Genomic DNA, 288,358 nt, shown 5'->3' on the forward strand with positions numbered 1-288,358 from the left:
AGTCGCATAGATTGGAACAGGTGCTATTGAAATCAATGGGCTGCGACTTGTAATGCGACTTTGTGTCCAAAGTCGCATGACAAATTGCATCAGTGGAAACGGAGACTAAATCACACTGAATGATCTTGAGTATGAATCTTTCTTCTTTGCAATTACTAACTGGGGATTGTAAGCTTTGTACGCAGACCTGGGAGCATTGGCTATAATGTAACAGATACAAATCATATTGCAAATAAGTGTGCCTCAGTTGACTGCCTTCAATACTCCAAGCATGCATATACTTTCGTGATTATCCAAGTTTGCTCTAATCATTCTTGAGATAACAAAAGTAATAGCCCTACTTTAAGCCATTTTTAGAATATTTTGGAAAAGTCCACAGGGAAGACTGAACTAAAGAGTTCGGGAAAATCTCCTGGCTGACTTGAAGGACTATCGTCACGAACAGGGAAAATATTGTTCTGACAAGTAGTGAAAAGCAGCAACGGTGACAGGGGCGGTACCTGTCAAATCCAAACACGGTCCAGAGAGTAGCTACCTCTGGAGGAGAAACCTATAAAAGGTTGGGAGATCAGGTCAGGGTCCAAGCGTCCGCGCGTCCGCAAGGATGGGTAATAGAATCGCTTCAAAGAGGGGGTCTGAATGGGTTAAACCCTATGAAAAGGGAAGAGATGATAGATAAATATGGGCCCTGGGTGGTAAAATATATGAGTGAGGGGGATAGGTGGACGAAAGGTACATTTAAACTTAAAGTATGGGAAGATCTGTACCGTGCTCACCACAAAAAGATGACGCGGCCATATGAAAAAGATACTTTATTTATATGGATGTTGGAGTCAGCGAATAAAACAGAGGAAATGAATGTTATTACTATAGGATTTAAGGAGATATCATTCCAAACAATGCTTGAACGTAGGGACAGGCGGAAACCATCACAACCCCCAACAAGTGGTGACAGTGATTTTCAGGGAGACAAGGAGCAGTTGTCAGGACTTGGGCCTTATGCAGTTGCCCAGCCCTTGTCAGCAGAGTGCTCATGGGCTGACATGAATTGTCACCTTTCAGTGGTGGACAAAAAGGTAGAGCCACAACACAAGTCTGATACCCCAGTAAAATGTGGATTACAGGGGGTTGTGAGGTACAGAAAGAGGAAGGCAGAGTAGCAGGACATGGAGACGAAATGGCCATGCTGGCATTAAGGGAGGAAGGTCTCCAGGCAGATAGGACACTTTCTGTCCCGCTGACGGGAGAGGATTTGAAATTAAATTTCACTGAAAGAAGCTGTAGTAAGCGCACGGGAAAAACGCCGCTTCTATGTTAAATTCTGAGGCTATTCACCAGCAATTAATACTAGAAAACCAAAGATTACAGGAAGACGTTCATCTGTTGGAAGAAAGACTGCAGGATGCAGAAAGAGAAGTGAAACCATTATCTGTCAACTGCCAGGAGCCGTTGGCTCAGTTTTCAGATGGAGAAGATAACAGGGTAACTGATTTGGGTAGGTCTGAATTCAGGGGGACGTCCTCCACACCTAAGGTATGTACCAACAGGAATAAATCCCAGGAAGGTAAGAGCTCTTTAAAAATTGCCCCTATATTTTGTAAGCCGCAGGTAAAAACTACTAATCCAGAAAAGGCCATCCCGCATTCTCAGTCGTCTAAAACAAAGCCTTTTGTTAAGAGATGTTTAGATAAGATAAAATGTCACTTATGTGGTTTATTTGGCCACATCACGAGATTCTGTCCGTCCTGTTCCAGTCAAAAAGTTGGTAAACATAATCCATATAGGACCACAAGACGTGATTATGAAGTGTACTCAGTGCGCTTTGCAAAGGGGCCTAGGTGTAAGAAGTATGGACCACCTAGGTCATGGGTCCCATTCCAAAATCCTGAGAATGCATCCATACAGGCTGAGAAGGGGCTAATGAAATGGGATGGATCTCTGAAAGAATTCCAACCATCCAAACAGATGTTATGGGTTTAATAAGAAGCGAGCGTCATCCACCTGCGCCGAACGGCTGGGAACACTGCTCGGCCAATCAGAGATCACCAGAGTTTATAATATCACCCCCTCAGCGGCGATTTCGCGCTCGCTGCTTAGAAGAAGCAGAGAAAACAGACAAGCAGGAATAAGCAAATATATAAATACAAAAAGGCTCAGAAAAGAGCCCTACCTGTCCCCACTGTGAAAAAAACAGCTTTGCCTAAACTGCAGGACTGTTGCTCCAAGTTTGGAAGCTGCTGCTGCCCCAAAAGACCCTCAGAAGGGGCTCCCCTCTTATCAGTGCTGTTAGCAACCCAAGATAGGGGACTGCATCTGGGAGAGGCTTGAACCCAGACGGAAGCTGCACATGGCAGAGGCAAGACACACACTGACACTATCCATCAGGTATGAGGAAAAAAGGAGAATGCTGGGGGGGGGTTCTCTTTTTTTATAATTAATTCACTATCCTGAGGGGAGGAGTCTGGGGCGGAGCTTATCACAGGTATGCTGCCATGGAGGAACCAGGAAAAATGCTTTTAAAAGAATTACACTATGGAAGCCTTTATGTCCTTACATGGGGAATGAGCGAACATTAGTTACACTGAGGATACCCTGAGCAGAGCGTCTGGGAACATCTAGCTATCCAAGCACAGAGACCCGGGGCTGGGGATAAAAGCCACAGGCACTTGTGATCTCCTTCAGCCCATTGGAGTGGATTGGAATTTTTGGAGAACTCTTGCAATTTTCATTGTTTCTTACTGATATTTTTTGTATACTTCACTTGTGTTAACGTTCAATATTTATGCAATATTGGGTTACATGGAGTTTTCATATCTCCATTTATCAGAATAATCACCTATAAGTCACTTTACTCTTTGATCACAATAAGTACCGTATTTATCGGCGTATAACACGCACTTTTTTCCCCTTAAAATCAGGGGAAAGTCGCAGGTGCGTGTTATACGCCGATCCCCGCCGATCCCGAGCTGTCACATTTTCAAAATCGCGGACCGCGATTTGAAAATGGCGCCGCCGGAGCCGATGTACACAGAGCCGGTCCTCGGCGATAGCTCCGCTCGGGACTACGAGTGGAGCCGAAAGTAAACGAGAGCCGCCGGAAAGAGCCGAGGACCGGCTCTGTGTACCTCGGCGCCGGTGGCGCCATTTTCAAATCGCGGACCGCGATTTTGAAGCCCTGGAAGGCAGGGACAGGGGATCCTAGGCTGCACTGGGGCAAGGCTGCACTGGGGAAGGCTGCACTGACAAGGCTGCACTGGGGAAGGCTGCACTGACAAGGCTGCACTGGGGAAGGCTGCACTGACAAGGCTGCACTGGGGAAGGCTGCACTGACAAGGCTGCACTGGGAAAGGCTGCACTGACAAGGCTGCACTGGGAAAGGCTGCACTGACAAGGCTGCACTGGGGAAGGCTGCACTGACAAGGCTGCACTGGGGAAGGCTGCACTGGGGAAGGCTGCACTGGGGAAGGCTGCACTGACAAGGCTGCACTGACAAGGCTGCACTGGGGAAGGCTGCACTGACAAGGCTGCACTGACAAGGCTGCACTGACATGGCTGCACTGGGGAAGGCTGCACTGACAAGGCTGCACTGACAAGGCTGCACTGGGGAAGGCTGCACTGACAAGGCTGCACTGACAAGGCTGCACTGACAAGGCTGCACTGGGGAAGGCTGCACTGACAAGGCTGCACTGGGGAAGGCTGCACTGACAAGGCTGCACTGGGGAAGGCTGCACTGACAAGGCTGCACTGACAAGGCTGCAATGAAGGGCATTTAAATGTAAGTTTTTTTCCCTTCAACTTCCCTCCTAAAAGTTTTTTTTCCTTAAAATTCCCTCCTAAATTGGGGTGCGTGTTATACGCCGATAAATACGGTATATAGCACAGCTTTTTTCCTTTTTGTTACATTTAGTGTGTGTGTCTCACATTATAGTTGCAGTTGTTTTTCTCAATTGATTTATTAGGATAGCGCAGTAAAATTACATTCTTCCAGTTTTTGATCCATTGAAAAAATAAAAAATGTTTTATTCAAAAAAAAAAAAAAAACCCAAAACGCTAACGCGGAAAAACGCAAAAAAAACCCCACTAAAAACGCTAATGCAAAAACGTTAAAAATCATTGAAAAAAACTTGCAAAGCTACTGGTGTTTTTATAACGTTATTTTAACGTCCAGTGTGCATGAGGTCTAACTGTCACTTTTGCTGGAGAGCTTGTTTTGGTAAACAGGTGAAGCTGATAAACAACAGACTTCCTGGCAGGTCATCAACTGTTATGGGGGATGAAGGACTCAAACAAAGACTGCTACATTACTGATAGTGACAGACTGGACCATAGATGACATTTTGGCCATAGTGTCAGTGTAATGGTCCCTATAGGTGTATAGTGTGAGAAATGATGGGGAAATACAGTACATCAGATTGCAATGACCAGCCGTCTCCTGTGTTGATGATTTTTTGGTGCAAGATGTGTGGGGGAGAAAACTGTCAGGGAAAGGGTTAAAAGATTACCCAGCAGCCCACAAGTACGCTGAGCTGTGCCTGCCCAGCCTGGTCCTCAGTAGACCCCCCTATAGCAGGAGAAGACCCTCATAGAATGAACAATAAACCAAATCCCACGGGCGGCACAGTGGTGTAGTGGTAGCACTCTTGCCTAGCAGTAAGAAGGGTCACTGGTTCGTATCCCAACCACGACACTACCTGCTTGGAATTTGCATGTTCTCCGGGTACTCCGGTTTCCTCCCACACTCCAAAGACATGCTGGTAGGTTAATTGGATCCTGTCTAAATTGTCCCTAGTATGTATGAATGTGAGTTAGGGACCTTAGATTGTAAGCTCCTTGAGGGGTAGGGACTGATGTGAATGTACAATGTATATGTAAAGCGCTGCGTAAATTGACGGTGCTATATAAGTACCTGAAATAAAAAATAAAATAAATAAATCCTGTAACACTTACCAGTCACGTGAACGATGACCTTCTTGAATGGCTGATGCCTAACGTTGTTCATGGTGAGATGGACCTCGTAGGTTCCGCTGTCACTTTGCAGAACCGGCCTGATGGCCAAGGTGCAATCCACTTTATCCGAGCGGTGAAACCTTTTAATTTGGTGCTTCTGTAGGTTGGTGATATCGCGTTGCATGATAGGAGTGTAAGGACCGCCTCCTTTCGGAGTCATTCCCCACTCAAACCCAACACGGATTGCACCAGAGAGATGATTGGTGGTGACCTCACATGGGATCACCAGTTTAGAGCCGGCTGTAGCCTCTATGAGGGTGTACAATGGCCGGCCATGAGCAATTTCCACACCAAATGCCAGGTGCAGAAAACAGAAAATGGCGATCGCTTTTAGAAGGCTCATTTTCCAAATTTGTCACAAAGAATGCAGAAAAGTGACAAAGAAATTAAGATAAGAGTATTCTCTCAGTTAATCAGAAAGAAATATGAATATTCGCTTAGAAAATCCAATGAGTATTACCAGAGCAGTTCACACAAGTGTGTTCACTACAAGGAGTCAAGCTCAACTGACACACATCCTCTGCTGAGGTCAGTTTATATCAGTTCAAACACTGCCTCTATGTTGTCATGGCAACAGGCTGCAGCTGTTCAAGCACTGCTACTATGATGTCATAGCGGCAGTTAGGCTGCACCTGGCTTGACTGCACTGCTGTGATTTGTTTTGTCAGTTAAATTCTTGCACTCTGCTTTACAGCACTGCTGCGATTTGTTTGTTCAGTAGCATTCCTGCCTGTTAAAGGGTTAAACCTCCCCATGTTGTTTATCCCAATGTATGATTGCTGTGGAATAATTCCCTACATTTCACTACATAGAGGTGTATGGGGGGGGGGGGGGGGGTTAGGACTGGATCTTATCTGCTTGTCTTCTTCAATTTTTAATTTTCACTGACGTAAGCTAAAAATAAATCCAGCGTTCATTGTTCACAGAGGCGGCTCTCTAATTAGGCATATTAGGCGGCCGCCTAAGGGCCTCGCACGTATAGGGGCCTCGCGCTCGCTGCCGTCTAATCTACCTAGTTAAAGAGCCGCCTCTGAGGCTGGCAGCAAGGATCTCCCCGCCATCAGAAAAGTGTCCCGAATCCCGGCTGGTCTACAATGCACTCATCGGAGAGATCAAAGGACTGCATTTAAAGTGGAGTTCCACCCCAAAAAAAAAAAACTACATGAAAAATCCTAAAAAAAAATACAAAAAAACATTTGGATATTTTTTTTTTTTTTTACTTACCTCTAAATGCCTGTTGCTAGGGGGTCCCTCGTAGTCTGCCTCTTCTTTTGCCTGGGCTGGTGACATCACTTCCCCCTCGGCACAGGAAGGGCTCAGCTCTGCTCCCTCCCTCCTGTCAATCATCTGGGACCCATTACAGGTCCCAGGTGACTGAGCAGCCAATCACAGCGTGCGGCGCCGCTCGCGCATGCGCAGTGGGTGCCAGGCTGTGAAGCCACAGCCCGGCGCCCACAGTTGCAATGCCGGCGCCGCTGAACGGAGGGGGAGACAAGCGGGGCTTCGATCCCCCGCATCGCTGGACCCTGGGACAGGTAAGTGTCCAATTAAAAGTCAGCAGCTGCAGTATTTGTAGCTGCTGACTTTTAATTTTTTTTTGACTGGAACTCCTCTTTAAGACCAGCTCAGGGGGCGGGAGACAGGAGCTGACCGCTCCGGTGTAGTGTCATATTCCGCTCCCCATCATAGAATGCTCTGGAAGTGACTTTCCGTTGCCGCCATCTTGCTACACCCCACACTCGTCCACAGTAAGAAGGGGAGGAAAGCGGACATGTTGTTACACCCACCGGAGTTTTGCATTTTACAGGTATTTATAACAGTAAAGTCAGTTTATATAGTGAAATACAGGACTTTGAACAGACTGCTTAGATGTTCAATTTTAAAAGCAGCGAACTTCTGTCAGATTAGCAAACCTGTGAGATGAGCAGGGCTGCCGCTGCTTTTAAAATTCAAAATCTAAGTAGTCAGAGGGAGTTGTAAGTCATGTATTTCACTTATATAAACTGACTTTACTGTTATAAATGTGTGTAAAATGCAAAACTCCGGTGGGTGTAACAACATGTCCGCTTTCCCCCCCCTCTTAGTGTATCCTTACCGTGGACGAGTGTGGGGGTGTAGCAAGATGGCGGCGACGGAACGTCACTTCCGTAGCATTCTATGATGGGGAGCGCAATATGACAGTACACCGGATCACATAAGGCAGCGACTTTAGGGGGCGGTACTGAAGCCGACAGGTCCCTCAAGTGCTTATGCTGGCACCGCCCTGCTCAGCACAGCAAACATCAGACAGGTAACGTGCAGCGCCGGGCACTGTGAGCTTCAGCTGCTGCCTCCATACTAACACCAGCTTCTCCCTCCTCCTCCTCCTCCTCCCACATGAAAGGCAGACCAGAGACGATGGCCTTTCATTTCAGCACATCGATCAGTTGCTGCTTCTCTCCAATAGAATCTCCTCCCACGTGGGCGGTGCCAGAACCTCCTCCATTCCAGCATACTCGTAGGTGAAGTGGGAGGTACGTGAGAGGAGGAGGGGAGGGACCGAGTGAGACCAGGGGGAGGGGCCGAGTGAGACCAGGGGGAGGGGCCAGCAAGCACAGTAGCAGGAATGGCATGGATCCTCAGAGGAAGGGAAGGAGCTGTATCATGTGTGACTGTATCCATTACACAGCCTGCTGCATGTACATAATAGGGACCATCTAGAGATAGAGGAGGGATAGATGGGGCAGAGAAGGGGAAATAAGAGAGATGGGGCAGTTAGAGAATACATGGGGGGCAGACAGAGCAAAGGTGATGGGACAAAACATCACTGAGGCCCCTTTCACATGGGACAGACTCAGCAGGGCTACTGCCCACCCAGACAGAGGGTAATGGATCCCCTTCAGTTTGTTTTTGTTGGGTCGGATTGAAGGTAGACGGGTGTAATCAGACACAAGTCCATTTACATCCACCGCTCCATAGAGGAGAATGGAGGTCCGATCAGGTCTGCCTGAAAAACTGACAGGTGGACCCGATTGGACCCTTCATGTGAAAGTGAAATGTGATAGATGTCAAGAATTATTATATTATATATATACACACACACACACACCAATTGTGTTGTGATAATCTTGTGCAGATCCACTGCAAGCTGTTTGCACAGACTTCGGTGTACCAAGACAAAGAACAGACTTCGGTGTACCAAGACAAAGAACAGACTTCGGTGTACCAAGACAAAGAACAGACTTCGGTGTACCAAGACAAAGCACATGCCATTTGCTTACCAAAAAATTTGATTCCTTACATTTATGAAGTTACATGCACCTGTCATCCGCAGGCTATTTACAGCCACTTCACTCAAAAAAGTGACAATGCATTTTATAGTAGCATTGTCCCAGGAGCAGCCTTTCACCACTCTGCCTGGTCAGGTACAAACCCCAGCAACCCCGTGTATGCAAAGAATAAAATATACTGTATGCATTACCAGGACATACGGCACTGCTTTATTAATCTACTTACAGCAAACTTTACTAGGATGAAGCAACAAATTGTTTACTTGTCCTGGTCTTGCTTTATTCTTTGTATGTACAGGATTCCCTGTGGTTGGTAACGGACCAAGCTACTCTACCTGCAGTGTTGTTGTTTGAGTGAAGTGGTTGTAAATATCCAGCAGATGACAAGTGCACGTGACCTCATAAGTTTAACCACTTGCTTACCAGGCGCTTAAACCCCCCCCCCCTCCGATCCAGACCAATTTTCAGCTTTCAGCGCTGACGCACTTTGAATGACAATTGCGCGGTCATACAACACTGTACTCAAATGAAATTTTTATCATTTTTTTCCCACAAATAGAACTTTCTTTTGGTGGTATTTGATCACCTTTTGCGGTTTTTATTTTTTGGTAAAAAAATGTAAAAAGACCGAATTAAAAAAAATAAATAAAACATTTTTATATTTTGTTATAAAATTTAAAAAAAGGTCATTTTTCTCCTTCATTGATATACGCTGATGGCAGTGATGGGCACCGATAGGTGGCAGTGATGGGCACTGATGGGTGGCAGTGATGGGCACTGATGGGTGGCAATAATGGGCGCTGATCTGGTACACTGATAGACAGCACTGCTAGGTGGCACTGATTGGCACCACTGGTGGGCATTGATAGGTGGCACTTGTGGGCATTGATAGGTGGCACTTGTAGGCATTAATAGGTGGCACTCATGGGCATTGATAGGTGGCACTGGCAGGGGGTACTAGTGGCACAATTGAGGCAGAATTGCCTCTTCCTCTTCGGGACCGATGCCCCTTGCTGATGAGCCGGTGATCGTTTTTTTTTTCTCCTCGTGCTGTCAGCGTGAGGAGAAAAAAAAAACGATCACAGAGCTTTTGTTTTGAAGAAGTGATCAGCTGTCATTGGCTGACAGCTGATCACATGGTAAGGGGCCGGGACCGGCCCCTTTCTCGGATCGGTGATCACCCGAGTCTCAGTCACTCGGTGATCACAGCGCGCTCCACGCGCGTGCACAGGGGAGGCCATCATATGACGGCCTCCCGGGAATTCGGGTCCACGCTGTAGCCGTCATTCGGCTATAGCGCAGATGTCAACTGGTTAAGGAGTCAATTTTTTTTGGTAAGCAAATGGTATGTGCTTTGTTTTGGTGATGGTACACTGACGTACGAGCAAATAGTTTTCAGTGGATCTGCACAAGTTTATCACAGCACAGTTTTGTTGGATTTTTTTTTGTGTGACATGTATGTTTTATGCTTATTATTTATTGTACCAGCACTTTGGAATGTACATATATTAACCATTCTTGATATCTATCACACTACAGCATGTTATTGTGGTACACACTTATATGATGGATGTTCTTTTCCTTTTCTTTCTTTCTTACCCCAGTGACAGCCTGCCAGAATAGCTAGGATCTGTGAAAGCAGCTCTATATTATACATTACTGCCCCTATACTTTACCTCCCTGCCCCCTGTACTGTCCACTTACCCTCCCCCTGTATGGTGCCCTCCTTTCCCCTGTACTGTGCCCACTTACCCTCCCCCTGTACGGTGCCCTCCTTTCCCCTGTACTGTGCCCACTTACCCTCCCCCTGTACTGTGCCCTCCTTTCCCCTGTACTGTGCCTTCCTTTCCCCTGTACTGTACTCTCCTGCCCCCTGTACTGTGTCCACTTACCCTCCCCCCTGTACTGTGCCCTCCTTTCCCCTGTACTGTACTCTCCTGCCCCCTGTACTGTACTCTCCTGCCCCCTGTACTGTGTCCACTTACCCTCCCCCTGTACGGTGCCCTCCTTTCCCCTGTACTGTGCCCACTTACCCTCCCCCTGTACCCTCCTTATACAGTTCATTTTTATCGCTTGAATTATTTTTCCTATTATGGCCTCTGATTGTTCATTAACCCCTTATTGACTGATGGTAGAACACATGGTAACGCCTGAACACAATTTTGGAACTCTGACATGTGTTCGTAAAACTGTACATATCATTGCAACTACTTTGTGTATCCAGGTGGATTATACCGTGTTTTTTTTCAGGACAGATTGGGCTTTCATTTGGTGGTAAATGGCAACGGATTTCTCCTGGTTTCTTTTTCATTATCATTGGAGAACTAGCCCAAAATAATCAAAAATAAAATAAAAATTGTTTTTTAACCCTTTCATGCCTAAGCCTTTTTCTGACATTTGTTGCTATCCGTAATTTTTGCTAGAAAATTACTTAGAACCCCCAAACATTATTTATATATATATATATATATATATATATATATATTTTAGCAGGGACCCTAGAGAATAAATGGTGATCATTGCAATATTTTATGTCACAGGGTATTTTTGCGCATCGGTCTTTCAAACGCATTTTTTTGGGAAAAAATACACTTTCATTAATTAAAAAAAAAAAAAAAACAGTAAAGTTAGCCCAATTTTTTTGTATAATGTGAAAGATGATGTTACGCCCAATAAATAGATAACTAACAGGTCATGCTTTGAAATGGCACACACTCGTGGAATGGGGACAAACTACGGTACTTAAAAATCACCATAGGCGACACTTTAAAAATTTCTACAGGTTACTAGTTTAGAGTTACAGAGGAGGTTCTGTGCTAGAACTATTGCTCTCACTCTAGCGGTCGTGTCGACCCCAAATCCCTCCTTTGCACTTAAAAGTATTCAAATGCCAAAATCGACATTTTGGAATACTAGGGTTTTTTTTAAATCAGCGCCATTGGCAGCCGAGTAAAACGTAAGTGATGTCATGATATCGCTTCTGGGTTACTAGATCGGAGATCCGATCGAAGCCGATACCGTTTCAGGTCCAATTTCAGTCCTAATATTTGGCTGAATTCGGACCTGAAACGGAGCAGAAGACACACAGGACTCCTGTGCAATTCGCACCGGAGCAGCTCCGGAGATATGTGAACCAGCTCCATAGAGTGTCGGTCACAATCTCCTGACATGTGAATTGGATGCGGAGAAATCTGCATCCAATTTGCAATAGTGATACCAGACATAGCTGCAGCAGTAGGCATACTATGCAGGAAAGTCTCAGATCCTTGTCAGCGTGACTGGAATGCAATAAAAAGAGTGATGCAGTACCTCAAAGGAACAAATCAGATGAAGTTACTGTTACCAGCAACATCAGATCCAAAAGTGGTCGGATATGTGGATGCTGATTGGGCTGGTGACTGCACAGACTGCAAATCCACAAGTGGATTCATAGTCCAGTATAGGGAAGTAACCATAATTTTGGTCTAGTCGAAAGCAAACAACTGTCACTCTGTCTGCAACTGAAGCAAAGTACATTAAGGCAGCACACGCATGTCAAGAAGCAATATGGATTTGTCAACTTTTTGTGGACATTGAGATAGAAATGTCAAAACCGGTTCCCATTTTTTGAAGACAACCAGGGATGTAGGACCAAACACATCAATGTCAACTATCACCTACTGAGGGACAATCAAGAGCGAGGTGTTATTGACATTCAATATTGCCCGTCAGAGGAGATGACTGCTGATGTACTCACCAAGCCTTTGTTGAAGGAACGTCATAATTATTTCCAGAAGAAGCTGAATATAATTAGACAAACATGCTGTTGAGAAGGGGTGTTGGAAAGAACAACAGCATGGTTGCTTATAAACTGACAATACTGTATGCACTATACCTATCTATGGAGCAGGTGGCGCTGTAGTGTTATAGTGTGTTATCTATGGTAATGTAATGAGAGGAAGTGTTTGCTTTCCCCAGTGTGTTTTTCTATGTTCCTGTTTCCTGTTCCATGATAAAGACATGCTTTAAGATATGTTCTGCTAATCCTCCATAAAAGCAAAGCTATTGCTGCAAACAAGAAGCTTGCAGCGCATGATTTCAATACTCTGCACAACACTTAGAACCCCCAAACATTATATATTCTTTTAGCAGGGGCCCTAGAATATAAAAGGGCGGTCCTTGCAATTTTTTATGTCACACAGTATTTGTGCAGTGGTTTTTCAAACGCATTTTTTTTGGGACAAAATACACTTTATTGAATTAAAATTAAAAAATGCAATATATAACCCATTTTTTTATAAATATTAAAAACTATGATATGCAGAGTAAATAGATACCTAACATGTCATGCTTTAAAATTGCATACGCTTGTGGAATGGTGCCAAACTATAGTACTTAAAAATCTCCATAGGCGACACTTTAAAAATGATTACAGGCTACTAGTTTAGAGTTACAGAGGAGGTCTAGTACTCAAAATATTGCTCTTGCTATAACTTTGCGGTGATGTGTGGTGCGGACACCGTTTACATATGTGGGCATGACTTGCCTATTTGTTCGCCACTGCACGCAAGCATGGGGGAAAAGGGCTGCTTTACATAATTTTTTTTATTGCATTTTTTTTATTTTTTACACCTTTAATTTTTTTTTTTGACCACTTTAATTGCTCTCACAAGAAATGTAAACATCTCTTGTGACAACAATAAAGCGTGACAGCTCCTCTTTATGAAGAGATCTGGGGCGAATAAGACCCCACATCTCTCCTCTACAATGAAAAGCATCAGATCAAAAAATATCCTATTGGTCTAATGCTTTCCAAAAAAAAAAAAAAAGGCTTTGTTTACCTCGGCTGTGAACCAGAAGTGACATCATGACTTCACTCCCAACCTCCTAGGCCTCCTTGCTATGCCTCATGGGACTTGTAGTTCTGCAACAGCTGGAGGTCCGCTAATTGCATATCCCTGTCCTAGGCCATAGAGATGAGTGGAGGCCATCTTTGCTCAGCTAATCTCTATGGCATGGCCAGCCGCTGCCACCGCCAGATTGGTTCCCGAGCTTCCCGATGAGCCATTTAAGCCAGAGAATTACCGGAAAGTGGAAGAGGGGGGTGCCCACTACTGCCGCTTCTAAATCCAGTGGCTAATTAGTAGGGGTGCAACGGATCGTCATTGATCCGCGATCCGTACGGATAAACCTCCGCGGATCGGGACACCCGCGAGCCGCGGATCGCTCTGTGGCCTCGGCCATAGGAAAGGCCGCGGCTTCGGCCTAGCTCCGGAGACACACCCGGCGCCCGTTTACCACGTGATCGCTCCGTCAAATGACAGAGCGATCACTTGTAACAAATCGGCGTCATGTCATGACGCAGGTTCCTCTCTCCCCTCTGTGTACTGATCTGTACAGTGGAGGGGAGAGTTCAGATGGCAGCAGTGCCAATACTCTGCAATGCCCTGCCAATACTCTGCAATTCCCTGAGAATATTCTGAAATGCCCTGACAATACTCTGCAATGCCCTGCCAATACTCTGCAATTCCCTGAGAATATTCTGAAATGCCCTGACAATACTCTGCAATGCCCTGACAATACTCTTCCATACCCTGCCAATACTCTGCAATACTCTGCCATACCCTGCCAATACTCTGCCATACCCTGCCAATACACTTCCATACCCTGCCAATACTCTGCTATACCCTGCCAATACTCTGCTATACCCTGCCAATACCCTGCCAATATATCTGCCAATACCCTGCCAATACTCTGCCATACCCTGATAATATATTATTACAGTGGGGGAGATTGTGGATATTACAGTGGGGGAGATTTTTTTTGTCTATCCTAAAATGACCTGAACCGTGACTCCTGATCCGTGGAACGATCCGAACCGTGAGTTTTTTGATCCGTTGCACCCCTACTAATTAGCTTTTAGCAGAAAGAGCAGCGACTGAGGAACATTTTATTGCTGGGGGGGGGTTTGCATCTAGCTGCACCCATAACCCCGGTATTGAACTGTAAATTAATTATGTATTTTCCCAGTTAGGTGGTCGGCAAGTGGATATGCTCCGGGGAACAGAGTGGCATGGCAGGGAAGAAAAGATGAGTATGTACTATTGGTGGAACCACCATTATAGTGAACCTGATGCTTTCCTTGTATGGGCTAAGCACAGGTTCACTTTAAGTATAATATTCATTTTAATTTTAATTCCATACCTGGAATTTCATAAACGTGGAGACAGACAGTAGACAGCAATTTTGGTAGTTCTATTGTGACATATTTATTCTTCATTCTTTGTCCTTACATATGAACTAAAAACATCATAACTAGTAAAACGCTTGGAAAGGAAAATGTGGTCATATTTGATACATAGGTTTGACCTTGTACTACAATTTTGTACTTATAAAATTCAATAAAAACTATTGAAAGCAAAATGCATATTTACAGAAAACCCTTATATAAACATTCTGTTCCAGTGCATGAAATTTTATCAAAGACTAACAAACTAATGGCATATTTATTTTGTTCTTAGAATGTTAATACAAAGTAGCAATTTATTATTACAGCATATCTCAGGATTTAAAGATTAAAAAAAAGGTCAATTCAAGTACAGTACATACATCAATATTTTGCAATATAACAGAAAGGCTGATGTCAGATGGGCGACCTCTGGCTGCTAGTGACCCTGCGTTTTTTTGATTGGTTGCAATCAGGAGTGGCAGGATCCACTAGGACAGGGATATGCAATTAGCGGACCTCCAGCTGTTGCAAGACTACAAGTCCCATGAGGCATAGCAAGACTCTGACAGCCATAAGCATGACACCCAAAGGCAAAGGCATGATGGGACTTGTAGTTTTTCAACAGCTGGAGGTCCGCTAATTGCATATCCCTGGACTAGGGAATCACTCCCTTGCTAGAGATCGAGATTCAGCAGCATTTGCAATGGGAGGGGGATTCGGTTGCTTCAGCTGACAAGGGCGAGATTCCAATTGGGAATAAACAAGGAAACCTCCTAACAAATCTGATGCTGTTGATTTTGTCGCCCATCTGACATTGGGCAATGGCAGTGACATTTTTAACAGACAGAAAAACAAACCACATAAGGTAATGTAGTCAAATCTGAACTGTTTTATAGTCCTTTTCATACAGTGAATCACGTTCCTCATCTTTAATCTGAAAGTCAGGTTTTATCTGCTCTTGTCCTCCATTTGCACGCCTTGTCATTATTGTACGGCTCTTGCCTATTATATGGAGTAGCAACCTATAAGAAGATTTAGACTTTCTTCTCCTAAGGCAAATGTCTTGTGTATCTCCCTTACTACCCCAGTTGACTGGCTATCCTCGGTATAACACTAATATGATTGGACAGCACAACCACAAAAGACACCCCAGAGCTGGCGGTGCAATACTTTCAGTACAACTGAAACTGACAGCTAAAAGAGTTCTAGCTTATAGGTTGTGAAAGTATGGCATCAATTAAAGCGTATCTAAACCCAAAGACAAAAATGTGATAAGTTGCATCTACCAGTGCTTAAATGTGGTAGCTGCATTTGTTTTCTTTGTTTAGGCTTTTTTTCCTTTATTTTCATGTAATGGCCTAGCCAGTAAAACATCTCCTGTCTTAAAGCGGAAATAAACCTATCCATTTACCAGTTTTAAAAAACTGTTTAATTTCCGGCACCTACCAGAAATGTAACACTCTCATTGGTTGTGCTCTCAACCAAACTGTCAAACCATCCAATGGCTGGTGTCATAACTGATCACATGTGCAGCATCATGGCAGATGAAGATTAACCACTTCCGGACTGCCACACGCCGATATACGTCCTCCCTATGAAGAGGAGTATCGTTGTTGTGGCAGCAGCTAGTTGCCATAACCCCAGTATCCTCTTCTTCAGCGGGCGGTCCAGTTTCCGATAATAGTGGTCTCTGCGGCGGATTCGCCGCAAGATCACTTTTATCGGCGGCAGGAGAGGGCCCCCCCTCCCGCCGCTCTCCGGTGCCCTTCGCTGCTTACCAGAGCCATCGGTATCGGCGGAGGCAATCAGATGCTTCTCTTTCCTGGGTATTTTCTTCTTTTTTTTTTTAATTGTATATTAGTGTAAATATGAGATCTTTTTGACCCCAGATCTCAAATTTAAGAGGTCCTGTCATGCTTTTTTTCTATTACAAGGGATGTTTACATTGCTTTTAATAGGAATAAAAGTGACACAATTTTTATTAAAAAAATAAAATAAAAAAGGTAAAATAAATAAGAAAACAAATAAAATAATTTTTAAACACGCCCCGTCCTGCTGAGCTCGCGTGCAGAAGCGAACACATACGTGAGTAGCGCCCGCATATGAAAACTGTGTTTAAACCACACATGTGAGGTATCACCGCGATCGTTAGAGCGAGAGCAATAATTCTACCCCTAGACCTCCTCTGTAACTCAAAACTTGCAACCTGTAGAATTTTTTGAACGTCGCCTATGGAGATTTTTAAGGGGAACAGTTTGTCGCCATTCCACGAGCGGGCGCAATTTTGAAGCGTGACATGTTGGATATCAATTTACTCGGCGTAACATTATCTTTCACAATATAAAAAAAAAAAATTGGGCTAACTTTACTGTTGTCTTATTTTTTAATTCAAAAAATGTACTTTTTCCAAAAAAAGTGCGTTTGTAAGACCGCTGTGCAATTACGGTGTGACAGAAAGTATTGCAACGACCGCCATTTTATTCTCTAGGGTGTTAGAAAAAAAAAAGTATAATGTTTGGGGGTTCTAAGTAATTTTCTAGCAAAAAAAACTATTTTTAACTTGTAAACAACAAATCTCAAAAAGAGGTCAGTCCTTAAGTGGTTAAACAGAGGCAAAGATGGCAGCTTCCTTGGCTGAAAACGATAGGGCGTTTTACTTACACTTTAAGGCCTGATCACAATGGAATGCGCATGTTCCCATGCATTTCTGGTCCACTCTAGTTTTGAAGCCTATTCGTTTAAATGGGCTGCAAAACTCACTGGAACACAAAAATGTAGTGCGAGCACAACTTTTTTTAGAACGCACTGCCACAAACCACATGGCACTGTGGTACTATGCAATTTGGTGTTGGCAATAGGGCTGCATTTGTGAGATGCATTTGGGGTGCCAGTAACCACTTAACTTCTGGGAGATTTACCCCCCTTCATGACCAGGTCATTTTTAGAGATACGGCACTGCGTTACTTTAACTGACAATTGTGTGGTTGTGCAACGCTGTACACAAATGAAAGTTGTGTCATTTCCCCACATATAGAGCTTTCTTTTGGTGGTATTTGATCACCACTGGGTTTTTTATTTTTTGCGCTATAAACAAAAATTTTGAAAATTAAAAAAAATTAAAAAAAACAATATTTTTTACTTACTGCTATGAAACATCCAATCCAATAAGAAAAAAAAAATCACATTTCTTCATAAATTGAGGCCAATATGTATTCTGCTACATGTTTTTGGTAAAAAAAAATCCCAATAAGTGTATAGAGATTGGTTTGAGCAAAAGTTATACCGTCTACAAACTATTATATATAAACTAAAATTTTGTTTTCATTTTTTTTATACTATTAATGGCGGTGATCAGCGACTTATAGTGGGACTGCGATATTGCAGCGGACAATAACTGACACTTTGTTGGAACCAGTGACACTAATACAGTGATCAGTGCTAAAAGTATGCACTTTCACTGTACTAATGACACCAGCTGGGAAGGGGTGAAACATCTAGGGTGATCAAAGGGTTAAATGTTTGTCTAACCAGTGTTCTTGTGTACTATGTGTGCTGCTTTCACTAAGGGATGTGATGGGTTTCTTTCCCTGCTTTGCACGGAAAAAAAAACATCACATCCTCGCTAACAGGACAGAGATCTGCATTGTTTACATTGGCAGGGAAGGGGTTAACCACAGGGGCGATCAAAGGGTTAAGTGTGTCCCTAGGTCAGTGATGGCGAACCTTGGCACTCCAGATGTTTTGGAACTACATTTCCCATGATGATCATGCACTCTGCAGTGTAGTTGAGCATTATGGAAAATGTAGTTCCAAAACATCTGGGGTGCCAGGATTCGCCATCACTGCCCTAGGGGGTGCTTTCTAACTGTGTGGGGGATGGACTCCCTGGATGAAAAGAGCGATTTGTGTTCCTGCTTAGCAGGAACACAAGATCACTCTATTCATCCCTGTCAGAACAGCGATCTGCCTTGTTTACAATGGCAGATCACTGTTCTGTGTCTCTGGGGAGGGATCGTGGGTGGCTGGTGTACATTGCGTCCGCTGGACCCGCTAATTAGCTCCCCCTGTGGCCAATCAGCGCGCGCCCCCCACTGGCTATTGCACGGAATTACATACAGGTACGCTGTTTCGCACAATAGAGCCGACCTGCCACAGTATATGAATTGCGGCCGGTCGGCAAATGTGGGTAAGTACACTACCAACTGCCCTTCACCCCGTGTAATGGAGATGAATAGATACAGACATATTTGTACTGCATAATAGGAGAACAACCTAGGGTGACATCCATGATTCCCTCCATAGATACAGTAGAGGAATGACGTGGACATCTAGAAACAGGAAGTGTGTTATTTGCAGGGTTACCAAGCAAAAATAAAGCAAAAGAAGCTTGAAAAGAGAAAATGAATGCAATCGCCGCACTAAGCACTAGTGATCTGCAAAATCTTACATTTTTGTTTTTGAATGTAGATACACCAAGGGAATTTGTGCTGGCTCTGCTGGCTGCCAAGGAGATTTTCTGCTAGAAGCTTGGCTGCCGCGCTGAATGAACGCTGCGTGGGAAACGTGCACAGAACGCAGGTTTTCAGCACCGCGCTCAGGTGTGAACAGGGTCTCATTCCTGATCTGCATGCTTATCCCAAGTCAGAAAGTATTGAAGCCAAAAGATCAACATGACAGTCAGGCAATTCGATTTTTAAAAGGGGTTCAGCGGTGGCAGCCTTGTCTTTGTATTTCTCTAAATACAAATCATCTTTACAAAAATCCGCTGTGACAGTCCCAATAAAGTGAGAGAAAATCCCTCGTCAACTTCAGCTTTTCATTTTAGAAGATATATGAAACAAGCATAGCCCTTGATGTTCACCTCTACTGTGTAGAATCGATGTGATGCTGTAGCCCCACATCAGATCTAAGCTCGAGAAACTGAGCAATCTCAGTCTGCTCAGGGGCAGGCGCAGCCGGCTGCAGCTCTCAGCCAGGAGCCGAGAGGCGGAGCCAGCTGTCATTCAGGTAGCCGGGTGGATCCTGACGATATCGTCGGGATCCTTCTCGAGCCTGGAGAAGTTCTGCCCCATCAGCTGATGGTGGACAATAGCCCACTATAAACTGTGGGTGACAGGAGAGCAAAAGTAAGTGCACTTCTATGACCCACAAGAGAAGTACGGCCCAAAAAATGGTTTGGCCATATTTCTCTTTTAAGTGCCATTTTTAATTAAAATGATCACACAGCATATACCTATTATCATTTACAATTAATTAGAGATCCATACCCTTTTGTATTGAATGGTATTGTAACTGCACTGTCTCCTTTTTTATTATAAAGTGCTGTTGGCCTTATATAAATCCTGTATAATGAAAATTATAAAAAGGCTTTATTTGTATGCACTCATACCTTTTATCACATAAAAATTTTAACATTTAAATGTTCTTCTCTTTGTGAGGTTATTTCACTTCTATGGCATATCATTGCTGAATAGATCTGAATCAGGAACAAAAACTTCTTTTGATCCATTGGAATCTCTCCCAGCTGTGCAACTCTTGATGTAGATGTGTTGATTTTCAAATGCAGTAGCATATAGCAAGTAATCATTGATTGTGTAATAATATTCTAATTACTGAAATGTGATGAACTGTGGATTCTGATTGGTTACTAAGAAATATATGAAGACATTTTATATAGACACAGAAGTATAGTAGCCAACAAGCTGCAATGTAGAAAAGACTGACAGAAAATGGCTCTATAGCACCACATGGTGGTCAAACCGGTTATTAATAGTCTATTTTACACATTTATTTAAACTATAACTACTCTGACATTCACAGATATGACTAGGCGTTATTATTATTATTATTATTATTATTTCAGGTACTTATATAGCGCCATTAATTTTATGCAGTGCTTTACATATACATTAGGCATGATGGGAAATGTAGTTCCTGAGCAACCGGATGGGCCATAGTTTGGAGACCTCTGGCTTAAAAGATAAGTTCACCTTTTTAAAAAAATAAAATAAATAAATGCACATCTTTTTGGCGGTAAAAAAAATTTGCATTTACTTTGAGCCTGTAAAACATCGCACCCACGATCAGCAGATCGCGGGTGCCACACAGGACTCCTGCAGACTGTCAGTGTAGCTGTCTGCTCGTACCTCATACGGACAGGCAGATACACAGAGGGGAGATCCCCCGCTTGCTGTCACTAGAGGCAGCGGATTGGGCGCCAGCTGCAGGAGTGGAAACATGTAACATGTTCCCAAAGGTGAACTTATCCTTTAGCCCTCATGCACACAGGCTGTTAAAAAAACGTTATGAAAATGCCAGTATCTTTGCAGTGATTTTTTTTAACTTTTTTCAGCGTTTTTCAGCGTTTTTGCAATAGCGTTTTTGAGCGTTTTTCCGCGTTAGCGTTTTTGAGTGTTTTTTTTTTTTTCAAATTTTTTTTTTTTTTTTTCAATGGATCAAAAACGCTAAAAAACGTTGGTGAATGACGTTTTTGAGCGTTTTTCAGCGTTAGAGCGTTTTTACAGCTGAAAAACGTCTCTCAGAACCCACTGGTCCTGGGTTTTTTTTACAGCTTAAAAACGCCTATGCCACTTGCAGCTCAAAAACGCCTAGGTGGACATGAAGCCATAGACTAACATAGACAGGCCTTTTTAAGCTGCAAAAAAAGCTCAAAAAAGCAGCTGTAAAAACGTCCGTGTGCATGAGGACTTAAAGTGGCAATAAAATCACATTTTTTTTTTATAAAATAAAATAAATGCAGTCTGTTTAAATATAAGTAAAATGTGCCATCTATTCATCTCTCAAATGCAATCTTTTTTTTCTGCTATGCTTAGATTTCCCGTTTTAGGGCGGCTACATTTGTTCTCTATGCCCCCTATGTAGCCACCCTCTACCGCTCACCCGCGAGATGGACTACACATCTATGTACATATATATTCAGTGCTATGGGAATTGTAGTACGCATAGAGAGGAGCATGTGACCAGAAAAAACAGGTCCTGTAGGGGGGAGACGCATCATCGGAGGATCGAAAAGAAAAAAACAGAAGCCTGAACATAATAAATGGTAGAAGGCTTTTTTGAAAAAATGGTAAACTTGATATTTTAGAACAATTGATGTAATAAAAATAAAGATCAGTGTCACTTTAAGTTGTCCATACACTGAGAGAATTCTTTCATTATGGCTGCTATACAGTACAGATGGACACATATGCAGTGCCAGCTATTGTATTCTGACAGCCAGTGGCTGTCAGAATACTTGAACAGGGGCTGCATCTGTTTGAATGCAGCTGCTGTTCGCCCATCGATTTTCCACACGGCTCCTTCGATTTTTTAAAGAATATTGTGTGGAGGATTCCATCAGGGACCTATCACAATTTACTTGGGGTATGGCCAGCTCTAGTAATGTATCCCTAATTTGAATATCAATACATATATACAATACATATATTGTTAATCCTCTAATGCCGTGTACACACGGGCGGGCTTTTCAACCGGACTGGTCCGACGGGACGAATCCGTCGGACAATCCAACTGCGTGTGGGCTTCATCGGACCTGCAGCTGACTTTTTCTGTCAAAAATCAGACGGACTTTAGATTTGGAACATGTTTCAAATCTTTCTGACGGACTCGAGTTCGGTCGAAATAACCGCTCGTCTGTATGCTAGTCTGACAGACGAAAACCCACGCTAGGACAGCTATTGGCTATGAACTTCCTTATTTTAGTCCGGTCATACGTCATCACGTACAAATCCGTCGGACTTTGGTGTGATCGTGTGTAGGCAAGTCCGTCCGTTCGAAAGTCCGTCGGAAGTCCATCAAAAGTCTGTCGGAAAGGCCATCGGACCTTTGATGCTGAAAAGTCCGCCCGTGTGTACACGGGATAAAATGTTGGAAGCAGCACAATGTGTATTGTCTGCAGATTGCCTAGACCACAGGAATTCAATAAATGCTATCATGGGAGTGTCATTAAAGTGGCCTGAAATGAAACCGAAAACAAAGCATATCCTTCTACAGAGTGTACTTGCCCTGATCCAAAGCACTTTGTGTGATTTCTGTCTCCTTCCTCTGCTATCTGCATGGATAACTACTGACAGTCTATGCCTACACCAAGCAATCCCAGGAAATGCCTCCCCCAGCAGAGCACATAACATGTGATTGACAGCCTCAAGTGTGCATGTTTCCCTATGAGACTTTGTGGAGGGGGTATGTCCTTTCCCCCACTCAGGTCTCAGATTACACTCAGCTCCCTGCTATATGCTGTGCAATGTGTGATATCAGATCTCTACCCCCAGGCTGCTGAATCTCAGAAATGTTCTGCTAAATGTGTGCTTTAGGAAGCTGTAGAGGAGAGGGGTCTGCAGATAAACAGATACAACTTATGTAGAAGAATTTGTTTAGGCTGGTCCCTTCAGTGGGTATATAATGAAGGGTTTACAACCACTTCAAGATAAATGTTCAAGGGCCCAGCTCAGGTTATAGACAGCTTTGAAAACATTAACCTCTCCAAGGTAGCCTATCCTACAAGTAACGTTCTTATAACTGGGCTTTTGCAAGACTGCGTCAACATACAGATAAGTGCACCCCCTAATGCTACAAGCCTGAATGTGAAATATTACCAGAAAAATATGGCACAACGAGAACAATAAAACATTAAAACATGTTGAAAGATGTTTGGCCATGCATAAACAGAAGAATGCTTGCTGAACATATACAATAGTCACTCTGTATGTTTAGTGACTAATATGTCACATTGATAGGAAATTGATAGAAATGTGATTTTTTTTTTTTTTTTTTTTTTTGTCACAAGTAATTTTCCTTTATAGAAAGTACGGTACTTGCAGCATATAACATTTTTTTTTTCCCAAGAAAACACAAGTGCATACTGAAGTGATCATATTTACAACAATATTTTGTATGACGTGACAATCCCGTTCTTGCTGAGCAAAATTCTATAGGAAGGGTGATGTATGAATTTGCAGGGAAATGTCAAAGTTGGCTCAGTCATTGTCATAGATGCAATCTGTGAATAAAGAGTACAAAAACATCACAAATGCGTATTTGTCGGTTCCATCAACTAACCATACTGTCCGAAGATGTTTCTGTTATAACCCCTAGTATCAGTGATAGTAAAAAGCAAAAATAATAATATCAAACACCCTGGAGTACAAAATAAAACTTTGTCTCAAAACAGTTTTCGGCAATTTCAGTGCAATGATCTTGCGCTTAAAGGGCTGAGTGATATTCTAAGCTGGCCAATCAGCAATTTTACCTAAATACTGATACCGCCTTTGACAGAGACAATGTGACTGACATAGCTGACGGCAGTCACATTCAAGACATTAGAGTTGTTTTGTAATGTTGAAGATGTCACTCATCCTAGGTACTACTTTACTTCTAAGGATTGACCAGCCAGCCCTATGGTAAATGTAGTCACCCTAAAACTCAACTCTGGGCATTTTTCTTTTATAAAATGGACCTCCAGCAGCAGCTTTAAGTTAAAAAAAAAAAAAAAGCAACACGCTGCAATACTCACCTTTAATCGGGAGCTGTCCCCTGCAGTACTTCCTTTTTACCACAAGATGTCCACAGTCCAGAGTTGAATGGCATCTAGTGGCATTCAACCTACAAGACTAGGACATCCAGTAAATGCAAGTCATCATGAAATCCTATAAACACACCAACACTTTCTCTTGCATCAGCAACGTGACACTGTGTGGTTGATTTAACACAACTGGAGAGTTCAGAATCTGGTGTAGCTGTGCATGGTAGCCAATCAGCTTCTAACTTCACCTTGTTCAATGAAGCTTTGACAAGAAAACCTGGAAGCTGATTGGTTTCTATGCAGAGCTGCACCAGATTTTGCACTCTCCAGTTTAAAGCTGGATACACACTATACAATTTTCTGTAGATTTTTTTCCTCCGGATTTACCAAAACCATATATTATGAGGTCAAACCTTAAGAGTTTCAATTTGCATGCAATCAGGCAGGCCCTTGCACTACATGGTTTTTGGTAAATCTAAAGCCTCGTACACACGGTACAATTGTTGGCCAACCGAGCGTCTGATTTTTGTCAAAAGGGCGTGTGCCAGGAACTTGTCTTGAATACCAATGGTACACAATTGTCCTGCCACAAACACGAAGGTAGTGATGTACTACGAGGAATTTAAGCTCTTGAGCGCCACCCTTTGGGCCCCTTCTACTAATTTCGTGTTTGGTGAGCATTGATTCCGAGCATGCGTGTTTGTACTTTCGACTTTTGTGTGACGGATTTGTGTACTGACCATACAAAAATCTGACGTCAAACCATTGTCCGCCGAAAATGTACTAGCCTGTCATCTAGGGCTGGGAGATTTTCTTAAAAAAAAAATGTACGATTTTCCTAAAAAATAAAAACTCGATTCCCAATCTGAATCAAGTTTTTTTTTTTTTTGTGGACACCGCGCCGGTCCCGAGGAGCTGCGGGCAGGAGTTTTTAGGCGAGGCCGCGGCTTCGGCCTTTTCCACGGCATCCGGTCTTGCGGACTAGGCCGAAGCCGTGGCCTCGCCTAAAAACTGTTGCCCGCAGCTCCTCGGGACCAGCGCGGTGAAAAAAAAAAATCGATTTGCTTAAATTTTGAATAGATTTGACCTCTCAACTCGATTCAAGATTTAAATCGATTTTTTTCCCCAGCCCTACTGTCATCCAACATTTGTTGGCCGAAAGTTGGACAACAATTTTTAAAAGGAGCGTACTAACGGTAAGATTTTAGGACAACAGTAGTCTGTCAACAGACAATCCCCTGCCAACAATCGTACCGTGTGTACAAGGCTTTAAAGAGGGAGTCCCGTGAAAAAAAAAATGTAAAAGTCAGCAGCTACAAATACTGCAGCTGCTGACTTTTAAAATAATGACACTCACCTGTCCCGGGGTCCAGCGATGTCGGCACCCGAGACCGAATCGTCCCTCGGTCCTCAGGTGCTGCCGCCGCCATTCTCTGTAAGGGAATCGGGAAGTGAAGTGCTGCGGCTTCACTTCCCGGTTCCCTACTGCGCATGCGCGAGTCGCACTGCGCTTCCTAACTGGTCCCCGCTGTCTCTGGGACCCGTGTGTGTCCCAGCAGACAGCACGGTGGGGACGGGAGGGGGCCTAGACTCCCGTGGGAGTCTACGTCGGAAGTGGGTGCAAATACCTGTCTTAGACAGGTATCTGCACACCCCTCCCTTCTGAAAGGTGCAAAATATGACACCGGAGGGGGGGGGTTCTGAATAGCGGAGGTTCAATTTTTGTGTGAACCTCCGCTTTAAGGAAATCAGACAACAAAAGTTGTATAATGTGTATGGGGGTCTTAATAAATCAACTCCAGTGTCTCTTTAGGCTGGGTTCATACTATTGCGAATTGGATGCGTTTTTACGCATCCAATTCGCAATAGCAATCGTTTTGTTTTTTTTAAACAATAAGCTTTTATTAATGCTTAGATTACATTAGTACAGTCATATTAACATTTGTACAATATATAGATTTTGACCGGCTCTCTATAGAGCCGGTTCACATATCTCCGCCCCGGCTCCGATGCGAATTTGCGTCTTTTGGTCCATTTCAGGTCCGATATCAGGCAAACATTTGGGCTGAAATCGGACCTGAAACGGTAAACGGGGACGCACCGGACCCCGGCTAGGAGCCGCATGCGGCGATGGTGTGAACCCAGTCTAAATATATTCACTGCTCTTCTATGACAGCCACAGCTTTCTCAGAGTGGCTACTCACTGACTACTGCTGAATTCTGCATAGAAAATGTTCAGTGAGTTCTGGATCCATTCATCTACCATATTTTTATATACCTGTATATGTACGGTATATACAGGTGCATCTCAGAAAATTAGAATCATCGCTGTGAATCATCGCAGTCACTGGTTTGGGGAGCCATGTCATCTGCTGGTGTTGGTCCACTGTGTTTTATTAAGTCCAAAGTCAGCACAGCCCTCTACCAGGAAATTTGATGATATTCTAATTTTATGAGATGCCCCTGTATAGGTATGTACTTGTTTGTTATGCATATGGCCGTAAGCAGTCTTTGTTTTATGTTCATTGTGAATCCAAAAATTTCTGCACTGATTCTAAGGACTGTAAACATTAATGAATTTACCTTCTCCAATATCGTCATAAATTTCCCCATCATCACTGCAATAAAGAAAATACATGATGTAATATTATTAGTAATAATAATAAGTCAACATTAAACATTAAAGTATAACTAAAGGCAAAACTTCTTTTAGTTTTAAACAGAGTGGAGAAGGAGTAGAACCTCTGTCAAGTATTTATTGCTGTCAGTTCCCCCATTAGGGAGATTCACCCTCTCTATTTATCCTATTTACCATTGAAAGTAAAAGAAAATCCCACATTTTTGGGTGTCCCCAGAAAAGTAATTGAGGGGAAATCTTCCAATGGGGACACTAGTTCTGGTGACCTGGGAGGCCCCAATGGATTCATTTAATTTGCAGGGATTTCCTCTCACTTCCTGTTTGGCTATGGGGCAGGAAATTAAGGTAAATCTCTGCAATGGGAAACAGCCTGTTGTGCGCCCACCTGCAGCCTGTTGTGCGCCCATCTGCCCCCTCAGTGCAGCTCACCAAATAACTGACAGGGGTCATAACCCTCCCTTAATCTATGCAAAACGGAAAAAAAATGTTTTGCTTATAGTTCTACTTTAACTAGAGTTTGTACATTTCCTTATTAGCCAATATGTTTAATTACCAACTAGATTTATGAGTCATATAAAGGTTAAAACAAATGTAAGCCCTAACTCGATGACATTTAGTTTGCAGCAGCATTGTTCTGTGTATCATAAATAGCTGTTTTCTTTTTTTTTTTTTTTTTTTTTTTTTTTTAGAGCATGGTGACAAAGGCGGAATGCCATGCGTACAAAATGAGCATGCGCACTCCCACTTCTAGTCTTCACTAGAAGCAAAAATGGCAGGGTGACAACACAGGAGAACAGGGACAGGGGGTTGTCACTTTATAACAGGAAGTGCCTGCACAAAGACCTTCATAGAAGGATGACCAGATATTACCGTATTTATCGGCTTATAATATGCGCCGGCATATAACACGCACCCCAATTTAAGAGGGAAGTTTCATGAAAAAAAACTTTTTTGTGTGCCCATCTGCAGCCTGTTGTGCGCCCACCTGCAGCCTATTGTGTGCCCACCTGCAGCTTGTTGTGTGCCCATCTGCAGCTTGTTGTGCACCCACCTGCAGCCTGTTGTTCGCCCACCTGCAGCCTGTTGTTCGCCCACCTGCAGCCTGTTGTGCGCCCACCTGCAGCCTGTTGTGCGCCCACCTGCAGCCTGTTGTGTGCCCATCTGCAGCCTGTTGTGCGCCCACCTGCAGCCTATTGTGCGCCCACCTGCAGCTTGTTTTGTGCCCACCTGCAGCCTGTTTTGTGCCCCCCTGCAGCCAGTTGTGCACCCACCTGCAGCCTGTTGTGCGCCCACCTGCAGCCTATTGTGCGCCCATCTGCAGCTTGTTTTGTGCCCACCTGCAGCCTGTTTTTTGCCCATCTGCAGCCTGTTGTGCGCCCACCTGCAGCCTGTTGTGCGCCCACCTGCAGCCTGTTGTGCGCCCACCTGCAGGCTGTTGTGCGCCCACCTGCAGGCTGTTGTGCGCCCACCTGCAGGCTGTTGTGCGCCCACCTGCAGGCTGTTGTGCGCCCACCTGCAGCCTGTTGTGCGCCCACCCGCAGCCTGTTCTGCGCCCATCTGCCCCCTCAGTGCAGCTCACCATATCTCGGATGAGTCACATACACAGTCCCACCTCCGCCATCGGCACTGGACCAGCTCCTGTGATAGACAGAACACTGCTCCAATGCCGGTGGCAGAGGCGGGACTGTGTGTCAGAGAGCCGAGTGGAGAGGAGATGACGGCTCTGTGATTTCCAGTGGCACTCGTCACCCCCCTTCCCCACCGAGGTACGCTGTCGGCGTATAACACGCACCCACGATTTTCTCCCTCTTTGCTGGGGAAAAAAGTGCGTGTTATACGCCGATAAATACGGTAGTTGAAAAAGATTAAAGTTGACTTGAAATTGCGTTGTCATGTTAAAGATGAGATTTAATATCTGGATTTACATTTGCTTTAATGATCATAAAAAGTAGAACAGGCACAGCTTTTCAAGACACTACACAGAGTATATAATTTTTTCAGAGGATGAAGTTTAAAGGGCTTTCCACTTACATCAGCAAGTGGCCCCTTTGTTCAGTCTTATCTATGGATTACTTATTATTTTACCACCTATACTGTTGATAATTGGTAGAAAAAACAATGAAAGCATACTTACTGATCAATTATATTGCTCCTTAATACGTAACCATCTGCAAAGCAACAGATTTTGATTATGACACTGAAAAACAAATAATGATTCCTCCTGTATTGAACTGTATTGTAATTGTACTGTAATGTCTGCTGTGCAAACTACTGGCGCTATATAAATCCTCTATGATAATAATAATTAAAGTAGAACTATGGCCCCCACTAAAAAAATGTGCAGCAGCACTAAGACTGTGTCAGGAGCGTGTAGCACTCCTGATCCTTCACAGCTGCTGGCCTCATTCCAGTATCCTGGTTTTGTTTGTGATACTTTCTCTCTGCCTGTCCACCGGCAAGGTGATTAATGTGGACAGTCTCTGGGTGGAGACCAAACCTGATTTAAGCCAGCAAAGCCCGCAGTCTCATGCTTGTGATATTGTGTTAGTAACACATGCTACAAGCTCTCGGTTTGTCTGTCTTTCTCTGCTGTTTGGATTCCCTTGTTGAAGATCTTGGATCAGATATTGACTACTCTCTGAACTACGGACTGACTGAACTGCCTAAAGACTATGGATTTGACCTTGACTAGTCTGAACCTTGCCTGTCTTGTACCTGGTCTGTCATTGAACCACTCTGCCTCTCTGCCAATCGCAAGCACCTGTTTACTTTGCTTAGTTCGCACCTGCCCCTGTGTGGTGGTCAGGCACTATAGCATTGTATATAAGTCCTGGGGGCAACCGAGTACCAGTAGGCCTGCTTGCCTTATGGGAAAGGGGGCTGTTATAAGTGAAGAACACAGAAGCCAGCTGTAGTGTCTGACCACCTGCATTAGGGGTAAGCATGACATTCTCGGTGCAGAAATAGCAGTGGGACAGTCTCATGTAATGTGTCTCCAGGCTATGGCTGTCTTCTGAAGCATGTCCCCAGTCTCCAGCAATAACTATAGCATAGTTGCAATATCTGATTATCTCCTGTTGCGTATGTTCAGTCTGTAACGGTTTTCTGTAGTATTACATTCACTGATTATTTGCGGCCCTTTGGTGATGTCAGGGGCCACACTTGAGGCCAACTATATGAAGTAAGTTGACCACCACCTGCTTAGATGCTCCCTTCGGGGAGCAAAGGAACATTACCCTTTACTGCCAGTCATAAAGTCACTAACGACTGGTATTGAACATACACAGAAATCACCCGTCGCACCAGGCTTTGGGGAGACATAACAAAATCATACAGAGCACTCTTTTTCATTTGTGGGAAGCAGTCAGCAATGCTTATCTACAATAAGCAATGTGACAAAATCTTGACAATAACCCATTTTAAAGTATATGTGACCCCTTCATTCTTTTTATAAGTGATCACATAACCTCAGCTGCCTAGAGGGCTCAGAGAGCTAGGGATGGAGAAATAGCAGTACACTGACCTTCACAGTGAATGGCTTTGGGATCGTGTCAGCACAAGTCGGATCACTGGAGGACAGGCAGGCTGTTCTCCTAGCACAGCCAGAAACCTAACCACACTGGGTTTGATGTATTTTCATGCCTAGCCTAGTGTTGTCAGTTAGAAATAGTAAAGCATGGGGGACTTCACACATAGAAAGCAATACAAAGAACAGGATACTTTTTAACACAAGTACATGGTACAACAGGAATATGAAATGTGTAACATATTCTTTAAGGGGTATATATCATGTGACCTTTATGTACTTACATTTGCCCTCATTATTTCTACACAGAAGCGTTGAACCACTCGAAAGTTGTAGCACATCCAAGGTTTCTCCAGCCTTCAGAGGTAAGTCTTTGGATCCCCATTTCTTCGTTGACAGATTTAACACTACCTGGACTGTGGAGAGCACCCGGATATCTCCTGTGAACTGCATAAAAAGACCTTAGTGGGTTACATTGTTGACCACAAATAAAATACAATATAATAAAGAAGCTAGCTGAATTATTGCATGGTGTTTATAAGAGAATTAATGGTTGCTTTTTTTTTTATTTTAGGTTTTGACACACATTATTAATTTGCATGTCTATCAAGTTATATAAAACCTAATCTTTATTGTTCCATAAATAAAATCTTTTTTCAAATCATCTAATTTGTGTTTTTTTATTTTACTTTTTTTTTCATACTTTATTTTACACATTTATATTTACATCCCATTTTGTCATGTATCAGCTCTCTAGATCCCATTGTACTTTTTCCTATTTCTCTCCAGCATAGTTTATTTTTCTACTTTCCAAAACGTGCTCTGAATTTTCGATCTCGCTTTTTTGTAGCTGATCCTTCTATCTAAGGTTCTAGTCAATGGATGTTTTCTATAAATTTTGAATTCTCAAGTTTCAATAAGAACAATGAAATAATAAAAAAAAGAGATAGAAAATTTAGAGTAAGTTTTGAAAAATAAAGTATGCTGGAGAGAAATAGTAAAAAGTACAGCATGTTCTAGAAAGATTATAAATATTAGAAGGGGATTAAAAAGTCACATAAAATGCACACTTGGTCTCTTTGTAGAGTTTGTAAAGTCTTTTAATAAATGGTTTTAAACAGATTACACTATGTGCTGCTTTGAGCTCTATTTCTTTGGGATACAATCCATTGATATACTGTATAAAAGAGTGAAGTGCAGCCGTACCTCCGAGGATGAAGATTAACCCTTACATGGGTAGGTAGTGCTTTTGATGGCACTAACATAATCAAGTTAAAGACCACCCAAGAAGGTGAGTCCAGGTCTATTGGGTGTGTGTACCCGGAGTACACATACATGTACAAGTATTACACGGAGAGTGTTCACAAGTCAGTTCATGGATAATGGCTTATTTGGAAACAATTTACATACGTGGAAGATTACATTTGTATTTGAGAGTCTGAAGAAAGTGTGTATACAAATTGGCTGAAACGCACAAGTGGACTCTTATGGTTGATCATAGATTAAATACTTATATGTGTTTGTTAAGCATCTGATTGAATACAGGCATACCCTACTTTCAAGTCCACAATGGGGTTTATTTACTAAAGCTAGAAAGTGCAAAATCAGGCTCACTTCTGCATAGAAACCAATGAGCTTCCAGCTCATTACCAAAGCTTAATTGAACAAGCTGGGGTTAGAAGCTCATTGGTTTCTATGCAGAAGTGAGCCCAATTTTGCACTTTCTAGCGTTAAAATAAGATCAATAGTGTACAGGCATACCCCACTTTCAAGTCCACAATGGGGTTTATTTACTAAAGCTAGAAAGTGCAAAATTGGGCTCACTTCTGCATAGAAACCAATGAGCTTCTAACCCCAGCTTGTTCAATTAAGCTTTGGTAATGAGCTGGAAGCTCATTGGTTTCTATGCAGAAGTGAGCCTGATTTTGCACTTTCTAGCTTTAGTAAATAAACCCCATTGTGGACTTGAAAGTGGGGTATGCCTGTACACTATTGATCTTATTTTGTGTGTGGTGGGTTAGGAATGAGGGATCAGCACTAACTTAAAAAAGGCACAAGTGCTGCCTTTTTGTGTTGGGTAACCCATTAGACCATCTGTTAAGCCAACCATAGAAGGAGCAATTTCCCTTGGGTTGCAGGAAATAAAATTGTTCAATTCCACCATCAACACAGTAATGCTGGCCATACATGTTCAATCCTCTTGTACAGTTTTCCTTTAGATTTACCAAAAACCATATAATATGAGGTCAAAACTAAACAACTTTCAATTGTATCCAGTTAGGCAGATCCATGCACTACATAGTTTAAGGTAAATCTAAAGGAAAATTGTACAAGAAAATTGAACATGTATGGCCTGCCATACTGTGTTAATGGGGGAATACCTCCTGCCGTCCCCGCTGGGAGAACACAGTGATTATTGCTAGTGGCTATAACATCATAGAATTATGATTCCATAATGTATGTCCATGGATGTCATGCTCATGAGGTTGCAACAGAATCCAGTGGAGGCTTCTATTCCTGAGCAGGAGACCAGTTTTACACATAAAGGTATTTGACTCGTTTTACTCATTTTAAAGAGTCCATTTGCTTTGGTAAGAGTTTCACTGTACCACAGGTGGCGGAGCACATTGGGGGGTTGGTGTCTTCAACTATAATCAATACTGTGGCATCCATCAATTTGAATTATTGATATTTGCACTATTTGGGACTGTTGATGTCACTTGCACATTTATTTGGGCTTTCCTTTTTTCACTTTATTTATTCATAGGAGTAATCATGGTCATTTCATGAAGGTTTGTTTTCATAAATACTTTTAGCATGGCACTTTTTGAGAATGTTACTGTTTTACAACAGTTGTATCAATGATTCTACCAGCAGCTCTATAAGCTCCCACAGCGCGATTCCATTGTTTTCACACATTTTATATATATATATATATATATATATATATATATATATATATATATATATTATATATCTCAAACTTTGAATAACAACTCAGTAAGTTAAAAGAATACTTGTAATAAACTCCTCTAATTAATTGATTAAAGGCCTATTTACACCATATGCATTGGGCTGTACCGAGCAGCCTTGACCGATCCAGTCCCAGCCCATAGACAGTCAAATTGGCCTTCTTTCCTATTAATTCATTTCACTGAAAAAATGACGCACTACACCACATATATAGAAAACATCTGTTTCACCAAAATGTTACCTTAAATTTTTTCCTGAAATCCTTCTCCTCTTTTTCCAGCTTCTTAAGAGTCTTGTAATCTGGTGACCTTCCCAGAGTGTCAGTCCTTTTGCTCATAAATAAACTAAAACACATGAAACTATAAATGTAATATTCTGCCTTAGCAAAAGGTACATTAAATAGTATGAATGCTCGGCCCTAGACACATTTCTTTCATTGTGATTAGGGAAGACTAGGTTAAGCTTTGAAGATCAGATGTTCAGGAATCTACTGAGATCATCCAAGTCTCTTGAAAAAAATCATACCTGAAGTTCCTTGTAAGAGAAGAGACATGATAGTTACTTCCCTGGTAGGCCTTGTCTCTTACCTTCCCTCCGCTCCAGTGCTGAAGCCGCTGTAAGACTCTTTGGTATTCTACTCTTCTGGGAGGGCCCGTGTCCCTAGTTGTGTACCGTGGTTCCTGGTACTGACCTCTTAGTCATTACAGGACTCATTGGTGATTAGTGGATCAGACAATGGAGGCCACCGCATGCGTCAGTTAAACACAGGCAATCCAAGTAGTGTCAAATACCAAAGCACTGCAATGAAGAAGTGTAATGGGGTTGATTTACTAAAGGCAAATAGACTGTACACTTTGCAAAATACAGTTGCTGCAGAGCTTAGTAAATGAGCAGAAGCTCTGCTGATTTCCATCATCCAACCACATGCAAGAAAAAATGCTTTTTTTCTTTTAAATTTCCTTGCAAGTGATTGGATATTCTTTGCCAAATGAAGCTTTAACTAATTTACTAAGCTCAGGAGCAACTGCACTTTGTAGAGTGCACAGTCTATTTGCCTTTAGTAAATCAACCCCAATGGCTCTTATTTTACAAAGAACTTCAGATATCATTTTTAAGAGACGGACACTTCTCTTTGGAGCAAACATGGAAGAAAATATACAGTTTTTTCTAAAATACTAGTTGCCTGGATGTTAGGCTGACCATCTGGCTTTTATCCTTCTTGAGTCACTAGAATGGAATAAGTACAGTTTGTATGTCAGAAGTCTTAGGATGCAATTTTGTTTTAGGTTAGTGATTCTCAAGCAAGTTGGTGATTATTCAAGTAAGAGGGTCAACATGACAGCCAGGCAATCAGCATTTTTAGATGAAGAGGTCAGCAAGGGCAACCTCCATGTTTCTCTTCATTTCCAGTCTGGGAGCATTAAATACAGATCTTAAAGGAAGCCTTTCATAACAAAAACATGGAAGCTGCCACTCTGGGACGTTTCTAGAATTGTGAAAGACCTGAGGCACACAAAGGTGGTGAAGTTTGTGGCAAGCAGAAGCAGTGGGTGTGGCAAAAGTTGCACCTTACAGTGGGAGAAGCAATAGGGGTATAGTTAAACTGAATAGGAAGCCACACTTGTTGCAGTACTTGTGCCCACAAAATATTCTTTAAAGTACATGTAAAGACCATACATATTGTGGTATTGGGGGTTATTTAGCTTCAGTGTAGAGCTTACCAGTGAGCTGAGTCTACGCCAGATATGCAGTTTAAGGGCTTTTTTGGCCCATGTTTATTGAAGTAAAAGAAAAACAGTCTATCCAGGATTCCCATGCAGGGGTTTCTTCCGCAAAGCAATAATGAAATAAATGGAAAATACAGAGCCACCTGGCTCTCTGGTCAGCACTGCTGTTCAGGTGTTGACCTCGGTCCTCTTGACCTTGTAACTGTGTCCCTGTTTGGTACCCACACTGTACCTCTGGTGACACTCTCTCTTACAGCTTCCTGGCTTACGTTATTGCCACACAGCTGCTTCAGGCATGTAGCCTAGGCCTTAGGTCTGCTCCTTAGAACAAAAGGGTTTCTTTGAGTTAAGCTCTCTCCTAGCTTACTCCTGATCAGCGCCTTGCTGCTCTGTCACAAAGTGCATCTGCCTCCTGCAGACATGCATGCTCTGGCTGCACCCATGCAGTCTCTGACTCCTGCAGAGTAATGAGAGTCCATCTGACTCCCATGCACAGACGTCCTGTCTGTCGGGTGGGGCCCTGAGCCACTATGAATGGGACACCTCTGTGCCAGCCATTAGCTGCATAGGCCCATTTCTTTTTCCGGGTATGTTTCCACCAGCACTTCACCTTGGCACCTCTGTGCCAACTATCAGCAGCAGGAGTTCTAATCTGCCCAACCTTTTCTCTAAAGGGGCACTCCACCCACATCTTCTTCCAGGTGTGCTTCCACCAGTACTTCTTCCTGAACCGTGGGCTCCCACTAAACTCTCTATCCCTTCTACCTTCTGGCCATGGGATCCTCCCTTTCTTTTTTTCTCCCATAGACCTACTCTCCCAGGACTGTTGGGGACCCACTTCCATGAAACCTGTCAGGGACTGACCCCCTCACTACCTGGCGCAACACTGAACAACAACATCCGTTTCCCAGGTTCACTAACCCCTGTGTGGTTACCCTTGGCAACCAAACCATCTGAGATCAACACCACATCCTTCTGTTTAACCTCAATTGCAATGTTCCACAAGGGGTTATTCAACTCAATATTATCATTGTCATCAGGACTTCTTGTCACCTTGTTTGCTAGGACAGTGTCTATGGAGGGATCATCTACAGGCAGGCAGTTATTCCCTATGGGACATATCCGCAGTTTCACGTTGCCCCCTGTTGTCCAACACTCCAATAGCGACTGTCCTACCAACGTACATTTTTCGCCACATTTTTCCACATCTCTTTAACCATTTCTGTGTCCATTGGTACCTCAACCTGCACCTTCCTGCGAGTGATGGATTGAATTCCCACTACTGCTGCGTCTGTTCCGGGCCCTTTCTTTACATGAGGTCCAGCGGGTGAGACAGCACACACGCCATGTACCAACCACTGCTCAGCTGCACCTCAGCAGGAATGCACCACACCAGCAGGAATGCACCTCATCACACCAGCATACGGAGAGACTTCCACTATGTCTATCATTTCTGATTCCTCAGTTCCCCTGAGCGCCTTCCACACACATTTGCCGCTGGAATCACTCTCGCAGAGAACTGTGACACCACTTTCCACAAAATTAACCAACATTGCAGTAACCAATTTTTATCAACATTGCTTAACATCGCCTGTACCACCTGTCTCCACTGATTGGTACTACGCAGTACCAGGTCACCCATCTGCGGTGGATACATGCAGGTGTACAGCGGAAAGATTTTCACCAATTCCAACAACATCTCAGTTATTTCTAGACATGCTACATCTAAACACAGAACTCTAGGGACTTTTCCCTTACAAACGACGTGGAGGGGCTCATTTGCTAAGGCTTGAGAGGCAGAGACACTCAAAGAGACCTCCACCCAGGCAACTGACAAAGCTTGCGGCTCCCCATGAGCACCGCAAAACACATGTGTCACACTCATCCTCTCATTTTCTGCAACACTGAGCCCTTCCAAGTCCCTATCCATTATCCCACCATCCTGACACTCAACATTACTCATCTCTTTTGCTGTGGACAAAACCTCTGCTATGTATGCGCCCTTTTGAGATTTTTCCAACTGGAGAGACTTCTGTAAAAGCCAACGCACCTGTGTCTACTGGCACTACAGCCTCTCCATTTGTCACAGCAGCAATAGTGTCTACCTTAGTATTACCTTCAGAAATTTCTTTCCACCATGCTAACACCTTTATGGCGAGACTATCCCAGTCTATCCTGTCTGTGCTCCAGTCACCAGTACTCCGCAGTACTGCTCCCTCTGCCCATGGAGACACAGGTGGACAGAGTGGTTTAGCAGCAGGCATCCTGCACCAGTCACTGTCAACCACATCAGATTGTGATAACTCATGCTCCATCATTTGAGCTATTTTCCCATTGTGTTCCACCTGAGCAGTATCAGAGCTGTCCTGGAGCCCCGCCGGCTCCAACACTGGGAGTCCTTGTGAGATTTCCAGGGACAACTCTGTGGCACTGCCTGTGGTTGCCATGGGAAAACCTTCATCATCAACATTTTCAGAAATACATTCCTCATTATCATTCCTGACTCTCATAGGCTGTCCCAGCTCATTACCAGCTTGAGCCTGTGGGATATTTATTATATCACTTTTTGCTTTATAAGACCACTCTCTCACCCGCCGGGGTGGCTACACAGTCATCCTGGGAGACCTCAAGCTCAGACACCATGAGCTCCTGGGAGGTCTCCAGGGACAACCCTGTTGCACCTGTCATGGTTGCTAGGGGCAATGGCACATATCTCTCAGTGGTTACCCCTGACATATATACTTCAGCAGTGCACTCTGCTGAATCAGTCCTGTCCTCTGCACAGAACCATTTTCCCTTTTAAATACCAACATAGAGGGAAATGTATCACCATTTTCAGAATTGTTAGTACACACCACATCATTATGTTTAGCTTTAACCCTTGTCTCTCTGCTACAAAGGGCATTGCACGGAGACAATTCCTTAACAGTCCTCAAGCTTGCTGCAGGTTCAGCTTCAAACTGTGCTTTGCTACTAGACAGGGTATTAATTTGCATCAAGTCTCTAGAGGCAGATCTTCTCACTGGACTTAGTCTCCCTCTTCACAGGGAATAGTCCCACGACCAGTCTCTCTCACATTTGTAACAGTCTTACCACACCAGTTGACAAGTGTGGAAAGCTACAATTGAGGGCGGTGTCCCTTCTTTGCTGTGCTCTTACAAGCTAATGCCCAGACATGGACACGGGGCAACATTGCATCCTTCTTGGATTTTCCAACATCCCCTGTAGGCCAAACAGGTTTCCTGTTCCCAGGGGTAACAGCAGACCCACACACATGGTCATACCCCTTGCAGGATGCTGGATACTGTGCCCTCTTCTCTGGGCTGACCACTTCACACAAGCAGCCTTTCTTGTGCTCTCTATCACCCCCTGCAGGCTGAAAAAAATTTCCTTCATGGTTGCCAGGGGTGACAACAGATACTTTTGCACAAACCTCTTCACTCAGAATTTGAGCCACATCTCGGCTGTAGCTCCTCCTTTCTGCAAACAGACTTTCTCCAAGTGCTACGGGAGACCACATCCTCCCTGCTGAATTTTTCCAGCGCTCTCTAGATTGGATTGCTCCCAGGAAATTGTCGTAGTCATCTCGGTTATAACACATCCCGCGGTACACCTCTCGGTACTCTTGCATCAGAAAAGGTTGCACCAATTCAGCCCAGCGGATTCTGGGCCACCCTTGGGAGGAAGCAATCATCGCAAATTCAGCCAAAAAGTCTTCAACATGTTCAGAAGGCAACATAGGCTGTATGAAGTCAGCTGTACGGATTTCTGCTTTGTTGTCATGGGCAACCGCACCCATCTGCTCACTCTTTGCACTAAGTGATGGCTTGCTTTTCTTTTTCCTTTGCTCCAGTGCGGCCAAGTGCATCTTGCACCAGTCTGGGGCTTGTTCTATTGGTAACAACCCCTCCAGCCACAGGGTTCTGTCTCTCATCTCAGCAAACATTGGTTCCTTTTTGCGTTTTGACCGCCGTGGGAATCTATTCCCGGAAGTGGGTGCAAATACCTGTATTATACAGGTATCTGCACCCCCCTCCCCCGTGAAAGGTGCCAAATGTGACACCGGAGGGGGGGTTCCGAAAAGTGGAGGTTCCATTTTTGTGTGGAACTCCGCTTTAAGACTTGCAAGCAGCACACTTTCACATGAAGACTCCACTGGTTCACATTAGCTGATCCTCACAGCATTGCTGCAAAACACACAGTTTCTTGCTACTCACTGTTTTTGGTATGCGAGGATCTGGAACTCTTTCGTCATGCCCGCATTCGAACACCACTTGCCGTATTGGGGGTTATTTAGCTTCAGTGTAGAGCTTACCAGTGAGCTGAGTCTACGCCAGTTATGCAGTTTAAGGGCTTTTTTGGCCCATGCTTATTGAAGTAAAATAAAAACAGTCCATCCAGGATTCCCACGCAGGGGTTTCTTCCACAAAGCAATAATGAAATAAATGGAAAATACAGAGCCACCTGGCTCTCTGGTCAGCACTGCTGTTCAGGTGTTGACCTCGGTCCTCTTGACCCTGTAACTGTGTCCCTGTTTGGTACCCACACTGTACCTCTGGTGACACTCTCTCTTACAACTTCCTGGCTTACGTTATTGCCACACGGCTGCTTCAGGCCTGTAGTCTGGCCTTAGGTCTGCTCCTTAGAACAAAAGGGTTTCCTTAAGTTAAAGCGGGGGTCCACCCACACCGCCAAAAAAAAAAAAATATTAAAAGCCAGCAGCTACAAATACTGCAGCTGCTGACCTTTAATACATGGCCACTTACCTGTCCCAGGGTCCAGCGATGTCGGCAGCCGACGCCGATAAATCGCTCGACTCTCGGCAGCTGCCGCCGCCATTCTTGGTGAAGGATTCAGGAAGTGAAGCGTTGTGGCTTCACTTCCCGATTCCCTACTGCGCATGCGCGAGTCGCGCTGCGCATCGTAACTGGTCCCTGCTATCTCCTGGGACCTGTGTGTTTCCCAGGAGACAGCGCGGAGGGACAGGAAGAGGCATAGACTCCCGTGGGAGTCTATGCCGGAAGTGGCTGCAAATACCTGTCTTAGACAGGTATCTGCACCCCCCTCCCCCCTGAAAGGTGCCAAATGTGACACCGGAGGGGGGGAGGGTTCTGAAAAGCGGAAGTTCCATTTTTGTGTGGAACTCCGCTTTAATATCACTTTTTCTGTATTTAGGCACATTTCACCTATTACCCCAAGAAGCGCGAGGGACACTTTTACACATTCACTAGTTTTATGTTGCCCTTTACTTTTATAATAAAAAATATTACACCCCCCCCAAAAAAAAATTAAGTCTTATTACTCAGATAGGTACATTATCTATATCAGTGATCGTAAACTTGTGATCTGCCCGACTTTTTTTGCTCATCAGTTATCCTTAGTTTGTGTATTTTATGTGCGACCCAAGACAATTCCTCTTTTTCCAATGTGGCCCAGGAAGGTCAAAAGTTTGGACACCCCTGCTTTATGATGATATGTTAGTTTCTCTAAACAGCATTCCATTTCTGGTGACAGGCTTTAAACAATTAAACTGAAACTATGAAAATATTCTTAGAGCTTTTCATACCTACCTAGATTCTATAGGAGGAGGTGGGAAATCAGTTTCCACATCGTCGTAAACATCGCTATCTGTATAAAGGAAGAATAAAGAAAAAATGCAAATTGCAAATAGGACTAATGAGCTTTGTTTTATTCATAGTCACAATTAATTTTTTTCTAAGTATAAATTTTAACGTAAATTAAATCGATAACTAACGTGGATCTGGTTCATTAAAGCAGTGCTTCTCAACCTAAGTCCTCAAGTACCCCTAACGGGCCATGTTTTCAGGTTTTCCCTTACTTTGCACAACTGCTTTAAATAAATATCAATGACATGGTATTGATAAGAGCTATTTTATCTAAGGGAAGTTCCCAAAACATGGCCCATTGGGGGGTACTTGAGGACTGAGGTTGAGAATCACTACATTAAAGCCTAACTCCTGCTAAAACGTTGTTTTTATTTTGGATAGCGCGGGGAAAGGGTTAGAACATCCTTTTTTATTGCTGTGCATACATAAAAAGTAAAGGGAAATTCAGAAGCTAGTATCCAGTATCCAGTAAGGGTGCTACACCATTGTGGATAAGAATACAAAATAGTTTATTATTAGAAGATCAAAAAAATCAGAAGGCCAATGCATTTTGTGACTTCCTGAAGGACATACAAGCCTTGATGAAGAGGGATTTTGTGAACCTCCCAAAACATGTTGGCTTTCTTATCTTGTTTATCTTCTAATAATAAACTATTCCAGACTTTATCTCCATTGGATTGGTGCCCTTACAGTTGTCTACAGAATATTGTAGCCTGCGTTCCTATTATGGAGACTTTGTCTCACTTCCTGTCACGACAGACAGAGATGGAAATCTCTTGAATGGGAAAGAAAATCATGCAGTTCAGTAAACTTCATACAGTGTACAGACCCAGATCTTGGTGGGTATTTAAGTGACATCGACAGAAGGCACCAATATGAACATCAACCATACAGTATCAAAGATACCAGCACACTCTATGTAGCTCAAGAAGAGAATATTTTATTTTTGCAGAAAGAAATGTGATGATTCAGGGGGGGAAGCGTTACAGCTTCTGTCAATATTTTGTTGTTGCCAGTGCCTTCATATCTCTGTGACAATCACGTCCTACGATTTCTTGTAGAAGCAATACAAAGACAGGAGGCGAGGGTCACAGACAGACATAAAAACCCGACATATACTCAGAAGTGACATCATCAGTGCCCCAGAGTGTCTCCGAGTTTACCAGGAAGCGCTGGGAGCCACCAACACCCCCGGACCTCTGGCCACCCGAGAGTAGAGTGGATGAACACCACATTCATCATTTATGCTGGAATTGTTTTTAACCTTCAGGACAGGAGGGTGACAGCTGGCAGAAGGGGAGGAGGAGGCGGTGAGGGGAATCCCACGGACAGCTGAAATGTCGTTGGTTGTTAACGACGCGGCGGCCCTGCTTCTTAACAACCGCAGCCCCCCCATCCATGCATCTGGCCCCCTAATCTACATGCGGGCGCCGGACGCATGGATTTCCATGGAGTTTATTTTATTTTTTTGAAGCACGGGATTAGAGCCAGAGGCTTTAATAGGCTTCAAAAAAGGTTTGGCAGCCACTTGTGTGACAATAGCGAATGAATATTCGCTATTGTCACATTGATTCTCCTCCCGGCCAATCAGGAAGCGGGTCCTGAGACTGGCTGAAAGGACAGGCGATCCTATTGGACGCCTAAGAGGAGGCGCATGGTGGAAGTGGCCATGATGCAGAGGAGGAGGAGACACGATGGAAGCTGCCACCCGCAGGAGCACTGCCCGCCAGTGATCTAGATGGGGTAAGTGCGGGGCTGGATGACCAATCACGAGGCGGTGGGTTCCCGGCCGACCAGGGGGGGTGGTTATTTGCAGCCCCCCCCAAAAAAAAACACTAGCCGCCACTGACTAAGAAATGTGCTATAACTAGAGCATCCTATAAGAAATCATCTTAGTCTACTTTTGGATTAAAAACAAACTGTTTATAACTGTTTATAAAGGTGCATGCAATAATGTAACTAATTAAGTGTTGGGGGCGATGATATGCAGATGCTTATGTTAGTGGCTAACTAGGTAGTGAAGGAAGCATAAGGATAACAGGCCAAGAGTATTCACCAAAAAACATGTGAGCAATGGTAACTTCTGTTTTCCCATCCTATCAGATTCAACTTATAAAAAGCTGCTCCTTCTGTTTCCCTATTGGCCAATAAGGTAATCTTCCACACTCTGCAGCCAGTAGGGTGCCAAGAAAGATAGGGTTGAATGATGCAAAGGGGTTGATTTACTAAAGGCAAATAGACTATGCACTTTGGTAGTGCAGTTGATCCAAAGCTTGGTAAATGAGGTGAAGCTTCACTTTGCGACAAATACCCAATCACATGCAGGGAAAATAAAAGATAAAAAAACAGCATTTTTACTTGCACATGATTGGATGATGGAAATCAGCAGAGCTTCCCCTCATTTACCAAGCTCTGGAACAACGATACTTGCTAAAGACACAGTCTGTTTGCCTTTATTGAATCAACCACAAAATGTGACCATGATAATTGTGGCCCATATCTCCTTTGACAAAGCACAGCCAATTGTCAGGGCTCATAGAGTAATATAAGAATGCATAGTTCAGTGACAAGATAAATATAATAATTTAAGGTCACTTACCAGGAATGGATGAATGTGACCTGTAAAATATAAAGAAAAACACTTGAATTACTAGCTGCACACATTATTTGAATATAACTACCTCTTCCTTTCAATTCTGTAACAATTAATGGCATAGGTTTACTTATTACTCCCTGCAAAGAGCAGTGATGTGTGGTACAACTTAACTCTTGCATGGGTACAAGCACCCCAATTCTAGGTGACATTCAACTAAACAAATACAGAAAAACATATACTTTATATATATTGTGGCAGTGGACCCTGTGCTACCCAGAAGGTTCACGCCAGATTTTGGAGAGACCGGCACGTTGATTGCACAGCTGTGTGCTGGGCTATTTAGTTGTGACCTGACTGTGGCTCAGGGCCCCACCAACAGACAGGAGGTCTGTGCATGGGAGTCAGGTGGACCTCCTTTCCTTTGCAGGAGTCAGAGGCTGCATGGGAGCAGCCAGAGCATGCATGTCTGCAGGAGGCAGATGTAGTCTGTAACAAAGCAGCAAGGAGCTGATCGGGAGTAAGCTAGGAGAGAGCTTGGTCTAAGGAGCAGACCTAAGGCCTAGGCTGGAGGCCTGAAGCTGCCGTGTGGCAAGAGAGTAAGCCAGAAGGCTTACATTTTCTGATTGTGCAAGATACAGTAATGCTGGAACCCCCTGTGTGGGCTACTGATGTCTTTGTGAACTTTTTTATTCTTTTAAATAAAAGTGGGCTACTGTGCCCTTAAAAGATACAGTTTTGGACTGGCGCACTCATTGAAAACGCACCTACTGCTTGAGTCTGATCACCCCAATTTTACTATATATATATATATATATATATATATATATATATATATAAAAAATATATAATATATATTTTCACACAGTTGTGTGAAAAAGTATTTGCCCCCTTTCTGATTTTTAATTTTTTTGCACATTTGTTACACTTAAATGACTCAGATCATCAAACAAATTTTATTATTACACAAAGATAACCCGAGTAAATACAAAATGCAGTTTTTAATTGATGGTTTCATTTATTAAGGCAAAAAAGCTGTCCAAACCTGCCTGGCTTTATGTGAAAAAGTAATTGCCCCCTAAACCTAATAACTGGTTGTGCCACCCTTGGCGGCAACAACTGCAATCAAGCGTTTGCGATAACTGGCAATGAGTCTTTCACATTGCTGTGGAGCAATTTTGGTGCACTTTTCTTTGCAGAATTGTTTTAATTCAGCCACATTGGAGGGTTTTCCAGCATGAACGGCCTGTGTAAGGTCATACAGCATCTCAATTGGATTTAAGTCCGGGCTTTGACTAGGCCACTCCAAAACCTACATTTTGCTCTGTTTGATCCATTTGGAGGTGGACTTGCTGTTGTGTTTCGGATCATTGTCCTGCTGCATAACCCAAGTGCACTTGAGCTTGAGGTTACAAACTGATGGCTGGACACTCTCCTTTAGGATTTTCTGGTAGAGCTCTAAATTCATGTTTCCATCAATTATGGTAAGTCGTCCAGGTCCTGAAGCTGCAAAGCAGCCCCAGACCATCATGCTACCACCACCATGTCTGACTGTTGGTATGATGTTCTTGTTATGAAATGCTGTATTAATTATATGTCAGAAGAAACGGGACGCACACCTTCCAAAAAGTTCAATTTTTCTCTCATCAGTCCACGGAATATTTGCCTAAACGTCTTGGGGATATTTAAGATGTTTTTTGGTAAATGTGAGATGAGCCTTTGTGTTCTTTTTGGTCAGCAGTGGCTTTGGCCTTGGAACTCTCCCATGGATGCCATTTTTGCCCAGTCTCTTTCTTATTGTTAAATCATGAACACCGATCTTACCTGAGGCGAGTGAGGCCTGCAGTTCTTTAGATGTTGTTCTGGGTTCTTTTATGACCTCCTGGATGAGTCGTCATTGTGCTCTTGGAGCTGTGCATTTTGGTTGGCCAGCCACTCCCGGTAAGGTTTACCACTGTTCCAAGTTTTCTCCATTTGTGGATAATGCCTCTCACCTTGGTTCACTGGCGTCCCAAAGCTTTAGAAATGGCTTTGTAACCCTTTCCAGACTGATACACGTCAATGACTTCGTTTCTCATCTGTTCTTGAATTTCTTTAGATTGTGGCATGATGTGTGGCTTTTTGTGACCTGTTAGCGTGCTTCACTTTGTCAGACAGCTTCTATTTAAGTGATTTTTTTTAATCAACAGGTCTGGCAGTAATCAGGCCTGGGTCTGGCAAGTGAAATTTAACTCAGATTTCCAAAAATTGTGGTTAATCACAGTTCATGCATGATTCAGCATGGGAGGGGGCAATTACTTTTTCACATAGGGCCAGGCAGGTTTGAACAGCTTTTTTCCTTAATAGATGAAATAATAATTTAAAAACTGCATCTTGGATTTACTCAGGTTATCTTTGTGTAGTTTTAAAAAATTTTGGATGATCAGGAAGGGGGCAAATACTTTTTCACAGCACTGTGTATATATATATATATATATATATATATATATATATATATATATATATATATGTAACCAGGGGTGTAACTACAGTTCATGCTACAGCAACACTTTGGTAGGGCCTTCCCAGCAACCTTTCTACTGTCATTGATCTTAACATAAGGTAGGTCTAAATCAAAAGGTAGGTCAGCACAGCTCTTAAGGTGGTACACCCCTGAAACGCGTCAGCATGCTCCATGTAAGGTTTTAGAAGCACTTGCACTTTCTACCTGTTATCTTTCCATTTACATGCTGTACACGCTGGTACTTTTGTGAGTATGCATTTTATTGACTTCCTTCCATTTCAATAAATATATTTTTACTCGGGTAATGCACTAGGGGCTTGCGCCTACCCCTTTTTGGGTTTTTTTAGGAAAGATTCCAGCCTTAACATTGAATGAGCTAAGTCACCCGAGTGCAAGGACCCTTATATGTTTTAACTATTTTACTGTTTTTACTTAATTTTGTTTATTAGAGCTGATCTACTGTAGACTATAGTTACATATATTTATTTTTCTGTATTTGTTAAGTCCTCTAGGCTCTGAGGAAGAAGGTATCCCTTCGAAACATGTCAGCCAGCAGTGGTCCTTAAGTTCTCTCCTTCACCATCTGGAGACTGTCGTACCTAGATTGACTGCCACCATTTGAAGGCTTTTACAAAACGAATATCTTACAAATAAATTTACTGAAGGATAATGCACAAGGCTGGTGTGACCTCTTTTCTTTATTCCCACACTTTAAACATAGGTATTAGTAATGCTGGAACCAGCACCCTCCAGCCTGAAAAAGGCCAAATATAATGCTGTGACATCATTTGGAATAAGCAGCTTCTAAAATCCACATAAATCATATTTATACTTACCACTCTGATTCTATATATAAGTTATTTAGATTATTTATATTAGAACAGTAATAAAAATAAAATCACATAAATATCGTAGAATGGTAAAATCAAATATTTCAGGAGAAGAGGCATGATTTACAATAATATATATATAGACACACCACAGTTAGTGCAATCACAGAAATGTGTGACAGTAAGTGAATATTAGAACAGATAAGAAATAAGTGCTGTTACTGATTATGGGCCTAATAATAAGATATCAATAGAAAATTGCTGGAGGTCACATGTAAAAACTAAAAGTTGAGATTTGTTTAAAACCTGAAGCAACCCCCTGTATAAATTCAATAAACATTGCAAGGTTTTTAGCGAACTTCATGGTAGGATCCTACTCGCTTCACTGCTGAAGAGACCTGGAGTCCAATAACAATCCTCTAAAGTACCTATTTTTTAAAAGATAAGAGAACTGGGACATCCAAACAAACCCAGCAGAGTGCTAACACGTTTCAGCCAAAGCTTTTGGCAGGCCACAGGTTGCAGCAAACAATTTCGCTCAGTTCCCTCATCAACACAGACAGGGTTGATACGGGAATCCCTCCTGCCGGGCCATTTAATGAGGGGGGGGTGGGGGGAAGCCACCCCCCCCCCCCGGATGAAGACAGTGATTATAGGAACCCGAGCTGTTGAGGCTGACATCCCTGGTGTTTATATTGGCATAGAGGTGAAGATACTGTGATATTTTTATGTCGAAGGTATTCAAACGACAACCAATTGGCAGTTTTTTCAAAGATGAAAAGATTTTCAATCTGGAAATTCTCTAACTAAAAAGGAGAACTACATCTTTTAGCACGCTCAGGGGTATGCCCGATGCCGCTTAAATAATAATGATTCATGATAATATTTCAGAACTATGTCAATATACATGGCCAAATGTGAACACCAGACCATCTTCCCTATACTGTGTATTGTTGGACATCCCATTCCAATACCATGGCCCTCCCTTTGCAGTTATAACAGCCTTTACTCTTCTGAGAAACCTTTCCACAAGATTTTGGAGCGTGTTGGTGGGAAATTTTGTCCATTCAGCCAAAGGATCATTTGTGAAGTCGGGAACTGATGTTACTTGAAAAGACCTAGTTCACATTTTGGGGTTGATTTACTAAAACTGGAAAGTGCAAACTCTGGTACAGCTGTGCATGGTAGCCAATATGCTTCCAACTTCAGCTTGTTCAATTAAGCTTTGACAAAAAAAAAAGCTGATTGGTTTCTATGCAGAGCTGCACAAGATTTTGCAGTCTCTAGTTTTAATAATTCAACCTAATTGGGTACCAACTAATCCCAAAGGTGTTTAGTGGTAATGAGGTCATTATTTGGTGGAGGCGACTTGGGTTCCTCCACACCAAACTCATCAGACCATGTCTTTATGGAGCTTTGTACACGTGGGCACAGTCATGCTGGAACAGAAAATGACCTTCCCCACAATATAGATATCTATTATCTATCTATCTATTTATCTATCTATCTATCTATCTATCTATCTATCTATCTATCTATCTATCTATCTATCTATCTATCTATCTATCTATCCTTTAATGTTAAAAATAACTTTCACTGAAAATACCAGGAAGCTGTAAATGAGAAGTAAAATACACAGCTTAATCTTACATGTCTCCTTTCACACTATTGACTCAACAGGTAGAGAGATTGGATGCCAGTATTCAGTGTAGCTACATGCTTTTCAGTAGGACTAAGTATAAGTATATTTAAAGAGAACACATCCCTAGACCTTTAATTAGAAAAATATTCCAAAAATATTCCAATAAAATTATGTGCGCATTTAACATATTTTATGCATGTTGTTTACCAGTAAAATCCTCCGTTTTGTAGACATTCAAAAGTTATGAGGTGCTGCTGGGTGCCGCCATCTGGAGTGTGATGTCAGCTGCTGCCCAGGTGATTCAGAGCAGTAATTCATATGACACTCTAGAGCAGCCTTTCTCAACCTTCTACTCCAGAGGAATCCTTGAAATAATTTTGAAGTCTTAGGGCAGGGGTCTACAACCCCCGTGCCGTGGCCCACTGCCGGGCTGTAGCCTGTTTGCAGCCGGGCCGTGAAGGCTGCACTTTCAGAGGTTCGGCAGGAGCTCTGCGAGAAGAGAGATGACATCACCTCTTGCGGCCCGCCCCACATCACAGCTGTTCCGCCCACACAGCTAGCCGCGAACACAACACTGTCTGAGTAGTACAGAAACTGAGACCCACATAAACTTATTTGGTTCAGATGGTGTTGAGCGTGTGTGGCGGCAACCAGGTGAGGAGTACAAAGACAAGTGTGTCTTGCCTACAGTCAAGCATGGTGGTGGGAGTGTCATGGTATGGGGCTGCATGAGTGCTGCTGGCACTGAGGAGCTACAGTTCATTGAGGGAACCATGAATGCTAACATCTACTGTGACATATTGAAGCAAAGCATGATCCCCTCCCTTCGGGGACTGGACTGCAGGGCAGTATTCCAACATGATAACGACCCCAAACACACCTCCAAGATGACCACTGCCTTGATAAATAACCTGAGGGTAAGGGTGATGGACTGGCCAATGTTACTACCGTTCCGATTGGAAACGTATGTTCCAATCGGAACGAATCAATATAGACAAGAGCGCATGGGTCTCTAGTGCGGATACCATCTAAGAGAGGATATCGTGGCCATACGGGACATTGGAGGATTATGAGTCTATCAGCACAAGACGTCTAACGGTAAACTGCCTGTGTACTCCAACACTCAGGAGTCACACAAATTAGAGTTAGTGACATTTGGTTTCCCTGTGGGACTCTGACCCATTAAGTTATAGGCCACTGATCCCCACAACTACACGTACCGCTCTACATACAGCTGGCTTTGAGCTAATACATTATTAATGATCCCATTAATGGAACTCTCGTCAAGCTATAAGCACAAGGATTATGCAGACAAGTGTCTTGAAAGCAAGCCCATGGATCTTTAGGCTATTATAGCTACATTTGAGCATTTTGGATGATCTCTTCCATATATGACCCGGTCTAAGACATATGTCGGCATGTGTGTGTGTGACGAGTGATTGAGTTGTGTGTATCAGGTATGGTGGCCACCCATGTCCCATCTAAGACGTCAGTCTTATTTTAATTATTTGTTGGAGGTGGGAGTAATCTTTTGTATCCATATTGTATATATATATATTCTATTTTCTATTTTGGGTTAATCAATAAAGATAATTAATTAGTAACATCATTCTGTCCTTGTTGAAGAACTGCTTTTGGATTTCTCTTCCGTTTTTTGATGTTTAGTTTTAGTTCAGAGGACAACCACCCCACGATTGTTGATACTATCATTGTTCACAATCAGGGCTGACGATGTCTACAGGTGTTTTATTTGAGTAGGCAACAGATAAGTCTATCAGACACTCATCTTCACCTGTGCTAATTTGGTAATGTTATCGGCCCTCTTTCTCTGTTTTTGCAAAGGTGATGGACTGGCCAAGCATGTCTCCAGACCTAAACCCTATTGAGCATCTGTGGGACATCCTAAACGGAAGGTGGAGGAGCACAAGTTCTCTTACACCCACCAGCTCCGTGATGTCGTCATGGAGGAGTGGAAGAGGACTCCAGTGGCAACCTGTGAAACTCTGGTGATCTCCATGCCCAAGAGGGTTAAGGCAGTGCTGGAAAATAATGGTGGCCACACAAAATATTGACACTTTGGGCCCAATTTGGACATTTTCACTTAGGGGTGTACTCACTTTTGTTGCCAGTGGTTTAGACATTAATGGCTGTGTGTTGAGTTATTTTGAGCGGACAGCAAATTTACACTGTTATACAAGCTGTACACTCATTACTTTACATTGTAGCAAAGTGTCATTTCTTCAGTGTTGTCAGATGAAAAGATATCATTACAATATTTACAAAAATGTGAGGGGCGTCCTCACCTTTGTGAGATACTGTATATATATATATATATATATATATATATATATATATATATATATATATTTTTTTTTTCTTACACCCTTGCCCGCCTTTCAAACATGTTTTTCCTTATCTTCTTACTGTAAATTCCCTTCATTGTAACAGCATTTGGTTTCTCTGATAGCTTACAGTTTAACAGTGAATCGAACACAGATCAGGTGAATTTGGTTAATCTTTGACAGAGAAGCAAATGATTAATGGCAGCTATTTGATTGGGAACAATAGCACAGTTATATCAGTGAATTAGTACAGCCCGATTGCTGTAAGCAGAGGTGCCACCAATTTTAAGGCTTTATCTTACAAAGAAAACTCGTCTTCGCCCTCTTCAGACTCTGTTTTTTCGGAGACATGTTTCTGTTTTTGTTGGGTCCCCTTCCGCTTCTTAAACCAGGACCACGTGCCGCTCTTCTCTTCCTCCTGCGGTACAGAGCTTTGCAGTGTGTAGAGTGCACCGTTCAGTTCAGACATTCACATTTCAAGGGACAAATCAACAACAGAACACCAACTGACAGAGTCATTTTTTAAAGTGATAGAATCACTTTCTACTTCTAAAATCTCATGGGGATGTGGATGGAAAGGCCTATTTTTCTGGGTTCTGCTTACCTGCCCTAATATAGAGAGTTTCACTTTTCCGGCTGCATTTATTATAATATTCAAAGCTGAAGTCCAAAAAAGATAAAAAAATAAACAGAAACAAACAAGCAAAAAAAAACAGTACAGTAATGTATTCACTACAAATAATACATGAATACATTTACATGCAGTTTTGAATTTGACTAGTGTAAGTACCTGAATTTAATTTCATATCAGCCTACTGTGATGTTCCCTACAGTAGAATTTAGGCCATGAGAGGGAGGGGTAGCATTAGAGGCTGATCAGGTGTGTTGCATTATATACTCTACTGATAAGGAACATGCTGAGTGAAGGGGAGAGCAGAGTGAGCAGAGTGTTAAGCCCATCATTGTACGGCTGCTCTATAACTGTTCAAGTACAAACCAGACAGAGGGGGTGACCTAACTGTACTTCCCAACTGTAGGAAATGCAGACAACCAACCTGGCTTTGCTGTCTTTCTGGTAGCACAGGATGGACCGCATAATTACTGGAGGACTAAGGACCATCAGGTTTGTTGCAGTGGACATATTCTAACAAGAAACATCCAACAAAAAGGGAAAGCATAGAGATGGCTGCTCCTTCACTATTCAAACACAGGCTGGGGACATGGAGGTGACCGAATGGCATTTTTAAAATTGCAATAGATAAAATCAGGTCACCAGTCTGACTGTGCTGTTTTATCGGACTGTGTAAAAGTCAGGGCTGGATGGACTGAAGTGCAAACTATTTAGAATGAATGAATGGTGTATTTAATATTTTCCCAGAGTTCGCCTTTAGGCTCCGTTCACATTTGCGCATTCCCGTAATGCTCACAGAAACTCGCATTTCCGTGTATGCTCCCAGGAACCTGTGAAAAATGTGATTGTTAATGGAACCCCAAATGTGGGACGCAAACACAAGTTTTGCTACATGCCAAAATGTGCAACAAACACGGCTAAACACACGGTAATAACTGTGCAGATCGGAATGTGGAAAAATGCGCCATGAGCTACTTTGCCATGTTTGTCCTGCATAGGGCAGTCCATTGAAATCATAGAGCGCGTTGTGCAAAAAAAAAAAAAACTGGCCAAAAAAAACGTTCAATGCGAATCGCGAGGTGTGAATGAGGTCTTAATATTACAGAGAATGCAGCAGGAGAAGTGACCACCCTTGGCAAGTTTGAGCAGGGAATAGAGTTTCAAGACATATTTTGGTTGGAATGCCAAGCAATACGAGAAGTCAGCATTTAGTAGATGCAAAGATGAACATGGGCCATATTAGAAATGGTGAATTTTGGTATTTCATAATACAACTTGCTGGTTGCAATAGCAGCAAATAACAAGAAAAAAAATATCTTGTGCTGAATTACCGGCATTTACACAGTGATAGTAGTGTATTCATTATTTTGTTTACTAATCTATGCAGAATACATACCTGTCATGAGGATCGTCATCAACTCCATCATAGATGTCATCATTACTCGGTGGAGGTGGGAAGACTAGGCAAACAAAATATCCAGCATTAACTGCTAATTTCATTTAAAGCAAACTTGTCGGCTAGTATAAATGTATAGTAAAAGCCCCAGACACAACAAGATGCTATTACTTTTATTATCCAGATAACCTCTTGTAAATCTCTGAAATGAGTTGTTAGCTCCATTCGCAAGTTCTACCTGTCCATCTAGAGTATCTCTTTTTTGCTTTGGCTAACCACTGCAAACCTTCCCAGTCTATCTACCAAAGTTTCCACTCTCATAGGCTTTAAGGAAGCCACTACAAGTCACTACATCAGCATTTTTTTTAATATTAGATTGCAAATACTAAGCTAAAGGCAATTATTTCATAAGATTCAGCAAGTATTTACTAAGCATTAGCAAATACCTACAGAACTTAGTCCAGTGGTCTCCCAAAGCTCATATCTAGTCCCAAGTACAAAAATTGATTATACAGCAGCTTATCAGCTTTTAGATGAAGTGATTGCATTAGGCATCATTCCCACGAGGCGGATCCGCTGCCTCGGAGTCTGCCTCTGTCCGCCAGCTCAGCGGGAGATCTGTCAGTTGATCTCCGCTGAGCCGGCGGATGACAGGTCCCCTCTCTGCTTACTGAGCGGGGAGGGGCCTGTTGAGCGCCGCTGCTTCCTATGGAGAGATCGGACGAAAATGGACAGCATGTCCGTTTTCATCAGATCTCACCCGATCCGCCAGGGACGGATGCAAACGTAGGGGCATCCGTCTGCTTTTAGCAGATCGGACCGTGTCAGATGTCAGCAGACATGTCACCACTGACATCCGTCTCTCCATAAACTAGCATGGAGCGCCCGTTCTGGTCCGCCGTCAAAACTGATAGGCGGATCTGAACGGTCCGACAGTGTGAAAGGGGCCTTAGTTTTTCTTTTTTTTTTTTATCAGGCTGCAGCATTGTCAGTCTAGGAAGAGGGTAGTGTTACCTACAAAAGACAACAGACTTAGTGGCCGGATCACCAGGTGAAGATTACATGGTCACCACATTTGAGGAACGGTAAGCTGTAATATTGTTGGGCAGCACAAAGGCTAGGTAGTCAGCACTACTGGCTAGCAGCACTAGGCTTGTTGGTTCAAATCCCTACCATGGCACTACCTGCATGGAGTTTGCATGTTCTCACTGTGTTCGTTTCACCCCGCACTCCAAAGGCATGCTGATAGGTTAATTGGCTCCTGTGCGTGTTGGCCCTAGTATGTGTATGTGTATGAATGTGACTTAGGGACCTTACATTGTAAGCTCCTTGAGGGAAGGGACTGATGTGAATGTATAGTATAGATGAAAAGCACTGTGTAAATTGATTGTGCTATATAAGTACAAATAATAATGTATAAATACATATGATATATTTTTGGGTTTAATAGAGTTTTAAAATTAGAATTTAACATTCTCAGACTGCAGCTGGCTAGCACTTATGGTGCTTCATGAATGCAATTTGACCCATACAGAGAACATTTGAAGGAGGAGATTATCAATGATGGCCCTTATATGTCTGTCATGACAGGTTTCCATTAAAATGATTAGGATAAAGGTGACCATAACACAAGCAATCCCAAATTGAAGAGATGTTAAATGTATTTTGATTTAGTGCTTGTATAGGTATAGAAAAGTATCCAGCACTCACTGCAAACACCATGGAAGGAGAAGCATGTACTCTTATGGCTTGGCATGACTCAACTTGGTGTAAGGCAAAGCCAGTCCCACCGATTAGGATACTGAGCTCTGTTTTTGAAGGCTATTTAGTAGATGTCAAAACCTCCCATGGAGTGTCCATATAGATGAACCCTTATGGTGGAACTGTAAGCTGTGTATGGTATCATAGCATATCAGTTCAGTTTGCATTGTACCATTATGAACGACCACAACATACAGGGATATAAAATGTAATACTGACATATAATCACACACATAGGTTGGACTTGATGGACTTGTGACTTTTTTCAACCTCATCTACTATGTAACTACATAGCTTCCAACTGTCCCTGATTTCGAGGGACTGTCCCTGATTTGGAACAATGTCCCTCTGTCCCTCATTCCTCCTCATTTGTCCCTCATTTTGGTCTGATCTATATAGATGTATATAAAATACACTTTTTATCTTTTTGTACAATTCTCTTTTAAGGGGGCGTGGCAAGGGGTGTGTCCTATGCTGCATACTTTTGCCAATAGGTGTCCCTCATTCCCATCTCAAAAAGTTGGGAGGTATGTAACTATGGTCGTATAGCTGAAGATGTGTTATAAGTGGTATAATTGACTGGCCTTTTCATACAAGCATATGATACTTACAGGAGTTCCCGGCAGACCTGTGAATTAAGAGAGACAATAAGGTAAGTAAGCTGTACTGTTATTCTTAGACATACACCTTATTCAGTAATTAGCAGCATTCAGTGCTGTGTGTGCTGGAATGCATATGTAGACTTAAACATGAAAAAATGCAAACACTTATGGCTTTATTTTCTACAGTAGGCCCCAGGGCCGAGCTTATACTTTCGGCCCCTTAGGCCAATTTTTGTTTGCCACTTCCCTCCTACCGAAATTGTCTAGCTAGCCAAAAGCTTGATTACTGCTGAATCAGCTGAACATCAAACCGTAAGTAGCCCTGTTGGCACCACTCAGCTCCACATAACTCAATTTAAAAATCAAGGAGCCAGGTGGAATTCAAATTATCAGCCAAACAGTGACTGCATCCTATCAGATGCAACCACTGTTTAGGTATTCAGACAGCTGTGGGTGCTGTGGTTGTCTGAATACCATAGCCGGCAGTGTAGATTCTTCTATCCACACATGTTTAGTTTGGATGGAGGAATTTACAGATTTTTCTAGTTCAGTCCTGTAAAATTCAAAAATATATGGCTAGCTTTAGTATCACACTAACAAGATCAGAAGTCAAAGCCCCACAAGTCACCCTATTCTTAGCAGTTCTGTTATAAGTGATGGACCAAGTTTCAGGGAACTATAATATATGAGAGAAAATGAGCCATGGTCCTCAACAAAAAGATGAAGTACATGTAATGACGTTTCAATGAGGCACAAGCTTGTCTTCCTCAGGGCCTAGGCCAGGTCCTCATAACCCTGAGGAAGACAAGCTTGTGCCTCATTCCAACAAGTACAATGCAGTTCAGACTTAGCTCACTGTTCAGCATTCAGCAACAGTTTTGAGTGTGCCACACTCTTCAACTCACCCAAACAGGAAATCAGCTCAAAAATATAAATGTAAAAAGAAACGAAATTCACACCAAACCTTATGAGTTTCCTTTAAGGCTACATTTCTCTACCCATCAGGTGTGTTAGTATCATTACCAAGGTTTTGATTTTTTTTTTTTTTTTGGATGGAGGATGTTTGCATGTACGTGAGACCTACAACTTATACCCTGGGATTTGTGCCTGGAGTTCTACTTACATATCAATAATTAATTATTATTATTTATAATCATACACCTGAGACTCCGTCAGCACAAAATATCCAATGAAATAACAAAGAGCAGAGTTTTGGGTTTGGTTATTGGATCCAATTGTGGTTCTTACTTGTTGCTGGCCTCATCCTCTCCAACATCGTCATAAATTTCCTGGTCTGAATCGTGTTTCACGGGAGTGGTCATAATTACTGTTTTTCTTCTCCTTAGAGAGTCATAGTCAACATTCACCATCGTCGTTTTGATGTAACCATCTAAGAACATAAATAACATCGTAAAAGCAAAATCACTATATGTGCCATTACTGAATTAGACTACCGTATACCAATTGTTCAGCAGTATGTGGCAATGATGATGTTCAAATCTTTGCTCTGGTACAGTTTGCATATGCATTATTACACAGAGGAGTTTGAAGCTTAGGTACAATTCTAGGTCATCAAAGAATCCCCCCCCCACACACTCTCCTTTAGACTTTAGACCAAATATCTTGTACTTGTAAATATCTTGTTTCAACAACACACTAGTAAAAATATGATGTCTGATTGGTTGCTTGGAATTGGGTACTTGGAGATTATATGTTACTTTAGGGAAGTTATAATAACAGTAAGAGAAGGAAAGAGCCAAATGAAAAGAAAACAATTTACATAAACTAGTCAATACAATAGTGAATTAGGTAAAGACTTCAGTGAATAGGCATATTATATATAAGAAATACAAGAAAATGATCTAGGAAATAAGAAAAACATTTTTGTAAACTTTTGAGATTTGTAGATTAGCCACTAGAGGGAGCTCTTAGTGGCTCAGTGCAATCACTTTTCTTGTTAATGAGCTGGCCAAGTCACAGACTCACCTTGTGATAAGGAGTAGTGAAGCACAACCCTTGTCTAGCACTGATTAATGTATGTAATCAACAACTGTGGCTACTCCAATGTACTTATGTAATTACAACCCAAAAACAGAAACAAGGTTGCAAAAGTTTTAGCACATATGGATAATTTATTTATATCACGCTGATTTTTTTTTTATGTTTATCTAAACCATTGAAATTACTATACATACATTCTAACGCTAGGGCGGATTTACAGTGGGGAAAATTATTATTTGATCCCCTGCAGATTTTGTAGGTTTGCCCACTTACAAAGAAATGAAAGGTCTATAATTTTTATCATAGGTATGTTTTAAATAATAGAGACAGAACATCAACCACAAATCCAGAAAAAACACATGGTACAAATGTTATAAACTGAGTTGCAGTTCAGTGAGTAAAATAAGTATCCCCAAGCAAAACGTGACTTAGTACTTGGTGGAGAAACCCTTGTTGGCAAGCACAGAGGTCAGACGTTTCTTGTAGTTGGTGACCAGGTTTGCAAACATCTCAGGAGGAATTTTGGTCCACTCTTCTTTACAGATCTTCTCTAAATCCTTAAGGTTTCTTGGCTGTCACTTGGCAACTCGAAGTTTCAGCTCCTTCCATACATTTTCTATAGGATTATAGCGGAGTTCCTCCCCCCCCCCAAAAAAAAATTAAAAGTCAGCAGCTACACATACTGTACCCTGTAACTTTTAATATTAAGACATTTACCTTTCCTGGAGTCCAGCGATGTCGGCACCGCAGCCTATTTTCTATCAGCTGTCAAGTGCTGCCGCTGCCATTGCCGGTAAGGGAACTCGGCTGTGTATGTGCGAAGCGCGCTGCGCTCTCCTACTGGCCTGAGAGCAGGGGAAGGAGGAGGGGGCCGACTTCCGACGTACCTTGCCGCAGCGAGGTCCGACGGAAGTGGGGACAGGGTACCTGTCAAAAACTGGTACCCCCTCCCCCTGAAAGGTGCCAAATGTGGCACCAAAGGGGGGGAGGAGACAGATAAGCGGAAGTTCCACTTTTGTGTGGAACTCCACTTTAAGCTTTTGAGACTGGCTAGGACACTCCATGACATTAATGTGCTTCTTCTTGAGTCACTCCTTTGTTGCCTTGGCAGTATGTTTTGGGTCATTGTCATGATGGCACACCCATCCACAACCCATCTTCAGTGTGCTGGCTGAGGGAAGAAGGTTATCATCCAAGATTTTACAATACATGGCCCCATCCATTGGCCCCTCAATGTGGCAAAGTCGGTCTGTACATTTAGAAGAGAAACAGCCCCAAAGCATAATGTTTCCACCTCCATGCTTGACTGTATGGATGGTGTTTTTAGGGTCACAGTCAGCATTTTTTTTCCTCCAAATACGGCGAGTCGAGTTAATGCCAAAGAGCTTAATTTTGGTCTCATCTGACCAAGGGCGGCCCGTCCACAAGGGGTGGAAGGGACGCCACCTCCCCCCCCCCATCCATCCATCTGGCCCCTTTCAGGATGTCAGATGCATCGATTCCAACGGGGGGGGGGGGTTTGAAGCACCTTATTAGAGCCAGAGGCTCTAATAGGCTTCAAAATAGGGTGGGCTCAGGGCTCAGAGAATGCGAACTGAGCCCACCCAGGTGTGTTACAAAAGCGAATGAATATTCATATAACACTGATCCTCCTCCCGGCCAATCAGGAAGCAGGTCGTGTGACCCGTCACCTGATTGGCTGAAAGGACAGGAGATCCTATTGGATGCCTAGGAGGAGGGGAGGAGACGCACGGCTGTCATGATGGACAAGAGGACACAGGAGCCCGATGCCGCTGCCCACTGCCGATGACTGCCACCTAGATGGGGTAAGACAGCGAGCGGGGGGGCTGGGGGGTTTGATGTGCTGGGGTGTTGTTTGCTGCCCCCCCAAAAAGAAACACCAGCCGTCACTACATCTGACCACAGCACTTTCTCCCAATCCTTTAATGAATCATTTAGATTTTCATTGGCAAGCTTCAGACAGGTCTGTACATGTGCCTTCTTGAGGAGGGGGGCCTTGCGGGCGCTTCAGGATTTGAATCCATGGCGCCGTATTGTGTTACCAATGGTTTGTTTGGTGACTGTGGTCCCAACTACCTTGTAATTATTCACAAGCTCCTCCCGTGTAGTTCTGGGCTGATACCTCACTTTTCTCATGATCATCATTGCCCCATGAGGCGAAATCTTGCATGGAGCTCCAGACCGTGGGCAATTGATGGTTATTTTGTATTTCTTCCATTTGCAAATAATCACTCCAACAGTTGTCTCCTTCTCACCAAGCTTCTTGCTGATGGTCGTGTAGCCCATTCCAGCCTTATGCAGGTCTACAATCTTGTCCCTGACTTCAAGCACTAGGGACACTAGGGAAATGGGGAATGGTGAGGAGCACCGGGTTTTGTGATACCCAATAGGTAACAGGTAAGTATAAACACAAAATTGGCATAAAAACCTAAATTTTTTGTTAGAAAAGCTAAAACATCCTCTCTACATTGGAATCTGGGAATTTGACTCAACTTTCAAGTATAAATGACATGTACAAAGTATGCTAAATAACATAAAAACAATATCATCCACTTTACCTGAATATGATGAAGGTATGTTTTCCAAAGCGACCCCGAAGTGTTTCGACCAGAATGGTCTTACTCAGTGGATTGCCCTTGGGTAGCACATCAAAGAATATTCTAGAACAAATGTGTATAATATCTAGAATATTCTTTGATGTGCAACCCAAGGGCAGCCACTGAGAAAGACCATTCTAGTCGAAATGCGTGGATGATATTGTGTATATTGTTTTTATGTTATTTTGCATACTTTGTATATGTCATTTATACTTGAAAGTTGAGTCAAATTCCCTGATTTCAATGTAGAGGGGTTGTTTTAGCTTTTCTAATAAAAACGTGTGGTTTTTATGCCAATTTTGTGTTTATACTTACCTTTTACCTATTGGTTATCACAAAACCCAGATGCTACTCACCATTCCCCATTTCCCTAGTGGATAGTGCTTTGCATATAATTGGGGTTGATACCCACCATTGGGATTTCTCTGGCTGTATTTGGGATACTTATATATAGCTTGTCCCTGACGTCCTTTGACAGCTCTTTGGTCTTGCCTAAGATGGGGAGGTTTGAAGGGATTCTGTGGACAGGTGTCTTTTATACACATAACGAGTTGTCGTTAGGAGCACTTTCTTACATTGACTGGACTAATCTGTGTACCGCATACTGTAGCAAGTCTGTGGGAGCCAGAATTATTGTTGGAAGGTAGGGGATCAAATACTTCTTTTACCCACTGACCTGCAACTCAATATATAACATTTGTATCGTGTTTTTTTTCTGGATTTTTGGTTGATATTCTGTCTCTATCATTTAAAATACACCTATGATAAAAAATTATAGACCCTTCATTTCTTTGTAAGTGGGAAAACGTACAAAATCTGCAGGGATCAAATAATTATTTTCCCCACTGTATAATGCAGTGAATGTGACTTTTACCAGTCATTAGCGGCGAATCAATCACTTATCATTTAGAACACTTGCACCCGGTAGATTCACCCGCAGTACAGTGCCTTGAAAAAGTATTCATACCCCTTGAAATTTTCCACATTTTGTCATGTTACAACCAAAAATGTAAATGTATTTTATTGTGATTTTATGTGATAGACCAACACAAAGTGGCACATAATTGTGAAGTGGAAGGAAAATGATAAATGGTTTTCAACATTTTTTACAAATAATTATCTGAAAAGTGTGGCATGCATTTGTATTCAGCCCCCTTTACTCTAATACCCTGAACTAAAATCTAGTGGAACCAATTGCCTTCAAAAGTCACCTAATTAGTAAATAGAGTCCACCTATGTTTAATTAAGGCTGGGTTCACACTGGTGCGACACGACAGCCGTCCTACTTTGGATCCGACTTTGCCCTGCGACATGAAGCCGACATGTGTCCGACTTTCAATGAACGGGGATCCGACTTGGATCCCCGCCAATGTGTTTGGTATGAATCTTTAGGGGGAACTCCGCGCCAAATTTTAAATAAAAAACCGGCATGGGTTCCCCCTCCAAGAGCATACCAGGCCCTTGGGTCTGGTATGGACCTTGAGGGGGAACCCCCTACGCCGAAAAAACGGCGTGGGGGTCCCCCCCAATCCATACCCGACCCTTATCCGAGCACGCAGCCCGGCCGGACAGGAATGGGGGTGGGGACGAGCGAACGCCCCCCCCCCCCTGAACCGTACCAGGCCGCATGCCCTCAACATGGGGGGTTGGTGCCTTGGGGAGGGGGGGCGCGGCCCCCCCACCCCAAAGCACCTTGTCCCCATGTTGATGAGGACATCATCAAGAAAAAAGCTATTGTTGGAAAAAAAGCCATAAGAAGTCATGTGGGGGACACAGCAAACATGTGGAAGAAGGTGCTCTGGTCAGATGAGACCCAATTTGAACTTTTTGGCCTAAAAGCAAAACGCTATGTGTGGCAGAAAACTAACACTGCACATCACCCTGAACACACCATCCCCACCGTGAATCATGGTGGTGGCAGCATCCTGTTGTGGGGATGCTTTTCTTTAGCAGGGACAGGGAAGCTGGTCAGAGTTGATGAGAAGATGGATGAAGCCAAATACAGGGCAATCTTAGAAGAAAACATGTTAGATTCTGCAAAAGAATTGAGACTGGGGTGGAGCTTCACCTTCCAGCAGGACAACAACCCTAAAGATACAGCCAGAGCTACAATGGAATGGTTTAGATCAAAGCATATTCATGTGTTAGTATGGCCCAGTCAAAGTCCAGACCTAAATCTAATTGGTCTGGACTTTGACTGTTCACAGACGCTCTCCATCCAATCTGACAGAGCTTGAGCTATTTTGCAAAGAAGAATGGGCAAAAATGTCACTCTCTAGATGTGCAAAGCTGGTAGAGACATCCCCAAAAAGACTTGCAGCTGTAATTGCAGTGAAAGGTGATTCTACAAAGTATTGACTCAGGGGGGCTGAATACAAATGCATGCCACACTTTTCAGGATATTTATTTGTAAAAAAAATGTAAAAACCATTTATCATTTTCCTTACATTTCACAATTATGTGCCACTTTGTGTTGGTCTATCACATAAAATCCCAATAAAATACATTTGCGTTTTGGTTGTAACATGAAAAAATGTGGAAAATTGCAAGGGGTATGAATACTTTTTCAAGGCACTGTAAATGCTTAGTGAATGTCAGATTCATTGATTTATAAATGTTCCCCTTAAACTATATCAAAAACCCTGTCATTTTTTACTTTGCTGACTCTGATATGCCTTCATTTCCTGTGTTGTATACATAACAGAAAAGAGAATGAAATCTCTTAAAAACAAGGAAAATACACTTTTAATTATCCCTGGACAATTGTCTGTGTTAGAAAAACTTTTCCTTCTATTTTTGTCTGGCGACAACTCAAAATTTTGGATTTCCTATTCCTTTCTGACTCAGTGGCAATGTTCACCAGGACAAAGAAAGAGAATGAATCTCCCCAGTGGGGACACAGACAACAATAAAAACCTGACAGAGGTTCTAATCCTCCCCTACGATATCCAAAATGACAAAAACATTTTGGGGTTTAACCTTTCGCCCTCAGCATTTAATCTAAAGCTTAACCTCCAAACCCCTGGCCTTAAAGGGGTTGTATAGGTTTGATTTTTTTTTTTTTAAATAACAAACATGTTATACTTACCTCCACTGTGCAGTTCGTTTTGCACAGAGTGGCCCCGATCCTGCTGTTCTGGAGTCCCACGGCGGCTGTCTCGGCTCCTCCCTGCTAAAGCTACCCCGTGTCATACACTGTATGACTCGGTCCCGCCCACCCGGCGGCCGCGTCATTGGATGTGATTGACAGCAGCGCAAGCCAATGGCTGCTATCCAATCAACGGCCAGACTCAGTGGAGAAGAGGATGCCGGGGTTGCGCACAGCAGGTGAACGGGCTCAGGTAAGTAAAACGGGGGGGGGCCGGGGGGCTCATGACAGCGAGGTGTCTTTTCACCTTAATGCATAGGATGCATTAAGGTGAAAAAAACACGAACCTTTACAACCCCTTTAACCCCAACACTTAGGACCCTATTTATAAAAAATTGACTGTGCGAATGTCTCAATAATTCACACAGAAGTCCCAAATAATCACCTAATATGTTTATTTCCTATGGTCATCATCTTCCTCTAGTAGCCATTATGCAGTATTTTTTTTTTTAAATATCAGAAAAATACTGCATTATGGCCACTAGACCTGGCTGACAACCATAGGAAATAACTGTATTGGACAAATTATGGGGATTATTCATGATGGCTTGAAACATTTGCACACTGTCTTTTTTTTTAATAAATAGACTTCTTAAAGTGTATGTCAAGCCACTTTTTTTTTTCAGTTTTGGAAAGAGTGTGGATCTAATCGAACCCCTGTCTGTTTTTTCCTATCCAGGGTTCCAGAGAAACTTTTCTTTACTTTCTCTCCTGTTGACAGTAATGCCGCGTACACACGAGCGGACTTTGCGGCAGACTTGGTCCGGCGGACCGGACTCCGTCGGACAATTCGATCGTGTGTGGGCTCCAGTGGACTTTTTTTTCCCCAAAAGTCAAACGGACCTAGAAATAAAACATGTTTCAAATCTTTCCAACGAACTCAAGTCCGGTCGAAAAGTCCGCTCGTCTGTATACTAGTCCAATGGACTAAAACCGACGCTAGGGCAGCTATTGGCTACTGGCTTTCAACTTCCTTATTTTAGTCCGGTCGTACGTCATCATGTACGATTCCGTCGGACTTTGGTGAAGTCCGTTCGTTAGGAAAGTCCATCGGAAGTCCGCTGAAAGTCAGTCGGATAGACCATCGGACCAGTCCGGTCGAAAAGTCCGCTCGTGTGTACACGGCGTAAAAGTAAAACCAAGTTGGATGGTAAACGAGTGATTTGACATATACTCACAGATTCCATTCATTCTACCCAGCCATTTTCCTTCAGGGTTATCTGTGACCCGTATGATTTCAATCTCATCGCCATTCTTGAAAGAGAGTTCATTTTTACCACCTTTGTGGTCCACGCTGGCCTTGACTTGATGAATAACCTCAATCTTATTTACTAACTGTGGAGAAAAAGAAAATAGGCATTACAACTTATTTAACCACGTAAGGACTGAGCCTTTTTTTGAGATCTGTTGTTTACAAGTTAAAAACTGTTTTTCTACCATTAAGTTGACACAATATATATATTTGGGAGGTTTAGAAAAAAATAGCGCCCCACAAATGCCTTTTGTCCATCCGATGGCGCTCCTCCCTGAGATCTACGACTAAGCTCAATAAGGTTAACCACTTGAGGACCGAGCCTCATTTTGAGATTTGTTGTTTACAAGTTAAAAACAGCTTTTTTTGCTAAAAAATTACTTAGCACCCCCAAGCATTATACATTTTTTTTTCTAACACCCTAGAGAATAAAATGGCGGTCGTTGCAATACTTTCTGTCACACCGTATTCACGCAGCAGTCTTACAAGCGCACTTTTTTTGGGACAAAATACACGATTTTGAATTAAAAAATAAGACAACAGTAAAGTTAGACCATTTTTTTTATATTGTGAAAGATAATGTTACGCCGAGTAAATTGATACACAACATGTCACGCTTCAAAATTTGCACCTGCTCGTGGAATGGCGACAAACTTTTACCTTTAAAAATCTCCATAGGCGACGTTTAAAAAATTCTACAGGTTGCATGTTTTAAGTTACAGAGGAGGTCTAGGGCTAGAATTTTTGCTCTTGCTGATCGCGGCGATGCCTCACATGTGTGGTTTGAACACCATTTTCATATGCGGGCGCTACTTAAGTATGCTTTCGCTTCTGCATGCGAGCTCGGCGGGATGGGGCGCGTTTAAATTTATTTTTTCTTATTTATTTTACCTTTTATTTTTTATTTTTACACTGTTTTAAAAAAAAAATGGTGTCACTTTTATTCCTATTACAAGGAATGTAAACATCCCTTGTAATAGAAAAAAAGCATGACAGGACCTCTTAAATATGAGATCTGGGGTCAAAATGACCTCAGATCTCATATTTACACTAAAATGCAATAATAAAAAAAAAAAAAATGTCATTAAAAAAATGTGGCTTTAAGAGGTATGGGCGGAAGTGACGTTTTGATGTCGCTTCCGCCCTGCAGTGTCATGGAGACGAGTGGGCGCCATCTTCCCCTCACTCGTCTCCATGCACAGCTAGGGAAAGGATGCAATCGCCTCCGCCACTGCCGATGGCTCCGGTAAGCGGCGGAGGGCATCGGATCGCGGCGGGAGAGGGGGGGTCCCTCTCCGGCCACCGATAAAAGTGATCTTGCGAAGAATCTGCCGCAAAGACCACTTTTATCTTGTAGCCGACCGCCGGCCGAAAACGGGGATACCGGGGTTATGGCAGCTAGCTGTTGCCATAACAACGATATCCGTCCTCAAAAAAGGGACATACATCGGCGTGCGGTGGTCGGCAAGTGGTTAACTTCTTGGCGACAACAGCACGCAAATATTCGTGGGCCTTGGTGTCGAGCGGCCGCATATTTGTGTGCAATATTGCAAAAATAGCTGTGCCGAGAACACAGTTACCGGTGGCTAACAGAAAGCTCCTGATCAACGCTTTCTGAACATGTGACCGCAGTGGCAGCCAATCACGTCGGTCACATGACCCTAAACCCCGCCCTCCCAGCATCTAAAACCCCTTGAGGGGCCAGGAGGCGCCGGCACCAAAAGGTTGAAGTATACGTTTGACTTTGCAGAAAAAAATGGGGATGGATCAAAGCGACTCTGATCTGTCCCAGAAGGCCTGCAGAAATTAGGGGGAGAAAAGAGGGTATTTAGATCCCTGGACCTCTATGTGCGTGAGCACTGACAGCTCATCACCTATGGAGATAAGTACAGCAGGGGGTGAGGACAGTGTACGGTGTTAGATCACCTTTTTATTTTTTCTGAAAAGGTGAACTTACACTTTTAGGCTCGGATCACACCTAAACCGGCCGCGGATCGCACAAGAACGCTGTGCGTCTCTGTTCTTCATTTCAGGGATGAATCAGGGCCAAATATTTGCCTGAATTTGACCCTGAAACCGAGCTAAAGACGCAAGGACGCTGTGCGCTCCGCAGCCGCCCCGGAGATATGTGAACCGGCTCCATAGAGAGCCAGTCACATTCTCCTGCTATGCGAATTGGATGCGGAAAAATCCGCATCCAGTTCGCATAGGTGTGAACCCAGCCTTAAAGCATATCTATGGAAAAAATATAAAATCATATATTTATTTTCACATTGTATTTCAATGAATTGTAGCCTACTATTATGAACATCTTCAGCTTCGGAAGGTTTATCCCCCGTCATGACCAGGCCATTTTTGCAATACGGCATTGCATTGCTTTAAATGACAATTATGCGGTCGTGCGACACCGCACCCAAATAAAATGTATGTCCTTTTTTTTCCCACCAATAGAGCTTTCTTTGGTGGTGTTTGATCACTTGTGTGGTTTTTATTTGTTGCACTATAAACAAAAAAACAGACCATTTTGAAGAAAAACAAAATATTTTTTACTTTCTGCTATAAAACATATTTAATAAAAATGTTTTTAAAAATTCTAATTTCTTTATCAGTTTAGGCCAATATGTATTCTGCTGCATATTTTTGGTAAAAAAAAAAAAAAAAACCCAATAAGCGTATATTAACTGGTTTGCACAAAAATGATAGCGTCTACAAGTGATGGGATATATTTATGGAATTTTTATTTATTTATTTTTACTAGTAATGGTGGCAATCAGCGACTTATAGCTGGACTGCGATATTGTGGCGGACAAATCGGACACTAATGGCGTGTACACACGGGCGAACTTTTCGACCGAACTCGTCCGCCGGAACGAATCCGTCGGACAATCCGACCCTGTGTGGGCTTCATCGGACTTCCGATGGACCTTTTCGGTCGAAGATCAAACAGACTTTAGATTTGAAACATGTTTCAAATCTTTCCGACGGATTTGAGTCCGGTCGAAAAGTCCGTTCGTCTGTATGCTAGTCCGACGGATGAAAACCGACGCTAGAGCAGCTATTGGCTACTGGCTATCGACTTCCTTATTTTAGTCTGGTCGTACGTCATCACGTACAAATCCGTTGGACTTTGGTGTGATCGTGTGTAGGCAAGTCCGTTCGTTCAAAAGTCCGTCGGAAGTCCGTCAAAAGTCCGTCGAAAGTCCATCGGAAAGGCTGTCGGACCTTTGATGTCGAAAAGCCTGCCTGTGTGTACACGGCATAACTGACACTTTTGACACTTTTTTTGGAACCAGTGACAGTAATACAGTGATCAGTGCTTGCACCGTCACTGTACTAATGACACTGGCTGGAAAGGGGTTAACATCAGGGGCGAAATGGTTAAATGTGTTTCTAGGGAGTAACTGTGTGGGAGGTGCTTTAGCGCAAAAAATAAAAACCGCAGAGGTGATCAAATACCACCAAAAGAAAGCTCTATTTGTGGTAAAATAAGGGACATAAATTTTGTTTGAGTACAGCGTCGCACGACCGCGCAATTGTCAGTTAAAGCGACGCAGTGGCGAATCGCAGAAAAGGGCCTGGTCATTAAGGGGGGAAATCCTTCCGGAGCTGAAGTGGTTAAAGCAGCTTATAAGCTCACCTTAAATTTCTTTCGTATCTCTTGCTCCTTCTTTTCTTTTTCCTTTTGCTCTTTCCTGGCTTGCTCCAGTTCTTTTTTTCTCTTCTTTTCATCTTTTTCTTGTTCTTTCCTGCAGTGAGTACAGTGATGAAAATGTGAATGTTATCGAAAAGGAACACAAAATATATAAATTTATAAAATAAAAAACAAAATAATGTGTTATGGATGACTGCTAGGGGAATTACTTGCCATCTAACGTATCTTAATTATACATTTTTATCATCTCATGCATTCCAGAAATCAAGCTCAGGGTGAGAGTGACAGCATTAACCTGCAGTTATTGGCTCTTGCTTGCTCCCTTCTGCCTCTTGCGCTTTACTATTGGCACATCACTTTACAAAATCATTAACCAATAACAAAGTGTAAAATGCAGAACAGTGTCAGAAACCAAGTATACAATTATATTAACACCTTCACGCCTAATGCCGCGTACACACGATCGGAAATGCCGCCAGCAAAACTCCGATGTGAGCTTTTTGTCGGAAAATGCGACCGTGTGTATGCTCCATTGGCCTTTTGCTTGCGGAATTCCAGCCAGCAAAAGACTGAGGGCATGTTCTCTATTTTTCGGTCGGGAAAAGTTCCTATCCAAAAATGTGTTCATCTGTATGCAATTCGGACGCGCAAAAAATCACGCATGCTCGGAAAACAATTTGACGCATGCTCGGAAGCATTGAACTTCATTTTCTCGGCTCATTGTAGTGTTGTACATCATCGCGTTCTTGACGGTCGAAAGTTCACAGAACTTTTGTGTGACCGTGTGTAGGCAAGGCAAGCTTGAGCGGAATTCCATCGGAAAAACCATCCAAGTTTTTTCTGACGGAAATTCCGATCGTGTGTACGCGGCATAAGGGTAAAACAAATCTCAATGCCTAAGCACAATTTTGCAACTTTGATATGTGTTAGTAAAACTGTACATATCATCACAACTACTTTGTGCATCCAGATGGATTATACCTTGTTTTTTTCAGGACAAATTTGGATTTCTTCTGCTGGTAAATGGTAACAGATATCACCTGATTTTTTTATTTTATTATCAAAGGAAAACTGGCCTGAATTTGTCAAAAAAAAAAATCTTTTTTTTTTTTTTTTTTTTTTTATTTAGCTGTATATTTCTTGCTATTACCATAATTTACCACCAACGAAAAACACAAAATAAATTCTCCTGCTCATGATTTCAGCGATACCACAAATATGAAAGTTAGTTATTTTTTTGTACTCGTAGTAGGGCCCAGAAACAATGGTGGGCATTTTGCATTTTCTTTATCCTGCCTAAAACACACTGACACTGACACTAACTGACACTGACACTAATCTAAAAAATATATATATATTTAAGCTACCCAAAATATGCTGACTGTGACCTTTGACCCCGACATTGACCCTAATGCCGCGTACACACGGTCGGACTTTTCAGCTACAAAAGTCCGACAGACTTTCGACAGACTTTCAACAGACTTTTGGCGGACTTTCAACAGACTTTCTAACGACCGGACTTGCCTACACACGATCACACCAAAGTCTGACGGATTCGTACGTGATGACGTACACCGGACTAAAATAAGGAAGTTGATAGCCAGTAGCCAATAGCTACCCTAGTGTGGGGTTTTTGTCCGTCGGAGTAGCATACAGACGAGCGGATTTCTGGATCCGGCGGAGTTACGACGTAAAGATTTGAAGCATGTTCCAAATCTAAAGTCCGTCAGATTTGCGACTGGAAAAGTCCGCTGAAGGTCCGGTGAAGCCCACACACGATCGGATTGTCCGCCGGGCTTGGTCCGTCGGCGTCTGTCAGACAAGTCCGGTCGAAAAGTCCGACCGTGTGTGTACGCGGCATAACACTAACCCTGGTAAACCTTGATTTTGATATTTTTTTTCTTTATTTTTTATTCTTTATTTTTATTTGATTTTTTTTTTTTTTTTTTTACACTTTGGTTTGTTTACATTTTCCTTTCCTGCAAGAAGAGGAATATACAATGCATCTTCCTATTCTTTCAGAACAGGAAATAAACACAGGTTTCACAGTTCACAGTTACTGTGATATCGAATCAGAGGCTATCAAAGCGATCGGGTGACCCAGAACTGAGAGTCCCGGGTCCTGATCTCGATGAGAGCCAGGTCTCTGTACTGGGAGTGCGCTGTGGGATGCGCTCCCAGCACAATGGGAGATATGCATATATGCGGCCCCACGGGAAAAAAGCCCATTTCAGTGAGGCCCCATATATGTGAGCGGTCGTGTGAAGAGATCACATTTTCTAGAAATGGTTGTACTATATGATCTTTAGTATGGGGCATTATTGTAGGTACTTTAGGCTTATATAGCACCATCAATTTACATATCTATATAGTGCATCCACATAAGTCCCTGCCCTCAAGTAGCTTACACTCTAAGGTCCCAAACTCATATTCATGCTACGGAAAATTTACATAGGAGACAATTAACGTACCAGCAAGTCTTTGGAGTGTGGGAGGAAACCCATGCAGGTACAGGAAGAACATGCAAACTCCATGCAGGTAGTGCCCTGGTTGGAATTTGAACAGATTATCCTAGTGCTGCTAGGCGGAAGTTCTAACCTCTTATGCCCTGTACACACGGGCGGACTTTTCGGCATCAAAAGTCCGACGGTCTTTCCGACGAACTTTCGACGGACTTTTTAACGAACGGACTTGCCTACACAATCACACCAAAGTCCGACGGATTCATACATGATGACGTACGACCGGACTTAAATAAGGAAGTTCATAGCCAGTAGCCAATAGCTGCCCTAGCGTCGGTTTTAGTCCGTCGGACTAGCATACAGACGAGCGGATTTTTCGTCTGGACTCGAGTCCGTCGGAAAGATTTGAAACATGTTCCAAATCTAAAGTCCGTCTGATTTTTTGACCGAAAAAGTCCGCTGCAGGTCCGATGAAGCCCACACGCGGTCGGATTGTCCGACGGATTCCTTCCGTCGGACCAGTCCGGTCCAAAAGTCCGCCCGTGTGTACACGGCATAGGCCACTGTGCCGCCCTTCCAAAAGAAGGAATTTCCATGCAAGATCCATTTTTAACCTATGTGCTATCTGGATGTGTATGGATTATTTTTGAAAAATATTATCTCACTTATGCTGCGTACACACGGTCGGACTTTCCGGCATACTTGGTCCGGCGGACCAGAGTCTGCCGGACAATCCGCCCGTGTGTAGGCTCCGGCGGACTTTTACAGGGGACTTTTTCCCAAAAGCCCGCCGGACCTAGATTTGAAACATGTTTTAAATCTTTCCGTCGGACTCAGTTTCGGGCGGAAAGTCCGCTCGTCTGTGTGCTGGTCCGACGGAAAGCCCGCTCGTGTGTATGCTGGTCCAACGGACCAGATACGACGCGAGGGCAGGGTATTGCATCTCGCGCTCGCCGCAATAGGAAAAACAAATTTTCCTATTGCGGCGAGCGCGGGGCATACCAGGCCCTTAGGTCTAGTATGGATTATAAAGGGAAACCTCTACGCTGAAAAACCGGCGTGGGGTCCCCCCTAAAATCCATACCAGACCCCGATCCGAGCACGCAGCCTGGCCGGTCAGGAAAGGGGGTGGGGACGAGCGAGCACCCCCCCCTCCTGAACCGTACCAGGCCGCATGCCCTCAACATGGGGGGTGGGTGCTTTGGGGGAGAGGGGCGCCCTGCGGGCCCCCCCACCCCAAAGCACCTTGTCCCCATGTTGATGAGGACAAGGGCCTCTTCCCGACAACCCTGACCGTTGGTTGTCGGGGTCTGCGGGCGGGGGGCTTATCGGAATCCGGGAGCCCCCTATAATAAGAGGGCCCCCAGATCCCGGCCCCCCCACCCTATGTGAATGAGTATGGGGTACATGGTACCCCTACCCATTCACCTAGGGAAAAAGTGTCAATAATAAAACACACTACACAGGTTTTTAAAATAATTTATTAAACAGCTCCGGGGGGGATCTTCCTCCGGCTTCGGGGGTCCCTCCGGTTCCTCTCCTCCCGGCGTCCGGTTGGTTCTTCTCCGCTCTCTCCGGCCTCTTCTCCCGGTGTTCCAGTTCTTCGGCCGGCCCCTCCGCTGTCTTCAGGTAGCTCTCTTGCCAGCGGAGGTCCGGACTTCTGGGCTTCTTGTCTTCTCTTCTCTTCTCCAGATGTTGACACGACGCTCTCTCCGGCTGAACTGCTCCCTGAGGGCTCCGTTGTGACTTATATAGGCGGAGACCCCGCCCCCATATGATGTCACAGTCCCGGGGCTTGTTGGGACATCACCCAGTGACCACGCCCCCTAAAACGTCACAGTCCCAGCATGCCCAGGGACTGTGACATCGTAAGGGGGCGGGGTCTCCGCCTATATAAGTCACAACGGAGCCCTCAGAGAGCAGTCCAGCCGGAGAGAGCGTCATATCAACATCTGGAGAAGAGAAGAGAAGAGATGACAAGAAGCCCAGAAGCCCAGAAGTCCGGACCTCCGCTGGCAAGAGAGCTACCTGAAGACAGCGGAGGAGCCGGCCGAAGAACTGGAACACCGGGAGAATAGGAACCGGAGAGAGCGGAGAAGAACCAACCGGACGCCGGGAGAAGAGGAACCGGAGGGACCCCCGAAGCCGGAAGAAGACCCCCGAAGCCGGAGGAAGATCCACCCCGGAGCTGTTTAATAAACTATTTAAAAAACCTGTGTAGTGTGTTTTATTATTGACACTTTTTCCCTAGGTGAATGGGTAGGGGTACGCAAGGCGCCCCCCCTCCCCCAAAGCACCCACCCCCCATGTTGAGGTCATGCAGCCTGGTACGGTTAAGGAGGGGGGGGCGCTCGCCCGTCCCCACCCCCTTTCCTGACCGGCCGGGCTGCGTGCTCGGATCGGGGTCTGGTATGGATTTTAGGGGGGACCCCACGCCATTTTTCGGCGCAGGAGGTTTCCCTTTATAATCCATACCAGACCTAAGGGCCTGGTATGCCCCGCGACGGGGCTTGCAAGGTGTCAATCTCGCCGATAAAAGCGGAAAGATTGACTTCCTTTTCTAGTCCCGTTGCACCTGAGTCACGATGAAAATGAACGGACTTGTCCGTGTGTGGGCAAGTCCGTTCATTCTGAAAGTCCGCCGTAACTCCGGCGAAAGTCCGTCGGAAAGACGGGCGGACTTAGCCCTCCGCAAAGTCCGGTCGTGTGTGGGCGAGTCCGTCCGATTTAAAGTCCGGCACACCTGGCGGACAAAGTCCGTCAGAAAGTGTGCCGGACAAAGTAGGCTAGAAAGTCCGACCGTGTGTACGCGGCATTAGTGTCACTTTAAATTTGCCATAAATTGTCCAATACTATTTCTGTTCCAACAGTTTTTTTGGTGATTTTTGAATTTATTTTTTGTTAATAGGATTTCGATTTTTCATCAGACACAGCCAGACAGCTAACACAACAGCAGTTTCCCTTGCGACAGTGGAGTAAAGATAATTAAATTAAAAGTGTTGTATATAAAAAAAAGATAAAACCTGCTCAGTTGCTATTTCCAATACCAACACTTTGGTTTCATTTTGTTCCCGTCTGGATTCACACTATGTGCGGCGCAGGACACAGCAGGGGGTCCGGTGCATCCCTGTTCACCGTTCCAGGTCTGAATTAGGTCAGAATTTCTGCCCTGAATTCGGACCTGAAACGGAGCCAAAGACGCACATGACCCTTCTGCTGTGCGCTCCGTGGCCGCCCCGGAGCTGTGTGAATCGGTTCCATTGAGAGCCAGCCACAGTCTCCTGTCATGCGAATTGGATGTGGGGGAAACCCACATCCAACTCGCATAAGTGTGAACCCATCCTAAATGAATCCCCCCTTTGTGTTACCACAAAGACAAACGCCACTATATTAAAATATACCTTGGCTCATCAAGTTCGTCATAGACCTCTTCTCCTTCACTCTCCTCACTCTGTAGAACAATAAAAAAACAATAAAACATGTATTATTCAGAAATAAAATAAAATGTCATATACCCACTTCAGCCCCGGAAGATTTTACCCCCTTCCTGACCAGAGCGTTTTTTGCGATTCGGCACTGTGTCGCTTTAACTGACAATTGCACGGTCGTGCGACGTGGCTCCCAAACAAAATTGACGTCCTTTTTTTCCCACAAATAGAGCTTTCTTTTGGTGGTATTTGATCGCCTCTGCGATTTTTATTTTTTGCGCCATAAACTAAATAAGAGCGACAATTTTACATTTTGCTATAATAAATATCCCCCAAAAATATATAAAAAAACATTTTTTTTTCCTCAGTTTAGGCCGATCGTATTCTTCTACATATTTTTGTTAAAAAAAAATTGCAATAAGCGTTTATTGATTGGTTTGCGCAAAAGTTATAGCGTTTACTAAATAGGGGATAGTTTTATGGCATTTTTATTAATATTTTTTTTTTTTACTAGTAATGGCGGCGATCAGCGATTTTTATTGTGACTGCGACGTTATGGCTGACATGTTGGACATTTTTGACACATTTTTGGGACCATTGTCATTTATACAGCGATCAGTGCGATTAAAAATGCACTGATTACTGTGTAAATGACACTGGCAGGGAAGGGGTTAACCACTAGGGGGCGGGGAGCGGTTAAGTATGTCCTAGGGGAGTGATTACTAACTGTAGGGGGATGGGCTAGCAGTGTCATTACTCTGATCACTGCTCCTGATGACAGGGAGCTGTGATCAGTGACAGTGTCACTAGGCAGAACGGGGAGATGCTGTTTACATCAGCATCTCCCCGTTCGTCCTCTCCGTGAGGCGATCGCGGGTATCCCCGGGGCGATCGAGTCCGCGGGACACGGGGAATTCAAATGGACGTACCTGTAAGTCCATTTGCCCAGCCGTGCCATTCTGCCGACGTACATCGGCGTGCGCCAGTCGGCAACCGGATACAGTAGAGATACATTCTCAAATTACATTCATGAGTTCCTATGAGCAAAGGTAGTAAAGTAACCTTGTTTACTTCTACCTAAAGGTAAGCCTATAATAAGGCTTACCTATAGGTACAGTAAATATCTCCTAAATGTGCACTGCTTAGGAGAAACGTACTTTAGTAGAGCCGATGCATGGCACTGCGCTCTCAATAGACAGCATGCTGTCCGTCGAGAGAGCTGTTCCGCAGGACTGACGTCCTCGTGGTTCAGCCATTCAAGCGGCCGGAGCCCGCAAACCCAGGAGGAAGACCGGATGAGGATGGAAGCCCTGTCAGCAGGTACATCACACCACTGGAGTACTTTGTTCTAAGGTAAGTATTTCATATTGTGCTAGTATGCAATGCATACTAGAACATTATGCCATTATCCTGCAGGGGCCATTTTTTTGTTAGTTTTTTTGCAGGTTTACTATTGCTTTAACCACTTGCCGACCAGCCTCTGTCATTATACTGCGGCAGGTCGGCACGATCCTGCGAACCATCGTAGCTACACGTCGGTCCCTGTAAGCGGGATAGCAGGCGCATGCGCGCGCTGCACAGCGGGGGTGCCGATGCTCGTGACCAGCGGTAAACACACACACATCACAGTTCTGTGAGGAGAGAGAGAGATCGTGAGTTCCTACGAGCTAGGAACCACGATCTCTCATCTCCTATAGTCAGTCCCATCCCCCACGGTTAGAGCACACACATAGGGAACACAGTTAACCCCTTGATCGCCCCCTAGTGTTAACCCCTTGCCTGCCAGTGACATTTATACAGTAATCAGTGCATTTTTATAGCACTGATCGCTGTATAATTGTCAATCGACCCAAAAATGAGTCAAAAGTGTCCGATGTGTCCGCCATAATGTTGCAGTCTCGATAAAAAAAAAAAACGCAGATCGTCGCCATTACTAGTAAAAAAATAAAATAAAAATGCCATAAATCTATCCCCTATTTTGTAGACGCTATAACTTTTTCACAAACCAATCAATATATGCTTTTTGCGATTTTTATTACCAAAAATAGGTAGAAGAATACACAGCGGCCTAAACTGAGGAAAAAAAAATAGCTTTTTTTTAAAAAAAAATCGGGGCTATTTATTACAGCAAAAAGTACAAATTATTGTGTTTTTTTCAAAATGGTCGCTCTTTTTTTGGTTATAGCGCAAAAATAAAAAACTGCAGAGAGGATCAAATACCACCAAAATCACCAAAAGAAAGCTCTATTTGTGGGAAAAAAAGGACGTCAATTTTGTTTGGGTTCAACGCCAGTTAAAGCAACGCAGTGCCGTATCGCAAAAACGGCTGATGTTGTTAAAGAAACAAAAGAAAAGCATTACGTATATTTACATTGCACCTTGCTTGCTCTAAAGTGGTTTAGAAGGCTGAAGGTTTTTTACCTGAATGCATTCTCTGCAATCAGGTAGCCGAGCCGATCTTGACCCAGGGATGCTCACGAGAACAGCAGGTCTCTCACTCATCTCTCTCCCTCCTCATATGCTAGGAGACGGCTACTGTCAATCACAGCCAGGGAATAGGGAGTGGGGAGCGGAGCAGAGCCACACATAGCTGGCTCGGTAACACGAGTGCCCCCATAGCAAGCTGCTCTCTATGGTGGGCTCTCGGCAGGGGGCATACACCAGGAGTGCCGGTGGGGGACCTGAAAAGATGAGGATCGGTGCTTTTCTGTGTAAAACCATTGCACAGAGCAGGTAAGTATGACATGTTTGTTTTAAATAAATAAATAAGGGTTTAGGTTTACAATCACTTTAACGGGAAACTGTAACAGTTGTAGGGTCAATTTTATTATTTTTATTAGTGTTGTTTTTAAGTATTATTTTAAGTGTTTAGCCTCATGTTTTAAATTTGTTTTCACTGATGTACACAATCTTTATTCAGCAAGTAAACATTGAATACATGACCAAAGATTACCAGAGCACTATGGATTATCTAAAGAGTTAATACATAAGAATCTCTCTGCCTTGAAAGGGTACTGTCAATGGAGGATCCTGGAGGCTACCTTTTTGCTGAGCTCTCCTTTGGACATGCTCGTTCCCTAGCTGTCATGTTGTTTTATGGCTTTAGTGCTGTCTAAGTTACTGACCTGGAAACAAGCACAGAGATAAGGAGGTCTGATACTCTCCTCAAACCCAATTAGAAGATGCTTTTTTGGGTCTGCGACTTAACAGTACTTAAAGCGCGCAGCTTTCCGATTACATCACACAAGAACATAGCGCAGCATGACCCAAGCAGTGGCAGAAGAGAGGTGGATCTCAGTAGGATAACACTGGATCCACTGGGTGGGTGAGTGTCTGAATTGAGGACAACCCAGCATCAGGTAAGCAGTTACTGACCTTGAAACAAGTATAGAGATAAGGAGGTCTGACCCTTTCCTGAAACCCAATTAAAAGATGCTTTTTTGGGTCTGTGACTTAAAAGTACTTAATGCGGGCAGCTTCCCGATGACATCACACAAAAACATGGTGGCGCAGGACCTCAGCGGTCGCGGAAAAGAAGTGGATCTCTGCAGGACAACATTGGATCTGCTGAGTGGGTAAGTGTCTGAAGTGAGGACAACCCAGCATCAGGTAAGCAGGGATTCAAAAAAACAAATGAGGAGGAGGGTAAAGTCCCTCTTTAAAACAGAAACAGCTTTAAAGTGGACCTTTATTCATTACCATGACTTTACATGGTTGCAGCCCCCCTTCTGCAATATATAAAGCTACCTTTATATCCCATTCTTGCCTAGTTGAGAATTATGTCTCCTCCACTCCTGAAGCCTCCCGGAATATTCACATCACCTATTCCAGGAAGCACTGGAGGAGGACAGAGCTGGCGCGCATCATCAGGGGGCTGAGTGTCTGAACCTGGAAAAGACAGCAGGCTCCCATTGACGTCAGAAAAAATAATGTGGGCTTGTGGCAAAGGTATGGCCAAACAACACTGGATTGGCTATGTGGGTGAGTATTTATATGTAGATACCAGCAGTGACGGAGGTATGGATTGGGGAACGCACACAGGGACTGAGGTATTGCTGTAAGTCAAACACAGCCAGGCAACTAGTATTTTCAGATGGAAATTAGCTTATGGTACTTCTTATACTTCTCTCAAGACAGAGTCATTTTTATGTGTGGGTCTATTAAAAAAAAAGCACAGGATATGTAAAAAAAAAAAAAAAGAGCTTTTGCTGTAATATTCATCTTCAGTCTAGAGCCGTTCCCTGTAGTAACTCCTTTTCACCATATCACATGTGTCCTTATGTGCAATGGAAAACAGTAAAGCCACACACTTCCATAGCTTCTCAAAAAGCTTTATTGAAGCAAGTAGAGAGGACTCTCCACCTGCTGGCTTTTTCGGGGACACCTCTCCCCTTGCTGGATCATAATCGTACATCCAGCATTCTGCGTCGCAGGCTGCAGGAGAGGTAAGTATTTACATTCTTATATACAGGGAGGTTCTTCATTTTTTATACGCAGATCAGCAACAAGAGTCGCCTTTAAAAAACTAAATAACTTTTTACCTGCTAAATCATAATAAACTTCTCTATTCTGCACTGGAAACTTGAGTATTTAAAAATGAATTTGTGTTCCTGGCAGTCTTTGTTATATATCTTTGTATGTGTTTTCCTGTAGGCCTTTATCTGTCAAGGGCTATCTTGTTTCATGGCCAACAGGGGAGTTGCACGCTATCTGCAGTCTCTCGGCAGGGACACAGGTATGTCGCTGTCACTCACTTTATAGTTTGAAACACAACTTAAATTGTAACAGCGTGCTACGTACATTTAACCTGCCAGTCTGAACAGACTGGATGATTTCAGTGTTTGGTAGATGCTGTATAGAGAAATCTCTGAATAGTTTCTGATGTCTATATTCTTGAGTTTCCAGACCTGAACAGCTGCTGCAGTATGTTTGATGGGTTCCTGCTCTCCCATCTAGATTTTTCGGTTTCAATATTTTTATCGATTTAAGAGGTTTGACAATTGTGTAGCCCAGGTGGGGCAAAGATTCAGTGCAAACATCAAAGCATAGAGTAACAAAAGCTGAATATAATAATGTCAAAAAACAGTGGCTTAGTATCAGGGATCACTATGCCAAGTCAAGGGTTGCTCACCTTCTGGGCCCATTCACATTATTTGCATTGTGATGTGCCTGGCAGCATTGTAGTTGTGTGCATGGAAAAAAGTACTACAGTGCCTTGCAAAAGTATTGGCTTTTTGCCTATTTTGTTACATTACAGCCTTTAGTTCAATGTTTTTTTTTAAATCTGAAATATATGTGATGGATCAGAACACAATAGTCTAAGTTGCTGAAGTAAAATTAGAAAAATATGTACATAAAACTATTTTTCAGAAATTAAAAACTGATAATTGGCATGTGCGTATTTATTCACCCCCTTTGTTATAAAGCCCATAAAAAGCTCTGGTGCAACCAATTACCTTCAGAAGTCACATAATTAATGAAATGATGTCCACCTGTGTGCAATCTAAGTGTCACATGATCATTATATCATTACATATACACACCTTTTTGAAAGGCCTCAGAGGCTGCAACACCTAAGCAAGAGGCACCACTAACCAAACACTGCCATGAAGACCAAGGAACTCTCCAAACAAGCAAGGGACAATGTTGTTGAGAAGTATAAGTCAGGGTTAGGTTAGAAAAAAAATATCCAAATCTTTGATGATGCCTAGGAGCACCATCAAATCTATCATAACCAAATGGAAAGAACATGGCACAACAGCAAACCTGCCAAGAGATGGCGGCACATCAAAACTCACGGACCGGGCAGGGAGGGCATTAATCAGAGAGGCAGCACAGAGACCTAAAGTAACCCTGGAGGAGCTGCAGAGTTCCACAGCAGAGACTGGAGTATCTGTACATAGGATGACAATAAGCCGTACGCTCCATAGAGTTGGGCTTTATGGCAGAGTGGCCAGAAGAAAGCCATTACTTTCAGCAAAAAACAAAATAGTGCGTTTGCGAAAGGGCATGTGGGAGACTCCCAAAATGTATGGAGGAAGGTGCTCTGGTCTGATGAGACTAAAATTTAACTTTTGGCCATCAAAGAAAACGCTATATCTGGCACAAACACAACACATCACATCACCCAAAGAACACCATCCCCACAGTGAAACATGGTGGTGGCAGCATGATGCTGTGGGGATGTTTTTCAGCAGTCGGGACTGGCAAACTGGTCAGAGTTGAGGGAAAGATGGATGGTGCTAAATACAGGGATATTCTTGAGCAAAACCTGTACCACTCTGTGTGTGATTTGAGGCTAGGACGGAGGTTCACCTTCCAGCAGGACAATGACCCCAAACACACTGCTAAAGAAAGAAACACTTGAGTGGTTTAAGGGGAAACATGTAAATGTGTTGGAATGGTCTAGTCAAAGCCCAGACCTCAATCCAATAGAAAATCAGCGGTGAGACTTAAAGATTGCTGTTCACAAGCGCAAACCATCCAACTTGAAGGAGCTGGAGCAGTTTTGCAAGGAGGAATGGGCAAAATTCCCATTGGTAAGATGTGGCAAGCTCATAGAGACTTATCCAAACTGACTTGGAGCTGTGATAGCCGCAAAAGGTGGCTCTACAAAGTATCGATTTTAGGGAGGTGAATAGCTATGCACACTTTTTCTGCTACTTTGTCCTATTTGTTGTTTGCTTCACAATAAAAAAAGCATCTTCAAAGTTGTGGGCATGTTCTGTAAATTAAATGATTCAAATCCTCAAACAATCCATGTTAATTCCAGGTTGTGAGGCAACAAAACACGAAAAATGTCAAGGGTGGTGAATACTTTTAGAATGCACTGTACATACTGTACCACCATACCCAAATACTACTGGGTGAGAAGAACCTTATGAAATGTCATGTGATATTTCAATAAAGTTCCAACCAAAAAAGAGAAAAAAAAAAAACAGTGCAGTGTGCCAAGATCGGCAATTCAGCACTATGTCCACCAGCAGATGTGTATTCAGCGTGACTGTTGTGGTAAATCAGTTCTCATAAGAGTAGTTCAGCATGGGTGGCTACACTAGTCTTTGTTTAGCATGGGTGTAAGCAGGTGCAGTGTGCTTTCTCCACTGCAGGTGGCACATAATCCACAGTGGCATTGCAGAGGGAGAAGAAGTCAAGAAGAGCATGTTTCCTCTATGGTTTCCTGGGTCACTGGCGGAGCTATCCGATTGGATTTAGGTGCCTCATGTGATTCTGGTCTCTGGTCTTCGGTAAGGTGGAGTCTATTTAGGATCCTGGCTCCCGGGCTTGGCGCGCATTTTGTGAATGGGTAGTGTAGAGACAGGTGACAGGGACAGGTAATTTTAGTGGCAGGGAGAGGTTTCAGACGCATAGGGAAAGTGCAGGGACACATCACTCTTACTGAAAGCCTTCCCGCTTGGGTACGGACCAGCCAAGCTGCATTCCACCCCTCCAGACAGACGCTGTTGGTGCACCTGAGACCTACTGCTACACTCAATGCTGTAACCATCTGTGAGTGCGCCCAGTCAGCTGGTCTCCCTACCGGGTTAGTTGTATTTGCTAAACTTTAACTTCAGTACAGTTTTGTTTCTGCAACTGAACTCTGAGTTATTACTGCCGCCACACTACACTGCACCTCCCCACACAGGTGGCTACACTAGCCTTTGTTCAGCATGGTTGGCTACACAAATCTTTGTTCAGCATGGGTGGCTGCACTAGCCTTTGTTCAGCATGGGTAGCTAAACTAGCCTTTGTTCAGCATGGTTGGCTACACAAGTTTTTGTTCAGCATAGGTGGTTACACTAGTCTTAGTTCAACATGGTTGGCTATACAGGTCTTTGTTCAGCATGAGTGGCTATACTAGCCTTTGTTCAGCATGGGTGGCTATACTAGTCTTTGCTCAGCAAGAATGGCTACACTAACCTTGGTTCAGCATGGTTGGCTACACATGTCTTTGTTCAGAATGGGTGGCTTCAGTAGCCTTTGTTCAGCATGGGTGGCTACTCTAATCTTTGCTCAGCAAGAATGGCTACACTAACCTTCGGTCAGCATGGTTGGCTACACATGTCTTTGTTCAGCATGGGTGGCTACACTAGACTTTGTTCACTTTGGGTGGCTAGACTAGCCTTTGTTCAGCATGGGTCGCTACAGTAGCTTTAGTTCGGCATGTGTGGCTACACTATTATTTGTTTAGCATGGGTGGCTACACTAGCCTTTGTTCTGCCTGGGTCACTACAGTAGCCTTTGTTCAGCATCGGTGGCTACACTAGTCTTTCATTAGCATGGATGACTACACTATTCTTTGGTTAGCATTTGTGGCTACACTAGTATTTGATAAGGGGTAGAAGCTAAAATATGAGAAAGAAAGAAAAAAAATGAAGAGGGGGGCTTCCTAACACACCTAAAAAGGTGCATGTACTTTTTTTTTTTTTTGCAACGCAGTGCACCGCAACACATGGTAGTGGGTTGCCATGTGTTGTGGTGAGCTGCAATGCACGTCCATTGGCAAGGTGCTTTGGGGTACCATTATTTTATTTATTTTGATTTATGTATTTAAGAACCAAACATCTGCAAAACGTACATTTTTCTACTTGCCTGTACATGTAATGCACATAATTTCACAGGTAAATACGTTACTTACTATATCATTGTGTGCAGGGCCTGAAAAAGAGAAAACCAGTTTATTATATAGCAGTGGAATAAACAGAAATTGATATATATATATTTTTTCCCAAGAATTCTTACAACTTGTATACAAGTTCCTGTGCTGAAATTGAACATGTTTGGTATTGGTATGTATGCCATCATTTTCAGCACAAACCTTTTTTACACTAGTTGCATTTACTGCAATAATCACATAATACACATAATTAAATGTATGTAGTCCAATGAAAATTTTGAATTGGATCCTTCTCATGGCAATGTACTTATTACTGCCCCCGTCCCACCTTTCATTTCACAGCATCATAAGAATTTAAATATATCTAATCCTAAGAACTAACATGTAATATATTGCAGCTTACCAGTATTTGGATGTGATGGCTGCATTCCTTTTCTTGTTTCAGGCTTTTCTTCCTTTATTTTCACTTGGTGATCCTACCATGAACACACTTCCTGTCCTAGGGTGACTATGCTCGCTCACTGTGCTGTATCTATGGAGAAGCAGCGTTGTCTTCCTAGGCTTCTTGCTCTTGTTTGGACTGTAGATTCTCCTCATTTTATTAAGATGAGGGTCGGGTGTTCTATTGTCCGTACATAGAGGTGGCCAGGGATGAAAATACTGCTTGGAAATTCAATGCAGCATAGGCAGAGTGCACAGAAATTTTAAAGCACACTGGATTTTTGGCAGGATCAACAGGTATTTTTGTGTACTTGCAGTGTTGTTTTTTTAAGGAGACAAAGCATGGGGAATTGTGCATGTATTGGAGATGTTTTTTTTTAAATTATGCCCTGATATACATTTTGGGGTCTATGTAGAATTCACCTCTGTAACATCTCTAAAATTCGCCCGTTTTTAACAAATGAAACCACCAAGCTCCTCATTCACTCCCTTGTTATCTCTCGCCTTGACTATTGCAACTCCCTTCTCATTGGCCTGCCTCTCCATAGGCTATCCCCTCTTCAGTCTATCATGAATGCTGCTGCCAGGCTTATCCACCTTACCAACCGCTCAGTGTCTGCCAACCCTCTCCTACAATCCCTACACTGGCTCCCAATCACCCAGCGAATTAAATTCAAAATACTAACCACAACATACAAAGCCATTCACAACTCTGCCCCGAGCTACATCACCAATCTTGACTACAAATATCACCCAAATCCTTCTCAAGACCTCCTACTCTCAAGCTCTCTCATCTCCTCCTCCCATGCTCATCTCCAGGATTTCTCCAGAGCCTCTCTCATCCTCTGGAACTCGCTACCTCAACCTGTCTGGCTATCCCCTACTCTTGCTACCTTCAGGCGATCCCTGAAAACTCATCTCTTCAGGAAAGCCTATCACGTCTCCAACTAATCTTCTACCACTTCCATCAACTCATTCCCCACAGTTATAACCTTTTGTACCACCTGCCCCACCCTATTAGATTGTAAGCTCTTCTGAGCAGGGCCCTCTTGATCCTCTGGTATTTTATTGTATTATAACTGTATTGTCTCCTCTTTATATTGTAAAGCGCTGCGTAAACTGTTGGCGCTATATAAATCCTGTATAATAATAATAATGTATAAAATGTTCGCTGTGCGGACATGACAACAATATGCACAATCAGGACCAAAATTGACACATTTTCTATGATTTGTGTAGTTCCTAGAACGTCAGTGCTACTCAGTGTGGCATTCCTATATCGTCAGTGCCACCCACTTTATGGAGCTGATGATCTAGGAACCACTCATAAAGTAATAGAGGAATTACGGCAACTTTCATCCTGAAAATGCGCAAAATGAATGTTTTTTTATGTAGACTTTTAAAAGTAGCTAAACATCCGATTTTGCAAAGTGGAGAGAAGATGAAAAAAGATTCCCTTCAATGGGACTGCTGATGAGTGGTAGAGTGATGATATCCTTTATGTAGGTTTGCCATCTGACCAGTGAGCTTCATGTACACGGGACGTTGTGCAACCTCTGCTGAAAGACTTAAAGCGTTTGTAAAGGTGTTTTTTTTTTTTTTTTAAAATAACAAACATGTTATACTTACCTTCACTGTGCAGCTCGTTCTGCACAGAGTGGCCCCGAACCTGGTCTTCTGGGGTCCCTCGGCGGCTGTTTCAGCTCCTCCCCGCAAGCATTCACCACCTTAATGCGAGCTCCCTCGCACGGTGGTGAGTGCTTGCGGGCGCGCTCCCGTGATACAGCCGGCGGCTATAGCCGCTCGCTGTATCACTCGGCCCCGCCCCCCGGCACGCCGCGTCATCGGATGTGATTGACAGCAGCGCGAGCCAATGGCTGCGCTGCTTTCAATCCATCCACTGCAGCCAATCAGCGGCCAGGGTGAGCGGAGGAACAGATGTCGGGAACGCGAAGCTGACTTTCGAGGCGTCAGGTAAGTAAAACGGGGGGGCTGGGGGCGGCGGTTCTGTCAGAAGTTTTTTCACCTTAATGCATAGAATGCATTAAGGTGAAAAAATTTTTACCTTTACAACCCCTTTAACTTGACAGCTAGAAACCAGCGTCTAAAAACGGCCGTGCGTTTACATACCGCATTTAGTCGCGTTTAGCCGCATTTGCGTCTAGAAGCGTTTGAAAAATAAAATTTTTTTTTCAAAATAGCCAAAAATGAAAAATGTCTGTAAACAAAACACTGCTAAGCGCGAGTTGCCACGTTTAGCCGCGTTTGGCGTCTCAAATGCCTCTAAACACAGCTTCTGAACGCATTTTTTGGGTTCCAAAAAAAAGACTCTAAACACAACTGCCTAGAAATGACTGTAAATGAACCAGTGTACATGTACTGATAAGATAACATAGAGAAGGGTTCAGGAGCAGTTGAAAAAAATGCCCAACTGTTCCCAAACGTCCGTTTACCAGCAGCAGTGTACATGAGGCCTAAATACTGTTCTGGCAAGTATAAAGGGGACTTTTTACCTATATTCATTATTTTGAGCGAGATCATAAGACTGATATTTTTCCCAGAGATGGTGACAACCTCAAAAGATTTTTTTTAAGCATGGTCCTTTGATGATATGAATTGGTCATCAGTAGTTCTGTGTTCTCTATGGCCTACTAACAGGCCAGGTTTGCAAGATAACTGAAATACATGACAGGTGATATTTGCTGCTCAGTGATTGCAGTATTCTAGTCTGCATCTCCCCAAGGTAATACATAAAACCTGGCCTGTTAGTGGGCCCTGAGGACAGGGTTGATGACCACTGCTCTAGTCTAAAGAATGCTAACTTTCTTTATTTCTGAAGATATATACATTTCATGGGTGGGCCTGTGACCACTAAGCATGACACTTAACCTGAAACCTAACCCCTAACACTAACCTTAAAGTAAACCTGTGCTTCTCATATCACCAGTTAAAAAGTATTCCTGTTAGAAAAATTGGGCTTACCCATATCAGGAAACTAACAGAGAGGTGTGATTGGAGTTTCACTTTGACAAGTGTCCCCCCTTTACATGTGCTGTGCAACCATTGTTCATTTTACATGATATCATTTTCAATAAGGGGGTCAGGGATGCAGCACAAGGTACAGATTTTATAATTTGTTTTTTCCTTTCTTTTTTGTTTTGTTTGGTCACCACTGGATACTTGTAGGTCAATACAGCCAAAAAGTTGAATGGAGAGCAGATATGGAGCTACTTAGAGGAGTAACAAGTTGCTCTTTGCTCAAGTAACATACAGACATCTCCCAATCTTTGCGATCTCATGAGGGGTGCACTGTTCAATCCAGTGGTAGCCCAACTAATACAACAGCTGGCATTCCAAACAGAATGTTCTGGTTTACATTGTATGTTTGCTGTTAACTCAGGGTACTCCAGTTGGTGACCAAAGGTTGAAGCTGGCATGGAGATTAATTATTTTTACACTATATTGCCAAAAGTATTGGGACACCTGCCTTTACATGCACATGAACTCTAATGGCATCCCAGTCTTAGTCCGTAGGGTTCAATATTGAGTTGGCCCACCCTTTGCAGCTATAACAGCTTCAACTCTTCTGGGAAGGCTGTCCACAAGGTTTAGGAGTATGTCTATGGGAATGTTTGACCATTCTTCCAGAAGCTCATTTGTGAGGTCAGGCAATGATGTGGATAAGAAGGCCTGGCTCGCAGTCTCCGCTCTAATCCATCCCAAAGGTGTTCTATTGGGTTGAGGTCAGGGCTCTGTGCAGGCCAGTCATGTTCCTCCACACCAAACTTTATGGACCTTGCTTTGTGCACTGGTCCAAATCATTTGGTGAGGGTGGGATTATGCAAGTTGCATGATGGAACATTTTGCATGTAAGACAAAAAATATGACTGCATATACTCTTACCAAATACCCCTGCCGAAGGTGCTTGAACCAGAAACGCGTTGGGTACCGTAGACTACTTTGTACTGTATAGTAAAATTAATTGTCATGCAAATCATGTAACCTGTTTTTTGTCTTTTCTCTTTTTTTCTTTTGTTATTTGATTCTGTATTTTTTTTTTTAAACCAACGAACATTGTATGATCGAATGATTTTACATATACATAATAAATATATTTTCTAATCTACCCATGTGTGGTTGTTGCCTACAAAGTCCCAACGAAGGGGGATTTTCTTTTTTTGGTGTCAGTGGAAGGAATAGTGCCCTGTTGTTGGTGTCAGAGAGAAGCATTGTGCCCCATTGTCAGTTTCAGTGGAAGGAATTATGCCCCACTGTTAGATTTTAGTAGAAGGAACAGTGCCTCATCGTTGGTGTCGGTAGGAGGATTAGTACCTTGTATCTGTGGTAGGAATAGTGCCCCAAGGGCAAGATAAATGCAAGCAAAGGGCCACACCACCCCAAAGGCCACAGTTTGGAGACCACTGCTTTATAATGTCACTAAGACTTGGAATGGTTACCCTTCTAATTGTCTTTTTCTACCATAGGCCTTTGTAACCTTGCTCTTTTATGCGGCCTCATATACTTCAGTCCCACCATGGGATGTCAGCCATTTATAGGTAAAATTTACACAGCTTAAATTCTCCATCCATGAAATGAATCATGACAATCAAGAAGATTTAAACAAAACAAAAATGAAAAATGCTGTGTAGCATACATACCCTCAACATCATCATAATTATCATCATCAGGCATACTGTGGAAGAAAAAAAAAACATTTTAGTTTATTAGCACTGCAATAACTAGAATCACAAAACTACACATATTTCCATGGCTGAGGGGCAAAGACCAGAAGAAAATCCCAGACAACTGTAGGAGGAATGGAGCTGATTAAAAGAAAGTTAAAGTAGAACTATAGGCAAAACTTTTTTTTTCCATTTTGGCAAAAGTAAGAGAGGGTTATAACCCCTGACATATTTTTATTCGCTATCTGGGTCCCAAAACTGAGATTTCCCTTCACTTCCTGTCCCATAACCAAACAGGAAGTGAGAGAAAATCAATGCATATTAAGGGAATTCCTTGGGGACCCCCAGGTCACCAGAACTAGTCACCCCATTGGAATATTTTCCCTCTATTACTTTTCTGGGGACAACCCAAAATTTGGGATTTTCTTCTACTTTGACTTTCAATGATAATGGTAAACAGGACAAATAGAGAGGATGAATCTCCTTAACGGGGACACAGACAGCAATAAAAACCTGACAAGCCTTCCAATTCCTCCCCACTCAATCCAAAACAAAAAAAAAGTTTTGCCATTAGTTATAATTAAAGGCGTCATTCACTTAGGCGTATTCAGCTTACATTCATGTGCAGGGCCGTGATTGCCTGCATGGGGTGCACAGGTGTTCTATGCATCCACATGCAGGCAGTCGCATTCATGTCTATTGGGATGTAGCAGCTGCACAGACATGGTTGCTGCTCCCAATTTGACATGCATGCAGGTGGGAGCGTGTCCCCGATCACAGACAGTGTGAATATAGGGACACGCACCAACACGGATGTCAAAATGGGAGCAGTGGCTCTGTCCAAGCAGCTACTTCATCCCAATAAACATTAATGGGACTGCCTGCACGCTGACACATAGAACACCTGTGCATCTTGTGTGAGCAAAAACGACTCTTAGACAAAGGTGCGTTTTGTGATATGCAGTGTTAGTTTCCCACCACACATAGCGTTTTGCTTGTAGGCCAAAAAGTTAAATTTTGGTCTCATCTGACCAGAGCACCTTCCCCCACATGGCTTCTCGCAAACTGCAAATGGGACTTCTTATGGCTTTCTTCTTGCCACTCTTCCATAAAGACCAGATTTGTGGAGAGCACGACTAATAGTTGTCCTGTGGACAGATTCTCCCACCTGAGCTGTGGATCTCTGCACCTCCTCCAGAGTTACCATGGACCTCTTGGCTGCTTCTCTGATTAATGCTCTCCTTTCCCGGCCTGTCAGTTTAGGTGGACGGCCATGTCTTGGTAGGTTTGGAGTTGTGCCATACTCTTTCCATTTTCAGATGATGGATTGAACAGTGTTCTGTGAGATGTTCAAAGCTTGGGATATTTTTTTATAACTTAACCCTGCTTTAAACTTCTTCACAACCTTATCCTGGACCTGTGTTCCATGGTCTTCATGATGCTGTTTGTTCACTAGGGTTCTCTAACAGACCTCTGAGGGCTTCACAGAACAGCTGTATTCATACTGAGATTAAATTACACACGCATGGACTATGTTTATTAATTAGGTGACTTCTGAAGGCAATTGGTTCCACTAAATTTGAAAACCATTTATCATTTTCCTTCCACTTAACAATTACGTGCCACTTTGTGTTAGTCTATCACGTAAAATCCCAACAAAATACACTTACGTTTTTGGTTGTAACATGACAAAGTGTGGAAAATTTCAAGGGGTATGAATATTTTTTCAAGGCACTGTATTTAATGACTGGAGCAGTTTCTCATTTTAAAAGCAATATCCTGCTTTATAATTAGAATAGGGTTAGGTTTTTTAAAACTACATTTCTATTTCTTCTTTCACTTTTATGAGCATCCTTTGCAAAATGTTTAGAATTTCTTATCTTTAGGAAAATGTAAGCCTTTTTTTGTGAAGAACAAAATACTCCTGGATCTTAGGTGCGCCATCTAAATGTGTGTACATATAAATGCAATTAAAATTAGAGATACGGTAAGTCTGACGTGCCTGATTTTTTTCTAAAGGCTGCTCATGTATTTGATATGGACAATAAACATGACTAGGGTAAAACAAATGTCAACCCCCGAAAACACCATAGCAACCGCTACGACACCATACCCCTTTTACCAACTGTTCTAGAATAATTCAACGACACCATTCAGAATGAAAATAGACCATAGCGGCCATTAACATATAACATATATAACATAAAACCAATAAAAAACATTCCTTTGAACAGAAACATAATAATATCAATGATAAACAATTATCAAGGTTGCCGATCTTTGAAGGCACTGGAGAAGCAAAATTTGTTTTTGTATCAGCGTAACCAATTACAGGTTCCCAGCTGTAACACACCAACTCCGGGACGATCCCAACACTCCACATTCTCCGCAGATACCTCCATGTCCCAAATGTTAAGTTAACCCACCATTAACTGGAATTTTACAGAGAACCCCATACCATTCCTGGTATCTAGCCTCCTATCTCCTGACTGAGCCGTTTACCCTTTATCTGCCTGTTTCCCTGTTTACCTAGTCATGCCAGCCCTTTCGCTTATTTATTTATTTGCTTTGGGCCTATCTTTCTGCCAGTTATCCTAATTGAGGCCAGTGGAGTGGAGTGAGGCAACCATTCTCCAAAAAATAATCAACACCGATACCTCTAAGGGGCTGAATTAATTTATATACGATAGTATATCTGACAAGGTTATAAGGGGGGATGAGGAGCTTCCCTGTAGGAGGGGGTGGGAGGAAGATCTGGGGGACATAACTGACGAACAGTGGAAATCAGGTCCTATAAGTACCCTATCACAGACAGTGTCACATTTAATGTTATTGCATAGACCATTTAGGACACCCCAGAAACTATTTCTATATGGGTGGAGGTCGGATGCTAAATGCCCAAGATGTAGGGACCTGAAAGGAGACTTAGTCCATGTGATGCGGAGGTGTCCAAAGTTAAATAGATACTGGAGTGAAGCTATGGGAAAAATAAATATGGTATTTGGAATAACTCTTGATTTAGACCCTAAGATATGTCTATTGGGCTATATGGAAAAGGATAATAACATGAGGAGTAGACAAAAAGCAATAATTAGATGCCTTTTCTTGGCACAGAAATTGATAGCGAGGAATTGGCTAGCGTTAAATCCACCAACTTTTGTAGAATGGGAGGAAGAGGTCAATAAAACAAGAAGAAAGGAAAAATTTGTGTATAACAAAAGGGGAAATGTCCAAATGTTTTAAAAAATATGGGAATGTTGGACTAGTACATAAGGGTAGGGTGTGATGCAGAATTAAGGCTAACAGGGCCTTTTTTCTCTTAGATTTCAGGAGTGCTCTTTTTCTGCTTTTTCTTGTTTTTTTTTGCTTTCTGTTTTCTGGAATGATATAGTGCATAAATAAAAACTGGATATTATTTTGACAGATAGGGGGAAAATGAACTGTAGTGCTTTGTATAAATAATTTTGTGTATGTTAAATGTTGGGGTGATAGGTTAAATGAGAATGTGAAAGATGTATAAAAACCTTTTTTATGAATAAAAATTGCTTGATTAAAAAAAAAATGAAGCCCAGTCTCACACCTATATAGTCCTGTTTCTCTGCATGTTATGATTGGAGACAAATTAATAGGTATTAGCTACACCACTCATGATATAAAACAGATTTGTACTGCAAAGGTTGAGAGAGAATGTGTCTGACCAAGTCTGTTACTGGGTGCTAACTACTGAGGGCATTGGGTCTAATACTTGTGCTTTTGGACTGTACACTCATATTTATGTAGCACTTGATTTTCACAGCACAGCACCTGCTGCTCACTCTTGTGGGAACTAGAAGGATATTACTAGCTCAGCAAAGGCTCATTACAGGCCGGAACTCCCAGTCCCTTGACAAAGTAGTGCAGTAAGAGTGAACAGCATGACATTCCTTCTTCTGCTTTCCTGTGGCCACTGATCCCAGCTCCACTTGCAGAGAATGCTTGCCCACCTGGCTGCCACCAGCCACGCATGGCTGAACTACTCACAGTCTTCCTGAGTAACTTTTGGCCCCTGTCCTGCCCAACTGGCTTACATACATCTAGACCTCCCAGAGCAAGGTTGGATGAAGACTTGGCATTATGTTGTCTTCAAGAGAGGCCTGCTGTAGCTGGCAGTCTCTGCTGATCTACTTACTGTCTCTCCTTGCTCCTTCCCGCTGCCTCACCGGCATGAACCCTTCCACTGCCTCCTGTATTAGGATCCTTCCAGGCCAGCTTTCCTGAGCATCTGGCCCGACACAACCCCCATCTTCCGCCTGACTCCTCTGCTGGAATGTCCCATGTCTATTTATGGAGTTGTCTCAACCCCCTGCCAACCCACCTCTGGGGATTGGTCGAAGCCCCATAAATATACACAGCAGCTCCTCCTAACCCCCGCCCTCTAGTTCTAGAAGGTTCTCCAGCCTTCCAGACACCAGGGGGAGGCACCAGAGAGCTGCCGGGATAAGTCATCCAGCCCTGGGTCCTAGTAACCCCGACCTAATTTAAAGACTCATGTTGTTCCTGGCCAGAATATGTTTTTTCCTAAACTCAACACTAGTAGCACACACTAGAGGGTGCTACATTTGGACACCCTGCACAACAGCTACAACAGGAATGAAAAGTTGAGAATATGGAGGTTGTTCGTACAAATTTTGACTCCATATCTATTCTTTTGACTTCAATTGGGTTTTATACAATATTGGGGTTTTGAGTAAAAAAGAAACATCAGGGCTTACCATGATTCATCTTTCCCTCCCTCACATAAAAATTCATCTCAAATCCAAAAAATACAAAAATACAAATAAAAATAAAAATTCATCCCAAATACAAAAAAATACAAAAAAGTCCTTGCAGACGACTGTAGCACTACGATGGAGCTGCTGATTTTTAGCGGGCTGTTACCGTCACCTTTTTACCTGTAATTTCACCAGTACAAGGTCTAGGGTCTCGTTGAGCTTATTATCAGACAATGTAGGCACCAGTCACTTGAGTACTTTTCCAATGCTTTAATGGGAGATAACTGGAAGAAGTAGCAGGAAAGAGGTAGAAGAAGAGTTGCAGGGAATTTCAAATACCTTTTCTTGGAGTAGCACTAAGGAATTGAAATCTTTGGGATGAATATATCCTCAGCTCGGGATTAAATCTTTGCCCGCCCGGATAGGTCTCTCTCACCAACCTAGCAACCGGAACACAGCACGAACAAAAAGTCTCTGCCACAGACTTGAGTGAAACATAACTGTACGATCCTCTTCCACAGGATGTAGTAGTTTTTGATAAACAGCAAACACAGTACCAGAACCTTTAAGCCGACCCGGCAGTACTTGTGCGGTAGAGTAGTTTAGGATGCGTCCTCCAATCGAGTCACCAGGCCCTTCTTAAGAGCAGTCTTGCATGGTCCCTTCCAAGATGGGTCCTCCCCTGGATCCTCCCGATTGTCTGGCTTCTTCCCACAGGACAGACAGCACAGGACCATCCCAGCAAGAGCAGGCCCCAGACAGGCTTCTGGGTACACCCGCCCGGCTGCCACAACGCAACCCTCCAGGCCGGAGGGCCGCGAGGTAGAACTCACTAACACATGCCTCTAGGCCAGGATGGCCACAAGGTAAAGCTTTTTGAAATATGGCGTCTGTTCCATAAATACTCTCTCCCAGAATGCAACCCGGAGTTATCTGCGGGACAGAAGAGCACTCATATACTTCAGCTTGTTGCTTTCCAACACCGACCCATGACGACAACGACACCCACAGGCAGAATGCGGAACTGCACGCAACACAGCCAAACTAGAACAGAGGCTAATCTAACTGTAAATAAAATCTGAACTATATACAGAACAGATGATCCACTAAATTTACCTGGAAGCGGTAGATTGAAAAATCTACCAGCGCTACATACTCCCCCCACTACAATAGACGTTGTCCTCAACGTCTGGAAAAATCTGACTCTCAAGCCTGAGAGTAGGTATTTGAACTTAAAACTTGGATGAGAAAGAAGAAAAGACAGTATAGAAATGTTACAGTTTCAAACATCTGTACAAAAACATATTCATATCAGCAAAAGAAATCACAATAGTCACGTCACAAAACCCCACTATCTACCTAGCTAAAAAGCCTAACAGCTTGATAAGAGATCCAGTTGTTCCTGAAAGAAACAGTTAAACACACACGAAATATGTACAGTAGCATCACTAACAATTTAGGAGCAAAGCCTCATTCGACAAAAGAATGACACTCTCTTCCCACATATTTTCTTCTAATGAAAATAAACTGAAATAACTTGAAAAGTCCATTCCTATCTTTTGGGCAAATTATATCCTTTCGATAAAGGAAATCCAGCTAGCAAAAAGTCTTTGGATTTGAAAGCGCTGAGATGAATAAAATCTCTTGACCACAGAGATCTCTAAACTCCAACACTAGCTGTCTATATACCCCAAAGTTCTCTTTTCTCTTAGAAGAACAGAAGACAACAGTTTCTCTGCATAATCACCAATAAAACTGAGGATTTGGTAATGTCAGTTTCTTCCCTTGCTTATCCACAGTGGTGATAAAGTAGACAATGTCATCTTTTCCGGGTCTGCAAATGACCACCTTGTCAGCATAGATGTACCGACCATAGTTCCAATGCAGCAAACATCCATTGAAACGTTCATCCATAGCAGGCTCACTCTCAAGCAAACTAGCAACTTTAGACAATGTCTCTTTGGTAGTACTGTGCGGCTCCAGACAAGGTGATGTCTTCCCTGAATTCAGAGCTATCCATTCTGAGAAAGTAAGGGCAGAAGCAACATCTTCACCCTGGGCCCACAACAGTTCCTGTGGCATTGTCTCAAACAAATCATCATCACCAGAGAGATTTGACATAGAATCTATCTCCGAGTCTCTTAACTCTTCCGCTGGCAAATATTTACAAAGAGTCCCAGATATGTCCCCCTTTGATCTCTCACCCGTTCCTGACGTGGACTTCTCCGGATCCATGTATTCCTCCGGCTCTGGTTTGGGTAGTCTCTGGGGTAGGCCTCGACCACGGCCGCGGGAAGCCTTCACATATCCCACCCTCCTCTGGACAGGTACAACGGGGACAGGTGTGGTAGAAGTAGAAATAAAGGTGATGTCTGCTGATGAATCGGTAACAGCGACATCTCCCTTGGAAACACTCTCGGTATTAGGCGAGATTACGGCTTGTTGCTCTCCAACAGTATTGGCAGTAGTTTCCACTGTGGCGATACCTGTAGCCCAATCCACACGATAAGCACGGGGCGACATTGTAGGTTGCTCCACTGTGAACAAATATTCTCCGCACTGCAAACATCGGACAAATGGACGGAGATGTGTGGCCAGTCCTTTACACTTGTGGCAAAGCATGCCCAGCCCTTCGATATCTCCAACTGTGTATAGTACGAACCGCCCCTGCAGCTTCAAACGAATGCCGGTATCTGTTAGCAGGGTTCCGGTCAGCATAGCACCCGCAGCGGTACTTGTAGGAAACATCTTGGATCCCATAGTCGACGGTACCAATGGAAAAGAAGACATGGCTGCACTCTGATCCTCTCAGTACGATCACGAGGCTTTTCTCTCTTTTGGCGCCAAACACACACCACCACGTCCCACGCGGCAACAAGTAGGTTAGGCTCCTCCCACTTGTTCCTCTGATCACGTAGCTCCCAGGCTTTTACTTCTCACCCGCAGCCTACGCAGTCAGAAATAAAGTCCTGCAATTTAACCCCTTCTTTTCCTGGAAAAAGTGACAAAGTCCAGAAACCTCTTTTAACATAAACTTCCGGTGAAATACTTCTCAGGGCTGCTCAGGGTAACGGCAAACAATCCCGGACGACGCCCCCACATGTAGCACTAACCCACGGTGGAGTTGCTGATTTTTAGCAGGCTGTTACCGTCACCTTTTTACCTGTAATTTCACCAGTACCGGGTCTAGGGTCCCGTTGAGCTTGTTATCAGGCCCTTCTTAAGACCAGCCTTGCATGGCCCCTTCCAAAATGGGTCCTCCCCTGGATCTTCCCGATTGTCCGGATCTTCACAGGACCATCCCAGCAAGAGCAGGCCCCAGACAGGCTTCTGGGTCTACCTGCTCGGCTGCCGCAACGCAACCCTCTAGGCCGGAGGGCCGCGAGGTAGAACTCACTAACACATGCCTCTAGGCCAGGAGGACCACGAGGTAAAGCTTTTTGAAACATGGTGTCTGTCCCATAAATACTCTCTCCCAGAATGCAACCCGGAAGACCACCTCCGCCGAGTTGTCTACGGGACAGAAGAGCACTCATATACTTCAGCTTGTTGCTTTCCAACACCGACCCATGGCAACAACGACACCCACAGGCAGAATGCGGAACTGCACGCAACACAGCCAAACTAGAACAGAGGCTAATCTAACTGTAAATTAAATCTGAACTATATACAGAACAGATGATCCACTAAATTTACCTACCAGAGCTACACGTCATACGACAAAACGGACGTAGGGCTGATGACATCATGGAACCCAGTTCATACTCATGGTCTGTGACAGGTCCGGAGGTGAACGGCTAAAAACAGCTGTGCGTGTTACTCCCTAGTGCCGGGCAGGCACTCTTCAAATGTGAGTGGATTACAGACACATTTTAATAAAGCCTGTTAGATGTTTTTGCACTATGGGAGCCTCCTTCCTTCTTTTTATCTTTCCCATGACATGCTGTGATCTGTGAGAGGGAAATCTGACCATAGAATTGCGACTGACGATTGTTTGGGGAGAGTGTGGTCCTCCAGCTGGTTTATATTTTATCAATATATTGATCTGGTGAGTCCAATTTAGAGCAGTGAAGTATTCACACAGTGGTGGAGCACTTGAAGCTTTTACAAAGTAAAGACGTTCTATTTTCACAGTTTTTTCACCATTTTGATCATATTGCTTTTTCTCATTATAATATTGCTGATTGATTTTCTGGACTATTTTTTCAGCAACTTAAGAGCATTGCACATAAGTTTTTTTGTTGCACTTTGATATGATATTTTTTTTTTCAGCCTAGCTTGACACACTATCATTTTGGACATTATTTTGGTCAGATGTGGCAGCTGGTACACCTAGGCCGGCTTGTTGTCCGCTATCCGGGAGTTGCGATGCGCTCTGCATGTCCCCCCTTCCCCCTCCCCTCCCCCCTCCATTCAGGGCGGGGAGGGAAGTGCATATGCTTAGGGGGGTGGGCGGGTGCCCACAGCGCATCGGCGCCAAGCCTCCTGCCGCATGGGTGACGTCATCACTGACGTCGCGTACATGCGGACATCAGGTGTTCCATCAACAGCCGGCTAGCTGGGTTATGTGGGCGTCTCCCCTGGGCGGCGTCTTCCCATCCACGTTAGGGCCCCTTCCTGCAATTGCCGTGCCTGGCGTGACGCTGGTGGTGTCAGCGTGCACGTGGTGGGGGCGGGTGCACATATATATATGGCCGCCGCTCACACACTTTGGGTGTTTAGAAATTGACCATGACAGACCTCATTACAGCAACTGTCCACCTCGTTGGGATACATGTAAGCTTGTATCTGGTTACCCCTCTTTTATACTCCATCTTTTTTTGTCTTTCTTTGTTTTTTACTTACTCAGTCCTGATGTATCAGGTACTGCTTCCACTGCCCTTTGTTATACCACCCACTTGGGCAATGGACTTGGTTTATTTTCATTCCTTGTTTTTGACTACTTCTTTTTTCTTTAACCTGATGCAATATTAGATTCTTGCATATCAGGATATATATATTTATGCACTTCCCCCTTTTCTCTGTTCCCAGATCCTTTTTTGGAAACCATTTTGGCACAGCACCATACATGTTTTTCCCCAGGACCAAGTCACCCAGTTTACATGTGTGCGTGTTGGGGGGGGCATTTGTTGCACGCGCTCCCACCTCAGCTCCCGGTAAGGACCACCACCTTGGCCTCGGTCCCATCATTGCCGCATCCCCGTGTACTGACCTCATGTAAGTACTTAGGGGGGACTTATTCATCTCTCCCTGCCCTTAACAGTTGAATAGCACCTATATTAATTGATACTTTCACTACACTTTACAGATACTGTTGAGCATCTTGCCCCTGATGAGTGGTTACACGAAACGCGTCGGACATTTTTGTCATGCATCTATATGCTCACAACCTACCAGCAATTTAGAACACAGTTCTTCAATCAATTATGGTTTTATGTTGTGTCATTAATTTTACTCTTACTGCTGTTTTTTACGTGTATGTTTTATATGCATTCATTGTATGTATTTACTTATCAGTTACGACCACTATGTGGCATCTTGTTGACATAATTGATGTACTCTCGATGCCCCTTTGTATGCGCACATACATATGTGTGTATAACAATTTTGGAATGACATTCACTACAATGCTCTTTTCTTTATGTGGTTCTTGTTGTGATATGTTTGATACATTTTATGATCAATAAATATACTATATTCAATTCACCTCCACGCTGTCCATGGACCTCATTTAAAGTCCCAAATTCCCATTTTTCTCCACTTTGATATGAAGTATCACTTTATACATACTGTTTTGTACAGAGTTAGTTTATTATATACGGGGAACTATATATATATATATATATATATATATATATATATATATATATATATATTATGATATTCATAATGATATTTATGATATTCACAATTATTAATTAGGGGTTCACAAATTAATTGTGTAGATTAGCGCCACTCTCAATATTATACACAGGTTAAAAAAAGGGTGGGCACGGGGCGCAGAAAATTGCGCTCCGTGCCCACCCAGTTCTGTGACAATGGCAAATGAATATTCACTATTGTAACACTGATTCTCATCCCAGCCAATCATGAAGCGGGTCATGAGACCCGTCACCAGATTGGCCGAAAGGAGATCTTATCCAATTGGCCACCGAGGAAGAGGGGAGAAGACACTGGGGGACCGAGACAGCAGCCGCCCACAGCCCGAGGAGAAACCGCTGCCCGCGAGATGGGGTAAGTGTGGGGCCCTGACTGACCAAAGAAGGGGGGGTTTCTGTGCCATCCGTGACCCGACGGGGGGGGCAACGGCGACGGCGGGTGGATTTCCCCCCCCCCCCCACTTGGCTACGGGGAATGGTCTTAAACCATAGAGAAAGCCTTCAGGAGTGGAGGATCCGGTAAATAAAAACTGCTTCTCGCAGCCCCTAGGCCTAAACAAGCAGTTTCTTCCCTGCAGCAGGGGAGGATATTTATCCTTTCCCTCAAGCTCAACTTTGATGTGTACCAGACCATTCCCTATTGATGTAAAGGACGGGTATTGGCTTTGCAAAGTGTTATGAAAGCTTTATGAAATGGGAGCAAGCTCCTGTGTGAACAAGACCTCATAGTTTTTTTCAATCTCTGTCACTGTAATTTTTGCTGGACAGCTTAGCTGGCACATATTAAAGATGGGAAATAATAAATTGACTATATGAATACCAGCATTACAAGTTCAGAATGTAGGTTATCATTCAGTACACATTTTTCATAATAGATCATTCACTTTCATATTGATGGGCAAACCAGAAGGACATTTTTAATTATAAAAAAATGCTGCCTTTAAACCCCTGACCTCCAGCTATATATAAGGACAGTCTCTGAATTGTACAAATACAGGACAATACTGTCTGAAGATATTAGAAGCATTACTTACATGGGCTCTGGAAGTCTGATGTTCCTGGGTGGTAAATTTGGGACTGGCACGGGGCCTAGTGGTGATTTGATGGGGGGCGGTGGAGGCAATGCGGATGATAATGCAGATGACTTCTGTTCACTGACGAGTACCTTTCCACCTATTGATGTATAGCACAAGAGATAGATATGTTAACAATACAGTGCATATGGAAATGGAGCATAACAAAAAATTTTTTTTCTATTTTTGGCTGGAGGTTAAAATTTCTGTAGATGTCAGGTTTTTACTGTTGCCTTTGGGGAGATTTTCCCTCATTTCCTGTTCTGCCCGACACCTTTCAAACAGGAAGTGAAGGAAACTCCTCCCAGTAAGGACACAAACCGTGACAAAATCCTGGTAGGGGTTTGTCAAGAACCCACTCCTGTGGCAGCTAGCTAACTGGGGTGTGGACCTTGACTGGGGTAAAAGGGAATGGGGGGGGGCTTATTTTGAGCATTTAAAACTGACTGTAATACACTTTTCACAGCCGACACTACCTCTGGCCACCACTACAGGGAGACTCCATTCCAATCCAACTGGCTGACCACATACAGGCAGATCTAAAGCGTACATAAAATCTGGTGTACTCGAAGGGTTGGAGAGCAGTCCAGCCATTAGCACACACTACTGGATTCCTCCAGCTATCCTACAAGTTAGAACCCCAGAATAATCACTCTTCCCACTGTCCACACACCAGACATACAACAAAGGGTAGCTTGCCACCACCTAGCAGTTTGTCCACTGACTGGCCTGCTAGGCAACCACACACACACACACACACACACATCTCCATCCGGCAGATTTGCTAGTTTACAATCTGCATGAAATCTGGCAACACACAGTACAATTGCATACTGATTGGCAACAAACTTAGATCAAGAACATAGACACTAAAATGCAGCAACCTCTCTAGGGATATGAGTCCTAGCTTAGTACATAAAAGACACTTAATTTTATAACTTAATATGCCAAACTTGGGCAGTGCATAAAATATATACAAAGGGAAAGAATTACAAAAAAAAAAAAAAAGACAAAAAGAACAGTTGGCTATTCGCTATGAAAATAACAGGGATCAAAAACAGGCCAAGGTTTATCCTGTGACAGGAGCATGTCAGAACGTCCACAATTTACCAGTTAGATAGACTGGCTCTGTGTGAATCACACGTCCATAACTCTTTGTGTTCTGAAGGGGATAAAGTTAAATGAGCCATGGATGGTTCTGACCGGCTGGGTCGAGGATAGGATTTGTGACACCAGCGCATCAGTCTAATCGGAACAATAGCTACAAAGCGTGGGCCAACTCAAGAATGAACCCTAGGGACTAAGACTGGGATGCCATTAAAGGTCATGTGCGTGTAAAGGAAGACATCCCACTACTTTTGGCAGTATAGTGTGTGTGAGATATATATATATATATATATATATATATATATATATATATATATATATATATATATATATATATATATATATACCCATGGAAACCACCACAGGCCAAACAGCAGACACACCACAGCACATTTGAGTCACCAGACATTACCCTAGCTCCCAACTGTCCCTGATTTCGAGAGACTGTCCCTGATTTGGAGCAATGACCCTCTGTCCCTCTTTCCCCCTCATTTGTCCCTCATTTTGGTCCCATCTGTATATAGTTGTATATAAAATGCACGTTTTATCTTTCAAAAAAGTGTTTCCCAGTGCTAAACCTTTCATTCAATTTCTAAATTGCTGCATTTGTGCATTTTAAAAGCCAATATAAAGGAATAGTAGTGATAAAAAAAGTCCTTTTGGATTTAATTAACCTTTTTTTTGTTAATTCTCCTTTAAGGGGGTGTGGCAGGGGGCGTGTCCTATGCCTACATAATTTGTTAGTAGGTGTCACTCATTCCCATCTCAAAATGTTGGGAGGTATGCATTAACCCTGTAAATGACAATTAACATTTTAGGCATCTGCCCAAAAACAGGTTGACTTTTTGCCCCGCAGTACATGCTTACCTTTGCTCCCTTTCACGAATGCTCTGCTCAGCCACAAAAGGGCCCCCTGGACCACCTTATATTCTCCTTGCCTGCATTCCTTGCCAATCCTTACTCGGCCAGCAATGCTACCAAGTTCTTTTTTTTGTAGGGGGGAACATGTGACTCTTGTGACAGTACTCGGCCTAGCAGCCAATCCCAACCAAACACTATCACATGACTAAGGGAGTGATGTCACCGCTCCCTCAGGTCGTTGGAGGAAAAAGGGGTGAGGAGCACAAGCAATATGTGTATAAGGGGGTAGGGGGCTCCTTTGCACAATCACTGCCTTATATGGACATCATGACAGTGCCTCTTTAAAGCAAACCATTGAGTTCACCTTGCATGAGCAAATCACAGGTTTGCTTCAAAAAAGCACAACTCATGTAAAAAAAAAGCATGCAAGAAATTAGTATACATTGTATGGGTAGTTCTTCTCATAATGAAAGACATAGAAGAATGAGAAATAATTTTGTGGACGTTGTACTATATTTAGTGTCTTTGGCCCAGATCTATAAAAGACACAAAGGTCGGGGGCTCGGGTGGCAAGATTTGAAAATTTTCTTCAGATTATTTACTAGAACAGAACCAGCCTTTGTGCCACATTCAGCACTCTGTCATTATAAAGCAGTAGAGGATATCCGTACAGAAAAACAAAAGGGCTGCACACGATGATGCCACTTCCTTTCAATGATGTCACTTCCTTTCACCAACCTTATTGAATCATATTGCAAGTTCCTGTCTGGAAACGTTTCACCTTCCCGGTATTAGTTGTAGTCGTATCTCTACTGACTAAGTGATGTCATAGGTGCATGTGGCCTTTTTTTTTGTTTTGCTTTTTTGAGTCTACATGGAGGGAGCGCAAGCTCACATGTCTGACACCCAGTGCACCCGCAGCTAAGGGGAAAACTGGAGATTAGAATGGTGATGTCCTTTCTGGATTGTACTAGGAGAGGATATTATCACACATTTGGCTATTTATAACATGATCCATCCTAAAGATCCAAGCAAAAATGTACCTTTTCAAAAATTAAAGATAGAACAAATTAAGGGTTCTAGAGATAACTTTATAATTATTAGTTTGGTGTGCTATCCTTTGTTTTAAAAAGGGTAAAGCCTGAATGGCAGACAGATACAGTATAAAAGACACAAATTAATCCATTATTACATCATTACATATAAGTAAAAACAAGCAGTGTAAGTACTTGAATTAATAACAGCTTCTTGCAGTCCTTGTACAGCAGGGCTAGGGCGTGGAGGGAAGAAGCAGCACAAAAAGCCAATGAGTTCATGTGCTGATGAGAAGCATGCTGATAGGAGGAAAAAGCAGAGTGCAAGAGAGATGAGCTAATCACTGCCCTACTTCTCTTTTCACTATCCAGTCACTGGCTGAGGGAGGTCCAGGCAGTAATGTATTTAGGTTTTGTGCTGCCCTAGGCCTGACTACTCATGTACCCCCTTTAAATATGACCCACCCCTTCCTGCCAAGGCCACACCCCTTGCTGTTTACGACCTGCCCTGAAATTTTTGAGTGGGGTCACTAGTTCTGAGGGCCTGGGAGGGGGGAGGGGCAATTGATTCCCTTAATTTGCATAGATTTCCTCTCACTTCCTGTTTGGCTATGGGGCAGGAAGTGAAGGGAAATCTCTGCAATGGGACAGGGATGATAAAAAATAAACTGACAGGAGCTAAAACCCTCCCTTACTCTATCCAAAATGAAAAAAAGTGTTTCCTATAGTTCTGCTTTAAGCACGAATTTCTAATAATTTTATGGAGAGGACTAAGAAGATATAACCATGCCAATGGTGCAGCAGAAAATATAGCACAGTGAGGAAGGTTTGTGATCCAGGATGATAGGACAGTCAAAATTAGAAGTGGCACCCCCCCCACAGTTGCGGAATGCCGGCCGCCCGCATACCGGAAGCAGTGCGGCCGCTTTGGGGGCGCTAAACTAATTTGCCTCTCAGCCCAATATGCCCCATAAGACTGATGGGGACTCTTTCCATGCTGCCCCCCTGCAAAGTGCTGCCCTAGGGCTGGGCCTTGTCGGCCTAGGCCAGGATACAGCGTTGGGTCCAGGACTGAGACATCTAGGGGTAGAAAAAGTACTGTTGGGTAAATCACAAGACTGGAGTCCTTCTCCACCTGCACAGGAAGCTATGAATAAAAAGCTACCATGGTAGAAGGACTGTAGTTCTCAATGGAGTACAAATGCAGTGAGGTCACAGCACTTGTAGTACATTGATAATTTCCTAAGGTCCATAACTAAATGTTCATACTTCCGTATGGGCCAGGGGCTGGAGGAAGGGTTTGCAGGAGCAAGCGCATTGCACCCACGGCCCACTGATCACAGTTGCAATGCTTTTCAGGCTCAAGTGCCAAAAAATAATACATTCACATTTTTGCTTTTTGCCGTTTGTATTTATTTATTATTACAAAAGGTAGAATTCTCACTTTTTCTTCTGAATTCTTTTGCACATTCTTTCTGTGTGAATCGGGGTAAAAACAACTGTTATTAAAGTATAACTAAAGGCAAAACTTTTTTTTTTTTTTTTGGATAGAGGGGAGATGGATTAGAACACCTGTCAGTTTTTATCGCTGCTGAAGTGAGTGGGATACTCCAAAAACAGAAATTATGTACAGGTTGAGGACAGTGACCTCCTTTCTGTAAAGCTGAAGCAGAAGTCCTTCCATATAGCAGACTATAGACGTGGCTTTGGGATAGAAGCAGTTAACAGCACACAAGCTTCCTCCTTTAGAGCAGCAAGAACAGAGTTGCTTCACAGAGAACTAGGTAGACTTCAGGACACCAGCCGATGTCCCCTTTAGCAAACACACAGCTGACTCTCTAGCACAAGAGGGGTGGCAGCAGCCTGAAAGTCTCTAAGATCTCTCACAGACAGCAGTCTGTACTCACAAAGGACAGGGACATTTGGTTGCCTCCTTCCAAGCGACACCTTTCCCCAGTGATACCAGACTAGACCTTCAGCGGACAGTCCCTCAATCAACTCTCCTTAGCTTCAGCATTCTCAAGTCACCCACCTGAGGCCACACAAATAACAAGCACATGACAACACTGCCCTGGAGGGCATCAAGCCCTCCAGGCAGGACTAATTCTCTCCAGGAAAAGACCCCAAGCCCAGTGTGTTCAGAGAATATATACAGTCTCCCAGCATGCCTTTAGTGCTCTTCTCCCTGGGATTGGTCAGGGCTGTAGAAATATCCATGCTACCATACGCATAGTTCCACACCTATGATTCAAAAAGTTCTCAGAGCTTTTCTGGAAATCAGAGGGAGTAAAAAGACTAGCGGCAGCTGAGAACACTGAGCAGACCTAACTAGTCAAATGCAGCTGCACCGAAAACAGTGAGCAAATTGACCTAACACAGCAATTACAGCCACACTAAATACAGTGTGACAGGCTAAACTTACCTATCAAAAACACAGCTCCACAAACACAGTGAGCCAACACTAAATCTATCTATCTAGCAGGAGGAGTGTGCTACACTGTATTTCTAATTTAAGCGACTTTTCTCCAGGTTGAATGTTTTTCACTTACTGGTCACTAGATGGAGCCGATGATCATAGGAAAAAAATAATTATTTACTGTGATTTTTAGCTCCATTTATTAGCCATAATGCAGTATTTTCTCAAACCAATCTATTATTATTATACAGGATTTATATAGCGCCAACAGTTTACACAGCACTTTACAATATAAAAGAGAGACAATACAGTTATAATACAATAAAATACAAGAGGATTAAGAGGGCCTTGCTAAGAAGAGTTTACAATCTAATAGGGTGGGGCAGGTGGTACAAAAGGTTGTAACTGTGGAATAAGCTAAAGGAAGTAAAAGATTAGTTAGAGACGTGATAGGCTTCACTGAAGAGATGAGTTTTCAGGGATCGCCTGAAGGTAGCAAGAGTAGGGGGTAGCCGGACAGGTTGAGGTAGCCAGTTCCAGAGGATGGGAGAGGCTCTGGAGAAATCCTGGAGATGAGCATTGGAGGAGGAGACGAGAGAGCTTGAGAGCAGGAGGTCTTGAGAAGAGCAGAGAGGACGATTTGGGTGATATTTGGAGACAAGTTTGGTGATGTAGCTCGGGGCAGAGTTGTGAATGGCTTTGTATGTTGTGGTTAGTATTTTGAATTGAATTCGCTGGGTGATTGGAAGCCAGTGTAGGGATTGGAGGAGAGGATTGGCAATCCCTATTAAAAACATTCCATTCAGAGAAACAAATAGCCTAATAACATTTGTCTCCATTTGCACAGACGTATGTGCATGCAGTTTCACAGGACGAATAGCTCTGCCCCTTTTTTATGTTTAATAGTTTTTATTGAAGATTAAGGCATACAAAAAGTTGATTAATCACATTTCAGGTTCTACTACAAGTGAAGGCTTAAAGGGGTTGTAAAGCCATTATAATCTAGTCATGCCACCAACTCTGGTAAATCACGATATATGTCCCAGTGTCTGAGCTATATAAAAACTATGCCGATTTCTACCTTATCTCAGAGCGTCTTCCGGCACTCAAGTGACTCCTCAGCTCTCTCCTCTATCAGGATGACAGCTATAGCGGGCGGGGCAGAGAACTCCCGCTGACGTCAGCCGGGGAGGAGGAGAGAGAGCCGAACGGTCACGTGACCGTGGGGAGACACTCTGATATAAGGTAGAAATCTGCATTGTTTTTATATAGCTCAGACACTGGGACACATATCGTTATTTAATAAGGGGATGGGATGAATAGATTATAGTTTTTATCAGTGGCGGCTGGTGGTTTTTTGTTTGGGGGGTGGCAAACAACCGCCCCCGGCGGCACCTGAACCCCCCCCCCACCCGCTGTCTGCCTGTCCACCGACACTTACCCCATTGGCGGCGGAGATCGGCGCGCACAGCGGGCAAGGAATCAGACTGCGGCAGGCATCTGGTAGTGTCTCCTCTGTCCTCCTCTCTTCTGAGATCACGGCGGCTTCTGCTGTGCGCCTCCTCCCCTCCTCCTAGGCATCCAATAGAATGGCCTGACCTTTCAGTGAATCGGGAAACAGGTTTCAGACCCGCGCTTCCTGATTGGCTGAGAGGCGATTCAGTGTTAGAAAAGCGAATATTCATTTGCTTTTCTAACACACCTGGGTGGGCTCAGAGCTCGATGTTCTGTGCTCTGAGTTCACCCTATTTTGAAACCTATTAGAGCCTATGGCTCTAATCAGGTGCTTAAAAAAACACCCCCGCCACTGTAATTCATGTGCCCGGCGTCCTGAAAGGGGGCGGACGCATTAATAGGGGGTGGCCACGGCAGCTGTGGATAGATTCATGCTATGCATGAATCTATCCATTACCATATAGGGGGTGATGTGGACAGAGGGGGCGGCGCCCGTGCGCCCTTAATGGACGGGCCGCCCCTGGTTTTTATAGCAGCAGGAGGGGAGGGGCGGGCAGTGTCCAGCTGACAGGCAGGGAGGGAGGACTGAGAAGGACAGAGCACGGCTGCAGATGACCGAGGCACATAAACTGACTTCGGTGTCAGGGCTCAGTTTGCAGGGGGGAGGGCAGAACCAGGCAGGATCAGCCAGGTATTTCAGGTGATACAAGGGGCCAAATGACACAGTAAAAGCACTGTGCTGTATAACATGCTTTAGGGCAGTGGTTCTCAACCTGGGGGTCAAATGATGATTTGCAAGGGGCCACCGAATCCTGGGCTGTTCCTGAAGCCCGCGCCGCTCTCCCAGCCTTTTTGCGGCTGCCCAGCAGTGCTGTTCTTGGATCCCGTGGCCGCCCACTCAGCCTCTTCGCAGCCACCTATTCAGTTCATGGCATGGCTGGGGGGCAGAGACTAGAGGTCAGCTGACTGGTGAGGAATGTGAAGTGGGAGGGGCTGGAGGAGACCCTATCTCTTAATTTTGGCATAGGTGTCACTGCTACGAGACCCCACAAAGTCGGAGACACAGTGAAGTCAGAGACACAATGAGTAACACTACCTGTGATTATATTTGCCATTAAAAGTCCCCACTACAGTTCTCAGATCAGCAGATGACCTTCATCAAGAGCACCTAAGTTGGCTGATCAGAACTCCCTCAGCCTTGCCACTGATCCCACCCCCCACCAAGGAGTAAGAGAAGGAATAAAAATAGAGAATACATGGAAGGGAGAGGAAAAGAGGGTGAGGAACAAAGAAAAGGGGAGAGAAAGAATAAGAGAAAGAACACGAAAAACGGCTAGAGAGGGGGTTGGGGAAAAAAACAAGAAATTAGGATAGAGAGAGATAAAAGGGAAAGAAAGGAGAACAAAGAGAAAGAGTGGTACATCCTAAAATGTACCATAAGGGGTTTTAATACTGTACGAGTGGAAGGGACTCAGGGAGCGCTAAATGTCCGTGGGTTAGGGGTGCAAATTACTTGTCTTGCCTTGGGGACTGACAACCCACGCTACGAAAATAATTTTACTGTTAGGGGTCCCCACAACTTTTATCAAGGAGTCACAGCACTAGTATAGTTGAGAACCACTGCTTTAGGGGAACAGGATCCATTTTTCTTTCTTTTTGTTTTTTTAGGGTAACAAACACTTTAACATAGCATGAGGCCTTTTTGGGGTAACAGTTGATGTTACCTGAGATAACAACGGTTAATCAAAGAGATCATTATAGCATAACCATACGTCTGGGTTCCAGCACTTCATCCCTACAGCAGTCCCCCAGAACCCCAACAGAGTCTATTTAAAGTGATTCTAAAGTCTCATTTCTTTTCCTTTACAAATAACAAACCTGTAATACTTACCTCCTCTGTGCAGTTGGTTTTTCACAGAGCAGCCTGGTTTCTCCTCTTCTCGGGTCCTTCTTCAGTGCTCCTGGCCCCTGCCTCCTGTTGAGTGCCCGCACAGCCAGTAGCTTGCTTTGGGGCACTGGAGCCGCAGCTCGGTGTGTCTATTCAAACGCGGAGCTGCGGTTCAGCCCCCTCTCTGTCCTGATTGGCTAACTGACTTTGACAGCAAGAGGAGCCAATGGCACCGCAGCTGTGTCTCAGCCAATCAGGAGAGAGAGTCCCGGATGGCTGAGGCATTCGTGCAACATCGCTGGATAGAGATGGGGCTCAGGTAAATATTAGGGGGGCTGAGGGGGGGCTGCTTCACGCAGAAGGCTTGTTATCTTAATGCAGGGATCTTCAAACTACGGCCTCCAGCTGTTGCAGAACTACATCTCCCATGAGGCATTGTAAAACTCTGACATTCACAGACATGACTAGGCATGATGGGAATTGTAGTTCCTGAACAACTGGAGGGCCGTAGTTTGAAGACCCCTGTCTTTAAGCATAGAATGCATTAGGATAAAACAGCTTCTGCCTTTAGAACCACTTTAAGTACTGTCAAAATCTCATACAAATAAGCCATGCTGGACAGCTTTGTAAGTCTGGCTGGTTCCCTTGGTTGGGCCCTAGGGCCAATGTACCCCACATCTCCCTTTATATACCGGGGTGACAATTAAAGACTTCACTAAACTCATTGAGGATCTTGTGAAAATCTACTACCAAGCAGTTGTAGCACCTACTGACAGATCACATGGCAGTACTTTCACAGTTTCACAATACCACTTTCCGTAGTTAGCGTGTGAAGTCATTTATGAGAAATGCCATTACAAATAACTTGCCCTTGTTTCACATTGGTCAACATTTAGCTTTTCAGAAGTCAGCTTTGAGAAATCTAAGGGCTCTTTCACACAATTGTGTTAAATTATAAAGCAGCCTAAAAGCACATTGATGAACCTATAGCGTTAATGAGCATTTCAGGGGTTCATGTTGCGTCAGACAACACTTCTCAAACACCCTGTGTGCTTTTTTTTTTTTTTTAAAGCTAAAACGGGAAATAATAACTTTTGACACTTTGCAAAAACACTGTAAATGCACTGTATACGGTGCGGTTGTGGTGAGTTTCAATAGAATTGAATGGAGGCAGTTGCAAAGCGTCAAAGCTTGCTAAACTCAGCAGACAGCGATATTTTTGCCTAGCTGCAACGCTAGCGCTGCAGTGTACACACCTCCATCTGCTCCCCATTGTAACAATTTTGTGTTGTGTTGATAGGCCTTTGGGAAGTATTAAAAACACAACCCAACCTCCTATTTTAATGTCTGTGTGAAAGAGTCCTAAGGCTAAGTTCACACTGGCATTGAAAGCCAGCGTTTGAGGGGCACTTTTAACGCTCTTCAAATGCCTATGCAAATAAACCGAACAGCACAGAGTGCTGTCCACATTATCAAAATATGAAGCGTTAGCGTCACCTCAAAATTGACACTTCGAGTTTGAAAGGAGTTCTTCCAATCAAGCCTACAGTAATGCGCCGTAAACACGCCAGCATGCGGTTGCGGCGCGGTCGTACACTGCAGTTAATAATAGGTGTTTGTGCTGCGGTTTTAGCGTGCCAAAAACGCATGTCAAATAAGCGTAGGGCATTTGGGAGAGAGTTTTTAACACTCAATAAATGCTTATCAGACACACCTATTAACACGCATTGATGCTATAGGCATGCTGCAACAAGCTCCACCTTTTATTGATAGAAGAATTTCAGGTATGGACATTTTATACATAGTTGCTTTGACCCAGCTTGGACCAATGTAATGAGGCATTAGAAATCACGGGGCCCCGTACAGCCTACCTGATTGGCTGCAAACCCCCCTCCCATTACAAAAAGTAGATTTTTTTAAAATTATATCTCCACTTTTTTAAAAATGATTTTTTTACAATTTATTCTCTACACTTTTTAAATGATTTTTTACATTTTTTTTTTTTACAATGCTGCTGGGGGGAGGGGGGGGGGGTATAAAATATCAGGGGCCTACACAGAAACCTGACATCTCACCTTTGAGACAGAGAAATAAATTGAGGACAGATTCTTCTGTACCTTTCTCTGTAGCCTCAGCTGCACTGAAGATGAATGAACAATTCATAAACTGCAGCCGAGTAAACACAGTTTACTATGCTCAGTTATTAATGGACACAGGAGCAATCCGTACCAATCGATCACTGTGTCCAATTCAGAAAAGTGAGGTAAATTACATATTTACCTGCCTCATTCTCCGCTCTCCATCCACCTGTGTACCTGCAGCAGCTAGCGGAAGAGGAAAGTCAGCAGCCCTGTGGTGGTGGTGGGGGGGGGGGGGGGGGCAGGCACACAGGGCGGAATAAGATGTGGGCATCCCAAGGAAGAGAATCGGTGTGGTGGGATGGGAAGACAATTACAGAACAATGTACTGTGTGTGTCTCTCCCTCCAGCAGCTGAAAGCAAGCGAGAGAGAGAGGGGGAGAAACCAGCTTTCAGCTGCTGGAGGGAGAGACAGACACAGTGCATCTTTCTGTAATTGTCCTCCCGTCCACACCGAACCAATCTCCCTGCTGTCTGGGCCCCCCTGTGCGCCTGAGCCCCCTACAGGAGGCCTATTGGTGGCCCTGGGAGTGGGGGTCACTAAGAGTAAGTACATTGTAAGTACACTTATGCCGCGTACACACGACCGGACTTTACGGCATACTTGATTCGGCGGACCGGAGTGCGTCGGACAATTCGATCGTGTGTGGGCTCCAACAGACTTTTTTTCCCCAAAAGTTTGATGTTTCAAATCTTTTCGACGGACTCGAGTCTGGTCGAAAAGTCCGCTCGTCTGTATGCTAGTCCGACGGGCAAAATCCGACGTTAGGGCAGCTATTGGCTACTGGCTATGAACTTCCTTGTTTTAGTCCGGTCATCACGTACGAATCCGTCAGACTTTGGTGTGATCGTGTGTGTCCAAGTCCGTTCATTCGGAAAGTCCGTCGCAAAGTCCGCAGGACAAAGTCTGCCGTAAAGTCCGGTCGTGTGTACGCGGCATTACACTTTCAAAGTTCTTCAAAACAGAGTAAGCACTCTTTGCCTTCTTCTCTTTAAGAGCTTGTTCACACCATATCCTATGCAATAGCACTGGCATGTGTATTTTTTAACTTTCAATATTTTTTAAGAAGAGCTGAAATGCATTTTTATGAACCTCTTTTTTAATTTTTTTAGCTTCATTCTTTTACCCTGCACTGTGTTCTGCAAAAATTCATGCTATGCTATGAACTAAAGCCATGGGGTATAAGGCTATTTGCCTTGTCCTTGCGCTGGGACTTTATTGGGCAATCCAGCACTGATAGTGTGAAGGAGTCCGTACAGGCAGGACATCCATTCTCTCATGAATAAGCTTTCATTTAGCAAGATGAAACAATGAAAAAGGCAGAAGATGGCTAAAGAATAAAGTGGATTGTACTGCCCTAAGGATTTTCAATAAAGGAAACCTGCTACATTAGATGTTACTGAAATTACTTCTCTTTTCTGGTAGATTCCAAGTTGTTCCTCATATTCTTTTCTCAAGCCCATTATCTCACTGCTCATAAATATTAAAGCTAAAAGGAAGAAGTGAAAACTGCAATATCAGCCTGCAAGATTTTTTTTTTTTTTTAACCGTAAACAAACACATCTGAACAAATATATCCTTCATATATTGTCATTGGAAGCTTCACATAATCAGATACATAAGGAGAAGTGAATTTGCAAATGAATTAGTGTATGGCAGCGCTATGGCGGCTATTCTATGTATTAAATTCATAAAGTATTTCCAAACCCAGTTACTTAAAGTGATACTAAACACAAACTGTTTAATTTACATTGTCCATTTTCTGTATGTGGATGATGGCACTGTAATTATTTTAATAATAAAAAAAAACATCTAAGTACCTCTTTCCCAATCGTTATGTAGCTGTCACATGACCCAGATCTTTCCCAGCCTGTCTGTAGGGAAACTTAAAGTGGAGTTCCACACAAAAATGGAACTTCCGCTTTTCGGAACCCTCCCCCCCTCCGGTGTCACATTTGGCACCTTTCAGGGGGGAGGGGGGTGCAGATACCTGTCTAAGACAGGTATTTGCACCCATTTCCGGCATAGACTCCCATGGGAGTCTATGCCTCTTCCCGTCCCCACCGCGCTGTCTGCTGGGAACACACAGCTCCCAGGAGAGAGCGGGGACCACTAGGGACGCGCAGCGCGACTCGCGCATGCGCAGTAGGGAACCGGGAAGTGAAGCCGCAACGCTTCACTTCCTGATTCCCTCACCTAGGATGGCGGCGGCAGCTGCCGAGAACCGAGCGGGTTCTCGGCGTCCCCTGCCGACATCGCTGGACCCTGGGACAGGTAAGTGGCCATGTATTAAAAGTCAGCAGCTGCAGTATTTGTAGCTGCTGGCTTTTAATATTTTTTTTTTTGGCGGTGTGGGTGAACCCCTGCTTTAAGCAGGAGGAACTTCTACTCCTCTGCTGCTGGTCACATGTTCAAAATAAAATGTAAAAAAAGCCTTTGGAATACAGAGTATAAATAAATAATTAATTATAATAAACTGTTTTAAATTGGCATACAAATATATATTTGAAATCAAAACTTTATTATTTTGTGGAAATAACATGGTGTGGGTGGATTTCTGCCAGTCACGCCCCTCTAGCCTGTGTCTTAGAATAAGAGGGAGGTGAAGCCACCATTAATCTACATGTAATATCCCAGCCCTATTGTGTTTAGCTGGTTAGTGGGCATGGGGGAGGAGGGAGGGAGTGGGCTGTCATTTAGCACTGTGTTTACACCCACATGTGTGACTCTATAATCACATGGGCTGCTCAGATGCGATAGGGAGGAAATGCTCAGCATAGAAACTCGCTGAAAACTAAGCATGTGCAGAGTGGACACCGCCGCTGCAAAATCCCTAACTGAACTGGGGACAGAAGGTGGAGAGCAGCAGGATCAACCAGATTTTTGCAGAATACAGAAAACAAATCTCATAGTGAACAGCATGTAATACACCATTTATTGATAGTTTTTAATGATGTAGGTTTAGTGACACCTTAAATCTTATATAATGTTTAACATGGTAATATAATTTCAAAGGTGCTTTTTTTAGGATTTTTAAATCTGCAGCTGTTATAATTTTTTTTTACAAGATGATCCCTCCATGAAGCTCCTTGATAGGTATTTTCAAGGATAGGAAGACAATACTATATCATTCTCTCCCAATGGTGCTGCTGTGTTGTCACCCTGGCTTATTTTCACCCAATGAAAACTACCAGTGGCCATTACAACCGATGCCTACTAGCTCATTATGCCTTTGTCTTGCAGGTTTTTTTTGTTTTGTTTTTCGGAGGTTTACAACCTCTTTAACCACTTTAGCCCCGGACCATTTGGCTGGCACTTTTTGCGATTCGGCACTGTGTCGCTTTAACTGACAATTGTGCGGTCGTGGCTCCCAAACAAAACTGATGTCCTTTTTTTCCCACAAATAGAGCTTTCTTTTGGTGGTATTTGATCACCTCTGCGGTTTTTATTTTTTGCGCTATAAACAAAAAAAGAGCGACACTTTTGAAAAAAAATTAATATTTTTTACTTTTTGCTATAATAAATATCCCCAAAAAATATATAAAAAAACCATTTTTTTCCTCAGTTTAGGCCGATATGTATTCTTCTACATATTTTTGGTAAAAAAACCGCAATAAGCATTTATTGATTGGTTTGCGCAAAAGTTATAGCGTCCACAAAATAGGGGATAGTTTTATGGCATTTTTATTAATAATTTTTTTTTTACTAGTAATGGCGACGTTCAGAGATTTTTATTGTGACTGCAACATTTTGGCGGACACATCGGACAATTTTGACACATTTTTGGGACCATTCACATTTATACAGCGATCAGTGCGATTAAAAATGCATTATTTACTGTGTAAATGTGACTGGCAGTGAAGGGGTTAACACTAGGTGGTGCTGTAGGGGTTATTTGTGTCCTAGGGAGTGATTCTAACTGTGGGGGGGAGGAGCTACGCGTGACACATCACTGATCACCGCTCCTGATTACAGGGAGCAGTGATCAGTGTCCTTGTCACTAGGCAGAATGGGGAAATGCTTGTTTACATTAGCATTTCCCCGTTCTCCCTCTCCATGAGACGATCGCGGGTATCCCCGTGGACATCGAGTCCACGGGACCCGCGATCCTACGCATGGAGCTCGCGGTGGGTGCACGCACGCGCCGCCGCCGGAGGCGCGCGCGATGGCACGGCGGTAAATTTAAAGGGATGTACAGATACGCCCATTTGTGCAGCCATGTCATTCTAACGGCGTATATCTACATGCGGCGGTCGGGAACTGGTTAAATGTTAAATACCATTTTAAAAATGTAGCAGTGTTCGTAATACCATCTAAAACAAGATGGATTCCAAACCGTTATAGTTTTCCCTTTAATTTTTAAAAATGTCTGGGATTTAATTAAAAAAAAAAAAAAATTATCAACAGGATTTTTTAGTGACCACACTAAACATATGCATGCTGGTTTGCTGAAGTCTTGACAGATGAATCTGTTAAGGCCAAGTGGGTTTTTAAATAAGTACCCAAATCAGATGCTTTATCATTTCCTGTTACACAACTAAAGGGAAGGTACCATGAGCTCTGCAACGGGACAGGGGGGGCGTCAAGTTCTAAAATACAAACCCAACAGGTCTTACATGCAAAAAGAGGATGGTGGTGTGTAAATGGAAATAGATAAAAATGTCACTGTTTTCAGAGGAAGTAGATAAGGCTGCAATAAAGATTCCTATAAATACCAGATAACAATCTCTGAATCTGCTCCTTTTTGACCAAATCAGATAACAATCCAATATTTATAGGTCAGTCTACAAAAGCCCTTAAAAAGTGGATAACAATGTGGTCAAGCATGTTAGGAAACCTTGAATGATCATTGATGCACCCCAGTGCTGGAACTGTCTACACATGGTTCCTCTTCTATCTTCAATTACCCCAATCTGAGACACTAATGTAAATAGAGTACTCCTGTTTAGGTGAGAAAATGGCCCTGTAGACAGTAAAAGGTGGATAAATCATCTCTGCATGTCCAACTCTTCTCTAATATCTATGGCCAGTTTAGATAAAGACAATCCCGGTTGGTTGGTTGGTTGGTTGGTTGGTTGGTTGGTTGGTTAAAGAGATACTGTCACTTTGCCTATTCAGGGCTAAGGGATTGGGTTTGTGTAAAACCCATCCACCCACTTCAGTATGTCCAATGCTCCCTGGTATTGGAGAGCATGAGACGCCTTTCAGTGATGCATTACTTAAGCCCAGCAGCCAGACGCTTTGCCTGAACATTGTCGCATTATGGGGAAGTTGAAGGTGCAGCAAGGATCGCTGGGGAGGGGATGGTTAGGTATTAGGTGGGTAAGAGGGGGTTGGAATTTACACAAACACTATGACTGCTATAAATGGTTTACATGCTCCCCCATACCTGAAAGTACCAGGTAATTTGCAGTGGCAGTCATACAAGAATGAGTGATGGGGGAACACTGTAGACAGGGGCATGACTACAGATCATGGGCCCAATAACAAAATTCTGATGGGGTTCCCGGCATCCTCTTTTTGTAGCTCCTGGCGGTGCTGTGCTGTTGTGACCAGTTATCTTAACATAAACTATGCTCAGAGACAGGTTGCATTAGGCATGCAAGGTCAGTTTCAGTGCTGGCTGGGATGCAGTAGAAACTCTGAGGGCAATAAATCTACACTGCTAAAAAAGCTAAACACATTCTCCTAACTACACATATAAAGCAAGGGGGGCTTTTGAGAAGTAATGATCCTGATGACTTCTAGATTGCAGACTTTGCCACAACAAACTCCTCTCCTTCTCCATGCCACATTGCAGCCACATGGGCTGCTATGCCTATGGTTGCGCCACTGGTTGTCAATAGACATGTGCGTTCATTTTCCTCCGAATGCATTTTCGTCCGAATTTCAGGTATTTTCGTTATCGTTTTAACAAACGATAACGAAAGTGCAGAATCCGAAAAACGAAAGATCCGACATAAACAAATGCTTTATTTTCGTTTTCGTTGCTACAACAGTTTGATATAGATAGGAGATTCGACACGATGCTGACAGTAACAATCTGTGTCCATCAAACCTGTGGTCAAATGTGCCTAACCTTAACTCTATTAGTCCAAGATTATTCTACATAGAGAGAAAAGATTCGACATAGAGAGAAAAGATTCGACGTAGGGGAGAAAAGATTCGACGTAGGGGAGAAAAGATTCGACGTAGGGGAGAAAAGATGAATAAAAATAATGATGATGATGATGAATGTTATTGGCTGATTGTAACCAAAGAGGTGGAGCAGTAAAATAGCTAGAACTAAGTACACACGTACTTTGGCTTATGGTGTCTGTTGAAAGTTCTAAGAAGATTTGACGGAGCAGGTAAACTATATGGCGTCGTACAGTTTAGCTGCTCCGTCGAATCTTCTTTGAACATTCGACAGACACCATAAGCATTCAATGACAGATTCGACCTTAATTTGGATTTTCGGACGAATGCAATTTTTTAACAAAAAACGAAATAAATAAAAACGAATTTCGGGACTAACTAAATAAATGTATTTTTCGGACGAAAACGAAATTCCGAAACGAAATATTACAGTGTGCACATGTCTAGTTGTCAATTGTAAGTATAAAGTGATCTGAGGTTGGGGAAGAGTTGAATCTAAACAGACAGCATCACTTTTGCCTGTAATGAGGTGGGCGGCAGTGTTTTTTTTAAACTGCTCAATCATATTTTATAATCTTCACATTCCTGTTCTCTGATACCTTGGCATTAATGATTGTAGTGTTAGTGGTGGCCCACTTATGCATATGGTATATCCACCAGCTTTCCAAATGGTGCAGCAGCTGGTTTATACAGCACAGGGGCTTCGCGAAGAATGGGGTTCCCAACCAGGACATGACCTGCATGGAGTTTGCATGTTCTCACTGTGCTTGCATGGATTTCATCCCACAGGAGGGAATTGCCATTTACTGCTTCAGATCCACCCTATAGCAGTTTTACTGCTACAGGGCGGCACCTGTGTGCCGCATCATGTATATATAGATCAAGGATCCTCAAACTACGGCCCTTCAGCTGTTGCGGAACTACATATCCCATGAGGCATTGTAAAACTCTGACATTTACAGACATGACTAGGCATGATGGGAATTGTAGTTACTGAACAACTGGAGGGCCGTAGTTTGAAGACCCCTGATATAGATGATCTGAAACTACCGAGTAGGGGGTACACATGTGCGCTGGCAGCAGCTTGCTTTCGCTGTGATTACACACAGCATAAGCCGATCAGTGGGTACAGGGTGCTCGATGTTTCCTGGCACCTGCCGATCATCAGGCAGAGACACAGAACTGCAATCTGCCTATGTAAACGAGGCAGATCACCGTTCTGACAGGAGGGAAAGAATGGAGTTTGTGTCCCTGCAAAGCAGGAAATAAATTCCATCTCTTCCCCTAGTAAAAGCACCTCACACAGTGTAGTAAAACACTGGCTAGGCACACGGTTAACGCTTTGATCTCACCTAATGTGAACCTCTTCCCAGCCAGTGTCATTAGTACAGTGAAAGTGCATATTTTTAGCTCTGATCACTGTATTAGTGTCGCTGGTCCCCAAAAAGTGTCAGTTAGTGTCAGTGTCCGCCGCAATATCGCAGTGCTGCTGAATTCACTGATTGACGCCATTACTAGTAAAAAAATAAAAATGAAAATAAAAATTTCCCATAGTTTGTAGACGCTATAATTGTTGAGCAAACCAATCAATATATGCTTATTGGGATTTTTTTTACCAAAAAATATGTAGCAGAACATGTATTTGCCTAAATTTATGAAGAAACTTGATTTTTTTTCCATTTTTTTATTGGATGTGTTCTATAGCAGAACGTAAAAAATATAGTTTTTTTTTTTTTCTAAATTGTCAGTCTTTTTTTGTTTATAGTGCAAAACTGAAAAAAAGCAGAGGTGATCAAATACCACCAAAAGAAAGCTTTATTTGTGGGGAAAAAAGGACATCAATTGTCAGTTAAAGCAATGCAGTGCCGTATCGCAAAAAATGGCCTGGTCATGAAGGGGGGTAAATCTTCCGAAGGTCAAGTGGTTAAGAGATATGGGGTCATGTTAATTCAGTGGGATGTTGAATACTTCAGGCGGGTCTTCCCTGTCCTGTCTCCAGATGACAAGCACTAATACCACAATATGACATCACACATGAAAGGAATTCAGCTTATTGTACACAGAAATAAGGTCTGGGGGTGCTACTAGAAGAAAAAAAAACACCTTTTAACTTCCTTTAGATTATTTTTAAAACTTTCTTGTGTAGGACCTGAATTCACTATAGACGTTGCTAAACTAACGCAGTTCCGCATAGAGAGTTAGACAAACACCCCCTTTTTCACCAGCATGAAACCCCAGGCACATTCACATAAAGTGTGTATAAAGTGTGTATAAAGTGTGTATAAAGTGTGTGTAAAGGAAAAAGTTTTTGTTTTCATTTTTTTTAAACTTGGGGAAACATTATTAGACCTTCTGTAAAGTTTTTAGTACTCTGTGACCCCACTGTAAAGACTCACCCAGTCTGGTTGTCCTGGTGAACATGGACACCAAACCAGGAAGTGATGGGAAAGCCAAAATGTAATGGTTGTACCAGGTGTGTTTTCGGAAAGCAGTGGGCCTGTGTTCAAGATCATAAGTTGGGCTCTCCTGCCAGAGTAAATGAAAGTGTAGTGCAGGCAGCGCACGGTGGCAACAATTGGGTGTGGTTTTCATTGCGCTGAATATTGGCCGTGGCTTAATGGGACACAGAGTGCAGGGGTTCAAGAGTTCAGGGGTAGTCCAGGGGCCAGTAGTAAGTGACACAGAGTTCAGGGGTAAGTAGCAAGTGATGTGAAGTTGAAGGATTAGTAGTAAGTGCCACAGAGTTTAATGGTTAGTAGTAAGTGACTCCGATTGTAGAGGTCAGGAGTAAGTGGCACAGAGTTCAGGGGTCAGTAGTAAGTGGTGCAAAGTTTAGAAGTCCGTAGTAAGTGATGCAAAGTTCAGGGGTCAGGAGTAAGTGGTACAAAGTTTAGGAGTCAGTGTAAGTGATGCAAAGTTCAGGGGTAAGGAGTAAGTGGTGCAAAGTTTAGAAGTCAGTAGTAAGTAATGCAAAGTTCAGGGGTCAGGAGTAAGTGGTGCAAAGTTCAGGGGTCAGGAGTAAGTGGTGCAAAGTTCAGGGGTCAGGAGTAAGTGGTGCAAAGTTTAGAAGTCAGTGTAAGTGATGCAAAGTTCAGGGGTCAGGAATAAGTGGTGCAAAGTTTAGAAGTCAGTGTAAGTGATGCAAAGTTCAGGGGTCAGGAATAAGTGGTGCAAAGTTTAGAAGTCAGTGTAAGTGATGCAAAGTTCAGGGGTCAGGAGTAAGTGGTGCAAAGTTTAGAAGTCAGTAGTAAGTGATGCAAAGTTCAGGGGTCAGGAGTAAGTGGTGCAAAGTTCAGGGGTCAGGAGTAAGTGATGCAAAGTTCAGGGGTCAGGAATAAGTGGTGCAAAGTTTAGAAGTCAGTGTAAGTGATGCAAAGTTCGGGGGTCAGGAGTAAGTGGTGCAAAGTTTAGAAGTCAGTAGTAAGTGATGCAAAGTTCAGGGGTCAGGAGTAAGTGGTGCAAAGTTTAGTAGTAAGTGACGCAGAGTCCAGAGTAAAACAGAAAAAATAGAATAGAAAATAAAAGAACAGAATAAAATAAAATAGAACAGAAAATAAAAGGATAACAATAGAACAGAATAGAATAGAGTACAAAATAGAATAGAATAACATAGAAAGATAAAACTTGAACTTAAATAGAACAGAATAGAATAGAAAATAAAATAATAGAATAGAATAACCAAATAGAAAAGAATATAAAAGTATAGAAAGAATATAACAATATAATAATTCTCTGAATTTTAATTTTGAATAGAATACATTTGAATAGAATAGAAAAGAATAGAATGTAATAGAAAAGAAAAGAACAGAATAGAAAAAGCAATAGGATGGGATGGAAAAGGACCTAGGGGTCCTAGTAGACAATAGGCTCAGTAATGGCATTTAATGCCAAGCTGCTGCTAACAAAGCAAACAGAATATTGGCATGCATTAAAAAAGGGATCAACTCCAGAGATAAAGCGATAATTCTCCTGCTCTACAAGACTCTGGTCTGGCCGCACCTAGAGTATGCTGTCCAGTTCTGGGCACCAGTCCTCAGGAAGGATGTACTAGAAATGGAGCGAGTACAAAGAAGGGCAACAAAGCTAATAAAGGGTCCGGAGGATATTAGTTATGAGGAAAGGTTGCGAGCACTAAACTTATTCTCTCTGGAGAAGAGACGTTTGAGAGGGGATATGATTTCAATTTACAAATACTGGTGACCCCACAATAGGGATAAAACTTTTTCGCAGAAGGGAGTTTAACAAGACTCGTGGCCACTCATTACAATTAGAAGAAAAGAGGTTTAACCTTAAACTATGTACAGGGTTCGTTACTGTAATGCCGCGTACACTCGATCGGACATTCCAACAACAAAACCGTGGATTTTTTTTCGAAGGATGTTGGCTCAAACTTGTCTTGCATACACACGGTCACACAAATGTTGTCGGGAATTCTGAACGTCAAGAACGCGGTGACGTACAACACGTACGACGAGCCGAGAAAAAGGACGTTCAATAGCCAGTGCGGCTCTTCTCCTTGATTCTGAGCATGCGTGGAACTTTGTGCGTCAGAATTGTGTACACACGCTCGGAATTTCCGACAACAACTCTTGTTGTTGGAAAATTTGAGAACCTGCTCTCAAACAGTTATGGTCGGAAATTCCCACAGCAAATGTCCGATGGAGCCTACACACGGTCGGAATTTCTGACAACAAGCTCACATCGAACATTTGTTGTCAGAAAATCCTATCGTGTGTACGGCCCATTAGAGCGGCAAGGATGTGGAATTCCCTTCCACAGGCGGTGGTATCAGCGGGGAGCATCGATAGTTTCAAGAAACTATTAGATAAGCACCTGAATGACCGCAACATACAGGGATATATAATGTAATACTGACATATAATCACACACATAGGTTGGACTTGATGGACTTGTGTCTTTTTTCGATCTCACCTACTATGTAACTATGTAACTATAAGAATGGAATAGAACTAATATAACCATCTTCCAAAATTCTAATTTCGAATAGAATAAATTTGATTACAAATAGAATTCGATTTGAATGCAATTCAAATAAAATTCAAATTGAATGGAATTCAAATAGAATTTGCTTCAAATTGGAAAAATTCAAATCGCTTCGAATAACCAAAATGAATTACAAAAACAAATTAGACGAATTTATGTAAATAACAAATCAAAACAAAACAAAACAATTTTTTTTCTTTCTGCACATGCCCAGCCAAAAGGAGGAACCACTGCACTCAGTGGGGGGGACCAGAAGTCTGACACTTCCAGATTCTCTGTATAATATCTCTTGTTTATAGGGGACCCTTATTTTCTCTGCTTTGATTTTGTGACAGGGTCACTTTAAAGAGTAAATCCCACAATGTCATTCTCTGATGTGATTGGCATTTCCTTATAACTTCAAGCAATAGATCACTATCAATAATCTGTTGCAGCAATGCTGGGGAGGAAGAATGGTCAGGATTCTCCTAACCTGAAACAGCTCCCCATAAAGAAGGTAACAAAAAAAGCTGAACTGTAATGCAGCTGTGTATTCATTGTGACATCATTAAATGTATTTTTCACATGCAAGCTGTGTAAGTACCTGGATTTAGCCTGCTATGAGCCCCTTGCAGTAGCAGGGCTGGATGTGAGAGGAGGAAGCAATACAAGAAGCATGCTGATAGGAGGAGAAAGCAGAGAAATGGGCTCATCACTGTGCTGCTTCTCCTTTTATTGTTCAATCACAGACTGGAGCAGGAACTTAAACTGTTACCAAACCCTGGACTCTGCATTCACTATATCTGGTCTCCCACAGTACACAGAACATGGAAATGCAATTATTTTACCAAATATAAACTGCTAAATACCTTTTCTCACCAGCAGTATATAGCAGTCTTATGACTTCTATCAGCGTCTGGCCGCACTAGTTGGAGCTTGTAGGAGGAGTTTTCATTCTCCTCTGACTGTCCTATGAGGCTGCAGGACCCCTGACCCTCTGTCTGGACAGTGTTGATTGGCCTTGTGCTGATGACATGCACCCCCCCCAAAAAAAAAAAAAAACTCTCTAGTAGCAATACACACCAAACTGAGCATGTGCAGCTTGTCCCCTAGCCTCTGTTCTATCAGGAGATGGTTTGGGTACAGTGGAAGAAGGGGAGGATCAGAGAAGACAGGCTCAAACAGCCTTTTTACAGAATGAGGAGGATTAACCCCTTAGGATCCACAGTGAGTATAACAAGCATGATTTACTGCATATACAGACTGATTTTACTGCTGTGGATAACACTTTAAAGAGGAATTTCACCTTCCCCCTCTATTATTTTTCTTTCTTTTCTCCCCAGCTTACCTGTTACTAAGATGGCCACAGTTGATACTTACTCACACAGAGGATCCAGCATTGTCCTGCTGAGATCCTCTTCTCTGCAGCCGTGGCCAGGTCCCATGTTACTTGGTGACGTCATCGGGAGGCTGTGCCGGCTCTTCCAGGTTCTGGTGCAGCCTACCAATGATACACCGCCAGGCCCGCCCCCTTTCTCTATTAGTGAATGGCGTGACGTGTGGGGTTCCTGGTGCTTCCTGAGATATGAATGTCACAGGCAAATGACGCAAGTATGGGGGTGGGCCAAAACTTTAAAAAGAAAAAAAAAACAATATATGTACAGCGAAGGGTGGGTGGGATGTAGAGGAGCCAAGTCAAATAAATGGGTGAACGTCCGCTTTAAAGTGGATGTAAACCCTCACATATACCCAGTGAAGTGAACGGCCTGAGATGATACACAGGGATGAAACAAACCTCCCTACATAAGTTTTACATGTATATCTGCTGTCTTCAGATTTATATATTCTTTAGAATTCTAACATCGTGTTAGAGATTTTCCCTTCCTGTTCAGCACTGGGAGTGGATTCTTGGCATACAGCCAAGACAGCTGATTGGAGGAACCCCACACATAGGCAAAGGACGGAAGCAATGTGTAGAGCTGTGCTGTGACAAGGCAAGCTCTCTGCTAATCTATTTATAGCAACCTCCCCCGACACAAATTTCATGCTGGTTTTATCTTGGTTGATGGAGAACTTGTCAGAAGTTATCATGCTGATAACAGAGTAACAGGCAGCAGAAACACACAGGAGAGAGATAAGAAAACACTATAGATATTTGTGCTTAGGTCAAATTTCATGAATCAGGTTTACATCCACTTTAAGGAAAGTTTTTTGAGTAATGCTGCCAATTGGACTGAGGACATCTAGGGACAGAAAAAGGCACTGCAGGGGACATTTCTGGATTGAAGGTAAACATTGCAGCATGGTAAAATATCATTTGAGCTTATTGCCCGATCATCAAACACTCCCACAAATGTAAGCAATGTATTCAGACTTTTTGCAGTCACAAACCTGTGAAAATCGTTGCAATCATATTAATACCTGTCTGCAAAACACCAGACTTGATCTTATCTGTAAAGCTTTTTTGGCCATATTTCTCTTGTGGGTCACAGGAGTGCACTTACTTTTTGCACAACTGTGACCCACAGTCGGCTGACAGCAAGCTATAGCCTGCTATCAGTTGACGTGGCAGAGCTGCTCCAGGCTCTGGAAGGATCCTGACAATACTGTCAGCATCCACCCAACTACCTGTTTGACAGCTGGCTCTGCTGAGAGCTGGAGTCCGCTGGGCCAGCCCCCTCTCCAGCCTGGTGCTCCAGTCTTAGAGCCGATGTGCGACATCTGCAGCATAGAGGTGAGTATGTGTGTTTATTTTTTTTTTATACTCCAGACTTCTCCTTTAATGTTACATATAGTTACAGTTGTGATCATACGTTTACATACCCTGGAAGAATTTATGATTTCTTGGCCATTTTTCAGAGAATATGAATGATAACACTCTTTTTAAATCATAATCACAACACAAACTACCAAAATGACCCTGATCAAAAGTTTACATACCCTGGTGATTTTGGCCTGATAACATGCACACAAGTTGACACAAAGGGATTTGAATGGCTATTAAAGGTAACATCCTCACCTCTGATCTGTGCTTGTAATTAGTGTGTGTGTGTATAAAAGGTCAATGAGTTTCTGGACTCCTGACAGACCCTTGCATCTTTCATCCAGTGCTGCACTGACATTTCTGGATTCTGAGTCATGGGGAAAGTAAAATAATTGTCAAAGGATCTGCAGGAAAAGGTAGTTGAACTGTATAAAACAGGAAAATGAGGGTTTCTGTTGAAACCAAACCACAGTCAGGTAGACCAACTAAAATTTTAGCCACAACTGCCAGAAAAATTGTTCGGGATGCAAAGAAAAACCCACAAATAACTTCAGGTGAAATACAGGACTCTCTGAAAACATGTGGTGTGGCTGTTTTAAGATGCACAATAAGGAGGCTCTTGAACAAAGATGGCCTGCATGGTCGAGTCGCCAGAAGAAAGCCATAACTATGCAAATGCCACAAAGTATACCGCTTACAATACGCCAAACAGCACAGAAACAAGCCTCAAACCTTCTGGCACAAAGTCATTTGGAGTGATGAGACCAAAATTTTGCTTTTTGGCCACAACCATAAACTCTACATTTGGAGAGAAGTCAACAAGGCCTATGATGAAAGGTACACCATTCCTACTGTGAAACACGGAGGTGGATCGCTGATGTTTTGGGGATGTGTGAGGTACAAAGGCACAGGAGATTTTGTCAAAATTGATGGCAAGATGATTGCAGTATGTTATCAAAAAATACTAGAGGAACATTTGTATTCATCAGTCAGGAAGCTGTGCATGGGACATACTTGGACATTCCAACATGACAATGATCCAAAACACAAGGCCAAGTTGACCTGTCATTGGCTACAGCAGAATAAAGTGAAGGTTCTGGAGTGGCCATCTCAGTCTCCTGACCTCAACATCATTGAGCCACTCTGGGGAGATCTCAAATGTGCAGTTCATGTAAGACCGTCCAAGAATTTACAGGAACTGGAGGCTTTTTGCCAAGAGGAATGGGCAGCTTTACCATCTGAGAAGATAAAGAGCCTCATCTACAAATACCACATAAGACTTCAAGCTGTCATTGATGTTAAAAGGGGCAATGCACGGTATTAAGAACTGGGGTATGTAAACTTTTGATCAGGGTCATTTGGGTAGTTTCTGTTGCCATTATGCTTTAAAAAGAGTAAACACAGTTGATTGATAATAAATGGCTTCAGCCAAACACTAACCATGAGTGAAAGAAAAGTTTTTGTGTTATCATTCATATTCTCAGAAAAATGGCCAAGAAATCATAAATTCTGCCAGGGTATGTAAACTTATGAGCACAACTGTACATAGTTGTTAAGGTTAAATAAAGACACCAGTCCATCCAGTTCAACCTGGGTGTGCGCGCGTGTATGTGTTTATGTTACGCTGATTGATGCAAATAGACGATCTTTCCTGTGTGTGTCATGGTGTCACATCAAAAGAGGAAAAGAGCTCTCCCAAATTTAAGAGTGAACCTTAGTTTGAGCTTCGCCATTCTGCCTGATTACATAAAAATCACACTTATGTGATATCCGTTTAGTCATACAACTGTGTAAGTTGTATATTGAGGTCAGTATTTGTTAGCAAAGATGTGTTACTAAAAATTACAAAGGAAATAGATTTTTTCGAATTTTTCATTCTTTGTTTCTAAATAAACCTGAACTCCAGCCTTATGTTCAGTCCTGCACAATTCTATAGGCTTCCCTCCAGCAGTGTTAATTTTGACAACAAATTTCGATTTAGTTTTAGTTAAAGTCTTTTGACTAAAATGCCATTTTAGTTGTATTTTAGTCATCTGAGTTGTTTTAGTTTGAGTACATTTTAGTCAACTAAAAACGAATGGGTTTAGTTACATTTGAATGCATTATTTCTTTAGAACTGCCAAACATTATATACTTGGAAATAAGAAAGAAATGGCTGCACGTCCAGAACTTCCAATTGCCTTTGATTTTGCTTCACAAAGATAACACCAAAGACACCAAACTGTTTGATGTGCAGCCATTTCTTTCTTCTTTCCAAGTTTCCCACAGAGGCGGGCCGGAGCTAGCACTCTGCAAGATACTCCAATCAGCCTTATCTTTATACACCTGGAGCAGCAGTTCTTTTTCTTGTAAACTTTATATACTCCTGGAGTAAAAATCGAATAACATGTTTATTATTTATGGTATTAGGGCCGGTTCACACCACATGCAGTCCACTGCGTTTTTTTTCTGCATCAGAAACGCATGGATAGTAGGTCATATGGCTTCCAATGGCATAGTTCACAACAGTGCTTTCAGTTCGGCCCCTTTCACACTGGGGCGATTTGCAGGCGTTATTGTGCTAAAAATAGCACCTGCAAACCAACCTGAAAGTTCCTCTGCTTTGTCTCCAATGTGAAAGCCCCGAAAGCTTTCACACAGGAGCGGTGCGCTGGCAGGACGGTAAAAAAAATCCTGCTAGCAGCATCTTTGGAACGGTGAAGGAGCGGAGTATATACCGCTCCTCCACTGTTCCTGCCCATTGAAATCAATGGTACACCGCGGCTATACCGCTGGCAAATTGCCTCTGCAGAGGCGTTTTGCGGTGGTTTTTAACCCTTTCTCGGCCACTAGCGGGGGGGGGTAAACCCCCCCCGCTATCGGCCGAATACCAACGATAAAGCACCGCTAACAACCGCCGCCCCCGCCCCAGTGTGTAAGGGGCCGTCCAGTGCATTCCAGTTCCAGAAAAAAAAAAGTAGAGCATTTTTTCTGCACTGAACTGTACTGAGCTCAGTAAAACGCATCAAAAAGGCACTGGAACTCACATAAATGCACCAAAAAAGCACCAGAATGCACATGTCCCCATTTAAGATAAAGAAAAAGAGAGGGGAAAAATGCAGAAATGCTTCCAGAATGCATCCAGACTGTGTTTCTATGGTGTAAACTGGCCCTTAAGGTTTGAACATGCACTACAGACACAGATTTAGCCATTGTGATATAAATTCAATTTAGTTTAAGGCTACTTTCACATTGGGGCCGTTGCCGCAGTAGCGCTAAAGCGTCACTCGTTTTAGCAACACTTTAGCGCTGTCTAAGCAGTGCTTTTCGGCCGCTAGCGGGGAGTTTTTAACACCCGCTAGCGGCCGAAGAAGGAGTTAAAACGGCCCGTGTTGCAGCGCTTTCGAAGTGCTTTTCAGGCGCTTCTGAAATGCGGCCCATTTTTTTCAATGCGCAGGGCATTTTGAGAGCGGTGTATACACCACTCCCAAACCGCCCCAAAGATGCTGCTTGCAGGACTCTTTCTAACGTCGCGCAAGCGCACACTTGGGCTTTCACATTCGGGTGGCATGGGAGGCAGTTTTCAGGCACTTTAACCACTTGCCTACCAGGCACTTACACCCCCTTCCTGCCCAGGCCATTTTTCAGCTTTCAGCGCTGTCGCACTTTGGATGACAATTGCGCGGTCGTGCTACACTGTACCCAAACTAATTTTTTATCATTTTCTATACACAAATAGAGCTTTCTTTTGGTGGTATTTAATCACTGCTGGGTTTTTTATTTTTTACAAAAAAAAAGACCAAAATCTTTGAAAAAAAATGTTTTTTACTTTTTTTCTGTCAGTAAATTTTGTAACTAAGTAATTTTTCGCCTTCACTGATGTGCACTGATGAGACGGCACTGATGGGCACTGATAGGCAGAACTGGTGGGCATTGATGAGGCGGCACTTATGGGCACTAATGAGGTGGCACTGATGAGGAGGCACTAATATGCCGCACTTATGGACACTGATATGTGGCACTGATGAGCACTGATAGGCGGCACTGATGAGCACTGTTGGGTGGCACTGATGGGCACTAATAGATGGCACTGGTGGGCACTGATAGGTGGCACTGATAGGCGGCACTGGTGGGCACGGATAGGCGGTACAGATGGGCACTGATGGGCATTGATGGGTGGCACTGATGGGCTACACTGATGGGCATTGATCGACAGCAGTGATGGGCATTGATGGGCAGCACTGATAGGTGCCACTGATTGCCAGAACTGACTGGCATCGCTAATGGGCACTGATTGGTGGCACTTGTGGTCAGTGGTGGGCACTGATTGCTGCCACTGGTGGGCACTATATGCTGGCATTGGTGGGCAATGTTGGGCACTGTTTTGTGACACTTTATTTATTTATTGTAATCAGGGCACTGATGATCAGTGCCCTGATTACATCCCCAGATGTCCCCCTGTGAGGAGATGCCACTGATCGGCTCTCCTCGCCTCACACTGTCAGTGTGAGGCGAGGAGAGCCGATTACCGGCATCTCCTTGTTTACATGTGATTGGCTGTGATTTGACACAGCCAATCACATGGTTAAAGAGCCATGGACGCGGCTCTTTACAGAGATCAGGGTCGCGCCGTGTCCTGGCAACAGAACAAGAGCTGCACCGCCCCGCCGTCATTTGACGGTGGGCAGGCAGCAAGCAGTTAAAGGCGCTATTTCTAGCGCTAAAATGCCCGAAAACTGCCTCAGTGTGAAAGGAACCTTAGTCTTTTCACTAAAATGCCATTCTAGTTTTAGTCGTATTTTAGTCATCTGAATTTTTTAAATTTTAGTCGCATTTTAGTCATCTGAATTGTTTTAGTCGTATTTTGGTCATCTGAATTGTTTTAGTTTTAGTTGTATTTTAGTCATCTGAATTGTTTTAGTTGTAATTTGGTCAACTAAAATAGTATTAATTTAGTCGACGAAATGAACACTGCTCTCCAGTACTGAAACTGCTTACTCTAATTTCACTGCACACTGTAAGCTTCTCACAGTATACAGTAGAAGCTGCAGCAAGTCAGATACAGCCCACCTTATTTCCTGGCTGGGGGATATCCAGCATCGTCTAACCCTTTCCTCATAGCCTTACTGTTTGTGATATTCTCCTTTCATTCATTGGATGTCATTTTTTTCAATGATGGAGGCTCAGCGTCACCTGCCTAGGAATGCCCATTCCTCCAGAATGCCACCCACCCACCAAGACGTTTTGATATTTGCAAGCCCATTACTTGTATTGCAGCTAAAGTAAGGTAACTTGAGGCCCTGTTAGGATGGATGTGTAAAAGGGGGTTCTTGGCTGGTGGTTCTGAATCCCACGATTTGCCCCTTAGATGCTGGACGCTGTATTAACTGGCTTACTACCCAGCAGAGAAGTGGAAACCTTGGGCCTGGAGGAACGAACACAACCAATTAGCCCCTTTGTCTTAGATGCAGCTATCTATAGGCTAAGGTCCATGAAGAGAAACTCATGACATGTTGCTGCAGTGATTGATGGACACAGAAAAGGTAGATGATCCTAAAGGAAAGATTTTTTATTTTTTGTGACAGACTTTTTTACATCTTCTATCATCAGCTTCCTTTGAAGCTATCACTACTTGACCCCATTATGTCTCAGAACCAGTGGCGTCGCTAGGGGGTGGCTTTTGGGGCTATAGCCCCGAATCTGGGGCCCATAGCCCCGAGTCTCTGCAGGGGTCCCCAAGCGGAGGGGAGGCTCTCTGGGGACCCTGATGTAAGTTGGGGGCTCTCTGGGGACCCTGATTTAAGGGGGAGGCTCTCTGGGGACCCTGATTTAAGGGGGAGGCTCTCTTGGGACCCTGATTTAAGGGGGAGGCTCTCTGGGGACCCTGATGTAAGGGGGGCTCTCTGGGGATATATATATACACACACACACACACGTATATTATATATATGTGTATGCCCGCCCAAGCGTATGACTTTACTACGCTGTCATGGGCTCTAGCCCCAGATCTTTTGTAGATCTAGCAACGCCCCTGTTCAGAACAATAAAAAAAAGTTGGTGACTGGTCAGTGACTAGGGTTACTGCTTTGATCGATGTCTGAGTGGTGACAAGAATGTCCATTAAGTGCTGGTTCACACACGGGCAGCACGACTTTGGAAGGCGATCTGCACACAACTTCAGCGGCGGCTTGCAAAATGACGTCTCTATAGAGGTCAATGCAAGTCGCCCTGAAGTCGTCCCAAAGTGGTACAGGAACCTTTTTCTAAGTTGTAGCGACTTGAGTTGCTCCTATTAGAATGGTTCCATAGTACAGAACGGAGCGCGACTTGTCAGGTGGTTAAGTCACCTGACAAGTCACCCCTGTGTGAACCGGTACTCAGGATCACCAACCCAACATAATGTATCTTATTAGTACTGGCCCAGGGGCATTTGCCCCACGCCTCCGGCTCAGTCCTCCCAATCACTACCCAGAGGATTCCTATGGCAGAAGTGAAATTGAAGTGCCACCCATGGCCCAAAGGCTTCACCCAATGTTTAAGCTAGGGCTGGTCTGCCCCTAATAAAATAAATGGATTCCACAAAAATAGAACTTCTCCCACTCCTCTGTTGTCTCAGAGAGACAAGTGACTCCTTGTTTTTGAAAGGGCAGTTTGTTTTCCCATATGTGAAATTCCACCTCAGTTGCAGGCTATATTGAGCTAATAATCCACTAAACGCAGCAACTGAAAGCTCGCTCAGTTTATCCTACAACCCAACTCCAAGAAATAGAAAAATAATCTACCCTTAGAGTGGGGCCCCCCCACACCACAGGGGTTAAAAGCTAATTATAATAAGAACCAGTGGCGGGCGCTCCATTAGGGGTGCAGGGACGCCGCCCCCTAATCCATGCGTCCAGCCCCTAATCTACATGCAGGGCGCCGGACGCATGGCTTTCAATTTGTTTTTGTTTTTTTTTAAGTACATGAATAGAGCCTGAGGCTCTAATTGGCTTCAAAAAGGGTGGGCTCGGGGCGCAGAGCACTGGGCCCTGAGCCCACCCACTTGTGTGACAATAGCGAACTAATATTCACTATTGTCTTCCTGCTTCTTCTCCCAGCCAATCAGGAGGCAGGTTTTAAGACCCAATTGGCCGAGAGGAGAAGCGACTGTATTACCAGTACCGAGGAGGATTACGGGGACTTTCCCGGAGATGACCATCCTCAATGGAGCGATCGCTCTGCTCTGAGTCACCACCAACACACAAGCCAGAGTCTGACCGCGTGAGAACCACCCACCAACCGACCCATACACTCATCGTACGACTCACCCACTGACAGAGGGCTGATCAGTGCAGAGGAGTTCTAATAATGTGACCTCCGGGATAACCGGATAGGCATCTGATAAGAGTGGAGATGTGATGATGGGACGGGGATCATCAGTGGTTTTGGATCCGATAACGGGACAGGGATGTGATTACTGGGAGCTGATAAGAGCATAGCGATTTGATAACGGGACTGTAATGAGGACTATGAGATCTGATAGGAGGTCAGTGATGTGATCTGACAATTGCACATGGAGAGTATGATAAGAGATCCAAACAAATGGAGCACCAGCCGCCACTGATAATAACTAAAATAGAGCAAAATAAGGAAGTGCACTGGATTGCACAGAACATCAACTTATTTATTAATTAAATACACTTATGCCGCGTACACACGGTCGGACTTTTCGTCTACAAAAGTCCAACGGACGCCGACGGACTAAAGCTGGCTGGTAATCCGATCGTGTGTGGGCTTCTCCGGACTTTCAGCAGACTTTTTCAGCCTCAAATCCGACGGACTTTAGATTTGAAACATGCTTCAAATCTTTACGTCGTAACTACGACGGACCCCGAAATCCGCTCGTCTGTGTGCTAGTCCGACGGACAAAAACCCATGCTAGGACAGCTATTGGCTACTGGCTATGAACTTCCTTATTTTAGTCCGGTGTACGTCATCACGTACGAATCCGTCGGACTTTTGTGTGGTCGTGTGTAGGCAAGTCCGTTCGTTAGAAAGTCTGCTGCAAGTCCGCCGAAAGTCCGCAGGAAGTCTGTCGGACAGGCTGTCGGACTTTTGTAGACGAAAAGTCCGACCGTGTGTACGCGGCATTAGACTCGCCATACAGGCATAGATTTCTCTCAATCAGCCTGAGGGATGAATGAGATCAATCTAGAATTAGACCAGGGCATTTTCCGGCCCCCGAAACCACATCCGGCCCTTTGGTGGTCCCTGTTCAGCCAGCATTGGGTAAATCGGAAATTACAAATCAAATGTCAATGCATGTATGCCATGCACAGAATACAACTGCATTGCTTTTATTTTGAAGGAGACTATTTTTTTTTCAATTTACATATGTGCGTGTGTGCCTACGCACCTTCACAGTAATATGATGGAGAACAGATGTCTACAAGAGATGTGGCGGCTAAACTTCCTCCCTTCCCCTCCCAAAGCGTGTGACACTTCTCCATGGCTGTGGAGTAGAAGTGTTGGTTGCTTGGATCTAGGCCAGCCAGTCAAGAAGATGGCAGCCGCAGTGCTTCCGGACTTGTTGTCTCCAAGAACTCAGTGGTTGCACTTTGGCCCATTCCGAGTGTCTTTGGCCATATAGGAGTGTCTTCCGGCTATTGTATCCTGACAGATGGCACCTGCTGCTGTCAGAATACACAAACAGTGACTGCATCTGGTTGGACGCAGTCGCTGTTTGGCTGACACTTTTGCATCCTGCTCCTTGCTGTTTCAATCGAAGCTTGCCATGTTTGGTGGTGACGGCAAGGCCACCCATGTTTAAAATTTTGGTCAACTCAGGAGCGAGATTCAGCCCAATTAGGCATATATGGCAGGCCTAAAGTGGTTCTAAAGGCACAAGGCTTTTTACCTTGCATGAAGGTAAAAAACCTTCTGTATGCAGCAGCCCCCCTAATACTTTCCTAAGCCTCCTCTTGATACAGCGATGTCCATGAGAGCCTTGGCTCTCTGGGGGCTCGCACTCCTGATTGGCTTTTGGCAGCAGTGGGAACCGTTGGCTCCCACTGCTGTCAATCACAGCCAATAAGCCAATCATGAGACAGAGGGGGCGGGGCTGAGCCATGGCTCTGTGTGTGTCAGGATATCCTGCTCATCAGTCCTGCCTACTTAAGCCGTCCAGGCCAGATGATCTCTGCCTTCGCCTTGGTCAACATCACAAAGACTATCTCCTGCGTTCCTGTTAAAGACTTGCTTGGCTGACATTCCTCTAGATCCTGCTTGCTGTTCCACTAGGCTGTTCCCTGGCTTCCTGACTTTCTGGCTCGTCTGACTATCTGTTCCGGTTACCGAACTTTGGCTATGTTTTGACTACATTTGTTCTATTTACTTTTATTATTAAACAAGTGTGATTTAACTGTACTTCTGTCTCGGACTGATTCATGGTTTCTGATAGTGTGTGAATGGAAACACAGAGCTGTGGCTTGGGAGTGCACCTGCTTGGGTGCCCCAGAGCAAGCTGCTTGCTGTAGGGGCACCTGGCAGGAGGGAGGGACCAGGAGCAGGACCCGAGAAGAGGAGGATCTGAGCAGTGGTTTTGCACAGAGCAGGTAAGTATAACATGTTTGTTATCTTTAAAAAAAAAAAAGACTTTAATATCGCTTTAACAGTGGGGTAATAAAGAGGATTCACTCATTTTATCATTTCCTGGGCCTAATTGGGCTGACTGTGCCTTTCATTTATTTTCACCTGGCCATCCTGCCAGTAAGACACATCCTGTCCTACAGTGAGAATGCCTACTTACTGTACTGTATAAATGGAGCAGCAATGTTGCCACCTCAATAGAGCAGCAGTGTTGCCACCCTGGAACAGGACTACAAATCACCTCCCTCTCTCCCAATTTCCGCAACATAGGTGGGAGTTTTTTTAGTCTCCAGAGCTAGCTGGGAGTAATACTAACTGATAACAGTCAGTAGAGGCAAAGCGTACTGTAAGTTATCAGCTGTCAAGATTTCTGGCAGGATCCACAGGTATTTTTTGCATTTATTGAACAGGTATATAAAACTGTTTTAATTGTATACTTAACCTCTTAAGAACCACCTGCCCGCAATGTATTATGGATGGGTGGCCTGTGCAGGAAAAGTGACGTACTGGTACGTCGCTGCCTGCTTCCGGGTTTAGGGCGTGATTGTACACAGCGGGAGTCTGTTAGCAGATCCCGGCCAATGATTTATGGACAGTACCTGCTGATCAGCTGTGTCCAATCACAGCTCAGTACCCTGTGTTGGCTCTGTACAGAAGGAACAATCTCTCTCTGTTTTTTGGACCCTGGCCTGTAGGGTCAATATACAAAGAGATCTTTAGTAAATATCAGCACGCATTACACATAGTTAGGCACACATTTAACCCCTTGATCACCCTAGATGTTAACCCCTTCCCAGCCAGTGTCATTAGTACAGTGACAGTGTATAGTATTAGTACTGATCACTGAATTTGTGTCACTGGTGATGTCAGTGTCAGTTAGTCAATTCCCCTCAGTGTCAGTTTACCATCAGTTTCCCGCTGCACTATCGTAGTCCAATTATAAGTCTCTGATCACCGCCATTAATAGTATATACAATATATACTCGAATATAAGCCGACTTTTTCAGCACATTTTTTATGCTGAAAAAGCCCCCCTCGGCTTATACTCGAGTGAGGGTGCAGCCTCACTGTGCCCACCTGCAGCCGTAACTTTGATAACTAAAACAACGGGTGTCTCCCGCTGTGTCATGCAGTCTGTTCGGCAGCCGTCCACTGTAACAAAGCCCCGCCTCCTACTTGTCCGTGTTGGACGGAACACTGAACACTGATACAATGCTGGGAAACTGAATCAGTGTTCCGTCTATCATGGGCGAGGAGGAGGCGGGGCTTTGTTACAGTAGACGGCCGCCGAACACACTGCAGATGGACACAATGAGGATACAGATGGGCACATTGATGCTGCAAATGGGCACAGTGAGGCTGCAAATGGGCACAGTGAGGCCGTAGATGGGCACAATGAGGCTGCATATGGGCACTGATGATACAGGTGGGCACAGTGAGGCTGCAGATGGGCACAGTGAGGCTACAGATGGGCACAATGAGGCTGCAGATGGGCACAGTGAGGCTGCAGAAGGGCATTGTTTACCCAGTAGCTGCTGCATTTCCCACCCTAGGCTTACACTCGAGTCAATAAGTTTTCCCAGTTTTTGTGGAAAATTTAGGTGCCCCGGCTTATGTTCGGGTCGGCTTATACTCGAGTATATATGGTAAATGAGAAATCCAATATACAGTGCCTTGAAAAAGTATTCACACCCCTTGAAATTTTCCACATTTTGTCATGTTACAACCAAAAATGTAAATATATTTTATTGGGATTTTATGTGATAGACCAACACAAAGTGGCACAAAATTGTGAAGAAAAATGAAAAATGATTTTCAACATTATTATACACAAATAAATATGTGAAAAGTGTGGCGTGCATTTGTATTCAGCCCCCCTGAGTCAATACTTTGTAGAACCACCTTTCACTATAATTACAGCTGCAAGTCTTTTTGGGGATGTCTCTACCAGCTTTGCACATCTACAGAGTGACATTTTTGCCCATTCTTCTTTGCAAAATAGCTCAAGCTCGGTCAGATTGGATGGAGAGCGTCTGTGAACAGCAATTTTCAAACCTTGTCACAGATTCTCAATTGGATTTAGGTCTGGACTTTGACTTGGCTATTCTAACACATGAATATGCTTTGATCTAAACCATTCCATTGTAGCTCTGGCTGTATGTTTAGGATCGTTGTCCTGCTGGAAGGTGAACCCAAAGGCCAGATTTGTGGAGTGCACAACTAATAGTTGTCCCGTGGACAGATTCTCCTACCTGAGCTGTGGCTCTCTGCAGCTCCTCCAGAGTTACCATGGGCCTCTTGGCTGCTTCTCTGATTAATGCTCTCCTTGCCCAGCCTGTCAGTTTAGGTGGATGGCCATGTCTTGGTTATTTTGCAGTTGTGCCTTACTCTTTCCATTTTCGGATGATGGATTAAACAGTGCTCTGTGATATGTTCAAAACTTGGGATATTTTTTCATAACCTAACCCTGCTTTAAACTTCTCCACAACTTTATCCCTGACCTGTCTGTTGTGTTCCTTGGCCTTCATGATGCTGTTTGTTTACTAAGGTTCTCTAACAACCCTTTGAGGGCTTCACAGAACAGCTGTATTTATACTGAGATTAAGTTACACACAGGTGGGCTCTATTTACTAATTAGGTGACTTCTGAAGGCAATTGGTTCCACTAGATTTTAGTTAGAGGTATCAGAGTAAAGGGGACTGAATACAAATGCACACCACACTTTTCAGATATTTATTTGTAAAAAAATGTTGAAAACCATTTATCACTTTCCTTCCACTTCACAATTATGTGCCACTTTGTGTTGGTCTATCATATAAAATCCCCATAAAATACATTTACGTTTTTGGTTGTAACATGACAAAATGTGGAAAATTTCAAGGGGAAGGAATACGTTTGTAGACGCTATAATTTTCACGCAAACCAATAAATATACACTTATTGAGATTTTGTTTTATCAAAGACATGCAGTAAAATACATTTTGGCCAAAATTTCTGAAGAAATTTTATTTTTTTTATTGGATATGTTTTATAGCAGAAAGTAAAAAATATTGATTTTTTTTTTTTTAATTTTCGGTCTTTTTTTTGTTTTTTTGTTTATATAATAAACAATAAAAAACGCAGTGGTGATCAAATACCAATAAAAGAAAGCTCTATTTGTGTTGGAAAAAAATATATAAAGTTAATTTGGGTACAATGCAATTACCAGTTAAAGTAGTGCAGTGTTAAATAGCCCTGGTCATGAATTGGGTAAAACCTTCTGGAGCTGAAGTAGTTAATAGTCCAAACAGGAACAAATAACATTGTTAGGCTGGCCATACATGGTCGAATTTCGAAAAAATTTTATTTTGAAAATCTGAAAATGTGTGTGTTTTGTGATCCGATGGTGCCACCACTGATTTCGAAATTCGGCCAACCAAGCCTTCAGTTTCAACTCATGTTGCTACAGAAAAGAATTTTCGTGGCTGGGAATCTTCTTTTCCTTCCGGGAATTTTCTTTTCTTGCACATGCACATTTCTTTTCCGATTACATTTCTCGTACAATTCTCCCATCATTGATTAGAAAATGGTTAGTTTTTCAAAAAATTTCCAACATGTCTGATTACTCAAATTTGATTGCCGTATGAAAATCGGCTGTTGCTGCAGCCCACTAATGGTGCAAAATACGAATGAAAATTCTTAGATAAGATTTTCGAAAGAAATTCTTTCGAAATTCGACCCATGTATGTCCTGCCTTAGGGTTTATACATACTTTAAATAATATGCTATGTTTATTGGTCTTTTAATGCTGAAATAGTTATTTTTAAGCTCTACTAAAATAATAAAAGGGGATTAGAGCTCAGCATTAATAATAGATAACAGTCAGAATTACAGGTTCAATCTGATGACAAACAGTTATTCAATATGTGCATTTTATGCATAGCTACTTACTGTGCAGACAACTTTGGAGCCAGCCTGATTACCTTGGGAACGATCAAGATTAGCTCTACATTTTGAACTGAAACAAGATGGAGACCACTGGGGCCTAATCTAAAATGACAAACCCTAAACCCTCCTGTTTTGGCCATGTAGCATAGATAAGCAGTTTAGTTTCACATATACAAACTAATAATACAATTTCAGCTTACCGGCCCGCTTCCTGAATTTTTCTATATCCACATTTGGTGGTCTTGTAGGTTTTTGAGGTGGAGGACCTAATTTGGCTAGAGATGGAAATGGCTTTCGTTTTGGTTCGTTGGGATCTTTTGATACTTCTAAATTGTCCGGGACAGATGATGTTCTAGGATGTTTTAGTCCGAAAGGTGAAGAACTGTTACCATTTTGGTTAGTTTTCATTTGAAAATCTTTGGCTATGGAGCTAGGTTTTGGGCTGCCATTTGGCTCCTCTGTGCTTTTATTTAGAAATGGGCTTTGGAGTTGTTTAATACCAGAAGGCCTTAATGGTACTCCATGGAAAGGTTGCGAGGAAGGGCTTCCAGACATGTTTTCTTCTGTTGATTCCTTTATCTGTTTTATAGGCTTGTTGTCCGGGGAACCCGAAAATGTCTTTGCTACCAAGTTGTGTTTGTTGAAACTGTTCTCACTTGGGGATCCGCCCACGTTAATGGGAGGTTTCGCCCCAAATGGTGGCTTCTTTTGAAACGGAGGTTTGGACTCATTTTCTGAAGTATAATTAACTGATTTAAGTTGCGATGGTTTTGGGAAAGGTGGCTTTTCCTCAGTTCCCTTTGGCTCTGGTGGAAAGGTTGGCTTGAGTCCACCAAACTTAGCCTCCTGTGAAGCATTATTAACAGACACAAAAGGTTTGTTAGATATAGGTTTTGGAAATGGGAACTTTGGTTCTTCTGTCTGTTGGCTGGGGGTTTTAAATCCAGATGGTTTTGGAAATGTAGTTCTCTCCTCCCTTGCTTGGATGTTTGTGTTAGGAGAGACGGCAGTCCTGTTGATGCCTCCAACTGGTTTTACAAGTGGTGGTTTGACTTCATTTGCCGGAGCTTTTGGTGCCAGTACAGGTTTTGGAACTGCTGGTTTCTTAGGTGTTAATCCTGGTGGAGTGTTGCTCGGTGACTCAAATCCTTTTCTTCTTTCTTGAAATGATCTTAAAGCAGTTGGCCCTGGGGAATTCTCTGCCTCCTCCATGGGACTGGGAACTCCACTGAACATAGCTGCAATCGACTTCACATTTGTGCTTTTCTCCTGCAAGCCGAAAGGAAGAAAAGAGCTCAAGTGAAAGGTTTCACATAGCACAAGCACACACACACAGCTATTTCAAAGGCTTCCTGAGCTGAGGCTTGCAACAGAGCTGATTGGTAGAATGTATTTTACAAGTATCTTCCTGTATGGCTAAATAATGCTGCTTTCTTACTTAGTTTAGTTTACTTTAGTTTTTCTTTTTATATAACATAAACATATCTCTTTAGCAACTTTCTTTACTTATAACAGGTGCATATACACTTTGGACTACTTGAAAGACACATATGCACTTTCATGTACACAAAATTATCTTTATTGTTTCAAACTACATAAGCATTTTACATCTGATCTATTTACTTATGTTGTATTGAAGTACAGGTACTCCTCACTTAACGACCAGGTTGCGTTCCAACGACCAGGTCGTTAAACGAATTGGTTGTTAAACGAGGAGTCACAAGAAATCAATATTATAAGCATTCTTAACTACTGTACTGTACTGTATTGTGAAAAAAAGGTCTAAACACAAAACTCGAGCTCAAAAAAGTTGTTTTCATTTGCATAAGTACAGCACACAAATGAAAATTCTGTACTGTACAAAACAATGATGTACAATGCATTGTTCAGATGGGGAGAGCTGGTCATAAGTTCCGAGCAGTGGTTAAACAGGTATGTCGTTAAACAAGGAGTATCTGTAGTATTAAAGCCTCCACTATTTTACCAGTACAATATCCGTGCCCATAAAGGAGGCATAGCACAATTAATTTTTTAAAACTATGTCCGCAGTCAATTACTAGATAAGTGTTTCCAATCTGCTGGTTCCTTTTTTCCCAGCGTTGCTCTCCCCAAAGTTCAGGGAAGGGGTGATATTGCACATTAAAAATGGTATAAAATCACAAAAAAAAAAATCACATGTCCAGGACTATATGTCCCATCAGAGCCAATAATGCAAGAGCATTCCCACCCACAGCTGCCAATCACTCCCTTTAGAAAGAGATGGGAAGTAAGTTATTCATGGGGTTCCAAAGCCAGTGCCTGGAGCTTTAGCATGTCCGGAGTACGATGTCCAGAGTACGATCGGGAGAGTGGCTCTGTGGGACCCTGCGGAATAACTGAGCCACCCTTAGAATGCAATATTTTTGGGGGGAATTTCAGAGGAATGAGAGCCGTAAAACAGAATTTAAACATCAAACCAAATAAGTGCAAACCAATACTGTCATTTATTATATAACTTTAATTGTATTATATTGAAGTGGTTGTAAACCCTCACATATACCCAGGGAAGTGACTATCCTCAGGTGATACACAGAGATAAAACAAATCCTCCTACATAAGTTGTACCTATCTGCAGCCACCTCTTCTCAACATCTGTTCAAAGTCCAGTGTTTATAAAGCTTTTCTGAGCTGTCAGAATACAGGGACTGGAAAGCTAAAATTACACACTGTATCAGTGAGGTGAATTCTAAGAGCTGATTGGAGGGTAGGAATACACCCCCTTCACACAGCACACTGGAACAGAGCTAAGGCTGTCAATCAGCTGGAGGTCCCTTTCCTGTCACCTTTTTTTCTCTTGGTGTCAGGAAAACTTCTCAGACGTGATTCATGCTGATAGCAAAGGAATAAAGAAACAGAAAGAACTGACACTTAGCTCTTAATTGAGACAAGTACACACTATAGAGGGATATGCTTTGTTCATATTTCATGTCTGAGGTTTACAACCACTTTAAAGTGTAAGTTCACCTTTTCACAAAATCTGTAAGGTGAACTTACACTAGACCCCCTCCCCATCCCCCCCGTGCCGGTATACTGGAGTCCTGTGATCCCTCGCTGTGAGACACCGGGTCACCGCTTCACTGGTCCAGGGATTTGAAATCCTCATGGCTTAATCTCCTATCCATACCTCTCAGCGTGTACAGATAGGAGGCATTCTAATTGGTCAGCATCATTACATGGATGGCGCTGACCAATCAGAACCTGCCTAGCCCATCTTATTCATGCTGGAGGAGAGAAAGCCAGGAGGCCAGTGTAAGTTCACCTTACAGATTTTCTGTAAAGGTGAACTTACCCTTTATATTTTGTTTATAGCATGCCAACAAATTCAGGAGTACTGTACAATGAAAGGGTAAACATGGGGCCAGACACACCTCTGCCTCATTGTACAGTTTTGAAAGTGACAAACAGTTTTTGTCCCCTTTCCATTTCTAGCCTGCTCAGTGGACAATAATTCGGCATCGTCATACTACCATATCATTGCCCAGTATCATCTTTCTGGCTATGCAGTGTGGCAGAAATGTGTGTTACCTGAGGGTAACATTCCACCAAATCCCCCACCCAGGCTTCAGTTGCAGTGGCTGGCAAGGGAGCTTAGTAACACCGAGCTTATGATTTTACCAGTGGAAACTCGGGTCTCAATGCCGTCACCTTCATGAGTGCCACCAGAGGCAGTCGGCTCACCTTGCCTCATGGTAGGAACGCCCCTGGCTGGGGAAGGATTCTGAGATTCAGAGTCAATCCCGAGGGGCATGAGCAGGGAAAATTGAACAGCTAGGACACAGATGGGAGGGGGGAGTAGTGGGGGTAGAACTTTTGAGAAACTGTTCGAAGGGGTAGCAAGGGGAGCTGATCTACTGACAGAGGTATTTGAATTACATCAGCAATTCTTTTGTGAAATTTGAGGATGAATTACTCCTCTATGCCTACAGTTACAGAGGTCAGTGAGAGCTAGTTTTAAAACATATTTACTGCTTGTTAAGAATATGTAAATGCATCTTAAAATTAATGATGAAGATTTTTTTGTTAGGTGACAATACATGAAGAAACTGTTTGGAGGTGGGTCCTGTCCATCATTCTTTTTTTTTAATTCTTTAGTTATATTTTCTTATTGCAGCCAAAAACTTTAGTGTATTTGATCATGAATGAATTTCTAGTGACATGTTTCCAGTGGTCTGTATACTTCGACATTAGAAACTTAACCAATAACCGTCAGACTAATAGGAACCATATTATATTGATATAGTAAATTGTATCAAGAAAACCAGATCAAAAATTAATGACCCAATGAGTCATCACTGAAACAGAGAAACACTAGAACCTCCAGTTTCAGGTTTGTACCTGCTGTTCTCCAGAGAAAGCTGTCTGGTGCTACTGGGTGCTGAGATCCACCCATTGTCTACTACAGCCTTTCTTAACCTTTCCAACAACAGAGCAGAGGGACCCTTGAAATAACTTTCCAGTCTCAGAGAACTTAGAACTGCTCAGAACTGCTAAAAAAATTACTATATCTACAACTCATGAGGCATTCGTGTGATGGTCAGTGGGAAGGATGTTCCTTACACTTGTGGTCTTTGTGAAGAATTACCCAAAGACAGATAGCTAAAAAAATCTGTGGTGTCTATAGAAGCATATCTGAGAAGCAGAAATTGTTCCTTGCTCAAGGAACTCATAGCAACCTCTGGAGGAACCCCTAGGCTTCCATGGGATCCTGGATGAAAAACCCTGGTCTACTCGATAAGAAGCTGTAGGAAGCCCTTGTAAAAGTTTTAGGTTTTCTATCTTCTGTGTCCATCTGTCCTACCTCAAGTTAAAATAAAGCACTTAAAGTACTTTCAAGTGTGAACCTACTTTACTTCAAGGGAAAGTATTTGGTATTCCTGTGGACTAGAAATGTCCTAAGAGGGAATCCCACTTGTGTATGCAAGACCCCTTCAGGTGGAGGCATTATAGTGTTAAGTACATCAGGACATGGTTTTAGAACTCCCACTTAGCAGAGGCTCAAGATTCCCTGTTACCCAGGTAATACAGTGTTGCGAGTGTAATTACTGCATATTCCTGCTCATCTCACATGAGCCCCCAAAACAGGGTTATATTTATATCTCTGCAATGTCTTTAATATGTACAGTATATATTTACCACACTAATTGACTACAATGTCTAACCAGAGGCCCCACCAATACTTAGGCCACATACAAAAAAAGAACAGGAATTCTTCTACAACAACCTTTTTTGTCTAGGAAGTCCCAGCAGCCATGAAAGCCGGAAAAAAAATGTAAAAATCAATAAAATAAGTCAAGATGGCTAAATATTTTCTCCCACAGCCACTTTGTGGAACATTGCTAACAATCTCCGCTCTTATGCCCCGTACACACGGTCGGATTTTCCGATGGAAAATGTCCGATCGGAGCGTGTTGTCGGAAATTCCGACCGTGTGTGGGCTCCATCGGACATTTTCCATCGGATTTTCCGACACACAAAGTTGGAGAGCAGGAGATAAAATTTTCCGACAACAAAATCCGTTGTCGGAAATTCCGATCGTGTGTACACAAATCCGACGGACAAAGTGCCACGCATGCTCAGAATAAATAAAGAGATGAAAGCTATTGGCCACTGCCCCGTTTATAGTCCCGACGTACGTGTTTTACGTCACCGCGTTTAGAACGATCGGATTTTCCAACAACTTTGTGTGACCGTGTGTATGCAAGACAAGTTTGAGCCAACATCCGTCGGAAAAAATCCTAGGATTTTGTTGTCGGAATGTCCGAACAATGTCCGACCGTGTGTACGCCCTATAAGCCATTGAAAATGGGTGATTGTCACGTGTTCATCCTGACTATTTTGTCTGTGATCCATGTTATGCAGGCATATGGACAATGAGGACAATGAGCATACTTAATCGCTGTAAGCTTTTCTCTTTTTGCACAAAACCCAATAAAAATGATTGACAATAAAATGGCTCTTTGTGTTAACAATCTGTGTGTCAGGTTACAAGAAATATTTCCCATTTCAGCCAGCTTACATATCTGATGGATTGCATGGGAGCTGAATGTAAAAGCTATAACTACACCATGTGAATGCTACAGGGACCCAACAAGAATAATGCTGACTAACTATATATAAAGCCAATTCATATAGCATGTTGTGGTTTTGGGACCTAGATGCTGTTAAAAATGGATGTTTTTTTTTCCAAAACAAAGACTACCTGGGGTTATTAAAGCAATAGTAAATTTTGTAAAAAAAAGAAAAAAAATCCACCTTGCAAGGCAATGTCATAATGTGCTTGCATGCATTGCATACTAGCACATTATGAGAGACTTACATTAAAACAATGCAGCAGCAAGCTGTCACCACTGGCAGGGCTGCCATCTTTACCAGGTATTCCTTCCGGGTTCGTGGCCTCCAGCTGTCTCATTGGCCGAGCCGCAATTACATCACTCCCACGGATGGGAGTCACTGTTTACGACACAGACCTCCTGAAGGAATGTTCCTTCAGAGCACATGTGCCAGTGACGTCAGTGGCTGATGCTCTGTGGAATATCTCCTAAACGGTGCACATTTAGGAGATCTAAATTTTCCCTACAGGTAAGCTTTATTATAAGCTTACCTGTAGGTAAAAATGGCTGACAAGACTTTACTTTAAATCTCAAAACAAAAATGTATTAAATTGCAGCTTACCAAATCTTAGCTATGGTGGCCGCATTATTTTCTTTTTTAGGCTTTTTTTAAAATTTATTTAGACCTGGTGATCCAGTCAGCAAGTCTGTAATTTTTTAACTTCCTTTAACAGACCAAGCTGTCCAGACAAAGTAGCAGATGGTTGAGACAAACCATTTAACATTGGCAGGTGTGCTGACAATGATCATCTTTTATTTATATATGGAAAACCTTTATCCCAAAAGGAAAAAAACTGTTGCTATACAGGGGCGTCTGTGAAGGGCGCATGGGTGCCGCCTTCCCCTATCCATCCTTTCAGGATGCTGAACGCATGAATTACAATGCGGGGTGGGTGTTTTTTTGAAGCACCTTATTAGAGCCAGAGGCTTGTTTTTTCCGCCCCCCCCTAAAAAAAAAGTACCAGTCATCACTGTTGTTATAACTTTTTATAAAGTGTTAGCTGGAGTTCAGCTTCAATTTGTTAGTCAAGTCTATCTAAATCTGCTAGTTCAACACTTCCCTCTCCCAAATGTTGCTGTCCAAATATGTCTGCTTTACTACTTCATCCAGAATGGAGGCATCTAAAGACAAGAAGTGTATTACTGTCTGGATCAGCAAGTGAAATAAAGGAAGAAAAGCCTAAAAAAAAGAAAACAAATGCAGTCACCTTAAGGATTGGTAAGATGCTATATATTATATGTTTGGGTTTATTACTGCTTTAAATTAGTCTATCATTGGCCATTTTTAAAGTTTGAGGGCTGTATAGAAAATATAAAGGACTGTACAGACCGAAGTAGAAAAACTAAGGCAAGAGCCAGGACCATGGTATTTCACTGACATTAAAGAGTATGTAAACCCAAAGTTTCACGTTCCTGAAATGTGCCTGCTGTACCATGTACTTGTATGAAAGACTATCCTGTTCTCTTTGAATTGTTTCCTTTGTGTGATATACCTGGTGTTTCTGCTTTCCTATTAAAAACTGACCACACTAGGCATGAGAGCACAGTGGGGTCAGTTCTATAGCTGTGCTGGGAATTCAGCCTGCTCTCCTCCAATGATCAGACATGTTTGGACCCCCCCCCCAATCATTCACTGTATTACTGTTTCTACTCCCCCCAGTTCTCTAAGCTCATTATGAAGCGGACAACACAGGTTTTGTGATCACTTATAAAAAAAGGGGTAGAAAAGGTTATTATAATGTTTGTTTGTTTTTTTATCTATACACAAATGTTTTGCCTTTCATTTTTAATTTAAACTGAATGGGTTGTTTAGCCCTGGTTCACATTTGGCATGCGATATGACAAACTGCATGCCAAATCGGCGGCACTTTCCGGCAAAGGCACCGTCCGAATCGGGGCGACGCCGCATCTGCGGCACTGCATCGATTCCCAAAAGTAGTTTCTGTACTACTTTTGGCGACTTCCGAGTGCGATTTCCATAGACATCTGTGCAGAAACCCGCACAGATGTCTCTGAAGTCGCCCCTGAAGTCGATACTGACATGTGGGAATGAAATCTTGCGAGTTCGGCAGAACTCGCACAATTTTATTCCCGCTGTCAGTGTAACCCTAGGCTCAAGGAGAGTGTTTACATACAGTATACTTTAGATAAAAAAGACCACATCAGATGGCCTGGCATTGGTTGTTACCACAGCTGCTGTTTATAGTACCCCACAACATGTATTCTCATAAATATCACTCAGTACAGCCAAAGGAAACACAACTGCCACGCAATTGAATTCATTTAAAAGATGGCCTCGATGAATTAATACTTCTAAAGTGCTTGTCTTTTACAGAAACTTCCCACTCAACAAGATGAAAGCATGATCAGTAATGAAGTAAGAAGCTGCTTTTGGTTCCCATAATGTGCTCACTGTACACACACACACACACACACGCACACGCACACGCGCACACGCACACACACACACATACATATACACACACACACACATACACACACACACACATACACACACATACACATACACACACACACGCGCACACACACACACACCGTTGGTGTGATGACAAGTCACTGTAAACCTGAAGACGATGTGATGGTTACTGAAGCCACTTCCTGATTACACCAGACATGAACTGGCTTCTGCAGATTTTCTTTTTTTGAAAAGCGTAAGCTACAACAATGCCTCTTAAATTAGAAAGTATTTCCCTATTCTTCCATCAGAAATCTACACAACAAGTATCTCATACAAGGATAATAGGCATAGCCAAGGTACAAATCTTCCTGCGTGACCTGCCAGCTTGCTAGAGGCTTTTGACTCTTCTTTCCTGTTTCTACCTTTGATGAGCCAACAGCACTGTAGAGCAGAGAGACATACAGAGGTGGTAGGATTTGAACTGCCAAGTCTTAAAAGAGCCAGACAAAACACACCTTCTGAGCTTTTGCAACTTGCTGCTTCATCATGAGGGTGACCTACCATTCCCAGGCATTCTTTAAAGGAGACCTGATGGTGGATTGAGGCTGCAAGTGAGCAAGATTTTAGGACAAGCATTTTGACAATCATTATGCTGCATGCAGGGCCAGGTCAAGAAAGGAAAGGCTCTCACCTCGAGCGTTGTGTCCAAGTAAGGAATCCACGAATAGGTGCTCAAGCTCAAAGTGTTCTCCCACACTGCGGGTAACAAGAAACGATGAAAAGGTGCCGGAAACTCTGGTATCCATATTGTAAAAGTGACATAAAAGAGAGCTAATGTGTTTCGGCGAGAGCCTTAATCATAGCCATAGCGATACGGATACCAAAGTTGCCGACCTCTTCTCATCGTTTCTTGATAAAAATTGTGTACCTATAAAAAAAGGGACACATTGCAGTAAAGTAAGTAAAAATTTAACAGAATCATACTAATTTAATTTAATACTAATACCATTGAGAACGTCCACTTGATGACGAAACGCGTCTGGGTACGCACGTAGTGACGCTACCACGTGACCAGGGAAGGAGGACGAGCTCCGCTTCGTGATTGCTATGCCGGCCGGCGTTTTTTACATATTTTATGCGAATTCGATCGTCTGTTTGTAAGTGTATTACTTTATTCATTAAAGTGTTCATTGAATGTATTACACTATGGTCAGTTTATCTCCTTTTTGGGTCGTATACTGTGGATAAGGATTTCCTGACTACAGCAATCAATCTCCCAGTGTGATATAGAGCCAAATGAGTGTAAATCTGAGAGTTGGTAAGCACACTCTACAGCTGTGGTGGTGGGATATCACCTTTCGTTTTAAGTGCACAATAGGGTGTTGGTCACGTTTGTATGTCCACACACGTTGTATAACAATACTACACTATGGCCAGCCTTCTTGTCATTTTTCTTCATCCGGTATCAAACTGAGGGAACTACGCCTGAATTTTGACAGAGCTGATCGGTCTCTATCATAAAGGCCCTGGCTGGGTTTAAGCCATCCGTCCACTATATTTGGTGTTCTGGTAAGGGCAACTTTCTATCATGACGTTTGGACTGTGAATCATTTTTTGTGTATGTTGAAGCATTTGGGTGATCCGGAGTGTATTACCCAATATCTACTTCAGACGTTTATGATATATAACGTTTTTAATAATGTAAAGGACATTTAACGCAGATTATTTTTATTATACTAATTTAACCATGTCGCAACAACCCCTTCTTTCAATGGTCCATGGACCAAAGGTAGTAACCCTAGGCTCAACCACTGTACATGTGGGACCACAGGCTCCATCCGTCCCATCACAGGGGTAAGCGGCCTGCTTTGGCATTTTGAAGTTGGTGTCAAAGGACCTTGTACCAGACCTGATGGTATGACTAAGCCCTGTCGACCTGACTTGGCATTAGTTTTTGTGCTCAACAATTCTCATCTATTGGTACTGAAATGTAACCACCAAGCTTCTTGCCTGGACTGTACTGTATTTTCTTTAATTTATCATTAGGAATGTTCCTCCTTCTGTTATGCTATGCTCTTATTTCATTACCAGGAACTATCATTCCATGGTTATGCAAATTATTGGTACAGGCTCCTGTGAAAAGTGTGACTTTAGAACCAGTGTTGTAGCTGCTGACACAGAAGGATCTATTTATAAAAAAATGGCTGTACAAATGTCACAGCATTTCCACAGCCGTCATGAATAATCCCCATAATATGTCTGATATGCTTATTTCCTTTTATCATCAACACCATCTCGTGGCCATAATGTGGTATTTTACTGATTAAGGTATTTCTGGAAAATACTGAATTGTGGCCTCGAGATGTAGCTGGTGGTCATGGTGGTCACAATTAACATATGGACAGATTATGGGAATTATTGGTGACGGCTGTGTGAATGCTGTGATATCTGTACAGCAATTTTTTTATAAATAGCCCCGACTCGGCTGGCCACTCGCTTAGCGGAAGTGAAAGCCCTGGGAAGGCACAGAGACTCAGATACCACCTGGTTTTCATCAGAGCTCCTAGAGGTGGAGATGTTGCATTTCAGGCGATATCCAGGTTACGGTCCTCTGATTTACCCAATCAAACAACTCTCGTGCAGTGTTAAGGCACTGCACTCAAAAGGCATCAGGGTACTTAGAAAAATAACCAAAGAGCACAGAGAGACACCAAGAGACAAATGAGGAACACAGGCTGGGAGTGAACAGGTACAGATAACAAGACAGGATGGAATTCTCAGGGGAAACAGACTGGTAAGGGGAAACAAGTAACAAATGAAAGAGCTAAGAGAGAGTGAAGGAAGAGGGACAGACAGAGGGACATAAGGCATGCCGGGGCACACTGGGAGCAAGGCTGGGACACACTGAGAGTAAAGCTGGGACACGTTGGGAGCAGGGCTGGGACAAACTAGGAGCAAGGCTGGGACACAATGAGAGCAAGGCTGGGACAAACTGTAAACAAGGCTGAGACACACTGGAAACAAGGCTGAGACACACCAGAAACAAGGCTGGGACACACTGAATACAAGGTTGGGACACACCGAATACAAGGTTGGGACACACCGGAAACAAGGCTGGGACACACCGGAAACAAGGCTGGGACACACCGGACACAAGGCTGGGACACACCGGACACAAGGCTGGGACACACCGGAAACAAGGCTGGGACACACTGGAAACAAGGCTGGGACACACTGGAAACAAGGCTGGGACACACCGGAAACAAGGCTGGGAAACTCTGGAAACAAGGCTGGGAAACTCTGGAAACAAGGCTGAGACACACCAGAAACAAAGCTGGGACACACCGAATACAAGGTTGAGACACACTGGAAACAAGGCTGGGACACACCGGACACAAGGCTGGGACACACCGGACACAAGGCTGGGACACACTGGAAACAAGGCTGGGACACACCGGAAACAAGGCTGGGACACACCGGAAACAAGGCTGGGAAACTCTGGAAACAAGGCTGGGAAACTCTGGAAACAAGGCTGGGAAACTCTGGAAACAAGTCTGGGATATAAGAGCAAAGCTGGGAGCAATAGAGAAATAACCAAAGAGAACAGAGAGATACCAAGAGACAAATGAGGAACACAGGCTGGGAGTGAACAGGTGCAGATAACAAGGCAGGAAGGAATTCTCAGGGGAAACAGACTGGTAAGGGGAAACAAGTAACACATTGAAGAGCTAAGAGACAGTGAAGGAAGAGGAGCAGACAGAGGGACATAAGGCTGGGACACACTGGGAACAAGGTCGGAACACACTGGTAGAAAGGCTGGGATACAATAAAAGCAAGGCTGGGACACACTGAGAGCAAGGCTATGACACAATGAAAGCAAGGCTGGGACACACTGGGAACAAGGCTGGGACACAATGGGAGCAAGGCTGGGATATGAGAGCAAGGCTGGGACACACTGGGAGCAAGGCTAGAACACAATGAGAGCAAGGCTGGGACACACTGGGAACAAGGCTAGAACACAATGAGAGCAAGACTGGGACACACTGGGAACAAGGCCGGGACACACTGGGAGCAAGGTTGGGATATGAGAGCAAGGCTGGGACACACTGGGAGCAAGGCTAGGACACAATGAGAGCAAGGATGGGACACAATTAGAGCAAGGCTGGGACACACTGGGAGCGAGGCTGGGATACAATCAGAGCAAGGCACCTGTTGGGAGAGAAATATGTAGGCTGCCATAGCTGATGTCACATTTTGAAAGAGCTAGTTTCCTGGTTCAGCTGATGCTTGGACTTCAGTGCTTGCTTTCGGTGCCGTATCAATGGTCAAAATGTAAAATTGTATGTTAATTTCTGCATTGTATTTCAATTGTTTTTAGCCTACTACTATTAATCTGAACAATCTTGAAGATTGTAAACTATGTAACTTTGTGAAGATCATCCCACATTTACTTCCTTAAACACACATTTCAGAGAGCCTGTCTTCTGAGCTTCAGAGGAGCTGGGAGAAGGAGTTCAAGGAGATGGAGTCAGTACAAAAAAATCACTGCTTGCAGGCAGCAAGGGATAGTAGTCCTTAGAACCACTTAACAATACATGGAGCTGGTTGCTGCTCATCCCCAAATATTAATTAATACATAAACCTACTGTTACCTCTTGGAAATTTCAATGCAGACAATACTGTAAATACTTGTATCATTGTAAAGTAGAAATGTGTTACAACTTCATTAATACACAAATTAAAACATTAATAAAAAACTGAATTCACCAAAGAGTAGTAAGGATGAATAGTGGCGCTAACCCCCAGATAGTGGGGAGATACCAGACACTTCTGGGGGTTAGCGCCACTATTCATCCTTACTACTCTTTGGTGAACTCAGTTTTTTATTTACCTTATTATTTAAGTGGCAGCTTCGATAGGGCCTTGATATTTAAATCTCAGTGCAGAGGTGGGAATACAGGCTTGGGCGACACTTTCTTTGGACCTGTATACCTTCAGTTTTATTTTACAATTAAAACATTACACTTTAAAAACAAATTCAAGCCATGATGTGCCCCTTATTCTATACATTTATACCCCTATTCGAGGCGTGCGCATATTATTAATCCTAAACTAGAATTCCCCCAAAGGCGAAACCTGCCAAGGAAAATTCCCCTACACATTTTAATTGCTTCAAGCTAAATCTTTTTCAGGGGATGAAAAAGATGTATAACAAAGTATACAACAACTGAGGCCCTTAAAGATCAGGTGTAGTTCTCCAGGAATTGTGGACCACCATCAGGCCAGGGATGCACATCATGGGCCCCACGAGGGACCACACAGACATACTATCACCAAGGGAAGAGGAGCCATTTGGTTAGAGCCAAGTCAATGAACTGAAATATAAAAAAACACATATTTCCCACCATCAAACAATTGCACTCAGGGAGTTTTGCGGTCTTTAGAAGTGCATCAAGTCAACTTGACAAAATTATTGGATATATGGCCTGTACCTTTAAACTTTAATGAGAAATTATGCCCATAAGGGGCTAGAAATTCCCAAATGCAATCCCCCATAGGGGCCAAGCCAAGGTTCACAGCACAGAATCAACCCACTTATACTAACAAGGTTAAAGATGGCATACTCAGAGCTACACCACCCAGTCACATCTCTGTACTGGCTGGTGTTCACATCACATTTCCTATTGACCGGTGACTCTATGAGCATGAGCTCTATGAGCATTACTCTGGGTGATACATTTCTAATTGGCAGAATTAGATTGGCAGGATTCACCTTTAGAGAAATTCTAGTTTTATTAATTTAGATTAATTATACGTGACTGCCTTTGCATTGTTAGTACAATGCTGATGTATCAAAATGTAAGTGTATGCTGTGACCATCGATCTTCATTTGCTTTAGGTGCATGACTCAAAAGTATTGAAGACAACCACAGCCAAATAAATAGAGCTTTTAAAAGAAGCCCCTGATTTTGCTCATGACAAGTGTACTTTAATGGTCAATTTACAAATCCTCACCCGTGGCCCCCGTCTTTGTGTACATTATCCCCTGTCCTTACTGTCCTGCTATAGACTCTTAGAGGGCACCAAGTAACTGTCCTGGATGGCACAGGGGATCAAGAAATCTACAGGATATTTGCAGGTAAACTTTATATATGTGTCTCTGGATTTGATCGTGTGACCTAAGCTGATGTCAAATACAGGGGACACTTGGAGAAGTGTCAAGGTACAGAAGTAGTGACTTGTGACTTAAACGTTTTTTCCTTCCATTCATCCTCATATACCCTTTTGGCCAAGCTCTGGGGCTGCAACCAACCTCTGTGTTTTTGGACACTTGTACACAAGTACATTTATGTTTTTATTTATTTATTTATTTTTTTAATTTTCAGAGTTTACTTAAATTTCTGTTTTGCCCATGCAGTTCAAAGCCACAGGTTCAGGTCGCTGGTGGACCCTCCAGTTGGTAATACTTACCTAACTTCTTCTTTCCTGCATCTTCCACCAGACATAAGGAGGAAACCTTGGGTTAGCCCAATGTTGTAATTTGGAGCCTAAACAGGAATGATAATGCTGGGTACCTGAGTGACCAATTCCTAAGCTTATACGATGAAGGAGAGTTAGTTATATGCGGCCCATACTCAGAAGTCCCTAGTGTTGTTCTTCAGTCCTGGTGGCCGAATGGAGCCATGGGGTAAGCAAAGGCAAGGTATTACCTCTCATAGGGCTGCAAATAAAGGCAACCTTTTGCTTTGCTCTGCATACCTGTCCTCACATGAATACCAGGACCAGCTTAGATTCTTGCGTGTTTCTGAACTCTTTAAAACAGATAAGTAAAGGTTCGGCCCTCCTACAGAGGTATTTTCCAACAACATGAAACTAAAACAGAAGAGAGCACAAAGGGGTTTTAGCTAACTGATTATTTCTGTGGCGCTTACTGCTAGGCAGAACCTGCTGTATACTTTTCAAAGTTTAAAACAGTTTACAGGTTCACTTTACAAGTTCTTAAAAGCAAGTCTCTCTCACATCATCTTTACAGGAAGCGAAAGAAGATACATGAGTATGGCAGCGTCTCTCTGCACCCTCGTTATCAAGGATATTGCTTCCTCAATGTGTCAGTGTATATTCTAAAATGGCAAGTGCATTTCCTTAGAAACATGAATACAAAATCAAGCATATCATACAAGCCCAGCCGGTCACAGAAAGGAAGTCATTACATGGATTATAGTGTTTAAAAGTAAATAATGAAAGTACCAAATATGTCCTCTTAAAGCAGACCTTTGGTCCAAAAGAGAGTTTTCCTTCCAGCAACCCCTTCATCCTCCACAATCTGAAATGGGATTTTTCTTTTCCTTGTTTACATTCTTTAATTTTTTTTCTTTTACTGCGGCCCCACCTCCTGCGGTGATTCTCATCTAGAAGAGAATGATGTATACCTGTTCCTGTCATTTTAATCATTTCCCTATTGGGATTAGTAAAGCATTCTGAATCTGATTATCCTAAGAGTCGGTACATGTACGGACTAAGATTGGACGGTGGGTGGTCCTGGCACAGGTCATCGGTGGCCTGTCAGCCTGTATCCCAAAGATGTCAGAGGGAAAGATTGTGCCATGGTACTAGGACCTGAGCAGGAGATTGCAGCAGGACAATGATGGATATGCTGGGCAAATGAGTATCTGATTAATGACAATTCATTGTAGCACCCTCTGAGGTGGGTGCTAGGAAAGTTAGATAAGTGTCAGTGTATGTTTTTTTATAGGTAAATTTAGTTGCCACACTGTAGTCAGTGTGGCTGTAATTTTGGTTAAAGTAAAAGCATAGTTTGGCTCACTGTACTCAGTGAGCTGTAATTGTTTAGTTAGGTCTGCTCTGTGTGCGCTGCTGCTGCCAGTCTGCCTGATAGCTCCCTCTGTAAGCGGGTAACTTGAGAAGTTTCTGGATGATAGGTGTGGAGTTATGCAGATGGCAGGATAAATATTGATGCAGCCCTGGCCTATCCCAGCGAGGCTGACTCTGATGACATTCTGGGAGAGTGCATATATTCTGGGAGCACACAGAGCTCTGGGTCTTGTCCCATAGTGGAGGAGTCCAGCCTGAGGGGAGCACACTGATCTCTCAGGCACAACCTGCAGTGAGGAGGCCTCTGGTGGGCGACCTGAGGGAGGAATACAGAAAGGTGCTTGGAAGAAGCTGACTGAGGGGAGCTGTCTGCCATAGATCTGTCTGGTATCACTGGAGGGCATCACTTGTAAAATAGGAAAGGGGCATCTATCTTTCCTTGGCTCTTGTGAGTACAGACATTGCAAGATCTTGGGGACCTTGTGCTCTAGCTACCCTTCTGGTGCCCTATTATAGTCAGCTGTGGGTCTATTAACATGATAGGGAACACCCCACGTACATTTACTGTGGCAGGGTGGCCGTTCTGTGCAGAATCACGTGCCTGTACGTGATTCTGCACTTCTGGGTCTGAGGCGTGCCACCGGCGACCCACTCCCGCTGTGATTGGACACAGCAGGAGCCAATTAGCATGTCCGGCAGATGCGACGTTCGCTAGGACCCGCCGATCGTTTAAGGCACAGGCAGAAGTAAACAAGGCAGATCGCTGTTCTGTGACAAGGGAAGGTAGGGAACCTGTGTTTCTGCTAAGCAGAAGCACAGGAGGGGTGTGTATATGAGGGATGTGTATATGAGGGATGTGTATATGAGGAATGTGTATATGAGGGAGGTGTATATGAGGGATTTGTATAGGAGATGTGTGTATATGAGGGTGTGTATAAGAGGGATGTGTATATGAGGGGTGTGTATTTGAGGATGTGTATATGTATATGCTAAGCAGAAATACAGATCCCTGCCTTCCCACAGTACAAGCAAGCACTCCCTAGAAACACATTTAGCCCTGATGTTAACCACTTCCCTGTCAGTGTCATTAGTACAGTGACTGTGCATATTTTTTTTAGCACCGATCACTATTGGTGTCACTGGTCCCCAAAAAGTGTCAGTTAGGTGTCCGATTTATCCACGGCAATATCGTAGTCCCGCTGTAAGTTGCTGATCGCTGCCATTACTAGTAAAAAAACACACATATATATATATATATATATTTCTTATAGTTTGTAGACACTATAACTTTTAAGCAAATCAATCAATATATGCTTATTGGTATTTTTTTTACCAAAAAATATGTAGCAGAATAAATATTGGCCTAAATTGATGAAGAAATTTGAATTTTTACATGTTTTTATTGGGTATGTTTTATAGCAAAATGTAAAAAATATTGTTTTTTTTTCAAAATTGTCGGGCTTTTAATGTTTATAGTGCAGAAGTGATCAAAGACCACCAAAAGAAAGCTCTATTCGTGGGAAAAAAAGGACATACATTTTATTTGTGTACAGCGTTGCATGACCGCGTAATTGTCATTTAAAGTAACGCAGTGTCGTATCGCAAAAAATGGCCTGGTCATTAAGGGGGTAAACCTTCCAGAGCTGAAGTAGTTAAAGGATACACTGGCTGGTGCACTGAAGAGCTCTGTCCAGACATTCTCCTACTTAATGGGACTTTGTTCTAACAGCTCTACTTCAACTTAAGCTGAAATCTACGCTTTGTTACAAGCCCGGACTTCATCATAGCTTGTCCTAAAGGAAAACCAAGTCCTCAGTTGTACATAGTTCTTATCTTTGGAGTATCCCACCACTTCCCTCATCTCTATCCAATTTCTCCACAACTAAAAAAACAAGACTGGTCCTTGGAGAAAGAGTGAATGAACATGCTGCCTGGCTGCAGGGCAGAAGTTTGGGAAGACCTGGACAGAAACCTTGCGACTCCTTCAGAAGTAACGCTACACCAGGGTAATAGAAGAAGAGAGGAAAAAAAATGGGCGTAGTGGTGGTGGTGGTGGTGGTGGTGGTGGTGGGGGGGGGGGGGGCAATGTGATGAGACTGGATTTCCTTTTCATTATTTTTGCCTGGTTTTCTTGTAGTTCCATCCTGTATGTATGTTTGTGCCTTCCCCTTTATCCACATTATGCTGGCGGACTGCTCAGAGCACGGAACTTCCCACAGAATTAAAGGACTTATATTTCATTTTTCTTGTTTACTTAGTTCTCATAACTCAAGTTACAATATGACAAAGAAGAGTGGCCATAGAGAATTTTTTATTTTAAATTCAGCACAAGCGTGGCAGTTGCAGCTCTGGGCGCAGCAGGAAAGGCTGTAGAGAGTTGTACCTTGTGGCCATTTTAGATATTAGGACCGTTTCTGTAATAAAAGGGAATGCATCGTGTTTTTGTACATACTTTCTTTATTTCATCCTAGATGAAAAAATTGCATTTAAAAAAAAAATCCTTTTGCATAGCACCTAAAAGCAAATAGCCACTGCTCCCTCTTAAAGTGTTTGTGACCTCAACACTTCATATTCCTGATATGTGCCTGCTGTACCATGTACTTGTATGATAAAGTATCCTGTTCTGTTTCCATTGCTTCCTTTGTGTGGAGTCCCTGGTGTTCCTGCTAGTTCCCTTGCTTTCCTATTAAAAACTGACCACACCAAGCAGGAGAGCACGCTGTGGTCAGTTCTCTAACTATGCAGGGATCTCATTATACTCTTCTCTAATGATCAGACTTGTCCTGACATGCCCCTGCTGCACAGCCATTTAACGGGAAGCTCATGTGTGCTGCTGCTTCTCCGCCCCCCAGCTCTTATGCAGCTGGGGACAGAGGTAATGTGACCACTTAAGGCATTTATAATGTTTTTTTTTTATATCTATACAAAACTGTTTTGCCTTTTATTTCTATTTTAAACCGAATGGGTTGTTTTACAAGGTGATCATTTACAATCATTTTAAAGCAACTTTGTCACCAAAAGAGAAAAAAAACCCTCTAAAACAATAGGGATGAGTTTGAGGTTTGGGTTGAATATGAGTTCAACCCAAACCCAGCCTGTTCGCAGTTCGGGGAATAGGCGAACAAACTGGCCTGGGCGAAAACCTAGCACACACAATGAGAATATCAGACGAATAATCGTCCGTTTTTTGTTTTTTTTTTGCATGTTAGTCTCATATCGAAAAACAATAGGTTACTATTTACTAAGTTAAGAAAATTCTCGTACGAAAGAATACAACTTCGGAAGTGATGTATGGTAATGTATTCTTTTGTTTCTGAGCATGTGTGGTCTTGGTCACATGATTTTTTTTTTGTAAAAATACTATAATAATTACATGAAAATCATTCTTTCTTGTTATCTTTCGAAAAAAAATTTTTAGTGCTTGTCTCTTTGGATATTTTCACATTAAACTCCAAAGACATGCTGGTAGGTTAATTGGATCCTGTCTGAATTGTCCCTAGTATGTATGAATGTGAGTTAGGGATCTTAGATTGTAAGAGGTAGGGACTGATGTGAATGTACAATGTATATGTAAAGCGCTACGTAAATTGACGGCGCTATATAAGTACCTGAAATAAATAAATAAATAAATAAATAAAATTAAACTGTGGTGACTGGCGCTCAAAAGCTTTGCACTAAAACAAATTATCAGAAAATCACTCGGAATACGACATTTTTTTTTTTGTCCGATATTCTCATCATGTGTAAGGACTGGAATGGATGAAGAGGTGTGGGATACTCCATAACACTCGAGCATAATAGACAGAGGATGCTTTCCTCTCCAGCAAATAGAACAGACTGTCTCTCGCAGCTATACGGTACTATATGGTAGTTTGTCAGAGTGAAACAGTCTGTAGTCTCACGCTTGAGAAACACAAGGTAATTGTCAGTACAAGTACAGTAGAAGAAGACGGGGAATTCTCTATGTTCAGGGCTGGGGACCATGAAGTAGATTTTAGCAAAGGTAGACTGGACCAGTCTTCATATTCATGGTTGAGGACCATGAATTGTGGTGCAGCACAGAAAGGAGACTCTGCTCACAGAATCCTTGAACAGGATCAGTCTATAGATGCAGCCTCTTGTAGAGTAGTCCAGCATCCATTCCAACGTGTTCCAGGGGGCAGAGGCTCCCAATCCATTTACAGCTCAAAGATTAATTCCCTCACAGGGAAAAGGGCAAACTTTCCAGGGGCACAATCAAAAGAAATCCAGAATTCGCTGAAACACTTCATCTTTATTGATCCTTCATGCAACAGAAGACATCACAGACACTGCGGGGTACAGTAAAGGTTGACGTGTTTCACTCTGTGACCAGCGCTTACTCATAACCTCATATTGTATCACGAGTCACAGCGTGAAACACGTCTACTTTTACTGTACCCTGCACTGTCTGTGATGTCTTTTGCATGAAGGATAAATAAAATGGAAGTGTTACAGTGAATTCTGTATTTCTCTTGATTGTGCATCTGCAGAAGAGTTGTGCTAGCACCTTCACCCAAACCCTCGCTATGCTGTGGGTGTGCTCACCTGGAGCCGCTTTCTTTTCAGTGGTGGTTGTCACAATCTCTTTAAGGCTCCAGCCTATTTACCAATCTCCCAGCCACCATCTGAGCACACCTCCCCAGGGATTGGCTAGGCCCTGTTCAATATGTAATTCTCCCTAGGTTCCAGAAACTTCTTTTGGAGGCAGGGGTAGGCAGACAAACTCCCAGCCTGTGAAGCCCTGAGCAGACCAGTCCAAACAATATCCTGCTCCCCTGATTACAGAAGGAGCCGAAAACTACATCTACCTAGAAGCCTACCTAGAAGGGTGCTACACCGGTAATTATTAACTGTATTCTTTAACAGGTGGTCCTTTTTATGCCAATCAGCAGTAATAATGACTAATTGGCTGCCTCTCCTTTCCATCCTACAGATGCACAGCTTCTCCGACTGTGTCATATACACTTTAGAACCAATAGTCCTGCAGTGTATACAGGTACGCCAAAGGCCCACCAATATTCTGGAAGAGACGAGAGTGCTGGTTGCTGCTGGAGGTAGCCTGTGGGAGAGGAGGATCACGTAAGTAAATGCGATTTTTGCAGCCCCCCTAGACTTAAACAAATATATAACCCTTGCAGTGCATGGGGCAGCTTATCATGTATTCCAAACGCCTGGAAAGCACACCTTTACAATTTGGGAGGATAGTATGAATAGAATAAAGTGGACCTTTATGAACTTGAACCATTGTGTCGCACTACTAATCAGGAAGTTATGTTTCATTATGAGATGCCCCATGTACTTACATAATTGCAAGTCACACATAGAAACGAGTTGTTTCTACCATAAATACAAAATTAAAAGTATTATTGAAGCTGATCTGTAATATGTGAATTGCTACATTGACATATAGGTCAGGGTTCCTCAATCAGGGTTCCTTCAGAGGTTACTAGGGGTTCCTTGAGCAATGAGCAACTTCTGCCTCTCAGATAATTCTCACTGCACACCATTGATCCTTTTAGCTATCTGTAAGGGGGTAATCCTTCCCAATGACCACAAGTGTAAGAGCATTCTTCCCCACTGACCATCACACTAATGTACTAGATTTGTAGATATAGTCGTGTATAGCAGGAGTTCCCTGAGATTGAAAAAGTTATTTTAAGGGTTCCTCTGTGTTGAAAAGGTTGAGAAAGGCTGATATAGGTATTTGAAAATGCATTCGTTATACATAGGTTTTTTTAACCAGTTTTTGGATTTTGATGTAGGATGCTTGAGAGTTAAATGATCTTGCATTCTGTGCGTAACTCCATGTATCAATAAAATAGTACAATTCTCAAATGTGAGTTTATAATGTGATATGAAAAAATAAAGAGACTTTAGTTCTCTTTTAAATATTGGGATTTAATTAAAGGAGAACTAAGCAAAAATACTGCACTCTAAACCTGGTTCAACCAGATCAAGAGATTCGAGTCATCTAGATTTTGATCTAAAGGCCTACTGGTTCCTGTCCCACATCCTGCCATTAAGCAGCAAACAGGTGCATATGCAGTAGTCAAAGGAAAATGAAATTGGACTTGTAGCAAGTAAGGCAGTGGTTGGCTTAGAGCTGAACTTCAAGAAGCGTAGGCAGATCCTTCACTCCCTGAGACCTCTCTGCAGACTAAACTGCAATTACAGTGATACGAAACACAAACGGTTTCATTTACATTGTACCTTCTACTTCTGTATGTGGATGATGGCACTGTAATTATTAATACAAAAAAAAAAACATTTGAAGAAGTACCATAAAAGCTCATTTGGCTGTACTTCTCCTGTGGATCATAGGAGTGCAGTTCATTTTGCACTCCTGTGACCTGTTTTCAAGCTGACGTTATAGAGCCGGTCCAGCCTGGGGAAAGATCGCAACCATATGCCTGGACTGGCAACTGGCTCAGCCTCTCAGCAAGTATTTAGTATTGGCTTCTCGACAATATTTGAATGCATTAAAGTGAAATTCAAGCAAATATTACATGCCAACTGTTAGAAAAGTTATGGTATATAGTCATTAAACACTTGAGACAGTGACTATTTGTTTCAGCACCCAGACTGAGTGGCTCGCTCCTGCAGGACCCTATGAGGTTAATGCTGGAACCAGCCACGGTCAAGCACTAACCCCAGGAAGTGGGGTGCTGAATTTCAAAGTAGTTGTAAACCTTTACATATACCCAGTGAAGTGACTGGCCTCAGATGATACACAGAGATTAAACAAATCCTCCTACATAAGTTGTACCTTTTTATCTGCAGTCTTCTCTTCCCTACATCTGTTCAAAGTGCTGACCTTTATAGTTTGTCTGAGCTGTCAGAAAAAAGGGGGCGGAAAGCTGAAGTTAGACTCTGAAGAGCTCAGTGAGGAGAGCTCTGAGAGCTGATTGGAGGGAAGGGACTCACCCCTCTCCACACAGCACGCAGGAACAGAGCTGGGGCTGTCAATCAACTGGAGGTCCCTCCCCGTCACCTTTTTTCTCTTGGTGTCAGGAAAACTTGTCAGAAATGATTCTTGCTGATAGCAGAGGAATGAAGCAGCAGACAGAAATGACACTTAGGCCTCTTGTACACTGCAGCTGCTAAACTCACATTTAGGAGCAGTTGGGTGTTTTTTTTTCAGCAGCCCTTGAACTCTCCTCAATGTTATCTTATCAGTACATGGGCATTTATAGTAGGTTAGAGGCAGTTGAGCTTACTGACGTTTTTTTGAAAGCAGAAAAATTGTGTTCAGGACTATAGTTTACTGGCATTTCAAACACCAATTCCTTGTAAACAACCCGTGTATATGTGTGTTTGCATTTATAAGCGTTTTGAAAGAGAAACATGTAAAATGTGGAAAAAACATAATTTTCACCACATGCTGTTGTCTGCAAGCGAGGGGGGAGAGAGAGAGGGGGGGAGGGGGAGAGAGAGAGGGAGAGAGGGGGAGAGAGAGAGAGAGGGAGAGAGAGAGGGGGAGAGAGAGAGGGAGGGAGAGAGAGGGGGGAGAGGGAGGGGAGAGGGAGAGAGAAAAAGAGAGAGAGAGAGAGAGAGAAAGATGGGAGAGAGGGGGAAAGAGAGTGGTGGGAGGGGGAGAGGGAGGGGAGAGAGAGGGAGGGGAGAGAGAGGGGGGAGAGAGTGAGAGAGAGAGAAAAAGAGAGAGGGGGGATGAGAGAGAGAGGGGGGGGAGAGGTTGAGAGAGAGAGGGAGGGCGAGAGAGAGGGAGAGAGAGAGAGGGAGAGAAAGGGGGAGAGAGAGGGGGGAGAGGGAGCGGGGGGGGGGGAGAGAGGGAGAGAGACAGAAAGGGGGAGAGAGGGGGGGAGAGAGAGAGGGGGACAGAGTGGGAGAGAGAGGGAGAGAGAGAGGGAGAGAGAGAGGGAGAGAGAGAGGGAGAGAGAGAGGGGGAGAGAGTGGGAGAGAGGGGAGAGAGAGAGAGAGGGAGGGAGAGAGAGGGGGGAGGGAGAGAGAGAGAGAGGGGGGAGGGAGAGAGAGGGGGGAAGGAGAGAGGGGAAAGGGAGAGAGAGGGGGGAAGGAGAGAGGGGAGAGGGAGAGAGAGAGGGGGAGAGAGGGGAGAGGGAGAGAGGGGAGAACGCATAAACGTGGTATGTAAAAGCAGCAAAACTGACATTTTTAAATGTCAGTTACTAGCTGTCACGTTTCCAGTGTTCAGAAGAGGTTCTCAAACGTCCTGTGTACATGAAGCCTTAAAGGATAAGTTCACGTTTTGTAACATGTTACATGTTACACCCATGTTCAGGGTGTAACATTTTACGAATGGAATGGCCCTTGCATAATTCCGATCTGACAGCTAGCGGGGATCCCCCCCCCCCCCACTAGCTGTCAAAAAAACATGGGTGAGCAATGCTCTGCCTGCCCAGCCGCGCCACTCATTCACAGTGTCCTGTGAATGGAAAACTACAAGGTAGCTGTAGGCTTTTAGTTTTTAATGAACTACCAAGACAATGTGGAACGCCGTGGTAGTTAATTATCTCTTCCTGTCAGATTGTATCTGCTTACCCGTATGGGATGTACGGGGACTCAGATACACTGACAGATCTGCTGGAGACCTGCATGGCATGGCATGACTGGTGCAATGCTTTACAGCAGGAATATGCAATTAGCGGACCTCCAGCTGTTGCAGAACTACAAGACCCATGAGGAATAGCAAGACTCTGACAGCCACAAGCATGACACCCAGAGGCAGAGGCATGATGGGACTTGTAGTTTTGCAACAGCTGGAGGTTCGCTAATTGCATATCCCTGCTTTACAGGCTCCAAAAAATAAATAAATAAATGCACATTTTTTTTACCTGCAAAAAAATGTGCATTTATTATTTTTTTCTAAAATGTGAACTTATCCGTTAATGCTCTTAAGTGAGACAAGTACAAACTATAGAGGGATATACTTTGTTCATATTTCATGTCAGAGGTTTACAACCACTTTAAATATAATAATTAATTGAAACCCGTCCTTATATTTATATTCTTTAATCCCCTGCACAAGGAATCACAAGGAAAATGTGGATGAATGCAGGTAACATGCCTCATTTTTTACAACACCGCACAGATGTGAAAGGACCTCATTGGACTCAATGTACTTTCATGACACATGCTGCAAAATGCACATAAAAATAATAGCAATATAACAATAAAGGCACCGCATTATAAACTTCACTAAATTTCTACAACAGGATATAGGTTTTCTTTGATCTTTTGCTCTTGATCATTTTCTGAAGTAATCCATTTCGACTCTTAAACCATAGCATATAATCATGAATACATGAAATCATGTGATCACCCAGCTTTTTTGGTGATCACCCTGGTGCACCCATCCCTAGACACATCAATTATAGCAAGTTATCTTGACTAGGAAGTGACAGTGTTGGCCGAATGTGGAAGTATTCTGCAATTAGGAAAGTGACGCCTTGCATGATAACTTTGCTTTTCCGTGCTTCCCTTTTTAACATTTCTTCCCCATTTTTATGAGGCTATACTGCATTTAGTGCCTTTATTATGATTAGCAGGAGTCATTGCCTGTTTTGACAACCACCTGGAATTTAAGGAGAGTCCAGCATTAGCAGCTGATTGAAGAACTACACCAGCCACTATATGATTTCCCAAAATGTATATTCAGGTTTGTGTAAAAGAGGTTTTAGGAACCTTCATGCATAAATATCCAAAAGTTGCAGTGGAATTTAAAAAGTAGCAAAGAGTGGAATGATTTCAGAGAAACTGGTGCTTAGGCGAAATGTGTTAAAAGATTTATTTAGAGGGTGTGGTTTTTTTGGGTTATTAAAAATAGTTTTCGTTTATTAAATTCAGTTTTCTTAGTATTTTTCTTTTTTCTAATTTTTTGTGTATTTTTTGTGTATTATTGCTTTAAACAATTTATTTTTTATTTTTTTTCACTTTCTCTTTTTCTTCCTCTGACACAAAAAATGTGGCTTCTAGGGAGCACAGGAACAGGTCCCCGTAAGGTGAAAGGAACTTCGTTAAAAGCCCATCATAAAATAAACCAAAAAACAGTGCTTGTACCTTAAGTTAAACAATATGTTGCATATTAATGGCGAAACACAAAGGGCGGGACTTCCGGTGACGGCACGCTCGGTTTGTTGGAAGGCACGCTATGTGGCATTTCCTGTTTCGCTTCTGTGTATGCTCGGTTACATGTTGAACACTTAGAACAACACAACCTCTAAATGGGACTTTGAAGGGCATAGACAACTATATTTATGTAAAAAACAATACGTTTTATTGGTACACATTAAAAATATACAAAAGTAAAAAGAATCAGTGCAGTTCTAACGTGATTGTTGTTAATAAAAATACAGAAATAACCATGTGCTTCTGTCCACAAGTTGAGTCAAGAAGACAGAAATCAGCTGACGCGTTTCAAAATAAACAGATCTCAGCTTTCTTCTTCAGGGTTAAATGGTTATCATGAGTAATTATCCACATAGGCAAAAAAGCATCAAGCGCAAAACCGCATCACATAAAAACACAAGGGAAGGATTTTTTCTATTATGTGTTGCTGGAAATCCACCAGAGAAGGCCGCCGGAGCCTCCATCTCAGCATCGCTGTGCTCCAGATACCATACTGCCTGGACACCTGTATTCCTTTGTTCCAGATACTCTGATTAGTGGATGGTGGAATCCTCCGTGAGACCCCCCAGTTACTCACCGCTGGGAGGATTCATCATCTTTATGTACAACTGTTTAAACATCCTTCTCATGTTGGGCTTCCTTTTGGGTCATCTGGGCACCATGGTCAGTCCCTTACACTGATGTAATATAAATCTGTCTTCCTTGTCGAAGACTGGGCATATGTTGTGGGGGTACCCTGTCTCCGGTGGATTTCTGGCAGCACACAATAGAAAAATTCCTTCCCTTGTGTTTTTATGTGATGCGGTTTTGCGCTTGATGTTTTTTGCCTATGTGGATAATTGCTATGATAACCATCTACCCCTGAAGAAGAAGGCTGAAATCTGTTTATTTCGAAAAACGTCAAGTGATGTCTGTCTCCCTGACTCAACTTGTGGACAGGCACACGTGGTTATCGCTGTATTTTTACCCACAACAATCATGTTAGAACCGCACTAATTCTTTTTAACTTTTGTATATTTTTAATGTGTACCAATAAAATTTATTTATTTTTTTTTACATATATATATATATATATATATATATATATATATATATATATATATATAGTTGTCTATGCCCTTTAAAGTCCCATTTAGAGGTTGTATTGTTCATAGTGTTTTTCATTATTAGTGATGTGGGCATCCTATTCCCCTCCGGCAACATTTTGACCCCTGTGGTTACATGTTGAATACTATAAGTGCAATTTTTTGGAGGTTTGAGATAATAAAGTAGTTTTACACTATGTTCTTCTCCTTTTGTTCCTAATGTTCCTACTATGTGCATCCCGGGGGTGTGAGAGGATTTGAAGAGGCATGGTAATGCTGGTTGGAGGGTTATTGACAAGTGGTATTTCCTGACTTATAACATAGTATTCCTGGCTTCCATTTTTAATCCAGAGATGCACCTTATATCAACAAGCGCTATTTGACTTTCTTTTTAATGGAAAAGGTCAGTTCAGTCAGGTGAGTGCAATGTATTGTTTTTGGAACGCGGTGTAAAGCAGCATGCATTTGTTTGGATATCTGGAGCACGTGGGTAGCACTGAATATTGACTTTTATGTTTAATTTTTTTCTCTTGGACATTTGTTGTATGTGTTTCATATTGTTTGATATTATTTAACTTAAAGGTACATGCTCTGTTTTTTGGTCTATTTTAGTTCAATAACATATTGTTGTTTGCAACAGCAGCTGTACATTTTTTGCACCAGCGCAGGTGTTCTGTATTATTTTTAAAGCTCTTCATATCCTTCCTTAATGCAGACCTTCACTTAAAAGTGAAAGTACTGCCATTTTTTTTTTTTGGGGAGCGGGTACCTTTATCTGACAGGTACTCGCTCCGACTAAAACCTCCACAATTCTCACCTTGGTGAGAATTTCGGAAATTTGTTGAGAATGTATTTGATACTTCCAAGAATGGTAAAACATCAGACTCATTCATCTCACATGACAGAGATGGTGCGTTGTGATTGGTCGCTGAAGAACCTAGTGTTGTCCCATGAGTGCAGGCTGAGAGTTATATACTGTGGGCAAAAGCAGCAGTGGGGTCCAACATTACAGCACATCTTTTCCTTTACCTTCCATGGTTAACTTTAAAGCACCTAAAAAAGTTGTGGTCACTATGATTCTTTTTTTATTATGATTGTTGTATTTTTATTTATTTTATATCATGGAGAATGTAAAAGGACTAGCTGTAATACACCAAAGGGTGGGAACACTAGATGGACAGGAACAGAGTCACACATAATTGTGATGGTTACAATTTTAGGACTACTCCCTCCTGACTTTCTGACAAATCTTGTGCGCACACTAAGCATCTTGGACAATGCGAATACCCGCCCTATGACCACATGCCATTGCATATGTGCCAGTTTGTGACAGCTTCAACCAATAGGCATCATACATTTTTAAACACTTTTTGCCCAATGACATGTTTTTAATGCTCCTCTGTTGAAATATTTTCTTCTGTGGTTTAATGAAAAATGCTAGCTTTTTTTCATGTATTATGTTGCAATTGGGTATGGTCTATTGTGATGTAACTGTTTACTACATTTTAGTTTTGGCCAGAATGTGACATTATTAATAATGCGATTGTTGACTTGGAATTGGTTATCTTTTTTTTTTTTTTATATCTGTTGAACCTCTTTGTGAATTCTCCCTTTATAAGAAGATGCTATGTGGTTTCAGAAAGTTCAACTATACTATAACCGATATGTATTTGTGTTTACCACTTGCAAATTATGGGTGTGCCACGTACGCCCTGAAAAACTACACATCGTAATCCATGTGATGCTTCCCCGCCGCTCTTGTCAGCAAATCCAGATCAAAATGACAGCCAGGATTTGCCCTCTATCAGAGCAGCAGCTGCAGTGTTCAGAAAACTGTTCTGAAGCTTCATTTAGAAATATGATGTAACAACATTGTTACTACATTGTATTTACAGTTTCACATTAAGACGCCTCTCATTAACTTTGCTTTATTTTTTTCAGAGACGTTTTAGTGTTACTCTCTTTTTATAAAAGGACACTATGTGGTTTTAGAAAGTTAAACTGTCCATACATTATACAATGTTGTTATTCAATTTCCGTCAGATTTACAGTACCTTCAACTATGTAGTGCAAGGGCCTGCCTGATTGCATACACATTGAAAGTGATTAGATTTGACCTCTTATTATATGGTTTTGGTAAATCTAAAAGAAAACTGTACAAGGAAATTGTATAATGTATGACCAGCCTAGGACTATATTGTAACCAACATGCATTTTAAATACACATCATTTCTGTTTAAAGAGGAACTACAGTCTGCTCACATAATTTGAAATAAAAACATCTTTGCCATTCTGAAGCTTTCCTGCAACCACTTTGCATATTATTTTCTATATACTGTGATTCTGTACTTGCCAAATATGCTGCAGAAATCTCCCTCTACTGAGTCTGACTGCAACCATTTTAACTGTGGGCAGCTGAAGCTGCTGCTTGTTCACTTCCTGGATTTACACAAACACACAGAGGCACACCTCCAGCTCTGCAGCTCTCATTGGCCCTCTTATGACTCATTCCCACTCTTAAGAGAGTGAGAGACAGAGAGCTGTGCATGATGTCATAAGCCTAGGCTTTGTACCAGACAAGAAACAGGAAGTGGGCTGTATAAGGTATTTACTGGCAGAAAAGTTAAAACAACAAGGGCAGAGGATTTAATAGATGGAAAGATGAAAAAATGACCGAAGTTCCGCTTTAACCACTTGCAGATTTTGGGTCTGGAAAGCACTCCCTGAAAAACATCAACAAAATACATGGGGTGTCCATTGTACTGCTTGTGATGATGTCCAGCCATTCTTGCCAGCAAATCCAAATCAAAATGACAGCCGGGGCTTGCTCTCTATTATAGCAGCAGCTGTAGTGTTCAGAAAAACTGTTCAGAAGATTAACTCAGAAATACAATGTAATAACATTGTTGTTACATTGTCTTTACATTGTTTCACAGTATATTGCCCCTCATTAGCCTCATTATTTTATGTTTTTTCCACACATACAAGATATAAAAAACCACTAAAGGCTTGTTTAAACTTGCGGTTGGGGAGCGTTAAAAGCATTTGGTTGACCCGCACCCCCCAACCGCCCCATTAAAGCTGCAAAAGCAGCTGACGGGTGTTTACATGCCATGGTTGTGATGCTTTGCTTCAAGCCCACAGCAAAAAATTTTGCATCTGTCACGGGCAGTGCCACCATTGAACATGACTAATTAAATAATGGGGACGCGGCACAAATGCCCTTCAACCATGTGCATTACACCCAGTTGTGGTGCGTTGGTGCAGCATTTATAGGGTTAAAACGTGGCAAGTTTAAACGTAGCCTAAATTAAATAAACCAAACTACCCTAAATACACTCAACACCTCCCACCACCCAATGACAAGGTCAGTAATTTTGCAGTACAATCATTTTTGTGATACATCACTACACTCATTCTTATTTATTAAGTATTATATATTGTAACGAGCCCCTTGCTCGCTCGGTTCCACTCTCCCGATACTCCTCTGCAGCTATTGAATCAGATTGCAACGTCTGATGGTTCGATCATCCAATTGTCCGGGACTAGAACCACAGCTCTGTGCCGTTCTAGTCCAGTTGTGATAGCTCAGAACAAACACCAGGCAGGCTGTATGTAAGTTCAACCAGGAATCTATCATTATTGACAAAATACAGACTTTTATACACTCAAAGTGGAGGTGCAGACCTCCTGCTCATATTACTCTAACAATACAGCTGTAGCCTAATTAACCTAATTAACATGAGCTAATTAACTAATCCCTTTAGACAGCCTAGATGACTCAGACATGACCGTTAGGCCAGACTGGCCGTCTCGAGTTCAGAAAATCCAATCAACATTATCACAATCAACATAGACTCTTCTTCACACAATAGCAGAGTTAATTAACACAAATAACAATGGGGATCTAATGACTCTTAGATCCCATAGTAGACTTATTTACAATACACATTTTTAGCAGACAATAGACAGACAGGTGTTGGAATTTACATCAGCATCTCCTAACAGTATCTGTCCCAGCATTATGAATCAGCCACTATTCCAATATGGCAAATCCAGGGTCCCCAGACATACAGCTCACAAAGAGCACCGTTCCCCCAAATTCAAGGGCCCCCAATCGATCGGCAAGAGGCTAGCATACAGTCCCCTCCAAAAGTCTCTTTCCCGGCTAGGTCTGTCACATATATTATATTCGTTTTTGAAATCCATGAAATCCAGTCATTTATTGGCCCTGATTTGGTTCCACACCTCTGCTGTAGACAACTATAGGCTGTTGCTTACAGTAAAATGCAAACTCTTCCCACTAGGCAATGGTCTACACCAGTGGTCTCCAAACCCAGGAGCCACATGTGGCCCTTTGTTTGCTTTTATCTGGCCCTTGGGGCACTATTCCACCAAATTACACCAATGATTGCGCACCATTTCCCCTACTGACACCATCAATGGGGCACTATTCTTCCAATCGATACCAACAATGGGCACTATTCCTCCCAATAAAACCAATGATGGGGTACTAATGCCGGAGCATGTTCTACTTTAACTGGCCACAGTCCCCTAAAGCGTGAAGGACAATAAACTTGCTCTTTGTTTAGAAAGTTTGGAGACCCCTGGTCTAAGCAAAATGAACATAAATGAGCATCAGGTAATACATTTGAAACATATGGAGTATTTTGTTATAGAGATTCAACATAATTCTGTCCTTACTGAAAGTATTATTGGAAGTCAGAAGAGGATGTGTCTCTTCACAGCCCCTTTGTGAAAATGGAAGATGGGAGAACTGAAAGCCATGACGGTGTACAGTATCTAGAGTAGATGTAAACTGTTACTGAATGACATCTAGGGGGACCATTTATAATATAGAGCACATATCGGTTTCCGCTATATGCCACGGTGTTACTCAACTCAGGGGCCTGCTTTTATACAACCCATTCATAAAACGCAGGCTGTGGTATGGGCGTTGATGTTTGGCTTAGAACTTTGCAGATAGAACTTGACCTGACCCATCAAAACCGGGACACGGCTTTGAGGGGTCATGTGACCAAGCTCTCCAAGCAATTTTTTGAATACTAATAACTTTAAGAGCACTATATTCAGTGCTAAAGCCAGGTCTGTGCTTTATGAGTACTGCTGCTTTTCTATTCTGTGTATGTGTCGGTTGTGGAGAATCTCTGACACAGAAAGTAACAGGAACAGGCAGTAAAATAATGATGGGGACACCTTTTCCTTTGACAGCTATCGAAAATGGGATTTCCCTCATAACTCTTGATGTGTCTCTGGGACAGGAAGTGAAGGGAAATTCCCTAAATGCGAAATTGCTGAAACAGACAGCAAAAGCCTATTCTTTATCCAAAACTAAAAAGAAAAAAAAAAGAAGTTTGGGCTTTGAATAGACCTTAAACTGGTTGTAACCCTAAAAACAAACAACAAAAAAAATCCTGTTCTTTAAAGCATGATCTACAGCACAGTGCTTGTGCCTTGTAATCTGTCCCTTCCTATATTGTAATATGCCTGGTTGATCCTGCCTGTTCCTGTGTCCCCCTGTCTGTGCTGACCACAATAATCATGGCTGCTGAGCCATGATACCATGGTCAGTTTACGTGCCTCCGTTATCCCGCTCTCTGCTTTGAATCTCTCCCCTTTCCTCCCTGCCTGTCAGCGTTTGAGCGGCTCTCCTCCCCACCCCTCCCACTGCTGTTCTACAATAGCAATATTCTACAATTCAATATGCAGCAAATATACTTGTATCCCCTCTGGATTACGCTGCCAATAATTACAGTGTGTGTGTTTTCTTAAAAGGAAAAGTCTACATACCTTTTTCTCATACTGCCGCTGTGTGGTCATGTGATCCCCCTTTACAGGGGGATCTAGGCCCCTCCCACTTCCATAGATCGGGGAAGGAGAGCAGAGGAGGATCATGTGACCTCACAGCTGCAGTGTGAGAAAAGGTGTTTAGACTTTTCATTTTTAAAAACACTCATACTGTAGTTATTGGCAGCATAATCCGAAGGGGATACATGTAAAGTCACAATGTGAAAAAAGAGCCAGGTAATTGTATATATAGAAGAAGACCAGCAATGGCAGTCCTGTACGTCTCTCATAACAGGATTAGATTTTGGAAGTAGTAATTGCCTGATTTGTATGCTAATTTCAGATGGGTAAATCTAAAATTGAAGCTTCATGTCGTAATATTCGACTCCACAAAATAGGTTTATCCCACTACCACATTTGGCGCTTTTTTTTGGGGGGGAGCGGGTATCTGATTTTGACAGGTACCCACTCTCATTTCCTGGCAAGATCGCCGCACGGCGATCTACGTCATGTCCGGCCCCTCCTCCTCCCCCCTGCTGCCTTCTGGGACCTGTGTGTCCGAGAAGAAGACGGGACCATTTGGAAAGCACAGCGCCACTCATGCGTGCGCAGTAGGAAATGGACTGTGAAGCCTGAAGGCTTCACTGCTGGTTTCCCTTACTTGCAATACCGGCGCCTGCACCCGAAGCCGATGAATGAAACGACTTAGGGTGCCGACATCGGGGGATCCCTAGACAGGTAAGTGTCATTATATTAAAGTCAGCAGCTACAGTATTTGTAGCTGCTGACTTTTACATTTTTTTTTTGTCAGGCTGGAACTCCTCTTTAACAGTGGCCAGTGTAGTCTCCAGAGGTCTGTTAGCTTTGAGAAGGAAGAGGGAGGAGGAGGGGAGTGCCTTGCTATCCTGGGCTGTGTGTTTCTATCGATGCACACAGTGTAGGCAAACACAACTCTAGTCCCTGCATGCAATAGGGGCTCCATAGGATGCTGCAAGAGAAAGAGGAAACCTAGGACACTGGTCATGGCTCCAGCTTAAACTGCAACATAGGCAAAGATAAAAGATAAAGAAGCTGCATACTCAGTAATGATAATTAATGATAATTAAGCTGCTGAAAGTGCTTAATACATTGAGTTTTTAATATCATTTTAAGTTTAGCGTTACTACTCTAGAAATACTGTTGGTATCTTTCTCATACCTCCCAACATTTTGAGATGGGAATGAGGGACACCTACTAGCAAATGTATGTAGGCATAGGACACGCCCCCCTTGCCACACCCCCTTAAAGGAGAATTATCCCAAAAAAAAGGTTAATTAAATCCACAAGTGCTTTTTTTACCACTACTATTCCTTTATATTGACTTTTAAAATATACATATGCAGCAATTTAGAATTTGGATGAAAGGTTTAACACTGGGAAACACTTTTTGAAAGATAAAAAGTGCATTTTATATACATCTATACAGATCAGACCAAAATGAGGGACGAATGAGGAGGAATGAGGGACAGAGGGACATTGTTCCAAATCAGGGACAGTCCCTCGAAATCAGGGACAGTTGGGAGGTATGATTTTTCTTAATAGAATAATAGAATAATCACACAGACTGCTTTGTGAGGGAGTATCTTTCAGCAGCCATGACTCTGAGCCTACACATTGAAGTATACATTATCCAGCTAGCTCATATTAGTGTCAGATGCCTGTGGGGCATTTCTCCGTGTTTATCGCTGCCAGCTTCCTGGTAACTATTCTTACTATATAATAACAGTATGCACATTATATGTTTCTAATAGGGCGAGGCATGCTGTACAAATCACATTTATCAATAACTTTTTAATGATCAATAACAATAGGAAAGACCTGAGCAATGCTACCTATCTGGCCTCACAGCAGCCACATAGACAGCATTTGCGGTTGGTATGCGACTGCTGCAATGTAGTAATCGAACAAAGAAACAAAAATAATGTAATAACTAGCTCATTACTAACTCATTGCTACTTACATATGCAGTGATTCTGAAGTGCAGTAATGGTGGAAGACAAAGGCAGGTAACAGGAAAGATCCTATTGGTGTATTCCAGGTAGCTGTGATAATTCCCTCTAGTATTATATTGAGAGCAATGCTAGCCGGTTGCCAAGTGAAGAACAATTACTCTTCTCATAAGGTGACTTTATTTAAATAGGAACTGGCTTAATAAAGGGAAGCTGAAAGGGAAACTAAAATGCTCTGTTCTTGCAACAATTCCTGTGGACTTAAAGGGAACCACACGCGAGACACCATCGCAGTGTTGTAAAAACAATGTAGAAATCTGCCTAACTTTTTACAGTCATGATTCTGTTGCTGAGTATTCTGCAGAGCAAAAAATGGTTTGTAGCCTGTACCCCAATTCCTGTGCAAACTTCAACAAAATCAAAATATATACAGGGCAAAAAAATCCTCCCTGGTTCTTATGCGACAGCACTCAAGCCTGGAGGGTGGCCAACTAGACACCAAGCACTAAATTAGGGGGAGGCAGGAGTAGTATCACATGTGCCCTATACCCAGAAGTACCAGGCATTTCTTGGAGGTCTGGAACCAGCATGGGACATTAAAAGAGGTTCTGTACCATCCAAGGATAAAATGACCAGTTGAACCTCACATTTGTTTTTTTTTAAATTCCTCTAACATATTTGTAGCACCCTCTAGTGTGTACTAGAAGTAGAGTAGGCAAACTATACTCTGACTCATGCTGTAAACTTGTGAGTCTGCAATTGGGTAAGGGTTATTAGACTTCAGGGCTGGATGACTCATCTTAGCAGCTCTCTGGTTCCCCCCCCCCCTGTTTCCAGAGTGTTGGAGAACATTCTGGAAGATAGTGGGTGGAGACTAGGAGTGGCTGCTCAGCATATTTGGAGGTCCCACACAGTCGGCACCCCCCCATCCTTGCGTCCGACCCCTTTCAGGATGCCAGATGCATGGATTCCAATGGGGCGGGGTGTTTTTTTGAAGCACTGATTAGAGCCAGAGGCTCTAACAGGCTTCAAAATAGGGTGGGCTCAGGGCGCAGAGAATACGCTCTGAGCCCACCCAGGCGTGTTACAATTAAAAAAACAAAAAACCCCTAGTGGTGAACTTTTAAGGCACATACAAGATAGAAGAGTATTATGAATACAAAAATAGTTTATTAAATATATAAAAAACATATAGCATAAGGAATGCGTTTACAACATAGTCAACAGTGTACATATAGTAGTATACAGTACTCTTGCACCCAACGTGTTTTGGAGTACACGTATCTCCTTCCTCAGGGGTGAGTATTAAGCAAGAGAGATTTGTATTTGGGTGAGTTATTAAATTAGCATTCCATAGTATTGTAGTTAAAAACAACAGGAATTAGGACAGCTGTGGCAGGCAGATTTTCAGTTCCCAAAGCTTTTAGTGTATTTATTTTAAAGGATGCTTTACATCCATGCCAGATCAAACAGATAGTAAGAAAATAGATTGTAATGGAAAAGGCCCAATATTCTCTTAACTCCACCAGCATAAGCAGGGTATGACCCAAAGATTCACTGGGGCCAAATGGCGAATCCTGAGGGTGGCAGTTGAAGAGTTAACCGAATTATATATAATGACTGATCATGGCTTATAACAGAAAGCTTGTAAAATCCTGACAGCCCAGTCTCAGCATCCAGCAGCTAAGTGTAGTGAATTCCAATGGGGCAGGATGTTTTTTTGAAGCACTGATTAGAGCCAGAGGCTCTAACAGGCTTCAAAATAGGATGGGCTCGGGGCGCAGAGAATACGCTCTGAGCCCACCCAGGCGTGTTACAATAGAGAATGAATATTCACTATTTTAACACTGATCCTGATTGGCTGAAAGCACAGGCTATTCTATTGAACGCCTAGGAGGTGGGGAGGAGTCGCATGGCCACAGCTATGAAGGAAATGACACAGGAGCTGCTGCCCGATGCCTGCTGCCTGATGCCGCTGGCCACCGCCTGATGCCCACCGCCGCTGCTACGTGATGCCTGCCACCTAGATGGGGTAAGACAGTGAGCGCACAGGGGGGCTGGGAGGTTTGAGGTGCCGCTAGCTGCCGAGGGAGGGGGGTGGTTGTTTGCCACCCCCCCAAAAACACCAGCCGACACTGCCGTACCTGATAGAGCAGGAGTCTCCAAATTTTCTAAACAAAGAGCCAGTTTACTGTGCATCAGACTTCATAGGGGCTGAAGTGTGGCCAGTGGAAGTAGAAAATACCCCAGCTTCAGAGGGAGTAAACAGTGGTTTAAGCTTTGGTGGTCAGTGGGAGTAAAACAATTACATAGAGTCTGTGGCCAGTAGGAGTTATAGAGCCCCATCATTGGTATTAGTGGGAGAAAAAATGTTCCATTGTTGGTGTCAGTGGAAAGAATAGTGCCCTAATGGTGGTGTCATTGGAAAGAATTCTGTCCAACTGTTGGTGTTGTTGGGAGGAATAGTGCCCTATCAATGGTTTCAATGGAAGGAATATTTCCCCATTGTTGGTGTCAGTGGGAGGAATATTTTTCCATTGTTGGTGTCAGTGGGAGGAATATTTCTCCATTGTTGGTGTCAGTGGGATTAATAGTGACCTATTATTTGTGTCAGTGGGAGCAATAGTGCCCCATCACTGGTGTCAGTGGGAGTAATAGTAAACTACCATTTGTGTCAGTGGGAGGAATAGTGACCCATCATTAGTGTTAGTGAGAGGAATAGTGCTCCATCATTTATAACAGAGCCTCATATCGCCAGACGACACTGGTTACAGAGAAACGTGGTGGGAGGGGCCTCACACATGACATTATTCCGCCAAGTTGGCCTGACCGTTTGGACCTGCTGGTTGTTTGTAACACATGGTGTGTAATTCCTTCAAAAATGTAAGTGTGATTTTATCATTTTATCAATACCTTGGTGATATACTACACTATGTGGATTTTTCACAATACTTTAACTTCCTCCATGGAGTCTATCTTGGCTTAGGAGATTGTGGAAACTTTATATGCAATATCGAGGTGTATATGGCTGCAATGCGTCTAATGATCTCCTTGTGGGATCAGAGGAGCTGGTAAGGAGCTCATTTAATCGCTTGTGATGATTCCTTTGGTAGCACTTTTTCTTCGGTGGTGCACATTATCATCATTCCTTCATGGTAAAGAAAGAGGACCCATTGATGTTTATAAAATCTGAGCACCTTTTTGCACTTTTTATTTATATATTTTTATAATATTTATGCACAGTGTTTGCACAATTTATATGGACTTTATTTGCACAGATATGTCAATTTAGGATGAGTTCATCATATGTTTAATGCACTTTTATTGTGTTTTTTTATGTGATTTATTAACTTACAGTATCTCACAAAAGTGAGTACACCCCTCAAATTTTTGTAAATATTTTATTATATATTTTCATGTGACAACACTGAAGAAATGACACTTTGCTACAATGTAAAGTAGTGAGTGTACAGCTTGTATAACAGTGTAAATTATCTGTCCTCTCAAAATCACTCAACACAGCCAATAATGTCTAAACCGCTGGCAACAAAAGTGAGTAAACCCCTAAGTGAAAATGTCCAAATTGGGCCAAATTAGCCATTTTCCCTTCCTGGTGTCATGTGACTCATTAGTGTTACAAGGTCTCAGGTGTGAAAGGAGAGCATTTGGACATTTTCACTTAGGGGTGTACTCACTTTTGTTGCCAGCAGTTTAGACATTAACCGCCTCACTCCCTCCCGCCGTCATGACGGACTTTAAGCAGGTATATCTGAATGACCGTTTTCAGCTGGCGATTCCCTACACTATAAGAACGATCATAGCGGCTGTTCCGCCACTTAATCGTTCTTACGGGAGGCGAGAGGGGACGTCGTCCCCCTCCCGCCGCCCTCCGGTGCTTCTACCGACTCACTGCTACGATCGGTGAGTCGGACAGAGGATCCGCCGGCCCCGGATGCCGATCATAGAGATTTCCGGTGGACCAGATGGTCGCCGGAGTCTCTATGATCGTCGGAGGCCGGGCGCAATATTATGACGTCACGCCCGGCCTCTGCATTAAAAAAAATGGCGCCGCTTCGGCTGGGAAGCAGTGATCGTTTTTTGTTTTTTTTTTATTTCAGGCTTCCCAGCCTAGTGGTGAGATATGGGGTCTTATTGACCCCATATCTCACTATAAAGAGGACCTGTCATGTCATATTCCTATTACAAGGGATGTTTACATTCCTTGTAATAGGAATAAAAGTGATCAAAAAATTATTTTTTCAAAAAAGTGTCAAAATAAAAAAAAAAGAAAGTATAATTAACAATAAAAAAAAAAAAAAAAATTTTTTAACGCTCCCCTGTCCCCGTGTGCTCCCACACAGAAGCGAACGCATATGTAAGCCCCACCAACACATGAAAACGGTGTTCAAACCATACATGTGAGGTATTGACGGGAACGTTGGAGCGAGAGCAGTAATTTTGACGCTAGACCTCCTCTGTAACTCAAAACATGTAACCAGTAAAAAAATTTCAAGCGTCGCCTATGGGGATTTTTAAGTACCGAACATTGGGCTAACTTTACTGTTTTGTTTTTTTTAAAGCACAAAACTGTTTCTTTCCCAAAAAAAAGTGTTTGAAAAATTGCTGCGCAAATACCGTGTGAGATAAAAAGTTGCAACAACCGCCATTGTATTCTCTAGGGTCTTTGCAAAAAAAAACATATATATAATGTTCGGGGGTTCTATATAATTTTCTAGCAAAAAAAAAAAATGATGATTTTTACATGTAGGAGAGAAATGTCAGAATTGGCCTGGGTGGCAAGTGGTTTTTAATAGTTGTGTGTTGAGTTATTTTGAGGGGACAGCAAATTTACACTGCTATACAAGCTGTACACTCACTACTTTACATTGTAGCAAAGTGTCATTTCTTCAGTGTTGTCACATGAAAAGATATAATAAAATACTTACAAAAATGTGAGGGGTGTACTTACTTTTGTGAGATACTGTATACCTAGCACAAGGATAGCACACTTTTAATTATTGTTTGGTTTGAGAAATAGTGTTCCATCATTTACATCAATGGGAGAAATTATGCCCCACCGTTTTTGTCAGTGGAAGGAATAGTGTCTCATATCAGTGGAAGGAATAGTGTTTCATATCAGTGGAAGGAATAGTGTCTCATATCAGTGGAAGGAATAGTGTCTCATATCAGTGGAAAGAATAGTGTCTCATATCAGTGGAAGGAATAGTGTCTCATATCAGTGGAAGGAATAGTGTCTCATATCAGTGGAAGGAATAGTGTCTCATATCAGTGGAAGGAATAGTGTCTCATATCAGTGGAAGGAATAGTGTCTAATATCAGTGGAAGGAATAGTGTCTCATATCAGTGGAAAGAATAGTGTCTCATATCAGTGGAAGGAATAGTGTCTCATATCAGTGGAAGGAATAGTGTCTCATATCAGAGGAAGGAATAGTGTCTCATATCAGTGGAAGGAATAGTGTCTCATATCAGTGGAAGGAATAGTGTCTAATATCAGTGGAAGGAATAGTGTCTCATATCAGTGGAAAGAATAGTGTCTCATATCAGTGGAAGGAATAGTGTCTCATATCAGTGGAAGGAATAGTGTCTCATATCAGTGGAAGGAATAGTGTCTCATATCAGTGGAAGGAATAGTGTCTCATATCAGTGGAAGGAATAGTGTCTCATATCAGTGGAAGGAATAGTGTCTCATATCAGTGGAAGGAATAGTGTCTAATATCAGTGGAAGGAATAGTGTCTCATATCAGTGGAAAGAATAGTGTCTCATATCAGTGGAAGGAATAGTGTCTCATATCAGTGGAAGGAATAGTGTCTCATATCAGAGGAAGGAATAGTGTCTCATATCAGTGGAAGGAATAGTGTCTCATATCAGTGGAAGGAATAGTGTCTAATATCAGTGGAAGGAATAGTGTCTCATATCAGTGGAAAGAATAGTGTCTCATATCAGTGGAAGGAATAGTGTCTCATATCAGTGGAAGGAATAGTGTCTCATATCAGAGGAAGGAATAGTGTCTCATATCAGTGGAAGGAATAGTGTCTCATATCAGAGGAAGGAATAGTGTCTCATATCAGTGGAAGGAATAGTGTCTCATATCAGTGGAAGGAATAGTGTCTCATATCAGTGGAAGGAATAGTGTCTCATATCAGAGGAAGGAATAGTGTCTCATATCAGTGGAAGGAATAGTGTCTCATATCAGTGGAAAGAATAGTGTCTCATATCAGTGGAAAGAATAGTGTCTCATATCAGTGGAAGGAATAGTGTCTCATATCAGTGGAAGGAATAGTGTCTCATATCAGAGGAAGGAATAGTGTCTCATATCAGTGGAAGGAATAGTGTCTCATATCAGTGGAAAGAATAGTGTCTCATATCAGTGGAAAGAATAGTGTCTCATATCAGTGGAAGGAATAGTGTCTCATATCAGTGGAAGGAATAGTGTCTCATATCAGTGGAAGGAATAGTTTCTCATATCAGTGGAAAGAATAGTGTCTCATATCAGTGGAAAGAATAGTGTCTCATATCAGTGGAAAGAATAGTGTCTCATATCAGTGGAAGGAATAGTGTCTCATATCAGTGGAAGGAATACTGTCTCATATCAGTGGAAGGAATAGTGTCTCATATCAGTGGAAAGAATAGTGTCTCATATCAGTGGAAGGAATAGTGTCTCATATCACTGGAAGGAATAGTGCCTCATATCAGTGGAAGGAATAGTGTCTCATATCACTGAAAGGAATAGTGCCTCATATCAGTGGAAGGAATAGTGTCTCATATCACTGGAAGGAATAGTACCACAAGGGTCAGGTAAATGCAAGCAAATCACTGCATCTGCCCAACAGGCCACAGTTTGGAGGCCACTGTTAGACCCCTTTCACACAGGGGCCTTTTTCTGGCGCTTTCACGCTAAAAAAGTGCCTTAAAAGCTCCTGAAAACTGCTTCCCAATAATATCAATGGATCTTTTTACAATGGGGAGGTGAAAAAAGTCCTGCAAGCAGCATCTTTGGATCCCTTAAAAAATTACCTCAAAAACCTGTCTATTGAAATGAATGGGAAGCGCTTCAAAAGTGACTGAAAAGCGCTGCAAAAGAGCTTCAAAAGCCCCGCAAAATGGTTCTTTTGAGTCACGTGACCTTAAAAAAAGCGCACCGCTCACGTCGCAAAATCGCTTGAAAAGTGTCACAAAAGCGCTGCAAAACGCCCAACGTTTTATGGGCAATTTTCGAGCGCCTCAGTGTGAAAGGGGTCTTATAAAGTATGCTGGTCACATATGACACACTTGGATTGTACAATACCTTATGGTAGTGTGAAAGTCTTCCTGAACAATCCATTAATTATATATCAAAACATGTAGTCCTCTATGCTAATGAATATACATTTTAGTTACTCTAATGGAGATTGTAAAATGAGACTGTTATGTGCTTGTCCAGTTTTAGATTTGTTTTTATGTGTTTCTTTAAAAGAAATTGGATATTATAATAGCTATAATATATAGCTAGAGTGCCTGAAAGTCTTTTTAAAATTGTATTAATTCCAGTTTGTTAATCTCATTGAGTTCTAAAGCCCAATTCATCCCTGTGCACTGAAGTATGAGAAAAGCCAAGATACCTTCCTTGTCTGGGCCCTGTTGCACAGCCACGAACCTCCAACAGCCCCCCTGTCAGAATACAATAGCACAGCAGGGGAGATTCCTGCATCCACCTTACTTGTGCGGGTGAAGGAATCTGTGAGTTATTTTTTCATTCATCTTGCTGGCTGAATGAAAAAAAAAAAACCTTACAGTGTGTACCCAGCTTAAAGCAATAGGAAAGTCCACTTTTTGATTTATACTTACAGGTAAGCCAATGATAAGCACAGTAAAAATAATAAATATTTACTTTAGTAGCAGTCAGTGACATCATCACCAGTGCATGCGCACTGCGCCTTGAATGGATGGTGCCATCCATTCAGAGGTTTGTGCTGCGGCTGTAACTCCCGTGCAGCTTGGCCATTCAAACTAGGCATGTGCACTGCCAAAAAATTTGTTAGTTTTCGTTTATGTTTCATTCATTTTTTTTTTCTTTTTTCAGGTCATTCGTTATGATTGCAATTCGTAAATCCGAAAATTCGTAAATTCGAAAATTCGAAAATAAGAAAGAAAATCTGAAAATTTGAAAGAATAACTAACTAACTGACTAATAACTAGCTATTAAATTATAGGTTTTTGAACTTCCTTTCAAATTTGGCTTATGCCTCGTACACACAAGCGGACTTTTCACCGGACTAGGTCCGACAGTCTTTCCGACGGACTTTGCAGCGTAGGTCCGCCGGACTTTCAAACGAACGGACTTGGACACACACGATCACACCAAAGTCCGACGGATTCGTACATGATGACATACGACCGGGCTAAAATAAGGAAGTTGATAGCCAGTAGCCAATAGCTGCCCTAGCGTCGGTTTTAGTCCGTCGGACTACCATACAGATGAGCGGATTTTTCGACCGGACTCGAGTCCGTCGGAAAGATTTGAAACATGTTTTGTTTCTAGGTCCGTCGGACTTTTGGGGAAAAAAGTCCGCTGGAGCCCACACACGATCGAATTGTCCGGCAGAGTCCGGTCCGCCGGACCAAGTCTGCCGGAAAGTCTGCTTGAGTGTACGCGGCATTAGTGAACCTAACAAATACGAATTTATCTGTAGTTACTTAATTATCCAAAATATTGAATGCCGTATCTAAACGAATGGAACGTAACAAATTAATAATAATAAATAACAATAATAATAATAATAATAATAAAAACTTTTTATTATTATTACTTATTATTAATTTGTTACGTTTCCTTAGTTTAGACGCCTCATTCGTTATTTCAGATAATTCGTGACTTCAGATAAATTCGTATAAATGTTTTTATTATTATTATTGTTATTTATTAGTATTAATTTTTTACGTTACATTCGCTTGGATACGGCATTCAATATTTCGGATAATTAAGTAACTTTGGATAAATTCGTAATCGCTATGTTCACTAAGAGCCAAATTTGAAAGGAAATCCCAATACCTATAATTTAATAGTTAGTAATAGTTAAGTTGCTATTAGTTAGTTATTATTTTCGATTTTCGAATTATTGGGTTTTTGGATTTTCGGATTTTGAATTTACGAATTTACGAATTTTCGAATATTCGAATTTACGAATATTCGGAAAAATTAGTTAAACGGGTTTTCGTTAATTCCGATATTTCCAAATTAACAAATTTGTTGAAATTCATTGAAAAACGTATTTGTAACGAAACAAATTGCACATGTCTAATTCAAACAGCTGACGCTCACGACCCTGGAAAGACCAAATGAAGATGGAAGTAACTGTTACAGCGTGCCACTGGAATGCTTTGTTTTAAGGTTAGTATGTCATAAAGTTTTTTGTTTTTTTTTGCATTTTACTACCGCTTTAAGGCTGGGTTCACACCATCGCCGCATTCGGCTCACAGGTGCGTCCTGGTTCACTGTTTCAGGTCTGATTTCAGGCAGGATTTTGGGCTGAATTCAGACCTGAAACAGACCGGCACCAGACTTGCTGCGGAGATATGTGAACCGGCTCCATAGAGAGGTGGCCACAATCTCCTGCTATTGCGAATTGGATGCGGTCAACCTGCATGCAAGTCGCAATGATGTGAACCCAGCCTCAGTTTTAACATGTTAAAGTAGACCTTCCATTAAAATGAAAAGGTCCACTTTACCCGCAGGCCAGCCCCCACTCCCCATATGCAAATTCATTTAAAAAGCGATTGAAAATAAAGTTGGTTTGAAATCGAAACTAACTGAAGACAATTTTTTTTTTTCTCGATCTCCAGTGTCATGGGGATTAAGAGTGGGGGTAAATCCAAAATTTTGAATTGCTGCAGAACAGCAATACGGGGGACATCTTCCTATGGATACAGTTCCTCACATGACAACTGTCTAAGAGGGGGTTTCTCTTTCTGTTGAGTCTGCAGGACAGGAAGTGAAAAAAATTCTCCCTAATGGGCCCCAGATGGCAAAAACAAAAACTGACATCAATATTAACACTTCCCTGCTTTATCCCAAATGAAAAAAAGATGTCACTTTAGATACTGTATACTTTAAATCAAAAGAGAATGGGCTTAATCCCACTGCAGAAATGCATCAGAAGCCATTTGTAGGGAGAAGGAATGTGAGTAAGAGGACTTTTCATTTATATTTACATGGAAGGTCCACTTTATAGTCATTTCAAAAGTTATTTTCAGTCTTTTTATATCTTCCATTTTTATTAGGGCCCAATACAGTATTGAGTTGTGATAATTCACTGCTCACATGTATAGCATCTGCCAGTGGCCCCTTTAAGCCTCCAGACAGAACCGGTAGACTGTTGCTCCCTCCCTGCCTGGAGCATGGAGAGAAAGAGAGAGGAGAACATACAAGGAGAGCAAAGAGGGAATTCCACCCTTGACAACAGACAGAGAAGATCCAGATTGGCTGATGCACAGCCAGGGACTGTAACCCATCAAACTCATTCTGCATGGAGGAACATCTGAGACTCATGGGGAGTACACTGTAAGCCTGGGAACCTGTGTACACAGCTTCGGGCTGCTTTTGCAGCTGGGTTTCGGTTGAGAGCCCCAATGCAGGTAATAAAACACATTACCGTGTCTTCCACATGGGGCGGAGGACATGCTTTGAAAGCACCATAAAAGTGATCACATTTACCTGAAAGCCCTTTACCAGTTCTAAAAGCCACTACCAAGCTCATAGCTGCAGCAGCAGCAGCTGTGAGCTTGATTTAACCACTTGTCTGCCACACAGTTTATAAACATACACTGTATTACCAAAAGTATTGGGATGCCTGAATGCATGAATTTTAATGGCATCCCAGTTTTAGTCCGTAGGGTTCAATATTGAGTTGGCCCAGTCTTTGCAGCTGTAACAGCTTCAACTCTTCTGGGAAGGCTGTCCACAAGGTTTAGGAGTGTGTCTATGGGAATGTTTGACCATTCTTCCAGAAGCACATTTGTGAGGTCAGGCACTGATGTTGGACGAGAAGGCCTGGCTCGCAGTCTCCGCTCTAATTCATCCCAAAGGTGTTCTATTGGGTTGAGGCAGGCCAGTCAAGTTTCTCCACCCCAAACTCGCTCATCCATGTCTTTATGCACTTTGCTTTGTGCACTGGTGCGCAGTCATTTTGGAACAGGAAGGGGCCATCCCCAAACTGTCCCCACAAAGTTGGGAGCATGAAATTGTCCAAAATGTCTTGGTATGCTGACACCTTAAGAGTTCCCTTCACTGGAACTAAGGCTCCAAGCCCAAACCCTGAAAAAAATACCCACATCATAATTCCCCCCTCCACCAAATGATTTGGACCAGTGCAAAGCAAGGTCCATAAAGACATGGTTGAGCGAGTTTGCGGTGGAGTAACTTAACTGGGCTGCACAGTCCTGACTTCAACGCGATAGAACACCTTTGGGACAGTGGTGGGTGTTTTTTTTTGAGGAGGCGGCAAACAACCACCCAGACCCCCTCCTGGCGGCACCTCAAACCACTGAGCCCCCCGCCTGTTCGCTGTCTTACCCCATCTAGGTGGCAGTTGAAGCTTTTATAGCTGCAAAGGATGGGCCAACTCAATATTGAACCCTACGGACTAAGACTGGGATGCCATTAAAGTTCATGCGCGTGTAAAGACAGGCATCCCAATACTTTTGGTTATATAGTGTATCTTGCTAGACAAGTGGTTAAGGTAAGCTCAGAAAAAGTGTTAGCTCTCTGTGGATGTTTGTTTTTTTGATTTTTTTTTTTTAGGCTCATGTAAGTTAAGACTCTTGCACATGGGAGCTTGAGCCAGTGCAACGTAAATTCCAGCGTATTTTCCCTGCCTGGGAAGGCCCCGGTGCTGCGTACAGCCACCCACAGACATGAATGACTGTGCATGGCTGTACTAGGGTATACACTGTTGCTTGGTTAAACACTTGTATAGCATAAGGGCATATTCCCAGATTTTAAAAAAACAATGTTTTATTAAAAAAAAACAAAGTATTTTATAAAAAAAAAAAACTAAAGCATTTTTAAGTATATAACATGTATGGCATGAAGGTGCTCACTTTTTTCTTAGTTTGGTTAAGTGTTATTTCTTTTTTTTTTCTCTTTTAACCACATACAGTATGCAGCATCTTTGTACTTCTGCCGCTAAGTGGTGGATTTGAATAACAACATGTGACAGTGCATTAAACATCAGTGATATGTCATTAGGTAAAAATATTTTTATTAAAGCGTTAAATCACCAACACTTTTTAGTTTTAGGTGAAGAGTTGTAGGTTTACATTTCCTGCTGGGTATGTACAGTTAGATTTTTCAGAACACCAGCATGAGGCCTACAGGATTTTAGGTGCCATCAATCTGTCCCTTGATCCTTTTTTAAATGAGTTTTTGGCACCAAGATATCAGATCAGAAGTAATATTGGTATGTCAGGTGCCTAATAAGGCAAGTATCATTTGAGGGTGTGCTCCATTCAGACAGCTCTATATGACGTTTCAATTAGAGAAAGTCTGAAAGCAAATATGCTCTCACTTTTCAAAACCATAATTCTTTATGAATCCTGTGTCATGGGTGCTGTAATAAATGTTCATTTTTTAAAACAAAAAGTGCCATATCGCAAAAAATGGCCTGGTCATTGAGCAGACAAATTTAGTCAAAACATAGCCAAAGTTCGGTAACCAGAACAGATAGTCAGACAAGCCAGAAAGTCAGGGATCAGCGTAGTGGAACAGCAAGCAGGATCTGGAGCCAGAAGGAATGTCAGGCAAGCAAGTCTTTAACAGGAACGCAGGAGTCTCTGTGATGTAGACCAAGGTGAAGGCAGAGATCATCTGGGCTGGACGGCTTAAGTAGGCAGGACTGATAAGCAGGATATCATCAACAGGTGAGTCACTGTGGAGAGATAGGAGCTGGCAATTAGCCGACAGCTGAGCGGCCAGCTCAGGGAAAGAAGGGCTGAGCCCAGCCCTGACACAATGATACTAGTTGTGAATGATTAGTATAAATAAAAAGCAGCGCTAAATCCTGAATGCGGCGCAATCGTGAGTAATCATATGCTAAATGATGTGCCATGAAAACAATTAAACATGCAGTGAATAAAATATGAGCAAAATATAACATAAAAAATGTAAAAATATCAATCGTATGAACTGGCTATAATGAAATAGGAGAAAAATCCAGTGTTAGGTGAACATAAAAAAGGCCTTTCAATGAAAAAGTCCTTTTCAATAATAAATAAGAGTGTCCATAAAGTGCAAAAAGGTGTATAAGTAACGTTGATTGATGAAATCCACCACCAAGCACCAACAATTAGCTTTTTTAACAGATAGTATGGACCATAAATTCTAATGGTCATAAAGGCACAAAATAGCCCGGTATCCGAGATAGGCGGTGGCTGCTCAGCAGCAGCTCCCAATCGATCGTGAATAAAAAAATTAACAAGCACAGTGAAGCCTGCTAACATTCAAGTCCTTTTGTTTATAATATGTAAGCAGTACATTCGATAAGTTGTAAACAGGCACAAATGAGTCAAAAACCATCAGACTGTCAGCTCATGTCTTCAGTAACAGCCAAGTCGGAGGCGTTTCGTCATCAGTGGCGCCTTCGCATGGCGCAGGCCGAACGTCAGATACCTTGCTCCATTGAAATAAATAGTAACACACAGTCTGCAGTACTTGATTAAGCTAGTGAGACAAAAGATCATATGCAAATGGATCTAGCGTAGCTACACACATTTGGTACATAATTGAGTGTGCAAAAGACGCTGCTCCATCTAGTAGTAAAGTGTACATCCACCTGCTATTGGAGCTGTATACATAGAGTGCAAACAGGGATGTTATTTGGATATCCATTGCTAATCATTACAGTGAGGTTTCTTTATGCCATTCATGTTTTCATGGTTGATATCATTCTTACTGTGTGGACTAGTGTAATGGGGCTTAGCCTTATTGCAGAGTAAGTCAATGGCCATAGGTGAGGCTAACCTGCCCGTCAGTTAATCTAACGTAGTATATTGTCCAGTATGCTGTTTCCATTGTATTTGCTTGTCCTTGGAAAATACAGTGCCTTGAAAAAGTATTCATACCCCTTGACATTTTCCATATTTTGTCATGTTACGACCAAAAACGTAAATGTATTTTATTGGGATTTTATGTGATAGCCCAACACAACATGGCACATAATTGTGAGGTGGAAGGAAAATGATAAACGGTTTTCAAATTTTTTTACAAATAAATATCTGAAAAGTGTGGCATGCATTTATATTCAGCCCTCTTTACTTTGATACCCCTAACTAAAATCTGGTGGAACCAATTGCCTTCAGAAGTCACCAAATTAGTAACTAGAGTCCACCTGTTTGTAATTTAATCTCATTATAAACACAGCTGTTCTGTGAAGCCCTCAGAGATTTGTTAGAGAACCTTAGTGAACCAATAGCATCATGAAGGCCAAGGAACACACCAGACAGGTCAGAGATAAAGTTGTGGAGAAGTTTAAAGCAGGGTTAGGTTATAAAAAAATATTCCAAAAATTGAAAGAGTACGGCACAACTGCAAACCTACCAAGACGTGGCTGTCCACCTAAACTGACAGTCAGAGCAAGGAGAGTATTAATCAGAGAAGAAGCCAAAAGGCCCATGGTACCTCTAGTGGAGATAATACAGGGCAATCTTAGAAGAAAACCTGTTAGAGTCTGCAAAAGACTTAAGACTAGGTCGGAGGTTCACCTTCCAGTAGGACAACAGCCCTAAACATGCAGTCAAAGCTACAATGGAATGGTTTAGCTTAAAGCATTATCATGTGTTAGAATGGCCCAGTCAAAGTCCAGAACTAAATCCAATTGAGAATCTGTGGCAAGACACTCTCCATCCAATCTGACAGAGCTTGAGTTATTTTGCAAAGAAGAATGGGCAAAAATGTTTCTCTAGATGTGCAAAGCTGGTAGAGACATCCCCAAAAAGACTTGCAGCTGTAATTGCAGCGAAAGGTGGTTCTACAAAGTATTCAGGGGGCTGAATACAAATGGAAGACCAAATACAAATGCACTTTATAGATATTTATTTGTAAAAAATGTTGAAAACCATTTATCATGTTCCTTCCACTTCACAACTATGGGGGTGAGTTACTAAGAAGAAGGCACTGAACCAGTTCATACATTAATTAGTGTGCTGGAAAATTCATTAATTGAATGTGCGAACCGACGCACATTGAAGCACAAATAACGATAATAAATACCCGCATATGTAAACTGCAACTGTCACTAGGGTAACTGCGGTTTTCTCATTGATAATAGCGCACGCCCAATACAATTGGTTCATTTCATCTCATTGGATGTGTCTTGTTAAGCAATTAATAGGTGTACTCAGTTAATTAAACCTTTTGATGTTAATCTCATTCCTATCACTTCTAATATATCTTTGAAATGTGTTTTTTTTTTTTTTACCCAAATCTTTCAATACATTACAAACAACAGAGAAGTGTTTCTAAACCCAATAAATTAATATTTTCAGATCTTGATCTTTAAAGGTGACCATACACTGCAATCAGTTAGACCTTAAATAAATTAATTTTAGTGCAAGAGCCTGTTTGATTCCCTATATTTTGAACTGATTATTCAAGTGCGTCTTCCTATTACCTATTTTGCTTAAATATCGAGTTGTACAGAGATTGGTCAATCAGATTGCATAGTGCATGACCATCTTAAGTGCCAAATTTGGAATGTAGATGTGCCATGACCCACTTGTATTTTCCTAACGATATTTCTTGGGCATTATAGAAGGCACATGAAAAACCACCTTTTTTCAAGACAAGCTAAAATGATCAGGAATCTTCAAACTACGGCTCTCCAGCTGTTGTGGAACTACACATCCCATGAGGCATTGTAAAACTCTGACATTCACAGACATGACTAGGCATGATGGGAATTGTAGTTCCTGAACAACTGGAGGGCCATAGTTTGAAGACCCCTGTGCTAGACCATTATTATGCCTCCAGAATTGGGAGTGTGGCATCTACCCAACTTCTCTCTGCTGGTGGACACAAGAACCTACATCTATAGATATATCTATATATACACACACACTGAAGCAGGAAGTAATATACATTGGCCTGAAAGTGCATCTGTACACAGGAAGTAGGTGTGTGTTTTGAGGCCAAATCATTTAGACATACACACATGACCCATACAAACACTACCCCATGTAAAAATAAATCAAAAATTATCTTAATTTACAAATAAGGATCATCTCTTCTTCAGAGAACAGTGAGCGGGGCATGGTGGTGGGAAGAAATTAGCAGCAGTACAAGCAACTTCCTGGAGGGGCGTGATGTCATTCCTGTGTGCTGGCCACCGCTTCCGGGAACCAGATATGCACCACGGGTACATACCTCTACGCACACAGCATCTCACATACACAGCGGTCACGCATCTAGCTGCAGGAACCCAATTTTTATGGAAAATAATAGCAAAGCAGATACAAAACTGGTGTTTTCTATTAAACAAGGTCTAAATGGGCCATTGATGTGCATCACAGTTGAGCTTAGGAATGTGTCTTTGTAAAGTTAAACTAAATTAAATCCTTTCTTATTTTTGCTTGGGAATAGAATGCAGAGGGATTAGAAGTCTTGTCAGTTTTTGGGGATGTCTGCACCCCTGAAAGGGTGAAGACACCTCCCAAATTTTGCCAGTTTCTCCTTCAAATTTATTCACTTCCTGTCAAATAGCCAAACAGGAAGTGAGGGTAAAACCCTACAAGTGTCGTTCCTTGGGGACACACAGGTCAATCTAAATAGTTTCCCTATTAGGTAAATTCCACTCTAGCATTTTGCTGTGTGTGTTACACCCCGAATTATTAGGTATCTTGGACTTTGGGGTTTATTTACTAAAGGCAAATCCACTTTGCACTACAGGTGCACTTGGAAGTGCAGTTGCTGGAGATCCGAGAGGGACATGGAAGGAAAATAAAAAAACAGCATCTTTGCTTCTACATGATTGGATAATAAAATCACCAGTGCTTCCCTTCTGATTTACAGCGAGTACACTTGTATTGCAGAGTGGATTTGCCTTTAATAAACCCCAAAATACCTAATCATTTGGGGTGTACACAACCAAGTGCTAGAGTGCAATTTGCCTAATGGGGACACTAGTTAGATTGACCTGTGTGTCCCCAAAGAAAGACATTGGTAGGGCTTTACCCTCACTTCCTGTTTGGCTATTTTCAGAAAAAGGACACAAAGCCCAACCTAAAAAAGACAAGCAGGGGTTCTAACACTCAACTGGTTTCCCCCAAATGCCCCCAATTAGAATAGGATTGTCTTGAGCTAGATTTTAGCTCAGTGCTCTAAATCAGTGGTTCTCAACCCTGTCCTCAAGTACCCCCAACATGCCATGTTTACAGGTTTACATTCATCTTGCACAGGTGCTTTGAATCAGAGTCAATGACTTGGTATTTTGGACAGCTATTTTAGCTAAGATAAATTCCCAAAACATGTCCTGTCGGGGTACTTGAGGACTGAGAACCACTGTGCTAAAATGGAAAATTGAATACTTACCTCTCATTAATTTTCTTTTCCTGGTGCCTATTTATGGCAGCTTACACATGCATATGCTACCATGAAGGCACCAGGAAAGTAGCTTTTAGACAAATCACACCTTTTTTTGTTTTGCCATGCCAATCAGCCTAGTTAAGCTGCAGCTGGGAAATCTGTGGCATGAAAATTGTTTAAAGGGGGGTGGGGGGAGAAAAAAATGTAAAATGCATTACTTGGATTGAGCATGCATCTGCAAAACAAATAATTATCAAAACACATGAAACATAAAAATTTGCTACAAATTTTATTGGTCAACAAAACAGGACTTGAAAAAGAGAATATGGGTTTGAGGTCTGACCATTTTGCAGAGGAAATTAACAGGAGTTAAAAGGACTGCTTCCAAAAACGGACATACTTTTAAGGATTTAAACATTTAGTAGTCACAAGAGCTTGAGGAAGATTTTGCAAAATAATGCTTGCTTAATAAAAAATACTTGCTCTAAAACACATCTGTTTTGCAAAGACATAACAAACAAAATACAAAGAGAAAATACATGTGTTACAAACTCTATAAGGAAACCCAAATGTAACGCACGCACCCACCTCTTTTCAGGGCAAAGTAAAGAATGCTATCTGCAAGCTTTATATAACATAGGTTTGTGTGCTAATGAGGCAATTGAAAACACATGCACAGTCCATGAAACACACAAATATAACTTCACCCTATGTAGAGACAGAACTTCAAAGTGGGTACACCTGTTAAGGATGTCATTAAATTACTAACCCAAAAAACACACTCTCTGAGCATGCCCAGAAAAATCCAAGTTCTTTTCACACACAAAAAGCACAACAAAACCCAAAAGTCCCTGAGTGTGCCCAGACCAACACAAATGCATTTCACACACCAAAAGCCACAGAAGAAAAACAAAGTCCCTTAGCATGCCCAGAACAACCCAAATGCTGCTAGCACAAAATAAGCCACCCCCCTGTCCAAAATGAAGCACATCATCCAGCATGCTACAAAATTACAGATGGGACAAACACCCCCCGGCCCAGGGGGCAAACAAAGAGCCTAACATGGGCAAAAGTTATACAACAAATATCATTGCAGTCTATGGGAAATGACTTGTTAATTTTGCGAGTCCCCACTTGGCTGGCTTATATTCTAGTTATTGGCGTAAAAATGAGTATGGGGGCCCAGGTCCCACCCTAAGGGACATATATCAATGTCACTAATTTGGACAACCCCAAAAACAAAACAAGGAGAAGTGCCTTTAAAAATGCAAAATTGCTTAAAAGCTAGTAACTTGTGGGGGGGGTGTGGGGTTACTCTGCCTGTAAAGTGGTGTATCTGTAGCATGTATCCAAAATGCTGCTTCAAAGATGTACGGCTTTAGATAAAACTTACAAATCTACATTGCAGCTGCAAGATTTTAACCCAAAATAAAAAATAGCCTGCCCCCCCAATACATACAAGGCCATTGGGGTCTGTTAAGGCTTAAAATGAGAACCCCCACAGGAAAAATACCACCCCAAACTAAAAAAATATTGTGCCCCTCCCACACACCGACAAATCCCTAGCCAAACACACAGCAAGCCAGCCCATGAAAGGGGGGTGGAAGCTTGGGGGCAGGAGGGACTCAGGCACCCCAAAAGTCAACCACCTTGTTCCCATATTCATTTAGTAATATGTAAATGTGCGTTGCACCTCGCCATGCGCCTCTACTGATGGCGCACGACTTTTGTAATATCACCCCCTATGTGTCACATAGGGGGTGATAAAAATCCCAATAAAATACATTCACGATTTTAGTTGTAACATGACTAAATGTGGAAAATTTCAAGGTGTATGAATACTTTTTCAAGGCACTGTACATTCATCTCAAGTTGCTCATGGCCTGTTTTCTGCATTTTGTTACTGCTGTGGTATTATACTCGTGTTTAAGCCAACCAAGGTCCTTGCAGCACGTTTTATGATCCAGGTGTGTCAGTGGGGACCGAGCGGGTTAAAGAGTGGTGGTAAAGAACAGAGGACCCAACAAACCAAGTGGCTTCTGCGATGGTAGTGTTACATACATGTGCAAAAAAATCTACAAAAATCTCAACCAAAGTGACTGAAGCCCATCATTTTTGGCAAGTAAGTGGGCCTGGGACATTCACAATGTAGTCACTGTTAAGCTGAAGGTAAATATATACAAATGTACAAACTGTGCTTCACCTTAGCGTTACAAATGCAATAAGTCATGGTAATAGCAGAAGCTCAACTCTCAACCAAGCTCTAAGGATGTCATGGCCATGAAGGCGATCATGGGAAATTCCAGAGGCGGCAGTGAAGGCCCACCCACTCCACCAAAAATGTGGGAAATAATTCTGAGTTTGGTTGCTCTTTCACCTTCACAGCTTCCTAGTTGCTTGATAGTATTATGCCATATATGACTGTGACTTTGATCTGCATTGTTTCTAGACAGTGACCAGCAGCCCAAATTTGGCACCAGTGTAAAATTACATTTTTTTGGTGTCAGCAAATTTAAAGGAGCTTCCTCTTTGCGGTATTCTCAACTACAGTACAGTACGTGGTATGGCTTGAAACTCAGAATATTTACAAAAATACATTTCTGTACTTCCACTTTGTGCACAAAGACGTTTTCTGTGTGTAATGTTTGCATGACAGGAAACCATTTAATCCTTTTAAATACACAGGTAGAGCGCTAACAAAGGTCTACTGAATGTCTTGTACTTCATATACAAATACTTGTACATGTAATACAACCCTGGGGAGTATATTTCATGAAATATGGCCTATAAAGTATACCTCCTTAACTTGATGGTCAGTATTTCCTTTCATATTGGTGGTCAGTTTGCCCTTTTGCATTGGTGGCCAATGTGCCCCTGACTTTGATGTTTTGTGGGATAGTGCCCCCTTTACAATAGTGGTCACTGTGCCCTCCTTATATTGGTGGTCAGTGTCCCCTTACATTGATGGTCAATGCCCCCTTACTGTGGTGGTCAGTGTCCTCTTACGTTGGTGTTTGTTGTTTTGGGGGGTTTATTTCCAGTTCATATTTTGTAGTGCATCACAGGTGGCACTAAAGAAAATACTACGCTTAGCTACCATGCGCTACTGCACTTAGCAGTTCTCTGTGAAAAAAAAAGTATACATTCTATTCTATAAGTTGCTCCATTTAAAATTACACTTAATGGATGTTTTTGCATGGCAAAATTATTTTTTTAATTATTTTTTATTCAACATTGAAAAGAATAAACAAAACAAACACATTGGCTGAAATGGTGCTAAGTTGAGAGGCATACAAATTTGGAAAATGCCTTTAATGTATGTTTTCTGCCTATGTGCATGAGACTTAAATGTATTGACTGCACTATATCCATCCATACTAAGAATGTTGGTGTTTGTTCATCTATTGAATACACAGGTTAGTGTCCAGATCAGTGCATTAATTGTGTTTTATTTTCTGTTCAAGTCTGCAATGTCATATAAATATTGTTGTATTAATTTGTATTTTCTATTTGTATTGTCATTTTTTGAAATATGTATTTTCTATTGTAGTGATCATCTTATATACAGTGCCTGCTGTAAAAAGATCTCCTGAAGAAGCCACACAAGGCGAAACATGTAGAGATAAATCAAATGTGCATTTTTGTCTGTATATTCCATTGATCCAATATATGTATGTTTTATGTATTCAATCTAAAATTTGAATCTATTACATTTCAATTTTTTCTATAATTTTGTCTCATATGCCCATAAAAAGTCCCAAAATAACCTTTCTATATTCTATACATATTCAAGGGATGTGGCGCTATAACAATTAATTTTACAACAAAGTAACTCTATTGCCCTGTATACATGGTCGGATTTTCCGACGGAAAATGTGTGATAGGAACTTGTTGGAAATTCCGATCGTGTGTACACAAATCCGACGCACAAAGTGCCAAGCATGCTCAGAATAAATTAAGAGACGAAAGCTATTGACTACTGCCCCGTTTATAGTCCCGACGTACGTGTTTTACCTCACCGCGTTTAGAACGGATTTTCCGACAACTTTGTGTGACCGTGTGTATGCAAGACACGTTTGAGCCAACATCCGTCGGAAAAAATCCATGGATTTTGTTGTCGGAATGTCCCATCAATGTCCGACCGTGTGTACAGGGCATAAAACCTTCTTTCTCCTCTGTGATATAATAGGGTGGCAAACACCCAAAATTTATGGAGCTGGTTTGTTGAAATGTATTACTTCTAATTTTGATTTGTAATTATCTACTTATCAGTGTATTGTCTAATTATAATTTTTGTCTTGTACAATGGCAACCTATAGCGGTTTGGGCTTTGAGGGTCTGATGGATAAAATCCATCTAGCACAAGGGGCCTCCTTTGGAGGTATAACTTTGGAACGTTTCTTAATGAGTCTTAGGAGATTACTGGAGAAAAAGGCCCGCATATTTTGAAACAAAAAATATTTTTTAAAATATATTGAAGACAAAATAGTTCCATGGGGCTTGCGAGTGCAAATTATTCCGAATCTATTTAAGGTGGAGCCACAATTTAAAAACGAGTGGGAAAGCAATCTCCAGTCTTGTTCATTTACGATGATGAACTCTCTTTGTCAGCATTATTCCAAGGAGATTGAAACCTTAGATATTGAAATTGAAAAGTTATACACAGATAATAATGGTTTACTGGCTGACTCCACTTTTAGAGATTCGGAAATTGCCCTGGAAAAACATCTTGAAGTATTTGTAGCTGATATTTTGAAAACTATAGATAAGAAATATTATCGAGATAGACAGTCTTATGAAACCTATTCAGCCTACAGATGCTTATCTGAGGGAGGTGGATGCAAAAGGAAACCTTTTCCCCAGAGACAATACAATTCAAACCAAGACCCAAGTGATTCTGCTGAATCATTGTTATCTTCTATCTCCTCCCAATAAGGTTCCAAACAGACTTCAGCAAGTGGCTCACAAAAACGCAAGTATGACCGTCCGGCACAGAATTTATTGGCTTCAAAACTTATTCCACTTAATAATACACGATCAGGTCTTCATTCACAAAACAAACCTGTATCTTCTGCACTTTCTTCCACTGTTTCTGATGTTGGCAACAATGTTTCTTCTATTTCAAATTCTCTGGCAGCTTCTCAGGTAAGCCCGTCTAATGTAATTACCCCCTCTGGGGACTTACCACTGATCCCCCCGCCAGGGGATCTTCGCAATGCACCAATTTTTTCTCCCCAGCCCACTGCGGATCTCTCAAAAAGATTCTCAGTGCACCTGGGATCACAACAAAAACTGGAGGCAAGACAACTTCCAGGGTATTAACTTATCTTCCTGCTCACTAACAGAAGATCAGACCAGGGTTCTTAGCCTTGGTCTGTCATTCTGTCCTGACCAGGAGGTCGATTCTTTTGAAGTCATAAAAGATATAAATTTGTTTGCCCGTAAATTAATGTTTAAAGTAATTTATGATAAGGATCAGTCGAATCCTATTAGGACTAATTCATCCGAAGATATTTGGAAAAACAAAACCATCAATGGAATTAGAGCCTTAAATGATCTTATGGGACTGTGAGAGGAGAGTAACCCCTTAGATGACCCTTTAGAGGATCCTTCCTCTAATCCGTTAATAATCTTTGGATTCCCAATTTGAGAGAAGCTTCCCTTCACCCCCTCTATAAAAACCTAAATCACAATGTTTCCCTGTGCTCCAGGGAAATCCAAGTATCTGGCCATTCACTCAGCAAGTAACGAAGGAAATCCAAAATAACAAGTGGAAACGATCTAATAGAGAATCCAATCTTGACCCGATTCAATGTAGAGCTTTAATCTCCTTAAAAAATAATGATCAGTTGATCATTAAACCTTCTGATAAAGGAGGCAACATAGTTGTTATGAATATTGAAAACTGTAAAGCTATGGTCATGGATCTCCTAATTAATCGCCAATGGTACAGACCTATTCCTTTAGCCCAGGTTAAATATGCCCAAACAAAATATCACATTCTAATTACCCGAGCATTCTTTGATAATTTAATTGATAAAAAAAACTTGTGAATTTCTAACTGTGAAAATGCCAAGGTTGCCAACTTTATACGCCTTGCCAAAGATACATAAAAACGCCCTATTTCCTCTGGGACGTCCTATTGTGTCAGGCAATGGCTGTTTAATGGAACCAGCAAGTCAGTTAATTGATGACTATTTACGGCCACATGTAAAATCTTTGAGTTTGTATATTCAGGATACTACGGACCTTCTACGATCTCTTGATGGGCTGTCCATTCCGGAGGGAGCCTGGTTGGTCGCTATAGATGTGGAGGCCCTCTACAACTCGATTCCCCACAAGTTGGGGGTTTGAGTTGTCAATGGCTTCCTATCTGAGCGGGGGCCCCAGGCAAGGGCATATAACAACTTTGTTGCCAAGCTTCTGCTCTTTATTCTTACCAACAATATATTTACCTTTGACTGCTCCCACTACCTCCAGGTGCAGGGGGTTGTGATGGAGACGAAATGTGCCCCATCATATGCCAACTGTACCTGGGGGGTGGGAGCGTGAGATTTTTTTCTTCAGACAGTTTTGCTAAGTACTTTGATAAAGTACTAATCTGGAGACAGTTCATAGACAGTATTTTTATTGTCTGGACAGGAACCAAGGATGAATTAACTGTTTTTCTGGAGAAATTGGAAAATAATTCCTACAATTTAAAATTTACTCTGGTTTGTAATCAGAGGTCAATCAACTTCCTGGATATCACAATATATGCAAACTCAGATGGCACTATTGGCTCATCTCTTTACAGAAAACCGTTAGCAGGAAATACAATCTTGCATGCAACCAGCTCTCATCCTGAGTCTGATTCACAGCATACCCTACAGTCAATATTTGCGACTGAGCAGGAATTGTAGCAGGGGTGAAGATTTTGAACAGGAGGCAAAAGCACTCCAGAATCGTCTTCTAAATAGGGGATACAGCAAGGCATGCCTACAAAAGAGCAAAAAAGCCTACAAAAGAGCAAAACTAAAAGACAGAAGGAACTTAATTTACTCAAAAAAGTTTTAAAAATGAACAAAATGTGCGTTTAATTACAAGATTCGCAGGGGAACATAAAAAGATTAGTAGAATAGTTAAAAAATACTGGCATTTACTTGCTACAGATGATGTCCTGTCTAGATATGTGGGGGCCTACCCCCAAATTACTTACCGTAAATCGAGGTCCCTCAAAGACCAACAGGTGCAAAGTCATCTAAGTCCTAGAGTAAAGCAAACACGCAAGGGTACTTACCCGTGTGGAAGATGCGACTTCTGTAGTCTCTTAATGACTACTGCAGAGGTGGCTCTTCCTAATGGTCAAGTATACAAACCTAGTTTTTATGCAACATGCAAAACAGTGGGTGTTGTTTACTATATGAAATGTGAATGCAATGCATTTTATGTAGGAAAAACAAAAAGACTCTTTTTTCACCGAATTAGAGATCGTGTCTCTTCTGGAGAGGAAAAAGTGGAAACACCAATCAGTAGGCATATGGGACTGTTTCATGCCTTTGATGCTTCCAAAATGAAATTTTTTGCTCTAGAATATGTACCCGATTTTGATAGAGGTGGAGATTTTGATAGGGTGCTCCTCCAACATGAATCCAAATGGATACATACTTTATCTGCTACTATCCACCCAGGCTTAAATGAATCTCTTAGCTTTAAGCCGTTTCTATAGTGATACGACCATTGTTCATGGGGACTTTTTTCTCCTAGTTAAAATTGTGTTTCTAAAACTTTTAAACATTTGTAATTTAATTAAATTAAACGGACTGGACAGTTTATTAATACTCTTGGTGCCCGGGTCTGGACCATAGCCGTGTTAGGTAAACAAAAATCTAAATATACATCATTCATTTTCTTTATATTCTTTTGGTTATTAATCAAATTGATTCTCTTTCGTAAAGGAATTTTTTAATTTTACAATTTTTTTTAGATTTATATATATATATTTATTTATATATACCTGAGCTCATCCCTGCCAGCTGGATTGTTACTCGCAGCTACAGCAAAGACAAAATGGAATGGCGTTCCCTCATGTTGTACAATGTGTGAGGGCACAGTGGGCCAATGGAGGATATGCCACTGCGTGCAATGCAGCGCTGCTACTTTGTACATTATAACATTGGAAAGCCTTAGACTGGTAGAGCAGCAAAGGGAAGTGGCTTTGGGGGATTGGTCTAGAAAGCTTGCGGGAGTGAGGAAGAAGGTAAGTATTATTGCATATGCCTATCTTCCGAGACTAAAAAAACATATTTAACCCTTTCAGTGTGTGTGTGAGGAATGTTGCCAGGATTTTTTTGTCTGTTGTTAACCACTTGCCGACCGCCGCACGACTATATACGTCGACAGAGCGGCACGGGCAGGCAAAAGGACGTATATGTACGTCCTTGCCTGCCCGCGGGTGGGGGGTCCGATCGGACCCCCCCCCGGTGCCAGCGGCGGTCGGCAAATCTCCCCCGGCGATCGGAGGTGAGGGGGAGGCCATCCATTCGTGGCCCCCCCCTCGCGATCGCTCTCAGCCAATGGGATCATTTCCCTGCCTCTGTATTGTACACAGAGGCAGAGGAAATGATGTCATCTCTCCTCGGCTCGGTATTTTCCGTTCCGGGCCGAGGAGAGAAGACTGCAATGTAAGTGCACCAACACACTACACACAGTAGAACATGCCAGGCACACTAAACACCCCGATCCCCCCCCCGATCGCCCCCCGATCCCCCCCCAATCACCCCCCCCCCCCTGTCACAAACTGACACCAGCAGGTTTTTTTTTTTTTTTTTTTTTTTTTTCTGATTACTGTATTGGTGTCAGTTTGTGACATTTACAGTGTTAGGACAGTTAGTATTACCCCCCTGTAGGTCTAGGGTACCCCCCTAACCCCCCCTAATAAAGTTTTAACCCCTTGATCACCCCCCGTCACCAGTGTCGCTAAGCGATCATTTTTCTGATCGCTGTATTAGTGTCACTGGTGACGCTAGTTAGTGAGGTAAATATTTAGGTTCGCCGTCAGCGTTTTATAGCGACAGGGACCCCCATATACTACCTAATAAATGTTTTAACCCCTTGATTGCCCCCTAGTTAACCCTTTCACCACTGATCACTGTATAACTGTTACGGGTGACGCTGGTTAGTTTGTTTATTTTTTATAGTGTCAGGGCACCCGCCGAATAAAGATTTAGCCCCCTGATCGCCCGGCGGTGATATGCGTCGCCCCAGGCAGCGTCAGATTAGCGCCAGTAACGCTAACACCCACGCACGCAGCATACGCCTCCCTTAGTGGTATAGTATCTGTACGGATCAATATCTGATCTGATCAGATCTATACTAGCGTCCCCAGCAGTTTAGGGTTCCCAAAAACACAGTGTTAGCAGGATCAGCCCAGATACCTGCTAGCACCTGCGTTTTGCCCCTCCGCCCGGCTCGGCCCAGCCCACCCAAGTGCAGTATCGATCGATCACTGTCACTTACAAAACACTAAACGCATAACTGCAGCGTTCGCAGAGTCAGGCCTGATCCCTGTGATCGCTAACAGTTTTTTTGGTAGCGTTTTGGTGAAATGGCAAGCACCAGCCCCAGGCAGCGTCAGGTTAGTGCCAGTAGCGCTAACACCCACGCACGCACCGTACACCTCCCTTAGTGGTATAGTATCTGAACGCATCAATATCTGATCCGATCAGATCTATACTAGCGTCCCCAACAGTTTAGGATTCCCAAAAACGCAGTGTTAGCGGGATCAGCCCAGATACCTGCTAGCACCTGCGTTTTGCCCCTCCGCCCGGCCCAGCCCAGCCCACCCAAGTGCAGTATCGATCGATCACTGTCACTTACAAAACACTAAACGCATAACTGCAGCGTTCGCAGAGTCAGGCCTGATCCCTGCGATCGCTAACAGTTTTTTTGGTAGCGTTTTGGTGAACTGGCAAGCACCAGCCCCAGGCAGCGTCAGGTTAGTGCCAGTAGCGCTAACACCCACGCACGCACCGTACACCTCCCTTAGTGGTATAGTATCTGAACTGATCAATATCTGATCTGATCCGATCAGATCTATACTGGCATCCCCAGCAGTTTAGGGTTCCCAAAAACGCAGTGTTAGTGGGATCAGCCCAGATACCTGCTAGCACCTGCGTTTTGCCCCTCCGCCCGGCCCAGCCCAGCCCACCCAAGTGCAGTATCGATCGATCACTGTCACTTACAAAACACTAAACGCATAACTGCAGCGTTCGCAGAGTCAGGCCTGATCCCTGCGATCGTTAACAGTTTTTTTGGTAGCGTTTTGGTGAACTGGCAAGCGCCAGCGGCCTAGTACACCCCGGTCATAGTCAAACCAGCACTGCAGTAACACTTGGTGACGTGGCGAGTCCCATAAGTGCAGTTCAAGCTGGTGAGGTGGCAAGCACAAGTAGTGTCCCGCTGCCACAAAGAAGACAAACACAGGCCCGTCGTGCCCATAATGCCCTTCTTGCTGCATTCGCCAATCCTAATTGGGAACCCACCGCTTCTGCAGCGCCCGTACTTCCCCCATTCACATCCCCAACCAAATGCAGTCGGCTGCATGAGAGGCATTTTCTTTATGTCCTCCCCCTAGTACCCCTACCCAACGAACCCTCCCAAAAAAGATGTCGTGTCTGCAGTAAGCACGGATATAGGCGTGACACCCGCTATTATTGTCCCTCCTGTCCTGACAATCCTGGTCTTTGCATTGGTGAATGTTTTGAATGCTACCATTCACTAGCTGAGTATTAGCGTAGGGTACAGCATTGCACAGACTAGGACACACTTTCACAGGGTCTCCCAAGATGCCATCGCATTTTGAGAGACCCGAACCTGGAACCGGTTACAGTTATAAAAGTTACAGTTACAAAAAAAGTGTAAAAAAAAAAAAAAAAAACACAAACAAAAATATAAAATAAAAAGTAATAGTTGTCGTTTTATTGTTCTCTCTCTATTCTCTCTCTCTCTATTCTCTCTATTGTTCTGCTCTTTTTTACTGTATTCTATTCTGCAATGTTTTATTGTTATTATGTTTTATCATGTTTGCTTTTCAGGTATGCAATTTTTTATACTTTACCATTTACTGTGCTTTATTGTTAGCCATATTTTTGTCTTCAGGTACAGCATTCACGACTTTGAGTGGTTATACCAAAATGATGCTTGCAGGTTTAGGTATCATCTTGGTATCATTCTTTTCAGCCAGCGGTCGGCTTTCATGTAAAAGCAATCCTAGCGGCTAATTAGCCTCTAGACTGCTTTTACAAGCAGTGGGAGAGAATGCCCCCCCCCCCCCATCGTCTTCCGTGTTTTTCTCTGGCTCTCCTGTCTCAACAGGGAACCTGAGAATGCAGCCGGTGATTCAGCCAGCTGACCATAGAGCTGATCAGAGACCAGAGTGGCTCCAAACATCTCTATGGCCTAAGAAACCGGAAGCTACGAGCATTTTATGACTTAGATTTCGCCGGATGTAAATAGCGCCATTGGGAAATTGGGGAAGCATTTTATCACACCGATCTTGGTGTGGTCAGATGCTTTGAGGGCAGAGGAGAAATCTAGGGTCTAATAGACCCCAATTTTTTCAAAAAAGAGTACCTGTCACTACCTATTGCTATCATAGGGGATATTTACATTCCCTGAGATAACAGTAAAAATGATTAAAAAAAAAAAAAATGAAAGGAACAGTTTTAAAATAAGATAAAAAAGCAAAAAAATAATAAAGAAAAAAAAAAAAAAAAAAAAAAAAAGCACCCCTGTCCCCCCTGCTCTCGCGCTAAGGCGAACGCAAGCGTCGGTCTGGCGTCAAATGTAAACAGCAATTGCACCATGCATGTGAGGTATCACCGCGACGGTTAGATCGAGGGCAGTAATTTTAGCAGTAGACCTCCTCTGTAAATCTAAAGTGGTAACCTGTAAAGGCTTTTAAAGGCTTTTAAAAATGTATTTATTTTGTTGCCACTGCACGTTTGTGCGCAATTGTAAAGCATGTCATGTTTGGTATCCATGTACTCGGCCTAAGATCATCTTTTTTATTTCATCAAACATTTGGGCAATATAGTGTGTTTTAGTGCATTAAAATGTAAAAAAGTGTGTTTTTTCCCCAAAAAATGCGTTTGAAAAATCGCTGCGCAAATACTGTGTGAAAAAAAAAAATTAAACACCCACCATTTTAATCTGTAGGGCATTTGCTTTAAAAAAATATATAATGTGTGGGGGTTCAAAGTAATTTTCTTGCAAAAAAAAATAATTTTTTCATGTAATCAAAAAGTGTCAGAAAGGGCATTGTCTTCAAGTGGTTAGAAGAGTGGGTGATGTGTGACATAAGCTTCTAAATGTTGTGCATAAAATGCCAGGACAGTTCAAACCCCCCCCAAATGACCCCATTTTGGAAAGTAGACACCCCAAGCTATTTGCTGAGAGGCATGTCGAGTCCATGGAATATTTTATATTGTGACACAAGTTGCGGGAAAGAGACAAATTTTTTTTTTTTTTTTTTTTTTTTGCACAAAGTTGTCACTAAATTATATGTTGCTCAAACATGCCATGGGAATATGTGAAATTACACCCCAAAATACATTCTGCTGCTTCTCCTGAGTACGGGGATACCACATGTGTGAGACTTTTTGGGAGCCTAGCCGCGTATGGGACCCCGAAAACCAAGCACCGCCTTCAGGCTTTCTAAGGGCGTAAATTTTTGATTTCACTCTTCACTGCCTATCACAGTCTCGGAGGCCATGGAATGCCCAGGTGGCACAAACCCCCCCCAAATGACCCCATTTTGGAAAGTAGACACCCAAAGCTATTTGCTGAGCGGTATAGTGAGTATTTTGCAGACCTCACTTTTTGTCACAAAGTTTTGAAAATTAAAAAAAGAAAAAAAAAATTTTTTTTTTTGTCTTTCTTCATTTTCAAAAACAAATGAGAGCTGCAAAATACTCACCATGCCTCTCAGCAAATAGCTTGGGGTGTCTACTTTCCAAAATGGGGTCATTTGGGGGGGGTTTGTGCCACCTGGGCATTCCATGACCTCCGAAACTGTGATAGGCAGTGAAGAGTGAAATCAAAAATGTACACCCTTAGAAATCCTGAAGGCGGTGATTGGTTTTCGGGGTCCCGTACGCGGCTAGGCTCCTAAAAAGTCCCACACATGTGGTATCCCCATACTCAGGAGAAGCAGCAGAATGTATTTTGGGGTGCAATTCCACATATGCCCATGACCTGTGTGAGCAATATATCATTTAGTGACAACTTTGTGCAAAAAAAAAAAAAAAAAAAAAAAAATTGTCACTTTCCCGCAACTTGTGTCAAAATATAAAATATTCCATGGACTCAACATGCCTCTCAGCAAATAGCTTGGGGTGTCTACTTTCCAAAATGGGGTCATTTGGGGGGGGTTTGTGCCATCTGGGCATTTTATGGCCTTCAAAACTGTGATAGGTAGTGAGGAGTAAAATCAAAAATGTACGCCCTTAGAAATCCTGAAGGCGGTGATTGGTTTTCGGGGCCCCGTATGCGGCTAGGCTCCCAAAAAGTCCCACACATGTGGTATCCCCATACTCAGGAGAAGCAGCTAAATGTATTTTGGGGTGCAATTCCACATATGCCCATGGCCTGTGTGAGCAATATATCATTTAGTGACAACTTTTTGTAATTTTTTTTTTTTTTTTTGTCATTATTCAATCACTTGGGACAAAAAAAATGAATATTCAATGGGCTCAACATGCCTATCAGCAATTTCCTTGGGGTGTCTACTTTCCAAAATGGGGTCATTTGTGGGGGTTTTGTACTGCCCTGCCATTTTAGCACCTCAAGAAACGACATAGGCAGTCATAAATTAAAGGCTGTGTAAATTCCAGAAAATGTACCCTAGATTGTAGGCGCTATAACTTTTGCGCAAACCAATAAATATACACTTATTGACATTTTTTTTACCAAAGACATGTGGCCAAATACATTTTGGCCTAAATGTATGACTAAAATTGAGTTTATTGGATTTTTTTTAGAACAAAAAGTAGAAAATATCATTTTTTTTCAAAATTTTCGGTCTTTTTCCGTGTATAGCGCAAAAAATAAAAACGGCAGAGGTGATCAAATACCATCAAAAGAAAGCTCTATTTGTGGGAAGAAAAGGACGCAAATTTCGTTTGGTTACAGCATTGCATGACCGCGCAATTAGCAGTTAAAGCGACGCAGTGCCAATTTGTAAAAAGTGCTCTGGTCAGGAAGGGGGTAAATCCTTCCGGGGCTGAAGTGGTTAAAGGTTGGGCTTTATTAAAGCCCAACTTTGGGAAACTTTAAAATGGTCCCTTGCAGTAGGGCTGTGCCCAAACTGTGACGGTTAATTGCTTGTTTACGTCTGTAGAAAAGTAAGCATGGTAAGCTTGGCAGGCGAGGATTCCCCATTGCTCCGGTGGTGGACTGTTCCTCAGCGTCATCATCTCCTATGCAAGCTATGGACCCTACATTGGTTCTTGATAACATCAGGACCTTAGACTGCCAGAGCATGGCGGTGAAGATACTGCGGGGACCTCCTAGCAGTGAGGAGGATCAGAGGATCAGGTAAGTAAATCTACTTTAACAAATCCCCTAGACCTAAAAAATCAATTAATACTTTTTAGTATTGGGTGCAGCCCCACTGCAAGGGATAATTTTTAAGTTTCCTGGAGTTGGGGTTTTAATTAGATAAATACATTAAACTATAAATATAATGCCCTGATGTTTATTAAAACATCTAAAAAGGAACTTGAACAAGACCTGGGTCACTCTAACATGCTGAAAGATAAGGAAATCAGAAGCCAGCTGCTGCCATACACTCATAAGCATTATTGCAAAATGTTTTCAGCTTCAGATGAATAATATTTATTACTATCACATGACAGAGAAACACTTTGTGTGACTATTCTCCATAACCCAGTAAGCAGTCTGAGATCAAGGCAGGCGGCAGTCCAAAAGAGTAGAAAAAACACAACCAGGGGTGAAAGCAAAATAGAATCCAGAGTCAGGTATTGCAGATCTGGGTCAGGCAGGGAAGCAGACAAGCAGTCAGGAAGCAATAACGCTATCGCAAGCCCAGAGCTCTGTCAGAAACCATGAAATCAGACAGAGAAGGGAAGTACAGTTAAATCACACTTGTTTAATAATAAAAGTAAAAAGAACAAACAAAACATAGCCAAAGTTCAGTAACCGGAATGGATAGTCAGCCAAGCCAGAAGTCAGGGATCAATGTATAGGAACAGCAAGCAGGATCTGGAGCCAGAAAGGATGTCAGCAAAAACAATCTTTAAACAGGAACGCAGGAGATAGTTTCTTGTGATGCTGACCAAGGCGAAGGCAGAGACCCTCTGGACTGGACGGCTTAAGTAGGCAGGACTGACAAGCAGGATATCAACAACAGCTGAGTAACTGTGGAGAGAGATGGGAGCTAGCAATTAGCTGACAGCTGAGCGGCCAGCTCAGAGAAGGAAGGGCTGAGCCCAGCCCTAACAAGCACTGGATTGTGATGTTCAAATAAAGCACCACGGTGGTGCAGTCAGTGAGGAGCAGAGGATGCCTGAGCTGACAGTTGCCTAGCAATCTGGATCCTGGCCTGGGGAGGCGTGCTGCCGCCAGCCATTCAGAATGGGAGGTGCATCAGGCTGGGGGGAGGAGAGTGACCACTCGCTCCTTTGCAGCAAGCAGCCCCAGCACTCCTGATATACGCATTGACTATGCCTTGTGAATTTGCACTGCCTTCTGAACTATATGAGCATATACACTTTATTAATTATATAACCACCAATTATATACCCAACGCGTTTCAACTGTGGAAGAATCTTCTTCCGGGGATGTAGGTGGAATATACCTAAATAAATAGTAAAATAACAGCAAGTAAAAAAAAAACTAATTGCGATACAGAGTAATGATATTAATCCAGTAGAAATGCGTTGAAAATAATTGGTGGTTATATAATTAATAAAGTTTATATATGCTATATGATATTTCTACTCCTAATTAGGAGACACAAGCAATAGACTAGTTGTCATGTTGTCTAGACTAGAGGAACTAAACCTTGTTGTTCAATAAACATGTTTTTACTTTTATACTACAAAATCTATGTGTTTGTGTGCATTTTGGCTGCATTAAAGTCCCATGGGAGTGGGGTCTCATAGTGTATTCCATGTTTTTATTAAAATCCATAAAAACATTTTTAAAACTCACTCACATTTTGTGGTGCCCACCCCGGCACCCAGGAGTCATCTGCCGGTTTTTGTAAAAAAAAAAAAAAAGAGGGATGAGTTTTCAAAGATTGCCTAAGGGCCGACAAAGTAGGTAGGAGATAGCCGGACAGATTGAGAGTTTTAAAGGAAGGGAGAGGCTTTGGAGAAGTCCTGGAGAGGAGGTGACAGGGAGCTACAGAGCAGGAGGCCTTGTAAGAAGCAAAAAGAACAGTTTGGGTGTATGTTGATGATTAGCTTGGGTCAGAATTGTGCCTGACTTTGTATGTTGTTGTAAGAATTAACAATTTTATTTGATGGGCCAGCAGAAACCAATGGAAATATTGACAAAATGAGGTGGCCAACACTGTTTTTTGGTTAGGTAGATGAGTCTGACAGCAGCATTCATGATAGACTGAGTAGGGGGGAGTCTGTCTAGAGGTAGGCCAATGTGAAAAGAAGTGTGGGAATGTAAAAAACAGACATACATACTCATCTGATGCTGCAACTGTCCTCTGCTGGTTCTGCACTGAGAACTGAGTGATCAAAGACTATTGATTGCTCAGTTCTTGGGTCTGCTCTAAGCACAGAGTGGTGGACTGTCATTTACCGGCTCTGTGCTCTGCCTCTCCAGCGATCATTGGAAGGCTGGGTTGGGGAGAGGACGGGAGCGGCTGACTCAGGCTCTCAACTCCACGCTAAAAAGGAAGGGGCTGCAATCATGTGCACCCGTCTCTTGAAACAACACTACACTGGACATACTGTATATGCCATGTAATATATTACCCTTGTGCATTTACTGTATTTATACCTTTTTAGGAGGATATGTGAGATTTCAGCACATGGCTTTATCTTAGTTTAAATGATTTTAATATGGCTTGCCAATCATGTCTACTTTTGAACTTTCTCGAATAGCAATAAAGGTATCATAGGCGTGCGCACAGGGTGTGCCAGGTGTGCCTGGGCACACCCTAATCACCCCGTGTGGTGCATATTTCCAATGTTTAGACCCCTGATATTTTACCAAATAAATACATTAAAAAATCTGGGTTTTTTTCTCCTAAACAATTGCAAAAAAATAATTAAAATAGTATTGTAACTGCCCTACTGACACCACCAGTATCTGCCCTTATGACACCATTCACTGCTCTCCTGACACCTTCCGTATATATACACACACATGCATATGTGTTTGAGCTTTGGGGTGCACACCCTAATGCAATAAGCTGCGCACACCTATGAAAGGTATACTGTATTTATTGGCGTATAACACGCGCTTTTTCACCCTGAAAATCGGGTGCAAATAGTGTGTGCGTGTTATACGCCGATACTGCAATTTGGGCTGCCCAGGAGGGAACAGGGAGGGGGGCGGGACGAGCGCCGTCAGATTACATACAGCAAGAATCTCCTGTTTACTCAACGGCCTCTGTAATAGGAAGTCCCGTCTCCTGGGCCACCATAGGCTGGTGTGTCAGTAGGGCTGAGGCCTTTGAAGGGTCAAGGCGGAAAACAGAGAACCCAGGTTCCAGGTGGGTAGCCTACCTACTTCAACAAATCTGTACTGTATTTCACAATGTTTCCTAAAACTTTGGCATTTATCATTTCATACGTAAAACTCTGTGTACAACATGACTATAAGATAACTGCTGTAATGGTAAATGTTATGTTCTCGGCTATTTGAACAAAATCTATACCAAAGCCTTTTCTTACTATGTAGCCTGAGTGGCCAGGAAAGTGAGCAGCAGAGAGCATAACATTTACCATTACATTACATAACATTTACCATTACATTACATAACATTTACCATTACAGCAGTTATCTTATAGTCATGTTGTACACAAAGAGTTTTACGTATGAAATGATAAATGCAAAAGTGTTAGGAAACATTGTGAAATACAGTACAGATTTGTTGAAGCCAGTAGGAAGGAAGTAGGCTACCCACCTGGAACCTAGGTTCTCTGTTTTCTGCCTTGACCCTTCAAAGGCCTCAGCCCTACTGACACACCAGGCTACTAGATGAAGGGGTAAACACACACACAGCTTTCTTAACACCCTGTATTTCATCTATCTTGAGTTAGACAACGGAAACGTAAGTAAAAGTGAGCTTATTGGATATTATTTGGAAGCATGTTAACAGACAAATGCAAGAAGTTAACATTTAGAGAGGGAACAAGGTGGGCATACTGTATGTGGCATAAAAGCCCCAGGTCAGCATAAACAGTAGCAATACCACCCAGAGTACCAGGCAGGCAATGAGTGGATCTTACTTAACAATGTCAGGACTATATTGCCCTCGTGTCCTAATGGTGGTTGTGCTAGTCGTACACTGTTTGAGACAACACAATCAGCAAAAAACAGCATAGACAGTCAAGAGAAGGGAATTGTAACTTGGCAAGAGGAGCAGTATTTAAAATGGATCTTCAGCCGGCTAACTTTGGGGTCCTGTAGAGGATCGTTGGTATACTAGAGGTGGTTTTTTTTGTGGATCCTGCAGGCAGTAGAGGTGCTGTATTAAGAAGGCAGTACAAAAGTTCATTAGCCTGGGGGTGCGTGGTACACAGTAATATAACTGCACCCTGTAATGACAGTAACGTGAGGTGAAGTCAAGCAAAAGAAATCTCAAATGGATAGATCTGAGTACAAGGGGAGAGTGATTCGTATTCTGCTCTCAGTGGTATGTCTGGTATTAGGAGTAGATGGGCTGACGGCCCGCTCACCAACACTTCATAAAGCTATAGAAGCTTGCGGTTAAAGGGTGCCCCCCTCTAGACCTGGTTTCAAAGTGGTGGTAGCTCATTAGACATGTGCACTGCCAAAATATTCGTTTTTTTTTTTATTTTCGTTTCATGCAGGTTTTTTTTCTTTCCATTTTTTGGATCATTCGTTATGATCAATATTGGTTATTTTGAATAAATTTGTAACTTCAGATGAATTCAAATTTGTTACATTCCATTTGTATAGGTGCAGCATTCGTTATTTCAGATAATTTGTAACTTTGGATAAATTTGTATTCATAACGTTCACTAACAGACAACTTTGAAAGGAAATACCAATACCTATAATTTAATAGTTTAGAACTATTAATATAGTTTTTATTATTATTTATTATTAATAAATAATAATAATAACAATACAAAAAACTTTAATAATGATTAATAAAACATAATATTTTAATTATAATAGAAATTATCCAAACGTTTTTTATTCTTTCTGATTTTCATTCTTATTTTCAGATTTTCATTCTTTCGAATTTTCAGATTTTCATTCTTATTTTTAGATATTTGTTCTTTCTGATTTTCTGATTTTTGAATTTTCGGATTTTCAATCTTTCAAATTTTCGAATATCGGGTTTTCGTTCTTTCGAATTTCAGATTTTCGTTCTTTTGAATTTTCTTTCTTTTAGAAGATCAATTTTCGAAGAAATTTGTTAAACAGTCTTTCGTTAATTTGGATGTTTCCGAATTAACGAATATGCCGAATTTTGATGACAAACTAATTCGGAATGAAACGAGTTGCACATGTCTACATTTCAGCTGATACATGGGTCTATAGGCTAAAGATAGGGTGAGGGTCCGGTCAAGGAGGTGTTCTCGTGGCAGACGCCTCAATCTGTACAAATAGCAATTCCAACCTCAGCAACTTTAGACCTACTTCCAGGCTCTCTTGAGTGGCTCATTACAACAGGTCTTGTTTGCTTGGATCCCCACAGCCCAAGAGAGTTGGCTTTTTCTAGGCAAAAAACTTAAGGCCCTTTTGGCTCCTTCTGCCGCACACAGGCTATAGGGATTTGTAGATTAGAAAGGCAGTCTCGATCTACATCTCCCAGAATTCCAGGCATTCCAAATTTAGGTTTTTAAGCTTAGCTTGTAGTAATTATTGTTTGTTATTATTATTATTTAAAGGTACTAATATAGCGCCATCAATTTACATAGCATTTTACATATACATTGTACATTCACATCAGTCCCTACCCTAACCCTAACCTATCAGCATGTCTTTGGAGTGTCGGAGGAAACAAGAGTAGCCGGAGGAAACCCACGCAGGCACACATGCAAACTCCAGGCAGATAGTGTCGTGATTGGGATTCGAACCAGCGACCCTTTTTATTGCTAGGCACAAGTGCTACCCACTACACCACTGTGCCACCCCAACTTGACTTTCACCCTGCTGGCTGGAGGAGAAGAAGGGAGCAACAGCACAAACAACTCAGTGAGGGCAGCAAGACAGATGGATTTTGAAACAAGGTCTTTGTCTCAACTACTGTAGTCCAGTACCTGGCTAGTCTAGGACATGGGTGTTCAACCTGTGGCCATTCAGCTGTTGCAGAATTACAAGTACCATCATTCCTTTCTCTTAGGGAGTCATGCTTTAAACTGTCATCCTTGCAATGCCTAATGGGACTTGTAGTTGTTCAACAGCTGGAGGGCCACAGGTTGAACACCTGTTTTATAGGTGCTTTCCAGGACTTGGTCAGCATTTGCTTACCAGCTGTGGTAGCCTGAAGGAGGCATTTAAACTGCCTTTTAGAAGGCTTAGGCATAAGGAGTCTATGAAACAGTTTGGATCCCAACCACTTTAGTCCAACAATTGTGCACCAGGGGGCAGGTCCACGATATATGAGGATGGGTTTCTGACTTCCCACAAACCCTAAAACAGGTGGATGAGTATGTTGGTACATATTTGTTGATCCACATGGGGACCGAGTATCACTCTGAAAGTACCTTGAAGAGATTCCCAATGGCCTGGTCTGAGAATAAGATTTGGTAGCCTCATAAATTTCCATCAATTCTTTAGGGTATAAAGTGACATTGGGGTCAGCTGTTCACTTATACACGTATGAGGAGGGATATGAATATATTGTAGTAATAAGTTAGGAGTATACCCTGGATATAAGGCCTGGAGAATGGAAGTGTTTAGCAAACTTGCCTTCCTAGAGAGAAAGTTGGTGTAGAGAGCCTGTGAGTGGACCACAGAGAGGTAGAAATGTATAATCTGAAGATATCTTAACAACTCCGAACGGGGAAGTTTTTGCTTCTGCTGAAGTGCAGTGATAGGTTAAATTTCTGTAGGGCCTGCTAGTTGATGTAATCAAGAGAGGTTCAGCCCAGACCAGGGAGCGGATATTTGTGGTGATTCCGTCACCAAGTAAAATTGTGGGTCTTATAGAAAACATAGCATAGGGAAGTGTTAGGCCCCTTTCACACGGGACGGATCCATGTTGATCCGCCCCGTGTTTATCCGCTGCTCAGCGGGGATCGCTCCGTTTTCCCCAGCTGAGCAGGCAGATGACAGGGCGGGACCCGCACACTGTGCAGGGACCGCCCTGTCAGATCTCCGCTCTCCCCTATGGGGGATCGGAGGAACACGGACCGTCTGTCCGTGTTCCTCCGATCCGCTCTGCAGACGGATAGAAAAATAGGATTTTCTTCCGTCCGCAGAATCAGACGAGAGCGGAGCCGGACAACATCGGGTGTTAGCGGATGTACATCCGCTGACACCCGCTATCCCATAGGGATGCATGTATGTCCGTATTTCATCCGAAAACGGATGGATGAAATACGGACATACTGTCCGCATGTGTGAAAGGGGCCTTAAGACAGAAGAGAAAAACATATTTTTTAATCTATCCCACAGCTGCAGAGCATGAAGTGTTATAGGATTCGTTAAACATGGGTGCTTGGAAGAGTTAAGCCACAGGACATTATCAATGGTGAGGGGGTCTTTATCCGTCCCACCCAGAGTGGAATTTCCCATCTGGTTTTATAGACAGTTTCCTAGCTGGGCCAACCGCAAGCTGTAAAAACTAGGAAATTGGGGAAGGCCCAGACCGACAGTCAACCTAAGCAGAAATACTGAACTCTGTGGCAATCTGGGTTTTAAAGCACCCCAAACGTAGTGATGTACATGTCTCTGAAAGATCCTAAAAGAATTAGATGGAACAGACTCAAAAGAGATATAACATTTTTGTTAACAACATTATCTTGACTCTTCTGAGCCAAGAGGTATGTAAGGGGGACCACTGAGAAAGGAACTTTCGGAACATAGGCCTAGTAGAGGGTTTCATACATTTTGGTAAGGCTGATACCTAAGAGGTCCTGAGGAATGAGAGAGATCAATCATCCACCAGTTTAGTTTGATTGAACTTAAGGTTTAGTATGAATTTTTCCGGAGAACCCTATGCAAAAAAAACACAAAAAACAAAATCCATACCAGATGCTTATCTGAGTATGCAGCCTGTCTGGACTCTTCTAACAACAACAAAAACATCTTGAGCACAGTGTGCCGAAAAATTTTTTCGAAGAAATTGAGCGTGCCAATTTTATAACAAAAAAATGTCAACTTCACACTCTCAATCACAAAAAGGATTTTTTATAAAGTAAATGCTGAAAACTACTTGAGTAGTAGTGAGAAATTAACATCCTCCACTCTCACGCCTCAGATCAGCCCCAATTCCTGCAACTCCACACTTCAGATCAGCCAGCATTCCTGCAACTCCACACTTTATATCAGCCCCAATTCCTGCAACTCCACACTTCAGATCAGCCCCAATTCCTGTACCTTCACACCTCAGATCACTGTCCTCCCTGCAAATCTGTTTCACCACTGTACCCCTGCACATCTGCCCCACCACTGTAACCCCCTGCACATCTGCCCCACCACTGTAACCCCCCTGCACATCTGCCCCACCACTGTAACCCCTGCACCTCTGCCCACCACTGTACTACCCTGCTCATCTGCCCCAACTCTGTACCCCCCTGCTCATCTGTCCCACCACTGTAACCCCCCTGCACATCTGTCCCACCCTGCTCTTCTGTCCCGCCACTGTAACCCCCTGCTCATCTGCCCCACCAATGCTCCCCCTTTCTCATCTGCTCCACCACCGCACCCCCATGCTCTTATCTGTCTTATCTGTCCTAACACTGAACTTATCTGCTCATCTGCCCCACCACTATAACCCCCTTTCTCAACTGCCCCACCACTGTACCTCCTGCACATCTGTCCCACCTCTGTTGCCCCTGCTCTTCTGCCCCACCACTGTAACCCCCTGCTCATGTGTTCCACCGATGTACCCCCTTTCTCCTCTGCACCCCTCTGCACATCTGCTCTACCTCTGTACCCCCCTGCTACTCTACCCCACCACTGTAAACCCCTGCTCATCTGTCCCACCAATGTACCTCCTTTCTCCTCTTTGCCGCCACTGTACCCCCACTGTAACCCCCTGCTCATCTGTCCCACCAATGCACCTCCTTTCACATCTGCCCCACCGCTTTACCCCATGCTCTTCTGTCCCACTGCAGAACCCCCTTTTCATCTTCCCCAACACTGAACCCCTCCTGCTCATCTTTCCCACCACTGTAACCCCCTTCTCATCTGACCCAACACTGAACCCCTCTGCTCATCTGTCCCACCACTGTAACCTCCTGCTTATCTGCCCCATCACTGTACCCCCCTGCTTTTCTGTACCACCACTGTACCCCCTTGGTCTTCTGTCCCACCACTGTAACCCCCCTGCTCATCTGCCCCATCAATGTACCCCTTTTCTCATCTGCCCCACCATGTACCTCCCGGCACATCTGCTCCACCGCCATATCCCCATGCTCTTCTGTCCCACTACTGAATCATCTTCTCATCTGTCCTAACATTGAACCCATCTGCTCATCTGCCCTACCAATGTAACCTGCTTTCTCATCTGCCCCACCAATGTACCTCCTGCACATCTGTCTCACCTCTGTACACCTTTGCTCTTCTGCCCTACCTCTGTTCACCCTGCTCTCCTGCCCCACCCCTGTAACCCCCTGCTCACACAACTACACCTCCTCTCACATCTACCCCACTGCTCTACCCCCCCTGCTTTTCTTTCCCACCACTGAACCCCCTTCTCATCTGCCCCAACACTGAACCCCCCTGCTCATCTGTCCCACCACTGTAACCCCCTTATCATCTGCCCCAACACTGAACCCCCCTGCTCATCTGCCCCATCTCTGTACCCCCCTGCTCTTCTGTCCCACTGCTGAACCCCCTTCTCATCTCTTCCACCACTGTACCTCCCTGCACATCTGCCCCACAGCTGTACGGCACCGCTGTTGCGGCATCGGTGCCTACCCCTGGTCTAGAGTTTAGCTTTACCCCTTCCTCATTCTAGCCAAATTAAAAACACGTTTACCTTAAGTTCACCATCTATTGCAAAGGGTGCAGAGAAGGTATTTTATTCCAGGTGTATGTGGACTCCTGACCCAACACATTAATTCTCCTCTTCACTTCACAATCCTTATCTGCTGTTTCAATGTGCACTAGGCACGTTAGTTTAAACATAAAACAGTTTACCATGGCATCGGGCATCTGTGCTTCATTTTTTGAACCCGAGCCAGGTAGGTTTTAGTTACACCCCGGGTCAGGTCTCACATCCAGCTTCAACCTTGACAAAGTCAAACAAAGCCACAAGATCCATAGAAGTCTAAAACAAATATTTAATAATTGACAGTGTTTAGTGCTGAGCTGAAGCTGTGTCTTGTGTTATATACATTTAGAAAACCCTGTTAAATATGATAACATACAGTATATTGTATTTTGACTGACCTAAAGTGATTCTAAAGGAAACTTTAAAAAAATGTCATCCTTACCTGCTCTGTGCAATAGTTTCTCCTCTCCTGGGGTCCCCCAGAGGTGGTTCGGAGCACTCATGCGGGCTCACTCTCAAGCCACCCTGTGTAAGTGCATTGACACACTGAGCGTGGCTTTGCCCCACCCCTGCTCTCTGTGAGAGCAGTGAGAGTAATAATGCTCTCATCATTGGTATCAGTGGGAGAAATAGTACCCCAATATTGGTATCAAGGGAAGGGATAATGACCAATTGTTGTAGTAGTGGGAGAAATAGTGTCAGGTTGTTGGTGTCAGTGGGAGGGATTATGCCCTGTATCATTGGCTCTGCAAGCAAAGGGCCATATCTGGCCTCCAGGCCGCAGTTTGGAGACCACTACTTTAGACTTTTTATACTCACACAATAAAAGAATGCGAATGCAAAATAGATCTTGACATCCTGTAAAGCTCTAGATGGAGCTGGGTGTCACTGTGGGGGAGATGGGGCTTCTGAAAGGGGGTTAAAGTGTAACTAAGGTTAAAAAATTGTGAACAGGAAGGCTCTATCTCTCTATCTCTCAATCCCTATCTATTTGTAAATTCATATATATATATATATATATATATATATATATATACACACACACACACTGAGCAAAATTATAAACACAACACTTGTGTTTGTCCACAAAAGGCCTATTTCTCTCAAATATTGTTCACAAATCTGTCTAAAACTGTGTTAGTGTGCTTTCACACTCATGCGTTGGGGGCGTCAGTGGTAAAGCGCCGCTATTTTTAGCGGCGCTTTACTGTCGTTTTAGTGCCGCTATTTGGCCACTAGTGGGGTGCTTTTAACCCCTGCTAGCGGCTGAAAAAGGGTTAAAACCGCCCGCTTTGCCAGCGGTTCGTGGGCATTGCCCATTGATTTCAATGGGCGGGGGCGCTTTGGGAGCGCTCCTACAGCGCTGCAAAGATGCTGCTTGCAGGATTTTATTTACCGTCCCGAGGGCTTTCACACTGGAGAGACAGGAAAGGCTCTTTACAGGCGCTATGCAGGTACTATTTATAGTGCTGTAGCGCCTGTAAAGCGCCTCAGTGTGAAAGCAGTCTTAGTGAGTACTTCTCCTTTGCCGAGATAATCCATCCATCTCACAGGTGTGGCATATCAAGATGCTGATTGGAAAGCATGATTATTGCACAGGTGTGCCTTAGGCTGGCCACAATAAAAGGCCAGTCTAAAATGTACAGTTTTATCACACAGCACAATGCCACAGATGTCGCAAGTTTTGAGGGAGCATGCAATTGGCATGCAGACTGCAGGAATGTTCACCAGAGCTGTTGCCTTTGAATTGAATGTTCATTTCTCTACCATAAGCCATAAGCTCCAAAGGCATTTCATAAAATTTGGCAGTGCATCCAACCGGCCTCACAACCGCAGACCACGTGTAACCACATCAGCCAAGGACCTCCACATCCTGCATCTTCACCTCCAAGCTCATCTGAGACCAGCAACAATCGGTTTGCATTAACAAAGAATTTCTGCACAAACTGTTAGAAACCGTCTCAGGGAAGCTCATCTGCATGCTTGTCGTCCTCACTGGGGTCCCCACCTGACTGCAGTTCGTCGTCATAACCGACTTGAAAGGGCAAATGCTCACATTTGATGGCGCCTGGCATTTTGGAGAGGTGTTCTCTTCATGAATGAATCCCAGTTCTCACTGTACAGGGCAGATGGTAGACAGCATGTATGGTGTCGTGTGGGTGAGCGGTTTGCTGATGTCAATGTTTTGGATTAAGTGGCCCATGGTGGCTGTGAGGTTATGGTATGGACAGGCGTATGCTATGGACAACGCACACAGGTGCATTTTATTGATGGCATTTTGAATGCACATAGCTTGACTTGGATGAACACTAAACGCGTTTCATGGCCTGTTGCCAATCATTAGGAGTTGGATGCATGATTGGTTTGTGTTATTCACTAAGCAAGTTTGGTAAATGCTTGCAACATTTCTACCTGAGGATTCGGGATGTACTGGGCAAAGCAGGCAGATTTCCACCTGCCTAATCTCTTGATGATGTGGTCTAGGAACCCCATGCTGGGATGCGGCTGAGGCTGCTCCAATTTGGAACGAGTGACCAGAGTACCGACTGGGGTCAAGGTCTAGGTTGCACAGGAGGATCCTGACGTGCTTAATGATCTTGGTAGCAAGCCAGGTGACGTCTACACAGTACCTGGCCAGCAGGGCTATTACAGGTAAACTCGCTAGGCCGCAAAAAACCGTAGTAGGCCAGGTAGATGGCCGCTTGAATGACCAAGCTGGGAAGAAGGCCAAACGGAGAACAAGAGAGGATGGTCGACATGTCTCTGAAGATGGTACTCGTGATGGGCAAGAGTTTGGAGTTGGTTATGGGCTGTTACTTTTGAATGCTGTGCGGAATGGCTCGGATCGCATGGGTTGCAAACAAGGACGGCTTTGCGGGATCCTGTAAGGCCAGGAAGTGTTGGATGCCGGCTAAGTATAGTCTGATGGTGTTGTGTGATAGAGCCAATTGATTGTGGCAATATGAAATGAAAGATAGTACATGCTTAGTGTCTGTTGACGTTGCTGCGGGGCAGGATGCCAGAAACTTGCAGAAGGTGTTCCAAGCTGTGTGGTAGGCCTTGAGTGTGTTGCGAGATAAAGATTGATTGATAAGCTGGGTGGCGCTGTGAAGGTGCTGCTTTAATCCAATGTCAGCTGAGACCAAGGTGGTATAAGAGATGATGTTGGGTCGGCTCCGGGTTTCTGCTGAAAAAATGAAATTAAGTTAAAATGGGACAGTGCGTCTGCTGTGACGTTGCACTTGCCTGGAATGAATGTGCAGTGGACATTGAACTGATGCTGCAGGGATAATTGTACCAGCCTGCGTAGGAAGGACATAATAGGAAGCGACTTGGACCTGCCTTTATTAAAAATATCGGCCATGGCCTGGTTGTCGGTGGCGAAGGCCACCGTTTGTCCGGTCCAGTCATGGCCCCAGACCTGAGCGGCTGCCACGATTGGGTATAGTTCAAACAATGAGGAAGACCGGATAAACCCGGGGAGTATCTATGGAGGCCATGGTCCTGTAAACCAATGGTGGCCAAAAATTGCAGCGAAGCCTGTAGAGGTTGCGGCATCCGTTACTACCTGCGGTGATAGAGGCGATACTGACGGTATGAACATGGATATGCCATTCAAACTAGTAAGGAGCTCATCCCACATAGACAAATCCACTACTGCCACTATGTCTAATCTAAGGATTTGATCGGGGTCCTGTGTCTGAAAGAGGAAGATCAAGAGGCATGAAATTAAAGATCATCCCTCGGGAATGATTCTCATTGCAAAGTTGAGCATCCCTATGAGGGATTGAAGCTGCTTCTACCCCTGTGCACAGGTAAAGTCATGAAGAACCGACCTGATGCAGGTCAGTTTGTCGGGGGGAAGGCAGCCTGCATAGAGCGAGTGTCCAGGTTGACCCCGAGGAAGGTGATGGAGTGTGCTGGGCCTTCCACTTTGTGTTCTGCAATGGGCACATTGAGATTCCCAAACACCACACTTAACCTATCAAGTTCTTCTGGGGGAATGCTGGGCTGTTTGATTAGCAAGAAGTCATCCAGGTAATGGGTGTCCTTCTTGCACTGGGCTTGGTGCGACAAGATCCAGGTGAGGGACTGTGTGAAGGTGTCAAAGAACCACGGGCTACTTTTATGCCAAAGGTCAGTTTGGTGGGCTGAGTGTTATCCTCCACCTCCATGCTGACACAATCCTCCTCCTCCTCCTCTTCTTCTTCCTGTGTGATCGGCGGGCCTGCAGGAATACTAGTATCTGGATAAAGGGGGCCTTGAGAGGTAAGGAAATCCTTTTCTTCCTCCCGCTGTTCTGCCTCAAGTGCCCTGTCCATTATTCCACAAAGCGTGTGCTCCAACAGGAAGACAAGAGGGACAGTATCACTGATGCATGCACTGTCACTGCTCACCATCCTCGTGACCTCCATCAAATGGTGACAGGACAGTGCATGCATCCCTGATCATAGCCCACTGGCGTGGCGAAAAAAAGCCAAGCTCACCTGACTCTGTCCTAGTGCCATACTCACACAAGCACCCAATGATGGCCCTCTGCTGCATGTGTAGCCGCTGCAGCATTGCCATTGTTGAGTTCCACTTGGTGGGCATGTTACAAATGAGGCGGTTCTTGGGCAGGTTGCATTCTCTTTGAATGTCAGCCAGCCGAGCACTGGCATTATATGACCGGCGGAAATGATCACAGACTTTCCTGGCCTGCCTCAGGAGATTCTGTAAGCCCAAGTACCTGCTCAAGAACCGCTGCAGGACGTGAGCCAAACAGGGAACATGGGTCAAGTGTCCCTGTCGGAGGGCGGAGAGGAAGTTGGTGCAATTGTCGCATACAACCATTCCTGGCTGAAGCTGGTGTGGCGTCAACCATCTCTGAGCCTGCCCCTGTAGAGCTGACAGAATCTCTGCCCCAGTGTGGCTCCTGTCCCCTAAGCAGACCAACTCAAGCACCGCATGCCATCTTTTTGCCTGAGTGCTTGCGTAGCGCCTTGAACGCCTACGGAGCACCGTTGGTTCAGAGGAGAAATCTGCAGAGGAAGAGGCCATATAGGAAGAAGAGGAGGAGGGGGTGAAGGAGAGAGCTGTGGCAGAATCCCCACTAGCATTTTGAAGGTATGTTGGCGGAACAACAATACCGAACCTTGTCCTGCATCCTTCCCAGCTGCCAGCAGAGTTACCCAGTGCACCGTGAAAGAAAGATAACGGCCCTGTCCATGCCTGTTGGACCATGAGTCAGCAGTAATATGCACCTTACTGCTGACCGCCCTGTCCAACGAGGCCAAGACATTGCCTTCCACATGCTGGTAAAGAGCCGGAATGGCCTTCCGTGAAAAGAAATGGCTTTTGGGAACCTGCCACTGAGGTACCGCACATTCCACAAATTCATGAAAGGGGGCAGAGTCTACAAGCTGAAAAGGCAGCAGTTGCAGTGCTAGCAATTTGGCCAAGCTAGCATTCAGATTTTGAGCATGTGGATGGCTGGGACCGAATTTCTTTCGATGATTTAGCAATTGGGATAGGGAAATTTTGCCTGCTAAAATCAGATGGAGGTGTACTGATAGCAGATTGGCTGCAAGTACTTGGGACACCTATTGCTATACCGTCATTCCTCTCAGTGCAGGTTTCAGAACTGGAGGTATAGTGGGGTTGGAGAACCCAGCTGATGAGGAGCAATGAGAGGTCCGCCTTGTTCTTTGATGTGGGTCTTTTAATTGCTGTTGCCAATGGACTGCGTGGGAGGTCGTCATATGTCTGGTCAAGCATGTGGTGCCCAAGCGGCTGCTGTTTTGGCCACGCTTGATACACTTCAGACATATGTTGCAAACAGCACAGGTGCGATCTGCTGCACATGTGTCAAAAAAGGCCCACACCAAAGAACTTTTCAAAATATGTGGGGAGTCAGCAGAGCCCAGCACCTGCTTAGCTCTGTGGTGTGATGCAATAGGGTAGCTGCCCTTAAGCTGCCCCCTGGAGAGCATCCCAACTCGTTGGAGATGTGCCTCCTCCTCCTCTCTTCTATCAGGCACCCAAGTTGAGTCAGTGACCTCATCATCCCCTCCCTCTTCATCACTGGAGCAAACTTGGCAGTATGCTGCAGCTGGGGGAACATGACTGCCTGTTTATTGACCTTCTTGGGCACCCACTCTCTCTAGGCTGACAATACACCCTTCCTCAACCTGGGTACCTTCATCGGAGCCTTCAAATCGCTGCGCATCCTCCTGCAGCATGAACCCGACACTGTGAGTTCAGGGGACTCCTCCGCGTATGATGGTGGGGCTAGAAAAGGAGTGACTGTTTACATGGAGACGATGGAATAGGCCGCTTTGGCAGCTGCATTGGCAGGCAAACTACTCTGAGCCTAGGTGACAGAGGATAAGGAGCATGAGGACGGCTTTGTTCTCCATTCCACCAACTCTTCTGCATGTTGTGGCTCAATAACACGGCCAGCTGCAGGAAAAAAGGACAAGCGTGCCCCACAGCCACGTGCTGGTCCAGGACCAGCAATGTTGACCGTAGACACAGAGCCTGCTTGCCCACTTTTAGTGGCCTATGAGCATCTGCCTCTCCTTGGTGGCCTTCCGGACATGCTGCAAATTTTGTTTAGCAAAAAAAACATTACACTGTATTATGTACACCACCAGGAAAGTAGTAGCAACTGCACTAGGGGTTCACAGTACTGTGTACACCAACAGAAGTGTAATAACAACTATGGGTGTACTGTATGTATTGTGTACTGTGTACACCACCAGAAAAGTAGTAGCACTAGCAACTGCACTATGGGTGCACAGTACTGTGTACACCAACACAAGTTTAATAACAACTATGGGTGCACAGTATGTATTGTGTACACCACCAGGAAAGTAGTAGCAACTGCACTAGGGGTGCACGGTACTGTGTACACCAACAGAAGTGTAATAACAACTATGGGTGCACTGTATGTATTGTGTACACCACCAGGATAGTAGTAGCAACTGCACTAGGGGTGCACGGTACTGTGTACACCAACAGAAGTGTAATAACAACTATGGGTGCACTGTATGTATTGTGTACACCACCAGGAAAGTAGTAGCAACTGCACTAGGGGTGCACGGTACTGTGTACACCAATAGAAGTTTAATAACAACTATGGGTGTACTGTATTGACCACCAGAAAAGTATGACCAACTACACACTGCACTATGGGTACACAGCATTGTATACTGTGTACACCGCCTGAAGTATATTAGAAACAGTACACCAGGAACGGCCTGCAGTGAGATATAGCTAAACTTTATGCAGTGGATATATATATATATATATATATATATATATATATATATAAAAAAGACTATCTGTATATATATATATTAAATATACTGCAGCTAACTGAATAATCTGCCTGCCTGTCTGCCTGCCTGCCTGCTCAATCTAAATGAGACTCTCGCTCTGTCCACGCCAACAACACACTACACGAGGCTGACGTGCAGGTGGCCTTATATAGTGTGGGGCGTGGACTTAGTCCCCCTGAGCCATGATTGGCAAAAGGCACCCTGCCTTTGGCCAATTATGGGTCTCTTAGCTGAGGGCGCTGTGATTGGCCAAAGCATGCAGGTCATGGTGCATGCTCTGGCCAATCATCATACAGCAATGCACTGCGCTCCCCCAGTGCATTATGGGCCATTAGACGCCGCTCGAATTTGGCGCGAACGGCCCATAATGTTCGGTTTTCGACAAACGGGTGAACAGCCAATGTTCAAGTCGAACACATGTTCAACCCGAACAGAAAGCTCATCCCTTTTGGAGACTAATGCAGGGTTTTTTGGTCGTAAAATGGCCCATAAAAATCTCCTGAGAATGGAGTGTAGGGTTCGGAAGAAATTTGATGTTAGAAGGATTAGGATGGTCTGAAAAAAATACAGGATTCTAGGTAAGACTGTAATTTTGATGATAGCTGCTCTCCTGAACCACGAGAAATATTTTAAAGACCATCTCTCTAGGTCCCTGTTTATGGCTTGTAAAAGGGGTTGAAAGTTTCTTGTATAAAGTGAGTCAAGTTTCGGTGTCAACCATATCCCTAAGTATTTGAGAGCTTTGTTTTCCCATTTAATCACTTGCCGCCCGCCATATAGCAAAATGACGGCGGCAAAGTGGTTTCAATATCCTGACCGGACGTCATATGATGTGATCAGGATATTAAGCCGCTGCGTGCCCCCAGACTGACACACCGCAACTCCAATCTAGGTAAAGAGTCTCTGAATCCAATCACGGCTGATCACGATGTAAATAGGAAGAGCCGGTGATCGTCTTTTCCTCACTCGCGTCTGACAGACGCGAGTAGAGGAGAGCCGATCGGCTGCTCTCCTGACAGGGGGGTCTGTGCTGATTGTTTATCAGCACAGCCCCCCCTCGGATCCCACCCAGGACCGGGAAATGCACCTCCCCGTTCTGCCTCTCAGTGACACGATTGTGGGACACCGGCAGACCCGCGGGCAGGGTCACGGGGCAAGTGCGCCCACTAGCCCGTCAAATTAAAGGGGACGTACAGGTAAGCCCATTTGCCCACCGCTGCCATTGTGCTGACGTATATCAGCATGCGGCGGTCGGCAAGTGGTTAAGTAGGGAAATTGATCTGTAATTGGTGCAGTCTAGTGGGACCTTGTTAGGTTTGGGCAGCACTGTAACGTGGTCTCTCTGGGATCTCCTGGGAGTCCTTTAGGTAGTTAAAGGTTTTCAATAGATGTGGTGTCAGGAGTGTGGATAAGGACTTATAGTAGAGAGCTGTAAGGCGTCTGGACAGCTACATTTTAGCAGTCTTTTCCCAACCAGAGAGTGAGTGGGTGAGCCCTATTTATATGATATGACTTGCAGGGGGCAGTAACCTTCCTGAAAAATGTGGGAAAAACATTAACCCTTCTTACTCAGTCACCACCTGCTCAACAGGTCAACCTGAGGAAACAGTGCGACATCAAGACATTGTAACAATTTGCAAGGGGCTTGCTCATTTAACTTGAGGGCATGAACACAGACAGGAAAAACACATTACTAACACATTACTAATATTTATAGGTAAAGGTGATCCAGGGAATATCTGATTGCCTCTCGGGGGATCAGGAAGGATCAACTGTGGCTATAGGATTGTGTATATAGGATTGTATACATATATGTTTTATATTTTTTCCCTTTTATTGGTTGAACTAGTTGGACTTGTGTCTTTTTACAACTAGACTAACTATGTAACTGTCGCGGACGGCTGCAGGGACCTTTTCTGCCCACATTCACCCTGTTATTTGTTATTGCTATATTCCTCTTTTTGTTACATTTTTGAGAGACTGTTTTCTTGGATTTGCCCAAAGACTATTCTTAGTTTGTTTAATTCTGAACAATACATGATCATTGAAAGAGCTGGCCACATTGGCCTCCGGAGACGAACAGTCTGGTGTCACCTGGGCTGCCTTAAGTGCTGTGTTAATTAACATGTTAATTATATAGTTGTCAGCTAAGCTGTTGCTTGGGGGGGGGGGGGGGGGGGGGAGTAGCCATGAGCCAGCCCTACCTTGTTATCTAACCCCTTGTGTTAAAAAGTGTATAAAAAGGCTGTATTCTGTCCAATAAATCATTTAACATTCATACAAGCTATTACCGGCTAGCCTTGTATTCAATGCAGCTATAATTAATATATCTCTCTGATGGTCAGACTGGAGGAAGCGGAGTGTGTGATAAGATCTGTCACAGTAACTATGTCACAGTAACCCTTCAAAACCCTCATGGTGTCACCTGCCTACAAATGCCCCATTATTGATTTCGATGGGAGGAATATTGCCCCATTGCTGGTGTCAGTGGGAGTAATAGGGCCCCATCATTAGTGTTAGTGGGAGGAATAGTGTTCCATCATTTGAATCCATGGGAGCAATTATGCTCCACTTTTGGTGTCTGTGGAAGGAATAGTGTCTCGTATCAGTGGAAGGAATAATAACCCAAGAGCCAGATAAATGCAAGCAAAGGGCCGCATCCAGCCTGCGGATCTCAGTTTGGAAGCTACTGCTCTACATGGATGAAACAGAAACTAAATGGATGCATGAATAAGAAGGTTTTGTCTAGTTATGAGCTTGTCCAACTACAACAAAACAGAGGGTACAAAACACTAATAAATGAATGAAATAAACAGTCCAGTGCCGGGGTTAGTGTTTGGGTTAAGGTCAATGGTCAGAGTCAAAGGTCAGGTCGTTTTTTTTTGGACAGGATTTTTTATTTTTTAAATTAGTGTCAGTGTCAGTAGGTGTCAGTATGTTTTAGGTAGGATAAAAAAAAAAAAAAAAAAAAAGCTAAATGCGCTCTATTGTTTCTGGGCTGTACTGCAGATACAAACAACAAATAACATACACATATCGCTGCAATTGCCTGGATCAGAGTTTACTGGGTTGTTCTTTGGTGGAAGGTTATGGTAGTAGTAAGAAATATACAGCTAAATTTAAAAAATTTTTTTTTTTTTTACTATTTTGGGCCAGTTTTCCTTTGATAATAATAATTAAAAAAAAATACAGGAGCTATCCATTACCACCAAATGAAAGCTTAATTTGTCCTGAAAAAACAAGATATAATCCACCTAGATGCACATGCAAGTAATTGTGATGATATGTACCGTTTTACTAACATATGTCAAAGTTGCAAAATTGTGCTTAGGCATTAAGATTTGCCTTACCCTTAGGAGCAAAGGGGTTAAAAGCAAAGAAAATTTGGAAGAACTTTGACATTTGAACTAATGACATTTGTCATATCAACTGAGAATGTTCATATGAAAATCCACTAGTGTATGGCAAACTTTCAAGGGTATACCCTTTATCCAAGGATAGAGAGAGTAAAAAAGGGGGAGGTGGAATCCTTATGGGTAGAGCTCCAAAGGGATGACGCTAAGGGGAAAATAATACTGGGAGTATGCTATAGGCCCCCTAACCTGAGGGAGGAAGGGGATACAGATCTCCTATCACAATTTGGATTAGCAGCAAGGATGGGAAGTGTTATCATAATAGGGGATTTTAATTATCCAGACATAGACTGGGTGGAGGGAACTGCGCATTAATTCAAGGCTCGCCAGTTCCTAAATGTCTTGCAGGACAATTTTATAGGTCAGATGGTAGACGCACCAACTAGAAATAAAGCGTTACTGGATCTACTGATTACCAACAATACAGACCTGATCACGGATGTGGAAATACGGGGCAATTTAGGCAACAGCAATCACAGGTCAATTGGCTTCAGTATAAATCACACAAATAGGAAACATAAGGGGAATAAAAAGACACTGAATTTCAAAAGAGCCAACTTCCCTAAACTACAAACCTTGCTAGAAGGCAGAAATTGGGATAAAATCTTAGAAACAAAGAACACGGAGGAGAGATGGGTTTGCTTTAAGAGCATATTAAATAAGGGCATTAGCCAATGCATCCCATTGGGTAATACATTTTTAAAGAGTGAACAAAAGTCCTGGATGGCTTAGATCCAATGTAAAAATGCATATAAAAGCAAAGGAGAGGGCCTTCAAAAAATACGAGGTTGAGGGATCATCATCAGCATTCAGACTTTATAAAGAATGTAACAAGAAATGTAAGAGTGCAATAAGGACGGCTAACATAGAACATGGAAGACACATAGCGGAGGAGAAAAATCCCAAGAAATTCTTTAAGTATGTAAACAGTAAAAAAGGGAGGACAGACCATATTGGCCCCATAAAGAATGAGGAAGGACATCTGGTTTCAAAGGATGGGGAGATGGCAAAGGTATTGAATTTATTCTTCTCCTCAGTCTTCACGAGGGAATCGGGGGGCTTCAGTTACCAAAACTGCAGTGTTTATCCTCATGACACAACACAGGAAGCACCTCCATGGTTAACAGAGGACAGAATTAAAATTAGACTTGGGAAACTTAACATTAATAAATCACCAGGACCAGATGGCTTGTACCCAAGGGTACTTAGGGAACTCAGTCAAGTAATTGCCAGATCATTGTTCCTAATTTTTACTGACAGTCTACTGACTGGAATGGTACCAGCTTATTTGTAGCAGCAATATTTAAAAAGGGCCCAAAATACATCCCTGGGAATTACAGACCAGTTAGCCTAACATCAACAGTATGTAAACTCTTGGAGGGGATGATAAGGGACTATATACAAGATTTTAGTAATGAGAACGGTATCATTAGCGGTAATCAGCATGGATTTATGAAGAATCGTTCTTGCCAAACCAATCTATTAATCTTCTATGAGGAGGTGAGTTGCCATCTAGATAAAGGAAGGCCCGTAGACGTGGTGTATCTGGATTTTGCAAAAGCATTTGACACAATTCCCCATAAACGTCTACTGTACAAAATAAGGTCTGTTGGCATGGACCATAGGGTGAGCACATGGATTGAAAACTGGCTACAATACTAGCAGAAACAATTCACAGAATGAATAATACAATGTCCCATGCTAAGATGGTAGCCATCAATCAAAATCAAATTCCAAAATTTGAAAAACTTTGGCATCCTTGGATAAAACAACAGTTCCTGTTAAACTTCAATGACTCTGTCCTGTTGCCATGGTAACAGATTAAATGACTTACAGAGACACCCATTCTAAGGCTTCAAAGAGAACTAAAAAGAATAATAAACTGACGAGCGGGACAACCTTGTGGACCATACCTCTACCTTTCAACCCTTTTTCTTCTTTCTCTTTCCTTTTCTCCACCTTACGATTAAAGCTCATTATCAGAATTTATTTGACCTATATACACTCTACTTGTAAACAATATGTATAGTAGGTATAAATCATTTAAATACCTACAAAAGTAACTAAGGAAATGATATATATCTTTAATTTAGGTTTACGTGAACCCAATGTTTAATATTTGAAATTTCATGATATTTACCTATATAAACCCCACTGTAAAACAATGAGCTTACTTTATAGATCCTTGTAAACTTACTTTATGTATCTTTATAACATTGTATACTCAATAAACTTCTTTTGACAAGGAAAACTGGCTACAAGGGCGAGTTCAGAGGGTGGTGATAAATGGGAGTACTCGCAATGGTCAGGGGTGGGTAGTGGAGTCCCCCAGGGTTCTGTGCTGGGACCAATCCTGTTAAATTTGTTCATAAACAACATGAAGGATGGGGTCAACAGTTCAATCTCTGTATTTGCGGACGATACTAAGCTAGGCAAAGCAATAACTTCTTTGCAGGATGTGGAAACCTTGCAAAAAGATCTGAACAAATTAATGGGGTGGGCAACTACATGACAAATGAGGTTCAATGTAAAAAAATGTAAAATTATGCATTTGGGTGGCAAAAATATGAATGCAATCTATACACTTTGGGGGGGGGGACTCTGGGGGAATCTAGGATGGCAAAGGACCTGGGGGTCCACAGCAAGCTGCTGCTAACAAAGCAAACAGAATATTGGCATGCATTAAAAAGGGGATTAATTCCAGAGATAAAACAATAATTCTCCCGCTCTACAAGACTCAGCCGCACCTAGATTATGCTGTTTAGTTCTGGGCACCAGTCCTCAGGAAGGATGTACTGGAAATGGAGTGAGTACAAAGAAGGGCAACAAATAATAAAGGATCTGAAGGATATTAGTTATGAGGAAAGGTTGCGAGCACTGATCTTATTCTCTCTGGAGAAGAGACGCTTGAAAGGGGATATGATTTCAATATACAAATACCATACTGGTGACCCCACAATAGGGATAAAACATTTTCGCAGAAGGAAGTTTAACAAGACTTGTGGCCACTCATTAAAACTAGAAGAAAAGAGGTTTAACCTTAAACTACGTAGAGGGTTCTTTACTGTTATGCCCCGTACACACGGTTGGATTTTCCGATGGAAAATGTGTGATAGGACCTTGTTGTCGGAAATTCCGACCGTGTGTGGGCTCCATCACACATTTTCCATCGGATTTTCCGACACACAAAGTTTGAGAGCAAGCTATAAAATTTTCCGACAACAAAATCCGTTGTCGGAATTTCCGATCGTGTGTACACAAATCCGACGCACAAAGTGCCCCGCAAGCTCAGAATAAATAAAGAGATGAAAGCTATTGGCTACTGCCCCGTTTATAGTTCCAACATACGTGTTTTACGTCACCGCGCTCAGAATGATTGGAGTTTCCAACAACTTTGTGTGACCGTGTGTATGCAAGACAAGTTTGAGCCAACATCCGTTGGAAAAAATCCTAGGATTTTGTTGTCGGAATGTCCGATCAATGTCCGACCGTGTGCACAGGGCATTAGAGCGGCAAGGATGTGGAATTCCCTTCCACAGACGGTGGTCTCAGCGGGGGGACATCAATAGTTTCAAGAAACTATTAGATAAGCACCTGAACGACCATAACATACAGGGAAATACAATGTAATACTGACTTATAATCACACACATAGGTTGGACTTGATGGACTTGTGTCTTTTTTCAACCTCACCTACTATGTAACTATGTAACTATGTATGGCCAGATGGTAGTAAAAGCTGGTGATAGAACTGGTAGTAGTACACTAAATTGGTAGTGGTAAACTATGGCAGCCTATACATTGATCTTTTTTTCAAACAGTGGGTTGAACAAAAAACAAAATAATCAAATTCCCTCATCCACACATTCAATGTGGATGGGTGAATCCTTCCCACTATGGTATTGTATTTTGACAGCAGGGAAATGTCCCGACTGTCAGAGTACAATGATCAATGTTGATAGCTATAGCCGGTTCCCCCCGATGACGTCAATTCTGATAAAACGTGTGGGGCAGAGTTTACGCTCGTGAGTTTACGCTCATTGTGCTTATGACTCTTCTAATTTACGCTCGTGAGTTTACGCTCATTGTGCTTATGACTCTTCTAATTTAGAGTCTATTTTCTCTGGTAAGCAGCCACTTTATCACATGGTAGGGGTTCACCTGGGTGTTTCACGTTTTTCGTTTGATAATCATATCAATGGTGTAGATTGGACTTATGTTGAGCACTGGAGCTTTATTATCTTTTGAAGTGAATACAAAGATTCATCATTGGACTGTTATCACTTATGGGACTTTTCTTATTTTTGTTTCTTTTGAAGATTTTATTTGACTTTCATATTTATTACATTTATCACCATTTCATGTTAGCATGGCAAATTTTGTACTATGTTAGCTATAGCCAGTGGCTCTGATGGTTTGGGAAAAACTCGACAGGCTGATTATACACAAGTTGATAGATTCACTTGTGTACAAACCAACCTGCCCAGACATGGATTGAAATTTGCCCGGTCCCTGATGAACTAACCGAATTTCAATCCATGTATGGCTGGCTTAAAAATGGTAGAAGTCTATTAGTAGAATTTAGAACGAAAAATTTGCAGAAGAATTTATAGGAAAATATATACAAAATTTTAATATGTTCTAAAATAGTTCAAGATCTTGTTTGCTTTTAACAATCGATTATGGAATGAATGGACTTTACCAAATAAAACCACATAACTGTTAGAAATTTGTACATTCAAGAAAAAACTTCTATCCATTCTCTCATCACTGCAGTCGAAAATGAACGCCAATTTGAACCCATTAATGATTAGAAAAACAAACAAACGTTCTTACAATGTTCTTAGAACAAAAAATATCAAACAAAATTCTTCTACTATATACCTAGCTTAAAGTGGTGTTCCGGCCAAAATTATACTTTTTAAATAAAAATACCCCTATAATACACAAGCTTTATGTATTCTAGTAAAGTTAGTCTGTAAACTAATGTCTGTTTTGTTAGTTTATAGCAGTAGTTTGTTATTTTATAAACTTACAGCAGGCCGTGGCCATCTTAAGTGTGGGCATCTGAAGCCAGACTGTATTTCTTCCTGGAGCTCATCCTTGCAGATCTCGCACATGCTCAGTGCAGCACAAGCAGTGTAATAGGTTTCAGGTCAGGTTTCCATAGCAACGGCAGTTTCAGAGGAAGTTGCCGCCCCTTCCCAGAAGGCATTGCAAACAGGAAATGATACGATGGGCCGCAAATATCCAATTTGTTTACAGTGCACAGTTTAGTGAGGGATGCTGAAGAGTTGTAAAAGTGGGTGGAACTCCACTTTAAGGCCAAACTAAACCCTCCTATTCTTTTCAGCCAAGGAAGTGGCTATCTTAGCCTCTGTTTGATCTGAATATGCCATGATGCTGCACATGGGAGCTGGTATCACATCAACCATTTTATGGTTTGACAGTTTGGTTGAGAACCAGCAAATGTGACAGTTATCATTCCTGGCATTCCGAGAATGTAACTGTTTTCTGCAACTGTTAAATTGGATTAGATTTAGTTCCATTTTAAACCTCTGTTGGAGTAAGATTACACCTTTATACTGTAATGTGACAGCAGACTCACAAAAAACACAATAAAACCAGCAAATGTTTCCTTCATGTGCTACCATAGCAACATGTAAATTTGGTGAAAGTCAGATGGCCTCAACACAACATATAAAAGTTAAGAGCATGACACCCTATTCTAGCTAGTACAGAAGTCATGATGTTTTCTGGTTCAGCCATGAAGGATAGAGGAAACAATATATTTTCTTTCAATACTCCTGTCACTGTTATTTACATCTAGAGTTATGATGATGAATGAAGCAAAGGTACTACCAGATGCAGATTGGTATCCTTATTGGGAGTTGCCTTACGTTGCACTGTGAGTCATTCCTTACCATCACTGTTTCCAAAGCTGAAATATGCATAATGCAGGCCGTGGAGAACCCGCTAAGGACAAAAAACACCTACGCTATATTATCAAAAGTATTGGTACTCCTTCGTTTACACGCACATGAACTTTAACCCCTTGGCGCTGGCTGCCATTGGCCCTTTAAGGGGTTTTCTATGCCAGGAGGTGGGGCGGGGTTTATGGCCACGTGACTGCCGTGATTGGCTGTCACGGCAGTCACATGATCGGAAAAGTCCCAATCTCAAACGTAAATCAGGAACTTTCCATGAGCCACCAGTCACTGTGTCAGGAACGCACAAGGCACGCACTCTCGGCACAGCACTGTCAGCGCTATTGAATGCAGGTATGTGGCCACTCGGCACCAAGGCCCGGCCGCCGAGAGGCTGCATATTTGCATGCACTCTGCGCCAAGAGGTTAATGGCATCTCAGTCTTAGTCCATAGGGTTCAATATTGAGTTGGCCCACTCTTTGCAGCTTTAACAGCTTCAACTCTTCTGGGAAGGCTGTCCACAAGGTTTAGGAGTGTGTCTATGGGAATGTTTAACCATTCTTCCAGAAGTGCTTCTGTGAGGTCAGGCACTGATGTAGATGAGAAGGTCTGGCTCGCAGTCTCCACTCTAATTCATCCCAAAATTGTTCCTCTGGGGTTGAGGTCAGGACTCTGTGTAGGCCAATCAAGTTCCTCCACCCCAAACTCGTTCATCCATGTCCTTATGGACCTTGCTTTGTGCACTTGTCCAAATCATTTGGTGGATGGGGAATTATGGTGTAAGGTTGCTTTTCAGGAGCTGGGCTTGCCACCTCAGTTCAAGTGAAGGGAACTTTTAAGTCGTGAGCATACCAAGACATTTTGGACAATTTCATCCTCCCAACTTTGTGGAAACAGTTTGAGGATGGCCCTTCTTGTTCCAACATGACTGCGCACTTGACTGGCCTGTACAGAGTCCTGACCTCAACCAAATAGAACACCTTTTTAGATGAATTAGAGAACAGACTGTGATCCAGGCCTTCTCTCCAACATCAGTGCCTGACCTCACAAATGCACTTCTGGAAGAATGGTCAAACATTCCCATAGACACACTCCTAAACCTTGTGGAGTGTTCCCAGAACAGTTGAAGCTGTTATAGCTGCAAAGGGTGGGCCAATTCAACATTGAACCCTACTGACGAAGACTGGAATGCGATTAAAGTTAACGTGCGTGTAAAATCTGGTGTCCCAATACTTTTGACAATATATTGTATCTTCACATGAAGGAGCTAAAAAGCAGAACTTCACCATAAAGAGGGAAATTCCGCTTTATGTCCTTACCCCCCCCCCCCTCCCTCTACTACATTTGGCACATTTTTTTGAGAGGAGCAGGTACCAGGTTTTGAAAGGTACCCGCTCTCACTTCTTCTCAGATTGCCTAGACAATCTGATTGGAAGTGCCCCCCTTTTGTCTATAGCCTTTTGGGACATGTAGCAAATTTGCTTTATCCCTTTTGCTGCAAGAGCCATTTTTGCATTTTTTTTGTTCACAAAAAAAATAATTTTAGGCCTGAAGATTACATAAAACCTCCAAACATTATATATTTTTTGAAAGCAGACACCCTAAAGAATAGAATATTGGTAGTTCTAATTTTTTTCATGTCATGTGATATTAGTGCAACAGTTAGGAATGGAAAAGTTCAGTAAACAAATACACTAAAGTTTATTTTTAATTAAATAAAAAAATGAAATAAATTTGAATTTTTAAGCACATGAATGCAAAGAAATTAGCCATTTTGTAGTAAAGTATAAAAGATGAGGCTGCACCAAGTAAATAGATGCCCAACATGTTAAACATTAAAATTGCGCCCCTGAATCAGTGACAAACCTCAGTACCCTATATTTTCCATAGAAGATGCTTTAAAGCACCTTCAGGTCATAAATTTAGAGTTAACTGTGAACATTGGGCCTAGAATTTTATTTCCCACTCCAATGTGCGTAGTGATATGAAAGCGTTTTCGTGAGTAGGTGCCCCCGACGCATGCATTTGCATTTATTACATGTGTGTATGTGGGGGTGGAGGGGCCTGAAAAGATTTTGAAGGGGGGATTTTAAGTACTTGGGTGTAATTTAAATTTTAGAATTTAAGAAAAAGACAAAAGGTCCACTATGTGATGCAATTGTATTGACAGGTTCTCTTTAATGAGACAACAGGGGTCCAGGGGTCCAAAAGATGTTTTACGCATTGAGTCATTAACAGGAAAGGGATATCAGCAAATGGACGTTTGCTGATCTTCCCCTCAACTTGGTGGCACCTGCCATGGTGTATCTGGACCTGCCAATGGCGCGTGGAGCCTGGGAAACACGGTGGGGGGCAAGCAAATAGAGGGGAGAGTTGCTGGCAGTAACAAGGGTGTGTAGAAGTGATTGATTTACTTCCACCTGACAGTTGACAGTCGTCTTGTCAGATTTACACACACTCCCAGTGGTTGTATCTGTCGGGAGCGTGTGTAACCCCCCCCCCCCCCCTCCATGGTGGTGGCGGTAAAAAGGTTTAAGGAAACAGAGACAGCCATTGCCCCTTCTCATTCTGCATATTTTAGTATCCTGACTGTCTTGTTTACGTTCTCTCTTAGCTGCAACAAGCATGCAAATAAGGGTGTCTGACTCTACCTGGACTCGCATACATATGTTCTGTTCCAGGCCAGCTACTCAGACCTTACTGAACCCAGGTTATCAGTGTACTAGTCCGACAATTTGCATCTTCGGCTCGGTTCACACTAGGCCAACTCCAAAGTCGCGTAACTTTCAGTGCAACTTTGGAGTCTGACTTTGATATGACGAGGGGCGTTGCTAGATCTGCAAAAGATCTGGGGCTATAGCCTATAGCAGCGGTCACCAACCTTTTTGCATGCCCGCGGGGGGGGGGGGTTGACCTAAGCAATTTTTCACGGGCGATGGCTGGTGTTGGCGCTTCAATCATCATGGCACCATGGTTGATATGGTGTCAGGGTGATTAAAGTGCATTATTTCTATTGTTACATTCTAATATATAATGAAGTGGTTCAACTCATCATACTGCAGAATCAGTGGGAGCCCTGGGCGTGTCACTTACCACATCTCCTGGTTCAATTTGCAGATTGTCACATCTCCTGCCACTATTTGCAGATTGTCACTTGCCACATCTCTTGCCACCATTTTGCAGATTGTCATTTGCCACGTAACCTGCCACCATTTGCAGGTTGTCACTTGCCATGTCTCCTGGCTCAATTTGCAGATTGCCACATCTCCTGCCACCATTTTCAGATTGTTACTTGCCACCTGATGTGGATTGTAACTTGCCATGCCAGCCAGTGCTACCAAATGTGCATTGACGCTGCATTGGTGGCAGGCTGACAGCACTGGTCCATTTAGTGAGAGCAGGACAGGCAGTGAGAGATGATGTCATCTCGCTGCTCCCCGCTGCACCTCCGACATTGAAGCAAGGGGGTCTGGCTGCAAAGTGAAGCTCCACGATGACAGGAAGCACGTGACCTTCACTCCACTGTGCTGTGAGGGTGGAAGAGTGCTGATGTGTGACGGGCAGTGAGAGATGATGTCAGCAGCCGCAACCCGCTGGTTAGGCAGAGACCCTGCAGCTATAGCCCCAATAGCCACCCCCTAGCAACGCCCCTGGATGACTTTGATGTAACTTTTTACATTCTGTGGCATTGAAGTCGTATCAAAGTCAAACCAAAGTAGTGCAGGAACCTTTTCTAAAGTCAGACAGACTTGTGTAGTATCAGTTAAGACTGCTCTCATAGGGATACATTGAATTTCACATGCCATCCAACTTGGTGTCTCACAGGTCGGATCTCACGTCGCATCAGCCTTCGGAAGAGAATAGGCACTGTAGCTCAACTGTGCAGCTGCTTTCTCCGTGACACTTTGCCTGCTATCTACCCTGTTTCCCCAAAAATAAGACCTAGCGTGATTGTCGGTGATGGCTGCAATATAAGCCCTACCCCCCAAATAAGCCCTAGTTAGAGTCCTTGTAGGTCTGATTTTCAGGGTAGGGCTTACTTTTGGGGAAACAGTGTAGGGCTTATTTGGGGGGTAGGGCTTATATTGCAGCCATCACTGACAATCACGCTAGGTCTTATTTTCGGGGAAACAGGGTAACAACATGCGGTGCAGAAAACAGAGACTATAGTGATGTTGAAAAAAATACACTTTTTTATGACATCAACCAACCCTGCAGTTGATTCAGAAAAAGGCATTTAAACCATGGTCCAATTTACTCCAACAAGTAAAAAACTAATCTTGTAAAACAATTGGATCAACATTCCACAGTGTTATTTCTCATAAACATTTACAATTAATAGCCATTTAGATTTCCAACCTTTTTTTGAAGCAGTACAGCACAAGTCATTGGGGTTACCTTACTAAAGGCAAATAGGCTGTTCACATTGTAAGGGAAGTTTCTCTAGAACAGATCTGTTGCCTTCCATCATCCAATCATGCGCAAGCCAAAATTCTATTTTCTTTGATGTGATTGGGTATTCCTTGCAAATGAAATTTAAAACCTCCGGAGAAAATCTCAAAGTGCAACTTCACTAGCAATGTCTATATCCTATTTGCCTTTAGTAAATCAAACCCATTGACTTCTTAGAGTTCTGTTGTCAGAATGTCCCTTTCTATCTATTTATCTATCTATTCATCTGTTTGTATAGTTCTATTTATTCTATTTGCAATTATAAAAAGGAACTATTGGTTGTACTCACCATTGTTGCTCCTGTACGAGATCTGTTTGTGAAATGTAGCGACAGAGTTTAATAATTATCCTTTGCACGTAGTTGAAGCTCGGAACACACTTCCTCTTTTTTTTTTTTTTGGTTCATTAGGTCTTATCAGAGAATGATTATCTGAGCCACTCTACGGTGCTCTCAGTCCTCAGTCCTACTCTGATTTTATGTGTAAAGTCGAAGAAGGCATACTTCATAGAGTTGTCTCTGGTAGACACTTATGGCTTTGGTGGATCTAGGGAACACTTGTGACTTGCAAGTTAACTGGTGATTTGTTATGTGTATTTCCTCTTTCCAAAACTCTGTAGTTATCTGCTGGGTGTGTATTTTTTTTTTTGTATTTTTCTTATCTATTTCACTTGCTATATTACTTAATATTTGTATTATTTAATATCCTTTATAAGGATCTCATTCTTTTCCTCTGAGTCACATGCTATATATAGTATAGCACTGATGTATGAGTTACAGCAGCAAGAATTGCTCAGGATTAATGTATATATGAACTCTCACCTTGTAAAGCAACCCGTTCAGTTTAAAATAAAAATGAAAGGTAAAACATTTGTGTATACATAAATAGTAAATAAATATCTTGTTTTTCATTTTCTTTTAGTGATCACATTTCATCTAGTCTCATCTGCGTAAGGAGCTCAGGGAGGAGAAACAGCAGGACACTGATCTTCCCAGTGAATGGCTGTGCAGGGGGGCATGTCAGCTCATGTCTGAGAGCAGTCTAAGTTCCCAGCACAGCCAGAAAACTGACCAGAATGTGCTCTTGTTGCGTTTGCATGTAGTGCGAAAACGTGGACAAAAATGCATTAATGCAATGCCCTCATCGCGCATCATAATGTGTTTTTGATGCATTTTTTCGTTTTTTTTTGTAATGTGTTTTGCATTTTTTATGCTTTTTTTTTGGTCAGTTTGTTGTTGGGTGGATTAAAAAACACAAATCGTGGCAAAAATGCACCACATGCTTTTCTGAAGCTTCTCCATTGAAGTCTATTGAACAAAAAACGCAACGTTTTGCTTTTAACCACTTAAGGACCAGCCTCGTTTTGGAATTTAGGTGTTTACATGTTTAAAACAGTTTTTTTTGCTAGAAAATTACTTAGAACCCCTAAACATTATATATTTTTTTTCTAACACCCTAGAGAATAAAATGGCGGTCATTGCAATACTTTTTTTCGCATCGTATTTGCTCAGCGGTCTTACACGCGCGCTTTTTTGGGGAAAAAATTCACTTTTTTGAATAAAAAAATAAGACAACAGTAAGGTTAGCCCAATTTTTTTCATATTGTGAAAGATAATGTTATGCCGAGTAAATTGATACCCAACATGTCACGCTTCAAAATTTCGCCCGCTCGTGGAATGGTGTCAAACTTTTACCCTCAAAAATCTCCATAGGCGACGTTTAAAAAATTCTACAGGTTGCATGTTTTGCATTACAGAGGAGGTCTAGGGCTAGAATTATTGCTCTCGCTCTAACGTTTGCGGCGATACCTCACATGTGTGGTTTGACCACCGTTTTCATATGCTGGCGCTACTCACGTATGCGTTCACTTCTGCGCACGAGCTTGTCAGGACGGGGGGTATTAAATTATTTTTATTATTTATTTTACATGATTTTATTTATTTTTACACTGTTTTTTAAAAAAAAATGTGTCACTTTTATTCCTATTACAAGGAATGTAAACATCCCTTGTAATAGAAAAATAGAAAAAAGCATGACAGGACCTCTTAAATATGAGATCTGGGGTCAAAAAGACCTCAGATCTCATATTTACACTAAAATGCAATAAAAAAAAAAAAAAGTAATTTAAAAAAATTACATTGAAAAAAATGTGTCTTTAAGACGTATGGGCGGAAGTGACGTTTTGACGTTGCTTCCGCCCTGTATTGTCATGGAGACAAGTGGGCGCCATCTTAGCTTCACTCATCTCCAGGCACAGCAAGGAGACAGACGCGATCACCTCCGCCGCTACCGACGGCTCCGGTAAGTGGCGGAGGGCACCGGATCACGGCGGGGGGCCCCCTCTCCTGCCACCGATAAAAGTGATCTCGCGGCGAATCCGCTGCAGAGACCACTTTTATCTGAAAACCGACCGCCGCACGAAAACGGGGATACTGGGATTATGGCAGCTAGCTGCTGCCATAACAACGATATCCGCCGCCAAACTTTGGACGTACATCGGCTTGCGGCGGTCGGCAAGTGGTTAAAAAAGTCCCTGACCTCTTCGAAAAATGCAGCTGCTGAAAAAAGCATAGATGTGAACGTGCCCATTGAAAACAATGTTAAATGGACTGTAGTGCATTTCTGTAAAAAGCAACAAAAAGCACATAGGTGTGAACCAAGCCTTAAAGTGGTCGTAAACCGCAGTTAAAAAAAAAAAAAAAAGTCCCCTGCAAGGCAATGTTATAATGTGCTAATATGCATTGCATACTAGCAAATTATGAAAGACTTACCTTGAAACGATGCCCTCCAGTAGCGCGCTATCTTCACCCGGTCTTCCTTCCGGATTCGTGGCCTCTGGCTACATGAGTGGCCACGGGTGAGATGATGTCACTCCTGTGCATGCACGCGGGAGCCACAGTTTATGGCATGGGCTCTGAAGGTTCAGCACAGTATACCGGACCTTCAGTGCCAATGCGCCGGAGATGTCACCAACTGCATGAAGTGTGAATATCTCCTAATCAGTGCAAGTTCAGGAGATATTCACAATACCTACAGGTAAACCTTATTATAGGCTTACCTGTAGGTACAAGTGGTAAAACTGAGTTTACAACCACTTTAAAAGCAAAACGATGTGGTTTTTGTTCAATAGACTTCAATGAATTTTGCTTGGATTTGCGTTTTCTAATTCGCCCAACAACAAACTAGGTCAAAAATATAAAAAGCATAAAAATTGCAAAACACGTGAAAAACGTGTGGAAAAATGCGTCAAACGCATATGCAAAACCACAAAATGCACCACAAAATGCACCACAAAAAGCACTGCAGAAATGGATCAAAAGCAAACTACAGCCTTACACCTTTTTCCTCCTCAGCACATCCACCATAACCACCATAAAAGCCAGAAGAGAAAAGCTCCAGATAATGAAACACCATTTAAAAAAAATGTTTAGAGACCTTTTTTTAAAATAAAATACGTTTAAAAAAGTTTTTTCAGATCCATTTCTATGTTAATACCTACTGGTGCTAATGTACCCAGGGTATATGTCCATTTGGTCTCATTTTGCAATAGTTTTTGCTTTTTATTTTGTCCTCTTCAGTGGCAGCAAGCAGATTGGAGAATATTATAAAGAATGGTTACTTCACTTTCTGCAGCATTTGAATAAAGTGTATAGTGAAAAAAACAAAATTAAAGTTACAGATTGGTATATGACAAATCAATGGGGTTGACTGAAAGTGTCTTATTTAAAAGAGACAATTTCAGGGTGTACCTAAAGGCCATCATTTTTCAGGTAGAGTGGTGAAAGTTCGAAACCCCTTTCATTCTTTTTTCATGTTTACCTGATTGCAGAGATTTTCCTTCACTTCCTTCCCTGCAGACATAACAGGAAGAAGAAGATGTCTTCCTAAAGAGAGGGAAATCCCCTTAAAACTGTTTTCTTAAACATGTTTTCTATTAGCAGATTTTGCCTCTATTCCTTTGTTCATTAACAACTTTTTGAAATGTTAGATTTTTCCTTACTTTGCCCAGCGACAATGGTCATTATGATAAATAGAGTGGGAAAATTACACCGTGAAACAAACAGCAAGAAAAACCTGTAAGTAGAATGCTTTTACTGCCACCATTATAGTACATAGTACAGTGGTAACGGCCGGGGGGGGGGGGGGGGGGGGCGGGGAGTTACACACACTGCAGCCATTATGAGTGTGTGTAAATCTGTGTGCAAATATGACAAGTCGACTGTCAGATGGAAGCAATCCAGCAGCTGTGCAGGCTCCAAATCGCTTCTACACACCCTTGTATGTGACAGTCCCCTTTGCCCCACCGTGTGCCCATTGACGGACCTGGAACTGGCATGCCGGTGCCTCCTGGTCACTTCCGGGATCTGGTGTCACTAATAGATCTGCTCTCTATTAGCTTCATTTGAGGACAGGTGAGACATCAGGGATCTTTTTTCTTTTAGACCCCTGATGTCTTATTAAAAAGAACCTGTCAGCGAAAATGTATCGCATAGGGGACTTTTTGTCCCCTATGTGATAGAAAAAAAGTTTATTTAAAAAGAAAATTAAAAAAAAAAAATTAAAAAATTAACGTTAAATCCAAGAACTTAAAATACCCCTTCCCCCATTCACAAAAATGTTGACACGCTATACATGTTACATATCACCTCTCATGCCAGAGTAACAGCAATAAATTTAGGCTGCTTATTCTCTGTTAACTCTATACTGACCTGTAGGGGCTTTTACAGCGTTGCCTATAGAAAATATAGGGTACACAATTTTAGGACTTAACATGTTGGGTATCTGTTTCCCCGGCACAACCTCATGTTGGATATTTTACCATAAAATTGGGTAATAGAATGTATTTATATGCCCTAAAATAATGTAGCACCCTGTAGTTAGTGACGTGCTAGAGTAAGGTTTTGCTCTGGCAGTGTAGGTAAATTTAGGCAGGCCTAGCTAATTGCTAGGCCTTTTTGTTTTCATTCTGGGCTGGGAGTGGCTCAGGGTAGCACCTGATGACTCACAGGCAGCATCACTTCTCGGTTACCTCCCTCTTCTTTCTAGCATTTTCTAGAAGGAGAGGAGGGGAAGAGAGATGGAGCTGCCTGTGGTATCTTAAGGTGCTCTGACCAATCCCCAACTTGGATTGGCAGGGGGCAGGACTCCATAAATACCTGGGGCTAGCCCAGCTGGGGAGGAGTTGTCGGGTGGAAGAAATAGAGTAAGAGAGGGGTGGAGGCTATTCGGGCCCACGGGGCTCTCCCCAGTCGTTTTGACCCTGGGCTGGGCTCGGGTGCATACAGGAGGAGTATCGAGATCTTGGAATGAGAGGCACAGGAGAGAGCAAGTAGAGGACAGTGGGGGAGAACACTTCTAAGAGTCTCCAGGGAGGACTACTGGTTGCAGCCAGGAGGGCTGGTGAGTGATCACAGTCCAGAGGACTGGGGAGGCACGCCTAAGAGAACTGGGAGATTGCAGTTTGAGAGATTGGTGCAGATTGCAGAACCAGTGGAGAGAGGACTGTGGAGAAGGGCAGTGGAAAAGGGTCTTTGCAGCCAGGCTTGCTGGCAGGGCCTGAAGAGAGCTATCTGGGAGTGGTAGCCCAGTAGAGGACAGCTAGCACCTGGACTATTGTACACCACAAAGGCCCAAAGGTCCCTGCCCACAAAAGGCAGTTCATTGAGGCCTGTCTGAAGTAGTGTCAGGCCTACCCATGCAGTGCTAGCTAGTCTGGAGGAGTGACAGTCTGCAGCAAGAGAAGTGCTGGAGGAGTTAACGGTGAGCAGCAAGTGTTTGTGCTGGAGAGAAAAGAGTGAAGTGTATATACAGGAGTGTATACAGGAGTCATAAGCAACTTTGCACTAAATATTCCTGGGCATCCCATAATTCCCAAATCCCCACCCAAGTTGTGACTGGGATGAATGTCTGGCTGGGCAGGGTGATAGGTGAACCACAACACACAGCAAACCCTACGGGGGCATGGCTACATTAACTTTAATGTATTTTCCTAATGAAATGTTGCATTTTCTAAAGTGTTATGCCAATATTGTGTGACATAAAAAATTAGAACTATCACTATTTTATTCTCTAGTGTGGAGCCTCAATGGGGGTACGGGGGGAGCTGCAGTTCAGTCCTCCCCCACACTCTCCGGCGCTCCTCTAGCACCTTTGTAGGGGGTTAAGGAAACCTCCCTAAGGCAGAGCATTTGTTGCTTGTGTGCATGGAGTGTGTACTGCTCTGATCACATGGGATGAACAGGAGAGGAGGACAGCAGCAGGGATCGGTGCACGATACATCCCATCCACACAAGCTGCAGCAGTGGTAAGATTGTGGTCAGATCTAGGGGGCTGCCCCCCACCTTGAGTTCAGCTGCACCCCCCAAAAGCCCTTCACCACTTCTGATGCTGTGTCGGCAATCCCTGCACGGCATTTGTTTTTTTCACTATACGCTTTATTCAAATACTGCAGTAAGTGAAGAACCCATTCTTTATGATGTTTCCCAGTCTGCTTACTAGGGAAAAAAAAAAAGCAAAAACTATTGCAGAATGAGACAAAATGGATATATACCCTGAATACATTAGCCCCAGTAGGTATTAACATAGAAATTGATCTGAACTGCTTTATTGCTATTTTTTTTTAAATGTATCTTTTTAAAAAAAAGGTCTTTAAATTCTTTTTTAAAAAGTGTTTTGCTATCTGGAGCTTTTCTCTTCTTGCTTTTATGGTGGTTATTGTGTGCTGAGGAGGAAAAAAGGTGGAAGGCTTTGTTCACACCTATGCAGTTTGCTTTTGATCCGTTTCTGCAGTGTTTTTTACAAACCTCCAGTAGCAGTACACAAAACTAACGTGACTCCTCCAGATTCTTTTCACAGATCTGCCAGCTTCTCTAACTCAGAGACAAAGGTCAAAGATCCTGGTAAGCAGTGTCCCTTGCATCGGAAGCCACATCCTCTCCTAAAATGCAGAGCCTTCAGAGAGAAAACCCTGCAGGACCGCAAGGCCTTCCTCAAGGAGAACCACATCTGCTACAGGTGCTGCTCTTCCACATCTCACCTCGCCAAGGACTGTAAGGTCAGTTTAAAATGCATAGAATATGACAGCTCAGATCACAACACTGGTTTACATCCTGGGCCAGCTCCATGGACTTTACAACACACTTTCAGCACTAGTGAGTGTGGCGGGGAGGAAGAGCACACCATTACAACTACACCAGAGATCACTTCACAATGTACAGAGGTCTGCAAAGGAGTCATAGGTGGCAGGTCCTGCTCCAAAATATGCCTAGTCAGAGTCTACCCAGCAGGCCAAAAAGACAAAGTGTAAGAGAACTATTAGTACCCATCCAGTGGGTGCACACTCGCGCGCACACGGATGGCTGCAGATGCCTGTGCGCATCAATGCGCGTGCGCGACGGACGGCGTGCACGCGCAGGAGCGCGCCCATAACACCAGTTGGCGCCAGCCGGCCTATTTAAAGAAGCGCTCTGCCCTCAGACCAGTGCTGACTGGTCTTCAGCTGTACCCTGATACCTGAACCCTGCTACTACCTGCTTGTTACCTGTTGATGAACCTGGCTTGCCTTGACCCTGCTTCTGGATCCTGTTTTGCTCTGACTACCGGTTTCTGATCCTGGCTTCCCATTGGACTGTTTATGCCTACTGCCTTGCACTGCACTGCTCGCCTGTTACCAGACCCGGCTATCCATGTGACGTTGCTTCTGCCTGCTGCCTTGTACCCCGCTGCCCGCCTGTTACCGAACCTGGCTACCCTTGAGACTCTGCTCTTGCCTCTGGCATTTCTCCTCATTATCCTGCAAGTGCCTGCAATCACAGTCCTGCAACCTGCTGCGACTTCCTGCTGCAAGTATTCCAGGAACTTTACATCACCTAACGTTCCAGCACCACAGTTTCTGCGGAGTGCCTCCTTAAGCCCAGCTGATCCTTGGCGCAGCACCGCTCATCCTGATCTGACGGTTTCTCTGCTCATCCAAGATCGCATCCTCCGCCACAAGTCTCTGAGTCCGCAGCTGCAGGCACTCGTGTCCCTCCTGGTCCTCGGCTCCCCGCTGTTCCACTTTCAGCAGGACCTGGACTGGAGATACAAGAGAGGCCGACCTTGTCATTTCAGTCTCCAACCAGGTACGTGACACAAAGCTATTAAGCTTTACGCAATTCTTTATGACCAAAGTAACAAGTCATTAGCCAGCTCAACCTTCTTTGACATCTTTGGCATTAAAGGCCCCAGCATTCCCTACTCCTTAAAAACTTGTGCAGGAATAGTGGAGACAGCGGGGAGGAGAGCATCCGGCTACCAAGTTGAGTCCATTGACGGACAATCATGCTTATCTTTGCCAACTCTTATCGAATGCAACCAGATCCCCGACCATAGATCTGAAATTCCTACACCAGATGTGGCTGCTCATCACCTACACTTGAAACCCATAGCGCATCTGATACCAGAACTTGATCCTCAGGCTCAGATTATCCTACTCCTTGGGAGAGATATATTACGAGTCCACAAATCAAGAGCTCAAATTAATGGTCCCAACAACGCTCCTTATGCTCAGAGGTTAGACCTTGGATGGGACACCATAGGAGATGTCTGTCTAGGAAGCGTGCACAAACCTAACTCCGTTAACAGCTTGCTCACAAATACCCTAGAGAATGGACGTCCCTCTCTTTTCCAGCCATGCCACAACCACTTGCTTGTTAAGTAATCACCCTACACCACCCACTTGTCTTGTCCCTTCACGAGCCCCACTAGTGATAACTTTGCCTGTGACAGAGACCGAGACCATTTAGGGTGCACAGACTTTCAAAGAACTAAAGATGACAATCGTGTGGCAATGTCTATTGAGAACAAACTCTTCTTAGAAGTAATGTAGCAAGGACTAATCAAAGATAGCACAAACAGCTGAGTTGCACCTCTTCCCTTCAGACCACAGAGACAATGCTTACCCAATAGCAGAGAACAAGTGCTGCAATGTTTCACTTCCCTTAGACGTAATTTACAAAGAAAGCCAGAGATGAGAGAACATTTCTTTTCTTTCCTGGGGAAGATCTTTGAGAATCGTCACGCTGAGATAGCTCCCACCTTTAAAGACTCTGAAGAGTGTTGGTTCCTCCCTATATTCGGAGTGTACCATCCTAAAAAGCCAGGTCAAATCAGAGTAGTGTTTGACTCTAGTGCCAAATTCAAGGGTGTCTCCTTGAATGATGTCCTCTTAATGGGTCCAGACCTCAACAACAAACTCCTGGGAGTGCTCTTACGCTTCCGCAAAGATTCTACTGCCTTCATAGCTGACATTCAACAGATGTTCCATTGCTTTCTGGTCAGAGAGGAAGACAGAAACTTCCTAAGATTTCTTTGGTTCAGAGACAATGACCCTTCCAAAGACATCTCAGAGTATCGCATGAGGGTACACATCTTTGGAAATAGCCCTTCACCTGCAGTCGCTATCTACGGACTCAGATATTCCGCCCAAGAAGGTGAACTTGAGTATGGCTCAGATGTAAAGCAATTTGTAGAGAAAGACTTTTATGTAGATGATTGCTTGAAATCCCTACCTTCCAGTGAGTTTGCAATCTGTCTTCTTAAAAGAGCACAGGAAATGCTCGCTTGTTCGAATCTTAGGCTTCACAAGATTGCTTCCAACACCAAAGAGGTAATGGAAGCTTTCCCTGCTCAAGACCATTCTAACGATCTAAGAGACTTAGATCTAGGTACAGACTCTTTACCTGTACAGCGCAGTCTAGGTCTACTTTGGGACTTGAAATCTGATTCCTTTACCTTCCAAATAAACGGAGAAGAAAAGCCTTTCACTCGCAGAGGTGTCTTGTCCACAATCAATATCCTATACGACCCATTAGGATTTGCGGTACCTGTTACAATTCAAGGTAAAGCCTTCCTTAGAGACTTGATTCGTGAAACATCCGACTGGGATGCCCCACTACCCCCTGATAAGAGGAACTCTTGGGTAGAATGGAAGAACTCTCTATCAGTCTTCTGATCTCCATGTTTCATGCACATATGCTCCCATACCTTCTACACAGACACAGAGCCAAAACCTTTGCATACTCTGTGATGCTTCTATCAAGGCAATAGCTGCTCTGGCCTACTTAAGAACTGTCAACACTACAGCACGATGTCACGTAGGATTCGTCCAGGGCAAGGCAAAGCTAGCTCCACACCCTGAGCACACTGTACATAGGCTAGAACTTTGTGCTGCAGTACTAGCTGTTGAACTAGCAGAACTAATCACCTCAGAGATGGACATTGACCTGAAGGATATCCAGTTCTACACTGATGTTTACGTCAACAACAGAGTGTTGAGGATTAGGAGATCCACTCGTCCAACACAATGGCGCTACGTACCTACTGACCATAATCCTGCAGACCATGCTACAAGAGCTGTTGCTGCATATAACCTTAAAGACACAACATGGATTACAGGACCTGCATACTTGTACAATGCAGAACAGACTGTTCCTAAGAGTGAAACTATTGAACTAGTAGATCCAGACTCAGATACTGACATCCGTCCTGAGATCTCGACATTTCAGACTGCAACTTCAGACTGCCAGCTTAAATCTAACAGATTTACCAGATTCTCAAAATGGAAGACGCTTGTTCAAGCTATTTCTTGTCTTATCCATATAGCTAATTTTGTTGTTGTCATCTGAGGAATAAATAGTGGTATCTGATGATACCAGGCAGGGAGTGTCATGCTTTCAGCCTATAAAGGAAAAATAATATCCTCTGGACTTGCAATATCAACATTGCCCACTAGATGCCACTCTCAACAAAGGACTATTGATGGGTAGTGTTCTATGGTTAATAGACATTTCCTGTCATATCACTAGGAGCTAGCCCGCTTCCTATGCAACTCTTTCATCTTTACCATGAGGAGGAGAGACTGCAATGGAGCCAGCTAAGCCTGTACTGCATGTTCTGAGGAATTTCCAGTCCTTCTAGGGCAGCATCGCTGGTATGCTAAAGACTGTTTATTTGTATACCTAGTAGACATTTGTTATGTTCATGTAATTCTTAAGTATGTTCATTGTCTGTTTATTTTTAGTTTCACCGTGTGTACCGCGCATATCATATCCTATCTTATATGACCACCACCTGTTCATCGTAATAAAGATCCAAAGTTACAGACAGTCTGGTTATTGTAGGATTCAAGGTTTAAACTGTATGTTGAGCTACATACACGCCAGAGGCAAACATGTAGCGAGAACAGAATAATGTGAAAGATACATATACAAAGAGATAAGGTTGCTGCACACCCTGGATAATATAATATGGGAAGGTTCCCCCAAAAGGGGTTTTTTAGCAGCAGAGTACATAAATGTCGAGGAATTCAAGGAGAAGTATTGGATTAATAAAAATTTATTAGCATACAATATAGCATGAAAGTTAAAATATGAGCTCGGCACGGGGGTATACCCATAAGGTGCAAATATTAAAAAATAAAAATACATAGCATTACATAGCAAACACATCAGTTAAGACAAATACTGACGCGTTTCAACCCAATTCGTTAGGGTCTTCTTCAGAGGATGAGTTTGCTGCAAAGAGACTATATTTAGCATGTCAAGTGGAAAAAACACATAGATGATCACATAAGTGCAAATAGTAGCCATTACACATATTTACATATATGCATGCGGAGGGGACCTCCCAACCGAAATTCCCAAGAGAGCTGTCAGACAGTTCTGTGCACGGGCATATCAGAAAGTAACCCAGGGTAGAAACGAACCCCACTCCATGTGACTTACAAGGAGTCACATACTATTGCTCGCGAGGCCTGCCATGCATGGAGGGGCCGACACCTGCGGCAGAATTCCAGAGCATCAACACAAGCGGTATGTATACAAATTATATTATGTATTAATGTGCATTATTATTGAATTATTAAATGTAGAATTATTTATATTTGTATATTGGGTTATATGGCATGGTTGGACAACTATGCTGAAACAATTAATTGATGGAGATTTTTTATCAACAGTGGATATGAATATAATAGACATATAATGGGAATGTTGGATGTGTGAACTAGTTGGAAAAATTGATACGAAGGTGCAATGTTGCAAAAGTGAACAAAAGTGTGAAACATAAGGAGATGTGCGAGGGGGACAGCGAAAGGAGACAGATAAGGGGGAAAGTGAAAAATGGGAGAAAAGGGAATGGAAAAGAAAGAACGAGAAAGGGGAAAAGAAAGGGAAAAAGAAAAGTGCATGTAGGATCGGAAGTGAAGTGAGTGAATGAAAAGGTGGTGCGAGTGGGAGAAGGATGAGGTGGGATGGGGGTGTATAGGAGAGGTGAGGGGTCGTGTGAGCAATTATGAAGGAAAAGTGTTGAGACGAAGACAGTGACAAGAAACAAGAAAAGGAGATAAAGGAAAAGTTCATAGTGGGGAGAAAAGGAAAAAGGTGCCAAGAGGAGTGTGGGAATCAGTGAGGAAGGGGAAATTAAACAAACAAGCTGAAAGGTAAAAAACGTGACAAAGAGGAAGGGGAGGGGAGGGGGGAAAGGAAGAAAAGATGGAAATGAGAAAGTACTAGTGGGTGGTGGGGATGACAGTAAGGTGTAATGTGATAAAAGAGAAAAAGAAAAAGTACCAGTGCAGGCAGGAATGAAAAAAGGAATGTGTAGAGAAGTGCAAGTGAAAAGTGCATGGATACAAACATAAAAACCTTCTATCACTTTCAAAAGAGCAATGTTGCTCAAAGACAGGGAGTTTAAAAATGAATCCAAGAGACGACAACATTGTCTGGCTTTGGGTTCCTTTCCATGCGGCCAATGCTCCTACTGTCCCCTTATGAGAAGAGAGAAAGTTTTCACTCTTCCCAATGGAGAAATTTTTAAACTATCTCATTTTGTGAACTGTCATACCCGGGGGGTAGTATACCTTCTGGTCTGTGAATGTAATGCCTATTATATAGGTAAGACCAAACAAGAGTTTTGGCGACGCATGTCTCAGCACCTGTACAGCATGCGGATAGGGAATCGCCATCTCACAGTTGGTCTACATGCTGTGCTTGTCCATGGTTATAAGGTACCCAAGATTTCCTTCACTGCACTCGATCGGGTACACATTCCCGATCGGGGCGGTGACTGGAACAAAACTTTACTCCAATTAGAACCACCTCGCATCCAGGCTTAAATGAATCCATTTCTTTTGCCCCCTTTCTCAAAGGTTTTTCCTCTGGTAAAACACACTAATATGATATTTCATCTTGTTGGTGCAATTGTATTATTTTTTGTTGCATTATGATATCATTTATCACCCTTGGTATCATTGGACAATTCTGTGCAATCTCTATGTGTTCCTTTTCAATTATTTCAGTACTGTATTTATCATACTTCTTTCCATGATTACATGTATGTATTTACTGTGGGCAATTACTACGTTGTATGTCTTGTGGGACTTATGCAGGCTGTGATCACTCGCATTATGTCAATCAATTTGTATATTATTACATATAAAAAATTGCGTTTCTTTCTTTTTTCACAAATGTTTCCCAATTTTCCTTCAGACTCCTGCGTGCTGCCAGTTATCGGGTATCCGTGGTGGGCGACATCTCCGCTTCATGCGCCTTCCCGGCACGGGGGGCGCTATGTCCAACTGGCTCCCCATCTGTCCTGGATGAGGGTCTCCTTATGGTTACGTTCACCAGTGTTTACCCTTGCTGGCGGCGTCCCCAATCACTTCTGGGCGCATCACGCGGCGCGCATGTGCGGCACCCATGCGGGTGCGTGCTGCATGATGACATCACATTTTCTCGGCAGAAGTGACGACATTGATCACCGACGGAGCCACATGCGGCTGCCCTTGGCGGCCATTAGCCTCTCGTGGCCGGCCAGGTAAGTGAGAGGGGATTCCTTCACCTGCGGCATCTTCTATTAATGAGCATACAATCAAGGGTTACTATATTAACTGCAGGATGTGGGCTGGTCTGTAAGGTGACCACCCCACATCCTGCTCCTGAACAGTCGAACACACGCCTTTTTTCTTCTGAGGCAGTAAGTACATTGTCACGTCCCAGCTTTATTTACTTTCATCGAAGTATCCTTGTAACAACCCCAATTTAATAATCCTTACCAATAGATTTACAAATTACCTATCATCCTCCAAGATGTCTTTTTACATTATCTCCACCTTTGGGGTACTTGTTGCATCTCTCCAGTAATAAGGTACCCTTATTATTCATTATGATATGGGGGAAAAAACTGCGCCAAACCCAGATGATAATATAAACGTGACAGCTGCCAACACTCAAAGTCCAAATAATAGTGAATATAAATAGTGTAGCGCTAAAAAGTGAAATGTCTCTGTATATAAACAGGGGTAATACACAGTAACATGGAAGTGATGATGTAACACCTACTTAGAATGATTGCGAATGAACATAACATGAACCGTGAACCAAAATAAATGGTGCACAAAAAAATAATAAAAATATAAACACAAGAGTGTATACAAGTGAAAAAAGTTCACTGTAAAATAATCAAAAAACACATGATGTGCATATCTGAAAGCATAAATGCCATAGTCTATAGAATGCCAGCAGTGAAAAAAATCCACTTCCAGAGATGGTGAAAAACTGGGATATTCGAAGACAATACCAAGTGGAGTGACTCAGATGGATGTAAAGAACTTCAAACACAATAGTCAAATGGAAAAATGGAATACTCTTTCCAGATGTGATGGACACACATACCATACGGTAGTGGGTCAAGTAGGCTCTAAGCGCTGATTCCTAGAGCTCTGATGGAATGGGGCTACGAAAGTCAAACGGAACAGGATGATGGATCCCTGGTCTCCAGACCATTCGATCAGATGACGTCAATGGACTAGCCGATGAGTCAATCCGGAGCGTGGCCATGGAAGATGTTCTCAACAATAGCCAAGTATGCAGAAATAATGTAAAAAGAATGTCTCTCAATGGTACAGGTCAATCAAAAAAAAAAAAATATTAGGATCATACATCAGGAACAAATGTAGAGACGATAAAAATGTGATCACAAAAATAGGTAGTAAAACAGCAATGTGGAAGGCATAGGATAAGCAAGTCCGACGCGTTTCGACACTATAGGTCATCAACTGGGGCATATTCATTATTATTCATTATTATTACCTTTCACCCATTATTCACTTATCAATAATTATTTTCATTTGTATTGGTTTTTACACACCACACCCCTTCCCCTCACCACACATTTTCCCTTTTCTTTTGTCTGCACTTTTCACTTGCACTTCTCTACACATTCCTTTTTTTCATTCCTTCATTTTTCATCCCAGGCTGCACTGGTACTTTTTCTTTTTCTTTTTTCACATAACACCTTCCTTTCATCCCCCCCCGCCCACTAGTGCTTTCCCATTTCCATCTTTTCTTCCTTTCCCTCCCCTCTTTTCTTTCCCCTTCTCCCCCCCCCCCCCCTTCCTCTTTGTCACGTTTTTTTACCTTTCAGCTTGTTTGTTTAATTTCCCCTTCCTCACTGTTTCCCACACTCCTCTTGGCTTTTTTTTTCCTTTTTTCTTTTTCCCCCCACTATGCACTTTTCCTTTATCGCTTTTACTTTTACTTTTTCCCTTTCTTTTCCCCTTTCTCTTTCTTTCCTTTCCATTCCCTTTTCTCTCATTTTTCATTTTCCCCCTTATCTGTCCCCTTTCATTGTCCCCCTCGCACACCCCCTTATGTTTCACACTTTTGTTCACTTTTGCAACATTGCACCTTCGTATCAATTTTTCCAACTAGTTCACACATCCAACATTCCCATTATATGTTTATTATATTCATATCCACTGTTGATAAAAAATCTCCATTAATTAATTCTTTCGGCATAGTTGTCCAACCACGCCATATAATCCAATATACAAATATAAATAGATCTATATTTAATAATTCAGTAATAACGCTACATAATATAATTTGTATACATACCACTTGTATTGATGCTCTGAAATTCTGCCGCAGGTGTCGGCCCCTCCATGCATGGCAGGCCTCGCAAGCAATAGTTTGTGACTCCTTGTAAGTCACATGGAGTGGGGTCCGTTTCTACCCTTGGGTACTTTCTGATCTGCCGGTGCGCAGAACTGTCTGACAGCTCTCTTGAGAATTTCAGTTGGGTGGTCCCCTCCGCATGCATATAGGTAAATATGTGTAATGGCTACTATTTGCGCTTATATGATCATCTATGCATTTTTTCCACTTGAAGTGCTAAATGTAGTCCTCTTTGCACCAAACTCATCCTCTGAAGTAGACCAAATTGGGTTGAAAAGCATCAGATTTGTCTTAATTGACATGTTTGCTATGTAATGCTATGTATTTTTATGTTTTATTATTTGCACCTCATGGGTATACTCCCATGCCGAGCTCATATTTTAACTTTCATGCTATATTGTACACTAATACATTTTTATTAATCCAATACTTCTCCTTGAATTCCTTGACATTTACGTACTCTGCCGCTAAAAAAACCCTTTTGGACAAACTTTTCCATAGATAAACAAACCGAACATATTGGGCATTCGCACAAAATTTGAGCACCGCGGAACGCCCCATAATGCACTGCGAGATTAAGCAGGCAGGTTGTTCAGTTAGTGGCAGTGTATTTGAGATATATATATATATATATATATATATATATATATATAGATATAGATATAGATATAGATAGATAGATAGATAGATAGATAGATAGATAGATAGATAGATAGATAGATAGATAGATAGATAGATAGATAGATAGATAGATAGATAGATAGATAGATAGATAGATAGACATATCTATCTATCTATCTATCTATCTATCTATCTATCTATCTATCTATCTATCTATCTATCTATCTATCTATCTATCTATCTATCTATCTATCTATATCTATATATATATATATATATATATATAGATATAGATAGATAGATATATATACATACACACACACAGTCTCGCTCGTATATGTGTATATATATAGATATAGATATATACAGTGGGGACGGAAAGTATTCAGGCCGCCCTAAATTTTTCACTCTTTGTTATATTGCAGCCATTTGCTAAAATCATTTAAGTTCATTTTTTTCCTCATTAATGTACACACAGCTCCCCATATTGACAGAAAAACACAGAATTGTTGACATTTTTGCGGATTTATTAAAAAAGAAAAAGCAAAATATCACATGGTCCTAAGTATTCAGACCCTTTGCTCAGTATTTAGTAGAAGCACCCTTTTGATCTAATACAGCCATGAGTCTTTTTGGGAAAGACGTTTGTGGACATAGGCGTGCGCACAGGGTGTGCCAGGTGTGCCTGGGCACACCCTAATCGCCTTGTGTGGTGCATATTCCCCCCTGTTTAGACCACTGATATTTCATCCAAAAAAAAAATGTTACAAAATAAAATAATTTTTAAAGAATAAAAATAAAACTACTGATACTGTCCACTGCCCTACTGACACCATCAATACATATACACATGCATATGTATTTGAGCTTTGGGGTGCACACCCTAATGCAAGAGGCTGCGCACACCTATGTTTGTGGACAACCATTTTTAGGTCTCGCCAGAGATGCTCAATTGGGCCATTCAAGAACAGTCACAGAGTTGTTGTGAAGCCACTCCTTCGTTATTTTAGCTGTGTGCCTCAGGTCATTGTCTTGTTGGAAGGTAAACCTTCGGCCCAGTCTGAGGTCCTGAGCACTCTGGAGAACATTTTCGTCCAGGATGTCCCTGTACTTGGCCGCATTCATCTTTCCCTCGATTGCAACCAGTCATCCTGTCACTGCAGCTGAAAAATACCCCCACAGCATGATGCTGCCACCACCAGGCTTCACTGTTGGGACTGTATTGGACAGGTGATGAGCAGTGCCTGGTTTTCTCCACACATACCGCTTAGAATTAGGGCCAAAAAGTTCTATCTTGGTCTCATCAGACCAGAGAATCTTATTTCTCACAATCTTGGAGTCCTTCAGGTGTTTTTTTTAGCAAACTCCTACGGGCTTTCATGTGTCTTGCACTGAGGAGAGGCTTCCATTGGGCCACTCTGCCATAAAGCCCCGACTGGTGGAGGGCTGCAGTGATGGTTGACTTTCTACAACTTTCTCCCATCTCTCAACTGCATCTCTGGAGCTCAGCCACAGTGATCTTTGGGCTCTTCTTTACCTCTCTCACCAATGCTCTTCTTCCCCCGATAGCTCAGTTTGGCTGAACGGCCAGCTCTAGGAAGGGTTCTGATCGTCCCACACGTCTTCAATTTAAGGATTATGGAGGCCACTGTGCTCTTAGGAACCTTAAGTGCAGCAGAAATTTTTTTGTAACCTTGGCCAGATCTGTGCCTTGCCACAATTCTGTTTCTGAGCTCTTCAGGCAGTTCCTTTGACCTCATGATTCTCATTTGCTCTGACATGCACTGTGAGCTGTAAGGTCTTATATAGACAGGTGTGTGGCTTTCCTGATCAAGTCCAATCAGTATAATCAAACACAGCTGGACTTAAATGAAGGTGTAGAACCATCTCAAGAATGATCAGAAGAAATGGACAGCACCTGAGTTAAATATATGAGTATCATAGCAAAGGGTCTGAATACTTAGGACCATGTGATATTTCAGTTTTTTTTTTTTAATAAATCTGCAAAAATGTCAACAATTCTGTGTTTTTCTGTCAATGGCGGGTGCTGTGTGTACATTATTGAGAAAAAAAATGAACTTAAATGATTTTAGCAAATGGCTGCAACATAACAAAGAGTGAAAAATTTAAGGGGGTCTGAATCCGTCCCCACTGTGTATATATATATATATATATATATACTATGCAACCAGTGTAGCCTATATCTACAGTGCATTCTGTGGTGTACTGTTTCTAATATACTTCAGGTGGTGTATTAATATATATATACAGTCTTGTGTATATATATATATACTCTGCATCCAGTGTAGTCTATATCTACAGTGCATTCGGTGGTGTACTGTTTCTTATACACTTCTGGTGGTGTACACAGTATAAAATGCAGTGCAGCCATTGTACAGTTTTTAATACAGTGCAGGCGGTGTACACAGTATCTAATACAGTGTGTATTGGATAGTGAAGTGATACTGAAGTGGATAACGCGTGGCCAGAACAGCAGCCGCTTGGGCACCACATGCTTGACCAGACATATGACAACCTGCCATGCAGTCCGTTGGCAACAGCACTTGAAAGACCCACATCAAAGAAAGAGGTGAACTTCTCCTTGCTCCTCATCTGGGATCTCCAACCTTACTATACCTCTAGTCCTCTCAAAAACCTGCACTGAGGGGAATGAAGGTATAGCAATAGGTGTCCCAAGTACTTGCGGCCAATCTGCTAGCAGTACACCACCAATTGATTTTAGCTGGCAAATTTCCCTACCCCAGTTGCTGAACCAGAAAAAGAAATTCAGTCCCAGCCATCCACATGCTCACCATCTAAATGCTAGCTTGGCCAAATTGCTAGCACTGCAACTGCTGCCTTTTCATCTGGTAGACTCTGCCCCCTTTTGTGAATTTGTGGAATGTGCTGTACCTCAGTGGCAGGTTCCAAAATGCCATTTATTTTCATGGTAGGCCATTCCGGCTCTCTACCGGCATGTGGAAGGCAATGTTTTGGCCTTGTTGGACAGGGTGGCCAGGCTAAGGGTTCATTTTACAGCTGACTCATGGTCCAGCAGGCATGGGCAGGGACGTTACCTTTTCTTCACGGCGCAATGGGTAACTCTGTTGGCAACTGGGAAGGATGCAGGACAGGGTTCAGCTCTCTTCCTCTTTGCCCTCTTCTGCAGATTTGTCCTCTGAACCAGCGGTGCTCCATAAGCGTTCAAGGGGCTACGCAAGAAGTTAGGCTAAAAGATGCCATGCGGTGCTTGATTTGGTCTGCCTAGGGGACAGGAGCCACACTGGGGCAAAGATTCTGTCAGCTCTGCAGGGGCAGGCTCAGAGGTGGTTGACCCCATGCCAGCTTCAGCACCAACCCACATGTCCTGAATTTGGTGGTGCAGCGGTTCTTGAGCAGGTACCCAGGCTTACAGGATCTCCCGAGGCAGGCCAGAAAAGTCTGTGGTCATTTCCGCTAGTCATACAATGCCAGTGCTCAGCTGGCTGACATTCAAAGGGAATGCAACCTGCCCAAGAACTGCCTCATTTGTTACATGCCCACCAGGTGAAACTCAATGTCGGCAATGCTGCAGCAGCTGCACACACAGCAGAGGGCCATAAATGAGTACCTGCGCGAGTATAGCACCAGGACAGGGTCAGGGGAGCCTGGCTTCTTTTGCCACACCAGTGGCTACTGATCAAGGATGCATGCACTGTCCTGTCACCATTTGAGGAGGTCACAAGGATGGTGAGTAGCGACAATGCATGCAGAACTTGCTCAATATGCAATCGAGCTACTGGCCTGTCCTGCATCCAGTGTGCTTTCTGAACGCACATTCAGTGCTGCTGGAGGGTTTGTAATGGAAAAGAGTGCGCCTGTCCACAGACTCCGTTGATAGGCTCACATTCATAAAAATGAATCAGTCTTGGATCAGCAGCTATCAAGCACCTGATGCTGATGTAACTGATTGAATTTGCTATGGATCTGGGATACCTTGAAGACTGCCTATGTTGACTATCCTATTCCTTCTCAATCTTGATGATGCTAGCTTCCAACAATATTTTGGGTTTAAGGCACCACCACCACCCAGGCCCAATTTTTCTGCCCCTGTTTAACAGGGGCATGTAATTACAATTTTTAATCTAATATTTCACAGCAGGGCCCTTTCCTGTGCCCAACAAGAGTATCTGTGAGAGGTTACAGTGTTGTGGCATCACCACCACCACCCAAGGCCCAATTTTTCTGCCCCTGTTTAAATGGTGCATGTAATTACAATTTTTTATTTTTTTTTTATTTTAATTTTTTTTATTGAAAAGTATGCAACAGATACAATTGTAATTACAATTTTTGAGGGCGTTTGCGTGTTCCAACAAATTTTTTGTCTGTTCGCATGTTCTGCTGCAAACTGAACCGGGGGGGGGGGGGGGGGGTTCGGCTCATCCTTCATCCTTAATCAGGACTTGAAATTTTGAGCCCTGTTCTATTTTCAGAAATATATAATGTTTTCAGAGTTTTATGTAATCTTCAGGCCTAAAATATATTTTTTTTAAACTTGTGTAAGGGTTACACTCTGGCAGTGGAAGGGTTAATAGTAAACTTTTTTTTTTGTCTGACATATAATTAAAAAGTTATTATATAAAATAAAATATTTTTTATTAATACTTTAAGAGCAATACAAAATGTATAGGGGTACTGTTTAACTCTTCGTTATTCTTGCCAAAGCTAAAAAAAAAATTTGCCTTTGGGTTTAATTTAAATATGGGATTTTGGCAGATTTTTCTCCAAAAGTATGAACCATTAGAGGGATCTGGAAAGATTCATCTGGCATCATAGATTGATAGTAGACAAAATAGCAATACTTTCCAGGAGTCCCATATGTTTCCTTATATGAGAAGGTCGGGAGTCAGCAGGATGAAGCAGTATGGTGAAGTACATAGCAATTCAGAAGAAGAGGGCAATGATCTTCAGGAATGAAGTGAGAACTGTAATGATTTATTAGGTTCTATCAGGTCGCTTCTTCAGAGCGGAAGAAAAATGAGAGCACAGTTCATGTCTGCTGGGGAAAATTATGCCTTAGTGGATAAATATTAGACCTGGTTGCTTAGAAGGAAGTATAATCAAACTTTCCTCACATGGAAAATACATGGTTAAGTAAAAAGAAAAAGGAAGTAAAAAGAACAAAATAATCATTTGCATCAGCAAACCAAAGAAAATGAAGAATTAATAAAAGTTAATGTACAGTAAGAGTTAAAGAGAAAGTAAATTTCCATTGCAGACATTTACCTACATTTACCAGCCTGTTAGGGGAGAAGACCCGATCGTCTCCGTTGCTACCGATGGATCCGGTAAGTGGCGGAGACCACCGAAGTGCGGCGAAAGGGGGGGACCCTCTCCCGCCCCGGATAAAAGTGACCTTGTGTCAAATCTGCCGCTGAGACCACTTTTATCTGAAAGCGGACCGCCCGCTGTTGAAGAGGATATCAGGGTTATGGCTGCTATCTTTTGTCATAACAACGGTATTCCACTTCAAACAGCCGACGTACAACTGCGGCAGGCGGTCCTTAAGTTGTTAAAGCTGAGCTCCAGGATAAGCAAATATTGTCCAAGTAAAAGCATCATGTGTTCTTATTTGAATCTCGGTGTGCTTTGTGTATTTCTGCCAGATCTGTGCAGTAATCCAGTGTGAAACTTTACTGTTGTCCAGGAACTTCCTGTAATAAAGACCGCTCACTGCTGCTCTCTCTCCTTGTGCAGGGTGACTGGTCTTGTCTCTGCCCCCCTCCTGTAGTTTTCTGCAGGTGTTCCGTCAGATTCGGTGACCTGTCAGAATTTGTAACGGAAATGACGTTCCGTCGCCACCATCTTGCAACACCCACACTCCTCCACAGTAGGCATACACTAATGCCGCGTACACACAAGCGGACTTTACGGCAGACTTTCTGAATGAACGGACTTGCCTACACACAACCAACCAAAGTCCGTCGAATTCGTACGTGATGACGTAAGACCGGACTAAAATAAGGAAGTTCATAGCCAGTAGCCAATAGCTGCCCTAGCGTGGCTTTTTGTCCGTCGAACTAGCATACAGACGAGCGGACTTTTCGACCGGACTCAAGTCCGTCGGATAGATTTGAAACATGTTTCAAATCTAAGTCCGTCCAACTTTTGAGAAAACAAAGTCCGCTGGAGCCCACACACGATCGAATTGTCCGACGAAATCCCGTCCGCCGGGCAAAGTCTGCCGTAAAGTCTGCTCGTGTGTACGCGGCATAAGAAGGAAGCAAGTGGACATCTTGTTACACCCACCGGTTTTGCATTTCACACTTATTTTTAACAGTAAACAGAGCTTATATAGTGAAATACAGGATTTAGCAATCCATTGGACTGTTTACATGTTGAATTATAAAAGCAGCGTTGTTCTGTGAGATTAGCAAACCTGTGGCATCAGCAGCTTTGCCGCTGCTTTTAAAATTCAACATGTAAACAGTCCATTGGATTTCTAAATACTGTATTTCACCATATATGATACTGTTAAAAATAAGTGTGAAATGCAAAACTCCGGTGGGTGTAACAAGATGTCCGCTTGCCCCCTTCTCAGTGTATACTTATAGGGCGTACACACGGTCGGACTTTGTTGCGGACATTCCGACAACAAAATCCTAGGATTTTTTCCGACGGATGTTGGCTCAAACTTGTTTTGCCTACACACGGTCGCACAAAGTTGTCGGAATTTCCGATCGCCAACCACGCGGTCACGTACACCACGTACGACGAGACTAGAAAAGGCCGGTTCAGAACCAAGCGCGGCACCCTTTGGGCTCCTTTTGCTAATCTCATGTTAGTAAAAGTTTGGTGAGAGACGATTCGCGCTTTTTCAGACTCGTGGCTTTCAGATCGTTTTCTGCCGTTCAGTTTGTGCTTGTGGGTTTGTATCTGCTCTTCAGTGCGTGCAGTCAGTTCGTATCAGAGTTTTCTGTGTGATCTTGCCTGCTCGTTGCTGTTTTTCAGGTCGCTCTTCACAGGCCTTGCTGTTCTTCAGTGCGTTCTGTTACTTCGTTCTAAGCAGCCGACCGTTTTCTAGCCATGTTTCATATGCGTACTCCTCGTAGAGTTCGTGCTGTGCGGGGGCTTGGTGTTGGGGTCCTGACCTTGACACAAGTCCAGTCCATGAACAGGGTGGGGAGGAGTTCATGGACCAAGAATTGGTTGCTTCAGCGTGACCAGTTCTGTCATATGCCTTTGCTCCGTGAGATCCGTGAGAATAATCCTGATGATTTCAGGAACTTTCTCAGGATGACGGACCCCGTGTTTCACCGTTTGTTGGCTTCGCTGACCCCCTATATCAGCAGGCAGGATACCTGCATGAGGCAAGCCATCACTCCGGAGCAGAGGTTGGTCGCTACCCTGCGGTATTTGGCCACAGGGAGAAGTCTGCAGGACTTGAAGTTCTCAACAGGCATCTCCCCCCAGGCTCTTGGGTTCATTATCCCAGAGACCTGTTCTGCCATCATACAGGTCCTGCAGAAGGAGTATATGAAGGTAAGATTTTTATCCTTTAATATCACATTTTATTGTATTGAATGTTTGCTAATATATTGTATTACTTTCCTCATTCCCTAATTACCATGATTGTAATATGCTGTGAATGTCCCCTTTGTTCTCATGCATGCTGGATTTTTATGTAATTATTATTTTAGGTCCTTCATAGATATTTGCCCTTCAATAACCTCCCCAGCATGGTGTCTCCTGGCCCTATATTCACCTCATGTAGTCACTTAACAATGTATTTTATCAGCTCCATAGTAGTGCTTTACCCCAAACACCCCCTAAAATGTTTGGAAATGTTATTTTAGCTTTAAATTCAGGCAGAGTGCCAGAGGCTTTTTTTTTGTGGTGTCCCCAAATAATTTTTAGTAACCCTCCCTCCCCCAACTGCTAAGTCAGCTGATCCCAATTCTCTATCTATCCTCAATCATCGATCTGCTGACTTTGCCAAACCCATACACACTATACCCATCTATTTTGTGCTCAGATTTATGGATGAATTCCCCAAAGCATGTAGTGCAAGGGCCTGCCTGTATACTTTCCAATGGTACTGTTTAAAGTTTTTGTATCCTATTATTATCTTGATAGGTAATAGCAGAATGTCCAAATGTCCTCAAATGTGTACAGTGTGTATTTATATCTTTGTATTATGACACTTCTTACCTGTCCAGTGGTCTGCCAATAGTGTAACTAAGGAGGGTCTGTTCAAAGTAATACCCATTATCTAGGCATTCATCTCTCAATGAAGTGAAGAGGGTTACCTGTCCAAGATTTACACACACCCCCTATAATGTTAGAAATAGCCCATGAGAGGGGGGGAGGAGGGGGAATATGATAGGTGTACCTTATACTTTGGCCTTGTTAAATTCCCCTTAATAAATGCTATCTGGAGGTTGCCCCATAATGTTTGTGTATAATCTGCTTGCCATATTTCTGTGAAAAAATAGTAATGTTTATTGTTTTTTCCTCAACAGTTTCCTTCCACGCCACAGGAATGGCAGACTGTGGCCTCCCACTTTGCCCAGCAGTGGGACTTTCCTAACTGCGGAGGGGCAATTGATGGGAAACACGTCCACATCGTCCCACCACCCAACTCGGGGTCGTACTATTATAATTACAAGGGGTTCAATAGTATGGTGATGTTGGTGGTGGTGTCGGCTAATTACGACTTCTTGTATGTGGACGTGGGGAAGAATGGCCGGATGTCCGATGGTGGAGTCATCGCCCAGACGGAGTTCTACAGGCGTCTCCAGAATGGCAGCTTGGACTTGTCAGCTCCAGAGGACAATGTGGAAGGTCTCCCATTTGTGTTCGTTGCTGATGAAGCGTTTGCTCTGGGGGACCGCCTGATGCGGCCATTCCCGATGAGGACCCTCACCCGGAACAGAGGGTTTTTAATTACCGGCTGGCCAGAGCCTGAAGAGTGGTGGAGAACACATTTGGAATCCTGGACAGCCGGTTCCGCCTATTTATAACACCCATCCATATGGCGGAGTATAAACTGAACCATATAATACTTGCGTGCTGTGTTCTCCATAACTTTTTAAGGAAACATTCGGCCAACAATGCTGGCTCAGTTGGGCCTGAGGCCGGAATGATGCATCAAACCACACTGACGGCGCTTGAAAGTGGCCGTCCTGGCTTGCCCTCCCTGAGTGCCCGTGATGTCCGGTTACGCTACCTGGAGTTCTTTGCGGGTAGGGGGGCTATCAATATGCCAGACAATCTGTGAAGCCTTTTTATAATAAAAAAAAAAGAAATTCTTGGTGGACATTTACTGCTTGTGTTTGTTTTAGCTGACCCTGACAGAAATGTGTGGAGTCCAGAAAATGGCGTGATTGTGTAACCTTATACAAAGCACTGTTGGCTGTTATTTACTAAATGCAAAGACACTTTTCACTACAAGTGCACTTGCAACTGCACTTAAACTGCACTTGTAGTGCAAAGTGGATTTGCCCTTAGGAAATAACCCCCATTTTCTCATAAAACAACAATTACATCACCCCAAAAACATTGTAGCGTTGAGACAATAATCCACACATTCTTGATGAACAATCTTTTTAATACCAGCACAATCACATGTGCATTTACCCAAGGTTTTTCTGACAAACCAACATGTTTGTTGTATACCAATTTTTGTGGTGGCATTATACAAAATCAAAATGTGCATTTTATAGAAAACAGGCCTGTGTAAAACCAACAAGAAAGACACAAATCTTGATCTTACAAAGTTCACATTGGGTAGAACTTGAAGGCTATATCAGACATCAGTATTTAGGAACTGGGTTTGATATAGCGTTCAGATGGGGGGAAATCACCCCTGGAAAAGCCTAATTTGGAAGATGCACACAAATTTAACAATGTCAACATGTGCTAGCTGCCATCATGGGGGATCAAGGGATGTGTTTTGGGGGAGCAAGCCCTTCCTCTCAGCTACTTTATTATTGAGGAAGGGGTTGCACCCCCAAAACGCGTCCATTGATCTCCCGTGATGGCAGATAGCACATGTTGACACACTGTGTGCATCTTCCAAATTTGGCTTTGGGAAAAATCACAAAAACATTTCGCACATTGTAGCACACAAAAGAAGAAAGTGATTTGGAGGGGCTTTAAACTCGCCCCAAAACATCAATGATGTTTTTATATTTAGGAATAACATCATTGATGTTTTGCTTGATGATTTCCAATTGTAAATTACACCCCATGATCTCCCCGATCAGGATCTGGGCACTTTCGGATGTGAAAGGATCTTCATCCACAACCTCACAATTACCTAAAAAGAGAGGAACCCCAAAATAATTTTTGTTTCCAAAAAATGCCGCCATCCATCTCTTATCTGAGCCTGTGGTTGCAGACACTCACCTGTTGTGGTGACTAGTTCCACCACGTCTTCTTCCTCCTGCTCAGCTTGTGTTGGAGGGATTTCACCTTCTTCCAGAGGTGGGGGGTCTCTGGTCTCCTCGGATGAGGGGTGTCCTCCGAGTCTTTTCTCCCCTATGTAAAACAAAAATGGTATAATTAGCACACAGATATTTGATGGCAGAACTAGAAATAGGAAACATTGTTTGTAAGTGGGGTACAATTGTCTATTTTAGCAGAGTTCCAAGATGTAATTTTTTAAATGCCCTTTGTCAAGCTGCAATACTTTACCTGTTTGGTACAAGCTTCACAGATGGAGATCCCCCTATAGTATACACTGGAGCACCTGTGTGGCCCCCCTAATAAAAATGGTGTTCTTTTGTCCCACACTAGTGCTCCAGGGTCCAGATGTGAAAACAGCTGCTCAGTGTCCTCTCCTTACACACAATCTAGTTTGCATTTCATTCTAGTAACAAAGCCATCTACACAACCCAATTCTTTGAAGACAAGTATAGGGCCTCAAAATGCTGGCCAAATGCATATGGTCTAAACAATGGTATTTTATAGTCCGAAAAAAAAATGTGTGATCCGAACGAATAATGTGCCCATGAACATGAAAGTTGCCATTTTAAACTGTACAACAGTTCCTAAAAGCACATGGAGCAGCACGAACGTAATAAACATAAAGAATAGGAACACAGCACAACTACTTACTTTTTTGCAGCACTCTCTGGATCTTTCTGTACTGCTCATGTTCTCATAATTTCAGGTCCGACCACCGCTTCCTGAGCTGATCTTTCGATCGCCGTACCCCGAATTTCCGGTGCAGACTCCTGACCACTTTCGCCATGATCTTGGCCTTTCGGACATTGGGGTTGGGGTAAGGCCCATACTTTCCATCATAGTCGGCCTTCTTCAGGATGTCCACCATCTCCAACATCTCCCCAAAGGACATATTTGAGTCCTTCAATCTCCTTCTGGATCGGGATGTTTCAGGCTCCGGCCTTTCCTCCTCCTCCTCCTCCTCCTCCTCATCGTTGCTACAATTAGCACGCACCTGCTGTCTATCCGCCATGTGCTCTTCCCCCACTGCGCCGAACGAAAAGGGGCGGGGAATAGACTAGAAAGAACGTCAGGGGCGGGCGGAGTTATACGCATGCGCAGTGTGTATAAAGCATAACACACGTTTGTCTTACGTACGATCTGTGAGCGGAGGAAGGAGCATCGGAGACGCCGATCGTGCTAACGAAGGTAGGATCTAAACTTGGGCCTATACTGCTTCGAAATGGAAGCCTATATTGTAACAAGATTAGGGGAGTTTGGCCTGACATTAGGGTTTGTCTTGTGTATTGCAGAGAAAATGGATGGCTTCAACGACCACAATTTCCTGCCCCTGTTCATAGACAAGTACAGGGAGCTGCCCTGTCTGTGGCAGGTGAGACACCCCCACTATAACCACAAACAGAAGAGGCAGGCAGCGCTGGAGAAGCTGCTGGAGTTGGCAACCATCCCCTATTTAAAAGCCAAAATTGGTGGCCTGAGGAGCACATATCTTAGGGAGCGCAAGAAGGTCACAGATTCCCTGAGGTCCGGAGCTGCAGCAGATGACGTTTATGTCCCCTGGCTGTGGTACTACGAGAGACTGCGATTTCTGTCAGACCACACTGAAGTCAGGGAATCCCTCTCTACTCTTCCTTCCATGCTTCCTTCCACCCCAACTGAGGCTTCCGATGTCCAACCTGGGCCTTCCAGCCAGGAAGAAGTGGAGGAGCCCAGCTGGAGTCAGGTATAGCATTCTTCTACAGATTTCTGGTCAAGAAATAAATGATGTTTATTAGATGTTATTATTGATCACTAATTGCTGATTGAAAAAAGTGTTTTACATATCAATAGACAGTAGTGGGCACCCAAAATTGGGACAAGAATGAAAACTGCTGGGCTCAGAAGGATAGTCTGTTATATTTGTTAACATTGAATTTGCAGCAGTCAGGATGTGAAAATTGTGTGTGATTGATTGAAAAAATACTAAAACTATGTCCCTTTTTCATACACAGGAAGACCTCAGCCAGGAGGAGGTTGTGGAATGTGGTAGTCAGGAGGAGGCGGGGATTAGTGGCAGCCAGGAGGAGGCAGGGCTAAGTGTCAGCCAAGAGAAGCCTGGGACCAGTCGTAGCCTGACTGAGTCTCAGGTTCCTCCCCTCCGCCTGCCACATAAACGAGCCAGGAAGACGACTCCCAGTCCTGTGCAGGATTCAGCGTACAGGCTGATCCAGGAGGCTTCTGCGTCCCTCAGAGCCTTCCCCACTCCTGAAGAGGCCTTTGCCTGCATGGCTGCCACAAAATTGCAGGGCATGCAGGAGGGTCAACGCAGGCTCTCTGAGGACCTGATTTATAAAGTCCTACGTAAGGGGGTGAGTGGGGAACTAACACCCAAGACGGATGTCATTGAGATCGACGATCCTCCTCCTCCTCCTCCTGCTGCCACAACTCCACCACCACAGCCACAGCCTGGAAGGAAGCGTGGAAGGAAGATCAAAGAGTGATTGCCCTGGGTTCAGTCTGGTCTGACAGAAGATGCAGTCTCTCGTATGACCACAGCCTGGGGACACAGATGTCATCTGCTGCTTTCCGGATCTCTGGGACTTCTGGACCAGACTGCCCTCCGTAAGATAAGGACTCCTCAGGCCACCAATTTTGCTTTTAAATAATTGATGTCTGCCCTGGGGGTCCAAGGCTTCACCCACTTCTGCAGTTTCCCCAGCATTGCCTCCCTCTTTGTTTATAGTTGTGAGCCCTTAATAAAATTTTTTAGGTAAATTCTACTCTCCTGTGTGTGTTTTCATCCAAAAAGGACAGTTTGTTGGTGACGATTCAGGTACATTTCTAAAGTACAATGTGAAATTAACAAGGGACAACAACACCAATCTCCTACAGATTAAATAGAACAACATATTAATGGTGTTGTGGTAACTTATCACAAAAAACACACACAAACATTTTCAGGAGTACAAATCAAAATCACCAAAAAAAAAAAAAAAAAGAGAAACACAAAAAAAGATTCAACATTAAAGTCAAAAAAAAAAAATAAAATATAAAAAAAATGTTGTCAGATGTGAGAAATCAAAATATATTGAGGGAATCCAGATAAACAGTAACGAAAGAAGTTTGTGAGAAGTGTGTGTGAATATGAGCATCAAAACTACTTAATTCTTGTCACATTATAAAGAAGAAGAGAGTGCGCTGTATTAAACCATTTTGAACACTGCAGCGTGACGAAAGTGCTGTATCCATTGCGAACGCTAAGTTTACCAGAACGAGCTGTCCCGTCTCGGAATTTCTTCTGAGCATGCGTGGAACTTTGTGCGTCGGAACAGGCCACACACGGTCGGAATTGACGCGATCGGATTTTGTTGTCGGAACATTTTATCTCCTGCTGTCCAACTTTGTGTGTTGGAAAATCCGATGGAAAATGTCCGATGGAGCCCACACACGGTCGGAATTTCCGACAACACGCTCCGATCGGACATTTTCCATCGGAAAATCCGACCGTGTGTACGGGGCATTACTGTGGAAAAGTGCGGGGTGTAGCAAGATAGCGTTGATGGAACATCGCTTTCGTTACAAATTCTGACGGCTCGCCTAATCTGATGTGCAGCACAGTGATGATGTCATTGTTACTTTTACAAGGTAATAATTGACTTATTTGGTGCACATATAGTCAATTTATATCCTTTGTGGCAATTCAAAAATATATGAAACTGAAATTTTTTTGAGATTTACTGATACGCCTAACCATGCAATGGTGCTTGAGAACCCACCTCTCCATGTATCAAAAAAAAAAATCCTTTTCAAGGCATATAGGGAAACATCTTTAACCTAACACTGTCTTTAAAATAAGGATGATGCACAATAGGTATTTGTTTAAATCATTTGAATATCAAATTATTGGAACTGGTTTTAGCTCACAGGTCTGCAGCATTAACAACTGTAGTTGCTGTTATAAGCATTTCCTCATTTCTTTGAAAGATAACTACAGTCCATTGTATTGTGTTTATATGTACATGTGGATGGGATCAGCTAACATAAACTCATCAATGAGTGCCATGCTTTTTCTTTGTACATAAATACAGTTTTATTTGTTAATTCCATATGCATGTTTTGCTTCCCAGTTAGGATGTTCATAGAGAGCTAAGACAGCATGGGCAGACTCTGCAGGCTTTGGCTAATCTTATGAGTTACCTATAGAAGTTTGTTTATATCCTAACTCTGTACAAGCTTAAAGTGACACTAAACAATATCCTTATTCTCCAAAAATAATCCATACACATCCACTACTTAACCACTTGCCGACCAGCCGCCATTATACGGCGGCAGGTTGGCACATTCCCGCAAAACGCCGTAGGTGTACGTTGGCTCCTTTAAGTAACTGTAGCAGATGTGCGCACCCGCGTGCATGCCCGCTGTAGGCGGGGGACCCGATGGGTGTGGCCAGCGGATGCAATGTCCGCTGGCCACCCCCTATTGCGGGAACGAGAGCCAGAATGGGGATCTGTCAATGTAAACAGTCAGATTCCCTTTCTGACAAGGAAATTAGAGAGATATCTGCTGTTCCTAGTGATCAGGAACAGCGATCTATCTCCCCCTCCAGTCAGCCCAGCCCCCATACAGTTGGAAACACTCCCAGGGAACACACTTAACCCTTTCATCTCCCCCCAGTGTTAACCCCTTCCCTGCCAGAGACATTTATACAGTAATCAGTGGCTCTTTTTAGCTCTGATTGCTGTAGAAATGTCAATGGTCCCAAAAAAGTGTCAAAAGTGTCCGATCTGTCCACCACTATGTCGCAGTCCTGCTAAAAATTGCAGACCACCTCCATTACTATTAAAAAAAAAAAAAAAAAAACGCCATATATCTATCCCCTATTTTGTTGACGCTATAACTTTTGCGCAAACCAATCAATATACGCTTATTGCGATTTTTTTTTACCGAAAATATGTAGAAGAATACATATTGGCCTAAACTGGTTAAGGAATGTTTTTTTTTTTAATTTTGGGGGATATTTATTATAGCAAAATGTAAAAAATATTTCGTTTTTTTTTTAAATTGTCGCTCTTTTAGTTTATAGGGCAAAAAATAAAATCCGCAGAGGTGATCAAATACCACCAAAAGAGAGCTCTATTTGTGGGAAAAAAAGCAAGTCAGTTTTGTTTGGGTACAGCGTCGCACAACTGCGCAATTGTCAGTTAAAGCGACGCCGTGCTGTATCATAAAAAGTGGCCTGGTCATTAAGGGGGAGAATCTTTCACGGCTGTAAGTGGTTAAAGAGGTGCTTGAGCCCCCCCACCCAAAAAAATTTTTTAGCAGCTACAAGTATTGTGGCTGCTGACTTTTATTATAAGGACAATTACCTGTCCAGAGATCAAGCGATGTCCTCACCCGAATCGATTTTTCAATCGGCTTTGGGTGCAGATGCCAGCATAGTAAGTAAGGATACAGGATGTGACTTATGGCTTCACAGTCGGTTTTCGACTGTGCATGCAGGAGCCGCGCTGTGTCTTTTGAATGGCCCCGCGGTCTTCTGGGACCTGTGATGTGTCCCAGAAGACCACGGGGGAAGGAGAGGAGGCTGAACTCCAGGTCAAAACCAGGTACCCACTTCCCCCTAAAAAGTGCCAAATGTGACAGTGGAGGGTGCAAACAAGAGGAACTTCCCCTTTTGGGTGGAGCTTACTTTAATGGGCCCGTAATTTATGTTTCATTAAAAGAGAAGTTTGGACTTTTTTTTTTTGTGCAGATTTATACTTACCTAGGTGGATGCTGCATCTGTCCCCCGCCGGCTCTAACTCTTTGAACTGAGCAATCTAACACTGCCGATCGCTCAGTTCTCAGAGCTACATGAGCAGAGAGCTTGTGACTGTCAGTCACAGCTCTCTGCTCTGCCCCCTTATCTCACTGGAGCGCTGTGCTGTGGAGAGGACGGGAGCGGCCGGTTCATGCTCTCAGGAAGCTCGCTGAGAAGCTGAGACAGATCAAGTCCAGGCATGTGGGCGAATCCCGACTTATTGTCATGATCTTGCACGAGCCTGGACCGGCTCTGTGATGTCAGTTGGTCACAGGAGTGCAGAATAAACTGATCCACAGGAGAAGTACAGCCAACCGAGCTTACTTCTTCTTTAAAGTGTTTCTTACTGTGTTTTCCTGCCACCTTGTAATCTCTGTAAGCTCCCGAACCTCTCCTTTTCCTGCTCACTTCCCTTTGTTTGGAACAAACAGTGCATGTTATTTGCGGCCATCTGCACTGCTCTATGTACACTACAAACCCTGCTCTTTTGCAGGTGCACAGCAGTGCCATTAGTTCTTATTGGCGCCACAACGCCTTTTGCTAACGCATGCGTTCATGCACGCTAAAACGCATAGTACTGCAGTACCTTGCATTTTGATGTGGCGCAATTTTTAAAATGGTGCATGCACTTTTTTTTGTTTGTTTCTTGGGCATAGGGCAGCCCATTGAAATGATTGGGCTGCCCTAAATGTGGCACACGGAAATGCACGGAAACATGCAAAAAAGCACACACACTTGGTTGCACCTCCATGGTTTGAACAGAGCTTTATGGCTAAAAGGATATCTAAAACTAGAAGGAAAATGTAATATATTGCAGCTTATCAGATGTGGTGGCTGCCTAGATTTTCATTTTTCAGGCTAGCAACATTTTCAGCAAGTACAGAAAGACACTCATTAAACTTGCTACAAATGCAGTGTCCTTGTCACTTTCCGACTGATGAACTGGAAACAAGTGTGGGGTGGGATATGCCTTGTGTCAATGCAATCTTGAATACGAGAGAAGCTTATTTATGATCATACTCATACCTTTTACTATTTACAATAAAAGTTTTCGATAAGTGCCATCTGGTGCGCAGGGTAGAGCACCCTCGTCTAGTTTTATTTTTACTAGAAACAACAATGTTATTTGCCTTCTGTAAACTACTACCTCCTTCCCATTTATAGAAGATAAAGAGGTCACTACAGTACAAGGAAAGCAGCCTGAAAACCAGTCAGTATCTGGTGTGACCACCAATTACCTCACGCAGTGCAGCACAGCTCCTTCGCATAGAGTTGATCAGGTTGTTGATTGTGGCCTGTGGAATGTTGGTCCATTCCTCTTCAATGGCTGTGCAAAGTTGCTAGATATATGGAACATGCTATGGTATACGCCGATAAATGCTCAATGGGTGACATGTCCGGTGACTATGCTGACCAAGTAAGAACTGGGATATTTTCAGCTTCCAGGAATTGTGTACAGATCCTTGCAACATGGTGCCGTGCATTATTATGCTGCAACATGAGGTGATGGTTGTGGATGAATGGCACAACAATGGGCCTCAGGATCTCATCACGATATCTTTGTGCATTCAAAATGCCATCAATAAAACGCACCTGTGTTCGTTGTCCATAGCATACACCTGCCCATACTATAACCCCACTGCCACCATGGGCCACTCGATCCACAGCGTTGACATCAGCAAACCGCTCACCCACACGACGCCATACATGCTGTCTGCCATCTGCCCTACAGTGAAAACCGGGATTCGTCCCTGAAGAGAACACATCTCCAAAGTGCCAGATGCCATCGAATGTGAGCATTTGCCCGCTCAAGTTGGTTACGACGACGAATTGAAGTCAGGTCGAGACCCCGATGAGGACGACAAGCATGCAGATGAGCTTCCCTGAGATGGTTTCTGACAGTTTGTGCAGAAATTCTTTGGTTATGCAAAACGATTGTTGCAGCAGCTGTCCGGGTGGCTGGTCCCAGACGATCTTGGAGGTGAAGATGCTGGATGTGGAGGTCCAGGGCTGGTGTGGTTACACGTGGTCTGCGGTTGTGAGGCTGGTTGGATGTACTGCCAAAATCTCTGAAACGCCTTTGGAGGCGGCTTGTGGTAGAGAAATGAACATTCAATTCGCTGTCATTCTCTGAAGCAGCTCATCAAGCATTATCTATGCTTGATGAGCTGCTTTGAAGGGCAGGGGAGACATTCTAATGGACTCCTGATGTCTCCATAAATTATCTGTCACCTGCCCAAAGCTATCACATGCATATCACATAGCAAATAAATTGATAAAAAAACTTAAAATGTGTAAAAAAAGTAATACAATAAGCAAAAATAATTACAAAATACATTTAAAATTAAACTACACAGATCAATAAATTTAGCAATACAGAAAAAATGTATTAAAAAAACTCTGTTTCCACATCTTTCACTGCGACTTCTCTAATTATTCTAGCTTTTAAAAGCGGATTTTTAAAGAGGAAGTAAACTGCTTTTTTCCCTTTTTTCTTACTTGCAAAGTAAAAGCATAATGTGCTAGTATGCATTGCATACTAGCACATTGTGTGACACTTACCTGCAAACTAAGCCCTTGTCATCCCCGCTGGAGGCGGGTGATGATGTAATCGGTGCAGTATACAGTAAATATCTCCTAAACAGCGCACGTTTAGGAGATATTTACACTACCTATAGGTAAGTCTTATTATATAAAACTAGACAAGAAAAAAAGCCGCCCAATCCCGTCCTACCACCACTGCGCTCAATGAAGTAAATGATAACCCAATGCAAGCTGCCACTTTAAAACTTATAAATGGAAAATCTGAATCACTCCCAAGGAAAGGACACACAGGAAATGAAGAGTGGCGCTACCCCCCTAATGTGGGTTTGAGGTGAATAGTAACCCCCCTCTCTAATAAATCATAAATCACAATATGAAAAGTGATGAAAACAATATATGAACACAACATACAATCAAACTAATAAAAAATGCCGCAAAAGACCAATGAGGTCAGTGATGATGACCACACACATGGGCAGGGGCGTTGTTAGGCCTACTAAAGATCTGGGGCTAGAGCCCATAGCAGCGAAGTAAAGGAAGTCATACGCTTGGGCGGGCATACACATGTATATAATAAAAATGTGTGTGTGTGTGTGTGTGTGTATATATATATATATATATATATATATATATATATATATATAATGAGGTGATGCAGAGGCTGCGGACATGGTACAGGAGATGTCAGAGGCCGCGGGCATGGTACAAGAGATGTCAGAGGCTGCGGGCATGGTACAGACCCCCCATCAGTATAGACACCCCCTCAGTGCAGCCACCCCCCCTCAGTGCAGACCTCCCATCAGTATAGACCCTCCTCAGTGCAGACCCCCATCAGTATAGCCACCTCCCCTCAGTGCAGAACCCCCAATCAGTATATACACCCCCCTCCGTGCAGACCCCCCATTAGTATAGACACCCCCCATCAGTATAGGCACCGCCCTCAGTGCAGGCCCCTATCAGTATAGACACCCCCCTTCTTGTGATCCTCCTCCTCCTGTGTGGATGTTAACAGAGAGGAGGGGAAGGCGGCCACCCCCCCCAGCGACACCACTGCCTCGGGCTCCCACTGTGTCACTCAGGTTACGTGACATCACTGGTTGCTAGACCCTGGGCGGCTCTAGCAACCTGTGCAGTGGCAGAACAAAGTAAAATGGCTGAGATGTTAGTTATCTGCACGGCGCCCACATCCGCCACTGATGGCATCGCTTCCCCCAGTGAGAGACTCGGGGCTATGGGCCCCAGATTCGGGGCTGTAGCCCCAATAGCCACCCCCTAGCACTGCCTCTGCACATGGGCATCAGTTACTAGTGCAATAAACATATGAACTAGTGCACACCCATCATAATCTTTAACATGACATAAGAATGATGAAAGGGTTAATGTATAAGTGGCTACAGTAACCCCTAGTGACACCCCGTGAGAAGTGAATCAGTCCGGTATCAAAATACCAGAAAAATGACAGTAATAAATAGTTCAATTAATGAAATATTAAAAAAATATTCAAAAATGGTGAAAAAAACCTAAAATAGTCCACATCAATGTGAAAAGATCAAACGAAAACTTCCAAAAGTGAAAGTGTCTCCAATATTCAGATGCTGTTGACCCGTGTTCACCACACCTCAGTGACGTGATTCCACTCCCTTGTGAATTGCAAACTCACCAGCTGTAAAGGCCTTACACTCTCGTGTTTGGCCAGAAAAAACCTCAACCCACTCTCATGGGGGTTATCATGCGGCCAATGATATCTACTGCTAAGTGCCCCGAACACTTTCCTTGAGATGGTGTTTCCACATATAAAATAGGAAAAAAATGCTTTAATGGTGTGATATCGTTTAAAACATTTAATTTCAAACTAAAATCAACACATATGCACTCACATGATGAATAAAATAAACTAGGCACTTCACTTCACAGCAAATGGAACTGTATCACAGCAGAACACAGCAGAGCATGCAGTAACACTAGCACAGGACGGCCACAGCGGACCCAGGGAGTGTGAATTCCGGCGATCGTCTCACCCGTTCGCAGTCCACGTTCCTCAGCTGACGAGGAGGAGGAGGATTGTGTTAGCATGGAGGTGGAGCCTGGCACTCAGCATCAGCAGCAATCTTCAAGGGATCATTTACAGTCCGAAGAAACCCATGGACTTGTACGTGGCTGGGAGGAGGTGGCTGCGGATCCTGTCGTCCTTAGTGACCCAGAGGACTCTGGACCAAATGCCTCAGCAAACCTACGCTGCATGGCCTCCCTGATCCTGCAACGCCTGCGGAAGGATCCTCGTATTCGTGATATCAAGGGGAGGGATGATTATTGGCTGGCAACCCTCCTTGATCCACGTAACAAGGGTAAGGTTTCGGACCTTATCTTGCCGTTGCAGAGGGAGCAGAGGATGAAACATCTTCGGGAGGCCTTGCAGAAAGATTTGTGTTTCTAGAGCCTGGGAGGTTACAATTTCCCGGTTCTCCTGGACAACGTGTTGCTGAGGCTTCGGTCAGTCACAGAAGGAGCGGTGGAGAAGGTGGCCGTCTGACCGATCCGTTCAGACAATTTTTTAGTCCGCAGCCCCAAGGTCTGATCGGTTCCAGCAACCATTGCCAGCGTCTGATTCACATGGTGCAGGATTACTGTCAGGAAAGGTCTCCTCCGCTGGTAATATCGATCATTTGGCGTGCAGTACTGAGGTCCACCAGCAGGTGTCTCCTGGCAGTTTGGAGCTGTCAGAAGAGCTTTTTCCTGCTGGTATTCTGGCACCTTTGGGCCGCAGTACTGGCGTCCACCAGCGGAGGAATCCTGGCAGTATGGAGCAGGTATTCCCCTCTGCAGACAGGTGTCACCTGACCTTAATTAACAGCTGCAGTATAAATACCCAGCAGGTGCACACTCATCTTGCCCTGGTATTGTCCTTGAGCCCTGACCTGCAACCTGCAGCCTTCATCCTGTTACTCTGATCCTGATACCTGATTCCTGAACCTGAAGCCTGATTCCTGGAACCTGTTGATCCTGTTTCCTGTCTGTTACCTGAACCCTGGACCCTGAGCCTTGTACCTGACCCGTCCCTCCTGTGATCTATCCATCCTCTCTTGTCCTGTTTGTTTCCCTTCCCAGCTACTGACCCTGGCCTGGCTTGACTACGATTCTGGTACTCCCTTTTGCTACATATGCTGGTTGTGTATTATCACTGTTTGGTTGTTTGGTTTGTTCACTCTGTATTGGTGGTGTGTTCACATGTATATGCATTTACCTTAATAAACTTACTTTCACCTATTTATGCCTGGTTCACTCTGTTGCAGTCCACACAGTTCTGGTCTTATCTGGTATATGACAAATACCTAGGGGCAAGATCAGACTTGGACACCTTTCCCACCGAAAATCCTCTGGGTTACTGGGTCTTGAGGATGGCTCACTGGCCAGAGCTTGCACAGTATGCAATTGAGCCACTGGCCTGTCCTGCATCCAGCGTTCTTTCAGAACGCACATTCAGTGCTGCTGGAGGCTTTGTAACCGATCACAGGGTGCGCCTGTCCACTGAATCAGTCGATCGGCTGACCTTCATAAAAATGAATCAGTCTTGGATCACCAGCTACCAAGCACCTGATGCTGATGTAACCGATTGATTTTTTTAAAAATGTGAGATCCCTTTAAGACTGCCTATGCTGATGCTGAGTGACTATCCTGTTATGCTGAGTCACAATCCTCTTCCTCATCAATTTTCATGCTGATAGCTTGAAAGAACATTTTTGGTTCTAGGCGCCAACACCAGTGCCCAAGGCCCAAATGTTCAGCCCCTGTTTAACAGGGGCATGTAATTACAATTTTTGATGCAATACTTTGCAGAAGGGCTCATTCCTGCGCTCCAACTATAGTATCTGTGAGGGGTTGCAGTGTTGTGGCACCAGCACCAGTGCCCAAGGCCTAATTTTTCAGCCCCTGTTTAACAGGGGCGTGTAATTACAATTTTTGATGCAATACTTTGCAAGAGGGCTCATTCCTGTGCTCCAACTAGAGTATCTGTTAGGGGTTGCAGTGTTGTGGCACCAGTGCCTATGGCCCAATTTTTCAGCCCCTGTTTAACAAGGGCGTATAATTACAATTTTTGATGCAATACTTTGCAGCAGGGCTCATTCCTGCGCTCCAACTATAGCATCTGTGGGAGGTTGCAGTGTTGTGGCACCAGTGCCTAAGGCCAAATTTTTCTGCCCCTGTTCAACAGGGACATGTAATTACAATTCTTGATCTAATATTTCACAGCAGGGCCCGTTCCAGCGCCCACCAAGAGTAACTGTGAGGACTTACAGTGTTGTGGCACCAGCACCACCACCACCAAAGGCCCAATTTTTCTACCACTGTTCAACAATGGCATGTAATTACAATTCTTGATCTATATTTCACAGCACGGCCCGTTCCTTTCCTTTTTTCAATTTGGGTGCGGGGTTCCCCTTAATATGCATACAAGACCCAAAGGGCCTGGTAATAGACTGGGGGGGGGGGGTACCCATGACGTTTGTCTCACTGATTTTCATCCATATTGCCGGGACACGACATTACATTAAAGCCGGAAGCAGTTATAAATGACTTTTATTCCTTTAAAAATGTCATTTTGTGCAGGGACTGTTCTAAGCACGGGAAACACGCGCCACTTTACAGGCATACTATAGACACCCCCCAGGTACGATATTTAAAGGAATACTTCACTTTTTTTAACTTTAAGTATCATTAAAATCACTGCTCCCGAAAAAACGTCAGTTTTTAAAACTTTTTTTTGCATTGATACATGTCCCCTGGGGCAGGACCCGGGTCCCCAAACCCTTTTAAGGACAATAACTTGCATATTAGCCTTTAAAATTAGCACTTTTGATTTTGAACATTCGCGTCCCATAGACTTTAACAGGGTTCAAAAGTTTGCGCAAACTTTCGGTCCGTTCGCAGGTTCTGGTGCGAACCGAAGCGGGGGGGGGTGTTCTGCTCATCCCTAGAGGAACGTTTACTTCCTCTTTAATACTGGCGATCCCTTTTACATAATATTTACAATATATATTTGCATTACTATCTTTTTTTTTACATCTATACATAGATCTAGTGTTCTAGTTACATTTGTGCCTTCCAGTTTAGTTTCTATTCCTTCACTGTGTTCCCTTTTTTTTCTTTTAGGTTTAGGGAAACAGAAGTGGGGAAATTGAGAGTTACAGTGTTTCAAAATTTGGTTAAAATTCCCGTAGACTTAGAATATCAGACAGGAGTTTCCTACTCTCTCCAAAACTAGAAAAAAAAAAGAAAAAAAGTTTTTCATGCAGTTCTTTAACTAGTTAAATTATGCAAAGTTTTGAGTTGAAAGTGGTTGTAAACCCTTATGCCCTGTACACACGGTCGGACTTTGTTCAGACATTCCAGCAACAAAATCCATGGATTTTTTCCGACGAATGTTGGCTCAAACTTGTCTTGCATACACACGGTCACACAAAGTTATCGGAAAATCCGATCGTTCTGAACGCGGTGACATAAAACACGTACATCGGGACTATAAACGGGGCAGTGGCCAATAGCTTTCATCTCTTTATTTATTCTGAGCATGCGTGGCACTTTGTCCGTCGGATTTGTGTACACACGATCGGAATTTCCGACAACGGATTTTGTTGTCGGAAAATTTTATATCCTGCTCTCAAACTTTGTGTGTCGGAAAATCCGATGGAAAATGTGTGATGGAGCCCACACACGGTCGGAATTTCCGCCAACAAGGTCCTATCACACATTTTCTGTCGGAAAATCCGACCGTGTGTACGGGGCATAACAATCCACTTTTTGCTACAGGTAAACATATAATAAGGCTTACCTGTAGCTAGCCTGGATATCTCCTAAACTTGCGGTTTAGGTTTAGGAGATATCCCCTGTATCTGCATGTGCCGACGTCATCGACACATGCGCACTGAAGCAATGGCACGTACGTGCCGTTGCTTCAGTGAGTGTGCCGTTACCAGCGGCTCCCGCATGCATCACAGCGCCGGACTGTGATACCCAGAAGTAACTCCAGGGAGAAATGTCGCCGGCCGGTGCTGTGTACAGGCACTGCAGCGAGGGCTTCGATCTCAGGTGAGTATTACAACCTACCTTTAAACAACCTACCTTCATATCATTTAAATCTTTGTTTGCTAGATGCATATGTTGTCTTTTTAAATTTGTTCTAAGACCAGCAATACAACCCCTGCATGGGTGCGATGTTATCTCTGATTTAGCTCGGTCTCTTTAACCACTCTGTACCCATAAGCGTTTGCTTATATATGTGACTTATGGTTACAATAAAACTTTGGTAGCAGAAAGAAAAAGTTTTTGGGTTGACCTATAATTTAAACTGGTGAAAGTGTGCCCAGTCAAGAATAGCCACATTTGAGCATATTGAAAATATAACTTGCTTTGTACTATCAAAACTTGCAACAAAGTATAATACTCAGAAGATGATATCAGTACAATCTTTATACCAACCAAAAGACAAAGGCCTACTGCATTTTGAGTAAAAAAAAAAAGTTGTTTTAATTTCTTTGTATTTTTTTAGGCTGGCCATACATTATACAATTTTCCCTTAGATTTCTCTAAATCATATGAGGTCAAACCTAAACAATTTCTATATTGTATGCAATCAGGCAGGCCCTTGTACAACATACACTATATCACCAAAAGTATTGGGACACCTGCCTTTACACGCACGTGAACTTTAATGGCATCTCAGTCTTCATCCGTAGGGTTCAATATTGAGTTGGACCACCCTGTGCAGCTATAACAGCTTCAACTCTTCTGGGAAGGCTGTCCACAAGGTTTAGGAGTGTATCGATGGGAATGTTTGACCATTCTTCCAGAAGCGCATTTGTGAGGTCAGGCACTGATGTGGACAAGAAGGCCTGGCTTGCAATCTCCTCTCTAATTCATCCCAAAGGTCAGGACTCTGTGCAGGCCAGTCAAGTTCCTCCATCCCAAACTCCATGTCTTTATGGACCTTGCTTTGTGTACTGGTCCAAATCATTTGGTGAAGGGGGGATTATGGTGTGGGGTTGCTTTTCAGGGGTTGGGCTTGACCACCTAAGTTCAAGTGAAGGGAAATCTTAAGGCGTCAGCATACCGAGACATTTTGAACAATTTCATGATCCCAACTTTGTGGGAACAGTTTGGGGATGACCCCTTTCTGTTCCAACATGACTGGGCACCAGTGCACAAAGCAAGGTCCATAAAGACATGGATGAGCGAGTTTGAAGTGGAGAAACTTGACTGACCTGCACAGAGTCCTGACCTCAACCAGATAGAACACCTTTGGGATATATTAGAGTGGAGGCTATGAGCCAGGCCTTCTCATCCACATCAGTGCCTGACCTCACAAATGTGCTTCTGGAAGAATGGTCAAACATTCCCATAGACACACTACTAAACCTTGTGGACAGCCTTCCCAGAAGAGTTGAAGCTGTTATAGCTGCAAAGGGTGGGCCAACTCAATATTCAACCTCCGGACTAAGACTGGGATGCCATTAAAGTTCATGTGCGTGTAAAGGCAGGCGGCCCAAAACTTTTGGTACTATAGTGTAGTTGAAGGTAAATCTAAAGGAAAGGTAATAAGAAAATTGTATAATGTATGGCCAACATCAATGCAGTTTTTGAGTATGTTGTTATTCAAAGTAGAATTCCAAGTATCATGTCACTTTAAATAGTTTATTTGGGCCAACCTGACCCAGACAAACTATTTCTATTACTAAACAGCTATAGCTGTAAAATACGGCAGTAGCGTGAGCTACATACAGTAAGCGGCACAGTGTTCCAGTAGCAGTCTGGTGACTTCCTTTCTGCTGCAGGAATTAAAAAGAGTCAGTGCTTCTCCGCCATTGAGAAAAAGCGTTGTACTTCTTTATCAATTATTACAAGTCTTTCTCTGAGGTTGAAATTGTGCTGTCACCCGCCAACTCATCCAGTCAGAGGAAGAACTGTTTGAAGAACCCATATATATATATCTATATATATATCTATCTATATATATATAGATAGATATATATATAGATATATATATCTATATATATATCTATCTATATATATATAGATATATATATATATCTATCTATATATATATATATATTGCTTTAAATTGAATATATATACTGTATAGGACTGCTGCAGCAACTGGCTGGTAAATCCAAGGATTGGATTTTTTTCCCCTTGAAATTGACAAACAGTTGTGTGGCGGCAGCCCTTTTGTCATTACAATTTGATGTCTGTCAGTGGCTGGCGCTCATCTGTTTCCTACGCCTTTTCAAAAGCAGGCTTATCTAGTGGAGGACCCAAAATGCTTTGTGAATCATGTGTCATGTGTTCCATGGGTACTGTCATGGGTATTCTTGCTAGAAGCCTCTGACCCCTGCCAAAGCCATTGTCTTTGTCATATGAGAATGTTTTCCAAGAAGAACTATGGTTAAAATAGACATCTCACTAAAAGCTTATTTCACAATAAAGCATTGCATATTTAAAAAAAAAAAAAAAGAAAAATGTCACGCTTTAAATAAAAAAGTTCCCAGGTCAGTATGATGGTACATTCAGCCATATAGAACAGTATATATTTTGTGGAGTTGGCTTTGGAAGTGACTATAAAGGAACAATAATTTAAGGAGGAACTAGTCTTGTTCTTTCTCCACTACAAGCTTTTCCACCAGGTTGGGGAGCTGGGTTGTCACATTTCCGTGTCCTTATCTCCTCTTCATTGCTGCATGAGGTTGGTGGAGCCCAGCATCCCCAGTTTCTATCGAGAGGTTTGGAAGGCTCTGTTAATGGAAGGAAAATTAGATTCTTTTTTCCTATAAAGGAACAATAATTTAAGGAGGAACTATTCTTGTTCTTTCTCCACTATAAGCTTTTCCACCAGGTTGGGGAGCTGGGTTGTCACATTTCCGTGTCCTTATCTCCTCTTCATTGCTGCATGAGGTTGGTGGAGCCCAGCATCCCCAGTTTCTATTGAGAGGTTTGGAAGGCTCTGTTAATGGGAGGAAAATTAGATTCTTTTTTGCTATGGAAAATTACTTGTGCTTAGCAAGTTATCAAAATCTGCTTTTTCAGTGGTTATCACACTTGTTGTAAAAGTATTCAGTCTCAGATTAATGCTAAACAAAAAGATTTCTATAGCATTGGATAGCAGGGCTGTTAAGATCTCTCTGTAAGGATGGTTGATGTATAATCCTTTTTGAAGTTGCTATGTCTTGGAGGAAGGATTCATGCACATCCATTAAAACCCATAACATTGGGGAACTAGATCATTTGAAGAACCACATATCCTAGTAAGGATTGTATGCAGGGATCTCTGTTAAACTGCTGTATTACATTACCTTGAATTACAGGTGAAGTAGTTGGATTTGGCATATTTGGTGTGAGACTGGCAGGAAATGGCTGGGCGTAATCAATATGGCAAGTCTGGCATTTTAGGGTTAAAACAGAACTCCAGTTTGAAAACTTGTGCTAAATTGGGTTAGCACAGGGCTTCTTGACTCCCGTCATTAATCTTGTCATGAGAGCGCCATGTGGTGCCAACAAACATCACCAAAAAAACTTGTCTCAAAGTACGGCTTCCTTTAAACTTCTGCTTGTATAACTGTCAACAGCACACATCAAGATAGGCTAATTCCTATTGTTCGCTACATATCAAAACCCATAAAAAATTTAAGGCAGGCCATACACTGTGCAAAATTCTTTCCTGCAACTACGGGTTGCAGGGAAGAAATTTGCAAGATTCCCCTTATCAACACGGGCAGTGTTTGAACGATCGATTAACTTGGTACATTCAGCATGCCCATTAGCGGTTCAAATCTCAGCCATTTCCTGCTGAATCAGCCAAAATTCAAATTGTGTATGGCCAGCCTTAGTCTGGCCATATATGGGGCTGCTCGAAAAAAAAAATAAACACATTCCCCCATCCACAGAATTGAGGTGGATAGGGAAATCCTCCCCACTGTGTTATTGTATTCTAACAGTGGGGACTCCTCTGCTGTCAGAATACAGGCAGTCAGAGGCGTAGCTTAAAGCTTGTAAGCCCCAATGCAAAAGTTGACCTGGGGAACCCCGACTACCACCCGCAACTTCCACTGCACGCTAAGATACTCCCAACGCTCGCCAAAATACTCCAATTGGCTAAAGGGTTATTTTAGATCTTTATTTACACACTGAGAGGGTAATTCAAAAGATTTTAGAGAAACTGTCCACATTTTGACATACGTCTAAAATTTGTTTGAATACCCTGGAACAGGGGTAGGCGCCCTTTTTTAAAGAAATTAACTAGCAAGGCCTAACTAAATAGTAATGAAAACCTGGAAAAATATAATAAAACAAATGGCACTGTAAAATATAAACAGCCTACCTACCTACCAGTGTTGGTCAGGGAAGAGGACGGTGTCAGTCAGTAGGACAAAGGACTTTGTCAGTAGGACAGTGGACAGAGTCAGTATTTATTTATTTTATTATTTTATATATATATATATACACACACACAATCTTTAGTCTTAATAAAGATAAAAGTCAGCAGTTACAAATACTGCTGACTTTGAAAAAAATTACACTGTCACGAGGGCCACGTACCTGAGGTGAGACCGAAGTAGTGGGGAGGCCTCCCTTGCACCTCGGGTCCTTGAACCCTCTGGAGATGGAGACAGAGACTGCCAGGGGTGCGGAGCGCCGTACAAGCCTTAGTCCTAGATCTGAGCCGAGGTCCAGTCTAGTTTGGCAACGAAGTATAAAAGGGTTAATCAAAAGAAGAATGGTCGAGATCCAAGCCTGGGTCGGTTCCAATCTGGCAGCTGAGTAGAAAAGGGGCAAAGAAGTAGAATGGTCATGGTACAAATCCGAGGTCAATGGCAAGCATCAAACAAGAGTAGTCAAATAGGTTTCCAGGTCACAAGTTCAAACAGATCACACACTAGTACAGGAACAGGGGGGGGCTGAAGATAATCCAGCAATTTGGCAGTGTCTAGGCTTATATAGGGAAGTTTGAGGTCACTTTCTGTGTGCCTCCTGGGAATTTTCCCGCCTTTTTCCATCAGGTTGAGGTCACTTCCTGTGCACCTCCTGGGAATTTTCCTGCCTTTTTCCATCAGGTTGAGGTCACTTCCTGTGCGCCTCGTGGGCATTTCCCTGCCTTTTTCCATCAGGGCTTCTGCGCAGGTGCGGGTTGGCGCAGTGAGGCGTCTTTGGCGCATGCTCATTTGGCACAGATTTCCTCTTGCGGCAACACGCCATTGGTGCATGAGTAGTAAGCCCTGGATTCTTACAGACACTTACCTGTCCAGGGATCCAGAATTGTCCTCACCTGGGCCGGTTCTTCACGAATCTTCAGGTCCCCAGTGACAGCAGGTTTACTAAGAGAATCCAGCTGTGACTCCTTGCGACTTCACAGATGGCTTCCCCCTGGACATGCACAATGATCACTCAGCCTTCTGGGACCTGTGACGTGTTGTAGAAGGTTGTGGGTAGGGAGTTGGGGGGGGGGGGGGAGTGCCTGCACCACAAAAAGAAAGCAAACCTCCAAAAGTGGGATAAGAGAGGGAAGGAGGTGTTAATGGGGAACATCCCTTTTAGGTCTTCAGGCCATCAACCCACTTGCAGCAACCCGAATACCTGCTCAAACCCACTCCCTGGTCCCTTCAATTATGTCACTACAAGAAATGAGTAGTGAAATATTGGAAAAATCCCCATGCTTTAGGTATAATTTGCTTAAGAAAAATATTACCTTTAAGAAAACCCCCCATATTGATTTTTCCATAATATATATATATATATATATATATATATATATATATATATATATATATATATATATATATATATACACACATATATATATATTTTTTTTTTTACTGTTGTTTTTTTTCATTATAATTTTTTTTTACAATTTTTTTTTCTGTGAAAAAAGTAAAATAATTGTACAGCATGCAAAGACACGGAAAAAAACATTTTATGTCCTTTCTGTTGTACCCCCTTCCTATGAGCTTGAATAGTTTCCTAAAAGCGGAGTTCCGCCCAAAAGTGGAAGCTCCACTTATCTGACTCCTCCCCCTCTCTGGTGCCACATTTGGCACCTTTCGGTGGGGAGCAGGTACCTGTCCCCACTTCTGGGAGATCGCACCACGGCACGATCATTCGAAAGTTCGCCCCCTTCCTCCTTCCCCTGTCACCGGGCCATTCAGAAAGCACAGCAGACTTCGCACATGCGCAGTAGGGAACAAGCTGTGTAGCCGCAAGTCTTCACATCCGGGTTCCCTTACTACGAATGGCGGCGGCAGCACCCAAAGAGCCTATGGAAACATCGGCTGGGGTACCGACACCGCTGAATTCCAGGACAGGTAAGCACCCTAATATTAAAAGTCAGCAGCTACATTATGTGTAGCTGCTGACTTTTCATTTTTTGCTGGGGGGGGGGGGGACTCCCCTTTAAGGATTTCTGCTAATGTCCACCCTTTTTCTGTTAACCTATATGTGGATAAATAATCAATAGACAGTGCTACGCTATAAAAAATATCAATAATAATAAAAGTGTAAAAATGGTAATCAATAAACATCACAAAAGTGAGTACACCCCTCACATTTATGTAAAGATTTTATTATATCTTTTCATGTGACAACACTGAAGAAATGACACTTTGCTACAATGTAAAGTAGTGAGTGTACAGCTTGTATAACAGTGTAAATTTGCTGTCCCCTCAAAATAACTCAACACACAGCCATTAATGTCTAAACCGCTGGCAACAAAAGTGAGTACACCCCTAAGTGAAAATGTCCAAATTGGGCCCAATTAGCCATTTTCCCTCCCCAGTGTCATGTGACTCATTGGTGTTACAAGGTCTCAGGTGCGAATGGAGAGCAGGTGTGTTAAATTTGGTGTTATCGCTCTCACTATCTCATACTGGTCACTGGAAGTTCAACATGGTACCTCAATGCAAAGAACTCTCTGAGGATGTGAAAAAAAAAGAATTTTTGCTCTACATAAATATTGGCCTAGGCTATAAGAAGATTGCTGAGACCCTGAAACTGAGCTGCAGCATGGTGGTAAAGACCATACAGAGGTAAAACAGGACAGGTTCCACTCAGAACATACCTCGCCGTGGTCAACAAAAGAAGTTGTGTGCACCTGCTCAGCGTCATATCCAGAGGTTGTCTTTGGGAAATAGATGTATGAGCTGCAAGCATTGCTGCAGAGGTTGAAGGGGTGGGGGGGTCAGCCTGTCAGTGCTCAGACCATACACCGCACACTGCATCTAATTGGTCTGCATGGCTGTCGTTCCAGAAGGAAGCCTCTTCTAAAGATGATGCACAAGAAATCCCACAAACAGTTTGCTAAAGACAAGCAGACTAAGGACCAAGATAAACTTATTTGGTTCAGATGGTGTCAAGCGTGTGTGGCAGCAACCAGGTGAGGAGAACAAAGACAAGTGTGTTTTGCCTACAGAAAAGCATGGTGGTGGGCAGGCCCGGACTGGGACAAAAAATAGGCCCGGGCATTTTAGACTGAGCAGCCAATTTTTCCATGGACGGGGGGGGGGGGGTGATGTCGGTCCTTCATGCTGTGATGTGCAGGTACACTGATATAAATATAAAGGGGACTGCACTGTAATGTTTACAGTGCCCCTTTACAGTGCAGTCCCCTTTATATTACAGTGTCCCTGCAATCATGCCCCCCCTTTTACTCTCTACTCACTGTGCAGATCTCCAGCTCCTCCCACCCCCTGCTTCCTTACATCAGGGTCCACACAGACCCCCCTGACATCAGAGTCCACACAGACCCCCCTGACATCAGAGTCTGCACAGACCCCCCTGACATCAGAGTCCACACAGACGCCCCTGACATCAGAGTCCGCACAGACCCCCCTGACATCAGAGTCCGCACAGACCCCCCTGACATCAGAGTCTGCACTGAGCCCCCTTACATCAGAGTCCACACAGACCCCCCTGACATCAGAGTCCGCACAGACCCCCCTGACATCAGAGTCTGCACTGAGCCCCCTTACATCAGAGTCCACACAGACCCCCCTGACATCAGAGTCCGCACAGACCCCCCTGACATCAGAGTCCGCACAGACCCCCCTGACATCAGAGTCTGCACTGAGCCCCCTTACATCAGAGTCTGCACAGAGCCCCCTTACATCAGAGTCCACACAGACCCCCCTGACATCAGAGTCCACACAGAGCCCCCTTACATCAGAGTCCACACAGAGCCCCCTTACATCAGAGTCCGCACTGAGCCCCCTTACATCAGAGTCCGCACAGAGCCCCCTTACATCAGAGTCCGCACAGACCCCCCTGACATCAGAGTCCGCACAGAGCCCCCTGACATCAGAGTCCACACAGACCCCCCTGACATCAGAGTCCGCACAGACCCCCCTGACATCAGAGTCCGCACAGACCCCCCTGACATCAGAGTCTGCACTGAGCCCCCTTACATCAGAGTCTGCACAGAGTCCCCTTACATCAGAGTCCACACAGAGCCCCCTTACATCAGAGTCCGCACAGACCCCCCTGACATCAGAGTCTGCACTGAGCCCCCTTACATCAGAGTCTGCACAGAGTCCCCTTACATCAGAGTCCACACAGAGCCCCCTTACATCAGAGTCCGCACAGAGCCCCCTTACATCAGAGTCCACACAGAGCCCCCTTACATCAGAGTCCGCACAGAGCCCCCTTACATCAGAATCCGCACAGAGCCCCCTTACATCAGAGTCCGCACAGAGCCCCCTTACATCAGAGTCCACACAGAGCCCCCTTACATCAGAGTCCACACAGAGCCCCCTTACATCAGAGTCCACACAGAGCCCCCTTACATCAGAGTCTGCACTGAGCCCCCTTACATCAGAGTCCGCACAGAGCCCCCTTACATCAGAGTCCGCACAGACCCCCTGACATCAGAGTCCACACAGACCCCCCTGACATCAGAGTCCGCACAGACCCCCCTGACATCAGAGTCCGCACAGACCCCCCTGACATCAGAGTCTGCACTGAGCCCCCTTACATCAGAGTCTGCACAGAGTCCCCTTACATCAGAGTCCACACAGAGCCCCCTTACATCAGAGTCCGCACAGACCCCCCTGACATCAGAGTCTGCACTGAGCCCCCTTACATCAGAGTCTGCACAGAGTCCCCTTACATCAGAGTCCACACAGAGCCCCCTTACATCAGAGTCCGCACAGAGCCCCCTTACATCAGAGTCCACACAGAGCCCCCTTACATCAGAGTCCGCACAGAGCCCCCTTACATCAGAATCCGCACAGAGCCCCCTTACATCAGAGTCCGCACAGACCCCCTTACATCAGAGTCCGCACTGAGCCCCCTGACTTCAGAGTCCGCACAGACCCCCCTGACATCAGAGTCCGCACTGAGCCCCCTTACATCAGAGTCCACACAGAGCCCCTTACATCAGAATCCGCACAGAGCCCCCTTACATCAGAGTCCGCACAGACCCCCCTGACATCAGAGTCTGCACTGAGCCCCCTTACATCAGAGTCCGCACAGAGCCCCCTGACTTCAGAGTCCGCACAGACCCCCCTGACATCAGAGTCCGCACTGAGCCCCCTTACATCAGAGTCCACACAGAGCCCCTTACATCAGAATCCGCACAGAGCCCCCTTACATCAGAGTCCGCACAGACCCCCCTTACATCAAAGTCCGCACAGAGCCCCCTTACATCAGAATCCGCACTGAGCCCCCTTACATCAGAGTCCGCACTGAGCCCCCTTACATCAGAGTCCGCACTGAGCCCCCTTACATCAGAGTCCGCACTAAGCCCCTTACATCAGAATCCGCACAGAGCCCCCTGACATCAGAGTCTGCACTGAGCCCCCTGACATCAGAGTCTGCACAGAGCCCCCTTACATCAGAGTCTGCACAGAGCCCCCTTACATCAGAGTCCACACAGAGCCCCCTTACATCAGAGTCCGCACAGAGCCCCCTTACATCAGAGTCCGCACTAAGCCCCTTACATCAGAATCCGCACAGAGCCCCCTGACATCAGAGTCTGCACTGAGCCCCCTGACATCAGAGTCTGCACAGAGCCCCCTTACATCAGAGTCTGCACAGAGCCCCCTTACATCAGAGTCCACACAGAGCCCCCTGACATCAGAGTCCGCACTAAGCCCCTTACATCAGAGTCCGCACAGAGCCCCCTTACATCAGAATCCGCACCGAGCCCCCTTACATCAGAGTCCGCACAGAGCCCCCTTACATCAGAGTCCGCACAGAGCCCCCTTACATCAGAGTCTGCACAGACCCCCTTACATCAGAGTCCACACAGAGCCCCCTGACATCAGAGTCCGCACTAAGCCCCTTACATCAGAGTCCGCACAGAGCCCCCTTACATCAGAGTCTGCACAGAGCCCCCTTACATCAGAGTCCGCACAGAGCCCCCTTACATCAGAATCCGCACAGAGCTCCCTTACATCAGAGTCCACACAGAGCCCCTTACATCAGAGTCCGCACAGAGCCCCCTTACATCAGAGTCTGCACAGAGCCCCCTTACATCAGAGTCCACACAGAGCCCCCTGACATCAGAGTCCGCACTAAGCCCCTTACATCAGAGTCCGCACAGAGCCCCCTTCCATCAGAGTCTGCACAGAGCCCCCTGACATCAGAGTCCACACAGAGCCCCCTTACATCACAGTCCGCACAGAGCCCCCTTAGATCAGAGTTCACACAGAGCCCCTTTACATCAGAGTCCGCACTAAGCCCCTTACATCAGAGTCCGCACAGATCCCCCTGACATCAGAGTCCGCACAGAGCCCCCTTACATCAGAGTCCGCACTAAGCCCCTTACATCAGAGTCCGCACAGAGCCCCCTTAGATCAGAGTTCACACAGAGCCCCCTTACATCAGAGTCCGCACAGAGCCCCCTTACATCAGAGTCCGCACAGAGCCCCCTTACATCAGAGTCCGCACAGAGCCCCCTTACATCAGAGTCCGCACTAAGCCCCTTACATCAGAGTTCACACAGAGCCCCCTTACATCAGAGTCTGCACAGAGCCCCCTTACATCAGAGTCTGCACAGAGCCCCCTTACATCAGAGTCCACACAGAGCCCCCTGACATCAGAGTCCGCACTAAGCCCCTTACATCAGAGTCCGCACAGAGCCCCCTTACATCAGAGTCTGCACAGAGCCCCCTTACATCAGAGTCCGCACAGAGCCCCCTTACATCAGAATCCGCACAGAGCTCCCTTACATCAGAGTCCACACAGAGCCCCTTACATCAGAGTCCGCACAGAGCCCCCTTACATCAGAGTCTGCACAGAGCCCCCTTACATCAGAGTCCACACAGAGCCCCCTGACATCAGAGTCCGCACTAAGCCCCTTACATCAGAGTCC

General features: G+C 43.2%; 1 protein-coding gene and 1 long non-coding RNA gene across 4 annotated transcripts; both read right to left on the bottom strand.

Moving 5' to 3' along the window:
• Nucleotides 1-14,499: 14,499 nt before the first annotated feature.
• LOC141132753 (uncharacterized) lies at nt 14,500-23,293 on the bottom strand. Its single transcript, XR_012242961.1, has 2 exons — nt 15,141-23,293; nt 14,500-15,000 (listed from the first exon to the last, which is right to left on the bottom strand). It is a non-coding gene; the product is annotated as an uncharacterized lncRNA (long non-coding RNA).
• A 27-nt stretch (nt 23,294-23,320) lies between these two features.
• On the bottom strand, nt 23,321-236,422 carry FYB1 (FYN binding protein 1). Of its 3 annotated transcripts, none has more exons than XM_073621568.1 (19): nt 235,914-236,422; nt 137,339-138,407; nt 98,782-98,920; nt 87,094-87,128; nt 82,016-82,035; nt 73,351-73,400; nt 67,473-67,581; nt 63,762-63,918; nt 56,065-56,206; nt 54,826-54,842; nt 52,454-52,517; nt 50,729-50,857; nt 43,116-43,135; nt 40,460-40,517; nt 33,404-33,506; nt 30,474-30,636; nt 28,798-28,831; nt 26,609-26,643; nt 23,321-23,503 (listed from the first exon to the last, which is right to left on the bottom strand). In XM_073621568.1, exons 1-19 carry the CDS (start codon nt 235,914-235,916, stop codon nt 23,481-23,483), a joined length of 2,370 nt encoding a protein of 789 aa, XP_073477669.1. In that variant the 5' UTR covers nt 235,917-236,422; the 3' UTR covers nt 23,321-23,480. The 3 variants fall into 3 exon arrangements, with proteins under 3 accessions (XP_073477669.1, XP_073477678.1, XP_073477688.1); XM_073621577.1 differs by lacking the exon at nt 235,914-236,422 and adding an exon at nt 172,557-172,721; XM_073621587.1 differs by lacking the exon at nt 50,729-50,857.
• Nucleotides 236,423-288,358: the final 51,936 nt, after the last annotated feature.

Source organism: Aquarana catesbeiana, linkage group LG01 (assembly GCF_042186555.1).
Source record: "Aquarana catesbeiana isolate 2022-GZ linkage group LG01, ASM4218655v1, whole genome shotgun sequence".
NCBI classification, from domain to species: domain Eukaryota; kingdom Metazoa; phylum Chordata; class Amphibia; order Anura; family Ranidae; genus Aquarana; species Aquarana catesbeiana.

Excerpts from the sequence above, each read along its gene's own strand:
- FYB1 (XM_073621568.1), bottom strand. Across the intron at positions 98,921-137,338 it reads AAAATTCAGGAAGCGGGCCG|GTGGAAAGGTACTCGTCAGT; the intron begins GTAAGCTGAAAT and ends ATACATCAATAG. Across the intron at positions 28,832-30,473 it reads TAGAAATAATGAGGGCAAAT|ATGGTTACGTATTAAGGAGC; the intron begins GTAAGTACATAA and ends GTTGCTTTGCAG.